Source organism: Castor canadensis, chromosome 18 (genome assembly GCF_047511655.1).
Source record: "Castor canadensis chromosome 18, mCasCan1.hap1v2, whole genome shotgun sequence".
Classification (NCBI taxonomy): Eukaryota; Metazoa; Chordata; class Mammalia; order Rodentia; family Castoridae; genus Castor; species Castor canadensis.
In genome coordinates, this window is record NC_133403.1 from 2,127,735 (window position 1) to 2,386,913 (window position 259,179).

The 259,179-nt window shown below is 51.7% G+C and overlaps 7 protein-coding genes, 1 long non-coding RNA gene and 1 other non-coding gene across 32 annotated transcripts; 5 read left to right on the forward strand and 4 right to left on the reverse strand.

Moving 5' to 3' along the window:
- Nucleotides 1-11,017: 11,017 nt before the first annotated feature.
- Kremen1 (kringle containing transmembrane protein 1) lies at nt 11,018-70,155 on the forward strand. The gene is made up of 9 exons (XM_020157769.2): nt 11,018-11,136; nt 28,922-29,084; nt 33,509-33,600; nt 50,484-50,608; nt 57,322-57,475; nt 63,567-63,899; nt 64,688-64,846; nt 65,929-66,013; nt 66,924-70,155. Exons 1-9 carry the CDS (start codon nt 11,040-11,042, stop codon nt 67,090-67,092), a joined length of 1,377 nt encoding a protein of 458 aa, XP_020013358.1. The 5' UTR covers nt 11,018-11,039; the 3' UTR covers nt 67,093-70,155.
- A 28,514-nt stretch (nt 70,156-98,669) lies between these two features.
- Nucleotides 98,670-139,378, forward strand: Emid1 (EMI domain containing 1). 10 transcript variants are annotated; one of them, XR_012443566.1, is made up of 17 exons: nt 98,670-98,821; nt 105,397-105,510; nt 105,938-106,041; nt 114,562-114,645; nt 115,662-115,723; nt 116,933-117,053; nt 117,300-117,383; nt 117,466-117,555; nt 118,087-118,233; nt 119,190-119,288; nt 119,396-119,448; nt 119,978-120,022; nt 120,118-120,162; nt 130,246-130,290; nt 135,288-135,372; nt 136,117-136,297; nt 139,099-139,156. XR_012443566.1 is itself a non-coding variant. In XM_074061298.1 (16 exons), exons 1-16 carry the CDS (start codon nt 98,718-98,720, stop codon nt 139,224-139,226), a joined length of 1,410 nt encoding a protein of 469 aa, XP_073917399.1. In that variant the 5' UTR covers nt 98,670-98,717; the 3' UTR covers nt 139,227-139,378. The 10 variants fall into 10 exon arrangements, 8 of the variants coding, with proteins under 8 accessions (XP_073917399.1, XP_073917400.1, XP_073917407.1 ...); XM_074061298.1 differs by lacking the exon at nt 136,117-136,297 and having other exon boundaries at nt 139,099-139,378; XM_074061299.1 differs by lacking the exon at nt 136,117-136,297 and having other exon boundaries at nt 117,333-117,383; nt 139,099-139,378.
- A 748-nt stretch (nt 139,379-140,126) lies between these two features.
- On the reverse strand, nt 140,127-145,464 carry Rhbdd3 (rhomboid domain containing 3). 3 transcript variants are annotated; one of them, XM_074061308.1, is made up of 8 exons: nt 145,345-145,464; nt 144,941-145,081; nt 144,269-144,385; nt 143,533-143,729; nt 142,291-142,674; nt 140,927-141,089; nt 140,552-140,839; nt 140,127-140,462 (listed from the first exon to the last, which is right to left on the reverse strand). In XM_074061308.1, the coding sequence occupies exons 4-8, from the start codon at nt 143,678-143,680 to the stop codon at nt 140,282-140,284; spliced, it is 1,164 nt and encodes a 387-aa protein (XP_073917409.1). In that variant the 5' UTR covers nt 143,681-143,729; nt 144,269-144,385; nt 144,941-145,081; nt 145,345-145,464; the 3' UTR covers nt 140,127-140,281. The 3 variants fall into 3 exon arrangements, with proteins under 3 accessions (XP_073917409.1, XP_073917408.1, XP_073917410.1); XM_074061307.1 differs by having other exon boundaries at nt 145,238-145,378; XM_074061309.1 differs by lacking the exon at nt 144,269-144,385 and having other exon boundaries at nt 145,238-145,378.
- A 274-nt stretch (nt 145,465-145,738) lies between these two features.
- On the forward strand, nt 145,739-174,969 carry Ewsr1 (EWS RNA binding protein 1). 6 transcript variants are annotated; one of them, XM_074060878.1, is made up of 18 exons: nt 145,739-145,859; nt 150,552-150,588; nt 150,722-150,773; nt 152,192-152,315; nt 152,701-152,718; nt 157,253-157,439; nt 159,593-159,760; nt 162,470-162,681; nt 163,902-164,082; nt 166,832-166,869; nt 167,409-167,441; nt 168,169-168,287; nt 172,072-172,201; nt 173,170-173,292; nt 173,648-173,810; nt 174,056-174,153; nt 174,360-174,612; nt 174,759-174,969. In XM_074060878.1, the coding sequence occupies exons 1-18, from the start codon at nt 145,847-145,849 to the stop codon at nt 174,796-174,798; spliced, it is 1,989 nt and encodes a 662-aa protein (XP_073916979.1). In that variant the 5' UTR covers nt 145,739-145,846; the 3' UTR covers nt 174,799-174,969. The 6 variants fall into 6 exon arrangements, with proteins under 6 accessions (XP_073916979.1, XP_073916980.1, XP_020013364.1 ...); XM_074060879.1 differs by having other exon boundaries at nt 166,835-166,869; XM_020157775.2 differs by lacking the exon at nt 152,701-152,718 and having other exon boundaries at nt 145,740-145,859.
- A 2,645-nt stretch (nt 174,970-177,614) lies between these two features.
- On the forward strand, nt 177,615-181,701 carry Gas2l1 (growth arrest specific 2 like 1). The gene is made up of 5 exons (XM_074060877.1): nt 177,615-178,247; nt 179,404-179,511; nt 179,593-179,689; nt 179,793-179,964; nt 180,449-181,701. Exons 1-5 carry the CDS (start codon nt 177,615-177,617, stop codon nt 181,434-181,436), a joined length of 1,998 nt encoding a protein of 665 aa, XP_073916978.1. The 3' UTR covers nt 181,437-181,701.
- A 146-nt stretch (nt 181,702-181,847) lies between these two features.
- On the reverse strand, nt 181,848-185,374 carry LOC109702438 (ras-like protein family member 10A). The gene is made up of 3 exons (XM_074060881.1): nt 185,047-185,374; nt 182,691-182,815; nt 181,848-182,421 (listed from the first exon to the last, which is right to left on the reverse strand). Exons 1-3 carry the CDS (start codon nt 185,278-185,280, stop codon nt 182,154-182,156), a joined length of 627 nt encoding a protein of 208 aa, XP_073916982.1. The 5' UTR covers nt 185,281-185,374; the 3' UTR covers nt 181,848-182,153.
- A 199-nt stretch (nt 185,375-185,573) lies between these two features.
- On the forward strand, nt 185,574-188,976 carry LOC141418879 (uncharacterized). Of its 4 annotated transcripts, none has more exons than XR_012443542.1 (3): nt 185,574-185,755; nt 187,119-187,214; nt 188,016-188,976. It is a non-coding gene; the product is annotated as an uncharacterized lncRNA (long non-coding RNA). The 4 variants fall into 4 exon arrangements; XR_012443543.1 differs by having other exon boundaries at nt 188,053-188,976; XR_012443541.1 differs by lacking the exon at nt 188,016-188,976 and adding an exon at nt 187,645-187,805.
- A 2,981-nt stretch (nt 188,977-191,957) lies between these two features.
- Nucleotides 191,958-241,824, reverse strand: Ap1b1 (adaptor related protein complex 1 subunit beta 1). Of its 5 annotated transcripts, none has more exons than XM_074061109.1 (22): nt 241,645-241,824; nt 223,636-223,698; nt 219,759-219,864; nt 217,200-217,335; nt 216,205-216,450; nt 214,575-214,765; nt 213,639-213,860; nt 211,603-211,723; nt 210,740-210,835; nt 209,617-209,732; nt 209,016-209,181; nt 203,703-203,801; nt 202,997-203,256; nt 202,267-202,468; nt 201,504-201,524; nt 200,787-200,930; nt 196,767-196,912; nt 195,068-195,197; nt 194,842-194,926; nt 194,224-194,310; nt 193,983-194,137; nt 191,958-192,754 (listed from the first exon to the last, which is right to left on the reverse strand). In XM_074061109.1, the coding sequence occupies exons 2-22, from the start codon at nt 223,670-223,672 to the stop codon at nt 192,680-192,682; spliced, it is 2,841 nt and encodes a 946-aa protein (XP_073917210.1). In that variant the 5' UTR covers nt 223,673-223,698; nt 241,645-241,824; the 3' UTR covers nt 191,958-192,679. The 5 variants fall into 5 exon arrangements, with proteins under 5 accessions (XP_073917210.1, XP_073917211.1, XP_073917212.1 ...); XM_074061110.1 differs by having other exon boundaries at nt 241,608-241,824; XM_074061111.1 differs by lacking the exon at nt 241,645-241,824 and adding an exon at nt 227,030-227,183.
- Nucleotides 196,258-196,354, reverse strand: LOC141419129 (small nucleolar RNA SNORD125). Its single transcript, XR_012443789.1, has one exon. It is a non-coding gene; the product is annotated as a small nucleolar RNA SNORD125 (small nucleolar RNA).
- Nucleotides 241,825-259,179: the final 17,355 nt, after the last annotated feature.

A 259,179-nucleotide genomic window follows, 5' to 3' on the forward strand; every position in this document is an offset into this window, starting at 1 on the left:
GCTGGAGACCATGGCTGTGAACAACCAACAACCCTAGGGGTCTGCTTTAAAAATAACGAATGCAGCCAGACGCCAGTGGCTCACGCCTGTAATCTCAGCTACTTGGGAGGCAGAGATTGGGAGGATCGAAATTCGAAGCCAGCTTGGGCAAATAGTTCCCAACACCCTAGCTCCAAAAAAACCCTTCACGAAAAAGGGCTGGTGGAATGGCTCAAGGTGGAGGCCCTGAGTTCAAACCCCAGTGCCACCAAAAAAAAAAAAAAAAAAAAATGGAGACCATAGTTACATGAAGCCCCTGGCCTTTTGCCAGGACTTTTCTTATCTGGAAACCAAGGGACCCTCGATTCCTTCTGGGGAAAACCTTCCAAGCATCTACCCCTGTGCCAGGCACAGAGGTGCACCCCAATACTGGGGAGGCTGAGGTGGGAAGATCACTTGAGTCCAGGGGTTCAAGACCACCCTGGGCAACAGAGAGAGACACCATCTCTTAGACGTACAAAAAAAAATGACCTAGGCACGAGTGGAGAGGGGACTTCAGGCTCCCCCTGGGAGTGTGTCCCTAACTTGTAAACCTCTGAGATGAGGCGGAAGGGGCAAAGCGGTGTTTCCTTTTCAGGCATCTGCAGAGAGGACGCTAATCCTGAGGGCCGTTCTTAGTCTTCACTCTTTACCTTGGGCCACTTTTTGAGCACAGGCCTCTCACGGACACCAGCCACGTCCTGCCCGGCAATGGGTCCCTCTGTGCCCCTTTGAGGGTGGCAGCCCGGCTGCACAGAGCGTCCCACGCTGAACCTCTGGGGAGCTCCTGAAGGATTCCACAGCTCGGGGCCACCATGGCGTGGTAACCCTGGCAGGGAGGCCGTGGATGGTTGGCGTGTCCTCAACAAACGCTGTCTCTTTGAGGTTTCAGGGAGAAAACGCGGCCCCTCCCGGCGTCCGTCCCACTGTCCTGGGACAGCTCGTGGGTGAGGACCTTATCTGTCCTCAGATCTTGGTGGGCTCCTCCTTTTTATCCCTTGAACTTTGGCCAGAAAGAAAGCAGAGAAGTCAAAGTCAAAACTTGAGACGGGAGTGCAGACGAATTCTCTGGAACTTGAGTGTCGGTTACAGCAACAGCCCACACTGGCCTGTCTAGCATAGTCGGCTGTCTGTGTGTCCCCGTAGTCCTGGAGGGCCAGCAGGAGGTCGTTGGAAAGGCAAGGAAATTGGAATTAGTTTGCCCAAGGCCGCGCAGCTAGGTTCGGAACCTCAGCTGTCATCTGTTGAACGTCACAAAGGATCCGAATTATTTATTCTGCCAGGCTCGATTCGAAAGCCACCTGCATGCATTCATTCATTTAATCTTCACGAGCTCTGTGACAGAAGGGCCATTATCCCTCATTGCATATAATAAAATCAAGGCACAAACAGGTGAACCCCAGCTGGGCGCCGTGCCTCACACCTGTAATCCCAGCTACTCAGGAGGCAGAGATCAGGAGGATCAAGGTTTGAAGCCAGCCTGGGCAAGTAGTTTGCAAGACCTTATCTTGAAAAACCCTTCACCAAAAAGGGCTGGTGGAGTGGCTCAAGGCCCTGAGTTCAAACCCCAGTACTGCAAAAAAATAAAAATAAAATAGAGGTTAAGCCCCAGGTCATCCTCAGTTACAGTCACAGTTGGGATTTGAACTCACAGTCAGAGCTATGTACACGTCTGGCCCGTCCATGTTTTGAGCACAGAGCCCCGTACTCCTGCCACCCCCAGTCTGTCTGCAACTTTAGGATCGCTGTCACCTGAAATAAATCTGTCAAGCAGTGGCCAGCGTCCGCCTCCCGCCCTGCCTCCCGCTGGCCTCCTGCAGCCGGGGGAGGCCACCAGTGCTAGGAATGTCCCAAGGTCACAGTGACATTTAGGCTCTCAGATGACAACATGCCTAGGCAGGAGACTCATGAGGCCCCCTAGAAAGATAAGGGAGCCTGCGGCAGGAAGGAGTCCTCCCTGTACAAGCTGGAGTCAGGGCTGGAGGCGTGGCTTAAGCGGTAGGGCACCTGCCTCGCCAGTGCGAAGCCCTGAGTTCAAATCCCTGTACCGCCAAAAAGCCAACATAGAAGCTGGTGACCCCACGACAGAGAAATGACAGCAGGTAAGTCCTGCCAAAGCCTGAAAGCACCTTCTAACCAAGAGCCAAGAAAAGCCACTAAAACTGGGGACTTCTCCTGTAGGACAAAAAGGCTAAACATATTTTCTGGGACTGCCAAGGAAACAGCTCAGATAGACTAGAATGCCGCAGTCGAAGAGACCTGGCTTTCTAAGAAATGTCACCTGTCAAAAAGAGGAAGTCCCTGTATCACATTTCAGTTGCCTCAAATTTTATTTTAGCTCGCTTGGTAGGGCAAGGAATTATGTCTGTCTTTGTCTCTTTTTCTCTTTTTTTGTTTTGTTTTCGCATTTCTCGTCACCTGTCCTCTCTGTGTCTCAGTCATGGACGGACGGACGGCTTTTTGTTTAGGGTTTGGCTCCCAGGTAAGCAGTTTTGAGACGTTCTCGCTCGCATTTGTGATGTCACTGGTCTGTGATGGGGGAGGAATGTCACCAGGGTTTGTAGTTTAATTAGGTGGGAAGAAGTCCTGTGTGGGTTGCTCAGAGCCTCAGGAACTACCTGAAGTCCCCATTTCCCCTAAGGTGGCAAGGGTGACAGTCTTGAAAGTTCTTAAGAAACACACTTTGCAGGGTGGAGCGGCCCAAGCGGTAGAGCGCCTGCCTAGCAAGCGTGAGGCCCTGAGTTCAAGTCTCGGTGCTGCCAAATCTGGACGCCCCCAGATTTGAGGCTGCAGGTAGGGAGAGGCCCTGTGAGCCTCGGGGTCACTGCCTCTGGGGACCAGAGAGGAAAGGACTCTGGGCCGCTCTCCCTGGGTGTCCCCCCCATTCCGGGTTCTGGAATGCGGTTTAATTTCACATCCCAGGGCAAATGCAGAAATCAGAGCTGTGAGCAGTGTCGAGAGCCTGAACCGAGAACAAAGACGCCTTCCTGGGAAAGTCCTGGACGGTGACTGCTTATCACGTGCTGGTCCTGTTGGTGGCTTTGATTTTTCACCAGGCCAAGTGCCAAAGGAGGTGCCCTGCCGGGGGGAGCAAACGATGGAAAAACGGAGCAGGAGCCTGGCAGGGCCTCCTGGAATCGCATGTGTTGCTTGTTTGACTTTCCGAGTGTTGTCCCTGGAGGGCCTGCACAGCATTTGGACCCACAAACACTCGGGAGGAGAAATGACGTCCATTGAGCAGCGAGCCCTGGCCTCACCTCCCAAGAGGGGGTTGGGAAGGCTTTGTCTTTGGGAAGGGATTCCTGACGAGCATGGGGAAAATCGCCGAGAATTCGAACCCAGTTCTTGGGTCACCTGAAAACTGCCATTTGCATTTAACTCTGCCCAGCAGGGACAGTGACAGATGTCCGGCACAACTGGAATACGTCTTCTTCTTCTTCTGCCCTCTCCTTCCCCATCTTTGTGTGTGTGTGTGTGTGTGTGTGGTTTTGTCTTATTTTTGTGTTGTTTTTCTTTTTCAGTTCTGGGATTTGAACTCAGGGCCCGTATTTGCTGGGCAGGCGCTCTACCTCCCGAGCCACTCCTCCAGCCCTCTTTGCTTTTGGTTGTTATTCAGGTAGTGTTGTTTTTTTTACCCAGACTACTTTCCTCCTGTGTAGCAGGGACGACAGGCGTGCACCACCACACCCAGCCCGTCTGTTGAGATGAGTTCTCAACAGCTTTTTGCCTGGGCTAGGCTTGAACTGCAATTCTCCCTGTCTCTGCCTCCTGAATAGGTGGGATTACAGGCGTGAGGCACCACGCCCGGCTCTGAGGAGTGCTTGAACAGCACACAGCTGTTCCCATGGATGGCACACGACACACGTTCTTCAAACTTGATCCGATTCTGCCTCCTCTCCACTCGAAGTAACTGACTGACTGCAGCCCAACGGTCACCCTGGCCCTCCAGAGGACCAAGCCAAGTCACTCTGCTTGTGCTGTTTCTCCTGCAGCAATGAAAGCAGAGTCAGGTGAATGCTTCCGGCCGCCCAGGGACCGTTTTAGAGCCTCTACCGCCTCATGTCACGAAACGCTACGCACAGTCCTAAGAGTGTGGTTACCTCTACCTTACAGATGAAGAAACTGAGGCACAAGCTGTTCAAGAACCATGGCCCAAGCCCCGTAGCTGGCAAGCAGTGAAGGCTGGACTCAGCTGCGGTCTACACCACCCTTGCTCTGAACCACACGCAGCTGTCACCGTCACCGTCCCGCCTCGCCACCCTCTGGGATGGCCCACCCACACTCCACCCCGGTCCAGTTCAGTCCTGCCCTTGTCACGAGCCTGTCCTGGGCTCAGGAGGGACATCCCAGACCCGCCTCTCGACGGGCAAGGGAGTTCATGTGTCTGAGTCTTAGCTTTGTGATCTATGAAGCGTGCATGGTCCCAGTGGCTACCCCAGGCCTGCTGTGGGGCTGGGGCGCGAGGCACAGTCCGTGGTTCTGGTGCGTGGTCAGCACCCAGGAATTGTGCAAGGCTGGAAGGAAAAAAATCACCGGGCTTTCTGTCCCTGGGGTGGGTGAAAGTGAACTGAAAATTAATACATAACGTGGGGTGTGGTTTTTTTGCTTTTATTTTTTTTTATTGTGTTGTACTGGGGTCCATTGTGACATTTACAAAAGTTCTTACAATACATCAAAGCTGAATTCACCCCTCCGTCATTACCCTTCATCCCATTCCCATTCCTGGAATAGTTTCAGCAGGTCTCATTTTGCCATCTATATTCATGAGTGCGTAATATTCCACCGCGTTTCCCCTCCTGCAATAAATAATGCTCTATTAACTCGGCTTGCGTCGTGGGCGTGTTGTCATCTCGCCCGCTCTTTTGCCCCGATGGCTGCCTGTGCTCTTGGTGACATTCCCAACATTTAACACGGTCTTCAACCCCTGGGGTTTCTGAGGCCAAGCATTGGGTCCCTTTAAGAGAAGGAGCATCTGTAATCTGCCCCGGGTATCATGGCGTCTTTCCTTGTCTTTTTTGCAGTGCTGGGAATTGAACCCAGGGCCTCACACGTGCTAGGCAGGCGCTGTACCCCTGAGCTCCACCCTGGGCCCCATTCGCATCGCCGCCTAGCAAGCGCCAAGCCGTGAGTTCAAAGCCCAGTACTGCCCAAGAAAGAAAAACGAAAAAGAAAGACAGTGGGTGACCCTCAGGGTCACTGGCCTCGCAGGGGTGGAATGCACAGGCACATCTCCCTCCCGGTTGTGGGAGTCTTCGGGGATGTGCCGTGCTTCCTTACATGGAAAAGGCGGTGGGTACCTGTGGGTGCCATGGGGAGAGGAGTGGCTGGGGCGCGGATTAAGTGGTACTAGAGCGCTTGCCTAGGAAATGCAAGGCCCTGAGTTCAAGACTCCAGTCTCTCCAAAAAAAAAAAACCAAAAAGGAACAGATCAGAAAGTAGCCAGGCTTTAATGGAGATTGGCTCCTCAAAGACTGTCTAAAATTACTCAGACTACTGAGTCCAGGGTCCTGGAACCACAGTCGCCATCTTCGGTGCCCACACTTGACCCAGGGAGGTCAGTCAATGGAAGTAACCTTCATTTTCCACCCAGGGTTTGGAGCCACGCTCCCTGACACATCTGAACCAGGCATCTGCTCTCTTTGATGCGCAGCCAAGCTTCGCCCTGGTATTTTTAGCTCCTGTAAGCGCTCTCCCCTCCTTCCTCCCTTCGCTTAGGCTCTCTCCTAGGGGACCAGCCCGTCAAGAAGAAAGTGACCCTTGCAGCTGGGTTCCCGTCCCCCTGCCTGGCCTCCCCTCCAAGCTGTAGCCTCAGAAGATGCTTTCACTCTTGCCCAACCGGCAAGCCTCCACGCCCATCTGAGCCTCCTGGTGCAGAAGAAGAGGAAAGCTTTGGGAAGAGAGCTCGAAAATTCCTGAACCATGATGCAAAGCCCAAAGACTACTGATTCAGATTTCACGTGCTGAACACGCACCAGTCTTGGGCCAGGATGTGAGATGACGGGTCCTGTCTGCCCTGCCCCACTTGTCATCCCTCCTCGGATACCGAGGACTCCCACTGCCAACCCAGAGCCACCTCCCGTTCACGTTCAAGACCAGTCTTACTCGTCCCTTCCCCCAGGCGACCAGCAAACTACTGCTTCTCGCAAATCTATCAGTAGACGTCTGCTGAGCCAGAAACCCGGGAGACAGGATCAGTAAATCATACTGTGCAGAGCCAAGCCTGAGTCCAAAGGAAAATCAGGACAATGGAGTCGGTCTTTATTTCAGACGTTGGTATTGGAGGGTGAGCATGGTCGTGCATGCCTGTAATACCGGCGCTCAGAAGGCGGAGGCAGGAGGATCTCCAAATCAAGGAAGGCCTGGGCTACCTAGCAAGAGCCTGCCTCATAAATAAATAAGTAAAATAAAATGTTGGTGACACACTGGGGATGTATCTCAGCGGTACAGCACTTGCATAGCGTGTGTGAGGCTCTGGGTTCGATCCCCAGCACACACTCACACACACACACAGAAGAAGAAAGTTGATATTTTGTTCGTTGTGGACTTTTTTGGCGTTCGTTTTATCTTTTTAAGAAATGCATGAAAAGGTGGTTTGTTGATTATTTATTAGATGTAAAGAATGTTTATTAAGTGACATTCACTCTGATGGTTAAGTGTTTTCCCATGTTTTTTACTGAGTCCCTTTAACTTCTGAGCTAGAGTCAGTACCTTCCTGGCCTGACCCTCGTCCCGGTCCCGGACCAGGGCTGCTTGACAGAGCTCTGTGAAGACCGGAGGCGACAAGCATGGTTCTTAGGGGCCGAGGCCTGGAGTTTGCTCACTGCCTAGGTTCAGAGCCCAGTCCCCTTCAGGAAAGTTGCTTAACCTCTCTGTGCACAGGAGGTTGCCGGAGGCTGCTGAGGGGATTGTGTAGAGTGACCACAAACACGCCTGTAATCCCAGCGACTGGGGAAGTAGAGATTGGCAGGATCGAGGTTCGAGGCCAGCCTGGGCCCAAAGCTAGCAAGACCCCATGTCATCCAGTCAACTGGGCGGGGAGTGCACGACTGTCATCCCAGCTACAAGGGAGGCACAAATAAAAGGACTGAGGTTCAGGCTGGCCAGGAGAGGAAGCAGGAGACTCTATTGAAAAGTAAACAAAAAAGGGCTGGGGGCGTGGCTCAAACGGTGGGGTCCTGAGTTCAAATCCAGTATATTAATAAAATCCCAATGTATTAATAAAAACAAATGAAAACAGCTGTCAACCCTGTAGGCGGTTGTCACTGTAATCAGACACTCGCTTGTCCTGTGCTCTTTCTACAACATGGCTGTCCTCTGAGCAGAAATCACCCCAAGTGGACTTTCACACACTAGGCTGACCCAAACTTCGCCAGCTTAGGTCTCTGGCATCTTGCAGTCCCGCTGCAGCTCGCAAGCAAGCAGACACCAACGCCTCCCCAGAGGCCCGGGGATGGCCATCCATGCCCTCACTCTTTCCATGCAATAAGCCTGGTAAATGTCCCAGGCTCGCAGGACATTGGGCGTCCCAGGCTGCTCCCTGCCCTTAAGCGCCATGACCTAGCCCCCCCTGGGCTGTATTTTTAGCCTCGTGCTTGGGGCTGGGGCCGGGTGCGGGGAGGGTCAGGAGCGCCCTCGGACTTTCTGAGTTCTGTTGCACACAGGGCCACTGTCATGGGTGTGCTATCTGCTTAGCGACACAGGTCCCCAAGCCTGGGAGTGCCCCGCTCTTGCTTTAATGCTCAGCTTGTGCCATCTTGAAATTTCTTTCCTTCCTCCCTCCCTCCTTCCTTCCCTTCATCCTTTCGTCTCTTCCTTCCTTTCTTCCTCCCTTTCTCTCTCTCTTTTTTTTTTTTTGGTGGTACTGGGGTTTGAACTCATGCTTGCTAGCAAGGTGCTCTACCAACCTGAGACAGTCTGTCAGTCCTTTATTTGCGATGGGTTTTCTCCACATAGGGTCTCGTGAACTGTTTGCCCAGGGCTGGCTTTGAACTTCGATCCTCCTGATCTCTGCTTCCTGAGTAGCTGGGATTACAGGCGTGAGCCACCAGCTCCCGGCCCTGCTTTCTTTCTTTATTTCTGACAAGCACTCGCTATGTAACCCAGGCTAACCTCAAACTCCTATCTTTTGAAAAACATTTCTTAGTACTGGGGTTTGAACTCAGGGCCTCACACTTGCTGGACAAACACTCCACCACTTGAGCCACAGCCCAAGCCCTCCACCTTCAGTATGGAGCCTGATTGTACCTAAGGGGGGGGGGGCAAGGGAGGAGATGGGGCAGCCTGAAAGTATTATCAGGTGACCTTGCTTCAGACCTCCTGTGGGCCTCTCCTCTTTGCCCCTCAGAAACGGGGGCAAACTTGCTGCCTGCTGGCCTCGGCTCTTTCCCCACAGCCCTATTCATGGATGCGTTTTTTGTTTTGTATTTTTTCTTTTTGCAGGCTGGGGATCAACCCCAGGCCTCAAGCATGCTGGACAAGTGCTCTGCCACTGAGCTTAGTCCCCAGCCCTCGGATTATTCTGCACACGGCATTTGGGATTCAGCGTCCCCTCTCCACATGGGATGACTAGGATGGAAGTTCCAGGAGGACGGTTTGGGGCCTGTCCTGCTGGTGGCTGTGTCCTCAGCGCTGGGCATGTCCCTAACTGGGTATTTGTAGACGGGATGAGCTGTCACCTTTACTCAGGTTCCATGCCGCACACATTTTCATTGTCCTTGAAGGTGCTTCTGCCTGCAGGGGTGCAGGTGAGGGGTGAGGAGCTCTCGCTGCAGAAGGTGGGAGGAGGACCCCAAATTGTGGAGACCAGGGAGGCTGCGCAAAAGTGGAGGCAGTGGGGGGAGGTGAGGGTGTGTCCCCAGGGATGGCACGCAGCTGGGTGGTGGCAGGGGTGGTGGCGGTGGTGGGGTGTCCCTGTCCTTCAAAAAGGAGCCCAAAGGATTCTGGAACTCGGGAATGACAGTGGGAACAAGATGCTTCTTGCCACGGCGCTGGGTGGCGTGGGTGGAGAGGGACAGAGACCCGGGGGCCGGGCCTGGGGCGTGGGTGGAGCGCGGAGGGGACGGGCGCGGGGGTGCAGGGCGGGTGTCCCCAAGGCAGGCCCGGGAGCCTCGGGGCGCGGCGAGTCCGCACACGCGCGCCCGCGATCCCGCCGCCCCGCCGCGCGCAAGCCCGCACTCGCCCGCCCGCACCCGGACTTGAAAGCGCGGCGCCGCGCCCGGGCACGTCCCGCAGGGCGTCGGCCACGGAGGCCTCCACCCACCCAGGAGAAGCTGCGGAAGTGGGGGACACTGAAGGCCTGCCTCGCTGGGGTGACTGGTTAAAAAGCAAGCCACAGCCCTGAGCCCTTCTGGTCTGCAAAATAGCACTGTCCCTCAAAGCAAGTCACCAGCCCCGAGCCCTTCTCCTGCTCTGCAAAATAGTGTTGTCCCCAAAAGCAAGTCACAGCCCTGAGCGCTTCTGGTCTGCAAAATAGCACTGTCCCCAAAAGCAAGTCACCAGCCCTGAGCCCTTCTCCTGGCCTGCAAAATAGCACTGTCCCCAAAATCAAGCCACCAGCTCTGAGCCCTTCTGGTCTGCAAAATAGCACTGTCCCCAAAAGCAAGTCACAGCCCTGAGCGCTTCTGGTCTGCAAAATAGCACTGTCCCCAAAAGCAAGCCACCAGCCCTGAGCCCTTCTCCTGCTCTGCAAAATAGTGTTGTCCCCAAAAGCAAGTCACAGCCCTGAGCGCTTCTGGTCTGCAAAATAGCACTGTCCCCAAAAGCAAGCCACCAGCCCTGAGCCCTTCTCCTGGCCTGCAAAATAGCACTGTCCCCAAAAGCAAGCCACCAGCCCTGAGCCCTTCTCCTGCTCTGCAAAATAGTGTTGTCCCCAAAAGCAAGCCACAGCCCTGAGCCCTTCTCCTGGCCTGCAAAGTAGGCAGCACTGTCCCCAAAAGTAATCCACCAGTTCTGAGCCTGCAAAACACACAGGACTTTTCCTGGGGCAGTTCACTTCCTTCCAGCTCATCTAATCCTGGGAAGACCGTTTGGGGGTTCCAGGCTGGCGATGGCTGAGGCTCAGGCAAATCAACCCAAGTTGACACAGGAGATGTGACAGCATTCAGAACCAGAGCTTCGTCTGCTGCGTCCTTTGTGGCACGGACTGAGAAACTCAGCATTTACGGAGCCGCTAACCGTGCGTGCACAGGCTTCCATGCATCAATGAGCTCACTGCATACAGAGCTTTGGGGAATAGTTGCTATCATCACCTCCACTTGACAGAAGAGAAAATTCCAAATAAGAGTTATATCCGGTGGCTCACGCTTTAATCCTAGATACTTGGGAGGCTAAGATCAGGAGGATCACGGTTCGAGGCCAGACCAGGCAACTATCCTTGAGAGTCCCGTCTCTAAAATAACCAGAACAAAATGGACTGGAGGTGTGGCTTCAGCGGTAGAGCTCAAGTTTTATTTCCTTAAAACCTGCCCTTGGTCTTACAGGTGACCAAGTGGGTTCTGCGCGGGGACAGGTGACTCCAAAGCACCCTTTTGCTAACCACTATGACGAGCCAAGCAGGGCAAAGCGGTTTGCAAACTGCTGCTCTCATTATGACCGCTGTGGTTGAGCCCAGGCGCGGGTCACGACCCGAGAGAGGGTGGAGCAGGGGTCACTGGGCGCCCGGCCCGCTTCAGCCGGGCCAAACCTCAGCGTGGGGAACTCAGAGGCCGGCCGCCGGCTCCGCCCATCACCTGCCACTCAGGGGCGGGCCCAGGTGAGGCCGGTGGGTGTGGCCTGGAGCGTGAGTGGCAGGCGCGGGGCGCGACGCGCATGCGCAGTAGCTCCGCCCGGGGCCTGGTCGCGGAGCCGGGCGGGGCCCGGGGCGGTGGCGGCGCAGTGGGGGGCGGAGCCGGGGCGGGGCGTCCGGGCGTCCGGGGGCGGGGCCACACACTCGGGCCCCGCGTCCCGCTCCCATGGCCGCCCCCGGCTCCCCGCGCTGCCCCCTTTCCCCCGGGCCGCGCCCCGGGGCCCCGCACTGACGGCCCATGGCGCCGCCCGCCGCCCGCCTCGCCTTGCTCTCCGCCGCCGCGCTCACGCTGGCGGCCCGGCCCGCGCCCAGCCCCGGCCTCGGCCCCGGACCCGGTGAGTTGAGCGACCCCCGGAGCCTGCCCGGTACGCGGCCGGGTTCTGAGTCGCCTCGGGACCTTCCGGGACCCCTTCCCCGAGCCCCTCGGCGACACCCCGGGCCCGCCTGGTGTCCCCTGCTTCTGGGGGGGACGCGCCCCCCCGAGATCGCCAACTTCACTGCCTCCCTGGACCCCTTCCCCGAGCCCCTCGGCGACACCCTTCGGGTCGAGACGTCTCTGTCTTAGACACCCCCTATCCAAGCCCCTCAGTGACCACCCCCCGGGCAGGGGCGCCCCCTGCACCCCGGTTTCCCCTGGGATTCCCGTCCCCAAGTCTCCGCGACGTGCCTCGGGCCGGGCTGCCCCCCCACACCCCGTTCAAGGAACTGCACCCCCAAGACCCTCAGTGTCGCCAGCCCCGAGCTAGGATCCCCCTCCCCGCCCGACTCATTCCGACGCCCCCTCCACCCCCTTTCTCTCCCCGCCCGCCTCTACATCGGGGACCCCCGCGCTCCCCGCGGGGTGCGGAGACGGGAGGAGCCCGCGTCCAGCCCCGCTGCCCGGTCCCCACTGCGCCCGCTTGGCCCACCCGACACTGGAACTTGTGCCTTCTGAGCTGTGGAGGTGATTTGCTTGCCCTGCTATGGGCAGGTCAAAGTCCTGGGGTGACCCTCGGTACCCAGCCAGGTCTCCCCCTCCCTCCTGGTTCCCCCCAACTTTGAACTTCCCCAGGACTCAGGTGACCCAGCAGGGACAGAGGGAAAAGGGCATGGTGATGAAAACTTCTCCCCTACAGAGTTTGGGGTGATTTTCCCGAGTGCAACGCTGAGTCTCGCGTCCTGGGTAACCCCACGCTTTAAACAGGTGACCTGCTCCCCAGACCGACGGCAAGGACAAAGCCAGGTCTTCCCGAGGTGGGATCCTGGCTCAGGATGGAAGCTGGGACTTTGCTTAGCTTCCACACACACCCTTTCTTGTAGCAGAATCCTTTCCAAGTTGAAGAGCAGGCACAGGGTGTCGCCTGGCCCAGTTTCCCTGCAGGTTGTTTGGGTGTTGCGTATGGCACATTTATGGAAGGGAAGAATTCATTACGCTCTGCTGGAGTTGGAAAACCAGCCTGGGGTTCTCCACCCAAAGTCGCACTCCAACTGCGATGTTGGAAAGACAGGATTTTGTTATTGAAAGAAAACTCACTTGCTTTGTTTTCTTGCCAATGTGGGTGAGTGAAAAGGCTAGGACTTGGTGTCATTTACTGTGTGACTTTGGTTATGCCTGCAGCTCTCTGAGCCTCAGTTTTCTCATCTGTAAAGGCGGGGAGTGATGTTACCTTTCTTGCAGGGTGTTGTGAAGATTAAATGATATATCGTAGGTAACACACCCACATGTAAAAGGCAATAAACATATATATGTATATATACATATATGTAGTTTTTTTTTGGTGGCACTGGGGTTTGAACTCAGGTCCTGTGTTGCTAGCTAAATAGGCACTCTACCACTTGAATCACGCCCCCAGCCCTAATAAGCATATTTTAATACTACTTTTTTATAGGGCCTTGCAGTTTGCTCAGTGCTAGCTACCTCATTTACCTGGGAACAGCGTGAGCTTCCCATCTGATGGATCCTTGTAAAAGGCAGAGCTTGTCGTTAGCTCTGTAGATGGAGGGTCTCATTCTTAGGTAAGCTGTTTTTGAGGACCTGCAGTCTTCTTTGGGACTCCTCAGTTTGATCACTTCCACTCTTAGCAGTGTGTGCAGAGTGAGGGAAGGCCATTCTGAGAGCCAGGACATGTCAACATAACTGTAACCTAGTAACCCGTTAGCTCCACTTTGCCATCTGTGTGTTCAGGGTTTAATGTCGTCTACAGAGAGAGTGGTATGGTGGAAACGGATTAGTGCCCCTTCTGGAAAGAGCAGAGCAGTAGCTCTGAGAAGCATCCCGTGAGCCACTTCTACTTGGGCCTATGCCAGGAGCCCTTGCTTTGCTAGGTCCAATACAGCAGCTGATAGGAAACTTAAACCCCAAATCTTGGTGTGCTTTCATTTAGGGGTCTGGGGTTAGAGCAAATTAGTTACCTTTGGGAGCCAATTTGTGATAAGTTGTTCAAGTCCTTTTTTTTTTTAATTGTTTAAACATTTATTCATATGTGTATACATTGTTTGGGCCATCTCTCCCCACCTGCCCCTCACCCGGCTGTTCAAGTCCTTAATTCAGAAGCTCACCCAGGGCTGGAGCTGTGGATCAAGTGGTAGAGCGCCTACCTAGCAAGCATGAGGCCCTGAGTTCAAACCCCACTACCACCAAAAAATAAAAATAAAAAGCCCCACAGGCTTGGCTCCTTACCATCCTGGTACATCGAGGCTTTTCTGACTTTTCCGCTCCAGTTCCAGAAGCAGTTTTAGGGCCATACCACATGGTCTTCAGCATCACATCCTGTCAAGAGCCCCCGCCACCACCACCACCACCACTAGCTTTTTGTTTTAAAAGTCCTTCCCAATAAAAAACACGTTTTACACTGAGGATTTGCCAGACTTGCCATTTCATATTTGTGATACTGTAATTTTCTCTAAAATTTTGTGGATGGAAAAAATTATTCCACTACTTATATTCTGCACAATTTGGTAATATTCAAATTACTGGTGGTTTGCATTTTTGAATGCTGACTTTATAAAAACATTTAGCTCATTCGCCATCAGTGCTACTTCTAATTGCAGTGTAGAGGCAACCCCGAGGGATCTCCCATCTCTCCATTCTTCCTTCCAGATTCTTGCCCTTCTTTCACAACTGATAAGAAGGAAGATAGAAGTTAGTGGTGGAATCTAACCTATCCTTCCATCCTTCTCCTCTAACTCCACCTCTGGAATCTGTCCCATAAAATCTGAGTTCAGCCACCAGCCAGAGCCTCACGCTCTCTAGAGAGTCCTGGCCCTCTTGGGGACTTCACCAATGCTAATAGAATTACCTGGACACGGAGCGAAGGAGAGACGGACCAGCAGGAAAGCCAGTTTTGTGTATGCTCTGAGTACACGTTTGGAATACACAGGGAGCCCTTTTATAAATCCTAAAGCAAGAAGCATTGCATTTACATTCACTAGGAGCCAGCAGCAAGTTGGTGAGACACACGCATAGTTTAGCATGGATGGACCAAAAGACTAAATGATTAAGGTAAAATATATCACTTTCAGTAGCTTCACAATATCCAGATTAGGTTTTTTTGGTAATCATCTTTAGAATTTTTGAGCCTGGAATGCCACCTGAGCCTCGAGGCCGGGGCATGCAGTAAATCACTGGGACTCTGTGGACCACATGCCGTCTCTGTTGTGGTTACTCAACTCTGACTTTGTAGGACAAAAGCAACCATAGATTAAATGAAGAACAGGCATGGCTATATTCCAGTAAAACTTTATGGACCCCGAAGTTTGAATTTCAGATAATTTTTACATGTCATAATATATTGTCCTTTTGAATTTTTAAAAAGCTAAAACCTAGTCTTAGCTTGTGGACCATTCAGAAATGGGCAGTGAACCACCTGAGCCACCGACTTTTTTTGACCAAATTTGGCTCTCTATACATGTGTATTGTTTTTTGTTTTTTGTTTTTTCAGTGTTCACTGACTGGAAAAAGTGACAAAGAGGCTAGATTTTGGCGAATGGACAAATCTTTTACCATTAACTGTTAACTAACTTTAAGATATAGGCACAGTGGTGAACACCTGTAGGCCTAGCTGTTTGGGAAGTTGAGGCAAGATCACTTGGGCCCAGAGTCAGAGGTCAGTCTGAGCAACACAGCTAGATCAGAGAGAGAGAAAGAGAAGAATGAAGTGGGAAGAAGAAGAAAGGAAGGAAAGAAGGGAGGGAGGGATGGAGGAAGGAAAGAAAAAAAATACGTATGGGAAAAATAGTTAAAATAATAAATTATATATTTTACCATGGTTTAAAAAAAAATACAAGCTGGGCACTGGTGGCTCACACCTCTAATCTTAGCTACTCAGGAGGCAGAGGTCAGGAGGATCGAGGTTCAAAGCCAGCCTGGGCAAATAGTTGGAGTGACCTGATCTCGGAAAAAACAAAAAAAGGGCTGGTGGAGTGGCTCAAGGTGTAGGCCCTGAGTTCAAGCCCCAGAACCACAAAGAAAATGATACGGATGGGGAAAGTTCGTGTACACATTTGGGTCTTTAAGAAGACTTTTAAAAAATGCTTTAAAGGAAAGTTCCATGTGGTTCAGTGTGCACTACAAGAAAACATCATGCCTACCTCAGGACTGGCCTGTGTTCCTTGCTCAGCTCTGCCTGCTGACATTGCTCGAGACAGACTGTTGAGAGATCTGATTCTCAGAGAAAAGCCCAGGCTGCAGCAGGTGACACCAGCCTGAGACCTAAAAAAAAAATCAGCCAGAAAAACTAAAAAAACTTTTGCCACTATCCTAAGCAGTTAAATTTTATTTCCATGGTTCTGTTGTCATATTTGAAACGGTCTTTACAAAACAACGGTGTGCTTAGCATGGCTGATTATTTTGTTTTAATTAAAACGTTTTTGAAAAAACAAAATGAAACATTCAGACATACCAAGCTGATTGTGTTTGTGCTGTGGAACAGTTAATGCAAAACACTTGAGAGGCCGGAAGTTTGGATCTGTAGCTTTTGTCTGAGTTTTTGCCTCCTGAATAAGGACAACATAGCAGGAGTTGAGTGTGTCCCTTAGAAAGCTAAGTGTCTCTGGGACTTTGAGGGGAGAGCTGCTCAAAGCCCCCTGCTCACTTGGCAGGTTAACCTGGCGGGCGCTGCCCAGCCTCCCCATGTGAGAGGAAGATGACTGACATTCCTTCCACAATTATTTTGACCTTGAGACTCCAGCTGGCACCCGGAAGTGGAGCAGGCTGAGGTCACTCTATTTTTTCCTCCCTGTCTTGTCATCATTGTGTTACTGCCATGATGGTGGTGCCTTTCTCCCAGACCTCAGCTTTTGAGCCACCGTCTAGATTCAGAGGGCAAGGAGAGAGGCCATCATAGAAATGCCAGAGAGTTGTCTGGCCATCTCCCAGAGAACCAGTCTACAGAAACTCTCCTCCTCCTCCTCCTCCAAGGAAATCTTTTCCTGCCCTTTTCTGCCCTCTTTCTAGGTGAACACCTCTTTAGCCTGGACTTGTACCAGTTCAGAGAGGAACGAAGCTGGTAGCAGGAAGCACCTTGGCAGGCCAGGGTCTAGGCCACTGCACAGGCAGGGTTGCCACTTTCCCTCCCTCTTCTGCTGGGCCCAGCTTCCAGTTCCCCTGCTCTGGGTTTAATCCCTGGCAAGGAGCCAAAGCGTTAAACTTTTATTGTTCAATTTGCCACAAGGGCGGGGCCCTGCTCCCAGTGGGCTGAGGAGGCTGCGGGGCTCCCAGACCCGGGCGTCACAACACATTAGCAACTGCAGACTTTGAGGGCTGGATTTCTTTCAGTTCGGTTAGAGTCTTGGTTAGAACCAAAACAGTGCTCACACTCAAAGTCTTAAAGCTAGGAGGCAGTAAAACCGGCACAGGCGACTGTAAAAAGTGATTCACAGGGCCGTGGCCATCAACACGCGTGGCCTCCCCCGCCTGCTTCCTCCATGCCCCCCACACGGGTAAACTCAGTGGCCCTGCACTTTCCTTGGTACCCGAAAGTCCCACGCCAACATGGCGACCAAGTAGCTGTCTTCTACAATAGTGGGAATGGTGACCAACCTCATCAGAGTATGTAAATTACTTGCTGCTGTTCAAGCTATAAAAATTCATCTTCAAAGAAAATTATTGGGCTGGTAAAAATATTTTTAATAATGACCACAGAAGCCATGTTTGTTTTTCTTTGATGTTCTTCTGAAGACGCTTCTGGTTCTAATCAGATTATTCCCACATAAAATGCAGTGGAAATCTGCAATAATGGCTTCCCTATTCCTCTGTCTGTGGGGAAATAAACAGGACGGGACTGTCTTTTTAAGGGGCTTTCCCCACTCTTTCCCCAGACTCAAAGCCTCTATTACTGGTGGGTGTTTTGGCATCAGTTAAGGGCCTCAATTCTTCCCTCCCTCCATGTTTTGCTCTTTCATTAAAGTGTTTCTGTTGTCTAATTATATCCTTTCAATCAAATTAGAGACTTCAGCATCTGGGGAGGGCCTAACTGCTGCCATCTGCACCTCGTGTATACAGGCCTCTTCAGCTGAGACCCACTCAGCTTCCAAACGGCAGGAAGAGATTTGGAAAAAGTTTAGTTGGAGGGAAGGCTGACTTGAAAGGAGCGTCTTCAAAGGCTGAGCACGAAGTCGTGCTTGCTGTGATGTGTGCATGGCTGTGCAGAGCTCCACTGGCCTGGGCAGCCCATGATTCTTCGCCAGTGCTTCTGGTGGCTCAAGGGTTTCTGATGGTGGCAGCTGTCCTCCCTGTTAAATGTTCTGCCAGCCAGGCGGCCAAGCTGAGCAGGTCTCCCTTGAGAACAGCCTTTTGTTATGTGACCACTCGCTAATGGATCTGACACTGCGTTCATCCGACCATTCCTTCTAACTCAGTGATTTCAACAGCAGGCGATTTTGCCTCAGGGGAATATTTTGCAATACTTTGGAGGCGTTTCGACTGTCAACTGGGAGGTGTTATCAGCTGCATAGAAGTCTGGGTGCTGCTACACATCCTAGAATGCACAGGATGATCCCCATCAGAGAACTATCCACCCTAAAATGTTAGGAGTGCTGAAGCTGACACTGTCCTAGTAGAGTTTTCCCCATCTCTTCCTGTGGCCTAGGAGCAGGCAACTCTGATTGACAAGCTTTTTTTCTTTCACACTTAAGAAAGTAGATTGTTACCTAGGTGCCAGTGGCTCACACCTGTTATCCTAGCTACTTGGGAGGCAGAGATGAGGGGGATCAAGGTTCAAGGCCAGCCTGGGCAAATAGTTTACAAGACCCTACCTCCAAAATACCCAACGCAAAAAAGGGCTGGCGGAGTGGCTCAAGTGGTAGAGGGCCTACCTAGCAAGACCAGGGCTTTTGACTTCAAACCTTTTGTACCATGAGAGGAGAGAAAGGGAAAGGAGGGAGGAAGGGAGGGAGAGAGAGAAAGTAGATTCTTGCCAGGAATGGTGGTGCACACCTGTAATGCCAGCATTTGGGAGGCTGGGGCAGAAGGATAACGAGTTCCAGGCCAGCCTGGGCTACATAGACAGGTCTCAAAAGTAAAGAGCCCGTTCATTAGCCATACGTAGGCTCCTTTAACATTTCTGTGGACAGTGTCTCATGAGCCTAAATGTAGTAGGAGGTCTGTGATTCATTGTCTTTCTACTCTCTAGAGTGAGATTGCCAGATCAAATACAGGGTGCACAATGAAATTTGAATTTCAGATAAACGCCAAATAGCTTTTTATATCAGATTGTCTTGTGCAATATCTAGGAATTCTTCTCTTAACAAATTAGCTGGTCTCCTGTAATCCCAGCTACTTGTAAGGCTGACACTGGGAAGATTTCAAGTTGAGGCCAGCCTGGACAAATACTTCTCAAGACCCTATCTCCAAAATAACCAGAGCAAAATGGACTGGAGGTGTGGCTCAAACAGTAGAGCACCTGCTTTGCAAGTGCAAAGCCCTGAGTTCAAACCCCAGTCCCACCAAAAAAAAAAAGAAAAAAAAAAGCCTCCAGTAGTTGAGAGTTAGGCTTAGGGAGAAAAGATTATTTTGTATTTGTCTGATTTTCAAATGTGAGTGAGCTTTTGTGCTTTTGTGCTAAATCTGGCCCCTCTTCTCAAGATCTCTGAGATACCAAATCTTGGACAATCCGATTATCCTGCTGGCGACAGTCTCCCCTTGCTCCTGCTGCTCTGGCAGTTCTGGCTAGGGTGACGGTGCTGCCAAGTCCTGCCTCTCTGTTTGTTTGTTTGTCTATTTATTTTGCGGTACTGGGGTTTGAATTCAGGGCCTACACCTTGAGCCACTCCACCAGCCTTTTTTTGTGGAGGGTTTTTCAAGATAGGGTGTCATGAACTATTTGCCCAGGCTGGTTTCAAACCTCAATCCTCCTAATCTCTGCCTCCTGAGCAGCTGGGATTACAGGTGTGAGCCACCAACGCCAAGCCTGCCTGTTAAAGTCAGCATTGAGTCCTTCCTTCTACCCTCAACTGTCTCCCTAGCCAGAACTTCTGAAGCCTGTCTCTTGAGTCAGGCTTTTACATTGGGACCAACTAACAAGTGCTTATCAGCTGCCTACTGTGTGCCAGCGCAGTTCACTGGGGCGCATCCCGTGCTGGATCACAGGAACCTACAACGTTGCTGCTTCAGGGTTTACTTTGAAGATGTGCTCTAGAAGTGGGTTGTCTTCCTGCAGTGAACTTCCCACTCGTGAACCCTGGCATTGTTTGTCCATCCCATAGCAGCTAAAGGAAGCACACCCCTCCAGAGGAGCTTCCATGGAGCGTGGGCCACCCTCCAAGACTCCATTATCGGGGACCCTTCTGGCCATCTGATGTTAAAAATAGGTCACAGGCAGTGCTGATAAAAACTTGCCCAGAAGCTGATTCTACCAGTTTGTTCCATCTCTCCTTAGTCTGATTGAGGGTTTTCGACAGTACGAAATAGGATTGCTCACGTGACAGTGAGGTCAGGTGTCTCCTGCTTAAAGCAAGCTTGGATCATAAGAATGTGTGTTCTTTTAAAAAGGAGGTCCAAGTATTTCTCCCATTACAAGTGGCTTTATGAAGAGCATTTCCTTATATACATAAGGCCCTGTGTGTGATCCCCAGTGCAAAGAAAGGAGTTTGGGATATAGCTCAGTGATTTGACAGAGCACTTACCTTAGCACGTGTAAGGCCCCAACTTCAATCCCCAGCACCACAAAAAAAAAAAAAAGAAAAGAGACAAAAGGTACTGGAAACATAGCTCAGTGGAAGAGCACTCACCTAGGATGGGCAAAAAATAAAATACAGAAATAAAGGGAATGAGCTCAGGAAACAGCGGGCCATTAGAAGCAGAGCAAGGTGCTTCTTGGGCAATGACAGTTCAAGGTGACCAAGTCCTCTGAGATCTCTGGTGGCAGGTGCCATGTGGCTTGTTTTACAGCCCCTGATCCTATAGGAATACAGTGCAATCTATTCTAGACTCAGCCTTGCAATCGCTGTCCTATTGTCTTTTTGTTTTTCTAGAGTTGACTTTGAATTGAGTATTGTACATGAGCAGGGTGGACTTGTAGCTTTCAAATGTCACAAGCTACTAGGTGAAGGGGCTCGTGACTAATCCTGTCTATTCAGAGGGCGGATTCACAATCAGGAGGATTGTGGTTCGAGGCCACCCCAGCAAAAAGTTCATGAGACCCCCATCTCAACCAATAAAAAACTGGGTGTAGTGATGTGCCGGTGGTCCCAGCTGTGCCCCAAGTGTAAACAGGACGACCACAGTCCTAGCTGACCAGGGCATAAACGCGAGACCCCATTCGGAAAATAAAGTTAGGCTGGAGGTGGGGCTCAAGTGGTAGAGCCTGCCTAGCGAGCATGAGGCCCTGAGTTCAAACTCCAGCACTGCAAAAAAAAAAAAGAAAAGATAAATAAATAAAGAAGAAAAATAAAGTTAAAAAGGGCTGCCTAGCAATTCAAGGGCCTGAGTTCAAGCCCCAGTAGCACAAAAAAAAAAAAAAAAAAAAACTCAGCAGGGAACATTTTCCAACAAGAATATTTTCTGTTCTTTTTTAAATGTCTGTGAAATTTGGAAAGTGGTTAGTTCATAAAGACAGAAGGCTTGGGTGGAAACCCTCGTCTCTGTTGAGAGGGCATCTTGACAGTGTGAGGCAGTCACACACCTGCCGCTTTGCAGAGGGTTTCAACTGCCTGGTGTCCAGAGGGACCTTGCAGGAGACCTTCCACACCTATGCTCCTGGGCAGGACACCACCTGCCCTCGGACACTCCAGAGCACTGTGGAAAAGGGTCATGTGACCCTGGGAAGGCACCAGGTCCCAATCTCCCCCACAACGCCACCGAGCCTAGGACAGGACACACTCTGACTTTCATGTGATCTCTGCAGTGACATGGAGGGAGGCTGTCGGAGCCAAAGTACAGAGAGGGCAGATGAGCCCTCTATACACAGGACGAATTAAAGAGCCCCTGGAATTAATTGAAGGGCGCCAGAGAAGTAGCTGGCACTGTGGTCTGAGCAAACCTTCACAACACTGGGGGCCTTGGAGTTTGACTCAGTTTCCTCACCTGAGGAAGAAGGACTTGACCCAGGTGGTCTCAGCATCCCTCACTCTAAACTCTCAACAGCTACAACTTCAAGATCTCACAAAATAGAAGTAAGAGTTAAAAGTCTGGGCTGATGTGACTGCAAAGGATTGATAGCTAAAAAAATCTCTTCCAGGTTTAAAGTTCTCTGAATTTACCTGCTTCTCTAATGGAAGTGAAAATTCTATGGTTAAAAACAAAACAGGTCGGGTGCTATGGTTCATGTCTGTAATCCCAGCTACTCTGCCCAGTCAAATAGTTCACAAGACCCTGTCTCGAAAAACCCCATGAAATAAAAGGGCTGTTGGAGTGGCTCCAGGTATAGGCCCTGAGTTCAAACCCCATTATCCACCCCCAAAAGGAAAAAGGAAACAAAAACCTTGCCTCCCATGTAGGCCTTCCACTGAAGAGGCACTAAGGCCCTCTTTTTGCTTAAAAGAAACGACATCTTCAACAAATAAATTAGAAAAAGAGAGAGAGAGCCTACAGGTCACCAGAGGCTTAAGACACACCATATACGTGCACCTTGTTTAGATCCTGATGAACTGTTCAAATTACTGTCAAGCCTGGCGGGGTGGTGCACACCTGTAATCCCAGCACTTGGGACACTGAGGCAAGAAGGAGGACCTAGAGCTGGAGGACAGCCTGAGCTACATAGTGAGAACCCATCTCAAAAAATCCCAAGACAACAAAAACCTGATGAGAAAAGCAAAAGGAAAACAAAAGATGATGAGGCCCACGTACATTTAAACACTGACTGGATGTGTGACAGCAGAAGGAATTATTAAACTTTTTTAGGTGCGATAATGGTGCTGTTTACCAGGGTTTTTGTTTGTTTGTTAAAGAATCCTTATCATTTAGGGACATGTACTGAACTGTTTACAGGTGAGGTGATAGCTGACATTTGTTACAAAATCACGGGATGGGGTGGAAGAGGCGCGGGTGAAATAATGTTGGCTGACGGTTGATGACTGGGGAGGCTGAGGAATGAAGAATGGATACCTGCATCCCTGGTGCAGCTCCCTTACGCTCGCCTGTCTCTGCACACGTTCTCAGTCCCCTAGAGGAGACAGCATCTCCAGGCTATCTTAAAAATAGTCGCTAGCGTATCCGTTCGTGATAAATCTACCTTAGCTTCTGTTCAAGTGAGCCGTACACCTAGTCGTCTGAAATGAACACGCATGTCCGCATGTGACGCGCTCGGCTCACGTGCTGGCTGTGCTCTTGCTCCATGCAGAGTTCCCGCACAAATAACAGCTGACATGTTAAAGCATCAATAGCATTTCCATTAAATACCTTTTGACCTTCCTCTTCATTTAAGGAGAGCGGGTCCTTAAGAGCAGTCGCGGGCTTGGGGGGCGTCCCGGTGGTAGAATGTGTGCTTAGCAGACATGAGGCCTGGGGTTCAGTCCCCAGCTGCCCACTAACAGAAGAAAATGCTGTGCCTCTCAAAGTTAGTTTAACTTTTAAAGAACTTACACTTTGGGAAGGAGACTTGAGGTATTCTATTTGAACCTTTAACTTAGACAATTCCAGGAATCGGGTCTCAGGCTTGAATTCAGAGCAATCTGAGCACTTCACAGTGGGGGCCTTATTTATTAAATAAAAACAAAACAATCACTGAGGCAGAGAAGGTCCAGAGGGCAGTGGCTTGGGTGCCACTCTGCTCCCATCTGGCCCTCATCCACGCAGGGCCCCTTAGGGAACTTGTGGTTGTCACTCTGAGGTACATGTGCTTGTGTCAGGGATAGCCATCACAAATCCGCGCTAGTGTTTCAGCAACCTCTGCTTCTCACTTAGGACATTATGGACACATACAGATACCAAATTGAACAAAAGACAGCCAGGCTTCTTCTGTTTAGTTCCTTTTTTGGGTGCTGGGAGTGGAACCCAGGGCCTCACACATGGAAAAACGCTTTTTACCACTGAGCCACACCCCCACCCCTGATAGTTGTTGAGAAAAAAAAAAATAGGCCATTAACCTGTCAGCATCTAACTCTTTAACACACGCACAGAGATTAAGCCAAGCCTCGGTTTAAGAAGGGACTCAGGAGAAGTCAGCACTTCAAGAAAGCATTTCATTAATTAACCAAAGTACTTTGAGGAAATTTCCTGCCGGTGCCAACAGAGCATATTCTAGCAACGTCAATCTATTGATGTAATGTGAGCACAGATGGGTGTGCTTTAGAATTTCTGGATAAATAGTCTCCCCCAGTCTTGAACGCTTCCACATATGGAAGCAGAAAGCATGCGTTTTGTTTTTGTTTCTGCTCGGTTTCTGTTTTTGTGCATTCTGGGGTTTGAACTCGGGGCCTTGCGCTTGCCAGGCAGGTACACCATGGCCCGAGCCACTCCTCCAGCTCCCTCGCTGCCTACTTTAAGATGCTGCACTTCACCTAATGCTTCTTCCTTAATGTTGATTCCAAACTGGGCTGAAACCAGCCAGATCTCCCACAGGAGGGCAACAGAAGGGCTAGGTTGTCCCACGTGGAACAGACACTTAAGCTGGGTGGGATCCAGGCAGGAATCTTCTGCTGTCAATGTGAGAGAACGCTCTCAATGGTGTCAGTGTCGTGTGGACGAACAGTGGGTAAGGCATCTCTCTGTTACCATGCCAAACACCTGGGATAACCAACGTGGGAAGAGCAAGGGGTATTTTGAGTCACAGCTTGAGGGGCTTCAGGCCATAGTCAGTTGGACTGTTGCTTTGACTCCTGTGGCAAGGCAGCACATCATGGGGGGAGCAAACTGCCCCTCTTGTGGCCAGGGAGTGAAAGAGAGGAAAAGGAAGGGGCTGAGGTCCTCCTACCCCTTTTAATGGCCTTCCCCAGGGGCCAAAAGACCTCCCGTGCTGGGTAACACTGCAGACTTCCCAAGTTCCTTTTTGCGCAACACCCGTTCCCTTGGCGTCTGCAGTGTCCCCTTTCTTGTGACTCACGAGGATAAGGCCTCAGGAGCAGCCCATGGTTTCCAGAACGCCTAGAGAACATATGTGCCTGCCTCTCCTCTTTCCCTGTGTGCTCCTCATTTGGGCGCATTACTGCAAGGGGACCTTGTGATAGCTTTCCACGTGAGATGTTCAAATACAGCGCACGACCCACCTGGCAGTTTTGCCTGGACATTTTATTAATAAGTATAAGAATTGAATTATGTGATCTCAGTAGTGTCTATAGATGAAAATGTGTTTCATCATTAGCAGTTGAGATTTTGGTTAGGAAAAACCTATTTGCTCCATTACAATGTTTTTCTTACCTCTTACCTACTGACCTTAGGGTTCAAGCCACGTATGTTTTCCAGCCTGATGCTAGTCCAAGAACTTTAACCAGCGTACCCACACACTCATATTACGGGGCCTTTTATGGGTCACTTTTTACAGGCCAGAGTAAACTATCTGTCATGCTACTTACATGTGCAGACTTGCAGTAAGTTTGGTTCTTTTACATCTGCATCATTACGTAATTGTTTGAGGACACCTGCTTTGTGCATCCCCCATCTGTCTTGCACATCCTTAAATTCTTCCACCTGCCCTGAGCTGCGTAACTGAAGCTCCCCTATTCTTTTGGTAGGACTGGGGTTTGAACTCAGGGCTTTGCACTTGCAAAGCAGGCCCTCTACCACTTGAGCCACAACTCCAGTCCATTTTGCTTGGGTTACTTTGGAGATAGGGTCTTGAGAACTACTTACCTTGGCTGGCCTCAAACTGCGACCCTCCTGATCTTAGCCTCCCAGGTAGCTAGGATTACAGGCAGAGCTAATGGTGCCCAGCTGAAGCCTCCTATTTAGGTGAAGAACCTGAGGCTCGGTTTGCAGACCTAAAACTCACCTCTACAGCCCCTGTCATGTCTTTTCATCCTGTGTTGCTTTGTTGCTAGATGTGTTCTTGATAAAAGATACTGGTTAGAGCTGTCCTAGCTTCACGGACCTCACTGTCTGTAAGTTCTCAGTCACCGTTGCTAAGTCAGAAGTGTCAGGGCCCCAGGATTCACCCCAGATATCCCCTATGTCCTCTGCACAGTGCTTTCGCCACGCGCAAGTGCTGGGAGTGCCACGCTTCTGACCGTGGCCTCGGCCTCTTGTCAGTCCCACCTCACGTGGTACTCTCCATGCACACCCAGTCTTCTGAAAAGCCTCTCAGACTCAACCCATCCAACACCAAACCCTTGGTTCCACCCAGCGCACACCCCGCAGTAGTAAACAACGCCCCTGCTCGCTGGGCTGAGTCCCGAAGCCTCCGTGGCCCCGTGGCCCCCCTCTCTGACCCTGTGGTTTGTCTGAGCTTGTCCCCCCGCCCCACCGCGAGCACGTGAATGCCAGATGCTCAGTCCATCCACCACCGTGTCCCAGTGCTGTGAGCAGTGCCAGACACTTGGTAAGTCCGCAATACGGATTTGTTGCGTTAATGAAGAATATCCCAGACGTCAGGTCTACTGCCTCACTCATTCCCTTTCACTGAATGCATAAATATACAAGCAGCCCCGTGCTTTTTTTTTCCTTTTTTTAAGGCCACTCCTTGCTTATCTGGCCAGAGCTTATGTCAGCTTCAGAGCAGTAAATAATGAGAGGGTCCTCGTTATCTAGCGCACGCCCCGCTGTCACCGTGCAGTCAGATGCACAGATCGCTCCCGAACACTCGAGTTTGTTCTTCTTCCCTTTCCCCACAGTTGGCACAGTCTGGTCGAAAGATAACCACAACACTCTGGTACACTGCCTCAGTTTCCCCAGCTTAACTGAAAATAAATGTGGGTCTGCGCTGTTCCATCCCTGCTTTCAGGTGACATCAGCCCCTCTCAGGGACGTCACGTGTGGGTGGTTGTCACACTCTTTTGTATCACAAATGACGCCCACGGGTGGCTGTGTAGTACTGAGGACTGGTGCCCCTGGGCCGCTCCTCACCACTTGAAGAAGTAGCAGTTGGCAAGGTTGGCTCGATAGTCTAGAATCATTTAGTCTTGTGCCTCCCAAACCTATTATGCTTTTTTCAAACTCAGGGTCTTGCACATGTTTTTAGAAATGCAGGGGTTGTGATGGGGTCTGGTGTGACGCATGCCACACTCTGCCTCTCCGTCTCTTAGAGATCAGACGCAGATGCCATTTGTGTTCATGGGACGTTTCTCAGATCCCCAAGGACCCTCAGATCTGAGTACGCTAATCCGCACGTGAAGCTGCAGGTATTTGTATATGCCCTCCGTGCACTGTACATCTGTAGCTTGCTTATGCCATTAAATAGTAGTGATGTTGTCCTGTTAGGGAATGACAAGGGAAAACAAGGTCTTCATATGTTCAGCAGTTTTCTTCCATGATATATATATATATATTTTTGTGGTACTGGGGTTTGAACTCAGAACCTATACCTTGAGCCACTCCACCAGCCCTTTTCTGTGATGGGTTTTTTCACAAACTATTTGCCGGGGCTGGCTTCAAACTGTGATCCACCTGATCTCTGCCTCCTGAGTGGCTGGGATTACAGGTGTGAGGCACCGGCACCAGCTCCAGGATACTTTTGGTCCATCTTGAGTTGAATTGGTGGATGAGGAGCCTTTGTGCATAGGGTGCTGAGCTTGTGTTCCTAGTGATAATTAGTGTTACAAAGCAGAAAAAGAGGGGCAGAGAGGAGGAGCGGAGATGACAGGAAGGTAATGTTGAGTCTGCTCAGTGTTTCAGGCAGGAAATGCCATGGTATTCACAGGATGGAAAGCAGCCTAGTGTAGCCTGACCACAGTGAGTGACCGAGGAGAGCTGGGGTACAGGGAGGGAGGGAGGGGTGGGCCGCAGCACAGGAGCCTTGCAACACCTTAGAAGAGTCTGGTCTTGTTCCAAGCTTTCGTGGTCCTGGGACCTGCGTTCTCTATGGCAAATAGATTGCAGAAGCATGAGGCCTGAACTGGTCCCTGGTGATAAGCAGTGAGCCACAGAGAAGGCAAGGTGCTTTCTGGGCGTACAGCTAAGAAAGCCAGAGGCCTCACTGAGGAGCAGAGAGTGGCTGAGGGAGAGGTTGGGGGGAGTGAGGGTGATGCCAGCCGTGCTGGGGGATGTGCCCCAGCTGCCCCTGTGTAGTATGTAGCATGTAAGGTGCCTTTCAGCTGCGTTGGTGGCAAGCGGACATTTGTAAAGCTCTTAGAACGGAGAAGAGCACAGGGGAACACTGTGAACTTAGAACCGATGAGGATGGTGGTCAGTCGTGAGAGGTCACACAGCTGGTCAGCAGCAGGTCCCAGACAAGAGCCAAGGCTGAACCCCCTGGTTTAGTGTGTGTCATGCCACACCGAGCTGCCACCTTCAGTTGCCTCTGAACTTTCCTATTTATGCAGACTCTTGGTCGTCGGGGAACACGATGCGTGTGCTCATTGTGATATCAGTGCATTGCACCAAACATGACAAGTTTCTGGGGTGTTCTGTGTGGCTAGAATTCCAGGTTATTTGGCTGTCTATGAAATGGTGCCATTCCAGACAAAACACAGGGCCTAGATGGTGGAAGAAGGGGGTCCTGGAGGAGAGATGTTCTGTAGATCGTTTTTAAATACTGAAAGAAATAGCTTCCAGAAGGTAGCCGTGCTCATGTCGCCCACACGCCTGTTACGCTACACTAGACACATGCGCTCTCCAGTGGGAGACGGCGTTAAGAGTCCTTCATGCCGGAAGTTATAAGTCGCCATGTGCCAGGAGAAGGGAAGAAATAAGGCGAAGAATGCTGGTGTGCCCCCCCCCCACACTGTCAGGGTTCTAGCGATGCAGCTTACAGAAGTGTTTGAAGTGCTTCTATCTGTCAGCTTCAACTAAGCTAATTTAAAACTTGTTTTGTTCTGTGCCTTTCTCCTGACCCTCTGCATTTAATGCATACAATCTGTGGGGAGCCTGTCTGCCTCAGTTCCCACCCCTCAGTCTGAGAAGCAGATTTCAGAAGCGCCCGGTTGCACCTGCAAGGATTGGCCATTTTATCACATGAGACCTGAGACCATTGCCAGTGCATCCTACAGGAAAGGCTTTGGGAAGGGGTGAGCGAAAGTGCCACCCAGCCCTTCCTCCAGCCTGCTCCGCTCCTCTCCTCTCTGTTCCTCATTAGCAGGGAATGTGAGTCATTCCCAGATTGTGTGATTGGGATTCCACAGCGTTGCTCTACGATGCTCTCATTAAATCCAAGTGTCAGTGCGGCCTTTCAGACTGTAGGGGAGAGCTCAGTTACAGCTGGTGACCTGGTTCTCGTTACCACACAGAGACGGTGGCCAGAGCAGTGGCCTCCTCTGAGTACCCAGAATTCCACGTGCATGGCTGTTCCAACCATTTCCAGATTTGGGGGTTTCCTGGTTAACTTCGTGGGCTCCGGTACCCTTCAGCTCTCTGTTTATATCTTCATCGGGATCTGTACACTTTAGAAGTGTCCTAGAAGCCCTGGCAAGTCACTGTCGAGCTTGGCTGGCATTTGCAGGGTACCTTGTTCACATTCACCCCGCCAAGCTCATTGATGCACTACATCCAGGGCCTAGCAAGGCACTCTCCGTCTCCAGCGTGGTCCATGCTAAACAAGTAAGACGTCAACCAGACAGGGAGGATTCTCCAAGTGTTGCCAGAAAATCAGTGTGCTGTCTGTCTTTCCTCTCTCCTAGAGTGTTTCACAGCCAATGGTGTGGACTACAGGGGGACACAGAACTGGACGGCACTGCAAGGCGGGAAACCATGTCTGTTCTGGAACGAGACTTTCCACCATCCATTCAACACTCTGAAGTACCCCAACGGGGAGGGCGGCCTGGGCGAGCATAACTATTGCCGGTAAGACGGGGCGCTGTACCTAATAATCTCTGCTCTCTTCTTCCAGCCCCTTCCAGCCCCACTCACCATGAGGGAAAGCTACCTTGGCTCCTTTTTGGCCAACTCAGGAAGCCTTTCTTGTCACTATTTTTTTAACAGCTGTCTCCCAAACCCTACATACACACACGTATACACTCGTACAATCTACTGCTCTCTTCAACTGCCTTGCTTTGATGCTGGCTGTCAGGCCACTGCTGTCCTGTCGATCACGTACTTGTCTCTGGGAGGGTTTCCTAGCTGGCCCTACCACCCGTGGAACATTCGCAGCTGTGAAGGTTTCGTTCAGATCATCTGGGCCCAAGTAGCAAAGGAAGCTGTCTGCCTTCACCCACCTCCAGCCAGCCCAGGATGATCTCAGGAGCAGCTGTGTACCATCAGATTTGGGCTGTTTACTTGTTTTCAGTGGACAAAAGAGAAAGCAGTGTTTCTTTTCTTTTTCACTTCCTGTCTGACTCTAGCAAGGGCTCTTTTTTTTGAGACAGGGTCTTACTTTGTTGCCCAGGCTGGGCTTGAACTTCTGGGTTCAAGAAATCCTCCTGCTTTAGACTCCTGACTGGGACTTGAGGCAAGCACCACCATGCTGTCTGCTTTTCCCAGGAACTCTGACGCCCGCATGGTTGGGGCTCCAGATGTGCATTCACTCTTCCATGGTTTTCATCAGCCTCTCTGTTCTGCATGGTGGGAAACAAGCTAAGAATCGCTGGCAGGTAGGAACCAGAAAAAGATTCTAAGCACCGTAGGATATCCCTGTTAGCTACTTAAACAAGGTCCTGAGAGTGTGACTCGAGGTTCAGCAGGGTACTGAATTTATTCATCATTAGGACAGGTGCAAGGTCCACCTCTTAAGCCATGAGGACAGGGAAAAATGATTGCTGAGTTCCACTCTGAGTGCCACCCTCTGTCCCTTCTGCTGCTGGTGTGTGGCATCTCAACCCTATGGCCCTGGTGACTCAGCTGATCCTCTCCTGGGCCACACTGTTTACCTTCTGCTCTCCTCTGTACCTGTGCTAGCCTTCTGGGGCTCTTGTGGCTGTTTTGAGGTCACCAGGCCACCTTTCATCCTGGCACCTTCAGCTCTTTCTGTTACCTCTATCTTGACTCATATTCCCTGGTCATCCTCCCCTACTTGCTGTTGCTACGTTTTTCATTTGTTAAAGTATTAAAAACGTGCTCTGAAATTTTTTCTCAAATGCTGCATGTGTTTATTGTTTACATAGCTGACGTTTCCCGTTTTGTCTCTTTCCTTGAATTCCTGCCCACCAAGTCCAGCCATTCTGCATGCACTATTTACCATTTGGCTGTCTTTTGTATTTTATTACTAAAGTTACATATGCTCATTAAACAATTCGTTTTCGTTCTATTTTCAAAGTTGTACATAGTAATTTAATTTTTTGCATAAACAGAACAATGAGTCCCATTCTATTTCTGGTATGTTTTCTTCCCCTGAGTTTTCTATTCATAGGAACAGTTGCGTTGGGAAGGATGTTCAGGCAGAGAAAGGAGTGTTCTCCTCTTTTTGTTCAAAAGTCTGTCTCCATCTTTGTTTGTTTGTCTGTCTGTTATGCAGGGCTGGGGAAGTGCTCTCCCACTGAGCTGCACCCTGCCCCTAGAGTGTTTTGCTAGTAGTCTCTTGGTTCTTTTTTTTTTTTTTTTTTTTTGGTGGCACCGGAATTTGAACTCAGGGCCTCACACTCGCTAGGCAGGCACTCTACCACTTGAGCCACTCTGCAAGCCCCTTTTTGGGTTGGGTATTTTTGAGATAGGGTCTCATGAACTATTTGTCCCTGCTGTCTTTGAACCGAGATTCCTGATCTCTGCCTCCCGAGGAGTTAGGATTGCAGGCCATGATTGGCCATGGAGCCCGGCCTCTCGTTTTAGGTTTGCTTTCTCAAGTCTTCTCAGAAGAGCTGTTAAATCCAACTTTAAGGCAAGTTTAAATTTTCCAATGAGGCTTAATTTATATGGAAAACATTTTTCTTTCCCAATGGATCAGCACCTGTGTCTACACACAGGCCCTCAGACACCAGTAAATACCATTGCAATGCAGGAGGGCCAGAAGCACCTGTCCCCTTAGCCCTGGTGGCTCAGCCCTCTCTCGTTTGATTTGATGGAATGTACCAGACCTGAATTACCAGTTTCTGCTTGAAACCAGGAGGTTGGAATTGATGGTTATCACACTGGAGCCCAAGCCTTTTGTTTTAGCGCTGCAGTGAAGTAAGGATGAATTACTTGTTCTTTATGTAGCTGTCGTGATGCTTTTCAGAGTGGCTTTGACATTGATAATAAACAGTTGTTTTCTAAGGGCTTTACCCAATACTACATCAAAGCTGAGCCCCGACTAGAGGGAGGAAAATGACGGTGAATACTGTTTAAAGAAGGGCTTTGTACCAGTTCTCCTGCTTGGGTTTCCCAGCTGACACCCGACACCATGTTTGTCTTGTGCAGCTTTTCAGACCCATCCCATCTGAGATGTCTGAGAGTGGGTGAGGGATGGGAAGTGCTCTTGTGCAGAGAGTGGGAAGAGCAGAGCTGGCGCTGGCACCTGCCTGTGGGCACAGAAATGAAAGGACTCCTTGTGCCTGGGGAAGCTTATCTTTCAGGCCACACAATGGGCTTATCCGCTTGGGCCTGATAGGGGTTGCTCCACAGCCTGGCTTGGGGTCTTTATGCCCATTTCCGCCCTAACTGGAGTGTCGGGTTTCCAGTGTTCTGAGTCCACCTAAAAGCGGTGAGGGGAGGGGAGGCTTCTGAGTGACCAGTAGCCCCTGCCATTTGTGCTCCACTTCAGCAGTGTCACCCTTGGTTGTCATGATGATGGCTGAGTAGGAAAGACCAAAAGGAAATGTATTTATTTCAAGCCGTTCTCATGTGTGAGTGTGGAAGAAAACCTTCAAAATTATTATCGCCATATCAGAAGTTAGGGCCAGGATGACAGAATCTAACAGAGACTCCGGCTGGTGTCCTGGTTTCCTCCATAGTCTCAGGGGTTTGGGTTTTGAGGAAGGAGTAGAGTCTGTTTCTATCAAGGAGGAGTTGACTAGCCTGGTCTTGGTGGAGCTTACCACAGGAGTCAACAGCACAGGAATTGGACCTTATTGTTTAAAAATTGCATAGTTGGAATACTCATTAGTGAGAGAGTGAGAAAATAAAACCAGTGAAGAAAAACATTGAAATCAGATAGACATTTTTTTTTCACTGATTAAGGAATTTTTATTAAAGCAAAAATTTTATGAATTTAGTGTATATCCTTCCCTAAATATATCTTTTCAGAATATGGGAGGATTGTCATTGTGTCATCTGTTTTTGTTTGGTTTTTTTTTTTGGGGGGTGGTAGCTTTCTTTTTTTTCTTTTCTTCTTTTCTTTTCTTTTCTTTCTTGATTTGAAACAGGTTCTCACTGTGTAGCCCAATCTGGCCTCAAACTTGAGATCCTCCTGCTCACAGCCTCCAGGGTGTTGAGGTTACAGGCGTGCACCACCACACCCAGCTTTATCTATGATCTTACAGCTACCTTTAAAAAAACAAAACAAGCTGGGCACCCATGGCTCACACCTATAATCCTAGCTACTCCAGCAACTGAGATCGTGGTTCCAGGCCAGCTGAGCAAAAAGAGTTTTCAAGACTCCATCTCAATGGGAAAATGCTGGGTGTGGTAGTCATGCTGTCACATGGTGGGAAGTGTAAAACAGGAGCCTAGTGCTCCAGGCTGACCTGGTCAAAAAGCAAGACTGTCTCCAAAATAAGCAGAGCAGAAAAGGGCTGGAGATGCAGCTCAAGCCTTACAAGCACAAAGCCCAGCGCTCAAACCGCAGTACCACCAAGAACAGCAACAACACAGCCCAAGAAAACACAGGGAGTGTCTTTCCATGTTAATAATCCCTTGTGTGGATATGCCATACTTATTGATTGGGTATTTGCTAGTTCCAACTTTTTTATATTATAAAATGCTTTCTTGAACATTTTTATAAGTCAAGATTTCATTAGAGGAAATTGCCAATTAAGAGAGCATGTTTTTGGGGCCTTTGACTCTTAATTGCCAGGTTGCCATGGGCCTGTCCAGGTGACAGCCTCCATATTGGAGCACCTGTGTTCACTCAGCTCCTGCAGTCTTCACCTTCAGGTGCCAGTGTCTGGCGTGACTGGGTTAGTCACCAGTTGTCCTCACTCTACTGTAGTGGATGTGTTTTCACACTTGCTCTCTGCTCACCCTCTGAAGCATACATCAGTAGTGTCATGTTTTCCACTTGGATGAGTTGACACTGAGATTCATACAATTATTTCACATAACACAGAATCCAAAGCAATTCTGTTCTGTAAAACTGCAAAGCCATAAGCCTGTGACTTAAAACACAGCAATGTCACGGGTTGTGTCCTTTTCCCCGACAGAAACCCAGACGGAGATGTGAGTCCCTGGTGCTATGTGGCGGAGCATGAGGACGGTGTCTACTGGAAGTTCTGCGACATTCCTGCCTGCCAGAGTAAGACTCATGCTTTACACAAGGCTCCAGCTGTCCTAAGTGTGGGGTGAGGCCCCTGCCCTGGGCAGGTAGCCCATGGGGACTTCCCTGTCGGGTCCCAAATGCCCACCTCCACGCTGCCCTCTCCAGGGGTGGCCCCACATGGTGTGCCCAGTGAGACCCTCACCCTTACTTCATTTCCTCATGCTGGTGCTCTCATAGGGAGGGAGGGCACCAGCTCAGCAGCAGGGAATGGGGACAAGGTATCTTGCACTTTTTGAAACAAGTCTTGGGGGATGAATTTTTTTAGAATGGAGCTTTTTAACCATGGTGAGACTGAATTATGACACTTGTGTTATAGTGTCTGGAACTTGTTATGCTGGAGTTCATTTGGTTTCAGGTCCCTGAGAAATGGTACTGAGAGGGAAGACTGTGTGCGAGTTACCAACATAGAATTTAGAATCTGCATTTAAAATTTTATGTTGTTGTTATTTGAAGTTTCTTCCTTTTTTTTTTTTTTAAGCAGTACTGAGGGGTTGAACTTGGGGTCTTGAGCTTTCTAGGCAAGCATTCTACCACTTGAGCCACTCGCCAGCCCCCTCCTACTCCTCCTGCTCATTATTATTATTATTATTATTATTATTATTGTTATTACAGTGCTGGGGGTCAAATTCAGGGTGCTGTGCCTAGGCAAGCCCTCACAACTGAGATGACTTCCAGCCCCAGAAGGTATTTCTAAACACGCCAGAGGAGCAGGGTTTCTCAGTGCCTACAGCTGAAGACAGGGCTGTGCGTCCAAAACCAGTCCGCTGGCTTGGAGAGGAGGGGCATGGAGGGTTGTGTGGAATCTGGGCCCCTCTGCCCCATGCCTCCCCTCGGCAGCCATCTGAATGCCAGTGCCCCAGGGGAAAGAGGAGGGCAGCCGAGCCTTGAGCCTCGAGCCTCGAGCCTCGAGCCTCCAACTTCCCAGCCTCACCTTTACTCTCCTTCTAACCTGAGTGTGCCGTGATTCAGTCCCCAGATTGAGAAAGCTGTAAAGACCATAGGACGGGCTGTTGCTGTCTGCTTAACCAGATTTTCAAAATAAAAAATAAATAAAGAAATAAATAAGACATTTTGTTTGACTCTCATGAGGTAAAGAAGAAAGGGTAGAGGAAGGAAAGCAGCTTTTCCTCAGTTCGTTTGCTCTGCACAAAGATGGTTTTTTAGCCCAGCCCGTGTCACTCTCAGGGATGTAGAGGCGGGGCTTCTGTGTGGGCACTTTTATTCAGAAGGGTAATCTTCAAGCACATCTAGAAAATACAGTGTGGGCCAGTGGGAGAATTCTCCAGGAGGGAGAATTATGGTGAAGTAACACAAACTACCCAGTGTACTCCTAACTTGGCATGGTCACCAGATATTCCTCATTGCTCCAAGAAAGGATTAAATACGATTTCCATTTTCTCTGATGGTCTAGGTAGGAGACGTGCAGAAGCTGCAAATGAGAACCCAGTCATACCTGGTTTGGGGTGGAGGGTGGGAAGTGGCTGCTTGGGTTCTTTGGAAAACCCTTCTGTTCACCCTGCAGGTACCAGAGCTCCCCTCAAGCTGAACCCCTGAATATTGTGCATCTAACTCACATGGTTGAGGAAAAACTCCAGTGCTATTTGTAGCAAGAGACCTAGGTAACAGCCTGGCAGGTATAACCGAGATGCAGCTTGCTTCTGCTGGTCCAGTTTTGCCCATTTCTGGATGTGGTCCTAATTTTTGTGAATAATACTAAGCCTCTATGAAGCGCCAGTTCACGATTAGCACTGAACTTGTCATACCGGCAAGGCCTGTGACATGATCGGGTTTCTGCAAAGTTCACATCTGAACGCAACAGGCCCAGCAGGAGCCAGAGGGAATGAATGTTGAGGACGAAGCAGAGTCAGGCTGAGAGGTGGGGCACTGTGTGCACACATGTTATGAGAAGGGGGCAGAGAGGAGGGATGACACAAATGGGGACAAAGAGAAATTGGAACCGTGCTCTTGCCCTGTGGAGTACCATTGCGTGTACTGTTGAATGGAGCCCGCCTCTGAGGGAGTTGAATTTGCCCCTCTAACTGCTTCTGCCCGTGTGTGTCTCAGAACCCCAAGTTCTTTTTGTAGCTAGGAGAAGTACAGGTGTAAAAGCAAATTCCAAGCTCCTCCAGTTGAATGCTCCAGCTAAGGGGAAACCATTTGGCCTCATGTCCTTTGCGTATCTCTCCCTGTTAGACAACCTCTCTCACCGTTGTAATTCCCTTTATCTCACTGCTTGTGAGGGCCTTTCCATGGCTTTTGCTTTGCTCTCTTTTACTTGTAGATTCTTAGATTCTTTCTTTTTCTTTTTCTTTTTTTGGCTGCACTGGGGTTTGAACTCTGGGCCTCCACTTGCGAGGCAGGCGCTCTACCATTTGAGCCATGTCCTCTGCCATTCTTGCTTTAGATATCTTGCAGTCAGGGTCTTGAAACCCTATGTCATGGCGTGGCTCGCGTGGTAGAGCACTTGTGAGCTGGAGCCCCTGAGTTCAATCCCCAGCACCACTAAGAAAACAAAATGAGGGCTTGGGTGGGGGAGAGAGGACCAGAGGAAACCAGAGTTTTCTGTTTTGAAAGGGGATATTTGTTGATGCTGAGTGATTGAGTCATTACTCTTACCTACTTTTGCACATGTTTGAAAGCTTACATTATTATAAAAAACCCCAAATTTTCAATTAAGTTTATAATATTTTGAATATTAAAATACTCATTGAAATATGTAACGTGATTGACATACATTGCTGGGGATGCACCCCAAGGTTCTCCCTTGGTAGGTCGGTGCTCTACCACTGATCTGTACCCAGCTCCTGTAATCTTGTACATAGAGTGCACAGGTGTCAGGTATTGTTAAAGTTAGTCATTAAAGTTTTAGTTACTGAACTTTTTAAAATAATTAGTTGTTTAAAGTTATTGAAACTACTCATTATTGAGATAGTTGTTAAAGTTTAAAGTCACAGGAACTTCAGAAGTTGTTACCTGCAACAAATGATATTTCTTAAACTCTGACCATACACCAGACCTTGCACCAAATGGGGACACAAGGATGTGGGGAGCCCCCAGTCTAGGACAGAAGACAGACACATGAACAGGCGAACATATGCAAGATACCTATATTAAGTGAGGTTGGCAGAGGGTTGGGAACCCCAAAGACAGCATCTACGCAGGTACAGTGGGGGACTGGGGCCACTGGTTGTCAAAGAGGACCTCTGGAAGACATGGGGTCAGCGCAGGGCTTCTCAACTTTAAGATGCATGCGATCTCCTGAATTCTTTTAAATATAGGTTGTTACTCAGTCGTTCTGGATGGGCCTGAGTGTCCACACGCGTAGCAAGTTCCTGAGATGATGGAGCTGCAGGGCCGCGCTGTAAACAGTGAGGTGCTAAACCTTAGGGTTGGATGGGTGGGGAGGGCAGCACGGAGACAGGGGGAGCAAGACTGTTCCCAGTGTGTGCTTTCCAGCATTCTGTCTCTAGCGCCCCCGTCCCTTCCCTCTTCTCTCATGAATTCCAAAGTCAGTACTACTGAAACACAAACTTTAAGAAGGAGAGGACAGGAGATGAGGTCTGAGAAGACAAGGCCAGAAGATCTTGTGACCTGCTGGAGTCTGGACTTTACCTGGGACACTGGCACTGAGGCCAAGGACATGCTGATTTGGAAGGAGGCATTTCTCCCTGGCTTCTTAAGGAGGTTGGAGGGAGATTTCTCCTCTCTTATCCTGTCACTGAGATTCTGAGATTCTGTCACTCATGTGGCCTGTCCCTGAGTGCAGGCCATGATGGCTCCTCTGCCTCATGGAGCTCCAGGTCCATCTCAGCCAGAGACCTCACCAGCTCAAGTTCTCGTAACTAAACAACATCCGGCCTGGTTACAGTACTTCTTGTTCCTTGGCTGTTATATTTGCCTTATCTAGTGACACCTAACGAACAGTACATGAAGCCTCCAAGTCGCTAATTGGGATCCTGGTAAGAGTTTTGAAAGCTCCGTGAAGAGTTTGAGTAGAAAGCCTTGGCTGGGGACGCCACTCAAGTGGTAGACAAGCACCTGCTTAGCAAGCTTGAGGCCCCGAGTTCAAACTCAGTACCACAAAAAAAAAAAGTTTGAGTTGAAAGCCAAGGGCACTTTGGCAGTGGTAGGCAGGATGGCCCATCAGTGACAGACAGCTTTTTCCCCATCAGTGCTTTCTGCATGTCGATTTCTTGTGTGCGTCAGCCATGCAGGGACCATCACCTACAAAGCACGCTCACACATTACCCATCCAACCTCTTCAGCAGTCCTAGAAAGCAGGCAGAGGGTCCATGCTCCAAGGAGAAGCGGGATGGTCACACGATCTGATGAGGCTCAATGCTGACTCCTGAGAGCAAGCCCAGTGCCTTTTCCTTCCAGTACTGAGAACAGCTCCGTTTCCTTTACTTCCTTGAAAACAGGGGCCCTGGGATGGATCCAGGCTACCAGAGAGGTCATTGCTCAGAAATGCCTTTGTGGATCGTTTGGGAATTAAAGTTTGAAATTCAGAGAGTATGCTGAATTACCGAGACTGCCTTTTTGCCATCTTGGAGACCAAAGGATTAACTCAGTGGCGACAGAAGGTCTGCAGTTTGTGCTGCAGCTCTAAGTCATTTTCTTTCTTCTCTGGGTCTGGGAAATCCCAAGCTCGGGGAGCAAGGCACACTCCCCAGGAAGCAGGAGCTGCTCTGGAGGATCGGGGTTCTTCAGGCTTCCCGGGCCTGGACCCTCCTCTGCCCAAAACACCCTGGGCTCGGGGTCTCTCCCCTCACTGCTGTAGGTTGAGGTCCACCTGCTCTCAAAAGAGGCAGCTGTGTGCATCAGTTACACTTTACAGCTAGAATGAAAAGCAGGACTGATTTTTGTTTGGGTTTTTTGGTGGTGCTAGGGTTTGAACTCAGGGTTTCACGCTTCAGCCACAGCCTCAGTCCCCCACCTCACAAGCAACATTGAAAGAGACATGAATAATACAAATTATGCCGACTAAGTGTTTGGCACCTCTTCCGTATTTAGTGTGTCTGTTCAATTGAACCTTTAGACCACCCAGCTGGCATTGTCAGAATCCTGCTTTTACATCCTTTATCCTCTCTGCGAGAGGTTTGTTTTCCCTGCTAGACTGAGGCCAGGGCAGGGGTATCTCTGACTTTTCTGTGAAGGAGAGAATAAATTAGAGAGAGGAGGGAACTCGGGATTTCTCTGGAAGCTGCATTTGTTAGCAGGCCCCCTTCCCTTGAACTGTATGTTTCTTTGTGGAGGGTGCTGATGGAATTACGGCTGCTGCCCCCTCCCGCAGTCCCTGGCAGCCACTGAGAACGAGCAAATGTTCCAACATTCCTTCCCCCACCTAGCACAGGAGGCCGGAACAGGTGCTCACTAAATATTCTTTCTTGATCCTGTGAAGTCATCTCTGTCCCCTGACACACAACGCAAGCCAGTGGAAAGAATGTAGCTTCAGAGTCACTTGGCCTACTGTCAAGTTGTTATTTCTTTAATAGCTTTAGGCACAATGGCTCTTCTCTGAGCCTTGGTTTCCCCATCTGTGCCTTCCACAGCTATTTTGAGCATTAAATGAGTAAAATATACACAACAACCTGTGCACTTGTTACTTTCGTATAGTTGTGATCAAACACCTGACAGAAAATTGAAAACAAGAAGATTAATATTGGCTCAGAGTGTCAAAAGGTTCAGTCCATGGCTGAATGGCCTCTTGCACTTGGGCCAAACATCATGGCAGCAGGAATGTGTGGCAGAGGACAGCCGTTCACCTCATGGCTAACAGGAAGCAGAGAGAGACAGAGACAGAGACAGGAAGGGGCCAGGGCCAAGGTATCCCCAAGGACCCTCCCCAGCAACCTACTTTCTTCAGCTAGATCTCACCTCCCATAGTTTCTAGAACCTTACAAAATAGTCACAGCTGGGGACCAAGCCCCCAACACACAAACCTTTTTGAGGGACTCTGCTGCAGCAGCCATTCTGTGGGGACGGTGTGGCACTGGACACAAGAGACCCCATATTTGTCCTTATGGTACAGTTAATGCTTTCAGGTCTGGCATGGATGGACTCAATTAGTCTTTGTGCTTTGCAGCTGATGTTATTTAATTTCCCATGAAAGTACAGACCTTCTGAACCAAGTGGAGATTTTCCTCAGTGACATACTGTGTTCTCAAGCACAGTTGTGTAAAGTGTGCTGGTAACCTGAGAAGGGGATCATTCAGATCCAGGAGGAGGGCTGTGCTGAAAATCTCCACAGCAATACTTGCTGGTGAGGAACATACAGAAACTAAAGGAACAGGCCTCAGTCTCACAGTGTAATTAGGAATCTGAGTTCTACACATAGGTTAAAATTGGGGACTGTGACCTCAGCTATATGAACAAGTGCTGACCCAGGAGGTACACTGCTGTGACTGTTTGGAGACAGGAGGACTCCATAAGGACCATGGAAGATGGGGAAAGCACTAGGGCTGGATGGGTCAGGGCACAGGAGCCCAGGGGCAAGGAGGGGCATGTGTGTGGGATCCAGTCTGCATGGAGCAGAAAATGGGCAGAGAGGAACCAGGTCAGAGTTGGAAGCCAGAGTTTTTTGGATGGGACCAATGTACTGAAAGCCCTAGTTTAGGAAGATGAGCCCTGTGTCCCTTCCCAGGATGCATCAGAGGAAGGAAGTCTGGGGAGGAGAGGAAGGTGTAGGTTTCTACATCCAGGGCTGAGGACTCGCTGTGATGGTAGCAGTGAGAGACGATAGGAAGGGCTAAGTCCAAGATGCATTTAGGAGGAAGACAGAACTTGATGACGACTGGAACATATAGGCATGACACAGCAGGAAGAGCACGAGGTGACTGTGGCTCCTTCCTGGAATTTCTGTGGTATCCCTGAAAAAAGTCTTCGGCAACAAACCAAGCTTTTCTTCCCAGGCACACAGCTGTGTCATTCCTTTTGAGCTTGGACTGACCTTTTGTCATACAAGGTGTTTCAGTTGTTTGTTGCCATGTGGCAGGCCACCCAGCCATAGTGACTTAAAGCACAACAGTTTGTCATTTTTCTAGCTCTGTGGCTGGCCGAGTTCAGCCAGGCGGTTCTTCTGCTACTTTCCCCCAGGCTCCTCAGGTGGCTGCACACAGCTAAGAGCCCTGCTGGAGCCTAAACGTCCACAGTGATGTCTTGCCTCCACCTGGTGACTTCTCTTTGCAGCAGAGTGTTCAGGCTTCTTGAAGGGTTGCTGGCTGCCCTGAGAGAGGAAGGCAAGAACTCAGCACACCACCATATTTTGTTGATCAAAATGAGTTGCAGGGCCAGCCCAGACCTGAGAGGAGTGGAAATTGCAGCATGTGTGTATGGGAAGGGCAGAAATCACAGAAATTGTTTTAGAGAAGGGCTCCCACTGGGAGGGAACAACGATTGTGAGACATCTGGGTCATATTAGTTCAGGATCCTTAGAAACGCCTGCTGCCTTCCCATGAAGGTGAGATTTCATAGAAGAAAATCTGTGCTTGTTTATTTATCTGCGTGAATTGATATGAGGCAGCTGGAAGAATCAAAGGATCCAACAAGGAGCACTTATGCTTAGAAATACGTTGTGATGAGGATATGGACCAAGATGGCAGCTGTCACATGTGGAATGTGGATAAGATGGTGCAGGAGCTCATGGTCAGAGGCCAGAGAGTATAGGTGACTCCCCACTCAACCATCAGTGCTCTGAAGGAAGTATTGAGAAAGTGCCAGTGGGTCATCTCTCATGTTCTTAGATCTTGTGCTATGAAGGGTAGAAGTCAGCTAAGAGGCACCAGCAGGGGCACAGGGCTAACTGACAGTTAAAAATAAGCAGAGGAATTGCATTGTTGCCAAAGAAGTAGATTTTACTCACAAGAACAAAAAATCAATCAACTAATCAATAGTTCCGCAGAGCCAAGGAAAGAGTTTTTAAAATGTAAGACAAGAAGTTTGCTTCTGGTTTCTTAATATCTGAGACCTGGTCAGAGTGCTGGAACACTGAAACAGTGACAACCGGGGCTGCTGCTCCTGCAGACGCCACCTGAAGATCTGTATTCAAATTGAGCTGTCACCTGGATGGGCGTGCCTTCTGTCTTTGATGCGGGGACTAGAATTCACTCAAGCTGACCTGAGCAGAAGAGGGACACTGAGGGTTTATCACAGCCCAACCCCCCGCTCCAAGAGCTAGAAAGAACGCAGCCCTCTGACTGTCTCTCAGAGCCACAAGGGCTCTCCTGTCACCTCCTGTGGCCTGGTGTTCATCCTTCCCCCACGTGGCCCAGCAGGATTGGCTCACTCATCCATTCATGTGACCCACACGTGAGTTTAGCTCCCTCAGCTCCTATGTGACAGAGACCTACACAGACTGCCTGCAGTTCCCTAAACGCACCCTGGTCCCAGCATCCCGAGCGAGAGAATCTGCTGGCTACAGTGTGAGCCCTGGCCAAGAGGATGTGCTCCTTTTTCCCACCACCGACCAACGGCCGTCCCAGGAGCAGATTTTCTGAGAAGATGCCATGGGTGGTTCTCAGAGGACTATGAGCGTGGAGGTCCCCCTGGAAGTGTGTTTAGTGCCTTCATGGCGACACCAGAATTATATCTACGTTATGGGTGCTCAAAAGGCCCTCCTGGTTGCTTCCCACCTGTTCCTTGGACAGTAGTTCCTGGATTTATCTGAATGGAGCGGAACACCTTGCCCCTCAGCTGCTGGTTGAGAACTCTGAACATAGGAAAAGCATTTGGGACAGTACTCAGTCGTGCAGGGTCCGTGGTTTTGCTGTCTCTGTTTCAGTTCCCTACAGTTGACTGTGGTCCAGAGCTGGGTGTGGTGGTGTGCCTCCAGTCCCAGCTAGCTAGTCAGGAGGCCAAAGCAGGAGTTTGAGGCCAGTCTGGGCTATACAGTGGGACCTGTCTCTTAAAAAAGAAAGAAAAATTCTTTAAAAAAAAGGAGAGCGGGAGGGAGAGAGAAAGGGAGGGAGGAAGCTCAACCTTGGTGGTGCTGGAGGTTCACAGATGCCAAAGGAAGCCAAAAAGGGTTTCCTTTAAGTGAAAAGGTGAGGCTGACAGAGTGGTTCGAGGGGCAGAGCACCTGCCTAGCAAGCATGAGGCCCTGAGCTCAAACTCCAGTACCATCAAAAAAAAAAAAAAAGCAGTAAGTGAAAAGGTGAAAGAAACAAGGAAAGAAAAAGTTGTGTGCTCTGGTCACTAAAGTGTAAGGCAGCGACAAAGCTCTCTGTGAAACTGGGAGGAAGGGAAAAGAAACCCGTGCTAATTTTGCCACCACACCTCATCACCAGTGTGGTGACTGCTTAGGCAGGAGAGGCTTCAAGCCCGTACACACACTTGTGTAGGAAAACCCACGGCGTGTGTGGGGTGGGGCTCCAGACATCCACTGGAGGTCTCAGAACCCTTACCTGATGGGTCCCTTGCAGATAAGGGGGACTACTTACTGTCATTCACTGTCATGAGTTTTGAGGCCTCAGCTATGGTAAACAGGGACCTGTTTGTATGTTACGATGAGTTTTCAAAACTGAAAGTGGTGACATCTCTTCAGTTGGAGGGAAATGCATGACCAAGCCACAAGGACTTTAAAGTGGCCTCGAAAGGAAAAAGGGACTTGAGAACAAACATCCTTTTTCAAATGGACCTTTCCTCCCTGCTTCTGGGAAGAGCGGAGGGTGGAACACAGTCTGGAAATCCTCTCAGCTGGCCCATTGTGCCTTTGAGGAGGACATGACGCGTCTGCTCCAGCGAGACTTGGAGCCACCCTTGCCAGGACGAGTCGAGGGCAGTGGCACCCCAGAGTCTGGCCCCATCTTAAAGGCCTCCCTTGTGCACAGAACCGCGAAGGACCAACATGTCTAAGATTTCTGTCGTGGAGCTGGAGGTGTGACTCAAGTGGTAGGGTGTGTGCTTAGCAAGCGTGAAGCTGTGAGTTCAAACCCCAGTGCTGCCAAAAACTACAAATAAATAAATAAAAATATAATTTGAGAAAGTTGTGTTTTATTGGAGGTGTGTCTCAAGTGGTAGAGCGCCTGTTTTACAAGCAAGAAGCCTTGAATTCAAACCCCAGTCCCACCAAAAAAAAAGCAAATATGTATTTTTTAAAAAGTCCAGCCAGGCGCCAGTGGCTCACACCTATATAATCCTGATGTCTACTCAGGCAGACATCAGGAGGATTTTGGTTTGAAGCCAGCTTGGGCAAATAGTTCCAGAGACCCTATCTTGAAAAAAACCCAACACCAACAAGGGCTAGCAGAGTGGCTCAAGTGGTAGAGCACCTGCCTAGCAAGTGTGAGACCCTGAGTTCAATCCCCAGTATTGAAGAAAAAAAAAATCCAATCTAAAACTGTCATTTGTGCTGGTGATAGGGAGCCTGCCTAGCAAGCTCAGGGTCCTGAGTTCAAATTCCGGTACTGTACAAAAAAGATCATTTGGATATTTAGGAGGCAGAGATAGGGAGGACTGTGGTTTGAGGCCAGCCCAGGCAAAAAGTTAGTGAAACCCTATGATCCTAGCTATTCAGGAGACATAGGTAGGAAGATCACAGTCCCAGGCCAGCTGGGCAAAAAGGGAGATCCTGCCAGGCACCAATGGCTTACGCTTGTATTCCTAGCTACTCAGGAGGCAGAGATCAGGATACCGGTTCGAAGCTAACCTGGGCAAATAAGTTTGAGAGACCCTAGTTCGAAAATACCTAACACAAAAGGGGCTGGTGGAGAGGCTCAAGGTGTAGGCCCTGAGTTCAAGCCCCAGTATGCGAAAAAAAGAAAGGAGATCCTATCTGAAAAATAATCTAAAGCAAAATTGACTGGGAACATGGCTCAAATATTAGAGTGCTTGCTAGCAAGTGTAAGGCCTGAGTTCGAATTTTCTGGTACCACCAAAAAAAAAAAAAAAAAAAAGAATTCAGTTGGCCAGGCATAATAGTGCACAGCTGTAATCCCAGAACTCAAGGGATAGAAGCAGGAGGATCACAAGTTCAAGGCCAGCTTGGGTTACATAGTGAGAGCTTGTCTCAAAGGGAAAAAAATTTGAGTTTTGGGCTAGGGTGTAGTTCAGTGGTAGTGCTTGCCTCGTATGCACAAGGCCCGTGTTCAGTTCCCAGCACTGCAAAAAATAAATTAGATAAAATAATTCCGTCTCGAATCTCAGGGAGTCGCTTTCATTTAGCTCCCTGGAGCTAGCCCTATAAGCAGAGAGGACAGGGACACCAAGGAGAAAACCTGACAAGAAACCTGCCGCCCTGGAGGTTCCCTGCCCCCAGGCCCACCTACAGGGTCCTGCGTGAGGCCCTTCACCAAGCCAAACCGTCACAGGGCCAGCACTCCCTGGACAGGCATCGTGTCCTGTCCTGCATACATGGAAGGGATGAATCATTCAGTATCCAGAAAATCCTTGCTCTGGGTGGCTCCTTTGATTGTGCCTTTTCTACCACTCGGCAAGTTGACCTCGTTTGTGGGGACAGTGGTGAAATTCAGGCTTATCACCCACGATGATAATGAACGCTGTTCAGCACAGACCATCCTGCCAAGCCTTGTGGTGCCCACTTTATTTCTCACGAGAAATAAAGTTCCTTTTGTCCCTCCGATGAAACTGAGAAACTTAGAAAGGCTGCGGTGAGGGCAGGGCTGGGGTGTGGCTCAGTGGAGAGCACTCGGCCTGCCATGAGTGAGGCCCCGGGTTCCATGAGAGAGAGAGAGAGAGAGAGAGAGAGAGAGAGAGAGAGAGAGAGAGGGTCCAGGAGAGGATAAACAGAGACCACAGGCACAGACAGTGTGGAGGAAATGCTAAGACTCTTCCAGCTGTATTTCTGAGGTTTCAGCAGCCTCACCAGCAGCTGTTTTTGGCTAAATGTTTGGGTCCTCACAAAATTCACACATTGAGCCCTTACCCTCAAAGAGATATTTGGAGAGGGGACCCTTGGGAGATAATTAGATTTAGATGAGGTCATGGGAGTGTGGCCCCCACGATGGGATTAAACTCCTTATAAGTAGAGGAAGAGACCACCTTGTGAGGACACAGCAACCAAGGAGACAAATTAAGTGTGAAAGTCAGACCTGGAGCATCATAGAAAAGCACGCCCAGAGTGGGGCCATTTGGGTGAGGTGCATTTGTTGACTCCGAGTCACCAAGAAAAATCTAAAAGTAAGTTAAGCCATATTAAGTTTGTTTTAAAACTAGCTGACACATTTTAGGAAGGTTTCGTGCAATGTGGTTTTTAAAAATGTTTTGGTTTTAAAACTAACCTGTATGGAAAACTCGGTTATCCAGAATGGCGTTTCTAGACAGTGAGAGGAAGTCCAACCCAAGCTTCACTGGCTTCAAGTGGACGCTCGAATATCAGGCCATGCAGGTCGGCTCTGCCTTTCTCTTCTCCCTGCCCCGTGCGTTCACTGCGTCCTGAGAAGGCCCCTTGCCCGCCCATCCGTGGTCTCTGCCTTCCTTCAGCACAGTCATTCAGCCCTACTGTGACTGGCCCCAGAAAGATGGTGGTGTGTGGAAGGCACAGTTCTGCCTTTAAGTTGTCCATGGTACTTGAGAAGAGGGTGAATAAGTGTTTGGGATTCATCTGTGCATAGACGCTGTAGGACTCCACAGCCGGGCCACAGAACCCCTGGTCTGTGGGAGGGTGGGAGGCCAAGGGGCCTCCGGGGGCGGTGATGCCCAGACTGAGGTCATACGCTCGGAGCAGAGGCCGGAGAGCAAGGTGCAGTTGGAAGCTTGCAAATGCAGCACAGTTGGGCCCTGTGTAGAATGTGAGCCACAGGGCATGGCCACAGTCACAGTCATGGGGGAGAGAAAGAGGAGCAGGACTTCGTGTACCAGTGAGAAAGTTTGCTTTTCGTCCTGGGGGGCAGCCAGGGAGCTTTGCGGGTCTGCTGCTAGTCGTCCTTCCCTCTGTCACTGGTCACCTCTCACTGCTCCTACAAAGGCCAAGGGCATTCTTGCCGCAGGCCTACCTGGTGTGTACTGCACAGATTGTTCTGATTGCAGTAAGCTCCCTAGATTAGGGGAGGGGGCGCCTGGAGATGGAACAGGGGCCCCATGCAGTGATCCAACGAGGAGACAGAGGCCTGAGAAGTAGCAGTGTGGTGGCACGACAGATTGATGTGAGATGTCGGGGGCGGGGGGGTGGGGGGGTTGCGGGGAATTGACCAGATTGGCAACTGATGGTTGACCATTCTTGTAGGGTAAGAATGACCACCCCAGGCCATCAAAGCTCAAACGGATTGGGCAGCAGCAGGTGCTGTCCCATTTCCAGTGACCTGTGCCCCTCAGCACAGGCTGCCTGGACTTTCTCACCATGTTGTCAGTAAAGCTTATGGGTTCCAGCTGTGTTAATGCAGCCACAGCCCTGCTATGTCTACCTTAACGTTGATGGTAGTGTGCCTTGGGCTCTCTCTAGACTAATACAGAACAACGTGCTTACAAGTGAGCAAATGGAACAAATGAGACCAAGGGCACAGTGAATGACCGAGATGGTCGAGATCAACCGCGACATGCACGGCTCAGGTTTCCATATGGAAGTTCCTTTAACAAGCTCGGCTTTGCACACGCCCTGACAGGAGATGCTTAACTCTGCCGTTGTTGAAACCCCAAAACCCAGATGCTCCCAAGCCGGGCCTCACTGAGCACTGGGCTCTACTGCCTCCAGCTATTCTGTTTATGTTTGCTGCCATGGAGATCGGTTTGTTTCTGAAAGATGCATTCTAACATTTGTGTGGCGAGCCACACTTGTTATATTTGAACCATGTGTGACGCAAGGGAAGGGGAACCACTTGACTTAAAGCGGGGAGTATTTGGGTTAGCAGAGGTACTTCCTGCCAGTTTAAAACAAGCCGGCTAGATGGCTGAAAAATAAAGTGTGTGTGTGTATGTGTGTGTGCGTGTACACGCACGTGCACATGTCTTCATGTGGATGCAGAGCTCATTGAACTGGGCCGTGCTGTTGTGTAGCCTTGACCACAAAGACTCCGTATGGCAGTCACTTCAGAACTGGAAAACACTGAGCTCTCGACTGACCTAGAAGGGCCTCTAAGGACCAGACCTCATCCATGTTGCATCGTATCTTCAGTGATACAGTTATGAGGAGAAAGGGAGAGGGCTCCAGCTGACGGTCGGTGATTAGGTTAGTGACACGATAGAACATGAGGGTCCATACTCACAGAGAAGTAACTCCTTCGCACGCTAAACGCGTACCTGGTGTGTATAATACACAGTGTACCAATCACCCCAAAACTTAGAGTAGCACACATGTATTATAGCATGCATTCTATGAGTCAGGAAACCTGGAAGTGACTTAGCCGGGTCCTCTGCACCGATGTCTCTCACAAACTGCAGTCAAGACGTTTTCTGAGGCCATAATGTCATCTGAAGGCCCAGCGGGGGAAGGTCCACTTCTGACTCACATAGCTGTTAGCAGGATTCAGTTCTCTGCGGCCTGTTGGACTGAAAGGCTCTGACGGGTGCCCTCAGTTCCTTGCCACATAGCCTGCGCATAATCTAGTGCTTCAGATAAACACCATGAAGCCAGGTGCAGTGGTGCACACCTGTAATCTCAGGTGTTTAGGAGACCGAGGCAGGAAGAGTGTGAGCTCAAGGGCAGCCTGGCAACACAGCAAGATGTAACCAAAGAAATGACATCCTGTCAACTTTGTCACTTTCTACTTGTCAGAAGCAAGTCACCCGTCCAGGTCACACTCGGGAGAGATTGCACAGGGCACAAATACCAAGGGGTGTGAGCTGTTTTAGGCAGTTTGGGCTTCTATAACAAAATCCCATAGGCCCAGGTCTTAAATGGGAGACATTTATTTCTCACGGTTCCAGAAGCTGGGGAGTTCAAGGTCAGGGTGGCAGCAGAGGCCCCCACTTCCTTGGTTCTCAGTGACCATCTTCCTGTTGTGTCGTCACGGCAGAGAGAGCTCAAGCTGTGGCTCTTCTTGTAAGGGCACTGACCCCACTGTGAGGGCCCCACCCTCATGACCTCATCTAACCTGATGTCTTCCATGGGCCCCAGCTCAAAGCCATCACACTGGGGAGTCACAGACTTCGCTTCTGACCCCAGATGGTAGAGCTTCCCAGATCAGCCATTTTCTCTCTAGACACCAGCTGGAGGTCCTACGTCAAGTTATGACGCTGATTACCTAGAATTGGGACTGACTCACAGGCGAGGCTCCGTCTCACAAGACCGTACCCCATTGCAGATGCTAGTCACAAGCAATGGGGTCCCCGCGCTACTCACTCTTCTGTCGCAGCCTCCTCCTTTGGTTTGGCAGTTTGCTGCAGTGGCTCACAGAACTCAAGGAACCATTTGTCAGTTTCTTGTAAAAAGGATATGATAAAGGGTACAGACGAACAGTCAGATGGAAAGGTTCATCAGTTTGAGATCTGGAGGGATCCTAAGCATAGGAATGTCTGTATCTGTGGAGTGCGCCACCCTCTCAGCACACGGATGTGTTTGCCAGCCCAGAAACACCCTGAACCCTAGATTTTGGGGTTTTAAAAGAGGCCTCGTCACAGAGGCATGGTTAAGTGATTAATTCCGTCTCCAACCGCCTCTGCTCCTTGGAGGATGTGCAGAGGGGCTGAAACTTCTAGGGTTCTAATCATGGCTTAATCCTTCTGTGACCAGCCCCCATCCTGAGGCCAACCAGGAGTCCACACAGTTGCCTCATTAGAACAAATCACCCAGGAAATTCCGAGAGCTGGGGGAGCTCAGGGCAGAGCCAGGTGGAGAGCGAGTGAGGAACTGCAGCTGCAGGTCTCCACTAACCGAGCCGTCTGCCATGTGGTCGTGCTCACTGCGGCAGGATCAGAGATGCTGAGTCAGGGACTGTGTGGCCTTAGGTGGCAAAAGGGACTTGGAGATGTGGCTGAGGATTTTGAGATGGAGACCTGTCCCGAATCATCTGTGGGGGCCTTACAGTAAAGACAAGCGGGAGGGTCTGAGTCAGACAGGGACACAGCACAGTGGAAGCCAAGGGAGGAAGGAGGGAGATGACAGAGCCAGGGAACGCAGGCCACTTCCAGGAGACCGTGTCTCCCCGTGGGCCTGTCTGAGGGACAGATCTTGACGTTACCTGAAGAGCCATTTAAGTACTTCTGCCGCCAGAACTGGCTGGGAACCAGTATGTGCTATAAGAAGTAGGTTTGTGGAATTTATTTCAGTGTGGGAGGAAACTAGTCCACTCACCAAAAGACCTAGGGGAAACCCACTCACAGCCCTTTTTAAGGAAGAAGGGGTTTAGGTGCAAGGTATAGGGTGATGGGCTTCTGGGGCCTTTTCCTGCCCTCCAGTAACTCTGGGTTTCATTTTAGGTTTTTTTGAGTCAGGGTCTTGCTATGTAGCTCTGGCTGGCCTTAAACCTATGATCTGCCTACTTCCCCTCTCGAATGCTGGGATTACAGGCATGTGCCACCATGCCCTGCTCTGTCCAGTGATCCTGAGACATGACCTGCACATGGCAGCTTCTCTGTCTCTAAGAAATAGCTCCTGCTTCTCTCCAGTGCTGAGTCCTATCGGTATTGACAGTATTGACGAGAGACCCGGGACCGGTGGAGCGGCTCAAGTGGTACAGTGCCTGCCTAGCAAGCATGAGGCCCTGGTCCAAACCTCAGTGTCACCAGAAAAAAAAAGACAGAGAGACAGACCTGGGTCTTATGTACCCGTCAAAACAAAACAAGAGCGGGGTACTGAGCAGTTCTCACCAGGCTTCTGTTTCTGCAGCTTGTGGCATGTTATTTGTTGGAACCTTGGGAGGGGAAGTGTGGGCTGAGATGACAGGGCCTGGCACAAATTGCTTTTCCATCTTGGTGTTTCACAGCCAGATGTTGTGAAATTCTTTTTTTTTTTCTCCCTCTTTCTCTAGTGCCTGGAAACCTTGGCTGCTACAAGGATCATGGTAACCCGCCGCCTCTCACCGGCACCAGCAAAACCTACACCAAGCTCACCATCCAGACCTGCATCAGCTTCTGTCGGAGTCAGAGGTTCAAGGTAAGGTTCCGTGCCTGTGTATGCAGAAAAGGACAAAGACCAAAGTGTGCTGTGCTGAGTACCTTAAAAACACGTGTAGCGTAAACAACCAGCCTAACCAAACCTGTCAAGCTTCAGTTGCACCTCTCATGCCAAGGGCAGCTTGGAAGAACATGCTTGCAACTTAGGGCTGAGCAGCACAATTCTCCCTTAAGAAGTAGGAGAAAAGGGAGGGAAGTCCCCATGGCCACCGCCATCTTTGGCTTCTGACAGGTGCATTGTGAGCAGGACTGTCACTGGCTCCAGAGTCTCTGAGAATAGCCAAAATCGTGGCCCTGACCCGTGGACAGTCCAAAGAGTCTCTTTTCTTTCTACTCATCCCTTTATCCGAAAATCACTCCCTTGCCATTAAGAGCCAATAATACAATTGTTACATCACAAAAAGAAAAAACAGCCGTCCTTCCCCTCCCTCTCTCCTTTCCCTTTCCTTCCTCCCTCCCTCTCTTCCCTGCTTCCTCCCCTCCGTCCCTTCCCTCCCTCTACTCCCTTCCCTCCTTTCTTCTTTCCTTCCTTCCTTCCTTCCTTCCATCCTTCCTTCCTCCCCTTCTTCTCTCCCTCCCTCTCCTTCTCCCTCCTTTCCCTCCTTCTCTCCCCTCCTTACTCCCTCTCTCCCTCCCTCCCTCCCTCCTTCCTTCTTGGTTGAGTTCAAAAGCCATCAGCCAGGTGCCAGCAAGGAGGACACTCCTGTGAGGGTCCAGGCCCTGTTTGAAGCAGGTGGGAGCAAGGCAGTTGGTCTAACATGATTGAGTGATAGGTTCCTCGCACAGGGCTTGAGTGTGTAAATAAGCATATTGGGGATATGTGAGCCAGGTTTCTCACCATTGGAGAAGGGAGTCGGGAATGTGGAAGCCCAGGAAAGCTGTAATGAAGCCTGCAGTGTTGGGTGGGATTGGGGTAGTATAAGTGCATCCTTTCAATATATAGACAGACAGATACAGACATTAAAAAAAAAAGGACATAGGAGTCACCTTGAAGGGTCTCCCTCTGGACAAAGCTGACATAACTTGAGCTTCTAAAAACATAATGACAGAATAAATATATCCCATTGAATAACTAAGAATCCACAAATCTATACTGATGAATGAATGAGGAACAGGGAGTGCCAGCTAATAAATACAGAAGAAATGATGGAATTTGAAAACTCGCCATTTTTCAGCCATTACACTGATAATTGATCCAGAGAACAAGCATCAAAGCCTGCAAATATCCCAAACCCTCATCGGCCTAGTGAGTGAATTTGTATCGCCGCAAGGATCTCCCACAAAATTCTTCTTAGTGACTGAGGGAAGAGATCATTCCACAGTGAAGAAAGCTGGTGGATCCTGCCTCACTTGGGTGGCAAAGTTAACATTACCGGTGACGTGACAAAAAAGCGTCCGTTGTATCCCACCCAGCAGGACAACGTATCTTTGCTGTGGTGACAGTTCTGCCAAAAATGCCTAGTGTAATTGTGAGGAAACGTAAATCCAAAACGGCATTCTCTTCAAAAATGTGACAGTCACAAGGGCCAAGGAAGGACAGACAGCTAACCATCCCAGGGTGAAGGAGACTGAAGAGGCTCGACAGTGACTCCCATCCGTGAGCCTGGGTTGGGCCCTTTCCCTGCAAAGGCAGTGACCTCCTTGCTTGGGTCTCGAGGGATAGAGCCATGAGTCAGGCGGGTCCTGCAGCTTTGAAATTACTCCAAAATAAAAACATAGCTAAAGCATTTAAAAGGGACACAGTGCCCATTAATACTAAAAGGCCCCAGCAGACAAGGGACGGAAGGGACCTTCTTCAACCTGTCTGACATCGTCCTCGGCCTGAAAGGTTCAGTGTGCCTCCTACCTGAGACAGGAACAGGGAGTGACACCCATGCTCGCCTCATTGTGCTGGAGGGCCCGCCAAGGAGACGAGGCAAGAGAAAGGAAGAAAGGTATGCAGTCCTCACCTACGGGCGAGTCTAGTGAATCCACCAAAAAGCCAGTAGAGCTGACACGTAGCTTAGCAAGGGTGCATTTCTGCATGCTAGCCGTGAACAAATACAAAACAAGACGTTGTCATTTTGTGATAGTTCAAATCACTCAGGGGTAAATTTGGGCTCGGCTGTAGCTCATGGTAGAAACCTGCTTAGCATGAGTAAGGCCTGAAAAAAGAAAAAAACAAGAAGAAATTCAACGAAAGATATTTAGGAGTTCATACACTGAAAAGTACATGAGATTGCAAAGGAAAATTCAAGAAGCCCTAAGTTGAAGATCTGGGCCTTGTTCACTCTGTGGAAGACTCCGGTGTCACCAAGGTGTCTGACCCCCCAGACTGCTTTCAATGCAGTCCTCATCAAATCACAGGACATAGCTTTCATTTTTTAATTATTTTATTCTGAAATAGCGTATTTTATTCTGAAATTGACTAGCTGGTTTGGGAGTACAGCTCAGTGGTCGAATGCTTGCCTAGCATGAGCAACCCCCACGTCAAATCCCCAGCACGTAAAAAAAAATTGACAAGCTGACCCTAAAATTTACATAGAAAGGCAAAGGACTTTTGAAGAGGTCAGCTTTGACGAGGCAGTCAACGCACCCTGCCTGCTGTCCAGACTTTCCATAAAGTGACGTCATCAAGAGAGTGGTGCTGCCATAAGAACAGCCACACAGATCACGAGCCGATGTTCAGTTGCCCACAGGCCACATCCCACCACACACCTACTTTATTTGGGTAAATAAAGTTTTATTGAAACAGCCCTGCCTAGTCACCTACATATTACCTATGGCTGTTGTCATCCTACACAAAGTTGAGTAGAGAGACAGTGTGGCCCACAGAAACAGAACGACACTTACACGGACAGTTGAGCCTTGACAGTTTCTAGGCAATTCAATAGGGAAAAAGGATTTTCAACAAATGCTTCTGGAGAAGCATTTACCCTTTACAAATTCAAATAAACCTTTAACCTAGCACCATAGCTTAGACAAAATTAACTTTTAAATTATCCTACGAAAAATGCACTGTAATAGTGGTGTAAAAATGGACATACAGGCTGGGCATGGTGGCACAGGCCTGTAATCCCAGCTATTCAAGAGGCAGAGATCAAGAGGATCCTGGTTCCAGGCAGCCTGGGGAAAACATCAGCGATGCCCCATTTTAATCAGTAAGCTGACCTGGAGGGGCATGCCTGTGATCCCAGGTACGCGGGAGGCTCAAGTGGTAGAGCACCTGTCTAGCAAGCGTGAGGCCCGGAGCTCAAACCCCACTAGCACAAAACGTAAAAAATACAAAAAAAAAAAAAAAAAAAAAAAAAAAAAACGGCCACGTAGACCAGTGGAGCAGAATTGAGAGTTCACCATGAATCACTGACAGTCAATCAATTTTCAACAAAAGTGCCAAGAGCAGTCTTTTCAATGACTGGTACAGAAGCAACGGGATATCCATGTGCAAAAGAAGGAATCTGGACCCCACCTGCAGACTACATGCAAATGTTAAAGAAGGCTCAAAACCTAAATGTAGGAGCTAAACTATACAGCCCTTAGGAGAAAGCAGAACTATAAAATGCCTGACTGCACCACGCAGTGGCCCCTAGGTTCCGGCACCCAACGTACGGGTAGCCAAAGGAAAAACAGGCAAATTGATGTTCTTCAGAATGAAAGGGCGCTAACACAGACAGGCAACTCCTAGATGGGAGAAGGTCCTGCAGATCGTGTATCTGAGAAAAGAAGAGGCCAGTGTCCAGGATGTAAGAAGCATTTGTAGAGTTCTCCGGGAAAAAGACAACTGATCCATTTTCAAAACGGGGCAAAGGATTGCATAGATAGGCATTTCTCCATGGAGGGTAAACAGCCGACTGGTCAGCGGGTGGAAAGCTGCTTGTTGTCACTGTCTTCGGATTGTGACTCCATACTCACGCAGATACCGCTTCGTGCAGCCAGGGTGGCTGTGGCTTAAAAGGGGCGACTTGGTGTGGAGCAGGTGGAGAGGTCGAAGCCCTTGACACTGATGGTGGGGACAGGAAGTGAATGCCCTGGAGAACCGTCTGGCCGTTCCTCAGATGCTAAACAAAACTCCTGTCACCAGAGCTCCTGTTCCCGCATGCTCGGGACACGGGGGAAAGCGTGTCTTCACACACACTGAGCGTCACCCCGTTCTCAGAGCAGCGTTACCTACTATGGCCAAGCCTGGCCGCAGCTCAGATGTCCATCAGTGAGGAGTGGACAGACAGATGTGATGCACACGTGACCAGAAACAAAATGCTGCTGCCCACTGCAGCCCCGACGAGCCTCGACTAAACCAAGGCCACACAACACATGACTCTGTTTACACGATCTCTGTGTCCTGAGTGTCTGGGATGGCTGGGATTACAGGTGTGAGCCACTGGTGCCTGGATAGTACAGGGTTCCTTTTGGGCTGATGAATACTTTAAAATTACATAGTGGTGGCGGTGGCAATTGAACAGCATAGTGAATAAGTATATTCACTTACAAACATTGAAATGGATACTTTAAAATGGCAAATTTTATGTGAATTATAGTTCAGTTTAAAAAGAGGGGAGCTGCAGGTGGGGCTCAGTGGTAGAATGTGTGTTTAACATGCATGTGACCCTGGGTTCAATCCCCAGCACCAAAAATGTCCAAAAACCAAACAGCAAGAATAACAAAATCCTAAGAAAAGAACTAAAACGATTATACTAACAAAAAAATGTAGGAAATCTTATAATACTGGTGTAGACCAGGATTTCTTAAATAGGACACAGCACAAACTGTAAAAGAAAAAGCTAGTAAATTGAACTTATCAGTATTAAAATCTTGTCTTCAAAAAACAAAATTAAGGAAACGAGGAGACAAAGCACAGACTGGGAGAAAGTAGTTAGTAAACGTGTTTCTTGGTGAGGAGCCTGTATACAAGATGCCTAAAGAACGTTCACAACCCAGCAATAAGACAACTCAACTTAAAAATGAGCAGAATGTTCGGACAAACCTCTTACTAAAGAAAGATGTGTGGATGGCCAGTGAGCTCGCGGCAGACACGCAGCCTCGCCAGTGCTAGGCGCTGACAAGGGCATGGAGCAGGTGGGCCACATGTCACTGGTTGGCGGATGTTGACAGTCCAGACCTGGGACACAGAGCGTGAAGTTCTGTACAGGGTGAAGTGTGCACCTTCCCTACAACTCCACAACACAGCCGGATATTACCCAAGTAAATGAAAACCTGCAGTCATCTAATTATTATAGCCCCAAGCTGCAAATAACCCACGTCATCAACCCATGAATGGAGAAACGCACGAAGTACGGTTGTGTCCACACCGTGGATTGCTGCTCAGTGACACATGTTACTAGGCTCTAACTGCATATTAATAATGCCAAGACAGGAGGGCTCTCCAAAATGTGCTAATTGAATTCAAAACACTACATGCTAAGCTCAGATGGATCCCGGTCTAAATCTAAGAAGCTAAACTGTAAAACTTTTAGAACAAACTTCTAGAAGAAAGCGTTATGACCTGGGTTTATTCAAAAAGTTGTTTTTTTTTTTTTTGTCGAACTGGGTTTTGAACTTACTCTTATGCTTGCTAGGCAGGTGCTCTACTTGAGCCACTCCACCAGCCCTTTTTTGTGATGGGTTTTTCAAGATGGGGGTCTCACAAACTTACCTGGGGCTGGCTTCAAACTGCCATCCTCCTGATCTCTGCCTCCTGAGTAGCTGGGATTACAGGCGTGAGCCACCAGCACTGACTAGCCAAAAAGTTTTTGAGGTGACACTTTTGCTCCGTGACAGACATTTTTAGGAGAATAAAAAGACAAGCTATAGAGTGGGAGAAATATTAGCAAATAGCTTGTATATCTAGGGTATGTTTTAAATAAAACCAAAACCGAACAAAACAATTTGGGGCATGGCTCGAGAGGTGGAACACCTGCCTAGCAAGCCCAAAGCCCGGAGTTCAAACCCCAGTACCACACACAAAAAACACCCACAAAACAAAAATCCAGAAACTAAAAACTCAATAGTAAAAGTCCAAACAACACAATTTAAAAATGTGCAAGAGACCTGAACAGATCCTTCACCCAAGAGAACATTTAGAGGTAAATAGCACACAGAATGACATTCAGCTTCGATAGCCATTAAAGTAGTGAAAATTAGCTGGCGAAGTGGCTCAAGTGGTAAGAGCACCTGGCTAGCAAACGTGAGGCCCTGAGTTCAAATCCTAGTGCCACCAAAAAAAAAAAAGAGTTGAAAAAAAAAGCAATGAAGATTAAAACCACAGAGAGATACTGCTACACACCTGTCGGAAGGGCTGAAATAAAATACACGATGATGACAAGTACCGGCAAGGACACACACAGCACCCGAGACTTGCACATCGGCGTCTCCACCGCGCAGTGGTTCCACCCTGGGAAAGTTTGGTAGTTTCGGATCAAGAAATCTCATTGCTAGCTACTGCCCTAGAGAAATGAAAACTTAACTTCATGGGAAAATGTCTCTCTGTCACTGATGTTCCAGGTTTATGGGACTTTTCTCCCACTTAAAGCTTAGATAAGTAGACATGGAAACCCCACCAGGGAAGCACCTGGTGACTTGCTGCCGGCCAGCCGCGAGTCAGGTGTTGATGGCACAGGATCAGGGAGAGGCCTCGGGTTGGTGGCCTGGGGAGATGAGGTCGATTTCTGGGCACCGCGGATGACACCCCTCCCCCCGTGCCCTTCTCTGTTGTGGCAGTTTGCCGGGCTGGAGTCAGGCTACGCGTGCTTCTGTGGGAACAATCCTGACTACTGGAAGCACGGGGAGGCAGCCAGCACCGAGTGCAACAGCGTCTGCTTCGGGGATCACTCCCAGCCCTGTGGGGGCGACGGCCGGATCGTCCTCTTTGACAGTGAGTGCCCAGCCCCAGCCCCTGCCCACCTCCCCTTCACTCTCTCACGCACCCGTCTGCTCACAGAGCACCTGCACAGGCAGCACTGCCGGGCTGGGAACGCCACTGGAGTGGGCAGACCCAGAGCCTGTCCTGCAGAAGGAGGGACAGACGTTCACCGAGCAATCAGCCACAGCCATGCCCGTGCTCGAGCCGCTTGCCTGTGGCACTGATGGGCTGTGGTCAGCTTTAATAGCCCTTGTTTTAATACAGTTTCCGAGCACATTTTGCGCGTCCGTGGACACTGACATTTCCACCCTACCATGGTGCTTCTGAGAAGACAGCACTGAGTTCGCCCTGAGCTACCACCTCTCTGACCACCACATCTGTGATCCAAGTGGTGTGTGGCTTTGACCTCTCCAACGCCATGTTCTCACCCCTGATCCCCAGTCCCTTGTCCTGATCCCCCCACTCAGTGATGGTGACACCGAGTCCCATGAATAGGGTGTCAGCACCCGCACAGCACCAGATTTTAAGACAACAGAAAGAGTCACAAATGAGGCAACAGGAAAGGCTCTGGGTGACACATATATATAAGTGTCTACCGTGTTCTTGAAGATACAGTCCCGACGTCTCAGCCGGGCTGAGCAGCTCTGTCCGAGCAAACAGGCCCCAAGACATACTCATTTCTGAGGTCTGGCTGCTGTAACAGTGTCACGAAGCAGATGGCGTAACACGTGGGAATTTAGTCTCACAGTTCTGGAGGCCCAAAGTCCACAAGCAAGGTGTCAGCAGGGCCACGCCATTTCTGAAGGCTCCAGGGAGGCCTTCGTGTTCTGGTAGCTCCAGCCATCCTTAGCATCTGTTGGCTTGAAGGCGCAATCACTCCCCCTGTGTGTGTCTATGTCTCGGTGTCCTTGAACTCAGAGCCCACCCTCGTCTAGTATGACCTCATCTTAACTCAGGTACATCTGTGAAAACCCTATTTCTAGATGAGGTCACACTGACAGTATGTTTGTGGCCAACACTCTGTTCCCTCTGTATGGTGAGCGTACATCCCAGCCCAGCTTTATAGCGGGTCTTCTCTCGGACCCTCGCTCAGACGATGTCTGGCGTGTTACATGTATGTTTGGGTGGGAGGAGGGGGAAGGTCAGTTTTTGGCCTTGCAAGCCAAGCGGGGCAGTGTGAGCCCCGCGTCCCTGGGCTCTGCCCGGCACAGGGAGTCATCAGACTGAGACTGCCCTGGACGAGTGCCTGCAGGACCCCACTGATCCCTCACAGGTAGCTCAACACACGAGACGTACTCAAGAGATGGTTCCTTCCTTTCTTTTTTTTGCCTGCTTAATAGGTCAGATTTTCTTTCTGGGTGGGAAAATGTTCTGGAATTCGGTAGTTGTGACGATCGCTCAACATTGTGTGACACTAAGTACACTGAATTGTGTGCTGTGGAGTGGTCAAAATGGTGAATTCCTGATCAATACAAGATAGAATGCAGCTTTTCTCTTGGGCTGTCTGTGGGTTTGAACTTAGGGCCTTCCACTTGCTAGGCAGGCGCTCTACCACCTAAGCCACTCCTCTAGCCCTTTCTGCTCTGGTTATTTTGGACACCAGGTCTCACTTTCTGCACAGGCTGGCCTGGACCATGGTCCCCTACTGTATTCTTCCTGCAGTTGCTGAGATGACAGGTGCATGCTGCCATGCCAAGCTTTTTTCCATTGAGATGGGATCTCAAAAGCTTTTTTGCCCAGGCTGCCTTTGAACTGAGATCCTCCTGATCTCAGCCTCCCAAGTAGCTGGGATTACTGGCAGGAGCCACCAGCACTCAGACAGAATGTACTTTTTGCATGACAGTCTTTTATTCATTTAGCAGTTTTATCGGACATCTGCTGTGTGGCAGATAAAACTGTTTATTCAGTGTAATGACACTTGAGGTGGCAAGTGGAAATAAGCTGGTTTAGAGCCAGTTACGTACATCTTTGGCACTAGAAACACATCCAGGAGGTTCTGGTCTCGCACGAAGGTGCACAGAGTGAAAAAATTAAAACAGAAACAACTGCACTTGTGAGTGCTTGCTGTGCTGGACTTGGTGGACACCCACCGCTTCTTTGTATTTTGTGCTATTTAACCCTTGTGGCAGCCTTGGTAATAAGAAAACCGCAGGTCAAAAGACAAAGTAACTTGTCCCAGCTAGTCAGAGCCAGAGCCAAGAGTCAAACCCAGCTTTACCACATTTAAAATTTTGGGGGGGGCATTACTGGGGTTTGAACTCAGGGCCTTGCACTTACTAGGCAGTGCTCTGCCACTTACGATATGCCCCCAGCCCTTCCAGCTTTTTGTTTTTTGAGGTAAGTTCTCCTACATTTTGCCCTAGCCGGCTTTGGGCTGTGATCTTCCTACCTCTGCCTCCCATGTAACTGGGACTGCAGATATGAACCACCATGCCCAGCTTCTCTGTCGAGATGGAATCTCATGCACTTTTTGCCAAGGCTGGCCTCAAACTGCGATCCTCCCAATCTTCACCTCTTGAATAGCTGGGATTAGTTGTGAACCACACCTGCCTGGGACATTATTCAGTTTGCTATTTTCAGCTACTAGAATTTCTTTTGTTAACAATAATAAAATAGGTCATAATGACTGATCCAGAATCGTGCTTTAAAAGTCTGTGAACAAAATATGCTGTTATCCTGATTTTCAAACTGGCCCCACAGGCAGTGCTGCAGGAACTGCTCTTTCCTCTCGCATCCGATCGAGGACCAGGAAGGCTGACGTTCTCAGCACTGCCTCCCCCAGCCTTCAGAGGTCCTGATGTGTGGGGTCTGGCAGGAGCCTCTGACCACAGCCAGCTCCCTAACTCCTGCTGCTCTGCAGGAGGTACAAAATGCAGCCCGGTAGAAATGATCTCCCGTCTCACACACTGGAAGAGTCAAGTCGTGTAAATAGATCAAGTGCAGCCTGTGGTGGGCTGAGCACTTTGGAGACAGTGACTGCAGCCTGGCCATGCTTTGGGAGAGGAGTGGGTGGTGAGGGGGACCAGGACACAGTGTGTACACTTCTGGAACATCAGGCTCCACATTTGGCTCTCAGCTGTTGACTGTGACACGTCTAGACATGTGTTCTGTGTTTTGTTTTTTTTGTTTGGGCTTGAGTTTGCTGAGATTCTGAGATCTGTGGTTTGTCACCTTTCGTGATTTTGGAACATTTGTAGCTCTTACCTCTTCCTTATTTCCTCTGCCCATTCTCGCTTTTCCTCTCCTTCTGGGTCTCCATTACACGTGTCAGACCACTGGTTTTGTCCCGTAGCTATCAGAGGCTTGTTCTTTTGTTTGTCTGTTGCTCCACCACCACCCATTTCACTTTGGGTTCTTTCTGTTGGCCGTCTTCAACTTTATTGATTCTTTGTCATCTGTATCTAGTTTGCTGAGAGTGTTTTGCTTTTTGTTTCGTTTTGTCTTGTTTTTGCCAGTACTGGGGTTTGAACTGGGGTCTCGAGCTTGCTAGGCAGGCACTGTACTTGAGCTACTCCACTAGGCCTTTGTGTGTATGTGTGTGTGTGTGTGTGTGTGTGTGTGTGTTGGATATTTTTCAAGATAGGGTCTTGAGAACTGTTTACCTGGGGCTGGCTTGGAACCATGATCCTCCTGATCTCTGCCTCCTGAGTAGCTAGGATTACAGGCGTGAGCCATGGTACCCAGCTCTAGTCTGCTGTTAAGGCCATCAGAGGGACTTCATCTCTGTTTGCTTTGTACCTAGCATGTCCATCTGACTCATGTTACAGTCTCCTCCTCTCTGCCAAAATGCCCACTCTGTTTTTCAGCAGCCATGTTGAATGTTCAGCATGTCTGACGTCTGGTCATGAGTGAAACTGGCTCTGTGACAGTTTTATCACATGGCAATGAGTCTGTTGCTCTTCTTTCTTGCTTTTATTTTCTGCACATGCTGTAATTCTCTGCAGAATGCTGTGCACCGTGTCAGAACGGTGGGCACCGGGGGTGGTGGCAGTCGCACCTGGCAGCCTGCCTGGCGTAGGGTCTGGGGTGCTGTGGTTTCTGTCGTTTGCTCAGTGCCCATCTGGCTAGCGTAGAGCAGAGATGCCAGTGGGTCTTCTTTGCTCATGTCCCACCCTCAGCTTTGAGCAGGTCTTGTGCACCTGGGCCACAGCCCTCGGCCGGAAGCTGCTGTCACTGCCCGCTTCCTGAGGATGCTGGGAGTTCCTGGTTCTCCCACCTCCTCCTCTTGCTTAGGGAGGACATGCTACTGGGGTGAGGCCTTTGGCACTCACCACACTCCTTTTCTCCCAGGGAGCCACACACTGCCTCTCTGAGGTGGATCTTAGCAAAAAGTTTCCTGCCCCTTCCCAGGAGGACTCCTTCTCTTTCCCAGAGCCCAAAGGCTTGTGCGTGTACCCCCAGCAGCCCCCAGCGACCCCCAGCGACCAAAGGCTTCACTTCCTTTGGTGGCACACCTGTGCCACCAAGGAGACTCAGCTGCTGCCCAGCGCCAGCCATTCCTGGCACACTTGGGAAGCTGTGCTTCTGGAACAGCTGGCAGTGACCGCAAACACCACGTCTGGGGGCCGAGCCTAGCTCAGCCTTCAGGCCTCCTGTGGTGCTCCTCTCCTCAGTGTGGTGCTCAGTGTGGCCTGGCGCTCCTTGCAGGGCTTGTTACCTTCCAGAATTAAGTCCACCTGCTGTCTTGGGGCCTCAGCTTCTGAATTTTCAACTTTTTCTTATTAGGAGTTCAAGAAAACACTTTCTTTTTCAGTGCTGGGAATCAAATACAAGGGCCTGCATGTGTAGGCCAGGCTCTACCACTGAGGAAAACCCCAGCCCTTGGGTTTGTGTGGCAGGGACTCAAACTCGTGACCCTCCTGCCTCAGCCTTTCCAATGCTAGGATTGCAGATTATCCCACACACACAGCAAAGCAGGATATTCCTCTTGCTTTCCATGTCCTACAGGCTAGCAGAACTCCCCTAAAGCCTAATTTTTTTTTTTAACTGGGGTTTGAACTCAGGGCCTCACACTTGCTAGGCAGATGCTTTACCGCTCGAACCTCCCCCTCCCAGCCCTTTTTTTTAACTTTAGTTATTTTTCAGGTAGGGTCCTGCATGTTTTACCTGGGCCAGGACCACAATCCTCTTATGCTCTCTGAATAACTGGAATTACAGGTGCCTCCCACCACACCCAGCTTTTTGTTGAGATGGAGGCCCATAAACTTTTGCCCAGGTTGGCCTGGAACTGCAGTCCTCCCCATCCCCACCTTCTTGAGTAGCTGGGATTCCAGGCGTGAGCCACCGTACCCTAAAGCCTGCCGTTTCAATCCCAGTCCTACGCTCCCTGGCAAGGCCTTACGTTACCAAGATATCGTTCACTGTGTACGACAGAACGTGGTTGTGCCCTTCCTGGAGCCTAGGAAGATGCCAAAGACAGGCATCTTTGTCTGGTGCGAAGTGATGGGCTCTGGTATTTCCCTGTGCAAAAAGTCTTTTTTTGTCCAGTTCTAGGGGTGGAACTCAGGACCTGTGCGTGCTGGGCACCAAGTGCTGTACAACCGAGCTTGTCCCCAGCCCTGAAAGTCCTTGTGCCACAGTTTCCCACTTGAAAAATGAGTGTGGACCCCTGTGTGAGCATGGCACCCTGAGGACTGGGGATGCCCACGCAGCACTGACCTCCTCATCGAGTGCCTCCTCACCGAGAGGGCCCAGTGTGGGCCCATGCTTTCTCTCATCTGCCCTCGCACCGCCATGGGATACAGGAGCAGGTGGTGGCCCCAGCCTGACCGAGAGAGTGAGAGACGGTGGCCCCAGGAACACATGGCCCCGCCAGTCCTGACCCAGACTCCCTCACTCCAGCCCGGCCCCTGCCTAGGCCACACCACTGTGCAGTGTGCGAATTCTAAGGCCTCCTGAGCAAACCAAGAAAGTGTCCACAGTCATCCGTTAGGGACTTAAGTGATTCATTTTGTGATTGATCCTGAAACCTAAGAAGGTCTGGTTCTGTACCTGAAAACAACATCCCAAACGGGAGCGCGTTCTTAGGAAGAGTTTGTTAGCATCGGTGTCGGAGTCTAGGGCCGAGATCCAGACTCAGGTCCCTGTCTTCTGTCTTCTGCAGCTCTCGTTGGTGCCTGCGGTGGAAACTACTCAGCCATGGCGTCTGTGGTCTATTCCCCTGACTTCCCTGACCCCTACGCCACAGGGCGGGTCTGCTACTGGACCATCCGGGTTCCCGGCGCCTCCCACATCCACTTCACCTTCACCTTGTTTGACATCAGGGATGCCGCAGACATGGTGGAGCTGCTGGACGGCTACACCCACCGCGTCCTGGTGCGCTTCAACGGGAGGAACCGCCCGCCTGTGTCCTTCAATGTCTCTCTGGATTTCGTCATTCTGTATTTCTTCTCAGACCGCATCAATCAGGCCCAGGGATTTGCGGTCTTGTACCAAGGTGAGACTCTTCTCTCCGTGGCCCCTCAGCCTGTGACTGGGGGCCTTGGGTGGCTCATAGTGGGCCGACTGGTACCGGAACCACCGGCTCCACTCGGCCTGATCACAACGCTGAGCCTCACTCCCATCCCACGTTGCACAGTTTGTTCGTGTTTCAATGTCGCTATTGTGGTACTTCCAGTGACAGTTTTCGTGGGAGAGCTAAAGAATAACTAAAAGAAAGAGCTGAGATTGGCAGAATTGGAAGGCTCTCAAGAGGTCATTTTGCCCATCCTCCTGCCTCTGGGCTCCCCAGCCAGTCCTGAAGACTGACTGACTGCCTCTCCTCCACCCTCCTTAAGAGGGGCCACAGCTCTGCCCACGTTGTGGACACACGTGTCCCAGCACCCAAGAAAAGCAAGTGTTAAGACCTCACCTTCATCCCAGGTCACACAACAGGAAGCGTGCAGGCCTCCTGTGCTCAGGAGAGGTGGGAGGAGGCCTACCCTGCAGGAGGGGCAGTCCTGAGGAGCAGGAGGAGTGGGGTCTGGAGGCAGCAAGGAAGAGGCCTTCCGGGTAGAGGGGACAGCTACAAAACACAGGGCAGAGGACCAGAATTCGTGCTCAGGACCTGCGAGGGGGCAGTCACATAAGTGGAAGACGGCAGCCTGTCCTGCACGAAAAGGGCCAGAGTGCAGTCCACAGACCCTGCCTTGGGGCCAGGGGATGGCGGAGAAGGGCACACACAGTGCTGAGTCAGAAAAGGCCTGTCCTCACAGTGTCGTCCCCTGTGTGCCTTTGATCTTCCAGCTGTCAAGGAAGAACCACTGCAGGAGAGGCCCACTGCCAACCAGACGCTGGCTGAGGTGATCACAGAGCAGACCAACCTCAGTGTCAGCGCTGCCCGCTCCTCCAAAGTCCTCTACGTCATCACCACCAGCCCCAGCCACCCGCCGCAGCCCGTCCCAGGTAGCCATTCCTGGGTGCCGTCAGTAGGGGCCGGCAGCCACAGAGTGGAAGGTAGCACCCCACAGTTACAGAAGCAAAAGCGCCTGTGGGTGCTTCTCATGCAGGGGCAGCAAGGGTGCTGGCTCCGTGTCCTCCAGTGCGTCCTGGCCTTTGCGGGGGGTGCTGTCGTCACCTTAGCTCCCAAGCCCCAGGAGAAAGTGCTCGCTTCCCAAGATCCAGCTCGTGTCTTGTACTTTGTGATGAGTCTTAGTCACAAGAGACTCACTTTGAGGGTCTCTCTCTAGAGCCCCAAGTTGTGCTCCCAAAATGCACTGGCAAAAAAGTGCACTGCAAAAGCTTCATTCATTCATTCAAGAGGCGCAAGTGGAGCTGGGGGGTGGCTCGGTGGTCAAGCATGTGCTTAGTGCATGAGGCCCTGGGTTCCATCCTCAGTGCTCAAAACCCAACCCACAGGATGTGTGAGTGATCCAGTGGTGCCAGGCACTGTTCCTACACGGAACCAGTCAAATTCTGCCCCCATCCCAGCCCCCATCCCTTGCAAGTGGGAGGAGGAGGACAAGAAGAACAGAAAGGCCGGGGGTGGTAAGGGCCGAGGACAAGGATTGAGAGGGGTGCTGCTCTAACTTGGCCCCTGCTTTCCGGCAGGGAGTGACTCTTGCTTGTGCTGGAGTAGCTGGAGGACCGTGGGCAATGGCTTGTTCCAGGGGCCCTCATGCTGCCCCCGCCATGCAGGAGCCCCACAGGACGTTAGGGATGGCTCCCAGTGCTCCTCTGTGTCACTTGGATCCCGGTAGGATCTCAGAGGTCACACTGCTCACATGAGACTTTCTGTAACTCATCGGTGGTGACAGAAGGCCCAGTGGCAGAGACAGAACACATCCCACCCCTTTCCGTTCTGAGCCCCATGTACTTTGGAGCATAGCAAAGGAGCTCTAGAGCACAGGGAGTACCGCGTTTGGCCCAGCTTCCAGCCGCCATGTTTGCTGGCTGAGCTCCTGAGCCAGATGGGCACCTCGAAGCTGCAGACCTCCTTTGCAAGACGAAGCACCAGGTCTCGTGAACCCTGTCTTTCGCATTTGCAGGGTGGACAGTGTATGGCCTGGCGACACTCCTCATCCTCACAGTCACTGCCATCGTCGTCAAGATACTTCTCCATGCCACCTTCAAGTGAGTAGGAGAAAGCTGCCTGGCTGTAGGAGGGGCTCAGCATTCCCTCTGTCCCGCCTCACTGGTCTGGGTTCAGCCCTCACATCAGACCATGATTGTAAAGCCCCAGTCCTGGGCCGCAGAAGGCGGTGACAGACGCTCCTCCTCCTCGGCGGGGTGAGATGTACAGCTGGACAAGCCTCACAAGGGCTCCTCGTCCAAGGACGGGCTTCAGGGAGGATTGGAACGGTCCTGCTTTCTCATGTCGGTCCCTTACAGAGCTGAGCTGTCTGTGCGACAGTAAAGATTCCTGGACAATACCACGCATGCTTCCCCGTGCCTTCTAGAAACTGGAAATTCTAACAATTTACTAACTATTTCTTAGTCGCTATTTTTAAATGGTTATTTAAGCCGGCCACATGGCATGCACCTGATACGTGGGAGGCTGAAGTGGGAGGATTGTGACGACAAACTCAGCAAGACCATGTCTCCAAAGCAAAACAGAAAAGCTTACGGAAGCTTTAGCCTTCCATTCTGACCAGTTTGGGAACCATTTCCTCCCCTTATTTTGCTGCTTGGTTTTGACAGTTCTTCCTAGGAGCAGAGGGCCCTGAGTTAATCCCCAGTGCCATAAGAAAAAAAATAGAATTGGAAAACTCCGTGTCTCAGGTCCTCCTTTCCCAGATTTGAAGCACCCTGCCAGTTAGAAAGTTCTTCATTCTGAGAAGGCAGCGGCCTCGCTGCCCTCCCAATGCACACAGGCCCCATTCTCCTGTACGGTGGTCCCTTAGTTCAGCAAAGGTGACCACCAGGCCCCTCCCGAGACCTCGCTCACTGCATGTCTGTTGCAGAGGTACGGATGTCTCTGGAGACGGAGGGTTGGCTGGGGCACTTTGTTCTGATGTACTTGAAAATTGTTCTTCTCTGACAGGTCCCATCGTGTTCCTGCCTCGGGGGAGCTGAGGGACTGCCGCCAGCCAGGGCCTTCGGGAGAGATCTGGAGCATTCTTTATAAACCTTCCACATCCATTTCCATCTTCAAGCAGAAACTCAAGGGTCAGAGTCAACAAGATGACCGTAATCCCCTTGTGAGCGACTAGACCACGCGCCTGGGACACAGGCGGGGGGCGGGGCTTGGCTCCCTGTGGTCCTCTGACTCCCCTGCAATCCCTCCGCCTCGACCTGCAGGGCCACCGTCCTACACCCTGGGAAGGGTGGCCAGGCTGCAGGGCAGCGCAGGGTGTCCTCCCACATCCTCAACTGCACTTAGGAGAGAGACTCTGGCGCTCTCTCTCTCTCTCTCTCTCTCTCTCTCTCTCTCTCTCTCTCTCTCTGCTCTAACAGTGGGGGTGTCAGGACAGTGTGGCCAAGGCAGAGACAGATGACTATCCAGTGGTGGGTATGTTGAGTTGTTCTTGCTTCTTCTCTGTTGTCCACACACAGATCAGTTTCCTCTGGTCTTTACCATTTGGAACAGGGCCAGAAGGGAAGAATTCTCAGGTTCTCTTGAGGGCTGACTTGGTCCCCCGCACATATGGGCTCCTGGGCATTAGGTGTGTGCTGACCCTGGAGCGTTGCTCTTGGGGTGCTGATGAGGATGAGCCCCCAGCCTGGGAGGGCCTGCCCCACCTGATGTTTCTTCTAACGCTTCTTTCCAACGCTCAGAACCTGCAGCGTGTGTTCACACAGCGTCTGCAGAGGCCTTTGTAGGCACTGGGTAACTGCCTATGATTGAGCTGATCCGCCTCCACCCCACCCCCAGCAGCTGGTGGCCCTGTGGAACCTGAGCCAGGCCCTGTCCTCCCCGTGTTCTCTCAGCAACTCTCAGTTCAGAACAGGGAGTATAAAGACCCCTGAGACGGCACTGTGTGACACATGGGGCCTGTGGTGCCTAACTGCAGGTGTTTCCCATTTCACAACCTCCCCGAGAATTGTGCACTGTGCCTCTTCTTTCAGGCACTGAGTGGAGTTGGGAGTGATTGGGAAGCAGGGGGCTCTTGTCCCTGGCCTCAGGCCATCACCAGGGAGCTGAACTGCAGAGGCTGGCGTGAGGAGGGGGAGGGTTGAGGACAGACAGCTGCGGCAGTCACCACTTGTGAGCATAAAACGCCATCTCTAATTTACCGCCCGCCATCCGGAAGCTGCCTTTGTCAGCAGCAGCTGAAGGAGCAGTCTGTCCTGTCTGGGCCTGGCCTCTGTCAGGCAGCCTGTCCTTCTGGCACTTGGGCCTCCTGGGTGCCCTCCTTCGCGCATGGCCTGCTGCCTCCCCCAAGTCCTGAGTCTGCCTACCACGGCCTTTCTGGGGTCTGGCTGCCCATCTACACCTGGCTGCTCCCAGGAGGACAGAAGGAAGGTTGAGTAGGGCCAGCTAGGAAGTGTCTTCAGGGAAAGGTGACATTCAACAACAGGAGTCCATGAGAGGTGACCAGAGCTGGCAAGGAGAGGGAAAGAGGCAGTGTGTCCACAGGTGGACAGGGGCACTGGCCCAGGCCCTGTGCGAGGCCTATGTGGGCAGAGCTTCTGGCTGCTGTCTTCATGATTTGATCTGGAAAGGATGGTCACCCTGGTATCTGCAGGCCCCTAGTTCTAGGGACAGGCCTGTCACACACAAGGACCACTGGAAATAGACTGGTGTGGACTTTGCCCTCCAAGCTATTTGTGGCTTTTGTGGAATCCTCTCTGAAACACAAACGTCTGGTGTGTGTTGTGACAAAGGGCCCTGTGCTGTGAGCGGACCACGCACAGCACAGAGAGAATGTGGGACTGACCGCCCCCGCCCTCCTCCGCGCCTCACGTGAATCTCAGGACGCCGGAGGCCAAGCCCCGGGGTGTCCTGAGCCGCAGCGGGAGCAGCACTTTCTCAGTCCCCAAAGGGCAGGGATGCCCCCCACGCTCCACCTGCTGCTTGGCCTGGGCCCATCCTGGCTCCTCCATGGTCACCTTCCTCTCCAGGGAGCAGCCCCGGGAAACCCAAACCCACCTCGGGACAGCACGAGGGAGGAGGCTGTCCACTGTCCAGGCCCACCTCCACAAATGTGTGGCTGTGGCCTTGGTCAGAACCTGCCAGTGAGTCCCCACCTGAGAGGTGAAGCATCCCAGGGTGGGAGGTGAGACCCCGAGCACGAAGGAGGGAGGGACAGAGCCGGATGGAAAAGGGTGACCCTGTGGAAGCCCCCCTGTCTCTTCTGCACACATCCCATCCCTGGCTGACAGAAGTAGGGGTGAGCCCCAAGCCTTCCCCAGCCCGCAGGGCTCATGGAGGCCTCTGGGTGGAGTGAGGTGACCAGTTGCCCTGTGAGCTCCAGCTCCAGACTCCAGCCTGTCAGAAGGCACAAAGATCAGAGCCCTGGCCCCTCGCCACCCCATGCCCCACATCAGCCCAGGCAGCAGTCTGTCTGACACCACGGGGACACCACGCACTGGATCCCATGAGCACTTAGAGGTGTGTGGCCTCCAGGCCCCACCCCGTCTGCTGGGCAGACCAGGCCCCTCCTCTCCACAGCTCTGTCACCTGGCGTCCGCTGGGGTTTCCAGTCGCCCACATGGTGTTTGATGTCTGCTTTTGTTACTACCTTGGGAAATTTTAGCCTTTTCAAGTTTCCTGGTGTCTTTGTTTACCTTCCTCACTGTTCTACCTCCTGGCCAGACCTCTCAGCTCAGCTGCCCCGACACGGGGTGTGTATCAAACTTTCCACCCCTGGCAGGCCCCCCTCAGGCTGGTGGGCTCCAGAGTCCAGGCCGCAGACCCGGGGGCCTTCGCAGACGTGGGGTGCAGAGGGCAGCGGAGCTCCCCACTGAGGGGCAGGTCCTCGGACCACGGCTGGAGGGCCCTTTGCCGCCTGTGCGGGGAGCTGCCATCCCTGGGGTCCCCGGTGCCAAGACCCTCCCACAGGGGCTCACCTTCCAGCAGGCACTCTGACTTTGGGTGACAAGGCTTTATTTGTAAATACGCTCTTCGTATGCAACTTTGAGAATAAAATAGAAACAACATGTATTTTTAAATGTAAAATGAAGTGTGAGGCGCTGTATACAATTTAATATATATTTTAGCATTTTGTTATTTAAGAAAATGGAATGTAATAGTACATAACTTTTACAAAAGAGAGAAAAATGTTATTTTTACCGTCTGGAGAAAATAAATATTGTCATTGCTGTAGAGACCACAGTGGCCCCGAGCTGGTTTTAATGGGGCTCCCCAGAGACCAGGCACAGCGAGGAGTTGAACCTGAGGGCCAGGTCACGGCTCTGACCACTGTCGATCTCCAGGCTGATGAGGGCGACAAGCCCGGGACCTCACGTCAGCACATCCACCGTCCTCCGTCTGGGACCGAGGCACCCGGGTCTGACCTGGCCTCTGGCTGGTCGGAGCACTTCTGGAGGAGGTGATGGGGCTAGGTGAGAAAATGCATCTGAGGTGGTGCAATTGGCCTCGCTGGTCCTGCCTGCAGCTCCTCCTGGGCCTCCGCTCCCCTCCCCTCCCCTCCCCTCCCCTCTGCGCTCTTTCTAAGGATGGAACCCAGGGCCTCGTGTAGCCACTAAGCTACAGCCCCCAAGCCCACTCTTTCCTTTTCCGTTTTTATTTATTTATTTGTTTTAAACAGGGTCTCACTGTGTTGCCCAGGCTGGCCTTGAACTCCCGGACTCAAGCAGCCCTCCCTCCTCAGTTTCCTGAGTAGCTGGGACTACAGGCATACCTTACTGTTCCCAGCCCAACAGTTCCTTTTTAGAAATAAGAAGCTCCAGAACCAAGTGGTCCACTGCATGCCAGGCACTCTGCTGTTGGGTGCTGTCGTATCCTGGCACCCCTTTGCCGTGGGTACCTTGCTCCTGTCTTCTCAGTGAGGAGCAGAAGTTGGGAGCGCAGCCCTGGAGTCGGCCTGCCCGGGTCCGGTTCTGTATTCACCAGTGTGAGGCCGGTGTGAATAGACCAGAGGTCTTTGGCGGGATTTGGGGAAGGAATGATGTCAGAGCCCTGGTTCAGAAAGATTTCCTCCTTGTGTTCAGAAAGTCACACCAGAGCTGGGGAGGACCGAAGGGAAACCAGCCAGTCAGGAGGCTGAGAGAGACCCAGGTCTGGGGGAGACGCCCAGCCTGGCCTTGTCCCCAGCTCCGAGTCACCCAGCCCTGCCTGCCCACGCTCTCACCTATCCACTGGGGGAGTTAAGAGCTGCCCTTGTGATGCATTGCGTCGTAAAGGTTATTGGCTCGTTTTTAGCAAATGGCACCTGTTCCTTTTATTCCAGAATAAAAAAAGAGTCACCTGACTCGGTGCCTGGGCAGGGATGGGGCTGCTTTCTGAGTTCAGTGACATCCCTGTGACCCATGCAGGCCAAGATATCCAGTAACGGAGGCCCACACCAGGGCCTGGACAGCACCCGTCCATGGAAATACGCTTGGGGCGAGAGTCTGGGGTGATCCCGGGAAGCTACCGAGGACTTGGGACCCACTGAGGCAGGTGAGGGACACCTGGGCAGGACCAGGTGGGGCTGGAGAAAGAAAGGGACCCTTCCCAGAAACATCTTTGACCTGACTAGTTCAAATCCACATTGCTGTTTTTGCGAGCCTCAACTCCAAATCCTCAGGAGCTCACTTGGCCGGGTTCTGCTGGGTGTAGGTTCACAGTGGACAGAGGGCAGTCCACCAAAGAACCCACTACCACCTAGGACCCAGTCCTGAGCGGGACCCCTCTGTGCTTGGCCGAAATACAGGTTTCTGGGCCTCTAATCTCCTACTTCAGCCTCCCCAGGGAGGGCCTCACCCAAGTCTGGTGGCCACTGCCACCTCTGTAAGGAGGACAGTTGTCTAGTAAAATCACCATCGTTGCTTCCTTTGCTGACGGGGGTGTTTGTTACCTGACTGCAAAGACGGAGCCCCGAGGTGTTGCAAAGGTGTGTGCAACACAGCACAAGGGCAGTCCCGTGAGGTCTCCGTCTGAGCCACCAAAACTGGGCCTGTCCAGTAGGCACTGGACAGGTGGCCTGAGACCGCACACAGGTCTTGCACAAACAGCACAAACGGCGGTCACCCCAAAGGCCTCTCAAGAGCAATGCCTTGGTGTGGACTCCGCATTCATCCCTTACCGCTGCCCCGTCCCCACCCCAGCCTCCACACTGTGCCACCCTCGAGATGTGACAGTACGGTTAAAGGCCAGCTTGACGAGTATTTATCTTCCCCGGGCTTTGCTTCTCATTCCCAGAAGGAAAATATTTGTAATGGCAGGAAATGCCTGGTGGAAAACAGACCGGGTGGCCTCCCTGTGAATTTCTTAGGGACAAATCAGGCAGCGACAGAAAAATAAATAAATGTGGCCAGAATGTGCGACTGCCCTGCCCAAAGGATACTCTCTGGGTTCTGGGATAAAGGAGCCAGGAAGAGCCCAAACCCAGTCGAGCGGACTTTGGGGACTTCACATGGTCAAATGTCCCTCATTCTCAGGAGCCAGCACCAGGCGGTGTCAGCTCCATCCTTTGTCCACAATCAAAGACTCTTCTTCCTGTGCAGAGGGAAAGGGCCGGACAAAGGTGACCTTGTCTCCAAGCTTTGGAGTCACGTGGCCGGCTCCTCTCCTCACTGAGGCATGCGTGTGTGAAACTGCAGACGATCCCTGGGAAGTTTTTGTCCCTCCAAAACAGGGACCCCCCCATGAGATTCCCTGGGGACATTTGCGCCACTCAAAGGGACACTTTGGAATAGAATGTTTCAATCTCAAGAAAAAACAGAGCTGAACACTGCTGGCTCACGCCTGCAATCCTAGATAGTTGGGAGGCTGACATTGGGAGGATCACGGTTTGAGGCCAGCTGGGCAAATAGTTCTCAAGACCCCATCTCCGAAATAACCAGGCCCACCAAAAAGAAGAACAAGGAGCAGGAGGAGCTTGAGGAGGAGGAGGAGTTGGAGGAGGAGGAGATGGAGGAGGAGGAGGAGATGGAGGAGGAGATGGAGGAGGAGGAGGAGATGGAGGAGATGGAGATGGAGGAGATGGAGGAGGAGGAGGAGATGGAGGAGATGGAGATGGAGGAGGAGGAGGAGATGGAGATGGAGATGGAGGAGGAGGAGGAGATGGAGGAGGAGATGGAGGAGGAGGAGGAGATGGAGGAGATGGAGATGGAGGAGATGGAGGAGGAGGAGGAGATGGAGGAGATGGAGATGGAGGAGGAGGAGGAGGAGATGGAGGAGGAGGAGGAGATGGAGGAAGAGGAGATGGAGGAGATGGAGATGGAGGAGGAGGAGGAGGAGATGGAGATGGAGGAGGAGGAGGAGGAGGTGGAGGAGGAGATGGAGGAGGAGGAGATGGAGATGGAGGAGGAGATGGAGGAGGAGGAGGAGATGGAGATGGAGGAGGAGATGGAGGAGGAGGAGATGGAGGAGGAGGAGGAGGAGATGGAGGAGGAGGAGATGGAGATGGAGGAGGAGGAGGAGGAGATGGAGATGGAGGAGGAGGAGGAGGAGGTGGAGGAGGAGATGGAGGAGGAGGAGATGGAGGAGGAGGAGGAGGAGATGGAGGAGGAGGAGATGGAGGAGGAGGAGATGGAGGAGGAGGAGATGGAGGAGGAGGAGATGGAGGAGGAGGAGATGGAGGAGGAGGAGGAGGAGATGGAGGAGGAGATGGAGGAGGAGGAGTAGATGGAGGAGGAGGAGGAGGAGGAGATGGAGGAGGAGGAGGAGGAGGAGATGGAGGAGGAGGAGATGGAGGAGGAGGAGGAGGAGGTGGAGGAGGAGATGGAGGAGGAGGAGGAGATGGAGGAGGAGGAGGAGGAGGAGATGGAGGAGGAGGAGGAGGAGGAGATGGAGGAGGAGGAGATGGAGGAGGAGGAGGAGGAGGAGATGGAGGAGGAGGAGATGGAGGAGGAGGAGATGGAGGAGGAGGAGATGGAGGAGGAGGAGGAGGAGATGGAGGAGATGGAGGAGGAGATGGAGGAGGAGATGGAGGAGGAGGAGATGGAGGAGGAGGAGGAGGAGATGGAGGAGGAGGAGATGGAGGAGGAGGAGGAGGAGATGGAGGAGGAGGAGATGGAGGAGGAGGAGATGGAGGAGATGGAGGAGGAGATGGAGGAGGAGGAGATGGAGGAGGAGGAGGAGATGGAGGAGGAGGAGATGGAGGAGGAGGAGATGGAGGAGGAGGAGGAGGAGATGGAGATGGAGGAGGAGATGGAGGAGGAGGAGATGGAGGAGGAGGAGATGGAGGAGGAGGAGATGGAGGAGGAGGAGGAGATGGAGGAGGAGGAGAGGGAGGAGGAGGAGGAGATGGAGGAGGAGGAGGAGCTGGAGGAGGAGGAGCTGGAGGAGGAGGAGCTGGAGGAGGAGGAGGAGGAGATGGAGATGGAGGAGGAGGAGGAGGAGATGGAGGAGGAGGAGGAGGTGGAGGAGGAGGAGATGGAGGAGGAGGAGATGGAGGAGGAGGAGGAGGAGGAGATGGAGGAGGAGGAGATGGAGGAGGAGATGGAGGAGGAGATGGAGGAGGAGATGGAGGAGGAGATGGAGGAGGAGATGGAGACGGAGGAGGAGGAGGAGGAGGTGGAGGAGGAGATGGAGGAGGAGGAGACGGAGGAGGAGATGGAGATGGAGGAGATGGAGGAGGAGGAGGAGATGGAGGAGATGGAGATGGAGGAGGAGGAGGAGATGGAGGAGGAGGAGGAGATGGAGGAGATGGAGATGGAGGAGATGGAGGAGGAGGAGGAGATGGAGGAGGAGGAGGAGGAGGAGATGGAGGAGGAGGAGGAGATGGAGGAGGAGGAGGAGATGGAGGAGGAGGAGGAGATGGAGGAGGAGGAGATGGAGGAGGAGGAGGAGATGGAGGAGGAGGAGGAGATGGAGGAGGAGGAGATGGAGGAGGAGGAGATGGAGGAGGAGGAGATGGAGGAGATGGAGGAGGAGGAGATGGAGGAGGAGGAGATGGAGGAGGAGGAGATGGAGGAGATGGAGGAGGAGATGGAGGAGGAGGAGATGGAGGAGGAGTAGGAGATGGAGGAGGAGGAGATGGAGGAGGAGGAGATGGAGGAGGAGGAGATGGAGGAGGAGGAGATGGAGGAGGAGGTGACCTGAAGCTGGAAGTCTTCCTTCATTTCTGGTTGCCATCTGTGGTCTGGAAGCACCAGGCTCCAGCTGAACGGATCTGCACCCGCAACTGGGGGTGGGCAGTGCCAGACTTGGGGACGGGCTCCCCGAGAAGCATCTTGGGGGAAATGTGAGCGAGTTGAGGGCCTCGCTCCTTGGGAGACAATTCTAGAAGGTGGGAGACACGCAGACTGTGGAACAGTGCACCTCTGGACGTATTTTGCAGTTAGGGGTGTCTGCCACTGTCCAGTGGAGCCACGGAGCTTACAAAAGCCCTCGGGGCTGCTACCTTGTGTTCTGACCGTCAGTCACCTGGCCCGGCTTGCGAGGTCAAGGTCAGGAGCACAGAGGATTTCAAAGCTCAAGCAAACCAAGTACACGGGCTTTTCACGATGTCTGGGCTGAGCAAAGCTTTTGAATCTAGGTAGTGGCAATAGTAAGAACGGCTCCCATTCTTGCAGTGCCTTCTGCGTTCATCTTCACAACAACCCAGCAAGTAAACCAAGGCCCAGCGGACAGCAGGGCCTGGCCTGGCTCAGGTCCTCCAGTCCCCAGGTCGCAGGCCCCTCCCACAAGGGGCGGAGCCTCCCAAGAATGCATCATCATGGGCGTGGCCTCTGAGCAGCCCAGGGAAAGTGCAGATATAGTAGTGCACCTCTGTAATCCCAGCATTCGGAAGGCTGAGGCAGGGGCTCCAGGCCAGCCTGGGCTCCAGCGTGAGACCCTATATCACAAGGAAAACGTAGGAGGGTCAAGTCATAGGGCCCGGCAGACACAAAGTCCCGAGTTCAAACTCCAGTACTGCCAGAAAAGAAGTGTGTACATGGGTACAGATTTATACAGACACTGACACTTTGATTTTATGCGGCTCACGTGTCACAAAACACTATTCTTTTGCTTTTTTCTTTATTATTCTTGTACTGTCTTGGGGTGAACAAAAAAGTGAGGTGGTGGGGTGTCAGTAAGCTGCCTGCGAGGTGGGGAATCCAATTCTAACATGACCTCTTTTTCTCCCTAACGTACTGGGGGGGACATTGGGACCTTTACAAAAGAGCTTACAATACATCAGAGTTGGATCCGCCCCTCCATCATTCTCCTTTGTCCCTCCCCCATTCCCGGAACAGTTTCAGCAGGTCTCACTTTTCCATTTCACTCATGAGTGCATAATATTCCACCGCATTCCCCCTCCCACACCCTTTCCTGTGTCCTCTCCCCTCCCGCTGGTGCCAACCCGACAGGACCTGTTTTTCCTTCCTGTTCTCTGTTCTTGAAAAACGCCATTTGGGTTTAAAGCTGGTTATACAGTGCTTGCTATTTTCTTCTAACAACTAAAGAACCTAAGAGCCATTCTTAGTTCAGGAGCCAGGTGTCAACCCATCCTTTGACAACCCCGTCGCCATTCCACCCATGTCCACTCTCCACACAGCGTCTGATTTCCACTGAACACCAGCTATACGGACGGACAGACAGACAAGGCTTTGTTTTTGTCCCCAGCTGAGACTCAGAGAGGTTAAAGCGCCAATTCACACAGCACAGCGACGAGGACTCGAACCCCCACTGAGCCTGTCCTCTGTCCTAGGCCACAGTGGGTGACAGGAGTGGAGGGCCGGCGGAAGGACACCCCATGTCATGAGGCTCCCTGGCCGATGGCCCACGCTGCAGGGGACAGCGGCCTCTTTCCTGAGCTGTCCTCAGCTCCCCCTGCCCCAGATCCAGGACAGCTGGCGGCTGGGGCTCTTGTTGTTCAGTTAATTATACTCAGTTTGCGACATCAGCAGTTCCTCTGTGCGACACCCATGGTGGACCCAGCCCAGCCTGGCAGCCCTCCCTCTCTTTCCCACGTGGGGACCCCAGGCGCCTGGGAACGTCCTTCTGTGTCCTGCAGGGCAGCGGGTAGGGCCTGGCTGGCTGGGATCTGCCACCTGGACCTCTTAGGAAAGGGGACCAGCGTCTCCCGCCTGTGCTCCTGGCCCTCTGTGGTGGCTCCTGCAGGCACGGGTCGCCATTCTCTGAAGCGCTTTGACACCCTTTCTTCCCGGGCCCCCTGATTTGCAGTCTGGGCTCCGGGCTTTGGAGCCTGCGTAAGGGAAGGGGTGTTTTCGGGCATTAATTTTGTCCTGAGCAGGTGACACTTTCATAAAAGTGGACCATGGACTGAATATACAGGTCTCATCCAACCGCCCAGGATGGCCTCCAACTCCCGAGGTAGCCGTGGCAGACCTTGAACTTCTAATCCTCCTGCCACAGCCTCCTGAGTGGCTGGGATTACAGGAAGCCTGGAGCTACCCTTACTTTGTGTGCTGTTTGCTTAGAATTTGATTAAACGCCCTGCTGGATCCCAAAGGCAGGGCTCACCCGAGGTCACCGTGCTGTCAGTGGTCCCTGTGAAGTCTGGTTTGTGATTGTCACCTGTCTGCAGAATCGAATCAGGACTACGAGCCTCCCTAAGCCATCATCCTTATTACTGCTAAAAGACCTTAAAATGCATTGAGGACTCACAGACTGGTGGCTGAGCCAAATAGGAGAAACCCTGACATAACAATATCCCTGCTTTTTTAATTTTTGAGACAAGGTATTACTATTTTGCTTAGGCTGGCCTCAAACTCACGATCCTCCTGGCTCAAGTCCCCAGGGTGCTGAGATTACAGGCGTGCACCGCCATGCTTGGTTGGGTTTTACCTATGGAGGTTGACAGGTAACGTAGCTGGGCTGAGGTCTGGGAACGGGTGCCTGTAGCAGCCTCACTGAGCTCACCGTCTAGAGAAGCCAGATCTCTTGGCCAAGGTGATGTCACACAGGGTGTGACATCAAGTCCACCTCCTCTCTGCACGCTGTTGCCGTCCTCCTCAGCCCCACCTTGCAGACCCCGTGGCTCTGAATAACACACAGATCAAGCTGGGCTGGTGCCTGTAATCCTAGCTACTTGGGAGGCTGAGATTAGGAGGTTCACAGCTTGAGGCCAGCCTGGGCAAATAGTTCACGAGACCCCCATCTCCACAATGACCAGAGCAAAATGGACTGGAGACGTGGTTCAAGCAGTAGAGAGCCTGCTTTGCAAAAGTGAAGTCCTGAGTTCAAATTCCAGTCCCACCAAAAAAAAAAAAAAAAGAAAGAAAATTCCCCTTTCCTGCTGGCCCCCTACCTAAGTGAGCCCCACTATCTTGCTTCAAGGTAAGGGACGAGTACAGAAGAATGTGGGTGTCCCCTCCTTCTTGTGGGCAAGCAGACAGGCAAAGCCACCTGGCCTGGCTGGCAGCCGGGCTCCCCCTCCCTTGCTGGGGACACAGAGCGGCCTGTGCAGCCTTCTCACCAGCGCCACCTTGTGGTAAGACTGGAGAACTGCAGGAAAAGCCGGCTCTGAGCCGCCCCCTCCAGGCAGCCCACTCCCGGTCATGGGTACCTGGACACTGTCGCCCCTCCCGCGGCCCCACAGCCTCTTCCTCTCAACAGGACACTTTAGAGGCTCTCCTGGGGTCCAGTCCCCATGATCTCATGGGACTCAACAACAGAACGGTGCTTTTAAAAGAATCCTTTTTTCCTGCTTATAAAAGGAGCTGTTACAACGTCCAATTTTGTGTCACCTTTAAATTAACGTGGTGCTTCACAGATACCCTATCAGGATGTCCCAAGTCACAGAGCCCAATGTGAGTATGCACCATTTTTTGCCAATTTTTGCCACACCTTGAGCTGGGCTCGAGCTTGTAATCCTAGCTACTTGAAGCTGAGATCAGAAGAATGCAGGTTCAAGGCCAGCCTGGGCAAATAGTTAATGGGCACACAGTGGGGTGACCAGCCATAGTGGTCAAGTGCTCAGGATTGGGAGGGGTGCGACCATGGGACTAACTTGCTGAGTGGTGGGGACTTGGTTTTTTTTTTGGTGGGAATGGGGTTTGATCTCAGGGCCTCATGATTTCTAGGCAGATGCTTTACCACTTGAGCCACTCCTCCAGTTGATTTCACTCTGGTTATATTGAAGATGGGGTCTTGCAAACTATTTGCTCGGGCTGTCCTCATACCTCAATCCTCCCTGTCTCAGCCTCCTAAAGAGCTGGGATTACAGGCGTCAGCCACCATCTTAATGGTGACTATTTAATGCTTACGGTGACTATTTAATGCTGAACTTTGCACACTGATCCTATGAGGCTCGATGCAGAATCAGTCAGGTTCTTGCCTTGGGTGTAGCCAGCCAGAGTGAGAGGGGCAGCTGTCCTGATCCCAGAATCCCATCAATTAGAGACTGGGATGATTCAAAAGCATCAATCTTCTCCATCTTTCCATTGTGGGAAACTGAGGCTCAGGGAGCAGAATTTGTGGGCAAGGTCCCTGTGCTAGTCACCTTTCTATCCTATAACTAATAATAACCGAGATAATCAACTTAAAAAGAGAAAAGGTTTGTTTTGGCTCACAGTTTTGCTGGCTTCCGTCCATGTAGGCTGGACCCATTGCTGTGGGTGGGGCAGCACCTGGTGGCAGTACCTGGCAAAGCAAAACTGCCCACCTTATACCCAGGCTGCAGAAGAGAGGACGAGGAGGGGGCCAGGCTCCCACAATCCCTACAGGGCCACGGCTCCATTGGCCTAGGCCCCAGCCTCTCAAAGGTTCCCCACCTCTCAATGGCACCAAGCTGAGATCCAAGCTTTTAACACAAGCCTTTGGAGGACATGCTAGATCCAAACTGTCACCTCCATAGTCAGTGTCATTTTCATGCCTGGTGGCAAGAATCAGACTGGGAAAATGGGGGCAAAATGGCCCCCCTGGTGTGTTCCCTGAAAGGAAGTGTTGTGCAGTTTCTAAGGGTGTTTTTTGCTTATGCAAACTCAGTCACGGTTACTTCCACCTTGTAATCCACCATCGTGTGACTTGGAGGCACCAGTGTCACAAACAAGCAGGTGGCAAAAGGGAAAGTGGATGTAGTGCTTCTGAAAAATGGCAGGGAAAGACCTAGTGCCATAGACCTCACTTCCTCCCACATTCCATTGGCCAGAACAGGTCACACGGGCTCACCCAGATGCAAGGGCTACTGGGAAATGTAGTTTTCCTATAGGTGGGGCATTGTGGGTAATGAAACTGATGAATCCATGGCACATCTCTGCCACACCATTCAAGAGCTCAAGTTCCTGTCAAGGTCCAGATCACTTCAAGACTGACTCAGCACACAGGGCAAGTGACAGACCATGACACGTGGGGGAAGCAGGCGTCCAGCATGAGAAACAGGTGAAAAGGGGGAGGGGACTGCTGCACAATCTGGGCCCAGTGTGCCTCAGTTCCCCCACATCAACCCATCTCTCTTAGTCCATTTTCTGTTACTATAACAAAAGATACAGAGACTGGGTACGTTATAAAGACAAGAGGTTTATTTAGACCACAGTTTTAGAAGGCAAAATGCACGATCAGGCAAACCCATCTCAGCTGCCTCTGAGGGACTCCATGACTGGGTCACAGCAGGATACAGGTGCAGAAAGGGAGGTGCTACCTGCAGAAGAGAGTGAGTGCTGGAGTGGCCTGGTTTTATAACAACCAACTCTCTCAGGAACTAACTCATTCCTAGAGACCAGCCTTAGCCTTTTCCTAGGGCAGAGTCTCCAGTGACCTTCCACCAGGCTCCTCCTCTTAAACGTCCTACCACCTCAACACTGCCACACTGGGGACCCAACTTCCAGCACACGAACCTTTGAGGGAAATTTCACATCCAAACCAGAGTCCCAGCCATGGCCACAGAGGATCAAGATGGTGCCAGAGGACTGGGCGCCAGTGGCTCATACCTATAATCCCAGCTACTCAGGAGGCAGCGATCAGGAGGATCACAGTTTGAGGCCAGCCCGAGCAAATTGTTCAAAGACTCTATCTTGAAAAAACCCAACACGTAAAAGGGCTGGCAGAGTCACTCAAGTGATAGAGTGCCTGCCTAGCAAGTGTGAGGCCCTGGGTTCAAGTCAAGAAAAATTTAAAATATAAAGAGGGATTAGAGGATCTCTCTCTCTCTCTCTCTCTCTCTCTCCCTCTCTCTCTCTGTCTCTGGCAGTGCAACCAGGAAAGAAGGAAGCTGGCACATTGAGCTCAACCTTGTTACAAAGCTTGACTCTGGAGAAGAGGAGTAATTAATTATATCAACATGATATCATTTATTGGGAGCTTACCTGCAGGGCACTGAAGGACACACTGTATTGGTTATCTTCTGCCGTGTAAAAAATCTCCCAAAATTTAGCACCTTGTAAAACAATGAACAACATTATCACCCAGTTTCTCTGAGTAATTTTGGGTTAGGGTCTCCCATGAAGCTGTAGTCACAAGCCAGGGCCGTGGCCATCTGTGGCCATCTGAGGCTTGACCAGGCTGGGAGATCCACTTTCATGATGGCGTATTTGCATAGCTGACGAGTTCATGCAGACTGTTGACAGGAGGCCTCTGTTCCTCCCTGCATGACTCTGACCAAGACATGGTAGCTGGCCATCCAAGAGAGTGGGGTGGAAGTCACTGTGTCATATGTAACAGTCTCAGAGACTGAGCTCTGGGCATTTTCACAACTTCCTCTTGTTACAGAGGTCACTATTGGGGTGTGAGGTGCTGCCCCAGGGCATGACTGCCAGGATCGAGGATCATAGGTGACTGTCATCTTAGAGGTCAGCTGACCTTGGCTATGGCCGAACTCTGTGGTGAGCAGGGACGATAAAGCAGGAACCAGCAGAAGCCCCTGCTGGTGGTCCACCATCATCTCTGCTTGTAATGGCACCCTAATCAATCTTTGTTTTCTTCTAGAGAAAAGAACCCAGTACTTTTGCAGGAATGTTTGCAAAAGGCCTGGGGGGTGGTGTATGCCTGTAATCCCAGCTTCTTGAGAGGTGGAGATGAGAGGACTGAGGTCAAAGCCTGGCTCAGTTAAAAAGCACAAGGCTCTGTTTGAAAATAACTAAAGCAAAAAGGCTGCAGGAGTGGTTCAAGCAGTGGAGCACCTGCCTAGCACATGTAAGGCCCTGAGTTCAAACTCCAATTCAGCAAAAAAGAAGAAAAAAGCCTGGGCATGGTGGCTCACGCCTGTAATCCTAGCTACTCAAGAGGACAAGATGGAGAGGATCATGGTTAGAGGCCAGTCCAGGCAAAAGATTCATGAGATCCATCTCAACTAATAGGAAAAAGACTGGGTTTGGTGGCACTTTTCATCCCATCTACTTGGGAAGTGTATATAGGACAATCAAGGTCCATGTGGCCCTCATAAACTTGAGACCATGTTTGAAAAATAACTAAAGCAAAAGATCTAGAGGTGCAGCTAAAGAGGCAGAGCACATGCCTACCAAGCACGAGGCCCTGAGTTCAAATCCCAGTGCCACCAAAAGAAAGAAAGAAGAAAGAAAAGAAGGAAGGGCTGGGAACGGTGGCTTGCACCTGTAATCCCAGCTACTTAGGAGGCAGAGATCAAGAGGATTGTGTTTCGAAGACAACCTGGGCAAATAGTTCAATAGTTCACAAGACACTATCTCAGAAAAACCCTTCACCAAAAAGAGCTGGTGGAGTGGCTCAAGGTGAAGGCCCTGAGTTCAAATCCCCAGTACTGAAAAAAAAAAAAAGGAAGGAAGGAGGATGGGAAGGCAAGGGAAGGGATCCAGAAATGTTCACGAAACTCCATCAGCCTGAAACTGCAGGCAGCAGGCATCTTCTCTCCCACCCACCACGGAGAGGGACATAGTTGCATGAAACCTAGACGCAGCCCCTGCTTTCATGAAATGTGTGGCCATGCACCATGGTAGGATTTCTAGGGGTCACATTTATTTTTTTTTGAGATAGGGTCTCATGAACTATTTTCCCAGGCAAGCTTCAAACCACGGTCCTCCTGATTCTCCATGACCCACCAGCTCCTGTCTTCACATTTCCTCCTATACCCATACTGGGGACAGGTATGAGGGTCTCCCCGATAGACCTTGGACCCCAGCCCAGTCTGCCAGGGGCCCTGCTGATGACCTGTCAGAACTTCCCATCTACCCCAGGACCTGCAGACGTCACATCCTCTTGACTCAGTCACACAACAGGACACACAGGGCTCTCAGAAATCCAAAACCCTAGATCAAAGGGTTTTTCCTGTTCTTCCCTTCCTGCCGCAGACTGGCTCAGCAACCTTGAGAGACGCGCATCCTGTTTCCTGCCTTCCACCAGCAGTGGGATTTCTTTACTGGCCCAGGCAATTCAGGGCTCTGTGGTGATGTAACTCACCTGGTCTTTGGGACATCCCAGAGGGACCTGCCTACAAAACCTAGCCAGGCTGGATGGGCACAAAGGATGGTGACTTCAATGGGCAGAGTGGAGATGTCTTTTTTAGTGGTACTGGGATTTGAACTCAGGGCTTTGAGCTTGCCAGTCAAGTGCTGTACCACTTAAGCCACTTTTTGCTTGAGTTATTTTTCAGATAGGGTATGTGTTTTTGCCTGAACTATGATTCTCCTACTTACACTTCCTTTATAGAAGGGATCACAGGCACACACAACTGAACCTAGCTTTTTGTTGTTGTTGAGCTAGGGTCTCTCTAACTTTTTGCCCAGGCTGAACTTGGATATAAATTCTCCCAAGTAGCTTGGATTACAGATGTGAGCCACTGCACCTAGGCTAGGAGGTGTCTTCTTTCCTTCTCCTCTGAAAGAAATGGTGAGCTCAGGATATCCCATTGCAGCTGTGTGAATCACTTGAGACAAGACCATGAGTGACACCTGGTCACACCTTTCTGACTTTCCTTGGGACCATCAGAGATGAGTCTGTCATTGACCTCTTTCTAAACAGCACACAGCAAAGTGGCCACAAAGCCCACAGAAGAAGGAGGGATTCCCACAGGCATCCAGCCCTGGCTGCAGTATTTTATCCCCAGGAAGACCACAAAGATCCTTGTGTGACTTGTTTAGGATCTATGATCACAGTTGTCTAAGCCCAAAGTGGTATTGTCACCCAGTGATGTCAAAGGCCAGCAGGCCGGTGTGGGCTTTTCTGAGTGTCTCCCAGAACCAAGTGCCTGTTGACTTCCTGTTACCCAGAATGCTTGTTGCTGCTTCTCACAGAGAAACTTCACAGGAAGCAGGATTCGGGCATGGCTGGCTCCTGGCTGGATGCCAGGTACCACATCCTATAGTTTTTTTAGTCATAGGCCTTTGGCACCAGTGGGTGGCATGGGGTTCCCAGCTGAGGCAAAGGATGGTGAATTTTGGCAGGAAGGTTTGTCCCTGGCAGGTGGGTTGCAGGCCCCTCAGACAGCATGTGACCCTGAGGGGGGTGAGCCACACTGTCCACTCAACAGACCCTACAGACCCTGAGGGGGTGAGCCACACTGTCTACTCAACAGACCCAACAGACCCTACAGACCCTGAGGGGATGAGCCACACTGTCCACTCAACAGACCCAACAGACCCTACAGACCCTGAGGGGATGAGCCACACTGTCCACTCAACAGACCCAACAGACCCTACAGACCCTGAGGGGATGAGCCACACTGTCCACTCAACAGACCCAACAGACCCTACAGACCCTGAGGGGATGAGCCACACTGTCCACTCAACAGACCTACCAGATCCTCAGGGGATGATCACCCACCCAGCAAACTTACTAGACCACCTCTGGTTATAAATGCCTTCCTGACAGGTCCCTGTGACTTAAAGTTGAGACCACACTCCAGAGTCTGCCACAGAGTTCAAGAGCTAGAAGTCACCTTCCCCCCCCACCCAGGCCAGCACCCCAGTAACATCCTGGGCCAGTGACCTTCACCTTGCTTGTTCCGTCCTGGACAGACAACTCATGCCTCTTGGGGCACCGACCTCAGCACTGGACAGTGTGACGCTTGTCGGTCCAGCCTGTGTACTACCACTGGCCCAGAAACCTGGGCTTGTCCTGGCCACTCTCTCAACCCTGCCTTCTGCCCACTATCCCTCAGCCACTACCAAGGTCAGGCCATCAGGTCCTGCAAAAGGACAGCAGCTGTGTCCACAGTGGTCTTCCTATCCCAGTTCTACTCTCCAGTGCATTTTGCATCCTCTAACAAGAGGGATTCCTGGAACCCTGCCATGCTGACAGTTGCTTCTGCTGCCACAACCTTGTTCATGGCTCCCCAGAGCTCCTAAGGGTGACAGCGCTTCCCACAGCCTGCCCTCAACTGGCCTCTCCAGCCCTGTTAAGGATAACAATCCTCCTTAATGGTAACATTGCCAGCCAGGCACTGTGAAGACACCTGTAATCCCAGCTACTCAAGAGGCAGAGAGAGGAGGATTGTGGTCCAAAGCTGTCCCTGGAGAAAAACACAAGACCCTATCTGAAAAGTAACTAAAACAAAAAGGGCTGAAGGTGTGGCTCAAGTGGTAGAGCACCTGCCTAGTAAGCACAGGGCCCTGAGTTCAAACTTGTAACACCCAAAAATAGTTAAAATAAAATAATACTGCCAACATTGGCACAGTACCCATGCTGAAGGCCCTGTTTTTCTGAAATGGGATCTCACTATGTCACCCAGGCTGGCCTCAAACTTGTTATGTAGCTCAGGTTGGCCTTGAACTCTCCACCTGCGTCTCCCTCCCCAGTGCTGAGATTACAGGTGTGCACCACCACGCCCAACTTCCAGACCTTGCTTAAGTGCTGGATACACAGACTTGCGTCATCTTCATGGCAGCTGCCACAGGACGAGTGTCCCCTTCTTCATTAGACCGTCTCCACCTGACCCTTGGTGTCAATCCTCTCACATCCATAGTCTCCCTCCTCTGGGCTCCCTCCCCTTACCTTCTCGTTCCCAGGCTAAGGTCCATCCCTCAGTTTGGCCATCCCAGCTTCTAAGATGTGTTTGGGGATCCCCAGTCTCAGGCAGTGCTGTGCCAGCTCCCCTCTCTGTTTCCTACCCATCTCCGCCTCACAGGGTGTGTGGAGGATAGTTAGAAGGCGGAGGACAGGGGTTGCTCGCTGTCCCCCCGCTCCCCACACCTGTGGTGAGTCCTCCACAATGGCTCCAGGCTCCCTGGGCTCCGGCAGAGGCCTGTCCCTGTCCATCTCTGTCAGGACTGGCTGCATAACCGCCAGGACCCAGTGTGAAATGAAAGAAAAAAGTGACTCCTCATTCAAAATTTAGGAAGAAGCCAGGCATGGAGGTGTACGTCTGTAATCCCAGCACTGGGGAGGCTAAAGAGTTTGAGGTCAGCCAGGGATACACAGTGACCTTAATACGCTGTGAATTTAAGGTCAGCCTGGGCTGCAATGCAAGACCCTGTTGGAGAGAGAGAGAGAAAGAGAGAGAGAGAGAGAGAGAGAGAGAGAGAGAGGAGAAGGAGGAATCAGGACAAGTAAGAGCAAAGCACTGACCTCCAAGTGGGATCCTGTGTGACTGCTCAGGTCAAAACCCCACAGTGCCACCCTGTAGGTAGGTCCTGCACACCTGGGCCACAGACCCATGTGAGATGCTATGTCACCTGGCCCAGCCCCAGTTGGCTTGGTTCCAGGAAGGCTTCGGCAAGGCAGAGAGAGGCCTGTTAATCCCTAAGCCTGGTCACACAGAGTGACTTCTCTAGGGCCTTGTGCTGGGGGTGGCCATGGTGGGGACAGGCCTCCTAAGAGCCCCAGCCTCCCTGCCTCCCCTCTGCACCTCCAAGCCATAAGGAAGACCCAAGGGGGCCACAGGGCAGATGGCTGAACCGGGGAGAAGGGTGGACAGGTCTGTGGGAGAGGAGGCCCTGGCAGAGAGGAGTGGGGCAGGCTATGGTTTCTGGCATAGCTTCAGAAACCCCAAGGCCTTATGCACATGTGTGACACATTGCACATAAGACCAATGGTTCTGTCACCTGAGGTGAGGGCCACCAGGACCCCCAGGGGAGGATTTTTCAAAGTCTTAAAAAAGAAAAGAGCCAGGCACGGTGGTGCACATCTGTAATCCCAGCACTCCGGAAGTGGAGGCAGAGGATACTGGGATGTTATCATGTATATGTATATGTATATGTCACTTAGGGAGGAGCCAGGCCACGCTTAGGGTGCAAATAGGGGTGGGCAAGAGATGGGGTGGGAGCCTGGGCAGGGTCAGAGTCGCTGGCAGAAACCACAGATCCAGCTGGACATTTGTGCCCAGGGCACTGGGGAGCTATGATGGGAGTTAGGCAGGAGGCAGCTGGTCATTTCTGTCATGAATGCTGTGGTTGGAGGTTGAACGGGAGGGACCAGGATGAAGGCTGGGAGACCATCTTTTCCTTCACGGAGGTGGGAAGTAACTTGCACCAGGGGCGGGACTGGGCAGAGACGCCCCGGACGCTTTTGGAGCGGCACTGGTGGGATTGTGGTGGCAGGGCTGGGGAGGGGACGGGGTGGTCTGTCAAGGAGAACCAGGGTGGCACAGGTGTGGTGGGCGGCGGGTTGGAGATGGAAGGTCACAAGTCTGGTTGTGGCTATCTTGTGCTCAGGGGCCTGCAGCACAGACCGAGGAAGGCTTCGTACTCAGAGCCCAGCTCGTCCTGCCGCCACCTGTGCTATGACAGGGGCCAGGTGCACCGATCTGGCCATGTGTGGTCACGTCCTTCAGTGGTCTGTGACCTGGCTTGGGTTCCTTGGGCGTCACACAGAGGAGACAATTCAGGAAAATCCCCCAGGCCCGCTCTGCTTCCGCAGCCCAGAGCAGTCAGACAGGACCTCTTTACACTTCTAGCAAAACCTCCAAAGAGCTTCTGTACTGCTGGGCACCGTGGCTCACACCTGTAATCCCAGCTACTTGGGAGGCTGAGATCAGGAGAATCACAGTTCGAGGCCACCTTGGGCAAATAGTTCTCAAGACCCCCCCATCTGCAAAATGACCCCAACAAAATGGACGGGAAGTGCGGCTCAAGTGGTAGAGGGCCTGCCTTGCAAGTGTGAAGCCCTGAGTTCAAGTCCCAGTATTGCAAAATAATAAATTTAAATAAATCTATTTTAAAAATCATTAATGAGAAGAATGACTTCATTTCTTCCTTTTTTTGTTGGGGGGCAGTATTGGGGTTTGAACTCAGGGCCTACACCTTAAGCCAGTCCACCAGCCTTTTTTTTGTGTGATAAGTTTTTTTCAAGATAGGGTCTCTGGAATGATTTGCCGGGGCTGGCCTCCAACTGCAATCCTCCCGATCTCTGCCTCCTGAGTGTCTGGGATTACAGGCGTGAGCCACAGGCACCTGGCTCCTTTTATTTTTGCCTTCTCCCGTGTGACTGGCTGTGTGGGTGGCAGCTGTGACCGCTTCTACCCGGCTCTGAGTCGTGGCCGGGGCGCAGGCCTCGCTCCCACTCCAAGCACACGTCTCCCACTGGCGAGCTCCCCCCGTGGGTGACTCTGCTTCAAAGCCAGCACACAAGGAAGAAAGGGTGGCCCAGCCACGACAACTCCACAAGTTCAAGCACGAGAAGTTTCCCAACTCACTCCAGAGGCCGATGTTTTACTGATAGCAAAATGGACGACGGTGTTCTAAGACCAGAAAAAACCTGGACTCCCTCATTAGCACAAAAGGAGCAAAAGTTCCTAACAAAAAGCTGGCAAATTCTGCGTTTGCTAACCTGAAACTGTCATTTTTCACCCTGTTTTGGAAGAAAGTGTCCTTTTTGTTGTTGTTTTGTTTTTGGGGTGGGACTGGGATTTGAACTCAAGGCCTCACACTTGCTAGACAGGCGCACTACAGCTTGAGCCACACCTCCAGTCCATTTTGCTCTGGTTATTTTGGAGATGGGGGTCTCGAGAACTATTTGCCCAGGCTGGCCTCGAACTGAGATCCTCCCGATCTCAGCCTCCCAAGTAGCTGGGACTACAGGCGTGAGCTGTTGTGCCTGGCTCTTTCTGTTTTTAGGATTTTGTCATTTTTATCAGTCTCTCCTCAAGTCCACTGATTCTTTTGGCCATCCGTAGTACGGCTGAACCTGGCCCCCCGCATCTGGTCACACTTTCCCCCACATCTCATAAATTTATTTTATTTTTTTGGGTTAAAAACCGAGCATTTTAGACATCAGACCGTAGCAACTCTGCATCCTGACCTCTCACCCCACTGTTCCGTGATCGCACCATTCTTCCCCAAGTCTGTCTGTCTGTCCTGGACATTGCAGCCTCTGCTTGCATTTCTTGGAGGAAGCCACCTGGGGCGTGTGCAAAGCCACCCTGAGTGACAGGGGGGGTCACCGGGCTCTGTCCCCCTGTCCCCCAATTCCTCAGGTAAGCTGTCGGCCTCTGCTGGAATCGCACCCAGCTTTAGCGTGCAGCGATGGGGGGCAGAGGCCCAAATAACGTCCGCACAACTAAAAAAAGTCAACCTGAAGCAGGGTGACAAGAAGGAAGAAGATGGTAAAAAAGCGTTCGGGTTTCCGAGGCGCCGGGGGACAAGGACCCATCGTGGAACGATCTTGTCAGTCTCGTTCTAGGAATCGCACCGCCATGCTGAATGCTCTCTCGTTTTCAGGGAGGTCCCAGGTTAAAGTCAGGTTTTTGCAACCCCAAGAGGGTTCCCGGCGGTGTCTCTGTGTCCCCAGCAAGTGTCCAGCTGGTCTGTGGAGTCGCCTGTGACTCTGGTGACATTCTTGGGCTCCTTTTATTACTTTCCACCAAAATCCCCACTGTCCTCATCCTTACACTTTTTTTTTTGGTGGTGGCAGTACTGGGATTTGAACTCAGGGCCTCATGGTTGCGAGGCAGGTGCTCTGCCACCTGAGCCACTCTGCCAGCCCTTTTTGGTTTTCAAGATAGAATCTCCGACGTATTTGCCCAGGGCTGGCCTCGAACTGCGATCCTCCTGATCTCTGCCTCCTGAGTAGCTGGGATTACAGGCGTGAGCCACCGGTGCCTAACTTGGTCAATTTTCTTGACTAAAATTCCTTTGTTTGCTGTAAAAACAATTTCCAAAGATTTTCAATAATTTTTTTTTCAAATAATTTTCCTAATTGGGTTTTTTTTTGGGGGGGAGGCACTGCTTGAACTCAGGACCCTGTGCTTGCTAGGCGCTCTCTACCACTTGAGACACTTGCCCAGCCCCATTTTTTTTTCAAATAATTTTTACCAGCTATAGCTGTTTCTCTGGGGAACTGGTCCAGCGTTGACTGACTGTGTGACACACACAATAATGCATCACCACCAAGGGCGGTTTCTCCCAGGAAGGCAAAATGGTTTAACACTTGAAAACCTCAGGTGTGAGGCCCTGGGCTCAGTCCCTAGAACTGAAAATTTGTAAAAAAATCAGCGATTGCCCAGGCACATTGGCGCACGCCTGTAATCCTGGCTACCTGAGAGGGGAAGACCGGAAGGATCACGATTCAATCTGAGGCCAGCTGGGGCCAAAAGTTTGTGAGACCCCATCTCAACCAGTACAAAGCTGGGGGCGCAGTGGTGCATGCCTGTCATCCCTGCTGCGGGGTAAGCTTAAATAGGAGGATGGCAGTCCGGGGTTACCAGGGCGTAAACTGAAAACTCTATCAGAAAAATCCCTAAAGCAAGAACTGGGACGTGGCTCAAGCACAAGGTCCTGAGTTCAAACCCCAGTGCTGCCAAAGAGAGAGGGAGAGCTTGGGGGGGGGCTCTCCTTGGCTCCTACAATGATATTCTACCCCAGGACCTTTGCACAGGCCGCCACTCTGCCACACTGTTCTCCTCACCCTTCAGTTAATTCTTCAGAGATTTTCTTTGTCCCCTAAGTCCCCTTCCCCGAACCCTGCCATCACCGTCTTTCCCACGCCCCAGCCCATCCCTTCTTGTCATTTCGAGAACCGGGCGTGGGGGCTCGGGCCACAGGGCTGTCCTCTCCCGGGGACTGACGGCAGGAGAAACTGAGCCAGCGTTCATCCGCGGCGTGGCTGACTGGGTGACGGCAGACAAGCTGGCCCTTTGTGGGGCTGTGGCCTTGGTGGCCGCTCCAGGAATTGCGGATTCTGCAGGCGTGCCGGGACTTGTGGGCCTGGCAGTGAGTTCTTCGGGGATTAAAGGAGTGTGTGTCTCTGATCAATTACTATGCAGAGCGGATCCCAAACTTTCCCCGCACGCCCCGCTGGCTGTCACCTTTCATCCGTGCGCACTTTCCACAAGCGACCAGAGGGCCCACAGGGGACCGTGGACCCCAAACTGCCCTCCAGGGCCCGTCCTGGGGCGCACTCAGCCGGCTGCCCCCCTCTGGGGCTAACGGGGTCCTTGTCCTGCTTGTCCTGCTGTGCCCAGGCCTAGCTGAGGCCTGGGGACGCCCTGGTCACTCTGGTCTCCAGGCCCCTGGGGTGGCCCTCACCTTCCAGGGTGGCCCCAGTTCCCTGATGGGGACGGACGGTCGCCACACAGAGGGACTCTCCAAAAGCTTGGAGCCACCATTCGTCCGAGGAGCGGTCATCTGGGGACAGGGACCAGTGCTGGGAACAGGGAGGCCAGCGGGAGCCTGGCCAGCTGGGTGTGAGCCCAGGGATGTCGCCCTTTGGTCCACCACGAACAGGCTTTGTCCCCAATCCAGCAGTGTCCGGCGACTCTGGGATTCTGTCAAGCAGCATGCAAAGCCTTGAGGACCAGAGTGACCCCCACCAAGTCCGCCATAGGGTTTTGCACCTGGCTGTTTCCTTACCTGGACCCCCTCCAGCCCGGGCCACCGTGTCCCATGTCCCTTCCACACTGCGGGCTTCTTCTGGAACCTTCAGGGTTCCTTCTAGAAATAAGGGAAAGTCCGAGATCAGGGTTCCAGGAGCTCCGGCTTTCGATTCTACTCCTCGGTGTACAACCCCACCCCAAAAAATCGAAAACGGGGTCTTGTACCCGAGTTCCAAGGAAGCCACCCCAGCGGCCAGCGGCGGATAAATGGATAAAGGAATGTGGCGCGTCCACGCGGGGGAATATTACACAGCCTTCAAAAGGAAAGGGACTCCGACTCACGGCCCCACACAGGGGCGTGCCTTGGGACAGGACGCCAAGTGACATATGTGGGTCACAAAATGACTGAAAAATGGCCTGAGCTCACTTTTATGAAGTAGGTCAGGTTGGCAGAAAGGACGGTGGCTTCCACTGGCTGGGGAGGAGCGGGGAGCGGGAGGGTGGTGATGAGGAGGGAGAAGCGGGCTTTCGTTGATGGAGATGGAAATTTTGGAACAGCTGGGTGCGGTGGAGCACGCCTGTAATCCCCGCACTTGGGAGACTGAGATGGGGAGGATCGAGGTTCCAGGCCTGGCAAAATACCCAACACAAGAAAGGACAGGAATGGGGTCCTGCCTGGCAAGGACAAAGCCCTGAGTTCAAATCCCGGTCCCACCAAAGAAAGTAAACTAGTAACCACAGTTCCCAGGTCCCCCGAAGCAGCTCCCTCAGCCTGGCTCTGCTGACCCCCCCAGGGATGGGGTCTCCTCTCTGCTCCCCTCGCCCCTTCTGCCCACTCGGACTGTCTCCTGCCTCCTGTGGGTCCCCGTTTTCAGTGACCTCCAGGCCTCCCCCATGCCGTTCCTGCTGGTTCCATACCTGGCCTTCTGCCTCCTGCTCTCCACCCCCTGCCCCCAAGTCTCCAATGTCCCATGACACCTGGGCTACTGGGGTCCCATCACGGCTGCCGGAGCCAGCTGCAATGGCAGGTTCTCCTGCATCCACTCTGTGCACCACAGCTGGACCCAGGCTGCCGTCCTTGGTCCTGGTCACCGCATGTGACCAGGGACATGAAGGGGGAAGGACGTGAAGGTCAGATGTAGCCGGAACCTTCCCCCCACCTCCCACCCTTGCCTGTCTTCCTTCCTCAGAGTCTTGGCACTTTTTCTCACCTTTATGGAGATATAACTCACGTACAATTCACCCATTTAAAGGTACGGGTCAGCCCAGTGAGGTGACACACACCTGTAATCCCAGCTACTCAGGAGGCAGAGATCGGGGGATTGAGGTTCAGAGCCAGCCCGGGCAAATAGTTCAAGAGTCCCTATCTCGAAAAACCTTCACAAAAAAGGACTCGTGGAGTGGCTCAAGGTGAAGCCCTGAGTTCAAATCCCAGTGCCACGCACAAAAAAACTAAGACACAAACAAAATGGCGGTGGGCATGGTTCAAGTGGGAGAGAATTTGCCCTGCATGTGTGAGGTCCTGGGTTCAATCCCAGTGCTCCAAATATCCTTTTTTTGTGTGTGGCACTGGGATTTGAACTCAGGGCTTCACCTTGAGCCACTTCAGCCCTTTTTTGTGAAGGTTTTTTCAAGATAGGGTCTCGTGAACTATTTGCCCAGACTGGCTTTGAACCAGGATCCCCCTGACCTCTGCTCCTGAGCGGCTGGGATTACAGGCGTGAGCACCAGCGCCCGGACAACGTATATTCTTCACGACATTAGAGGTCACCAAAGGGAACAGTGGAGCCGAGGACGTCTGGATGTGACCGCAGGTGTCCCCTCCCTCTCGTGAACTCACACGGAGCTTCTGCGTGCTTGGCAATTGTGACGAACCCACCCTGGTGAGGACACAGCCTCTGACCCCACGTGCGACAATCCGGAGAGAGCCTGTCACTGTCACCGCAGGTCAGAAATCAGAGCAAGGGGAAGAAGTGGGGCCGGGAAAGACCCAAAGGCCTGGACCTCTGCTTTCTTTGGCCCGAAAACAAAAATCTCAGGCAAAACCCTGAGGAGCTATTACTTTAAGATGGCCGGATTACGAGTGAGTCACTTTTTTTTTCAACTTCGCCACTTGAAAGCTTCTCAGAAGCCACTGAGGGATTTTTGCTGTTGAAAGGAATGATTTTAGGAAAGTCAGCAATTCCTGTGTCATTACAGTTTTTTCCAAGCCCTGGCTCCCTCAGACAGCAGCTGAGCGGGAAAATGTCCACCCTGGTCGTCCCATCTCCGAGAACGAGTCTTGCTCAGGAGCATGGAGGGAAAGTCACGCGCGGTTCCTCTGTTGCAAGAAAGTCACTGGGAAAACGTCTGAAGTTTCTGACGGGCGTGGTGGTGCATGCCTGTAATCCCAGCCACCCGGGACACTGAGGCAGGAGGAACAACTGAGTCCAGGAAGTTTGGTTGGTCTCAAAACCAACCACCCAAACAAAACCTGAAATTCACAGCCCTTCGTGATTAGTAAGAAAATATCTTCTTGCCTCTGTGCCTCCTTAAATGTCTCCCTGCACAAATATTCATCCGTAAACGATATTCTGTTTTGCAGTGCTGGGGCTTGAACTCAGGGCCTTCACCTCGAGCCACTCCACCAGTCCCTTTTTGTGATGAGTGTTTTTGAGATAGGGTCTTGAGAACTATTTGCCCAGGCTGGCCTCGAACTGCGATCCTCCTGATGTCTGCCTCCTACTTAGCCAGGATTACAGGTGTGAGCCACCGTGCCCAGCCCAGCTCTCTCTTTTTTCAGCATCTTTCACTATATCTCTGACTCTCTCTCCCCAAGTGTCGGATCCATGAGTCCCAAGGGCCACCACTCGAGATGGACCCAACAGGGCAGTGGTCTTTGCCTCCTGGGGCCTGGGAGATAGCCACCTTCCCGCACTCAGCAAACATCCCCCCCTCGCCAGCCTAAAATGCTACCCGTGACTCGGGATTTCAATGAGGAGGGATATCTGCCCCTTCATCTGACAACATTAAATAACATCAAACCTATCAGTCACTCACACTGTAGTATGAATGAGCAGCCAGCTCCTCCCTCTACTCCTAGATAGGTGAATTCTGCATATTGAGACCCAAAGAGTCCATTTTTGCAGGAAGGGAGGTGTGCAAAGAGAAGCAGGGTAAGGAACCCCCCAGGATAGGATGGGGGGGTGAGAAGGGTGAGGAGCTGGAGGAAGGTTTAGACCTCTTGCTCTCCATCCCTTCCCGGTCAACAAAGCAATCACTGGACAGTTCTCACGTCACCCTCCTTTTCCAGATGGGGGACAGGCACAGAAAGGACTCTGGATGTCAGAACGTCCAGGATCCTAACACCAAATGCAGGCGCCCTGTCCTGCCATGCTGGCTCGTGCCTGGCCCTGTCATTCTAGTGTCACTCCTTGCCCCCCCACCATGCCACCCCAAAAGAACAGGACACTCCCGAGGATTCCTGCAGAGGGCAGGAAGGACTCCCAGAGCCCTAATTTATGAGTTTCCGACAGTTTCCTTCCTCCCCTCCCTCCCTTCTGGGCTGCAGGCTGGGGGTTCCCAGTGGCCTGGGCCAGCGGAACACCTCCTCCTGTGAGTGTCAGGACAATGGGGCCAGCCACCCTGACCAAAGGCCATGAGAGACCCCAAATTGTCTCTTAACACGGAAAGGAGTGGGAAGACCCAGCCCTCTGGCTAGACAACCTTGGGTTGTTTTTTGTTTTTGTTTTTGTTTTTTTTTGCAGTACTGGGACTTGAACTCAGGACCTACACCTTGAACCACTCCACCAGCCCTTCTTTGTGATGGGTTTCTTCGAGGTAGGATCTCTCAAACTATTTGCGGGGCTGGCTTTAAACCTCAATCCTCCTGATCTCTGCTTCCTGAATAGCTAGGATTATAGGTGTGAGACACAGCGCCCGGCTAGGACTGGGGTTTGAATTCAGGGCTCACACTCTACCCCTTGAGCCACACCTCCAGTCCATTTTGCTCTGCTTATTTTGGAGATGGGGTCTTGCAAACTTTTTGCCTGGCTTGGGCTGGAACCACGATTCTCCTGATCACAGCCTCCCATGTAGCTGGGATTACAGGTGTGAGCCACTGTGCCCGGCTTGTGTCGGCAGCCCCTGAAGACCCTTCCCTTTCTCCATCATCCAGGACTTTCCCTGCCATCAGGCCTGGACCACTGGGGGCTGCCACCATGGGGTCCAGGCACCACCTGTCCCCCTGGGCTAGGGGTATGAATCAGATTGGGTGCTTTGGACTCCAGAGCTGGTGTGGGAACCGGGCTGGCACTGTGGAGCACCCCGAGCTTGGCAGGCTGTCCCCTGAGACAGTGTGGGAGGACAGAGGTGCCAGATGGAATTCCCAGGGAAAGGAGACTGAGGCCATGTTTGTTTGTTGGGAGGAAAGCATTTCCTGTTTGGAGTAGGCCGGGCTGGACGGGTCAGGGAATCTCTCCCCCGGCCTGTGTGGTCCCTAAGTGCGTGAGTCCAGGTCCCTGTTGTCCATGTGTGCTCCTGGCCTCTGGGAACCTCAGATGGCAGGAGCCCCCCTGCAGGGCTGGGCCAGAGGGTGACAGTGAGGTTTGGTGGGTGGCACACAGGACCAGTATCCCATCCCTCACTAGCCATGGTCTCCCTGCACCCTCCGAGCCCCACATCTGGGGACAATCAGGCAGCCTCCCTGGTGGCAGAGAAGAGGACAGGACGCAAGCAAAATGCTTACTGCAGCACCTGGCCCCGGGTCAGCACTTGGAACGGAAGCTGCTGTCAATACCAGAACTTGTGGTCTGGTCTTGGCAGTGTAGGGGACCAGGCTCCCCTGGGGACAGGCCCCACCTGCGGGGACAGGCCCAAAATCTCAAGCCAGCCAGCCTCTCTTCTCCCTGTCTCAGCAAACACTGAAACCTCAAATGACAAACACCCAGGCCCTGGTGGCACTTCCTGCCTTTCTGCTCAGCTGGGAGAGGGGACCAGAAGGAGGCTGATATCTAATAGGAAAGTGAGCCCAAACAGGGGGCTTTGGCTGTACCCCAAGACCACTGCAAGGAGACCCAAACCTGTCACACTTTACCAGGAACATGGCCTCTTGAGCCAGAGGAACCATAAAAAGTCCCTTTTTCTCAGGTAAGGAAGAGTCTCAGAGAGGGCAAGTGACTTGCCTCAGGACACACAGCCTTCAGTGGTAGTTACGGAACTGAGCGGCTCGGTAACCACTTAGTCTACATAGATAGATTCTGGCTATAGCTATCTACTGTCAGACCTGCTTCTCCCCAAACAGCTACCTGCTCTTCACATTGTCCCTGGTACTGATGGCTTTTGATCTGGGCCACTTGACCAGAGCCTCAGACAGGACCGTTTTGGGAGATGGCCCCACAGGAGAGATGAGTCATGGGCTGTTGGGCTAACTATGTCAAAAGCAAGGGCTGGGGCTGAGCACCAGGGCTCGGCTCTGTGATCTCAGCTACCTGGGAGGCTGAGATCAGGAGGATCGTAGTTCGAGGCCAGCCTGGGCAAATAGTTCCAGAAACCCTATCCCCAAAATAACTAAAATGGACTGGAGGAGTGGCTCAAGTGGTAGAGCGCCTGCTTTGCAACTGGGAAGCCCTGGGTTCCAACTCCAGTCCCGCCAAAAAACCCCAAAAAACAAAAAAACCCCAAATATGAGGGGTGGTGCTCAGAGCACTTGGGCTCCGGGTTCCCAGCACCACAGAACAAACAAACAAACAAGGGCTAACCAGAGGCAGGAAGCTGCATCTTTTTAGGATCAGTGACGTGGCAACATAGCAAGTGCCCAACAATTTCCCACGGGAGAGAGGCAGGCCTCCTCGAGGGGACAGAGTTGGCACTGTGGTGGCGCCGTTGGAGGAAGTGGGGACCCCTGGGGGACCGTGTGAACCAGGGGACCGCTCAACCCTGCCCACACCCCTGTAAGGAACAAACAACTGTCTTCTTTACAAAAGAAAAACCGAGGCTGGGCATCATAGCACCCACCTGTAATCTGAGCTCTCAGGAGGCAGGAGGATCAAGAGTTCAAGGCCAGCCTGGGCCAGACCCTGTCTCAAAAGAGAAAAAGAAAAGACTAAAGAGAAACAGACTCAGGGAGGGGTAGGACGGGTGAAGCTAACTCTGGTGGAACTGTCAGAAGGAGGGTTTGAACCCAGCTCTTACTGTCTCCCACTTCGGAGAACAGGCAGGGATACTGGGGATGGCTTCAGGTCTAGACCTAGATGTCCTGAGTCCAGGAATGGTGGTCCTGGGAGTCAGAGTGGGGTGGGCAGGGCTCGGTGTGTGGCTTTGGGTTCAAATCCCGACACTGCCAACCCCTGCCAGGGTGCTTTGGGTAGATGACATCACTGCTCTGTGCCTCAGCTTCTCCACCTGTAAAGAGGGAGTAAGAGTGGACCCAGGGGGACCATGAGTGCCGGGGCCTCACTTTTCTCATCTGTAGCATGGGAATAACTGCGCCCACCTGGCACGGAGTGGTTAGAAGATGAAGGGGGACAAGATGTGAAAGTGGGGGGGTGCAATAGCACACCCTGCGCAGAAATCCTTTGTTGGATGGAATGGGTGGATACCGCAGTGATGTGAAGGGATGAGTCCCCGACATCATTCGCTCAGGTCCCGGCTGCCTCGGGGGACGGTAGCCTGGGTCTCAGTTTCCCCAATCTGCAACACGTGGGAGGGCGCAGGTGGGCACTTGGCGAGCATCCTGGAGAAGGAGTCGGGCGGGGCTGCGTGCTGCTCAAGCGCGGTCCCGCCCACGCCCCGCCCACACCTACACTTCGCCCCGCCCACGTCCCCTGTCTCCGCCGGCTTCGCGCCCCCTCGCCCCGCCCACGTCCTCTAGGTCCCGCCCACACCTTCGCCACGCCCCGCTCACGTTCTGGCCTCCCCCCCGCTTCGCGCCCCTAGCCCCGCCCATGTCCGCTCGGCCACGCCCACACCTTCGCCACGCCCCGCTCACTCCCCAGCCTCCGCCCGCTTCGCGCTCCTCGCCCCGCCCACGTCCTCTACGCCCCGCCCACGCCCGCTATGCCCCTCCCACGCCCGCCTCGCGCGCCCACGCCCCGCCCACGCCGCCGCCGCTGGGGACCGGGCTCCGCGCGTCCCGGCTTCTGGCGGGGCGCTGCTGGCGGGCGGGGCGGCGAGGGCCGGGCGCGGACGGTGCGGGGCGCAGCATGGGCGGCCCGCGGGCCTGGGCGCTGCTCTGCCTCGGACTCCTCCTGCTCCCTGGAGGCGGCGCCGCGTGGGGCATCGGGGGCGCCCCGTTCTCCGGACGCAGGTAGGGGCTCCCCCTCCGCCGTGCCCTGCCAGCCCGGCTTGGGGACGGGAAGCCAGGCACAGCCCCATCTCCGTGCAGCCCCGGGATGGTAAGGGCCACCCTGTCCCCCACCTGAATGCCTGGCCGGGTGGGGACAGGGACCCGGGCTGTCTGACCAAGGCTTCTGGGATTGTGGAGTCCCTTAGCCATATGTCCTGGGGGACAGCCTTCCCCACAATCTCTGTCCCTTTCAGCGCCGCTATGAGGGCCAACTCCTCGAGGACTTCTGTGGCCCTGGCTGTGCACATGGGAAAGGCCAGGGACACCCCTTAGCCCACCCTTCGGGGACCCTCCCAACCCCCCTTTTCCCTGCTCCTGGCTTTTTTTAGTGTTAGTCTGTTTATTTCCCGTGGAGGAAGGACTGGGGTGGAGTCTCAGCCTCTGGGGTCAATGTCAGAGGCTCCCCAGGGACCTGGCATTTTGGACAGTGACCCATCTTGCTCTGTGACAGCCCCTCGCAGCCAGGAACTCTCTCTCTGCCGGCCTTGGTGGAGTGTCTTCCAGGACCTGGCATTGTCCTTGAAGGACTGAAGGAGGCAGCGAGAGCTGTCCCCATTCCACAGAGAAGAAAACTGAGGCTGGAGACTGACTGTGCTCACCGGCTAGTCACCTAAGGCCTAAGCTAAGGCCTAATCTGCCTTTCTGGTCTTCATAGCAATGTTTGAACCTGTCCTGGTCCCTGCTCTGCCTGCAGCCCCTGCCCCTGCCCCTGCCGGGATCCCCTCGCTAAGGCCGGCTGCCTTGTCCAAAGCAGACAACGTGGAGTGTCAGCCCTTTTCATCCCATTCAAAGGCCTTCCTGGCCTCCACCCCCTGCGGCCTCAATTCTTTAATTCTTTTCAGAAATTCCCCCTTTCCCAGTGGTCAGGGGCCAGCAGGCGCCTACTGGGCTTGCAGAAGCAGGTGACATGGGCCAGCCTGCAGAATGGAAGTGACCAAGGCATCAGAGACTAGAGGGGATGGCCACGAGGCAGGTGTCACAGTGTGCCGATCATGGCTGGCACTGTGAATTGGGCACCTTTCCTGCGTCCCTTGCCCCCCTGCCCCCCCAAACCTTCCCAGTTGCCATTGTGATCCCTGCTTCATGAGCTCAGTGCTGGAATATGACCCGCCCGGGGCTTGGGCACAAGCTCTCAGGATCCCAGGTGCTAAGATGACAGATTACGGACTCAGACTTCCCAGGGTTGGGATCAGGTTGGTTGACAGAGCTTAAGCCCGGACTCCCCTCCAGCCAGGCCAAGGCAGGGCCTCCCAACCAGTGCTCCTCACCCACCCCCAGGGCTTCCTGGGTGGGAAAAAGACTGTGGTTGGGGGCAGGTCACTGGGGACTGTTACCCCATCTGTCACTGTAGCCCTTGCCCATTGTCACTGTAGCAATGCTCTTGCTGCCTTAAGGAGACGGAGCCTGAGAAGAAGAGAGGCACCAGCTGGTCTCTCCAGGCACCAGCAGGCCCAGGTGGAGGAATAAGACAGGTTGTCACCTTAAAAGTTAGCAGGTCATGGTTAGGAGTTTGGGGCTCTGGCATTGAACAGATGGGGCCTCAGTTTCCCTTTCTTTTCCTCATCTCCCCCCCAGCTTTGTTTTTAGTTGTTTTCATTTTGGGCAGTACTAGGGTTTGAACTCAGAGCCTCACGCTTGCTAGGCAGACGCTCTACCACTTGAGCCACTCCACCAGCCCTGATTTGGGTTGGGTATTTTTGAGATGGGGTCTTGTGAGCTATTTGCCTAGGGCTGGCTTCGAGCCTCAATCCTCCTGATCTCTGCCTCCTAAATAGCTGGGATTACAGGCGTGAGCCACCGGTGCCCCGTCTCATCCCCTGCTCTGAAAGTGTACAGTCCCCTGTGTGACCAGCGAAAGGACACATATGGCAGCTCCTGTTATCACCAGTGTTTGAGTAGGTTAGGGACCTGGAGCCAGAGAAGTCGGTGGTCCTGGGCTCCCAGGACGTCCCTTTGTGGCCCTGGCCCAGCATCTCGGACACAGCACAGCGATGCCATACCCCATTAGCCCTCCCTCCACCCCCAGCCCGGTGCCCCAGGCATCCCTTGGCAGCCAAGGGACTGAGGGCAGAAAAGAGGCTTTGTGCCTGGGGAGGGGTTGGCCCCAGGAAGGCATCCAAGGGGCCGCCCCCAGCCCCAGGAATGCAGTAAGACTTTGAGCCCCCGGAACCAGGGTGCCAGGGCGGTGCAGAGCTGCTTTGCTTATCACTGCTCCTGCCAGCCCCCTAGTCCCTGATGGCGCTGCATCCTGCCCCCCCCCAGGTCCCTCCCACCCTGAAGTGGTTTCTTTGAACTACTCATCTTAGCACTGTGACTGTGGGTTTCCAGCCAGCATCATTGTCACCAGCATCCTGGCTTCCTTTGGGCAAATCCTAGGCTCAGAGGGTAGATATGCCATCCGCCCAGCCTCTCTTCAGGTTTTCCAGTACCTGCTCTGCGGTCACAGACCTGGCAGGTGGCTTCTCTGGGAGCCTCAGTTTCCCTCTGTAAAATGTACAGCCTGGCAATCTATCCCCAAGTGGAGGCGAGGACATTGCGAAGACCTGGTGTCTGCAGGCCCCAGGGGAGCCCCTGGGCCACAGCTGCCCCGTGTGGGCCTTGAACTCACCACACAGCATCATGGTGCTGAACCCATCCTACAGACAACATTCTGCTCTCCCCATCTGCAGGTGGACACAGTGGAGGTCAGAAGGGGGTCAGGGCCTTGTCTAAGGTCACCGAGGTAGGAAGCAGCAGCGCAGGACTGGAACTGGGCCCCCAGTGTGGGGTTCTGGCTCTCATCACCCCACCCCCACCCGCCTGTCTCTGTTCTTTCCTCTCCTTTTCATAACGGCCCTTGGCCCCAGGCCCGCTTGGCTGTCTCCTGCAATTAGTCCCTATCACTGTTCCGGATCGCAGCCCTGGGCGCTGTGGAGACAAAGTCCTCTGGGCCCCTTGTGGCAGGGAGTGGGGGGGGGGATCCTGGAGGGGATGGCCAGTGCCAGGCTGAGCTGGTCTGGCCTGTTTTCTCCCCTCCCAGCAGCCTCTGGGGGCCCTGGAGGTTCTGAGTGGGCAAAATTGGCAGGTCCAGAAGGAAATGCTGTCCCCTCCCAGCCCTGTCCTCACCCCGAATCAACGTCTGGCCTCACCTGGCTTTTGGCATCTTATCACTGAGCACACTCTAGGGAAGGAAGCCCCTGGGAGCAGCGGGCTGGAGGCAGGACATCCTGCTAAGTGCAGCTATTCCTGAGAACCTTTGGTCTGAGAACCTCTGCTCAGAGCCACTGCCTGTTCTTTGGTCATTCAGTCATTCAGCAGACATCCCTGAGCCATAATACTGACTTGGTCCCTGCTATCCTCCCAGCACCTGTGGAGAGAGCAAGCTCAAAGCTACTGTTGAGTGGCCGTGGGAGACCGGGGGTCACATCCAGCCCCACCTGGAGAGACTCAAAGGATATAGGAGCAAGAGTGGGGCTTTGCAAGCTGCAGGACCTCTGTGTGCCAAGATCAAAGATGGAGAAGGGGCAGTGTGAATATGAGGTAGACATAAGAAGAATGTAGTACGGAGAGGGTACGGTTTGTAGTGTAAATGGGGAGCCATGGTGGACTTCAGATTCCATAGCAGACAGTGGCAATGTTACATTAAAAAAAAAGAAGAACTTTTACAAAAAGCCTCTACTATCCCCAGAAGAGCCTGAGCTCGTGCTTGGGGAAGTGGGCGCGTGTCCTTAAAGTTGGGGATAGAGAAGGTACTTGGTGACCTCCTAGTGGAAGAGGCTGACCTTGAACTCCACTGCCTGAGTGTCCTCCTGTATAAAAGGTCCGGCTAGCCAGCTGCCAAGCAAAGTCCAGCTGTGGGAAGTAAACCAGGGAACAAGGCTGGGACCTTCCTAAGGAGGTTTTAATTAAGGAAGAAGAGAAGAAAAAATGTTTCCTTCATCTCCCCCTGGTTGAAAGGACAGCTTGGGCAACCGTCACAGGCACGCTTTCGGTAGCCTAGTCTGAGGACGTGCACACGCATGTGTGAGCACGCGGGGCGCTCTGTGTACCTGTGTGCACGTGTGTACATGGGTGAGGGGGCACAGCCCCGAGTGTGCACCACACAGACATTGCAACCACAGCCATCTGTGTCCATAGGAGAGGACGTGTGGGTGATCAGGCACCTTTGCAGAGGAAGGGTCATTTCTGTAGTGACAAGTCCTGCTGGATGTGCCTTGGATGCGTGCACAAGTCTGTGCGCCTGTGGATCTGTGTGTGTGCCCACGGCACAGGTGTGTCCATGCATCGTAAGCACAGATGCATCTGTGGCTGTTCCCACGTGGAAACAGTCCCTACCCTCCGAATGACACCCCAGCAGCTTCAAACTGAGGCTCTACAGGGTGGGCAGGATGGGAGCCGCCTTTTTTTTTTTTGTCTTTTGAGATGGGGTCTCACTACGTAGCCCAGGCTGGTCTCAAACTGCCAGGCTCAAACAGTCCTCCTGCCTCAGCCTTCCGAGGAGCTGCGACCACAGGAGTGTGGCATGGCACCCTGCTAGAGTATCATAAAGTGCAAACCTGGCTGTGTCTCTCCCTTGTTACCTCAGTCCCCAGCCCTCTGGACCTGTCATGGATCCCCCTCCCCTCCAAGGCCTCTGGTTCTGCTGGTAGCATTTCTCCTCGTGCCACCTGTCTCCTCGTCCTTCTGTCCTTTCCCATGTCCACCCCATCTGAGTGACTTGAGGCTTTTCCTGCTCTGCACCTTGCAGCTTTCTGGGCCCCTGTGATGCTGAATGAAGCTGGTGATTCGTGTCTGTCCTCTTCTGCTGCTGTGTGAAAGGACACTGTCTCACTTGTCCTCATGTCCCCTCTGTGTGACAGCTGAGATGCACATTGTTCTAAGCACAGATGAGCGATAGCTCTGAATGCTAGCAAAAATCACGTCGCCCTGCACATATTGAGCACTTACTGTATGCTACGAGGACGGACGTGGTTTTTTAGTGGCGAGCCAGAAAGGCACTCCCCCACATTCTAGAGAAATCGGGGCTCAGGGAGCTGGCGCATGAAGGAGCCTGATTTGCACCAGGAGTGGGGAGGGTCCAGCCTGGCCTCCGACTACATCCAGAATCCTCAGCTCCCATCTCCTCCCGGGACCCATGCCACGGTCTGTGGCACTGTGAAGAGCTCAGTCTGGGAACCTGCTGACCTGGGGCTCAGGCCACAAACGGTAGTCTGCTGGGGTAGGGGGCTTAGACTGAGAAAGTCACCTGACACCGTCCCTCTTTCTGCAGCCCCAGCAAAACACCCTGGGCTCCTGACCCCAGCAGGGCTGAGGGCCGCTGAGCACCTGGAATGTCTGGGCCACCACAGAGGCACCTACTGCCCCACCTCCACCTGACCCATCAAAAGGAAAGCCCTGTTGGGACCAGGACTCGGTGGAGTCAGTCTGCAGAGCCCTCAGGAAACCCCTTCATCTTTCTGAGCCATGCTCGGCTCAGTCCTGGAAGAAGAGAAGCCTGGGGCGAGGGGTGAGGGGGACGGAAGAGAACGCTCCATTTGGCTAGACGGCCATCCTCGGCACAGGTGACAGGTGCTTACTGTCACACTGCTGGGAATGGCACACAACCGATAATCGCCGTCATGGCCACAGACCACCAAACCCAGAAACAGATGTGACAGAACCTAAGGTCTGAGACCTGAGAACCAGCTGTCACATCTTGATAACGGGCAAAGGCAGGTACAGGCCAATAGTTAGAGAATAAGTCGACAGAGAGAGAGAGAGAGAGAGAGAGCACCAGACAGCTGTTCATACTTCTATGCGCATATATAGATATGTGTGCATAAAGTTAGGGAAAATATACTCTTAGGGCAGGTGTGGTGGTACATGCCTGTAATCCCAGCTACTTGGAAGGCAGAGGTAGGAGGATATGGAGGTTGGAGGCCAGTCTGGTTAAAAGTGCAAAACCCTATCTGAAAAACAAACTAAAAACAAAGGGTTGTGAGGGTGGCTCAAGTGGTAGAGCCCTTGCCTAACAAGTGTGAGGCCCTGAGTTCAATCCCCAGTGCTGCCAAAAAAACAAAAAAATGTATTCATCAGACTGCCACCTCTTGGACAAAGGAGTGCTGTCCCTCTGCTCCGTCCCTCTCTGACTCTAACAGCAGACTGTTCATCGCACTTGCTGTGCACGGGAGCTGTGGCCAGGCCTTCCTTGCCTTCTCTCATTTCAGTCCTCACTCAGTTTCCCCCTCTAAAAGGAGAGCTATTTCACAGGTGGAAAGACTGAGGCTCCAAGGTCTTGAATGTGCCCACGGCACCCATGCTGGTGGCCCGCCAGTCACAGCTGGAGCTGGGCTACATCTGACCCCAGAGGCCTCCTGGGAGCTTCCAGCATGGCCACTCCACCTAGGTCCATGGAGACCTCACTGGGGAGGCCATGCAGACGTCACTGGGGTCCAAATGACTCAGAGGTCAGGGGTCTCTCTGCCGGGAGACTAGGGGCTCCTGCACAAGGACCTCACTCGGAGTTCTGGGCCGGGGGCTGTGCCTGGCACCTGAGCTTCCTCTCTGGTCTGTTCCAGGAACTGGTGCTCCTACGTGGTGACTCGCGCTGTCTCGTGCCATGTACAGAACGGCACCTATCTTCAGCGAGTGCTACAGAACTGCCCCTGGCCCATGAGCTGCCCGGGAAGCAGGTAAGTGAGGCCGTGGCAGAAAAGTAGTGCAGTGTAGCAAAGGCCTGGAGGCAGGGGAGAGAACTATTTGGGGAGTGCGGGGGAAACCTGGGGCCCCAGGGTGGGTGGAGCAAAGGAAGAGGGGAAACCTTGGAGGGCTTCCTGGGGGAGGAATCACCAAGACCCTGCATTCCTTCACTCAGGGAGTATCACAGCTGGGGTTGGTTCAGCCCAGCCTGCAGGGGCTTCCTGTCCTTGGTATCCCTATGCCCTTGGCTGTGGAGGTGTGGTGGGGCTGGTAGAAGGCCTAAATCCAATCATGCAGGAGGAAAGAGACTGCCTGGAGGTGGCAGAGGATCCTGGAGGCTCTTGGCCTGTCCCCCTGGGTGTCTGGGGAAAAAGTGATGGAAGATCCTAACTGAGCCAGGCCACCTGGACACTCTTTCAGCTACAGAACTGTGGTGCGGCCCACATACAAGGTGATGTACAAGACAGTGACCACCCGCGAGTGGAAGTGCTGCCCTGGACATTCCGGGGTGACCTGCGAGGAAGGTAGGACAGCCCTGTTGGAGCTGCGGCCCTGTGACAGTGGGGCAAGTACCTTCTTTACGTGGATGGGAGTAGTAAACTGTTGCTGAGACCAGAGACACTGCACCATGCACACAGGAGACCACTGCACAAAACTGCCGGGCACATTGTGGCTCAGACAGAGTCTGGGACTGCTATCCTCTTTTGGTGACTGCTTACTCCTCTAGAGACTCTCAGGTGACTCTCGAGGCCCCTGCAAGATTTTTCAGATGCGTTATGTTACTCAAATCTTAAGCCACACAGTCTCAAGTCTTTCCTTCAAACTTGGTGTGCTAGCTTTCTATCACTGTAACAAAATGCCTGAGATAATCCACTTATACAGCAGAAAGGTTCATCTGACTCACATATTGAAGCTTCTAGTGCATGATTGGTTAGCTCGGTGGCTTTGAGCCTGTGGCCAGGCAGCCCATCATGGCAAGAGTGTGCTTCATAGCCAGGAAACAAACAAACAAAAAAGCAAGGAGGGGGCTGAGGTCCCACAGAGCCCCCTCAGCAGGGCTCCCTGGGCAACTCATGGACCAGTGACCCAAAGGCCTCCCACTTCTTAAAGGTTCCAAGTTTTTAACACCTGGGTCTTTGGAGCACATTTACCATCCAAACTCCAGCACTGGGAAAATCCATCCAGGTGTTTCCCGAGACGTAGCAGCCAGCACCCACCGCGGCTCAGGAAGGTGAAGGCCACGGCTCCTTCGTGGTAGAGCTGGGGTTCAGACCCCGTCCTCCTGGCTCCACTCCCCCGGGGTCTCAGGGTAGACCCAGCTGCATCAGGCAGAGGGACACTCTCACCCGCCCACCATCTCCAGGTGCAGCTGGGGCCCAGCACCTGGCTCTTGGTCGGTCCTGCCTCTCTATTGTGCTGTTCGGGCCCCTGTCCCCCTCGCTGCCTGGCTGACCCCTTGAGTGACAGCCGTGGGGGACACCGAGAGGTGGTTCCCAAGCATGGAGAGGCTTGAGAGGGTCTGGAATAAACCTGAGAATCCACCCCAGAGCCCTCATGGAAAGAGGTATTGAAGGAAGGCCCTAAGCATCCCAGATGTGACACGCTAGTGTTGTAAGATGCAGGTACTGGAGTTTGAACTCAGGACCTTGCACTTGCTAGACACGGGCTCTGCCACTTGAGCCACTCCCCAGCCCTTTTGGTCTTAGTTATTTTTTGAATAGGGTCAAGTTTTTGCCTGGCACCAATCTGAACTGCGATCCTCCCATTTACGCCTCCTGAGTAGCTGGTACCACAGGCACCCGGTTTCTTGGTTGAGATGGGATCTTGCTAATTTTTTGCAAGGGCTGGCCTCTAACCTTCATCATCCCAATCTCTTCTGCCCCCCAGATAGTTGGGATTACAGGAATGACCCACAGTACCTGACCTCACAGGTCAGGTGAGACATTTGCAACAGCCGGGTTCATGGTGGAGGGACTCAGGCCAGAGAAGTGGAGTTGAGGATCCAGAGTCACAGAGGGATGGATGGGGACAGAGCTCACCCAGAAATGGGATGGGAGAGGGTCTGTCGGGTTCTGGTGTGGAGCGGGAGTCTCATATGGAGCTGGAAGAAAGGAGTGGAATCCCCCCAGCCAAGTGTCGCTACGGACAGGCAGCCATGTGGGAGGCTGGGAGCTGTGAACCACAGGTGGGAGGGTTCAAGGGGCAGGAGGAGAGCCAGCCAGGAGGGGCAGCTGCCAGGGAAGCCCACAGAGGACCTCTGGGCAAATCCCAAGGTGTGGGGGTCCAGCCCGAGCGACCGAGCCCAGGCAAGGCCTGCCCCACACAGAGGCCACCCTGTCCCTTGGCTGCTCTCCCAAGGGTAGACCTTCTGAGCTTAGAGGCCTTCATGGTGCAGGTGAGGGAGGACAGGTGGGGGTGGCCCCATGCCCTTGAACCCAGTCACTGGAGGCACCTGTTCAGAAGCAGGCCAAGGGCTGAGGCTCTGTCTGTGATGAGGCAGAAGCAGTGCCAAGGTCAGGCCAACCCCATGCAGCCTTCAGGTCCCACCATGGGGATGGGGTGTCCAGGCCTTCATGGGCCAGGCTGTCTCCACCATCCACCAGCTGTGTGGCCTTGGGCCTGGACTCGCTGTGCATTATGTAATCCATTGTGCAAGAGTGGGGGGCTGTGGGTACAATCCAGGCTTCATTCTCTCTCTCTCTCTCTAGCTCTCTTTGGTGGGACTGGGGTTTGAACTTAGGGCTTCACGCTTGCAAAGCAGGTGCTCTACTGCTTGAGCCACACCTCCAGTCCATTTTACTCTGGTTATGTTCAAGATGGAGTCTCATGAATTATTTGCCCAGATTGGCTTTGAACCAAGATTTCTCTGATGCATTCTCTCCCTTATTTTTAGTTTTTGGTTGTACTGGGATTTGAACTTAGGGCCTCCCACTTGCTAGTCAGGTGCTCTACCACTTGAGCTATGTTTCCAGCCCCACGTTCTCTTAGAGCAGCCCAGGGCTCCCCACGCTGAACCTCAGAGTCCTCACTTCTGAAATGGGCCAGAGGATGGGGTCTGCCTCTCGGGTATGTTGCTGGGATGACCTGAAGCAGTAAGGTGGCACAACAGCTTATGCTGGGCACTGAGGGGTGACTGGAAGGACAGAGGGCCTGCTCCCCACCCAGAGAGTTGGAGCTAAGGGAAAGGGAAGGGCTGAGTGGATGCCCAGGCCTGAATAGCCTGGAAAACTGCTCCGCTGGGGCCCTGGAAATGGGGCTGGAAAGGCATGGGGACATGGCTGGCCCATCCCAGGCTCTGCTCTTCCTCCCACAGCTGGGTTCAGGCCCTGCTCCTCCAGCTGCTTCCTTCCACATTCCCCCACCGCCAGCTGTCCTTGTGGCCTGCTCTTTTCTGGGACATGACCCTGGGTCCCCAGAACTACATCACCAGGGTGACAGGGCCCAGAGCAGCTGGAGGGTGATCCACAAAGGAGGGGGAACATCCGCCATTCCTGAACTCAGCCAGGGATCAGTTGCTCTGCGGTGTGTGTCTTGTTCCAACTTATTTCACATCTCTGAACCTTGGCTTTGTCTGAGTTACCTGGGATTGAGAAGTGCGCCTTTGTGCTGACACCTCATAGTTGCTACGCAAATGTCTCTCTCTCTTTCTCTCTCTGTCCCTGTGCTGGGGATTCTGCAGTGACCCAGCAAGGCACAGCCCTGCCTCCCGCCTCAGGGACTCCACTCTTCATTCAGCTGTTCAACAAACGATCGTGAAACTAGCAGTCGCCAACGGTGAAGGTGGCAATGAGTGAGGATAGTCTCATTGGCTGTTCATGACATCCTGGGAGGAAGGAGCTAGAGTGGACCCTGGGTTACAGAGGGGGAAACTGAGGCTCGGAGAGGGGAAGAGACTGGCCTGGATCACTCAGCACCTGAGAGCCAGGATCGAGAGCCATCCAGGCTGGGAGGGGGGCTGCATGGCTGGGAAGGACTTGGCAGAGGCTCTCACCTGGCCCCTGCTCATGGAAACTGAGACTTGTCAGAAACAATGGGTGAGAAAGAGCCAAGGTCAGAATGTGCCATGTGGGCGGGGTGGGGCCTGGCGGGCAGGGGCCCGCACGGTGCCAGGTCCCTGGCAGGGAGGCAGGCAGAGTTGAACAGTCATCACCGGGCCTGGGTCTGAAGCCTGAATGCTCCAGGTTGGTGAGTTGTGCTGAGGACGGCTGTTAGGCCCACCCCTGGGTCACTCTGACTCCTGGGCTCCCTGCAGACAGATCTCTTGCCTATCCGTTGGCCAGAATGATACAAAGGAGGCTCAGAGAGGGTGCAGGTCTCACACAAGATCACACAGCGAATAGGTACTGTGGCCAGGTGTTCTCTAGGGCTCTGACCTGAGGTCTGTGGCATTCCCTCCACACTAGCCTCTCCTGCAGTGATAACGTCAAGGTGAAGGAAAGCTGTCACCACCACTGTGCTGCTGTCATGGTGTGGAACAGAAGGTGCAGATGCAGCGAGCAAGGCTTAAGAGGGGAAAGCCAGGCTTAGGGTGACAGTGACTCAATCCAGTCATCCTGACTTGAACCCGGGGTCTTTCTGCCCTGGCAGTGCTGGCTGAGATGTCTCAGGGAGTGTGTTTGGGTAGTTGGGGTGCTGTGAGGCTGGTGGAAACCCGTCACCACTCCACAACTCCCAGATGGAAAGATAGCGAGGCCGGGGGCTTGCCTTTCTCTCCTCGGGGGCTCCCTTCCTTCATCGGTCCCTTGTCCTCTGCATACCTGTCCCTTCCCCATCTCTGGACCCTCACAGCCCTTTCCTCCATGGTGGGGGGCCAGCAAAGGGACATCTGCTGAAGATCGCATAGCCCAAAAGTCTTAGAGCAGATGTGAGAGGTTCCAGCCTGCCCCCGTCCCCCCCGGGGCTGGGTACCTCCCACACATCATCAGCCAGGTGCCAGCTACGAAGCCAAACCTCTGGAGTCTGGGTGTTACTTCAGAGAATCATGGTCCCACGAACCAGCTATTGTGCCAACCCTGCTGTGTCCACCCCCCCATTCCTGTTGGGAGGCTCAGTAAGTCACCCCACTCCCAGCACACCCCAGCTTCACCTCCCCCTTCCCCTCTGCCTGCTACCTTCTGGGTGCTCCCACCTGGCTAAGCTGGCCTCAACCTGTCCTCATTACGCCCATAGCTCGGTGCCTGGCATGAGCCTGGTATAATGTGGGTGCGTGAGATTTGCCTGGAAACTTCACCCATCCCAAAGGGGGACCCAGGCCAGAACCAGACCAAACCTTCCTTCCCAGAGGCCTCCTGGCCAGACCGGGGTGGGGGGTGGCATTCTTGGAGCTCCTGGTCCCAGCTCTGACCCTCACCCTGGCTCAGGCCACCAGCTGGCCAGCTGCAAATATTTACATTGCAAAGATATTCTCATGGGAGACCTGGGGGGGCCTAGGAAGCTGTGTCCCTGTGGCTTGAGGTGGGCAGACCTAGGAGGGCAAGGGTGAGCAAGGAAGTCCCTCCCCTGGCTCCTCTTCTTGGGGGGAAAAAGTCATAGCAGTAGAGCTCAGGGACCCCCCAAAATTATCATATCACCATTCCCAGTTTGGAGCAGGCTTGTAGTCCCAGCCCCCCTCGTCCTGCTGTGTGGACTGGAGCAGGCAGCCTCTCCTCTCTGGGCTTCAGTGTTCTATTCTGTGCTGTGGGTGTCACGAGGATCTCATAAGAAAGGACCCAGACTTGGCACTGGGTAGGAGGAAGGGAGCTGATTTGGGGGACACAGGGCCAGACACTACAGGAAGCACTGCCTGGTGGGGTTGATGACAGGGATTGATGAGAATTTCAAGGGCTTTAAAGTACTGGTGGGTGCCCTCCTCCCCAACCAGGAAGGCTTCCTGGAGGAGGTGATGTGAGAGCCACAGTGGAAGGAATTGGGGAAGATACAGTATACACGTACATGTATACATGTGTGTAGGGCTGTTGACCTCTCGGATGGTGGGAAGTGCCCTGGAGCGGGGCTGGGGTCTGGGGTCCTGAGATCAGCCTTCAGGACCCTTTTGGGATGGGAGGATGAGGCTAGGAGGACCATTCAGCAGCGACAGGGCTTGGCAGGGTGGCTCTCGGTTTGCTGGAACCTGTATCAGTGACACTGGTGGGGGCAGGTGACATTGAAAAACCATGCCCCGAACCACAGCTTCTTTCCTGGAATTTTGTGTGCCGAAAGGCCCTTAATTTATTTACTTATTTACTTATTTTTGGTGGGTCCGGGGTTTCAACTCAGGGCTTTGTGCTTTACAAAGCAGGCACTCTAACCGTGGAGCCACACCTCCGGTCCCTTTTGCTCTCGTTATTTTGGAGATGGGGGGTCTCTCAAACTATTTTCCCTGGGCTGGCCTCAAACTTCGAACCTCCCAATCTCAGCTTCCCAAGTAGCTGGAATTGCAGGGGTGAGCCACTGGTACTCAGCCTGAAAGACCCTTTTACAACCTGGTGCATCTCTCAAAGTATTTCTGACTATCAGAATTTGGGGCAGCTTTGGAGTTAATTTTTGTGAATCCTGAATCCAGAGTCAACATTTTGTTACTTTTTCTTTTTTTGGTACTGAGGTTTGAACTCAGGGCCTACACCTCGAGCCACTCCATCAGCCCTTTTTTGTGATGGGTTTTATTGAAGCCCTTGTGCTGCTGGGTGCTAGGCATTTTCCTTGGCCAGGCACAAGGGAGACAAGGTCTCCGCCCTGGTGGGGCTGGGTTCCAGCCGGGGGCAGACAAGTGCAGTCAGCTAGGGAACTGGTCCAACCCATAACATGTCCGAGGGTAGAAAGCGGTTTTGACAAAAAGCAAAATAACAAAGTATCAGGAAAACCAAAGCTTTATCACACAGAAAACTCAGACTTGCACAAGGCTGGGGACAGACAATTGCTGCTTTGGGTCAACTTTCTGGAAAGAATAAGAAAATTGGGCCAGGCACCGTGGCTCGTATCTATAATCCCAGCGCTCAGGAGGCTGAAGGTTTAAGGCCAACCAGCCAGGGTAGAAAACTGTTGAGACCCCATCTCAACCAACAAGCCTGCTGTGGTGTAGCTCACTCGTCATCCCAGCTAAATGGGAAGTGTAAGTAGGAGGATCAAGATCTAGGCTGGCCCCAGGCAAAAATCAGTACCCTGTTTGAAGAACTAAAGTGAAAAGGGGTTGGTAGAGCCCCTGCCTATCAAGTACAAAGCCCTGAGTTCAAACTCCAGTACCACCAAAAAAAAAAATAATAATGACATTTAACATTTGACATTTTCACCTGGGAGCCAAAAGGACAGAGAGGCCCTTTCTGTCACACACACAGTGTGTTTTCCTACTGGACACTTCCCCTCCCCCGCCAAGAGGTCAGGCCCTGGACAGCTTCAGAGAGATGACCCTGAGGGAGTCACTTCCTTTCTCTGTCTTGGTTTCCCCCTGGAGGAGAAGCCAGGAAGAGTCTCACTCACTCATCCATTTGTTTGTGCATGGGGGAAGAGGAGAAGTGGTACAGCACCTACCTCATCGCTCTGTGCCTCAGTTTCCCCACCTGCTGCAAAAAAAGGAAAATACCAAGATTGTGTATAAAGAGTCTAGAATATGCTGACACTGGCTGGGAATAAGTGCTAAAAACAAGAGTTAGCCATGGTTAAAAGGGCTGGTGGCATGACTCAAGTGGTAGAGCATCTGCCTAGCATTCACAAGGCCCTGGGTTCGAGCCCCAGTACCACAAAAAAAAAAAAAAAAAAAAACCAAGAGTTAGCTGTTGACATTATTACCTACTTTGTGGGATTGCACAGTGGCTTCTTCCCTGCTCAGAGCACCCCCAATCCCTGCTTAGGGCTGGCAGGGTTCTAACCCCCACACCTGGGCAAGTCACAGCCCCCTCGGGCTGCTAGGAAGGCAGCCCAGCCGAAGCAAAGGTCCCGTGTGGTGGGACCCGGAGCAGGGCCTGGCAGCCTCCCCGCTGGGGGCTGGCCAGGGGGACCTGTCTGGTTTGAGTTCCCGGCGCCTCTCCCTCCCTCCCTCAACCCACAGCCCAGGCCCCAGCTGCCAAGGCTGTGCCTTATTTGGATCTTGTCTTCCCCCCCACCTCCACCAGAGGACACTTCGTGGCCTTAAAAGGCAGGCCCGGGGGGTAGAGGGGAGCAGTTGGCACTGCTGGCTTGAGAACCCCCTCCAGCTGCGCCTCTGCCCCTGGCTTGGCCAGCCTGATCCTCCAGCTGTGTCCAAAGCCAGGCCCCCCCCCCCTCAGCCAGACCAGCCGGGGACATGGTGGGGGTGGACTCCTGGGACAGGAAGCCAGCCTCCCTCTGCCTGTCATTTCAACCAGAGCTGGTTCCACTTCAGTCTCTGACCACGCGGGTGTGGTGTGTCAGCATGGCCACGCTTTGTGAATTAGGTGTGTACTGTGTGCCTGCCCTGTGTGTGCTCACTGGGGCCTTTGCACATGCCAGGCAGGGACAGAGGCCTTAGCGTCCCACCTTACAGATGGAGAAATAGCCAGAGAGCACAGGTCACACAGGTCAGTAAGTCGCTTGTCTGCTGACTCTAAGTTCTTTTTTTTTGGTGGGACTGGGGTTCGAACTCGGGGCTTCCTGCTCGCAAAGCAGGTGCTGTACCACTTTGAGCCACGCCTCCAGTCCATTTTGCTCTGGCTGTTTTGGAGATGGGGTCGTGCAAACTGTGTGCCCTGGCCTCAGACTGTGTTCCTTCCGAATTTAGCCTCCCAAGTAGCTAGGATTACAGGCGTGAGCCACCGATTCCCAGTTGACTCTAAACTCTTAACTCATGACCCTGGCTGGGGTCCTCAGGGAAGCCCCCAACCTCATCAGTGGCCTCCATCCCATTGCCAGCCCCATCAAGGGGTCAGCCTTGCTGCAGCTCAGCCCCGTTCGTGCTGTGGGACCCGGGTATGCTGCCCCACCTCCATGGGCCAGGTCTCTCCGCACCAAGGGGAGGAGGATCTCGTTGCTAGGGTTACAGTGGGAGGAGGGGGTGTGTGTGTGACAAAACAAGGATGGTGGGGCAGCAGAGCCCTCACCCCCTCCCTGTCCCTCAGTTGCAGGTTCCTCTGGCCCCGTGGAGCCCGGATGGTCTGGCCACGCAGTTCCGAGGATGGCACTTCGGCCCTTGGCTTTCTCAGGTGGGCCCTGGGGCAGCTTCTTGGGGGCCTGCTGGGCTGGGGGAGACCTGGAGGGGCTCTAGGGCACTGTGGTAATTGTCCTAAAGCCATCTGGGTCCAGTGGTGGAAGGTTAGGACGGTATCCCACCGCCTCCAGGCTGGAAAGAGCTTCAAGGGGGAGAGGCAGGGCCCCAGAGGGGAGTCTGACCTGGGCCAGGCCCTCCAAGGCCCCTTGACCCCCTGGACTCTCCAGATGGCGGTCAAGCCCGCAGGTTCTTTTTATTTCCTCAGTCATTTTCTGGGCTTCTTGTAGTGTATTAGGCCCCACACCAGGTGCTTTCCATCACCAGCTCCTTCAGACCTGTTCTTTTTGTTGTCACCTCTCTCCCCCCCAGACCTCACTGAGGTCATTTTAAAGAGGAGCAAACTGCTCTGTCCAGTGCAACCAGCAAGGGGGCAGCACTGGGCTGGAGTCTTTGTTGTGTGCTCACTGCACCTTGTCATGAACTCAGGTATGAATGGGGGTGACACTTTCTGATGGTCAAAGCTGTGATGAGGACCAGCCTGACCAGCCTGTGAAGGCCCCACAAATGACCAGAGCTGTCGGGAATAAGTTCAGTGTCTTTCTGAGGAGGTCATGGGTGCTGGATGGTGTTCTGTGAAGTGTTCAGAGGATGACACCTCCGGGGCCGGACCCAGCCATACTGTGGCATGTCGGTCACCAAAGCCGCCAGGCCCTGGCTCCAGCCCTGTCCAGGAGGATTCTGGGAAAGAGGTCATTTTGGATGCAGAAGCTACAGGATCAGGGCCCACCTCCTTCTCTGGGAGACACGAGGCCATTTAGAGGCTCCAGAGTGGATGGACACCCAAGGGGCACCGTGTACCCTGTGCCTGGCGTTATTCAGCAGCTCCTTCCCCACTCTAGGGCCCCTCTTCGGATGAGGTCTTCAGGGGTCTGCCATCTCTGTTCTGGGGCTGAGGGCACCAAGGGGAACCTGGGGACCTTAGCACAGCCCCAGTCTCCTTCTTGCCCACAGGTTGTTTCAACTGCAGCAAGGTGTCCGAGCTCACTGAGCGGCTGAAGGTGCTGGAGGCCAAGGTGGGTAGGCAGCACCCCTGCCCCCTACCCTTGGGCCCTGGCCACCTCTGCCCCTTCCTGCTGCCCCTTGCACATCCTGGTCCTCGGATTCACAGTGCAGCTCTGACCTCCAACCTTGGGGCTCTTCACCTACTGGGGCAGTAGGAGGCAGGAGGATCACAGTCTCCCTCTGACCCCCATAGATCTGCCCTGGCCTCCCCTTGGTCCCATCCAGACGTTCGCCCTGTCCTTACAATGGATAGCCTGTTCTGCTGCTCCAGAGACCGTGCAGCCCCCACCCATGCAGCCCAGTCCTCAGCCAGATAAGAACAGACATGCCCCCCCAGCTCACTGCTGGATCCCCACCTGGCTTGGCACCTCCTTTTCCCACCCCACCTCGCCTATGATAACATCTTCCGGTTTCAAAAGCAAAATGTCTGTTACATATCTCAAGTCATTTTAAGAAAAAAAAAATTTTGGTGGCAGTATTAGAATTTGAACTCAGGGCCTACACCTTGAGCCACTCCGCCAGCCCTTTTTTGTGATGGTTTTATTCAAGATAGGGTCTTGCAAAATATTTACCCAGGCTGGCTTCGAACCACGATCCTCCTGATCTCTGTCTCCTGAGTAGCTGGGATTACAGGTGTGAGCCACCGGCACCAGTGAATTTGACTTTGTAAAACACAGTCATTTCTTTTTTTTTTTTTTTTTTTTTTTTTCATTTTTCTTTTATTATTCATATGTGCATACAAGGCTTGGTTTATTTCTCCCCCCTGCCCCCACCCCCTCCCTTACCACCCACTCCACCCCCTCCCGCTCCCCCCCTCAATACCCAGCAGAAACTATTTTGCCCTTATCTCTAATTTTGTTGTAGAGAGAGTATAAGCAATAATAGGAAGGAACAAGGGGTTTTGCTGGTTGAGATAAGGATAGCTATACAGGGCATTGACTCACATTGATTTCCTGTGCATGGGTGTTACCTTCTAGGTTAATTCTTTTTGATCTAACCTTTTCTCTAGTTCCTGGTCCCCTTTTCCTATTGGCCTCAGTTGCTTTAAGGTATCTGCTTTAGTTTCTCTGCATTAAAAACAGTCATTTCTGATGAATTTCTGGGCCTGGGAGCTTGGTCTCAACTCCCAGCAGGCTTTGTAGGCCTCCTGCCCCAATCCTGGGGTCCCTTGGCTGGCCTCTCTCTGACACCCATGCTGTCACTGTCTTCTTCCTCCACAGGTGGCTGTGCTGACTGTCAAAGAACAAGCAGCGTCCCCAACCCCAGTTAGCCCTGAGGACGCTGTCCTGCTCTGGGGCTCTCCGGCTGCCCAGGGAAGCCCAGGAGATGGAGGCCTCCAGGGTGAGTAGGAGAGGCAGGAACAGAATCCCAGGTGGGAATTAGGGGGAGACCCTGGTCCCCGTCCTGCTGCTGACTCCCTGGCAGGCCTCAGTCTTCTCACCTCTCCAGGGAATCTGAGGGGACTGTCTCAGGAGCTCCTGAACACTGGGGTCCTGCCAGGGAGGCTGAGCAGCCCCAGCAGCCCCTGCCTGGGTTAGAACGGAGGGAGGGGAATCTGGATGATCGTTCCTGTCTCTGGCCCAACAGAGACACTGACCCCTGCCTACGCCCTCTCTCCAGGGCTGCCAGGAGCCAGAGAGAGCATGAGGGCCCCGCTGCTTCCTCGAGATGGTAGGTACCGGCTGAGGGGCAGGGCTGGGGTGGGGTCAAAGTCAGGTTCAGAGCTGTCAACCTGAAGTTCTTTGTTCCCCAGACCAAGCTGGTACTCGGGGGCTGCCCGGGCCCATTGGCCCCAAAGGAGACACTGGCAGCCAGGGCCCAACAGGGATGAGGGGCCCGCCAGGTAAGTGCCCACAATGCCACCCGCCAGCTTTCTTAGGCCATTCCCTTGGCTGAAGCTGTCCCCAGCCCTGGCATATCCAGGGTGGCCTGGCCCTGCTCACCCTCCCTCCGGGGGTACCCCACTCAGACCTCGGTGCCCCCAAACCCTGGTCTTGGTTCAGTCAGCTCCTGCTCCTTGGGTACCTACACTCCGCCACCTCTGAGCTGGGCACTGGGATGGGGTGAGCCCAGTCCCTGCCTTCCAGGCGTTCCCAGATCAGTGTGGGGGTTAGGCAGAGGAGAAACACCAATGTTCACCTCTGTCACCAGGATTCCTGTAGGGGACATGGGGGCCTGGGAGCCCTAAGGAAGGGCCCATACCTGCCTAGGTGGGATGAAGGCAGGATGCTGTGTTCATCCCTGCAATAGACAGTCAAGGACAGCTCTGTGGGCTCCAGTGCCCTCTCTTCTGCTGTCTTGTCTTGCCCCCTCAAGGCCTCCCTGGTTCTCCATGCCTCCCACGTGCCCACTGGCCCCTGTGATCTCACTGCAGGTCCACAGGGCCCCCCAGGGAGCCCTGGCCAGGCTGGAGCTGCAGGCATCCCTGGAGAGATGGGACCTCCAGGCCCACCAGGGCCTCCTGGCCCCCCGGGACCCCCAGCCCCTGTTGGTCCATCCCATGCCCGGATCTCCCAGCATGGTGAGTCCCCTGGGGTTCCATCAGGCTGAGGTGGGGTTGGTTGAGGGGAATACCCGCCACCATGGTGTCTGCTACCGTCTATCAGGGGCCTTCTGCAGGCCATACTTGCCCTTGGTAGACCACACGTTACCTGCAGGGGCTGTCATTCTCTGTGCACAGGTTAGGGACACTGAGTCCAGAGAGGGGATGTCACATGCCATGATGAGACAGCTAGAGTGTAGGGGAATAGGTTCTAACCCAGATGCTCAGAACCACCTGGCATTAGACCCTCCCCAGGCCTTGGAGGTGACTGGAATCCAGCCCTCAGAGTGCCAGGAAGCTGGAGGCCCGACAGCAGGAAGCCAGCTCCATGATCCCAAGGCCACAGCGCCAGCCTTGTACTTGGAGAGGCTCCGGCCCCGTGCGCTGACGTGCATCTCTACCCTCCTCCCTCTGGAAGCCCAGTCTGACTTTCACGTGTTGCCAGGGGTCAGAGTGACTCTCAGGTTCCACCCATTGCATTGTACCTTTGGTGCATGGGTAGACATTCATTCATTCTCCCATCCCACTGTTCATCTCCCTTTCCAAGTCTTGGCTTGTTCCTCATCTCTTCAGTGAGGCAGTGACAATGCCAGCTTCCCAGAGCTCCATGCTACTCGTGCACGGATGCCTGAAACATGGCAGATGGTCGATAAATGATAGCTATTATCATTTCCACTTGACAGGCAACAGTACAGGCTCAAATCAAGTAGAGTATTTCTGGTTGTCACCTAGAGTGTGGCAGAATTAGAACCCAGGTCTCCCTGTCTTCTGGTCTTGCTTGACCAACGCTCTCCCCACTCCCACTCTGGGAGCAGGTGCCTGGTTGGCCCCATCTGTGCTGCAGGCTCCTCTGTAGGGCAGTCAGAGCTGACATGCAGAGGTGGTCACAACTGAAGAGTGTCCATCCTGCTCACTCACTATCTTTTCCTCTCCAGGGGACCAGCTGCTATCCAACACCTTCACTGAAATCAGCAGCCACTGGCCCCAGGGACCCACTGGGTCCCCAGGTCCCCCGGGTCCCCCAGGACCCATGGGTAAGTGGAGCCCAGGCCTGGGGCAAAGGATGGAATTGGTGGGTGGCCGTGGGACTGGGGCTGACAGCACTTCTGTCCAGTCCTGAGGACATCCTGTCTTATTCCAGGTCCCCCTGGACTGCCTGGCCCTGCAGGTGTCCCTGGTAGTCCTGGAGAAATGGTGAGTTATTTTCCAAGTGCTGTCACCTGTGTGCAAATCCATTCATCCAGCTGTCCATCCATCCTTTCATTCATTCATTCAGGAGCTTGCTGAGGAGTCTTTGCTCCCATTTTCTGCGTGGGGAACAGGAGATGCTTCTCTCTCCCCCCTCCCCACCCCATTCCTCTCCTAATAAACTTCACTGTTACTTAAAAAAAAACACAAAACTTACTGAGGATTTGATATGCAAAGTACTTTCCATAAATGTTCTCACTCAGTTGTGTAAAGAGAAGCAAGCACCGTTGTCTCCTAAGGCTAAGAAAGGCAGAGACTCTTAGGGCTCAGGCCAGTCCACGCCAACCCCTATAGGTTGTAGTGGGGGCTGTCTGACTCTCAGACCGTATCTCCTCACACTGAGTTGAGTGAACCACCATCAGCGTACGGTGAGGCCCAGGCGAAGCTGGGGCTCCTGCTGTGACACCTCTGCCCCTACCCCCTGCCTTCTGCATCCTGTCCCAGCATAAGACTGAGGCCCTGTCTTGTTACTCAGGGACCCCCAGGCCCTGCTGGACACCAAGGAGAGAAGGGCGAGAGGGTGAGTACCCACATGGCCACCGATGGGGGATTCTGGAGAGTCCCGGGGCTCTAGAGCAGACAGTTAACTGCATTCTTCTCCCCGCTTCCATCCAGGGACCACGTGGGGATCCTGGCCTCCGAGGCTTTACAGGGCAGCAGGTGAGCGGATGCTGTCTACCCTGTACCCACTCCTCCAGGATCCCACAGTCCCAGATCCCTGTTTTAGTTCCACCTCCTACAACCAGAGGCCTCCTGTCTGATCCAGGACATCTCCATCTTCATCCTTTTAGGATTAGACTGCCCCCATGTGTCCCAGTCTGGCTGCCCGTGACAGCCCTACACGTCTCGCCCTGCACGTCTCTCTCTACAGGTCTCTGACTCTTTGATCCTATATTTTTTTCTTTTTATCGCTCTGTCTCTCTGACCCTGAATGTAGATTTGTACTTTTCTCCCTTCAATTTATTTTTTTTGCTTTATATATTTTCAGCCTTTGTTATTAGGGACATTCATGTTTGTTTGGTTTACTTTTTTTTTTTTTTTTTGGCAGTACTGAGGTTTGAACTCAGGGCTTTGTGCTTGCTAGGCAGGCTCCCTTCTGCTTGAGTCAAGTTTCCAGCCCAAGGCGCATTCATGTCTAGCATTTCAATGTCTCCTTATTTTTTGGGTTTTGTTTTGTTTTGTTTTTTTGTCAGTACAGACAGACTATCATGTGAGCCACTCCACCAGCCTTTTTTTTTTTTACCAAGATTGGATCTGGCAAACTACTTGCCTGGTCTGGCTTCGAACCGCGATCCTCCTGATCTCTGCCTCCTGAGTAGCTGGGATTACAGGCCTGAGCCACCAGTGCCAACTCCCCTTGATCTTTTTATCTTTATAGAATTACTATCTTTGTCTCTAGTAACACTCCCTGTCTCAAATTCCACCTTGTTTGCTATTAAACTGGTCGCACCAGTGTTCTAATGCTTGGTGTTTATATGGGATATAGTTTTTAAACCTTTTTTCCCTTCAGCTTGGCTGTGTCTTTCATATTTAAAGTGCCTCTTCTGTAAACAACATATAACTCGGTTTTGCTTTTTCACACCTGGCCGTTTGGTTCATTTGTATTCAGTGATGTGCGTAACCATCAATGCAGTTCTCTTTAAAGCAGCCATCTTGCTGTCTGTGTTCCGTTTACCCCCGTGTCTCTCTCTCTTTTTCCCCTTTCTTCTCCTGCCTTTTCAGTCAAACGCTGTGCCTCAGAGCTACGTCCCCCTTCACCTTCTCTTGGATGGAGCTCTTTTTGAGATCCCATTTTATCTCCCCTAATAAGATTTTAGCAATGTCTATCTGTGCTGCTCTTTTTTTCATGGTTGCTTTTTTTTTTCAGGATAATAACAGGCATTCTTTCCTTATCACAATCTACTTGAATTAATATCATACCACTTCACATGTAGGGAGCTTCGCCTTCCACTGGTGCAGTCGCTCTCCTTTGTCATACCTCTGCATGTGTTACAAACTGCACAGTACTTTATTATTTTTTTGGCAGTGCTGGGGTTTGAACACAGGGCCTTGTGCGTGCTAGGTAAGTCATCCATCATTGAACTATGCCTCAGCCCAATTATTATTTTTGCTTTAAATAGTCAGTTGACTTTTTTTTTTAAAGTGGGACCAGGATTTGAACTCAGGACTTCTGGATTGCAAAGCAGGTGCTCTGCTGCTTGAGCCACACCTCCAGTCCCTTTTGCTCTGGTTATTTAGGAGATGGGGTCTTGAGAACTATTTTCCTGGGGCTGCCCTTGAGCCAAGATCCTCCTGATATCAGCCTCCCAAGTAGCTAGGATTATAGGTGTGGACTACTGGTGCCCAGCTGCTTTAAATAGTCATTTGACTTTTGAAGAACTTAAGGACATAAATTAAAATACCGTCGGCCTTCCATGTTCACAGGTGCTGTATCTGTGGGGTTGACAACTGTGGATTGAAAATATTTGGAGAAAAAACTGTGCCTATATTGAGCGTGTGTAGACATTTTTGTCACATCTTTTTCCTGAACATTATAGACTAGGGATTATAAGTCATACACACAGGAGGGTGTATGGGTTGTCTACAAACATTCTTCCATTTTATACAAGGACCGTGAGCATTTGTGAATCTTGGTACCCAGCAGGGAGCTGGTCCCCCGGATGCCGAGGGATTCTGTCATCGTGTACTTTGCTAATGTGCTTATATTTTTAACACACTGACCGTTCCTACAGGTCCAGATGTCTAACTGCTCTCACTTCTCTTCAGCCCGAACTTCTCTCAGCTTTTCTTACCGTATGGGTCTCCTGACAACAGGACACTTTGGGAGCTGAGGTGTGGAAGCCACAATTTCCCACATGTGTGAGGTTCAAGCCCCGGCATTGCCAAATAATATTAATAATGATGATAACAACAATAATAATAAAACTGTTTTTATTGTTACACCTTAATTTTTAGCAGTTTCCTTTTGTTTTATTTTTTTGTTTGGTTCTGGGTTTAGTGGCCCTGCAGTTTGAACTTGGGGCCTCACACTTGCTAAGCAGGCGCTCTACCACTGAGTCACTCCATCAGTCCTCTACCTTAATTTTTGAAAGGTATTTTTGCGGGGTATAAATTGGGCTGGAGACACGGCTCAAGCAGTGCCTAGCAAGCACAAGGCTCTGAGTTCAAATCCTGGTACTGCCAAAAAATGTTTAAAGAAATAATATATAAGATTATGTTAGCATAAGGTCTGGCAAACTATTTGCCTGGGCTGGCTTCGAACCTTGATCCTCCTGATCTCTGCCTCCCGAGTACCTGGGATTACAGGCACGAGCCACAGTGCCCCGCTAAAGTTCGCTTTCAGCAGATGGATTTTGATGTTCCTAGCTGTGATTTATTCCGCTTTGGGCTTCCACTGATATTCCTGAATCTATAAGGTTTTGCTTTTCTCTTTGTGGATTGTCTTTGCAAGTCATCTGGGTACAATGGTGATCGTTAACGATGTACGTTGGGAATTTTTTTAATTAATAAAACAAGTTATGACAGTTTCAGGTTCACACCAGACATGAGTGGGACCATAGAGTTCTCTGTGCCCGTGCCCACCTTTGCACGACGTCTCCCACTATTGACTCCCCCCACAGAGGGACACATTCATTACAGGAGGTGACCTAAACTGATGCATCCTTCAGGCTCACGCTTGGTTCTGCACAGTCCATGGTTTTGACAAACACGATGGCAGGAGTTCTCCACTGTACTCGCATACAGGATAGCTGAAATTCCTCTGTGCTCTGCCTCTTCTTCCTTTCCTCCTTCCCAGCCTCTGGCAACCACTATTCTTTTCTGCTTCTCCCTAGTTGTACCGTTCCCAGAACGTCAGAGAGCTGGAATCATACAGAAGGTGGCCTGTTCATGTTAGTAGTATGCACTGAAGCTTCTTCATGTCTTTTCGGGGCCGGATAGCTCTTTTTTTTTTCTCTTTAGCATTGAATAATATTCTGCTGTCTGAACGTACAGTTGATTTAATCCATTTGTATCTTGGTTGCTTCCAAATTTTGAGCAATTATGAGTAAAGCTGCTGTAAACATCCAGAGGCAGGTTTTTTCTGGAACAACATTTCTGGATCAACAGTGGTTGATCATATGGTTAGTGTTTTGTGTGTGTGTGTGTGTGTGTGTGTTTGTGTGTGTGTACTGGGATTTGAACTCAGGCCCTCATACTTGCTAAGCAGGTGCTCTACCACTTGAGCCACTCCACCAGTTTTTTTCTTTTTTTTTTTTTTTCTCCCAGTACTGGGGTTTGAACTCAGGGCCTACACCATAAGCCACTCTACCAGCCCTGTTTTTGTGAAGGGTTTCTTGAAATAGGATTTCACAGAACGATTTGCCTGGGTTGGCTTTGAACCTTGATCCTCCTAATCTCTGCCTCCCGAGTAGCTAGGATTACAGGCATGAGCCACCTGCACCCAGTTTGTGATGGATTTTTTTGAGATAAGGTCTCACGAACCATTTGCCGGGAGCTGGCTTTGGACCACGATCCTCATGATCTCTGCCTCTTGAGTAGCTGGGATTACAGGCTGAGCCACCAGCACCTGGCTGATAAGATTAGTTTCAACAGAAACCACCAAACTGTCATCCACAGTGGCTGTGCCGTTTTGATTTTGTTTTGTCGAGTTTCTTCGGGGGACAGTACTGGGGTTTGAACTCAGGGCCTTGCATTTGCTAAGCAGGTGTTCTACCACTTGAGCCACACCACCAGCCCGGCTGTGCCATTTTGCATTCCCACCAGCAAGGAGTGAGAGTTGGCGCTGCGCTATGTTCTTCCTCATCCTTGCCATTGTATTGTTGCCAGTTTCCCGTAGGACAAGGTGTCTGGTTTTGTTCTATCTCCTTGTGGTTTTTATTTGCAGTTCCCGAACGACATGATGTTTGACGTCCTTTCCTATGCTCACTTGGATCTGTATCGTGTTCGGTGAGGTGTCCGCTGAGGACTTTGACCATTTTTTAATTGGGTTGTTTGTTTTTCTCATTGCGGAGTTTTAAGAGTTCTTTGTTCAGATGTGTGTTTTTGCAAATGTTTCTTCCCTGCCTTTGGCTGGCCTCATTGTCTTGACTTTGTCATGTGTTGAGCAGAAGTTTTTAGTTCTAATGGAGTCCAGCCGTGAGGTTTTTCTTTCATGGATCATGCCTTTGATGTTGTGTCTGAAAATCATTCCGACATCCAGAATCACCTAGGTTTTCTCTTCTGTTATCTCCCAGGAATTTTGTTTGTGTTTAAGTTAGCTCTGTGATCCATTCTGGGTTAGTTTTTGTGAGAGTATAAAAGTACGTCTCTAGACTTTTTTTTTCTCTCAATACTAGGGTTTGAACTCAGGGCCTACACTTTGAGCCACTCCACCAGCCCTTTTTATGTGATTTTTTTTTTTTTTTTTTGAGATAGGGCTCTCGTGAACTATTTGCCTGGGGCTGGCTTCGAACTGCGATCCTCTTGCTCTCTGCCTCCTGAGTAACTGGGGTTACAGGCGTGAGCCACTGGTACCTTAGATTCATTTTTTAAAAGCTAGAATCACTTTATGTTTCATAGACTGGCCTGGAACTCCTGGGCTCAAGGGATCCTCAGCTTCCTGAGTAGCTGAGACTATAGAAATGTGCCACCACACCTGGCTTGATTTGTTTTTTTTTTTTTTGTATGTGGATGTCCTGTTGTTGCAGCCCCAGTTCTGGAAAGGACTGTCTTCCCTCCACTGTCTTGCCTTTGCTTCTTAGCCAGAGATCTGTTGAGTGGATTCATGTGAGTCTTCTCCTGGCCTCTGTTCGCTGTGGTCTTGATCTGGTGATCTCTTTATCAGTGCCTGGCTATCTTGATTAGGACAGCTTGGTACTAAGTCTTGAAGTTGGCTAGCCTTAGTCCTACAGGTGTGTTCTCCTTCACTATTGAGTGGGAGATTCTGGGTCTTTTCCCTTCTCTTTGCAAACTTTATAATCAGTTCGTGGATATCACATAGTAAATTGTTGGCATTTGGATTGGGATTGCATTGAAGCTGTAGGTCAGGTTGCAAGAACTGGCATCGTGACAATATCAAGTCAATCTGTCTGTGAACATGGGTTATCCCTCCCCTTTTTAGTATTTTATTTATTTAATTTTTTTGGTGAGCTGGGGGATTGAATCCAGGGCCTCACATGTGCTAGACAAGTGTTCTACCACTGAGTTACATCCCAGCCCTTACTCTTTCTTTTTTTTGGCAGTACTGGGTTTGAACTCAGGGCCTCACACTTGCCAGGCAGGGGCTCTGCCACTTGAGCCACTCCACCAGCCCTCATCCCAGGCCTTTTTATTTTATTTTGAGACAGTGTCTCACTAGGCTCACCTTGAATTTATGACCCGAGTAAGCTGGGATTACAGGTGTCCACAACCACCACGCCCAGCCATTTGGTACTTTGATATCTTTCATCACAGTTTTGTGGCTTTCTTCATATACCTTTCACATATTATTTATTTTGGGGTTTATTTTTTTGGGCAGTATTGGGGTTTGAACTCAAGAACTCGAGATTGATAGGCAAGTGCTCTACCACTTGAGTCATGCCTCTACCCTTATTTTGTTAATTTCTACTACCTAAGTATTTCATCTGGGGCAGTGGTAATGTAAATAGTAAAGTATTTTTGATTTCAAGTTCTGCTTGTTCATGGCTAGTATACAGAGGAACAACTGACTTCTGTATTTTAACCTGGATTCTGCACACTTGTGATGATATCTTGTTAGTTCCAGCACTTTTCTTTGTCAGTCCACACAGGCTTTTCTACATAGATCTACATAGATCATGTTATTTACAAACAAAAACAATTTTATTTCCTCCTTCTTGAGTCTTATACTTTTTATTTCCTTTTCTTGTTTTATTGCACAGTACTTTAGTACTGTGTTGAAATGCAGTACTTAACAGGGAAGCTTTGAGTTGCTCACCATTAACTATGGTGTCACTAGTAGCTTTTTTTAATAGATGGTCCTTTTTTTTTCCCCCCCCATAGGATTGGGGCTTGAACTCAGGCTTGCACTTGCAAAGCAGGTGCTCTATCACTTGAGCCACACCTCCAGTCCAGTTTGTGCGGTTATTTTGAAGATGGGGTCTCGAGAACTATTTGCCCAGGCTGACCTTGAACCATGATCCTCCAGATCTCAACCTCCCAAATAGGCAGGAATACAGGTGTGAGCCAGCCAGCCTGGATTTGTTTTTCCTTCCTTCCTTCCTTCCTCTCTTCCTCCCCCCCTTCTTTCTTCCTTCCTATCTTCTTTGGTGTTCCTTTTGCTTCTCAGATCTGTGGTTTGGTCTCTGATATTACTGGGGAAAATTCTGTGTCATTATCACTTCACACATTGCTTATATTTCTCTGTCTCCTCCTCCTGGAACCCCATTATGTAGTTGTCTCACAGTCCTTGAATATTCCGATCAAGTTTTTGTGTTCTTTTTTTTTCTCTTTTAGTTTCAGTTTCAGAAGTGTCTATTGTCATCTCAAGCTTGGAAACCCTCTCTTCATCCCTGTCCCATCTACTGATAAGTCCATTGGAGGGATTCTTCCTTTTCTTATCCCCACACTTCTCTTTTATGCTGTCTTAGAATTTCCATCTCTCTGCTTACACACCATCCCTTCCTGTATATTGTCTACTTGTTCCTTTAAGTCCCTGGACTTCTGGCTACTTGGGAGGCTGAGATCAGGAAGATTGAGATCAGGAAGATTTGCCCAGGCAAACAGTTCACTAGACCCCCATCTCCAAAACAAACAGAGCAAAATGGACTGGAGGAGTGGCTCAAGTGGTAGAGGGCCGGCTTTGCAAGTGCAAAGCCCTGAATTCAAACCCCAGTCCTACCAAAAAATATGTATATATATTTTTTCCTAGTCTGATAGTTCTAAAATTTCTGCCACATCTGGGTCTGATTCGAATTTTTGTTTACTCTCTTCCAACTGTGTTTACCTTTTAGTATGCCTTGTAACTTTTGGGTGAAAAGATTAAAGAAACTGTGATGACTAGGCTTTAGGGACGTAGGGGAAGGTGCAGGGGAAGGGAAGTGTTCTCTAGTCCTGCCATTACATCTGTGTCTGTCAGCCATTCCTGAATGGTAACTTCCCAAAACTTCTCAAGGTTGTTGTTTTAGGCGTTTATGTGTGTGTGTGTGTGTGTGTTTTGTTTTTGCCCCTGTAAGATGGCTAGGGTGGGTAGAGCTGGGTATTTCCTTTTCCCCACGTGGAAAGCTAGAAGAAGCTGGAATCTCATAGTATCCCTCCCCCAGGAGTGGTTAAGCTCTAATGAAACAACATCGGGTTAGGCTTGGGTAAAGTAGTTTGTCCTGAGAGCAGGCCCTATAAAGAATAAAATGGTCTGAGCCAGGTGCGGTGGCTCCCGCCTGTAATCCCAGCTACTCAGGAGGCAGAGATCAGGAGGATGGTGGTTCAGAGCCAGCCATGGGCAAATAATTCTCAAGACCCTATCTCAAAAAAAACCTACAAAAGAGGGCTGGTGGAGTGACCCAAGTGGTAGAGCACCTGCCTGGCAAATGTGAGGCCCTGAGTTCAAACCCCGGTGCTGCCAAAAAAAAAAAAAAAAGCGTAGAATGTTCTGGCATATTTCAAGATATTTCCTTTTGTCCCCCACCTGCTGGAAGTGACTTTTCACTGATATTCACTGTAAGGACCAGGCAGAAATTCTTGAGATAAAACTCACAAAAGTTGGCAGGGGACTATGTCTGCTCCCCTCCCTGAGTGTTCACCTTTCAGATTTGTCCGCAGAGCTGCCTGGCACTGGTTCCAGTGGAGGTTTTGCTTCAGTAAATTGGGGTTCTCCTATTTCCTGTCTGTCTCCCTGGGTTTGGGGACAGTGGTTGTCCTATGGTCTCCGACCTAAAAAGAGTTGTTGATTTTTCTGTTCTTCACTTGAAAGGATGAAGTGACAACTACTAATCTCACATGCTTGACTTAGGGCCTAGAAGTCTGTTTTGATTTATTTTGCTTCTAAATCAAATTTGGAAAAAAACAAAAAAAGAAGGTCAATAGAAAAAACTTTCTTTTTTTTTTTTTTTTTTTTGGTGGTCCTGGGGTTTGAACTCAGGGCCTCACACTCACTAGGCTGACACTCTACAACTTGAGCCATTCTGCCAGTCACAGAAAAAAAACTTTCTGTTCCTACTCTCTCTGCTTCTGGATCTCTACTTTTTGGTTTTTGGGGGCGTTTTTTTTGGCTATACTGGGGTCTTTTGTTGTTGCCATTTTGGCAGTCCTACAGTTTGAACTCAGGGCCTCACACTTGCTAGGCAGGCTCTCTACCACTTGAGCCCTTTTTTGGGATGTTTTTTTTTTCAAGATAGGGTCTCAAGAGCTATTTCCCCAGGGCTGGCCTTAAACCTTGCTCCTCCTGATCTCTGCCTCCCAAGTAGCTAGGAGTACAGGCATGGGCCACCGGCGCCCAGCTTGGAACTCTAATTTTATGTGCTGGTGGGGATTGAACCCAGGGCCTCAGGCATGCTAAGCACACATTGGATCCCTCAGCTGCACCCCTGGCCCAATTTGTTTTAAATCCTTTTTCAATTTGGGCTTCACTTTTAACAGTCCATTGGCCTGTTTTCAAAGTGATTGACTATTCTTTCTTCTGTTATTACATCTAAAGTAAATTATTCCAGGAGTTCCATCTCAACAGATTCTTTCACACATTTATCAGAGATATTTTGCACTTTCCTGTCTGCGACAACATCTGAGTATGGATCTGTGACTGGTTTTTCTCATAAATATGGGTCACATTTTCCTGTTTCTTTCATGTTTGCTTACTTTTTATTGCAGACTGGACCACACAATGCTCTGAATTCTGCTATCTTCCAGTGAAAAGTGTTGAGTTTTGTTCCAGCACAATTAAATCCCTAACGGATCACCTTGCTCTTTTGGAGTCTTGGTTTTAGGTTTTATCAGAGAAAGTTCATTTTGTTTTGCCCTTGGTCGCAGGAAAATTCCCTACTCTTGGTATCAGTCTTTATTCCTAATGTGTGACCTTTCTGGAGTTTCGTTAGCAAAGCTCAAGTGTTCCAAACTCTGTGTCTTATGTGATGGGAAAAGACTGAAGTCTGTGCTCAGTTGTTTCTCCCCCGGGCTCCTTGACGTTTTGCCCTGTGGGATAGGCAGCTGTGGGATTAGCTAAGAATCAGAGTGGAGCATTTAGGAAGATTTTGTCCCCTTTCTTTTGCCCTTCCCCCCCTTACTTCCAGGATTCTCCCCTCAATTTCCTGCTTCTCTGAGAGGCTCGACCCCAACCTCTGACTCCTCAGGTCAATAAAACTGAAAATGGCTGCTTGAGGCTGGACCCCAGGAGGAGAGAGAGTGATGTGTGGATTCTGCCCAGGGTGGTCTCTACCTCCAGCTGGGTGGTCTCTAGTTTCTAGGTGGTCTCTGTCATTTTCCATTGTTTTGAATAGCTTGTTTTGTTTTACTTTACTTTTGCAATGTTAGTCTAATATAATCTTCTCTCTGTAGGTGTCTCTCTGTCTCTCTCCTTCTCTCTCTCTCTCTTTCTCCCTCTCTCTCTCTCTCTCTTTCTCCCTCTCTCTCTCTTCCCAGTGCTGGGGATAGAACCCAGGGCCACAGGTGTGCAAGGCGGCAGGTGCTCTACCACAGAGCCCATTGTCTGTGTTTCTCCAAGTCTTTCTCCCTCTGTCTTCCCTCCTCCCCCTCCCCTCCCTCTCTCCTCTCTCTCCTTCCCTCCCTTACTTCCTCTCTCTCTCATTCTCCTTGCAGGGAGACCCTGGCCCCAAGGGAGAGCCTGGTGAGAAGAGCCACTGGGTAAGCTCTGGTCCAGCCCTGGCCTCCCCTGCTCAGGAGACAATTCACTGGCCTTCTGGGGGGGGGGGGCGCCCCCACCTCAGCCCCACTACAGCCTGGTCTCCTAGGCAGGAGCCTGCCTCAGTTTTCAGTCACAGCCCTTTCCCATCCTGTCACCCACCCTGGGCAGGGGCAGCCCTATCAGCAGACCCCACCGTCTCCTGTCTCTATCTTTGTCCCTGACTCCACCTCCCCTCTGTGGCCTTTTCAGGCCAGGGTGGCTCTACCCATTCCTGCTGGGGGGCAGGGGGAGGGTGGTTGGGTGACCCAGATCACACTGCATTCCTCACTCCCAGCTGCCATAGTCCTCTCCCAGCAAGAACTGTGGCCTCTGCTCCCCGTCTGCAGAAGAAAGGGAGGCAGGAAGACAGCCTCCCTTAAGGGAGGGGCCTTAAGAAAGCCATGAAGCATAGGAAGGGAGGCCTAGAGACAGTGAGGTAGTTGAAGGTCCCATGGTGAAAGGGATGGAGGACCTAGAAACTACCACACACATAGAATATCCAGGAAACCTGGGAAGAGAAGCCTTGAAACCATCATTTGATGTGGTGAATGAGGTCAGGATCCCTAACTCCACTATACCCCAAACACCTGCAAATAGGAAACCCATGAGGAATGGCAAGGGAAGCCTAGAAGAAACTGTCACTTGCAGAGGGGAGCCACCACTGTGTGCAAAGGAAAACCTGAAGAGTAGGAAGGGAAGCCTAGAAAATGTCACAACCACAGCAGAGAGAGGAGGCATGAGCAGGGGAGCCTGGAAACCATACAGTCATCATTCATGTGGAGTCTCAGAAACCGCCACAGTCATTGGGGGTCATTGCAGAGAACAAATTTCAAGAGCTAGAAATCTCCTCCCGCAAGATGCGTATGAGGGAGGGGCCAGAAGCCTGGAGTGTGCCATGCCTCAAGGTGTCACAATGTGGGGCCCTGGAAACCATCGCTGATGTAGGAGATGTTGAGAAAATAGTCAAGGTGGGGGCAGACACTCCTATAGGAGAGACAGTGGGGCCAGTCTTTCGGAGGGTGGCACCAGCTCTCCCTTCCCTCTGCCTCCCCGTCATCCCCTGCAGTCTGGCTGGGACGTCCTACTTCTTAGAAGCCACTAGTTAGTGAGGCTGTGCACAACCCCAGCCCCTGCCCTGCGCTCGGTCCTAGATTGTGGGGTCAGTGATGGATACAGCCGTGGGAGCCCCCCTACCCTGCACGAGTCCTCTCTGTGTCGCCCATGTCTTCCGGGGCCCTGCTACCTCTCCCAGCTGCTGCCTTATCTCTAGCCAACCTACCCCAGGTCCCCATCCATGGTCCCAGGGCCTCTTAAGAATCCTGGTAGTGTGGGCGTGTGCCGAGCCAGAGGTCAGGTAGACACATGTGAGCCACCCCTGCCTCTCTGAGGCCCTAAGCTTGGGGACAGGTTTTCCACCCAGCCCAGGAGAGGTGAGAGGGGTGAGATGACAGCAGAATCAGGCTTGCAGTCCCATCCCTGCATGGGGAGCCCCAGCAGATGCTTTCCAGACTAGCCTCGAACTCAGGACTACCTGTAGGAGGACCCTCTCCACCAAGAGGTAGCTGGGTCCCCACCAGTCCATCTTTCCCTTGTCCCCCTGTACTTCTGCCCCCTGCTTGCTGCCTGCCTGGGAGGGATCTGGGCTGGGGTTGCATGAGGCTTTGGGGCCTGCAAATCCCTGTTCACACTCTACTTACCAGAGCCCATTGGTGCATCTTTGAGATGTCCTGGCCTGGCTTGCCTGTGGCTCAGCAGTGACACCCAGTGGTCATACATGCATACGGCAGGACCCGAGTGAGGCATGAGCCACTCCGTCTAGATAGAAGCCTTCACGCAGACAGGGAAACTGAGCAAAGCCGTGGCAGAGCTGAAACTGGAGTCTAGCCTTTTCAGTTCCAGAGGGGCCAGAAGAACCCCCCCAGTATCTTCTCTGTGGGTGCCAGGCCTGGGGACAGAGGTACCATGCAGACATTCTCCATCCTAGGGAGGTCACAGTGGGCTCAGCAGGCTGAGGCAGGAGGATCTCAAGTTTGAGGCTGTGCTGGGCTACCTAAGGAGACCCTGTCACACACACAAAAAAAAGAATACTGTTATTGTCCCAAAGAACCACAATGCCACTGTCACAGCTAAGAAAGCTGACATTAATTCAGTAAAATGAAGCTACCTAGTGAGGAACTTACGTTGTCAGTTTTATCAGATGTTCACAAAATGACTTCAAAAATTCTTTTTTATTTATTTAGATACTGGGTTTTAAATTCAGGGCCTTGTGCTTGCTAGGCAGGTGCTCTTCACTTGAGCCATGTCCCCAACTATTTTGACTTTGTTTTTGTTGTTGTTTTTATTTTTTTGGTGGCCTTGGGGTTTGAACTCAGGGCCTCATGCTTGCTTAAGCAGGTGCTCTACCAACTGAGCCACTCCACCAGCCCTTTTTTGTGTTGGGTATTTTTAAGATAGGGTCTTGAGACCCTGGCTGGCTTTGAACAGCGATCCTCCTGATGTCTGCCTCCTGAGTGGCTGGGATTACAGATGTAAGCCTCCGGCACCTGGTCATGTTTTGAGATAGGGTCTCACATCTATGCCCAGGTCAGGTCTGGACAGCGATCGTCCCAAGTAGCTGGGCTACAGGTGTGTGTCACCGTTCCCAGTTTTGTTTCTGTGTGTTTTTCAGTGAAAGTGATAAAGTTTATTAGAAAGGAATCCTCTTTCAATAGACTGAAAGCAGGTTGTCTCTAGACCAAGCATGAGAATGACACACAGCTTTTATTGGTTGAGATGGGGGGGTCTCAGGGACTTTTTGCCCAGGCTGGTCTCAAACCATGACAATTCTTCCTTCCAAACTCTGCCTCCTATGTAGCCAGGATTACAAGCGTGAGCCATGGTGCCCAGCTAAAACACATTTTCACCTGAGCTTTTTTTTTTTTTTTCCTGTGGTACTGGGGATTTGAATTCAGGGCCTCTCTCCTGCTAAGCGCGCTCTCTACCGCTTGAGCCACTCCACCAGCCCCTGTCTGGTTCACAGTGAGGTCACTCTTGGCCCAAACACTAGCAGGGGACTTGGTACCTTTTGAATACACCTCATCAGGAAGCCCATGACGTCAGCTTGCCCCTGCTCTTCGGGCTGGGAATGGCTAAAAGGAATTTTTGAACATCATCAGTTTTTAGTTCCTGGTCCCATGATACTTGAAAAGGGATTACTTTGGCACGGGGCCACAGCGACCCTGGGACCCTCAGGCTGCAATGGTGTTTTAGTGGCCCGAGGGTGGCCCTATCTTTTAATAGTGACAGATGGCTGGATGGTGCGGGACAGCCCCAGGGAGTGACCACTCTCATCCTGGACCTGCTGGGAGGCTGTTTGGTTGCTTAGAGGTTCTTTGTTTCGGTGGGGTTTTGTTGTTGTTGTTTTTGCTGTACTGGGATTTGAACTCGGCCTTGTGCTCACTAGGCAGGCACTCTGCCACTTAAGCCACTCCCCCAGCATTTATGCTTTTGTAATTTTTGAGATAGAGTCTCACTTGGTGCACAGACTGGCCTGGACTGCAGTCCTCCTACTTACGTTTTCCAAGTAGCTGCAATGACAGGTATGCACCACTACACCCAACTTATTGGTTGAGATGGGGTCTCACAGACCTTTTACCTGGGGTTGGCCTTGAAGCCCGATCCTCCCAATCTCTGCCTCCCATGGTTTTGGAGTTTTTGAGACAGGGTTTCACTGGGTAGACCAGACTGGTCTTGAATGTGTGATCCTCCTGTCTCAGCCTCCAGAATGCTGGGATTACAGAAGTTCTCTGCCACCCCCAGCTCTCTGTAGATGTGTTTATGGGAAACGACTGCCTTAAATTGGATTGTAATTGTATAAATATGCATTTACTCATCCCTTCACTGGACATGTACTGAGTACAGGATGCTGAAAGAGACTTCTGGATGCTGTCAGGGCTGGTGTGGTCCTAGCTGTGTCCTGGTACTCTGTTGAAACTGAGGTACCTACATTCCGGAAGCAGCTATGGTCTGGATTAGAAAAGAGGAAGGGGAGGGTGTGGAGCCTTGGTGAAACTAAGGATCCTGTGTTGGGGAAAGGACAGGCAGATTGGGAGGAAGTCAAGGGGACGGCCTGAGCCCTGGGCAGCAGCTGAGATGCTCTGGGAGACGTGCAGATGAGTGTTGCTTAGAGGAGACGACTGGGCTACAGTCTTGGTGCCCAAGACATGTCAGAAGATGGGCCTGGCGTTGCCAGAGCCCTGGTGGGGATGACAGCTGTTTTCTGGGCAAGGCCAGAGCCTCAAGTTTGCATTGAAAGCAACAACCATGCCACTCCAGCGTTTTCTGTTTTTACTCACTTACAGAGTGAAAGTGTCAGCAACTAGCCTGGTGGTTCACCACCTGTAATCCTACCTACTTGGGAGGAGCGATCAGGAGGATCGAGGTTCGAAGCCAGCCCATGGCAAATAGTTCTTGAAAAAAACCATCACAAAAAAGGGCTGGCAGAGTGGCTCAAGCAGTAGAGCACCTGCCTTGCAAGTGTGAGGCCCTGAGTTCAAACCCCAGCGCAGCATACACACACCCGAAAAACAACAAAAAAGCAATTTAAACAGTAGGAGTAAACCAAAGTGTAGGTGACCCAGGGATGTTTCAGGTCATGCCAGAGCAGCTCGGGTTGGCAGCAGAGATTAGAGGCTCCGAGGCAGCTTCTGGGGCAGTGACTGTGCCCGTTATTGGCATCCCCTGCCTCCAGACTAGCATGATTTGTGGCTAGCTGGGGTCAAATGGGACTGGGGAGCCGGAGGGTCTTAGGGGTTGCTTCTGCCCGCCATGTGTGTCCCCTCCCGTTCTTTCCCTGGTCTTGTTTGGCTTTTCCCTGGGCCCTGGGCTATGGCAGGTAACGCAGCGCTGTAGGTGTGTGTCCCATGGGACAGGGCGCCCCTGGCCCCGTCACGGCTGCATCTGTCTCTTTCCTCCACAGGGGGAGGGGTTGCACCAACTACGCGAGGCTTTGAAGATTTTAGCTGAGAGGGTTTTAATCTTGGAAACAATGATTGGGCTCTATGGTGAGTAGAGACAGACGGACAGACAGCCCAGCCCCTGCCTGCCAGCCTTCCCCCAAGCCCTCATGGGGTAGAACTGGCTTGAGTCAGTTCAAGGTCACGAGGCTGGAAAAGGTGCCTGTCAGAGGCCAAGACCACCATTTCTCATTGACAGGTCCCTCCTCCACACACAAGGAGGGCCCTGGAAACCCTGGGCCGAGGGCTGGGTGTCTGGGCATTGTGGGTAATGTGGTTTCCAGGCCTGCAGGGAACCAGTCTGGAAGAATGTGCGATAGGACCGAATGCCAGATCAGCAAGGGATTGTGGGTAACAGGGCCAGACTCCAGCAGTGCAGGGGATCATGGATACTACAGTCAGAGCCTGGGCTAACGGATTGACTCTACTCAGGCTTCAGTGACCCGGTCCCCAGACCCACAGGACAACAGGTCCTGGAGCTAGACTCCAGAGGCAGGCTTGGGCCCCAGGGGATTCTGGATAATACGTCACCTACCTGTTCTGACCCTCCTGCCCCAGAGCCCTCTAGATGCCCTCACAGGACCAGCCCTCTTGGCCGTACATGTCCCTTCTGTAGGTCCCACCTTCATTCTCCTCTGTTCCTTGGTTCCCTTTCAGGGAGCCCTCACCCCTGGCATCCACCCTGTAATCCCCCCACCCTTCTGGTCACTTGAGGAGCCAGGCAAGCCCCCCGTAACTTAGGTGGGGAGACTGAGGTCTCAATGGAGATACACCCAGGCTCCTGTCCTGAAGTCCCCAGGCACATGCCCCCACCCCCTGGACTCCTGGCCCAACCCTCGGAGGCCAGACTCGCACCGTCTGCTCTTCTGGATCTCCCATCAGCCTCCTAGCTTACAGAGCTTCCTGCAGCAGCAGGCTCAGCTGGAGCTCCTGGCCAGACGGGTCAGCCTGCTGGAAGCCATCATTTGGCCAGGTAACGGCAGGGCGGGCAGGCAGGGGCAGCCCCTTCCAGGGGGCCTGGGAAGGGCAGGGGCGTGCATAAGGTGCCTGCTAATGCTTAGCCTGGGCCAGCAGGCACTTTGTCCTTCCACCACTGCCAAACAGACATACCCCTGCCCTCGTGTAGCTTAAGAGGCTGGGGTGGGCAGGAGTGGCGCTGAAGTGAGCCCTGGCACTGGCAGTGAGAGCTAGGATGGAGGTAGGGGGGTGTCTAATTGGAGGGCTTCCTGGAGGTGATAGAGATTGGATCAGGGGAGCGTGAACAGGCAGAGGAAGAGCAGAACCCAGAGAGGATGGCATAGGAGGTGGTTAGGGTCCAGATGGGCAGAACCCTAGTACTTGGATCCTGGATATGAGGCTAAGGAAGTCTTTGCCCTTCAAACAGAGCCTATAGCTGTCGCTGGGGGAAGGGATTGGGCTCCGTTTTCACCTGGCTGTCCTTCGCCAGCTGCAGCCACCCTGTTCTTCAGCCCATGAGCACATGGGCACACAGCCTCAGTATCATTTCCAGCCTCACCTTTGTTTTGCATAAGGGGTGACTGGGGAAGGAAGGTCAAGGTTACAGCCAAGCCTCCTTTGTTCAGCAAAACTGCGGTAGCACCTGCTGATTGCAGCTCTGGGGTCCACCAGAGCAGGGAGGGAGTATCTGTAGGGTTGTGGGGTGGAAGTCCCCAAGGAGGTCACTTCTTGTAGGAGGTGGGAGACTTCGTGGAACAGGACACACTCGTGATGGGTCAGGAAGAGATTCCTGGTGTGCCAGGCAGAGGAGGAGGGCAGCCTGACAAGGGTCCTGAAAGGGTGTGTGGTCTGTTTCCAGAGCCCCTTCCTCCAGCTACCAGGGACCATCTCCCAGACCTCCTTCCCCACCCATCTGCTCACTTGAGGAGCCAGGCAAGCCCTGTCCTCACCCTAGGAAGGGAGACAAGGTCTCAGTGGAGACTCATCCAGGCTCCTGCCCTGAAGCCAGTTGGCACCTGCCCCTCACAGCCAGACTGGAGGACCCTTGGGCACAAAGGACCCAATCCCACCTTCTTTAGGTGTCTCCCGCCTCCTCTGTAAGAGTATTAGGACAGAAGTTAGGGAACCGCTGGGCTACTGTGGCCCTTCGGCTGACACTGCCTGTCCTCAGCTGCGTTTACCTGATAGGGAGGAAGTACCAGACACCTGGAGAAGCCCATGACCCATCAGTGGTCAGGAGTCCAACTTGGGTTGGGCCTGGAGGGCGAAGTTCAGGAGGAAGGGAACAGAAAGACAGGACCCACGGGGGCTTGGGGTCTCCAGCACACACAAAAAAATGGCCTCCTCCTCACTGGACTGAGTCACACAGCAGGTGTTCATGTTTGGGTTGTAACTAGTAATGATGCTGACAGCTGCCACCTCTCTGGGCCACCTGGGTTGACACCAATCGCCTGCAGTCCTGACAGTAAGCTTGCCAGATGGGCAATGCCCATTTCACAGATGAGAAAACAGAGGCTTGGGCTCGAGTGAGTCCCTCTGGGTCAACTCCCAGGTCTGTCTCCACCTGCTTCTGCACTCAGGGGGCCCAGGGGGATCCCAGGGCCCCAAATTCGATCATGTTGTGACCAGCCCTTCAGGAGACCTGGGTCAAAGCCACACTAACATTTACTGCGAAAAACGCCTTCTGTCACTGGTCTTGCTAAACTCATTTATGGCAGGGGTGTGACGACCATGACAGGAGTGTTATCTCAGCATTCCAGATGAGGCTCAGAGGTCTGGCCCCTCGCTGGGGCACAGTGGGGCCAGGAGTTAACCACAACTGGTGCTAGAACCAAGGCCCTGGGCCACCTTTCTCCTGTGCTGCCTGACATCGGGTGTGGAACGTCAGTATGACAGTGACCATACACGCCTGTCTGGCCTCAGGTCCTAGATCTCAGCCCGCAGGTGCACAGGTGCGGGCAGTTAGGATGACACGGGTACAGCCCACTCCCTGGCCACGTCCTCAGTGGGCAGCTGGCGCTCATGAGAGTCCAAGTTCTGTCCTAAAAATGGGGCTCTGTAGGCTCAGCCAGGTCTCCCATTCTGGGGCACTCCTTCCCGAGCATTCCTCTCCCCCCTAGGAAAACAACCTATTTTGACCTGCTCGTTCAACTTAGGGAATAGTCAGTCACAGAAGGCTTCTTGGAGGAGGCAGTTCCTCGTCTAGGAACTAGGTTTTGAAGACGACAAGAATGCCAATTCAGTTTCACTCCCCAGGTATAGCTTGTGTCCAGGGTGGCGCGTAGCTCACCACAGCCCCCTTGGCACTGACCAGTCATTGTTGGTGCTTCCTGGGCCCTCAGAGTCCCACTGGAAATGGCCGTTTTTAGGATCAGACAATTGAGGGCCCAACACTGACACTGGCTCACCTTGCTTGAGGCTACACAAGTCAAGGGCAGAGTCTGGCCCTCCTAGGCCCTTCCCCCAACTGATGGCCCAGGCCAAGGAAAGAGGGATAAAGTCTCTTCCCTAGGCTCAGTTTACCCAACTACAAAATTGAGGATTCGGGGTTATACCGTCACTTCAAAATTTCATGGCACGTTTGCTGTCTGCTGAGCATCCTGAAAACCCAGGGGGCTGGTTCCCCCCGACAGAGCAGGAATCACACAGCCCCAAGTGCTGTCATGGGGCTGAGCAGCCTGCAGATGGCCTCTTTCCCAGTGTCCCAATTGCGGACACAGTGTGCCCGATCCCCCCACCACCTCACAGAGGGCCAGGGGGAGGTGGGCACCCCACTGGACCCCCTAACACAGCCTCTCTCCTCATTCCCTCCGGCAGAACCAGAACCAGGGTCCGGGGCAGGCCCTGGCGACATGGGTGCCCCCAGCCTCCTTCGGGGAAAGAGGGGAGAACATGCAGCCAACTACCGCATCGTGGTACCCAGGAGCCGCAACGGCAGAGGATGAAGGTGGCGGTGTCCCCAGGCCGGGGTGGGCTGCTGCACCAGGCTTCCTTCCCTGCTCGCCTGGACTTACCCAGCTGCCTCCAGGGACTGTCAGCTCCTATTTATTAATGTCCTCAGGGTCCCTTCTGCCATCTAGGACTTCGGGGTAAGCCATTCTTGGTCCTGGCAATTGTCTGAGACCAAACAGGGGTAAGGCCTCATTCAGGGGCTTGGGCCTCAGTTTCCCTCTGTGAAATGGGGTGCAGCAGACCTTCAAGGAGGACATGGAAGTTTGAGGCATCTCACCTCCTCAGCTGTCGGCAGTCCGAAGCTGGCATTCCGTCTGCCTGGCCTCAGTCGTGCAGGATGTTGGGGGGGGGGTGGCGATCTCTGTCCCACTCCCCAGTCTAACCCAGGCGGGGGGTGTCTCTACGTCTCCTCTCCTTCTCTTCTGGTGCTGGGTTCTCACCCCAAGGCCAGGCTGCCTAACTGGACTGCATGGTCGGGGGGCTCCTTGCTTCAGTTCTACCCTGAGCCCCCGGCCCCTCCCCAGTGTCCCAAGTGGAGGTGGGGCATGGAGAGGAAAGGGCTGCCTGCTCCAAGTGCCTGTGACAGATGTGGGAGGTTGACATGTACTGGACAATAAAGGTCCTCTTGCCTGATCCCACCCAGCCTGGTCTCTGTGTCTGGGGGGCAACCTGAGGCCCCAGGCCGGACAGCCCCAGCTGGAAAGGAGCAATGGAGGATGCTCCTCAAAGGGGTGCCCAGTCCATCCAGGAGGACATGAGCTCCACCGTGTGGGGCAGAAGCCGATCCACAGCCACCCAGCTGCTCTCCCTCGGCCGGCCATTCGCTCAGAGCTCATTCATTCATTCATTCATTCGTCCCTCCATCCCAACATGGAAGAGCCAAACACCACTGCTGCCTCCCCGGAGTTCTGACTTTTAATCTCCACAGAACCACAGCAATGCACTGGAGGCCTCTCCTGCCCCAGGGGTCCTGTACCCTCAGCAGACAGAGCAGGGGCTCGGGCTCCCCGACCTCAGGCCAGGCATGTGCCTCCACCCTCCACCTGGGCTAGGGGGGCCCAGAGCCGTTGGGGTGGGCAGGAGGACCCCCCCTGCCCTCAGTCACCAAGGTTTCAGTGTCCACCTGCTTTCCGACCAGCAGTGACACAGCACCTTCCACGTGGCCTGCAGCTGCCAGTGCCACCACGGCCTGTTCTGTGGGGAAGCCCATCCGCTCCAGCTGCTGCAGCCTGTGAGATGGGGTGGACAAAGAGGGAGTGTCAGGCCACCCTGTCCCCAATACCAGGATGCTCCACGCCACCCCACCCACCTGCTTTACCGCAGAGAGGAGACGGAGGACTTGGGCAGCCACAGTGGGCTCTGGGACCCCTGGGTTGGCCCGTCAAGGAGTGAGGCCCGGATGCCTTCCTGTAGCATCTGCTCGTCCAGGGCTGCCCACATCGGGGTCCCTGGGCTGAAGCTGGACCTGGTCCAGTTAAGGCCTGCCTCCGAGGAGCCCTCCCAGGTTAGCTGCACAGGTCCCAGGCCTGGCGGGAGCTGAGCTGAGCTGTCACTGTGGGACCAGGGACCAGGAGAGGCCGGGAAAGGAGGTCCACGGCTGGCAGGCCTGCAGGGACAGAAACAGAGGAGGGCCTGGATGCCAGCCACCGCCAGGTTTCTACCACCAGGACTGGGGCCACGGAGTCACCCTCACCTGGCTCCAGCAGGATGGGTGACAGGTAGCTCAGCCAGGCTGCCAGGGGTGGGGAGGAGCCTCAGTGGCCAACATCCAGCCAGTGTCCTGCACAAGACGCCTTCCTGCAGTACCTGGAGCCGCTGCTCTGACAGCTCCAGCCACTGGAAGGCCCCAGCAGAGTCTGTCTGCCCAGGGCAGGGCAGCTGGTCAAGGAAAACCAAAACCAACTGCATACCAGGCCCCATGCAAGTGTGTGTCCAGCATTCCCTCGTCTCCCTCACTGCAGCCCTCCAGGAATATGTCATCATCCGAGTCACCACCCCAGGCGCAGAGAAGAGACTTGCTAAAGCTACTTGGTCACAGGGGAATAGCAAATGTACCTCCCCCAAAACCTGGCTCTTCCTTGCCTGTTCCCAGGGTCCCATGCTCTGTGACTCCCAGGAAAAGTCCTGTTACCCCCTCCTTCCTTCAGCCAGGCCTGGGCAGCCAGTGTCCACAATCAGACAGGCTGGAGGGATCAGCCTGTTCCCTCCAGTGGCAGTTGTCCCCCCAGACATTAAGCATCTTTGAAGCAAAGGCCCGTGTTTAGGACACCTGCACCACAGGCCCCAGGCTGCCCCAGCCTCACTCCCACCCCTGCTACCGGTTTTCACTTCACTTCAACCCTTGGCCCACCTCAGCTCTTCCAGAGGTCCTATAAGGTTCTTTTTATTTTCTTGGCAGCACTGGGGTTTTGAACTCAGGGCCTATTTAAGCCACACACACTCCCAGCCTGTTTGCTTTTAGTTATTTTTCTATAGGATATTGTGCATTTTGCTTGGGGTCAGCCTCAGACCTCCTTGCTCCTCCTACCTCTGCCTCCTGAGTAGCTGGGACCACAGATGTGCCATCACACCCGATTTTTTTTTTTGGTGAGACTGGGGTTTGAACTCAGGACTTCGCGCTTACAAAGCAGGTGCTCTACTGCTTGAGCCACTCCTCCAGTCCATTTTATTCTGGTTATTTTGGAGATAGGGTCTCACCAACTATTTGCCCAGGCTGGCCTCAGACCACGATCCTCCCCATCTCAGCTTCCCAAGTAGCTAGGATTACAGGTGTGAGCCACCAGCCCCCGCTTCGACTTGTTTTTGAGATGGGATTAGCCTTGAACTGAGATCCTTCGATCTCTGTCTCCCACATAGCCCCATGGGTTGCTTGGGATCATTAACTGGCACTTTTCCTGGTCATGAGCCCTGCCCCCAGCCCAGAACGATGCTCTTGGAACCCGTGTACATAGTCACTTGGTGTTGCTTGGGCCTGACCTGCCTGGGTCACTTCTTTCCCAGGCGTCCAGGAAGCCCATCCACAGGTCCACAGGTGCCCTGGGCTCAGGCAAAGGATACAGGCTAGGCCAGCAAGCAGGCCACAAAGGAGTTGCAGAAAGGGCGGCTCAGAGCTGAGCAGAGGGGTGAGGGCAAGCAGCAGCCAGGGCCATAGCCATGGTGGCAGTGTCCCTTGGGGCCATCTGGGGCAGTGGCCCTGCCCTGCCAGCATGGCCAGATGGACAGGCATGTATCCGCAGCCACCGGCTGCCCTGGACACCCCCAGGCCTGCCAGCAGTACAGCCAGCAGCCCGGCAGCCAGGGAGAGCAGGGCGGAGGCGTGCAGGAAACGCAGCGTGCCCAGGCGACACTCTTGCCGCCAGCCGAGAGTGGGCAACAGGAACAGGCTCAGGAGCAGGCCTGGCAGTGCCGTGTGGCCCAGGGCGTGCGTCAGCAGCCGGTGCACTGGGGGAGAGAAGGGTTTATGAGCCAGGTTAATGGCCTCTACCTCCAAGGCTGTCCCAGGTGTGCCTGGCCAGAGGGCAGGAAGGTACCCTCCACCTAGGTCACCTGTTGCGCCAGCTACCCTCCCTAGGAGCCAGTGTGCCATCACCTAATCACTGGTAGCGCAGATCAGGGGCTTCCAGACCCCTGTGGCGTTAAAAGGGACCTTCCACTGTCTTCTGTCAACCAACTACTGAGCCTCCCAGGCATGGTACAGAATGCTTAGCGTATAGCACAAGAGTTCTCTCCTCCCCTCCCCTTTCCTCTCTCTCTCCCTCCGTGTCTCTCTCTCCTCTCTATTTAGTGAGACAGGGTACCTGGTATGTACCCCAGGTTCACCTTGAACTCACAATGTAGCCCAGGCTGGCTCTGAACTCTCAGTCCTCTTATCTCAGCCTCCCGAGTGCTGGGGTTACAGGCGTGCATCATCACACCCGGTGCTGACAGCCCAAGTAATAATGAGACTCCCCTGGAGCTATCTCACTCCCACAAAGCTGTAAGACCTTAGTCAAACTGCTTAACCTCTCTGAGCATCATTTGGGCTCAAGTGTAAACAGGCTGTTATTGGTAAAGACGTGCTCAGCTGAAAATCTTAGTTCCCATTTCAAGGGAAAGCTGATGCTATCGTAAGAAAACTACCCACAGCTTCCACCCCCACCCCGGCCCCTCTGCTGGCTCCTCTGTCCTCCTTGGCTGTGGATGAGCTGAGCACACTCCCAGGGCCCAGGGTCCTATCCCTGCTTGACCATTGCAGGTTGCAAGTTACTCTGGGGCCCTTTGACAAATCTCCAGTTTCCTCAAAAGTCCATGAGGCCTCACCCTGCCAGGGGTCCAAGAGCAGCTCCGGGGCCAGGGCCAGGCTGGGGCCAGCCCCTACCAGCCACAGACTGCTCAGCAAAAGCATCAGGACTGAGGAGGCGAGAGGCAGCGCTGGGGACAGTGGACCAGTGGGGTCCCTGGCATGCATAGCTTGGTTGAGGATGGCCAGCAGTGGTCCTGGGGCTTTGTGTTGGGGGCTGGGGGAGGGGATAAAGGAAAACAGTAACAAGTTATTACTGCAGCTTTTATCTGGTGCCTTCTCAACTGCCCAACCAACGGCCCCATTTTAGAAACTGAGGCTGTAAAGGCAGCTTAGCTAGGGTGGGGTCCAGACCCCAACCCATGTGCTCACTAGACATCTTCCCATCCCATGTGTGGGACAGGAAGAATCTTGAGGGCTGCTGAGCCCTGAAGAGGCATCTGATGGGTGGCATCAGCCAGGGAGGCAGAGATCAGGTGGATCACCGTTCAAAGCCAGCCCCTGGCAAAGAGTTCCCGAGACCCTATCTTGAAAGATTCTATCACAAAAAGAAGGCTGGTGGAGTGGCTCAAGGTGTAGGACCTGAGCTCAAACCCTGGTACCCCCAAAACAGAGCCAACTCACTACCTGTGGCCCAAGAGAAGACCTCACACGGGAGGCAGCTGCCCCAACCTAGCTGGTCCAAGTTCTGGCTTTTCCCCTTCCTGCTATCCCTCACACCCAGCCTGTCCTCCAGGCCCTGCTGGGCCCCCTTACCCCTGGCCAGGCCTCCTTGTATCAAGACTGTTACTGAGCCGATTCAGGCCAGAAAGCGGGGTCCCAGAGAGACAAGTCTGCCTAGTTGGCTTTCTTGCTTCTGCATCTGCCACTTTTCTGTAGAAAAAAAAAAAAAAAAAGTGGAAACTTCCAATGTTCTTCCCTCCATCTCACCACCAAGCAAACTCCTACTCACCCTTTGAAACCCTGCTCAATGTCCCCTGCCCATTTCCTTCCCACAATCATGAATCTTACCCTATCTTATAAGCACAGCTTTAGGGGGCTCCCCAAGCAGGGGGCCTTATAGGGGAAGCAGGAGTCTCTTATCCCCAAGTTCACCAGGGTACTCCCAGCACACAGCCAGTGTTTTGTATGTGTTCACTGAAAGAAAGACACTAAAACTTGGCTCCAGGTCCTGCTCAGGGATTTGGGGTGAACCCTGCCTTTCTTTGAGATTGGGCTGAGGTTCAGGTGCCAGCCTTGCCTGGAGGCCAGATCCGGGGCCAAGGCACTGGTTGATGGTGGAAGCTTTTTTCTTTTTGCACCCTCACAGTCATTCTGCCCCTGGGCACCTTGGCAAAGGTGAAGGACTTGCCCGTGGACACACAGAAGCAAGACTTGAATTTCTTCAATGAAGGAAATGGGAGTTTAGCGCCATCAGATCCTGCCTACCTTGCTGGGAAGCCTGGAGGACCGAATGGGAAGTCAGGGACAGGGTTGATTCTTCCGGGTGGTGGACAGAGTGGGGACTCGAACTCGGCTTTTGTGACTTTGGGAAAAGGACTCAATTTTCTCGGGCCTCAGTTTCCCCTTCTGTGAAAACAAGGGTATGAAATGATTAAAGGGCAATCACAACCCCGACCGTTACTGGGATGGGAGGGGTGTGGGTTGGGGCTCTCGGGACCGAGCACGACGTTGGGGACCTCCCGCCCAGAGCGCCGGCCCGGGCCACGCGTCCCAGGTACTCACTGCGGAGCACGCTCCCCACCCCGGAGGGCCGGGCGGGGGGCCTCGGCCGGGAGGCCGGCCTCTAGCTCCCGCCCAAGACCTAGGATCCCTAAACCCACTGCACGCACATCCAGGCTCGTGACCCCGAGCGGCCGGCGCGCCACCCCATCCCCCGCCGCCCGCCGATTAGTCAGCAGTTGTTCTAGGCCCGGATCCCTTCCCCGCCCCCCCCCTCCCCGCTCCCCAGCCCTCCCGCCGGCCTCCGTTTCCCTCCAGGCTGACTCTTTAGAGACGGTCCCTAGAGCCAGCGGACGTAACCATTCTAAACAGCCAGGCCTCGTGCAAAAAATCGCTCCGGTTTGGTTCTGACACCCGCCCACCGAGCACGCCGGTCCCTTCGATGTCATTTTTATTCCGCGCTTCATGTGTGGCACTCTTTAGAAAGGATTGGGACAACGGTTTGGGGTGTGAAGAACGAGAAAGCGGTGGTTCATCCCTCATTCCCCACCCCCCGTGGCCTGACCGGATGGTAGCGCCCGAGGTTGCGGCTTTCGCGCCTGCGCAGTGCGACGCCTAGAGGGAAAGCGAGAGGGAGACGGACGTTGAGAGAACGAGGAGGAAGGAGAGAAAATGGCGTCCACGGGTGAGTGTGGTGGAACCTCGGTCACGCCGGCGATGTCCGGGACGCCCAAACTAGGGGTCACTCGTCTCTGGGGGAGGGCCGGGATGATCGAGTGGAGTTGTGGAGGGAGTTTTGGAGGTACCCGCCGCCGCGGCGGAATGAGCTCGGAGGGGTGGGGGGGGAGGGGGAAGTCGAAGCCCGCGTCTCCCTTTCCCCTCCCCCCCACCGGGCGGGCCGGTTCTGGAACCTTCCGGCGCGCGGGGGGCTCGCGGCGGCGGCGGCGGGGGCGCGCGGGGCCCGCCTTGGCCTCCATTGTGTTGCGGTCGTCGGTCCCCGCGCTCGGGGCCGCTCGCCACGTGGGCGGGGCCTGTGGCCTCGCGTGAAAGGCGGGGTGGGGGGTGGGGAGATGCCGCGGGGCCTCGAGCCCGTCACCCCGAAAGCAGAGGGGGAGCCCGGGGGGACTGCGGCTTGAGAACCCGAGGACCCGCTGCTCCAGAGATTCCCCCGTCCCGCGTTCCATGTTTAGGAGGCGGCTAAGTCCGAGGGCGATGTTTGCTCGCGGAAAGCGGGGCGGGGGGTCGGGGGGGGGAGGAAAGCAAATAAATAAACAAAAAAGGCTTCGGGGATTCGTGGGTCCGCCTGGAATCGGGAGCCTGGTCGTGTTCCAGGTCGGGTTGGCGGGGGCGTCCGGGGAGGGGGGGGGCGTTAGGTTTCCACTTGGGTCCGCCTGGCCTTATAGCTGGAATGCGCCCCCACCTTCAAAGGTTCTCCCCCCGCCCCCGATCTTCTGCCCAACTTGGGCTGCTTGGGTTTTATCGTTACGTGTGCACCTCATCTCCTTCCCTCCCCGAAAAGCTCCCAGGCCCCGTTCCAGCCAACGCCGAGGGAGATGGGTTGTATAACAAGGCTGGCCCGGATCGGGAGAGTGGAAATCCCGACCAGAGAGAGCGCTCAGGCCGCCTGGGCCCGGGAGGCAGCCCCCGGCCTGCATGGCTGCTCGCGTTAGGCTTGTTTATTGCGTGCACCCGCGGAGGCCAGGGGAAGGGCGCGGGATTGAAAGAAAGCCCGGGGATTGGGGCGGGGGGGGGGGGGAGGTGTTTGCTGCAGAACGGGGGCTGGACGCCATCCTCGCCGCCCGGATTGGGCCTCGCCTGCAGATGGTACCCTGGCCCGCGGGCACGGGTATCTGCAGCGATTCGGCCTCTGGAGACCCTAGAGGCATTGGGAGAAAGTGAGAGGGGAACAGGAAAACTCAGAATTTGGCTTTGGAAAGACTCCAGCAGCTGAAGGACAATTGAAGCAGTCTGGCCAACTGTGGTCAGTAAACAGGTAAAGGTTGGCTCTGATGCCAGGCCGCCAGAAGTGCTCCTAGAAGAGAGGACAGATACCACGGTCCCCACACCCCCGATGGGGATTGGCTTCTTCAGTCAGTGCCTGCCTGAGAAGGCCAAATGGGTACATCGACATTTTGCGTGGCTGGACATGTGTGTTTTGGGTTTTTCTGGTTTTTTTTCCTTCAACTTTGCTCAAGCCGTTTGCTGGTGACGGCTATGTGCTGTGTTCCAATTACAAGTGTGGTTGTGCTCCACGTTTCACAAGCAGGGTGTTAGGCCCTTTGTAGAGTTACAAAACTTACCTGGACCAGAGTTTTTCAGAAAAGTCTAGATCTTTTAAAAGCTTCTTGAACCCTTCTGACCTTACAGCAAAGTATTTTGGTTCCAACAAAGCTACCCCATGCTGGCTTGAATGCATTGTGTAGTCGCAGGCGCTGCTTGCATAGTGACTGCCCTAAAGTGTCTGCAGTGCTGCCTTGGGTGAGGTACTTGTTTCCCTCGTCTGTATCTCCTGTAGCATACGTCTATTAAAGTGGCCTTAAAATGCAAATTCTAGTAACCACCATTCCAAGCACGAAATACAACATTACCAGCACTCTGCAGGCTCCCTGGATCACAGCCCCTGGCCTCAGCCTGTGCTGTTTATAGTGAAGTCTTTTAACTGCACATTTGGGTATTAAAAACAAACACAACCAGTCCTTAAATAATCTGACTGGTGTTTAACTGTAGCACGTTAGAGATCATAGGATGTTTGTGTGCTGTGGTGGGTAAACATAAGTTCTTAGGAACCAAATTTGCTGCTACCTGAGCTCACCAGTGCAGGGCCAAGTGCCCTGGTTTCATACTGATCTGAAGTCCCATCAACTTGCCAATTTTTGTTCCATATCAGCTTTGCCAATTTTATGCTTTACATAACTGCTTTTGGGTAAAAAGTCTTGCAAACACTGAACTTAATCAGAATTACTGGCTGAAACATGTTAGTGATTTTACATCATTTCTCATTCAGAAACCTCAGCAAAATACTGGTGTTGAGAGGTTTCCTTGATGCATTTACTTTGTGAATGCATATGGAAAGGAGTGACTTGTGATTTTTGTCACCAAAGAATATGATTTGTAGTGTCATTGAAAATGCTTCAAAGCCAGGTGTGCTGCATATCTGTAATCTCTAATACTTGGCAGGAGAATTTCCAGTTCAAGTCCAAGTTGGGCTACATGGCAAGGCCCTGCCTCAACAATGAACAGAAAAGAAAATGCCTCTGTGTTGTATTGAACAGTTAAATGTTTTCATTATAGATGTCCTTTGAGCAGTTGATTTGATAATGATTCGGAGTTCTGAGTTGAAGAAAGTAGTCAAGTGCAGTGCAGAGATAGGAAGATTCAGCAAAGCGTGAGGGTCGGGGGGAGCCACAAGTTTTGGATTGTTGGAGTGGAGTAGAACCCCACTGTGAACAAATGAGATGTCAACTGTTGCTTTTGGATGGGGAACTGGTTTCTGATGGAAAAAAGAAAAAAAAACCCTTTGTCCCAATCTTACTGGCAGTACTGTCTTCAAACAGAATAAAATACTCATTCTTGTGACTAGGAAAGAATTTTTTAAAAAAATACGTAATTCCCTTAAAAAAAAAAACCAATTAAATGCTAGGCGCTTTTAGTTCATTCTTGTAATCCTAGCTACTTGGGAGGCTGAGATCAGGAGGATCATGGTTTGAGGCCAGCCTGGAAAACAAAGTCCCCATCTGAATGGAGAAAAGGTGCACGTGGTGGTGCATGCCTGTCATCCCAACTAGACCTGATCTCAGAAATAACCAGAGCTAAAATTTTTAATTGCTGGAGGTGTGGCTCAGGTGATAGAGTGCCTGTCTAACAAGCCTAAAGCCTTGAGTACAAATCCCAGTACCACCAAAAAAAAAAAAACAAACCCCAACCTAAGCTTAATGTAACTAATTCAATAATGCTGTGCAAACTTTTTAGCCATCTTTTTTTCTACTTGTTTTCACTATTTATTGTAGACACCCCAGTGGACCAGAATTTTTAGTCTTTTTGTTGTTCTTTTTGTAAATTTCATAAGAAAAGGAAAATTATAGGGTAGTTTTCTTGGGAAAAGGGGGAAATTACGGCCTTTTTTTTTTTTGGCAGTACTGGGGCTTGAACTCAGGGCCTACACCTTGAACCACCCCACAAGGTCTTTTTTGTGATGGGGGAACCCATAGGTCTTTTGAACTATTTGCCTGGGGCTGGCTTTGAACCTCCATCCTTCTAATCTCTGTCTCCTGAGGAGTGAGTAGCTAGGATTATAGGCTTGAACCTCTGGCACCCGGCTATGGGTTTTTTTTTTTTTTTTTTTTTAAGTTAAAATCACTTTAGGTTTTAGAAAGTAGTGTTACCTAAAACCAAATTTTTCTTTTCCTTTTTTTTTTGTTGTTTTGAACTCAAGGCCTTGTATGGAGGCGCTCTGTCACTTGAGCTACTCCACCAGCTCTGCATGTTGGGTATTTTTGAGATAGGGTCTCACTTTTGTTGCCTGAGCTGGCCTCAGACCTCAATCCTCCTAATCTCTCTGGTCTCTGACTCCCAAGTAGCTAGGATTGTAAGTATAAACCACCAGTGCCTGACTAAAACGAAAATTTTTCCCAGGCAAATTAAATGCTTTATCCTCTTTGCCAGTTTTCAGGATTCTTCTTAACTTGACACTGTGTGTGTGTTGTTAGGAATTGAACCCAGGGCCTCAAAGATGGCAGTTAAGCACGTTGGCACTCAGCTCATAAGTTGACTTCACTAGGATTTATCGTACCTAGCTTTTGAGTTACTATACAGATTCGGCTCTGTCACAGTCAGCAGACTTTAAAATACGAGGTTGTAATGATTCCACTTGTTTGCAGCCATTCCATTTCTCTGTCATTGTGCTAGGAAGTACAGTTGGTGTTACTTGCTAAAGTTACGAAGAGTAATAGAGAAAGTAGCTTTTTAGATGTAACCACTGATGTAATCAGTCTGGTGTCAACGTAATATTGTTGAATGCCTCCTTTTTATATGAAGATAAAACTTCTCTGTCAGCCTTAGGGTGATGATGCCATATTTGAGTTGTTAGCCTGTGGTTAAGGAGGGGTTATGGTCACGAGAACATGAAGAGTATCCCTGCCAAATCAGCTGGTCTTGACCTCAATTGCTCACACCGGATTCAGACTTTCTGAGTTTAACTGGCTTAGACTTAATTGATTCAGCATCATAGAGGTTTTGATTTGGACCTGTGTCCACCTGTAGGTCCCCTCTAAACAGTTTAAAGAATTCTTGGCACCTGAGTTCCTTCCCCATTTTTTTTCCCTTCATCCTGTTTTTGCTGACTGTACACTTTTTTTGTTTGTTTGTTTCTTTTATGTAGATTACAGTACCTACAGCCAAGCTGCAGCCCAGCAGGGGTAAGTCAGTCTTTTGTGACAGTATTTTGTCTGTGATTAATGTTTCTAGAGTGTGGAGCCTCCTGTCCTTACAGAATGTATAATAAAGGAATTGGTGTTCTGTATTCAGTTCTTGCATTTAACTCTTTTACAGCTACAGTGCTTACACCGCCCAGCCAACTCAAGGATATGCACAGACTACCCAGGTAATCCTGAAGACAGTTATATGCAGCTGCATTTTCCAAGTAAAATGTCTAGATTAGCCATCTAAACAAGAGGTGGCACAGATCTTTTTCAGAAGTTGGTATGAGTAACATGAAGTAGTAAATGTAGCATTTTGTGGGTAATCACTAAAAACCCGGGAGTTTTAAACTTTCCCGATGGAGTGCAGTGAGCTCCATTTTGCCATGATAAATAACCCTGCTCCAAAGGTGGGAATTGGTCTTCTGTAGCGTTGTAGGCTCTGTCATAGGTGCCCTGTACCATCCTTGGTCATTTTATGTATTATGTTGAAATTTAATTAACTTAATCATCATGACAGTTGTACAAAGAAGGATGATACAACCTTTTTGCACAAGAGAAACTTACAGTGTGTAGATATTACATAACTTGCCGGTGATTGCAAGTAAGTAGTGGAGTGAGTTCTAAAAACACGACTGCCTAGCTGAGACGCTCCTGAGCCCTTTTTTGATATAGGGTCTCACTACTTAGCCCAGACTGACCTTGAGATCCTAGTGTCTTGGCCCTCCTGGGTGCTGGGATTACAGGCATGTATCACCATGCCTAGCTCTGAACTCTTTACAGTACATGAGTCTGTTCAAAAACCTAAGCCAGGGGCTAGGTTCAGCAGTAGAGTACTTAGATAGCATGCATGAGTCCTCAGGTTCAAACCCCAGCACTGCAAAAATACAAGTGTAGGCCAGGGGCTGAGAGTGAATGTAACTCAGTGGTAGCATATGTAATCCCCCCCACACCCCCCCCCCCAAAAAAAAGCTTATACTAACAGATGAGCTTCTGAAATGATCCATGCCAAAAGTGTATACTAGTAAGTGCTGTAGGAACATTCTAGGATAGGCAGGATGTAGTGCTTCTGGCACATGTTACGTAACTGGTCGTCCGAACAGACCTGCAACCTGAGCGTGCTAACACCTGAAAGGGAGCTCATTCCTTGCCTAACTTTAATACCGTTCTCCCAGTTCAAAGACACTCTTAATGTGCAGACCATAGACAACATGCAGCGTTCTGATTCATTTTCTTTGAGATAGTGCATTGAGTTTTAATCTTTGTGTCATGCTAAAAGTCCAGTTTACAAAATTGTCTGGTAGATGTTAGCCAAGTCTTCATTTTCCTTCTCTTTGTCTGTCTTCCTAATACTTGCTTCCAGTTACTAGCACTGCTAGTCTTAAGTGGTGACAATTAAACACCTGTGCCTTTACTGCTCTTCCCTTGAGACTGTTTTGTTAACCTATTGGACAGTTAACTAATTATCCCAGGAACTTTTTTGTTCTTAACTTTACCAAAACAGGAGTAAATTAGATAAAGGGTAACAAGCATTTGTAGTCCGTTTTATTGCTAAAACACAAGGTTCACACGTGGCATTCTTACCTATGTTCCCTTGGAGCAGGCATATGGGCAACAAAGCTATGGAACCTACGGACAGCCTACTGATGTCAGCTACACCCAGGCTCAGACCACTGCCACTTACGGGCAGACGGCATATGCAACATCTTATGGACAGCCTCCCACTGGTAAGGCCGACCTTGGACAGGTTTTTGGGTCCTAATGGCTAGGGCATTTTCTGAGAGGCTTGGTGCTTGTGCTTTTAAGTGTATATTCTGGTCCATACTTTGCATCTGGGGATTTATTGGAGGAGGTTGGGTCCCCCTTTCCCTTAAATTCTTTGAGGGCTATCCAGTAGAGCGTGGGTGGGATAGATTCCGAGAGAAAGAGGAGTTAATTTTTATACACCGTACTGAATAATCTCACAACGCAGTGGATGCTATGTAAAGAAATGTGCGAGTGCTAAGACTGAGAATGCCCCTCCTTAAACTGAGCTGCTTAAAAATCAGGCTGGCTTCCACGCTGCTTCATCTGATAGTATACCCTCTACTTTTTCTTTTGTGCTTTCCACAGTAGAAGGGACCAGTACAGGTTTGACTATCCTGCTCATTCTTGCATGGGAAATGCTTTCCATCTTGTCTAACCCTGTAATGTTAACCCCTAGGTGTTCTCATTTGTTTAACTCCCAGACTTACAACATCACACACAAGGTGCTAATGAAAAAACTGCTTCAGGTGCCATTCACAGGTCCATGTCCTTTTCTTTATATGATTTTGGGAAAGTTGTTATTATTTAACATTACTTTGTGTCAAACCTTAGTAATAGTTATTCACCTTCCCAGCAGTATTTCAGATGATCACTCCCCAGCTGATTTCCTCTATTCCCTGAAGGCTGGATTGCATGATTAGATTTATTTAGAGAAACAGACCGCCACCCTGCATGTGTCATGTTTGTCTCTTGGTTGGTTTTCAGTCCAGATACATTTTATTTTGTTTTAAAGTGTTATAAATTACTTTAATCCATAGTGAGTCTTAAATATATATATATATATACATTTATAAGCATTTCAGAATGCTTAAAAAACTATTCTAAGAAGTAGAATAAATTGTATGCTAATACTGAAGTGAAGTAGAGTTTGTGAAAAGTCTGTGGTGGTTTTCTGTTCAGTGTTGTGTAATGTTTCAGGCTCCCGACCTTCCCACCATCTTTATTTCAAGAAGGTTTTAATGTAAGAAAGTGTTACAAGATGTAAATACTCTACTTTCCAACTATCTCCAGTTCTTTAAATTATGTGTAGTCCAGAAGAAAGTAAAAACCTGTTTATCTTTTGAGTACTAGTATCATGAATTTGGAGTATTTTAAATTTTATAGTGCAACTGTAGGAAGAGGCGAAAACTATGCAGAATTGTGAAATTGTAAGATGAACTTTATATTTAAAGCTGTTACATTTTTTTAGAACAAGCATGATTTGAAAAAAAAAAAATTCAGTTAGATCTAGCTTGGAAATCCCTAAGCCATGTTATATGGACAAGATGAAGTCATTTTCATTTATAAGCAAAGTGGTTGTTCAGTTCTTGAAAGCCATGTTTTCTTATCATTGATTAGAAGAGTCCCATCATGATCATGGGTCCAAAAAGTATAGGACATGCTAGTGCAGGCACCAGTATCATTGATGAACCAAAGTCTGCATTTTGCAGTAATACGGAGTGTTCCTATCAGGTGCTCATTGTACCTCACTTCATCCTGCCACCAGCTTTATGACATAGGAACCAACATAAACCTGGTGAGCAAGCTTTCTGAACAGAGCCAAAAGGAAGTAAGTGGGTTTAGACACATTGTCTGCTTTTTATTTTCCAGTACTCCCTGCTGGCTTTACACAAAGGTTATCAGAACGGGGGCTGCAAGAGTGGTAGAGCGCCTGCGCAGCAAATGTGAGGCCTTGAGTTCAAACCCCAGTGCTGCCAAAAAAAAAGAGGAAGTTATGAGAGGGAATGTGTTGAAATATGCTGTTTTCTTGTAGGATTCTAAGCCTCAGAAGAAAAGGACTATATACATCTTATTTACTTAATCGAAGTAGAACCCTTAAAACCTTAATTTTTACTGTTCATCTTGAACAAAAATTTTGGTTGGTTCATGTGATGTTTCTTACTGCCTTTCCCTTCAGGTTTTCATGCCATAGTAGATACGTTGTCTCCTGTTGTCATCATTACATCATTTTGCCTTGTTGGTTTTTGCTCATTTTGCTTGGCTGCTTGTGTGGGCATTACAGATTAATTTAAAGATTATTTATTAACCCAGTATTGTATTTTAATCTTTAGCGGTACAGACTCTGTGACTGCAGTTTTACAACATAAGTTGTTGCCCTGATGAGTTTTTTTTGTTAGCGTCTCTTATGAATCTTAAGATAACGTGCTGTAATTTAGGGGTGGAGATCTGTTAAGAGTAATAAGGTAGATGGAATTAGATTCTAGTTAATTTAAAATAATACTTTTTATGGTTAATCTTAAACCTTAACTTTCTATGGTTAATCTAAACCACAGGGTTTTGTGGGTGTAGCATGCTTGCTTAGTGTGCCTTCTCCAGCAGTGCAAAAAAGAAAGATGAGAGAGACAGAAAAAAAAAAAAGGGAAAGAAAGAATGAAATGAATCACGGTTCAAGGCCACTGTTGGCAAAAAGTTAGTGAGACTTCATCTCAGCCAATAAAGAGCTGATGTGGCATGAACCCATCACCCCAGCTGTGCAGGAAGCACAGGCCGGCCCAGGCATGAACTTCAGACCCCATTTGAAAAATACCTAAAGTAAAAAGGGTTGGGAGCGTAGCTCAAGGGATACAGTACCTGCCTAGCAAGTGTAAGGCTCTGAGTTTAAACCCCAGTACCACACACACAAAAAAAGAAAATCAGCTAGGCACCAGTGGCTAACGCCTGTAATCCTAGCTACTCAGGAGGCAGAGATCAAGAGGAACACCAGTGGAATCCAAGCCCAGGGAAATAGTTTTTTGAGACCCTATCTCAAAAAGAAAAAAAAACCTTCACAGAAAGGGCTGGTGGAGTGGCACAAGGTGTACAGTACTGAAAAAAGAAAAACCATTGCTTTAAGACTCTTTTTCGTGAAATATGCCATTCATGTGTCCACCCAGCTTAGACAAGGAAACTACCGTTTTTGTATATGGTTAACTTGAGAATTTCCTTTTGGATGCTTGGGGTGAAGAGGGTACTGTCTGTAAAAGGTGACACTTTAGATTATGCAAAAAGAAATTGAAGAGCCTGGGCTATGGCCCGTGCCTGTAAATACCGCTCTTAGAGGCTAGAGCAGAAGAGGAAAAGTTCAGCTTGCACAACTTAGTAAGGCTCTCCATCAAAAAAAAAAATAGTTGATTCTTCTTTTGCCTACTACATTTGTGTTTGGTTAGGACATTTTATTCTAATTAAAGCTTAAGGCACTAAATGTAAAATAAAAATAAGTAATCTTAACTCAGACTTTGCTTTAAATACTGAAACTCCTTTTTGGTTTTTTGAGATAGGTTTTGTGTAACCCAGGCTGGCTTGGAACTCAAGATCCTTCCACTTCAGCCTTTTCAGTGCTGGGATTGCAGATATTTGCCCCTGCCCAGCCATCAGTCTATCGCCCTCTTCTCTCCCCTTCCCCCATCCTTTCTGGTGCTTGGATGTGAACTCAGAATCCTGTTGGAACTCTTTTTTTTTTTTTTTTTTACTTTAGTGAGAGTTTGATATTTCTTTAGATATGAATCCTGACATCTGGCCACACTTTTTATTGCATGGCTTACTGTTACTAAAGAGGTTATGGCATCTCTCTTCATGAAAAAACTCAGGCTGTAAACTTCGAGGTTGTGTTCATGCTCTTAAGCCTGAGATCCATACAAAAGGCTTGGATCCTGCCTGGTCTGGTAGAGGGAGGAGCTTGAAAGTGAGTCCATCCTGGTCTGCAGCACACCTGTGGGAGCAGATCTTTGGTGACACCTGGATAGGGAAATAATGAAGGAGAGGAGGGACTCTAGTGTCTGTCTCTAAAGTTGCTATGCTGAAAAAAGGCAGGCCCTTTTGCTTGTGGGTGAGAGGAATGGGTAGCTTGATGATCAGCTCAGAGTCTGAGTTATTACTGTGGGGAAAGCCTTGCCACTTCAAGGTGTGTTTGGGAAAGTACTGAGTTTAGTTTAAAATAAGTTATCAAAAAAGGTAACCTGCTAAGCAAATACAATTTGTAATACATCTTTATCATTGATATGCCATTTTTAACCTTAGCTCTGATAGATAATAAGCACTTTTTAAGTGCTTGTTACTTGAAACAAAATTAGCAGTCTTTACACTGTTCAATCAGATGTTAACATCTCCCGCTGAAAATTAAACATGTGTTTAGAATCTCCAGCTTCCTTAAATTAAACGAGCACTCCTGTGGCACATTGCTTAGGTCTGAAAGTAATTACATGTGGAGCCAGGCAAATGCAAGTCTGTAATCCCAGCACTCTGGAACCTCAACCTTCCAGATGAGACGAGAGGATGGAGAATTTGAGACCATCTTAGGCTACATATTAAGACCCTTCAAAAAGAAAGAAAGTAATGTGGTGCTACCAAATTGCAGGTTTTACTTCTTAAACTAGTTCCTAGGTTGTTATTTTGTAGCTATTTTCAAATACTGTGCCATTTGCCTTTTATCTCTCTTTTTCTCCCTTTCTGGAATATTTTATTTACTGCTTGAATTTTTTTTTCCCCCTTTTCCTCCTTTGAGGGTGTTAATTGAGATTATTTGTTGAGGTGTCCTGTTAGCAGAATGAGTACAGAGTCAACCTTGTCGCCTACTAAAGTGTTCAAGAGGAGGCAGAAGGAAGTCTGTTTGCCACAGACTCTTTGTCACACAAAGAGTGTTTGTACACTCTTTCTTCTCTTTTCATTTTAAAGCAAATGAAATAGTACTTTACTAAAAACAGTACTTTCAGGACACTTAGGCTTTAAATACTGGTTTGTTGCTACTCTTGTTGAAGGGGAAATAGTTAAAGAGATTAAACTTCTTGGTGGTTTAGAGTGGGTGTTTACACATTGTGTGTTAGTGAGCATCTAGGCAGATTGTGAGGAACCAGAAATGTGACCCAGCTCTCCTTTGTCCTAGGTTATTCTACTCCAACTGCCCCCCAGGCATATAGCCAGCCTGTCCAGGGGTATGGCACCGGTGCATATGACACCACCACGGCCACCGTCACCACCACCCAGGCCTCCTATGCAGCTCAGTCTGCTTATGGCACTCAACCTGCTTATCCAGCCTATGGGCAGCAGCCAGCAGCCTCTGCACCTGCAAGGTAAGGCCACACTCACCTGTTCCTACCTGATGTGTCAGCTTTGGGTTTGAGAGAAAGAGCAACACTGTAGGGGCTTAGTTCCCATTTAATGATTGCTCTCAAGTGTTTAGTGTTGCTTGTTTTTAGTCATTGCAGTAACCAGTGTGCTGGAATACACTGCAGAGATATTCTTCATTTAGCTGTAGAATGGTGCCATCCAAGCCAAAAATGATGAATGTCACTCAAGATTGTCTGATTTTAGAACCAACTTGCTTTGGGTAGGAGGAGCTTATTGTTTTTACTTTTCTAAACCCAGAAGAAAACTGAGTGTTTTTCTGACAGTTGAACTGCTCATGGAATTACACTGTCGATATTTTTATTTTTGGTGTTACGAATGGGTGACAGCTTTCCCTTGGGAAAATCATGGTAGTTGACAGGACAGGAGGGAGGGTGGCATCATGTGAGTCCATATTCAGTCCTGCGACTCAGTTGTCCAGAAGGGATGCATCCATATTTGGGCAGTCAAGCTAGAGCGGTGGCATGATTTTCTCTACATGATGTAGAGGCTCGATAAGCTAAGTATCATAAGCAAGTATAAATTCTTAACAGGGACCCAGCTGTGAAGTGAATGTGTTTAGTCCAACAAAGCTCACCCCCTGACTGGTTAGCAACTGGACAGTATGTATTATTACTAACAGAAGATTTCAGGTCTTCACTATAGACAATTCAGTTAGGTAGGTGACTTTTGCACACAGTCTTGAAGGAATACTAAATTCTGATTTGAATGAAGACTTTATAGGGAATAAATAAACAAGAGATCAACTTGTAACCTAGTCTTTTTATCTGCTGTAGAGGTAAGAAATTAGCTTGGCAAACAATCCTGAAATTACTTCTGAAATGCACAGTGAGTAATCAGAGCCACTTAGCAGCTGACACTTGCTGGACAGCCTGTGCGGTAGTTACATTAAGCTAGCAGATTACTTAAGGGTCCCATTTCAGTTGACTTCTGCATTTCAGAGTGTTAGCAAATGTGTGAGATCCTGAGTGAATTTCTCCTGCAGCAATATATCCAAGCCGTAGCTGGAGGGTTTTAGATACGAATTGGTTTTTGATAAGTCATCCTTTTTGGTTCCTTTTTTCTTAGTTTCAGTGCTTTAAAGCAGCTATCGGTGTCTTGATAAATGACAGCTATTCCCTGTTCCAGTGGAAAGGGGGCTTGTGAGCCATTTCAGTTCAGTGGAGAAGCGAGTACTTCCACACCCTTTCTGGTCTGCTGCTGATTCTAGGGGCTTTGTTTAAAGTAGCTTCAGCTCACTCTGCACAGCTGTGGTATAAACTGTTGGCACTGAGAAGTAGTTGATTCCGCTCAGTTAATTGGGGGATGGGTATTTCCCAGTTCATTTGGAAGTGGTGTACCCACCTTGCTGCCTCCTCTGGTCCATTGTGCTGATTTTTGTTTTATTTTGGTTTTGCTCTTTTTTTTATTAGCGTACATTAATAGTACGGGGGATAACATTGTGATAATTCCATAGGTGCATGTGGTATACTGTGAACAAGTTCATTCTCCTCTTACTGTATTCCCTTAACTCCTCCCCTCTGCCCTCTTTCAAGCAGTGTTTGGTGGGTTTCATTTGTGTGTGTGTGTGTGTGTGTGTGTGTGTGTGTGTGTGTGTGTGTGTGTGTGTGTGTGTGTATCTATATGTGTATATAACATACTTCAACCCTCACTTCCCAGTTTCCTCTTAAGGGGCCTCATAGACTAATTTTACAGGCGCCCAAGTTAGGAAATGTAATAAATTAGAAGCAGTATTACAGATAGTCCAATATTATTGCATTGTATTATTTAATTTTCTTGTTTGTTTTAAACAGTTCACTTTGAGAAAAAGTGTTCTCTTCCTTAATAAGCCAACCCCCGCCGTGACTTAAATTAACACACAGTATTGAAACTCCCTTTCATAGCCACTCAGGTGGAATGAATGGAGCACAGTGAGCTCTCTGCTGTGGGTGTGATAGATTTAGAGTTAGACCAACACTGGGTTTGGTATAATTTATGATTTTTATGTGTTTCCAAGCTCAGTCCTGACATTACAAATTGCTGATAGATGTATAGGGTTCTTACCTAGCGGTTTTGTTGATGAGAAACAAGAGTTTCACTATTTTATTTCTCCTTTTAGACCTCAAGATGGTAACAAGCCTGCTGAAACTAGTCAACCTCAATCTAGCACAGGGGGCTATAACCAGCCCAGCCTAGGATATGGACAGAGTAACTACAGTTATCCCCAGGTTCCTGGGAGCTACCCCATGCAACCAGTCACCGCACCTCCATCCTATCCTCCTACCAGGTCAGTGTCCTCTTTCTGTGGCCAGTGAGCTAGTAGAATAACAGGACAGCTTCATCTTCAGGTTGTCACCACTTGCATTGGCTGCCCAAGGTAAGGTTTGGTTTTTTTGACTCTCCCAGTAATGACTCCGCCCACAAGTAGTTACATTCCACAAACTCCTTGTCATTCTAGGTTCTTCCCTTTAGTTTGCTCTTTTAGTTAACTCAGAAGGGTAAGAAAGTATGTGAAAGCGTTTAACTGAACCATAGAAACCATCTCCATTGTAGTCATCATAAAAAAGGGGCCTCGCCATAATCATTTTTTCATTCGTCTTAACACATCACTGTCCATTAATGCAGCAGTCTTTTGTTGGGACTAGGCCTTTCCTTGTGATTCGTTCTTTGGGGCGGGGAGGGGGAGGAGGGCATTACTAGGGCCTGAACTCAGGGCAGGTGCTCTACCACGTGAGCCGTTCCACCAGCTTCTTTTTTTTTTTTTTTTTCTTTTTGCTGCCGTTTGTTTTATTGTTTTGAGAGGTCAAATCATTTTATTGAGGATGGGCCATGGAAAGGGGTTGAAAGAAGCAGTGAAGAGAACAGTGGAGTCTGACGCCCTGGGAAGGGCGGGGTCTTCCTGGCCTTCCATACCGAAAGTGCATTTTACGTTAAACTCACCAACAGCTTCCAGGGGTTTTTTTGGTTTTTTCAGTACTGGAGTTTGAACTCGGGGCCTTGAGGTTGCTAGGCAGGTGCTCTACCACTTGAGTCATGCCCCTCAACGCCCAGTTTTTGTTTTTTTTAAAGGAGAGGAAGAACTGAATTGCAAATTTTCTCGCTTCTGTCAAATTTGAAGTTTTGCACATATTGACTCAATTGTGTTTTAAGGGTTTAATAGTTCTGCTAAACTAGTAGTTCCCTTATTTTTGCACTTGTTTCATTGTTTCACACGTTAAAATGTAGCAGAACTGAACAGGTTTAACGACTGTACAGTCGAGTGGGTAGGTGGACAGAGTTTAGAGCTGTTCTTTATGGAGCAGGTGCATTCCCATTCCTGTTGTGCTGAGTTGTTAATCTGGTGAGTTAAATAGGTGCACATTAGAGAGACTGTTGAATTCGGCTCTGGAGAAGGATGTGGTGTGATAGGTACTTAATATCACTTTTAAGATAGATTGTCCTTTTTGTTTCTCATTGTCACAGTTCATCAAGGGTTTAAGCCAGGCATCAGTGGCTCATGACTGCAATCCTAGCTACTTGGGAGGCTGAGATTGGGAGGATTATGGTTCGAGGCCAGCTTGAACAAATAATTCGTGAGACCCCCATCTTCAAAATAGCTAGAGCAAAATAGACTGGAGGTCTGGTTCAAGCAATAGAGTGCCTGCTTTGCAAGCTTGAAGCAAGTGTGAAGACTTGAGTTCAAACTCCAATTCCTTAACAAAAAACCAGAATTTAATCCAGGCATAGTGGGCATTCCTGTAGTCTCAGCTTCTTGGGAGGCTGAGGCAGGAGGATCACTTGAGGTCACAAGTGTGAGATGAACCTGAGCAACATAGCAAGATCCTGATTGGTGGGAGATTGGTTAAATTTCCCTGCCATGTAGTTGTCACTTAGAGCAAATACTCACCTTGCATAACATGCCTTCATCCTAATGATTCTTTACTTGTCTTTATTACTGCCCATGTTTCAGAGATGATCAGGCATGTCTGAAAGGTTGATGTTAGAGCAAAGCAGTTTTGGATAGTTAAGAAAAAATACCATTTTTGTGTGGTGCCCCTCTTTACACAAACCAGTGTCTCTCCTCTCCACCAGCAAGCACCCTTGTTCCTTCAGAAAGTTATTGCTATTACTCAAGGATTACTGGAGGCAGTCTTGGAACCAAATGCTTCTCCTTACTCTTCCTTCCACTTCTCGGTGCCTTTTCCACTGAGTTAGCCTCCCGTGAATGCACAGTACGTACTCTGCTCTTAATACACAGCCTCTGAACTCCCAGATTTGCCTGGGATATAGTTGAAAATAACCATTGTTTTGGTTGGTAGATTGGTTGATTGTTTTTTGGTGGTACTGTGGTTTGAACTCGGGGACTCGTGCTTGCTAGGCAGGCTCTCTACCGCTTGAGCAACTCTACCAGCCCTTTTTTGTGAAGTGTTTTTCCAAGATAGGGTCTTGTGAATTCTTTGCCTGGGCTGGCCTTGAACCCCAATCCTCCTGATGTTTGTCCTGAGTAGCTAGAATTACAGGCATGAGCCACTGTTACCAGGATTAACCATTATTACAAATAGGGGTGAAGGAACTAAGGAAATTTACAAGTTAACAGATAGGTTGTTAAAATTTTCTTCTCTTTCCCATTTAAAACTTTTCTAAATAAAAAATATTTCCTCATTTAAACTCAGACTATTGAACATGTAGAAAAGTAACTGTTTTGCCAGGTGTGGTGGCATATGCCTGTAATCGAGAGATTTAGCTGGCTGAGCACCTGACTGTCAAGTGTGAGACCCTGAGTTCAAACCCCAGTACTGCCCCCCACCAAAAAAAAAAAAAACCAAAACAAGCAGCTGTTAACTGAGATTAAGAGCTGGTGTACATAGCAAGACCCTATCTCAAAAAAAAAAAGGCGGGGGGGATGGGGAGGGGATAGGTGTATTTTTCAAGGCTGTCTGACCAGTGATGTCCAGGGCTTTGGGAAGTAATAAGCTTGTTCTCTTTCCTAAAAGTGTTTTTCATTTTTCTCTTTCAGCTATTCCTCTACACAGCCGACTAGCTATGACCAGAGCAGTTATTCTCAGCAGAACACCTATGGGCAGCCAAGCAGCTACGGACAGCAGAGTAGCTATGGCCAGCAAAGCAGCTACGGGCAGCAGCCCCCCACTAGTTACCCCCCCCAGACTGGATCCTACAGCCAGGCTCCAAGTCAATATAGCCAGCAGAGCAGCAGCTACGGGCAGCAGAGTGAGTTGCTAAGGCAGAGGACCCATTAAGAGGGATTGTGTTGCAGTTACTGACAGGGGGCTGTGCTTTGCCAGTGTTTACTTTTGGAATCCAGGATGCGTCTTTAGAGCCTAGCATTCTGGCTAACATGATAGCCTAGGGTTCCAGTAAAGATGCCAGCATTTCCCCCCATTTTTTCTCTTTTGTGCAATTTTATTGTTGCTAATCTGCCTTATGAAACAAAAAGAAAAAATACTGTAGCAGACTGAAAACAAATGCTTTAGATTGCCAGCCTTGCTTTCTTTGGGCAAGTTATATGCAGTGAGCAAAACCAGCCTGCTTACTTTTTTTTTTTGTGGGGATTGGGGGAAGCCAGCATTCTTTTTTTTTCCGGTACTGAGATTTGAACTTGGGGCCTCATGCTTGCTAGGCAGGTGCTCAACTGCTTGAGCCACTGGATGCCAGTGTTCTTAATGGCCTGCCCACCCCAAGTCATTAAGGGATTGGGCAGGCAGCTGTTGAAGGCTATTGTGATTTTAATACTCGAGTAAAAGCTCCACGCTTTGTAAGCAAAGGAGAGATTTCCCTCCTTACAGAATGCAGGAGGAGTTCTGGGGAGGTTTTGGTGCTGGGATGGAACCCAAGGCCTTGCATGTGCTTAAGCATGCACTCTACCACTGAGCTCCCCTCCCTTATTTGTAGTTCTTGTGGGTGGAAGAGTAACTAAAAATCCAGAAGTGCTTAAGCTCTGCCCCTGGGTATGTCTTGTGATGACTGTGACACGAGGGCTGCTTGACAGAGCTCAGCCCTCGCAGTGCATTGAGGCCCTAAGAAAATGGGCTCTGCTTCTACTTCTGGAGAGTAGCTTATAGAAGCTGTGTTGGAAGACAAAACCCTGAAACTGTGTGTTGGCCAGAGGGCTGCTTTTTTATTCTAGGGTAACTGTAGGTTATTTCAGCCTTGGTTAAACTGGTAGTTTTGTTGAACTTGTCAGGCCTACTCCTGGGCGTGGTACTTCATGCCTGTAATTCCAGCACTTGGGAGACAGAGGCTGGGGGATTTCGAGTTCCAGGCCAGCCTGGGCTACATACTGAGACACTGTCTCAAACAAAAAAATGCTTTCACTGTGTTGTGAAGAAGATAGTGCCTTGCAGTTAAGGGTTCTGTGATTCCAGGAGAAAGTGCATTCGGCAGTGGTGTAAATGCTGGTGTGTGGCTTACAGATGTGACTCTTTCCTCAGGTTCATTCCGACAGGACCACCCCGGTAGCATGGGTGTTTATGGGCAGGAGTCTGGAGGATTTTCCGGACCAGGAGAGAACCGGAGCATGAGTGGCCCTGATAACCGGGGCAGGGGAAGAGGGGGATTTGATCGAGGAGGCATGAGCAGAGGTGGGCGGGGAGGAGGACGCGGTGGAATGGGGTAAGAGCAAACCTTTTCTCCTTTTACCTAATTTTGTTTCATCCATAGGATTTTCAGTGGAAAGAAGGGACTGAAAGACATAAGAAATTTATTCTACATTTCCATGAACAATCTGTTGAGCCCAAGCCATCTTAAAACATGGAAATGTCATCTTTGTGGCATATATTAAGTGGCAGTTTGCTTTTTTTCCTTGCCAGTATACTTTGTTGGGTTGGGGAGAACAAAAAATGCTTTTGAAACTTGAGCTTTCAGTTCCCTTCGTGGCTTTCAGAGGTGGAAAGCCTCTGTGGGTAATAGATTTGGGATGGAACACACACAACCCTTCTAACAACCCTAAGTTTGTAACTAATGCTCTGAATGGTTGTCTTGAAATACTGTATATACTGCAGAAAAGGAATGCAGCTGTTTTCCAGTGTTTTCCCCAACTTCTGTTTGTACTCAGAATTGTTGAGCATAATGAGAGATTTTGGTCCTGTAACCCTTAAACTATGGCCTGAGGTGCACCCTATAGAGTTTGGTTGGAGCACAGAAAGTCCAGTAACTTTTTTGCAGAATAATGTACATAAGTGTAGAATTGCTCCCCATTGGAGATTTTGAAAGTCTAAATCGGTTTGACCATTTTGATGGATGGAACAATCTGGTTTAGAAAACTTTGCTTAGATCAGTAACATGTCCCTGCTACCTCTGCCTGCCCTTCCCCTCCTCCCCCTCCTCCCCTTTCTGGTGTCTGTACTTTGATGAAGGTGAGGTATAATGTTGGTGGTTAACATAATCCAAAAGGTTTAGTTATGTGTGTGTTCTGTCCCTATATAAACTAGTAAAAAAGAAAAAGTTACGCAGAATGTAAATTGGATTGGATGTCAGTGTTCAAGAAAAAATTAAATAGCATTTCTTTTTTTACATATTTCAAAACTAAATAGATAAAAATTTAACTAGAACTTTTTAATTGTATTCTAATAAATCTCTTTGCTGTTGAGCAATAGTTAATATTGTCTTACATATTCTGCATAACTTTAAAAAATAAAGTCTTCAGTGAAATCTTTATTGGAAGAAAGTCATTTTATAAAATGCAAAATTTTACAAATAATTTGGTATAAAGTAAAAACCAGTCTTCCAATTTGGAGAACGTCATTCCATTATAAAGGTTTCACTTCTTTCTGGATGTTTTTAAAATAGACATAGACACTCGAAATTACTATCATCACGTCTCAGATCACCTAGAATTCCTAGTATTTTTCAATTGCAAAAAACAATTTCAAGTTTATTCACTTTAATACTCCATAAGTAATGATTGTACTGATTTTGCTAGACTACTATTAGAGGGGCCCCTCTTTGTGGATGAGAAGTCTCTCCTGGAGCCATAGAAGAGACCATGGCCTTCCCCATAGGTTTTCAACAGACTGTGAAGCAGTCTGGGGGGTCCTGTGGGGACAGAACCAGGACAGGATGGGGCATTTCCCCTTCCCTTTTTTTACTGTGCTGTGGTGATGGTTTTCAGTGTCTTCTGCAGGTAAGGCACTCAATGCTGTTAACATGCCCATTTTCATTGCCTCAGTATTTTGATATTTTCATTGGCTGTTAAACGTGGAAACTTTTTAACATGCTTTGTCGCATTTATATGCTACAGGTTACAAAGTGAGAGCCTTGTATACACTTCAATACTTAAAAAGTACCCGTACTCAGTACTCAGCCGGCAGCATAATGAAAAGTGGGACTAGACACGGTGTCCATATGGAGAGGAAAAATATACATAGAATATTTTTAACAAAATGTATTCATTGTATAAATGGAATCCTTCTGTAACTTTGGTAACTGCATACTTGTTGTTTGGTAATGAACCAGAGGAGGTATAATACTCTAGAATTGTGTAACATTAAAGTGTAAACTTTTGTGTTTAAAGAGAGACAACATTTTATGGTGTGTAATTTTTAAAAAGGAAACAAAGCTGCATGCAACAGCTTGAAATTGTATATTCAGGTATTAAAGGTGCAATACTGGTTGAAAACACTTGCCCCCCCTTCCCATGGGGAGCTGCCTTTAGTTACTCCTAAAAACCAAACTTAACAAAAAGTCAGTTCATGTCCCCTCCCCTGCAAGATGTGACTCTGTACTTCCCGTAGTTGTTCCTAACTGGCATGTCTATAAAGTTGCACCCCCAGTCCGTCGAGCCTCGGTGTTTGTTGTAAATCTCCTTTCACAGCGACTGTCAAATCCAGTAGGGCCTCAACTGTGGCTTTATGCTGAAGATTGGCTGGACGTCCTCCGATGTGTGTTGTCGCCATTTAATGTGGTTGTCGCCTGCTTTATTCTACTGTGACTTGTTAGGAAGGCCAGGGCCTCATGTGGCTCTCCCCTGGGAGAGGTTGAGGGTGCACCTTTATGAGCGCGGGAAGATTCATCGCAGCAGTTGCCTCCACTCTTCCTCCAGCCCACTCTTTCAGCTAATGGGGTTGGGTGTTTGAGATCCAGTTGTTTTTTTTCTCCCTAATTTGCCAAGTATTGCACTGTTAATACCAGCCCCGAAATGAAAGGACCCAGCCACACTGGTGTGTACAGTCAGACAAGCAAGGTTGTATATTAAGGAAATTTGAGCAAGCTGCCCTGAAGAAAGGCATAGTGACAAGATGAGAGAGATGCATTGTTTGGAGATGTGTTTAGCCAGTGCCCTTCTTCCCCACGAGCCCCCCAGGCTCAGAGCGGTACTGGCTTTTAAAGGGAAAGGCCTTCATTTCTTCGTTTATCCCCCCAGCAGCGCTGGAGAGCGAGGTGGCTTCAATAAGCCTGGTGGTAAGTTTTTGAGTATTACCATGGATAGTGTTTAAAAAAAAAATACAGTCAGTTTTTAGAAAACTATAATTTTTATTAGTTTCCTAAGTGGTTTAAAAATGATCTATCCAAAAGAGACTAATGGGTACTGCCGGCATTGTCTTAGGGGTAATGAGGTTAACCTATGGTTACAAAACAAAGGGTAACTTGAAGTATTGAGCACCTGCTTCTGTAATATGGGGGAGATTACAGTTTTTAAATTTGGTTTATTTGGAGGACAAAATTTTAACTTAAATTTAACACTTAATTTGGCACATAAGCATTGAAAGTGTATTTGGTTAATGGTTTAGAAGCAAACCAGCAAAGAAAAAAGCAAACCCTAGCAAACTTTTCACAAATGTTATTAAAGAGACACTGCTCCACTTAGCAGTGTGGGTCATTTTGAATTTAATGAGTCCCTATCAAATGGTGGTATAGTAGATAGCTATGTGTGTTTGTAAGGTTTGTAGCTTGCAAGACGTGCACTAACAGTATTTTATATGATCTTTCCTGGTTGGCAGGACCCATGGATGAAGGACCAGATCTTGATCTAGGTAATTGTGAATTCTTCACGTCCAGTGTATATATAAGTGAATGGCAGAAAGATCATGAGTTTGAGGCCAGCCTGGCCTACAGGGCGAGACCCTGTCTCACAGGGGTGAGGTGGGGGCATAGCTCAAGCAATAAAACACTTTGACTAAAAGTACAAGGCTCTGGGTTAAATCCCCAGTATTGGGGGGATGTAGGGAGCAGGCTGTGAACAGTACAGAAGCAAGCACATACTAGAGTTCAGTAGACCGGTGTGTTATTACTGACAGAGGCACCTGGGGGTGTCCTTTGCTGTGATCATCTTAACAAAGTAAGCACCGGAGCTGGAGGCAGAGGGATTGCAAGTTTAAGACCAGCCTGGTCTACACAGCAAGACCCTGTCTCCAAAAACAAGGACCGGGAATGTTTTCTTTGGCATGTGATCCCCAGTGCTGCCAAAAAATAAAATAAAATAAGCTTTCCCAGAAAGTTCATGACATTCTTCTTGCTAGCGTGATTGACATAGTTTTCTTCAATCCGTGATGAGTGCCACTGGGCAGTAGTGACCAATTGGTTAAGAAACCCCTGTTAACCAGGTGTGGTGGTACATGCTTGTAATCTCAGCACTGGGGAGGCAGGAAGATGGTGAGATTGAGGCCAACCTGGGCTAGGTAGTAAGACCCTGTCTCAAAAAAAAAAACCTGTTGCTACAAGACAGTGCTAATTTGCTTCTATCTTGTTTTTTTCTGGAAGGCCCTCCCATAGATCCTGATGAAGACTCTGACAACAGTGCAATTTATGTGCAAGGATTAAATGACAATGTGACTCTTGATGATCTGGCAGACTTCTTTAAGCAGTGTGGGGTTGTTAAGGTAAGTGAAGTATAACCATGTGATCTGGCAGAAACATCTTAAAGAGATTGAGTTAATTGGGAATTGTTTCTGAAGTTCCCTGCCTTTTCTTTCTGGACATGTTGCAGTTTATTCCTTAAAATACTCTCCCTGCATGGCACACACCTATTACCCAAGCACTCGAGCTGGAGGCAGAGGGATTCCTAGTTCAAGGCCAGCCTGATCTACACGGCAAGACCCTATCTCCCAAAAACATTGCTCTGGCATGTGATCCCCAGTGCTGCAGTAAAAAAAGCTTTACCAGAAAGTTACTGGGTTTTAATGATACATACAAAATGGTTTGGTTTAAATACAGTTTTACAGTTGTTACCTGATTGAACACTACTTTACACCAAATATAAAAATAATTAGGAAATATCTATGACACAGAAATTTTTAAATGAGGAACATTTATATATCTGCCTCCCAGTGTGAGGACTGAAGTGGACTCGGTATTTTTGATTCACGTGGCAGTACACCTAGTTGAATTCCTTTCTCTCCATTGCTGTCCTGGATTTTATTCTCATCTTGGTACTGGAGTGTGAACTCAGGGCCTCACACTTGCTAGGCATGAGCTAGGGTCTCTCGAACCGTGATCCTCCTGAGCTACTGGCACTGCCTGTCTCATCTCTTAAAGATGGTATTTTCAGTAATATTTTGTTTCACGTGTAAAGTTATTTGGCACCACTGTAAGCACTGTTCTGAGGACTGGGAATATACAGTGAACAAGCGCATAACACTTGGAGTTTATGTGCAGTGGAGAGTGTGTGACTTGTGTGTTTAATGGTAGGCGTGACACAGGAACATAAAGCAGTAAGGGCAGGGAGAAAAAGCCTTAGGACTGGAGCCATGGAGTGGGGTGGTCCGTTGTCATAGGGAAGGGACTGTAACACAGCTCCTGGGGTGGGAGCTTGACAGGTTCAAAGGAGCTGCTGTGAAGTTTCAGCCTGGGCTGCTAGCATGGTAGTAAGATGTTACCGGAATGGGGAGGACAGAGAGAAACTGCTTGGGGGGGGGACTAGACCAGTACCTGAAAAGTAGGGATTTTCTGTTCTGAGCACATCAGCAAGCAGCTCAATAGAGAGTACATTGGGCCTGAAGTTTATGACAGATTCCGCATTGAGGTATTCACTGCACAAACTGCTGCAGTTGGGCGTTCTAGCTTGCCCAGGTCTCCCTGGTGTGCATGATTTTACCATGCACTTGGAGAAAAGTCGCCACAGTGCCGGGTTAGTAAGTGCTGAACCAGTGCTCAGTTGCTCAGAGCAGGTTTGTGAATACACACATCTACATAGATTATAATCTGAAAGGACTTTGTGTGTGTGTGTGTGTGGTACTGGGTTTTGAACTCGGCCTCACACTTGCTAGGTAGGCGCTCTTACTGCTGAGCTTCTCTGCCAGCCTGTAATCTAAAGGACTCATCTGGTAGATTATCTGTTCTCTCTGTACAAAAGAAGCTGACGTACTGAGTGACTTTCTAAGGCTGTCTACAGGTCCATGGGCACCACTTGCCTTGCCGTTCTGTGTCTGGAAATTCACTTTTCCTTGATTGTTCGTAGGGACATTCTAACTGCATATCCTCCTTGGGGAGCCTGGGGTTTGATCTCAGGGCTTTGTACTTCCAACACAGACACTGGAGCGCTTGAGCCATGCCTCAAGTCCAGCGTGTCCTCTTTGAAATTCCTGTTTGTGTTGTATACACAGTTTTCATTGGACCATTTATCTCTTAGGAGTTGTAGATACTTCTTTATATTGGTTGAATGTGATCTTCTTTATATTGGTTGAATGCGATCCATGTCTGTTGCTAACATTGTCTTCCAGTTTCTGCTTTTCTTTCTTTTTGTGGCGCTCACGTCTGAATTCAGGGCCTTGTGCTTTCTAGGCAGGTGCTCCACCACTTGAGCCATGTCCTCTACTGTGCCTTGTTTTTGTGTTCAGTTCTTCTGAGAATTCCGAGAATAGAAATTCCTTGATTTTAATGTAGTTGAACTTGGTAAGTTTTTTCCTTGCGAGGCAGGCACTGGCCACTTGAGCCAGGCCCCGGGCCTGATATGTGCGGTACTGCTCTGTCTGTGTTTTGCAGTACTGCTCTGTCTGTGTTTTGCTGTGTACCAGACTTTTCTAGCCACATTACTGAAAGCTTTGCTGTGTGAACTCGTGGTGCTCTGGTGATGTCTGGTCAGTGTGACCCTGCGTTGAGGCCACGCCGGCTGACTGCATGGGTGTGCCAAGTCCTGGCGACCTGGAAGGCAGCTTCTTCTTACTTCTTTTTTACTTTTCTCTCTCCTTTTTCAGTGGGACTGGGTTTTGAACTCAGGCCTGATAGTTGCACAGCAGGTACTCTACCACTTGAACCACTTCCCCAGTCTGTTTTGCTCTAGTTATTTTGAAAATGGGCTGGCCTCGAACTGCAATCCTTATGACTTTAGCCTCCCAAGTAGCTAGGACTACAGGCATGAGCCACTGGCACGGAGCTTTGTTCTTTTCTTTCCTTGGGCCTTTCTGAAGGTTGAACTCAGTGCTTCATGCTTGCTAAAGCAGGTGCTCTAAGCCTTCAGCCTCTCCACAGGCCTGTTTTATGTTGCAAATTTTTGAGAGAGTGTCTTGTGAACTGTTGCCTGGGCTGGCTTCAAATCACAGTACTCCTGAATCTTTGCCTCCTGAGTAGCTGGAATCACAGGTGTGAGCCATTGGCCTATTCTTTTTCTTTAGAGTGTTTTCTCACTCTTCACTTCTTGCTCTAAGGTTTTTATTTAAAGCTTTCCAAACCCCAGTTGGATTCTGACAATCTAAAACAATTTAAGGAGAATAAGTGATTTTTTTTTTTTTTTAATTTTTACCAGTATGTAGACAAACAGTGGTTTTGGTAAATCTTACACAGAATATTTTACTCAGTATGTGCTTGCATACATCCAGGCAAAAAGCTTCATGATTATAGTCTCTACTAGCATGATAGAACTACTCTTGGCAACGGTGAGCCCCAGCTAGCACCAGTGCTCACACCTGTAATCCTAGTTACGTGGGAGGACTGTGGTCCGAGGCCAATCTGGGCAAATTGTGAGGCCCCTATCTCCACAATAACCAGAGCAAAATGGACTGGACTGGAAGTGTGGCTCAAGTGGTAGATCACTTGCTTTGCATGTGTGACCCCTGAGTTCAAACCCCAGTCCCACCGAAGGAAAAAAAAACAAATACTCTTGCCTTGAGTACTTTTTAAAGTACTGTTTTTGCATTATATATGTATATGTTGTTTGTTGAAGTATCTCTAAGGTTTATTCTGGTTAAAAAGTAGTTTTGTCATCAAAATTTTTTAAGACTATGTTTCTTGATGAGTGGAATGGGCCAAGTGATAGAGCCCCTTCTTGGCAGGCGTGGGGCCCTGACCTCACACCGCACCACTGCTGGTGAATATATACAGTCGTGCTTGCTTTTGCTTCCTTTTCTTGGTGCACAGTTTCCAGGAGATGATAGTTGGAGAGAGTGGGGCCCACACTGCTCATTTTGGACTTGGAGTCTAGTTTGGTTTTTATGATAAAACACATTGAAGAGGGGAAAAGCAGTCACCTATTTGTTATAGAACCTGGGGTGGTAAGTCAGCCACAGACAGTTCTAACCCAGAGCTCAGATCCGACCCTACTGAATGTGTGGCCGCCTGGGGAAAGGATTACTTTGAGCAGGCCAAGGGACTGCCCTGGATTTCACAAGGGCTTCTTTCAGTCTGGTGTACTCTATTCAGTCACGTGGTAACTGTGTGTCTCATGTGTAGATGAACAAGAGAACTGGACAGCCCATGATCCACATCTACCTGGACAAGGAAACAGGAAAGCCCAAAGGGGACGCCACAGTGTCCTATGAAGACCCACCAACCGCCAAGGCTGCCGTGGAGTGGTTTGATGGTAGGATGCACTTGTAGGGTTGACTTGCAGGAAAGTGAAGGGCTTGCTAACGTCGGATGCTGTTGAGAGCGGCACTCTATAAAGCTTAGAGGACGTAGTCTTTGTTTGTACAACCACAGAGAGCCGCGGGAGGGAGGAGCTTGAGAGCCATGGGACAAGAGGACCTGTCTCCTCTGTGGGAAGCCCTGAGTAGGCACAGTTACTGACCTGGATTGGGAGGTCCCTTTAATGTTAGGTGTTACTACAGCCCACCTGGCTAAAGAGCAAGGTTTCTAAATAGGTAGTATCAGCGTACCCAGAGTGCCATCTCAGCTGGGCCCCGGGGAGGTCTGGAGAAGGGAGTTCTGCAGGCCCCATCTCCAAAATCGCCAGAGGAAAATGGGCTGGAGGTGTGCCTCAAGGAGAAGAGTGCCTGCTTTGCAAGTGCAGCAAAGCCCTGAGTGCAAACCCCAGCCCCTGCAAACATACATGAAGTATCATCTTAGGGCTAAGAGTGTAGATAGGTGGTGTAGAGAATTTGTCTGGCTTGCTCAAGGCCCTGAGTTTGATCTCCAGCACCACAGAAAAGACACAACCGAAACCCTTACCTGGTGAACATTTATGTATTGAAGACTTTTACCTGGACACTGGAATTTCACTTCAAACCAAACCTACGTGAATGTCCGTGTCCGAGTTCTGTCTTCACTAACTCAGCTCCATGCTGCTTACCCCTTACCCTGTGCTGTGCAAACATCCTGGGGTTCAGCCTGCCTCCCGCCAGCCAGCTCTCTTCCTTGGGGTAGAGAAGGGGGTTTGGTATCTTTAAGTCTTTTTCTGCTCCCCAGTAAAGCCCTTAGAGATGATGGGCGGGCAGGCTGGAGGCTGTGAGGGTGGCTGAGTCTGGTGAGTGCTGGGTCTCTAGCTTTCTCCAGTCCCTCGCAGAGAAGAGTGGTCTTGGGAATCGCTGACATCGTGTCATCTTGTTCCAGGGAAAGATTTCCAAGGAAGCAAACTTAAAGTCTCTCTTGCCCGAAAGAAGCCTCCCATGAACAGCATGCGGGGTGGCATGCCGCCGCGTGAGGGCAGAGGAGTGCCGCCCCCGCTCCGCGGAGGTACTGCAGACACCCTCCCTAAGCTGCTTGTCGCTGTACTTTGCACCCTTGGGTGAGGAGGAAGCAGAGCGATGCGGTCGGTAGTGTGAGAGCAGGTAGCAAACGTCTATAGACAGCTGTCATTAGAGAGGCTGGACGCACCACGAGGCCGCTGCCTGTACCTCTTGCTGTGGCCTCGCTGACTGTGAAAGTGCTAGAATTGCAGAGCCGAATGAGATCGCCCTCTGCACGGGGCCTGGCAGATGGGGCGGATGGAGCAGGAGCCTGAGCGAGGCCCTGGGCGGGCCTGTGGAGGGGTTGTGGTTCCTGGAACAAGGCTCTCCTATGAAGAGGTAATTGCTGCTTCTTACTGCAGGTCCAGGTGGCCCGGGAGGGCCTGGGGGACCCATGGGTCGCATGGGAGGCCGTGGAGGAGACAGAGGAGGCTTCCCCTCAAGAGGACCCCGGGGCTCCCGAGGGAACCCCTCTGGAGGAGGGAATGTCCAGCACCGAGCAGGAGACTGGCAGTGTCCCAATCCGTATGTATTTCCCTTTGCAAGCTGTTAACTGTGCTGGTGACACCCCACCCCACCCCACCCCACTCCGGGGAATACTGCCGCTCTGCTCTGCGCAGAGGAGCGTGCTGGTGACCTCATGACTGGGTGGGGCGAGCCACCGAGACCTGTGCCTAAGGTGGGGTGTGCTGCCTAGTGAAGAGCGTCACCTTAGCTCCCTCACCTTCCTCAGTCCATCGCTGATTTCTGCTGTGTGTGACTTTATGCAGGGGCTGTGGAAACCAGAACTTCGCCTGGAGAACAGAATGCAACCAGTGTAAGGCCCCAAAGCCTGAGGGCTTCCTCCCGCCACCCTTCCCACCTCCGGGTAGGTACAGGCTTCCGGGGCGCCGCCCCCGCCCCTGCCGCTAACCTTTTCTGTGTAAGCTGCAGCTGCCCTGTGGCATTTCTGAATTGTCACCCAGATGTGGATTGAATGAAGTGTCTGCTTTGTGTCTGGCCTGGGAAAAGGAGGCGGGTCCCCATCCACAGCCTGTCCTCAGCTCAGCCTCTAATGCCCTTTCCTTACCTCAGGTGGTGACCGTGGCCGAGGTGGCCCTGGTGGCATGCGAGGAGGCAGAGGTGGCCTCATGGACCGCGGTGGTCCTGGCGGAATGTTCAGAGGTGGCCGTGGTGGAGACAGAGGTGGCTTCCGTGGTGGCCGTGGCATGGACCGAGGTGGCTTTGGCGGAGGAAGGCGAGGTGGTCCAGGGGGGCCCCCCGGACCTTTGATGGAACAGATGGGAGGAAGAAGAGGCGGACGTGGAGGACCCGGGAAGATGGATAAGTATGTGATGGGGGGGCACAGCCCCTTTCCAGCCCGACTGCAGTGAGGCCAGGTGGCGTCGGTGTTGGCGATGTCACTTGGCACTGGGGGTTCTTTCGGGCTTGCTGTCCCTTGCCCACTGTAACCACAGGCCCTTTGCCTTGCAGAGGTGAGCACCGCCAGGAGCGCAGAGACCGGCCCTACTAGACACACCCCGCAGAGCTGCAGTGACTACCAGATTTATTTTTTAAACCAGAAAATGTTTTAAATTTATAATTCCGTATTTATAATGTTGGCCCCAACATTATGATTGTTCCTTGTCTGTACTTTAGGCTTTTTCACCATTTGTGAAGAAACATTAAAACAAGTTAAATGGTAGTGTGCCGAGTTTTCTTTCTTTTCAAGATGGTTGTTTAAGACTTCAGCACGGGAACCCTTGTGAGCATGCTCCGTGTCTGGAGAACCAAGGGGCCTCTAACTGTAACCGCGGTCATGATTGTGACGTTTTTTGTTTTGTCTTTTTTTTTTTTTTTTTTAAATAAAATTCCAAATGTTTATAAACAGTCATCTTCTCGGCCTCTGTTCCGCAGTTGCACAGCTCTGGCCCTGGGTGCAGGCGTCCGCCCAGGTCAGAGAGGGAGCGCCTGGAACGATGGGGACATGACCAGTGGAGCAGCACGCTGCAGGCCACAGAAACAGGCCGATGCGCCCTGTCCACCGGGCTGGGGAAGGGACAGAAGTGTGGGCCCAGTGAGAACCACCTGTGCCCTCTGCAGGTGGGCAGGACGGGTCCTCTGCTCTGGCCCCTGGCCCTCTGCACCTGGCTAGGACAAAGGTGAAGGCAGTTTCCTGCAGGGGGTACTTTGACCTGTCACCCTCCCTGCACGGTTCCTCCCTCTCCAGATCACTGAGATCCCGAGCACCCACGTCTTCCGCCTTGCCAGGTCCTGCCATTGCCGCCCTCTTCCGACCCGCCATCTGCTGCTCCTGCTGCTGACCTGAAAGCAGGGCTTCGTCCCATGCCATCAAGCATTTGTCCCGAACCCTCCTGCTCCCTCCTGCACCGCACCAGCGTCCAAGCCAGTCCATCAAGCTGCCCAGAAATCACATCCTTCTTCCCCACTACTGCCACCATGGTCACCCGGCCCCCTGCCCTTCCCTCAGGCCAGGGTGGCAGAAGGACCCTGCATTTTTCTCAACTCTGATGTAAGCACAAAGTCCCCCTGACACTCTGGGATCTTAATTCCACCCCCCTCTGCTCCCCACGCTACAGCCAGCCAGCAGCTGGGCCAGGATTCAGCCCTGTTCTGCTGTGTCCAGACCCCCAAACAGGAATCGGGTTCCTGCGGAGCTGCTGGCTGCACACGTGCCTCAGTGGTAAAATGGGGACATATAAAAGTTACCTTAGCCGGGCACTGGAGCTCACGTCTGTAATCCTAGCTACTCAGGAGTCAGAGATCAAGAGGCTTGAGGTTTGAGGCCAGCCTGGGCTAATAGTTTAATAAGAGGCCCTGTATGGAAAATACCCAGTATCTCAAATGGTACAGCGCCTGCCCAGCAAGCGTGAGGCCCTGAGTTCAAACTCTGGTACTGCCCAAGAAAGAAGGTGAAGTAGATTCCTTGTGACTGTGGTCTCCACCATGGTCCCCCCCAGGCAGGGACCCCTGGTCCCGCCCTCCCAGTGCTCAGCTCAGCAAACCCGGATCAACGGGGCCCAGGAGGCTGTGCCCAGAAGTCTTCCTACTTGGGAGGCCGAGATGGGGGCTCGAGGTTCGAGACCAGCCTGGGCGGATAGTTCTCGAGACCCCATCTCCAAAATAAGCAGAGCAATATGGACGGGCGTGTGTGTGGCCCAAGTGGTCAAGCGCCTGCTTTGCAACATGAGGCCCCGAGTTCAAACCCCAGCCCCACCAGAAACAGTTCCACCTTGCCCGTGTCCCATTCTGGGCAGCAGTGTCCCTCAAAACGGGGACTGCCCAGTCCCTTGTCAGGGGCACCACACGGGGAGGCCGGGCCGGCAGCATGGCCGCAGGGCGGGCGGCGTCCTCATCCGTCCACCGCGTCCCCTCGCCGCGGGCTGGAGCCCCATCCTCCCCGGGCGGCGCGCTTATCTCCCGGCCGCGGAGGTGACTGCGCAGCCCCCGGCCCCTATCGCTTCCTGCCGCAGCCCGGGGACGGGCCGTGCCGGGGAGGCCACGGCCGGGGAGGGGGACGGGGCGTGGCCTGGACGCGGGTCCCCGGCGCACCGCCCAGGAGAGGCGCGGCCCCTTTAAGAGCGCGCGGCCCCGCCCACCCAGGCGGGCCGGATCCGAATTCCAGGGAGGCGGGGCGGGGACGGCGGCGGCGGCGCAGCTGCGATCGGCCGGGCTCGGGCGGCGCCTCTCGGCCCCCGGCTCCGGCCCCGCCGGGGCGATGCTCCCCGGGGCCGCGGGATGAGCCAGGTGAGTGCGGGGATCGGCGCGGACGCGGCCTCGCGCCCCCAGGGCTGTGTGACCTTGCGCGGCCCGGCTCCCTCTCTGGGCGCCCCGGCTCGCGGAGGCCATTCGCAATCCCGGCCTGGTGCCCTGCGACCTTCAGCGATCTCCTTCCCCTCCTTGCCTCAGTTTCCCCGTCTGTAAAATGGAGATCATGGCTATCGCTGCTGTTCTATGGGCGAGTTGAGGGAGGTGGGGACAAGGCCTCTTGAGGTGTCTGGGGACCCAGGCTATGTTCCTCCGTGGCCACCATCCTGCGGCCGGGGGTGGGGAAGGGGGGAATGGGGCCGGTCCCCACCCCAGCAGGCACTCGGTTGTGGGCAACAGTTGTTCCTTTGAGGCGCAGGGGACCTTACTGTACCCATTTCACAGATGAGGAAACTGAGGCACAGGAAGGGGACAGGGAGGGCGCTCACAGCCTGCCCTTCAACCAGGCACTTGGCCCGAGGGGACAGGTGGATGCAGGTGGTCAGCGCTGAGCGCTCTGCTGAGTCCTCACTGCAGTCCTGACCCGTGTCCCTGTCCGCAGTGACTCGGCCGGCCCCGGGCATGGCGGATCCAGTGTCCAGCATCGCGGGCTCGGCAGCCAAGAGCGTGCGGCCTTTCCGCTCCAGTGAGGCCTACGTGGAGGCCATGAAGGAAGACCTGGCCGAGTGGCTCAACGCCCTGTACGGCCTGGGTCTGCCCAGCGGTGGCGATGGCTTCCTGACCGGGCTGGCCACGGGCACCACCCTGTGCCGACACGCCAACGCTGTCACCGAGGCCGCCCAAGCTCTGGCCGCCACTCGCCCAACCCGAGGTGTGGCCTTCCAGGCACACAGCGTGGCTCCTGGCTCCTTCGTGGCCCGCGACAATGTGGCCACCTTCATCGGCTGGTGCCGGACGGAGCTGGGCGTGCCCGAGGTGCTGATGTTCGAGACCGAGGACCTGGTCCTGCGGAAGAACGAGAAGAGTGTCGTGCTGTGCCTGCTGGAGGTGGCGCGGCGCGGCGCCCGCCTGGGCCTGCTGGCCCCGCGCCTCGTGCAGTTTGAGCAGGAGATTGAGCAGGAGCTGCGAGCTGCGCCCCCGGCCCCCAACACCCCCGCTGCTGGGGACCACGTCACCGAGACCGCCACTGCACCGGGGGCCCCCACTCGTGGACCCCGCATGACTCCCAGTGACCTGCGCAACCTGGACGAGCTGGTGAGTGGGACGGGACGTGTGCACCGCAGGCCCCTAGATCTGTCTGCAGAGCCGGTGCCACAGCCTGTCGCCGCACCTTGTGGGGGGAAAGGTGCATATGGTGAGCACCAAGTGTGTACCCGCCCTCGAAGAAGTGGGCCCAGACAGGGCCAGATCGAAATACCCAGCAAGCGCTGCGCGCTCCTCCTCCCGACAAGGACTTGGGCACCTCCTCTCTGCCCTCTGCCCTCGGGTGCCACACGAGTGTCTGCAACCCCTGAGCTCAGGGTTGGGTGGGTGCCACCCTTGGCCGAGAGGAGGTGGGCCGGGCGCCTGGCACCCTGCACCTATGGCTACTGCGCTGCTCGTGGGAACAGGAATCGCTGTTGTTGGGAGGAATTTGAACTTGGGAGGTGCCCAGCTCCCAGCTCTGTCCCTCCTTCCCAGGACCTGGGTGTCCCTGCCACCCCACCGCAGCAGGGCTAAAAGTTTCCTTCTTATCAGGAACTCAGGACTCCGATGTGCCTGGCCAGCAGGCGGGCAGCCGGACGCTGTGGGCACAGGGGCTGCCCCACCCCCAGCCCGGACCCGGGTCATTCCACGTCCCACCTGCTCATTTCCTGTGGCGCCATGGCTGTGGGCAGGGAATCGGGCAGGGCCTCCCAGTAGCCAGCCTGGCAGCGCCGGCCCAGTGTGACTTGTGTGCTCGCCAGGCGGGTGGCCTGTGTGTGTGTGTCCCACGTGTTGCAGGGCCGCCTCCATCCATGCTCAGCCAAGGGAACAGCCCCTCTGGACTCTGTCCTGTGACCTGCCTCCTCCCAGGGAACCTCCGCCTGTCCTCTGTGCCATGGTGCAGAGGGCTTAAGGGCTTCGAGGACGTTCCTTATTGGGGAGCCCCCACCCTAGCCTGATCACAGCCCCATCATATCCTGGTCAACTTCCTGGACCCTGCCAGGAAGGGAAAAGCTGGGAGTGGTGGCGCGTGCCTGTAATCCCAGCACGTAGCAAGACCCTGTTCCCAAAAAGCAAAAAAGGACAGCGGGGGAGCCGGTGTGTGGAAGCTGTTCCCACGTCTGGGGCAGCACAGTGTCCATCCCCTCATGGCCCGGAAGCACTTACTTCCTGCCGACCCAGGAGGGACAACCCCTGACCCCCGGCCTCCTGTCTCTGGCCTCAGGTGAGGGAGATCCTGGGCCACTGCGCGTGTCCAGACCAGTTCCCCATGATCAAGGTGTCGGAGGGGAAGTACCGGGTGGGAGACTCCAGCCTGCTCATCTTCGTGCGCGTAAGGCCACCTTGAGCCCAAACCCGGGGGCGGCTGGCGGGGACAGGGGACACAGCGTGACCAGGCCACACCGGCCCGCAGGTGCTCAGGAGCCACGTGATGGTGCGCGTGGGCGGCGGCTGGGACACCCTCGAGCACTACCTGGACAAGCATGACCCCTGTCGCTGCTCCTCCGCTGGTCAGTGGCCCGGTGGGCAGGGACAAAGAGGGAGGGGCTGCGCTCTGAGCCTCAGGCTCTGTCCCTCACGTGTCACCTGCCCCCCACCCCGTTCTTCCCACAGCCCACCGCCTGCCCCCGCCCAGGACCCGCACTTTCTCCCCCCAGAGAGTGTCACCTGTCCCCAGCCCCCGCCCCGGCAGCCCCATCCCCGGCAACGAGCGCCGGGGCTCCCGGCCGGAGGTGACTCCGCTGAGTTCACGAAGCACAAAGGAGGGGCCCGAGCCCCCGGCCAGGTGAGGCGGCGCCCCGCGGGGACCCGGGCCGAGTGGCCCTGCGGTGGGGGAGGGGCGTCCGTCCCCCGGGCCGGGAGGACACAGTGACTCACAGCCTGGGAAAAGTTCCCGTGGGTGGGGACGGGCCGGGCTTCCCGTCTCCATGGCAACCCAGCCAAACCAACAACACAGCCCGGGCGAGTCCCGGGGGCTGGGCGACCGCCACCGCCACCCCGGCTTCCTCCCGGGCGGCCCTGGGGGCGTCCGGAGGCCTGGGGATGGGGAGGCCAAATGACCAGGCGTCGTCATTTTCTTCCGCTGCCTCCCGGGCCCTGGGTGGCCGCAGGAAGCTGCTTGCTGCGGGGCCGCTCACTTCTCCCTGGAAGTCCCCAGGACGCAGGAGGCCTTGTCACCTCCCACCGGGAACCCCTGTCCGTCTGTCCCATCTCCCGCCCCTGCCCCTCTGCTCAGTGTCGCCCCCTCTCTCTCTTGTCCCCCGCCCCAGACCCCGGGACCAGCTGCCCCCCCTGCCCCGCTCCCGTCGCTACTCCGGGGACAGCGACTCTTCGGCCTCCTCTGCCCAGAGCGGCCCCCTCGGTGCCCGCAGTGACGACGCCGCCCCCGGCCCGCGGAGGGAGCGGCCCAGCCGGCGGCTGACCACTGGGCCCCCGGCGTCCCCACGCCGGCCACCCGGCCCACGCAGCCAGTCCCGAGACCGAGTGGATCGGGGACGACCTCGGGGGACCCCGGGGGGCCGAGGAGCCCAGACGGCGGCCCCCAGCCCCGCGCGGCGCGCCCGCAGCCAGAGCCGCGACGCACAGGCCGTGCTGCTCGTGCGCAGGGACCGCGACGGCCAGCACTCGTGGGTGACCCGGGGCGGGGGCGGGGGCTCGGGCGCCAGCACCCCGCACACCCCGCGAGCCCGCAGCCCCGCAGCGCCCCGCCCGCCCCCGCCGCCCCCCCCACCGCCCGCCCCGCCCCGGCCCTGCAGTCCCGGTCCCCGCGCGGCCGCCACCCCGGCCAGCGCCTTCCGCACGCCGCTGCAGCTGGACCCGCAGCAGGAGCAGCAGCTGATCCGCCGCCTGGAGGAGGAGTTCCTGGCCAATGCCCGCGCCCTCGAGGCCGCGGCCGCGCCAGACCCGCCGGCCCCCGACTCGGCCTACTGCTCCTCCAGCTCGTCCTCCTCGTCCCTCAGCGTCCTGGGTGGCAAGGGTGGCCCGCCCGGGGACCCCAGCCGGACAGCCAACGGGCTGCCCGGGCCCCGCAGCCAAGCTCTGTCCAGCTCTTCCGACGAAGGCGGCGGGGTGGCGCCCGATGCACCTGGCCCGGACCCCTCGTGGACCTGGGCACGGGGGCGGATGGACACGCAGCCAGATCGGAAGCCCTCACGCATCCCCACGCCGCGGGGGCCTCGGCGCCCGTCCGCACCCGCGGAGCTCGGGGCCTGGCGTGCCCTGCACTCGGCCGCCCCAAGGGCCGAGCCAGATTTCTGAATGTGATGGAGCGGCCCAGCTGCTCCCCAGACCCCACCCCAAGTCCTCGTCCTTCAATGGCCTTAACCCACCCTCTGCATCAGGGAGCCCCCGACGCCCCTGAGTACCAGACCTCATGGGACCAGACCCCTCGGGACCACGTGGGGGCGGGGATTGCTATTTAATTACTAATATTATTGAATGCCTTAGAGGAGGCCGGGTCAGCCCGGTGTCCTGGGGACCAGTGGTCCAGCCAGAGCCTCTGACAGTAAAGGTTTGCTCCTGCCATCTGTCTGTTTGTTGGGGACTCAGGCTTGGGGTGGGGCCCTCGCACCCTTGGAACCGCCCTCATTTTACAAGTTGACACTCTGGACTTTGTGATCTCCAGGGTTAAGGTCCTGCACTGCCCAGCCCAGAACAGAAAGCCCACGCTCGCGTGAACGGGTTTTTATTACCTCGCGAGAGGCGTGGCTGAAAAAGTGTGTCCAATACAATGCCAGCAGTCTCAGTGCTTCCAATCAGGTTCATGGCCAAGACCGTTCCCATTGGGAATGCGACCCAATGAGGTTCCAGAAAGGACTGGTCTCGTCCAATAGGACGTGAGGTCTGGCTGGATCCAATGAAGTGCCAAAGACAGGCCTGTCGCCCAGGAAACCGGGCGGGAGCTCTCCTTATCCAATCAGGGAGTGGATAATCCTGTCCAATCCGAGTGAAGCTGGGCAGTCTTGTCCAATCCGATCACATGAGGCTGCAACGCGCCGGGTGCAGCGCCCCCTGCAGGCGCAGGGCCGGATGTGCAGGGCGTGCTCGCACCAGCGCGCAGCGCAGAAGCTCGCGGAAGAGACGCAGCACGTGCCAGTTGTACTTGGCCGAGCACTCGAGGTAGCCGCAGCGCCAACCCCTGCGCACCAGGGCGGCCAGCGCACGCCGGGGGCCGAAGCGCAGCCGCTGCCGGTCCCGCTTGTTGCCTACCACGAGGATGGGGGCCTCGGGTGCACCTGCCGGCCTGGGGTGGCCAGATGGGAAGGAGACGCGATGCTGGGGACTCCGCGGTCCCCATGAGTGAACACGCGCAGGCGCATCCCCTCCTACGGCCGGAGACCCCCCCCGCCCCTCCCCCCCACACACCCAAAAAACCCGGATGCCAAGACTTCGCACAGCGGGAGACCTTTCCTGGGACTCAAAAGTCTGATCTGGAAGTCCCCAGACCCGGCCCAAGCCTCGGGGCCTCCATGCCAGCAGTGGCGCCCACGCCACCTCCCGCCGCGCACCCACCTGGTCTCGGCGATTCGCTGCCGCAGGGCCTTCACGTAGTCGAAGCTGTCCGGGCTGCAGATGTCGTAGACCAGCACGAAGGCGTCTGTGTCCTGCAAGCTCCAGTCCTTAGGGTCCGGCCACTCCTGGGGGCGGAGGCCGGGCTATGGGGTATGGGGGTCGCTGTTTCCCCCCGTCCTGCTCCCAAGGTTCCCTGCACGGTTCATTCTCAAACCTCGCTCACCCCAAGCTCCCTGCGCCTCCAGATCGTGTCTGAAGCCCGCCAGCCTCCAGCCCTCCTCCTCGCATGGCCTCCATCTTCCTCTTACTGCTCCAGTTTTCCCCAATCGGGTCACTCTCGGACCTACTGGGTGCTATGCCCCTAAGACTCACTGCCAAGCCAGCACACCACTCGCACCTTTGAGCCTGTGGCCCTAAGCACCTGTGATGCTTTTCTTGTTACTTCTCAGATTTTACTCTCAAATCTTCCAGGTTCAGTTCAAATGCACCCCCTCCAGGAAGTCCCCTTAAAAAAAAAAAAACGCCTTGCTTTTTCCTCTAAACCTCTCAGAGGCATCCAGCTCCAAAGACTGGAGGTCCATCCATCCATCCACCCTCCCATCCATCCATCCATCCACACACCCATCTGCACATCCATCCATCCATCCACACACCCATCTGCACACCCATCCATCCATCCATCCATCATCCACCCATCATCCATCCATCCACCCAATGTCCACCCATCCATCATCCATCCATCCATCCACCCATCATCCACCCATCCACCCACCCATCCATCATCCATCCATCCACCCATCCACCCACCCATCCATCCACCCATCATCCATCCATCCACCCATCCATCCATCCATCCACCCATCATCCATCCATCCACCCATCATCCATCCATCCACCCATCCGTCCATCCATCCATCCACCCATCATCCATCCATCCACCCATCCATCCATCCATCATCCATCCATCCACCCATCCATCCATCCATCCATCCACCCATCATCCATCCATCCACCCAATGTCCACCCATCCATCATCCATCCATCCATCCACCCATCCATCCATCCATCCACCCATCCATCCACCCATCCACCCATCCACCCATCCATCATCCATCCATCCACCCACCCATCCACCCACCCACCCATCCACCCACCCACCCATCCACCCACCCACCCATCCACCCATCGATCCACCCACCCATCCACCCACCCATCCACCCATCCACCCACCCATCCACCCACCCACCCATCCATCCACCCATCCATCCACCCTTCCACCCACCCATCCACCCACCCACCATCCATCCATCCACCCATCCACCCATCCATCCATCCACCCACCCATCCATCCATCCACCCACCCACCATCCATCCATCCATCCATCCATCCGCCCATCCATCATCCATCATCCATCCACCCACCCACCCATCCACCCACCCACCCACCATCCATCCACCCATCCATCCATCCACCAATCCATCCATCTGCCCATCCATCCATCCACCCATCCACCCATCCATCCATCCATCCATCCACACACCCATCTGCACACCCATCCACCCATCCACCCATCCATCCACCCAATGTCCACCCACCCATCATCCATCCATCCACCCAGTGTAGGGAGGGCACCATGGTGTTGTAGGATTGATGGGGGCCTCATGAACCAGAACCATCCACCCGTCCAGCCACCCACCCACCCAACCATCCACCACCCGTCCATCCATCCATCCATCCACACACCCATCTGCATACCCATCCACCCATCCATCCACCCATCCATCCACCCATCCATCCATCCATCCATCCACCCATCCATCCATCCATCCATCCACATACCCATCTGCACACCCATCCATCCACCCACCCAATGTCCATCCATCCATCATCCATCCATCCATCCACCTATCCATCATCCACCCATCCACCCATCCACCCATCCACCCATCCATCCACCCATCCATCCATCCTGGCCTCCGCACAAAGCACTAAATGAATCTTTCTTTGCTCCAGGTCACAGGAACGAGGGAACAGAGAGTGACTCCCACACCTCGAGAAAGTACACTCCTGTCCCTGACTCCAGTCTCTACCCAAGGTCCCAATCACGCAGGACTGCATGGCCAGCTGTGCCACTGGCTGATCCAGAAGCACCGACGGGGACAAGGCAAAGCCACCTGGATGGGGGTGACACGATGGCAGGGCTTTGTTCCCTGGTCAGGGGGACAGGGAGGGCTAATGGCTGGGGCGCCTTGGGGACGTCCACGTGGACACGCGCATGGACAGCAGGACGCGCACACACACTTCACACGGTCACTGTCGCTGTCACACGCCCCTGCCCACCCTTGGGGCCTCTACCTGGCGCCCTCCGGGGCTCGGGCCCGGGCCAGGCGAGGTGGGGCCGGCGCCGTGGCCGTCGCGGATGCTCAGGTCATAGACGGCGCCGTCGAGCAGCACTGCGGGCCGGTAGAGGCGGGGGCCGTCCGTGGGCCGGTGTCGCTCGGGGTAGTCACCGAACAGGAACTGGCGGATGATGGCCGTCTTGCCCACTCCCGGAGCGCCCAGCACGGCCACCCGCAAGCTGCCCCCCATGGCCGGCCCGCGCGGGAAGCCTCATGGGCCGCCCTGCCCGGTGCGCCCGGCCCCGCGCGCTCCTCGTCGCCTCCCGCAAGCGCGGAGGACGGGGCGGTGGCGGGGGGTGGCGGGCGCGGTGGCGGCTCCGGCGGGCGCCGAGGCGGGGGGTGGCGGGAGGTGGCGGGGTGGCGGGCGCGGTGGCGGGAGGTGGCGGAAGGTGGCGGGGTGGCGCGGTGGCGGGAGGTGGCGGGGTGGCGGGAGGTGGCGGGGTGGCGGGCGCCGAGGCTCCGGCGGGCGCCGAGGCTCCGGGGAGAATCCGACCAGGCGCAGGCGCGGCCGGCAACGTGGGGCCCCGAGGTCCAAACGCAGCAGTGTCTCGGTCCCTCTGTCCTTCTGTCGCCCCGGCGCCCGGAGTCGCCGCTGGAGCGAGCGAGCGAGCGAGAGGAGAGCGAGCGAGCGACAGAGCGAGCAGGGCTCCGGAGGCGGCGATGAGGTAACCGCCCTACCCCCCTTCCTGGGCCTCCCCTCCCCCCACTCGGGACGCCCCTCCCCGAGGGGGTCGCAGGACGGTGACCCGAGGACAGGGACCCCGGGCAGAGGGGGCCTCATGGCCCTTAGAGTCCCGCGCTCCTGGTACCCTCTCCAAAATACAAGCCCCTTCCCGACCCACCCTCTCCAGACACCGCTGGCCCCAAGCGGGCTCCTGCCTGCCACTGTCCCTGGCTCTGGACACAGGTCGCCCCGGGTCCCGGCCGTGTGACCTTGGACAATGGCCGCACTGCGCTGTGTCTCTGTCCTCCATCCATCAAACGCAGGACCTACTCCTTTTCTAAGCAGCATCCTTGAACCTTCAGCTCCAACCTAGTAGGACAGGGAAAAGAGGGGAAACTGAGGCAGGAGACTGGAGCCTCCCAGGTGAGAAGCCTGCAGGTCCCTTCTGAGGCCCCGGCCACCCTCAGGGGTGCATGGCCATCCTGGAAGGGAAGTGGGGACCAGGAGGCACCTAAGCCAGAGGTGAATAAATACAGAAAGATGCAGAAAGTGGCTGACGTCACCTTGGGTCACTGCTGAGGCCATGTGTCCTGCAGGGGTCTGTGACTGGAGTGTCCGTCAAAGGGGTGCAACATCCAAACCACCCTCCCAGGTCTGCCCTTTCCCCGAGGGGCCCCCACTGGAAAGACTGGGTTTGCCCAGCCCCCATCCCCTACCCCTTCCCCCTACTATGGCGGGGGGCCGCTCACATTTCCACTCTCCCCAGGTATGGAACACCCAAATTCTGAAAGGCCCAGAATTTCTGCAGTGATCAAAGGTTTCATTAATTCATCCCCTCAACAAATCTTCCCCTCCCACCGCCCCCAAAAAAATGGTCCTAGAAGTCATCTGTGAGAGCACTGAGCATTCCTGGGGAAACTGAGGGAGCAGGGAGCAGGTGCCTCCAGAAAGAAGCAGGTGGTAGCAACTGGTGGACGTTTCTCAAACACTGAATGTGTCGTTTTCCCCAGACTGGACCAGGGGCCTGGGTATGCTTTCCTTCCTCTCCTGAGCCACTAGGAAGCTCGGAGGTCCCTTCTCCAGTGGTCTAGGTTTTGAGGTTAGCGAGTGGGGAGGCCTGGCTTCCTCTCTTTCCTGCCACAACGTTCACTTTCACCTTATTTTCCCCTCTTGCATTTTAAAGTGTTCAGGGTTGTGCGTTCTGTGAGCTGTTTCTCTCTCTTTGGGAAAGAAGCAGGCTGGAAATAAAGTCAGCCCCCTTCTCTGTTAGCATGCAGCAGGTCCGGTGGCGGGGGGAGGGTTGGGACCAGCTCTGAATTCTCTGGAAAATGTCTTTGCTTTTTGTTTTGTTTTTTTCCTAACAGTGCCCTCTTCCCCTGAGCCTGACTTTCTGAAAAACCTGGTTCACCTGGGCCCAGGGGCCAGAGGGATATCAGGAGGGGTCAGCTGGAGCCCTTGGGGTGAGTTGGGCTGCGATGGGTGGGCAGCTCTGCAACTGGGGTTTCTCATTGCTCCTCTCTCCTCCCCTAAAGAAGGGCTGTGGGGCGCTACCTGCTGCACCAGCCCTATCCCCGTTCCCCAGGGCCTCCCGGCCCCATCCAGTGTTCAGGGACGACCCACCAAATTCACAGTAGCCAAGCCGGATGCTCCTGCCTGCTATGGCTTGTGAGGGAGACAGACATGCAGCCAGGTCCAGACAGATGGAGACAGAAGCCTGGCTGGGCTGGCTCAGGCCTGGGAGGTGGTGGGGCTGAGAGGGGCTGGGGACCGGGAGCTCAGCTGGACCCAGAGGGATCAGAGCCCAGACAGTGGAGCGTGCTGGGAGGCAGGTGACCTTGGGCAGGGGGACATCCAGCCCACCACTGACCTTTGCTCATGGCCTCTTCCCAGATGGCCTGGTTCTGGCCCTTTCCCTTCTGGGGTCAAACACCCAGACTGCATCAGGTCCCAGGAGGCCTTTCCCCAGGTTCTCGGGGTCAGCTGTCTGGCTCACGCTTCTGACTGTGAACTGTGGTCTGTGGTCTGTCTCACCATTAAATCATGGTTCCACACCACTTGTCCTGGTAGTCACTCACCTCCTTGGGCCCTGGAGGGTCCACTACTGCTCAGATGCCTGGAGCCACCCTGTCACTATTGTGACCCCATATAACGAGCCTGGTCAGCCTCCTGAGGACCAGCCCTGGTCTCACAGCTCTCAGGACACAAGAAGGCAGTACAGACCTCTGACGGGGGACCTTTTGGGTTTGAACCCTTCCTCCCAGGGGCGTCGGGAAACTCCCAGTTTCCGTCGCTCTACAGGGGATGATGGACCAGACTTCACAGAGGTGTTGTGGGATGCAGGAAGATGACACAATGAGAAAAACCAGACAGTCAAGTGAGGCTGGGGAGAAAAACTGGTACATACAGCTCCACTTCCACATGGTGAAGCATGCACGCGTCTTCTACCTGTCAGCTGAGAGGACCACAAAGTGACAAACCAGTAGGAACAAGCACATCTGGCCTTGGAGCTTGGTTTCTAAAACCATCTGAATGAGCTGGTGGCTCACGCCTGTAATCCCAGCTACTCAGGAGGCAGAGATCAGGATCACAGCTCGGGCAAATAGTTCTCAAGACCCTATCTCCAAAACATCCAACACAGAAAAGGGCTGGTGGAGTGGCTCAAGGTGTAGACCCTGAGTTTAAGTCCCAGTACCGCAAAATAAGTAAATAAAAAATAAAAAAGATACCAATTCTACATGACTGAATACAAACATTTGATGTGACCCAAACCAAAAAACCCATCAATTTATGTTTTATTTTTATTTTTTGGTGGAACTGCAGTTTGAACTCAAGCCTTTGCAGTCGCAAAGCAAGTGTTCTAGTGCTGGAACCACACATTTTGCTCTGGTTGTTTTGGAGATGGGGTCTCTCGAACTATTTACAGGGCCTGGCCTTGAACCTGGATCCTCCTGATCTCAGCCTCCCAAGTAGCTGGGACTACAGCCATGAGCCACTGGTGCCTTTTAACCCACAAACTAGTTGTAAGGTTCAGATGGTAAAGAGGGCTCCCTAAGTTATGAAAACATAAAAAGTACTTTTTGCAAAACACAGAACCCAGTGAATAGTGAAATGCCCTGGTACAAAACAGAATCCAGAAAAACACCCAAATATAGGTGAAAACTTAGTGCATGATAAAAATGGCTCCGGAGGTCTGTGGGGAGATGACTAATTCAAGAGATGGTAGAGGTGGCTGGGTACCATCAGGGGAAAGGGAAAGTGAGTCCTTACCTCATTCCCACACAGTCAGATGGAGCAGGAGGGCAAGGCTAACGCTGAGATCAGACAACTACCAGGAAGAAAAGAGCAAAACAAAATTACATAAAACCCACTGCAAAACAAGGCGGATGGCAGATCAGGAGGCCCAGAACCAATAACTCAAAAAACTCACGAAAAGAGGCTTATTTGACCTATTTATTTTTGGTGGGACTGGGATTTGAACTCAGGGCTTTGTGCTTGCAAAGCAGGCGCTCTGCCACCTGAGCCACGCCTGCAGTCCATTTTGCACTGGTTATATTGGAGATGGGGTCTCGAAAACTGTTTATCCGGCCTGGCCTCAAACCATGATTCTCCTGATCTGAGCCTCCCAAGTAGCTAGGATTACAGGCGTGAGCCACTGGCGCTTGGTAAGAGGCACATTTAAAGCCCAGGAAAAATGCCATTTCTCTCCTGTCTCAGTTGTCTGCACGGGCTCTAAAACAGGACTCTTGGCAGGACAGCTGCACTAGGAACACCTTGTGACAACTCTGCTTGTCGCTGGGGCTGGTTCAAGATGGCTCTTCCTTTGTTGAATGGAAAACCACACAACAGTCTGAAAAAGGCACAGGGCTCTCTCTGCAAAGTATCTTTTTATTATAATTATTATTTATTGTTTTCGGTACTGGGGCTTGAACTCAGGGCCTACACCTTGAGCCACTCCACCAGCTCTCGTGATGTTTTTTTTTTTTCCAGATAGGGTCTCGCAAACCATTTGCCCAGGGCTAACTTTGAACCTCGATCCTCCTGATCTCTACCTGCTGAGTAGCTGGGATTACAGGTGTGAGCCACAGTGTCCAGCTCCACCTTACCGTTTGTGTATAAGAAAAAAGCACTTGACACTGTTTGGACAGTCACAGTGGGGAGAGAAATGGGCACAAGGATTTTTATGTTTTTGGGAGTGGGGCTAAGAAGATACCAGGGTTTGAACTCAGGGCCTTGCTTCTGCTTTGCCCACTTAAACTACGCACCAAGCCTAAGGATTTTCACTGTTTTTGGCAGTGCTGGGGATTGAACTCAGGGCAAGCACGAACTGTACCTCTAAGCCCTAGAACTATAATTTTTTTCTTCCCGCCCTCCATCTTTAGCTGTTTTGAGTCAGGATCTCACTATGGAGCCCAGGCTGGTCTCAAATTTGTGATCCTTCCTGCCCCAGACTCCTGAGTGCTGGGATTACAGGCCTGCAGTACCACATCTGACAAGAACCACAATTTAAAATGTAAACTTGATGTGAGCAGGGATGCCCTGGGGAGCACTGCGGGGACTCAAAGATGACTGAATGTCCGCCCAGCAGCAGGGACTGGCTCGTGGTGGCCTGTCCACCTGATGAACACAGAAGTGGGTCAGTTTGTACTGCCAGGGAAGGAAAAGAGCTCTGGAATTATGGTCCAGGTAAACACAGCAACATGCACTGGGGACATGGCTCAGTCATGAGCCACTGGGTAAGGCCAAGTTCAACCCACAGCAATTAAAAAAAAAAAAATCTAAGTAGCAGGCTGACAGTGCATGTGTTATAAATTTTTTTTGGTGGGACTGGGGTTTGAGTTCAGGGCTCCACACTTGCAAAGTAAGTGCACTACCCCTTGAGCCACTCCTCCAGTCCATTTTGCTCTGCTTATTTTGGAGCTGGGGGTCTCGAGAACTAGTTGCCTGGTCTGGCCTCAAACGGTGATCCTCCTGATCTCAGCCTCCCAAGTAGCTAGGATTACAGGCGTGAGCCACACGTGCATGGTGCTAGTCCCATCTTGCCATGTGTGCCTGGACAAGGGCAGAAGCAGGGTAAGGTCCTGTCCATAAGCACCTGAGGTGTGGGCAGACTGAATCAGGAGGGTGACCCAAGGTGTCTGGTGATGGTCCACACCCTCCATCCTGACAGGCCAGCCTACCTTGCCTGTCAGCTGTCCTTGGCCAGGTCATTTGTCTCGGGCCTCTGTTTGCCCACCATCCTCCAGGCAAGCAGCCATGCTACACTTCCACTCTCCCAGCCTGGGTGGAAGGTAGAACAGGAGGGCCCATGAGGCCCCCAGATGGAGGCTGCTGGCTAGGGGTGGTGGTAACCCCTGCAGCTGACAGGGAGTGCACTCAGGGCATCTGGGTTGGGGGAGGCTAGGGTGCACCCCCCTGCTTTTCCGGTTCCAGCAGCTGTGTATGCCTGGGACCTTTTGAGCCTAGACTGCCAGGTGAGGCTGGAAGTAGGGTTGTGCCATCAAGAGCCTCGGCTGGCTCTGGACTCTTATGCTTTGCAGGGCAACACTGCAACACCACAGCCAAGGTGGGGCAGTGGAGATGCCCAGCGAGACACAGGTGGGCATCGGTGGAGCAGCAGTGTCTGAGGTGGGCAGGGTGTGGGGCGGAACAGAGACAGAACAGGTGGCGCAGCTGGGCTGAAGGGGGCCAGGGGTCCCAGTGCCCATCCCTAAGAAACAGACTGTACCCTTCTTCCCCTACCAGCCCGGCCAGGAGGCAGCTCTGGGAAGCCAGGCCAGTGCCAGGGTCTTCTGTGGTGGCTGCCCCCCCGCCCACCTCCACCCCTGGCCTTAAGTCTTTCCTGCTGCTCCTGGAGCCTCTCAGAAGGCAAGAAGCTGGGAAAATCCCAAAGGGACAGTCAGTATCATCGTGACACAGCACATGTGTGGGATCAATGGCAGGAGAGGTGCCTTGGGGAGCCACAGCCAGGCACACAGCTCCAACCCAGAACCAGAGCCCAGAGAGCCTCAGGACCTGACCCAGTGGCCAGGGACACGACTGATACTGTCATTTTCATTCATTCTCTTCCTGAAGATAAAACTAAGCATACAATATATATTTTCTATGTGTATGTATTAGATATGGTTACTGCGGAGGTCAGACACCATCCCTGCCCCTCAGGGGCTGTCTCCATTCTCACCTTTGTGGAGGGAAAGAGGCATCAGTGATTGCCAAAAGCAGAATCTCTTTATTATCAAACAGCAGTGACAGAAGAACCTAACGTGCTGTCAGCCAGATGGGGCTGGGGAGGACAGTGGACACTAGACGCACACCTGTTGTCTCAGCCTCACCCCATCTCTGCTCCAAGAGCCCGGAACTCGCTGAGGGTACAGCAAGGAATGTATGGGTAGGCATGACCGTCCTCAGGAGGGGGTGGGAGCGGGAGCGGGAGCCAGGGCAGGCTCAGGGCTCCTGCCTGGCTGTGATCACCTGGCCCATCAGTATGGATGGTGGTGCAGGGCTCCTCCTGGTTCCGCTCTGCTCCTGCTACCACCTCCAGCCTGATAGCAGCTCTGCTACCCAGGGGCCCCCCACACACACCCAGAACAGGCTCGAGGTGGTGACAGGGCAGGAGGATGACGACTCTGGCCTGCTGCCCAGCTGCTGCTGCTGCTCTGGCTGTTGCCTTTGGTTCTCTCCTCACCTGACGCCACGTGTCAGCAGAGCAGCAATGGAGGAGGGGCCCCCCAGAGCATAGGGTGCACTAAGATTCCAGCTCAGGAGGGGGTATCCCTGCACTGAGAACCCCAGTGGACCCTGAGATCAGGATCAGGGACTGCCTGCTGGTCAGGAGCCAAAGCCAGCCCCTCCTGTGAGAAGGCGGCTCTGCCACCCCCAGGGACTCCTGGATGGGGCTGGCAGAGGCTGGAGCAGGTGCAGGAAGGGCTCAGTTCTTTAGGATGATCTCGTAGGCCTGGTACACATGCTGGGAAACCTCTGGCGCTCGGCACTTAAGGGACAGCTGTGGGAAAAGAGGGCAGGGAGCTCATCCCTGGCTCTGCAGGAAGTCAGGCGAGGGGAGGGAAAGAATGCGGGCACCGGATAGAAAGCGCGTGCAGGCACACGTGGCAAGGTGGCAGCTGCAGCTGGGGCAGATGTGAGGGAAAGCAGAGGGGGTGGCCATCACAGCCAGTCGGGTGGGTACCAAATATACTTGCAGCCCACACACCTGCTGTCAGCCCCACCACCAGAGCCCCGGTGGCAGGCAGCGTGACTCACAGGCCTGAGGCTGCCAGGAGTGCCTGGTCTCCACCCTGCTGTGTGTGGCCTCCCCAGATCCCCTGGAGGTTGGTCTGAGGTCCTCAGGGCCAAGCATGACAGGCAAACATTAGGGAGCAAAGGGCTGGGCTTGCTCCTGGGTGTCTTGCATAGGTTCCTGAGACTCTGCCTCAGTGCTGAGGTCTGAGCCCTGGGATTCAGGCAGGGGCAGAGAGGCCAGCCACCCGTTCTACTCAAAAGCACCAGTTCTGAGGGTGCAATTAGGAAGCAGGGAGTTCTGTGCACACTGCGTGTGGGAGTGGATGGAAAGCACCAGGGCATCAGCAGCCTGCATGCGCGCCTACTCAGCTTTGGGAGCAGCTAGGTGAAGCTAGGCCAAGAGACAGGCATGTGCAATATGGCTGGGTGGACAGAGGGAAGAGAAAGAGAAAAGCCATGTGCTAACCTCCAAGTCCTGCAGCACGGTGCACCAGCAGCAACCAAACAGGGAGACGGAAATTACCACCACCAAAGCCACCACTGCAGCCCCACCCACTAATGCCACAGCCACCAGTGGGGCCCAGGGAGGTGGTGTCCAAGGGCAACACCTGCCAGACTCAGGGTGCTGGTGTTCTCTGGGCCTGAGAACAGCACCACAGCCCCAGGAAGACCAGGCACCCCCAGCAGCTATCTCAACAGGTCTAACTCAAGTCCAGGAATCATGGATCTGACTCCAGGCTAGGTACTCAGGCGCCCACAAGGCAGCAGGGTCAGGGCCTGTGCCCAAGCAATGTCACTTTCCAGCTGGGAGAAACTTGCTGGGGTTGAGCTGGAAGTTTCTAGAAAGGTGCCACTCAGGGGCAAAACTGACTTTCATTCACACCAGGCTCAAAGGGGCGTTTAGCACAATGACCTCCATCAGAGTCACTGGCCAGCCTGGAGGAGCAGGAGGCAGGACAGTGTGGCAAGGTGCCAGGTGCGGGGGCACTCACCGTGAAGCTGGGGTTGCCTGGCTGGATCCGCAGCTCCGCCAGCACCCAGATGCTGTTGGTCAGTTTCAGGGACTGGTAGAGCATATCCTGGCCCTCCACGGTCCTCTTGGCGATGGTGAAGATGTTGCTGTTCTGCAGCTTGCTGCTCACGGCCTCTGCGGGTTAGACGGCCTGCAGTCAGCAGGGGCAGGGGCAGGGACATGCCAGGGCCAGCATGGATCATGGGACTGGGCATCCTCACCCGCACTGAGGGGGCAGTCTCTGATCTGGAACTGGGCTTCATTCTCATTGGGAATGTCTTTCCATGTGGCCAGGAACATCTGCCTGTCTGCAGGGTGAGGGGTGCGGATGAGTCACAGCCCCTCAGCAGGATGTGGCAGGAAACATCTTGTCTCCAGTGCCACCTGTAAACCGAGCACAGGCACAAGTACCGGCTCCTGCATGCCCCCCCCCCGCCACCACTTCCCCGAGTGAACCCTCAGCCCGTTCTCCTCCCTTCCCACCCATCTGCCCTTCTCCTCCCCAGGCCCCACACAGCCAGCTCGGTGGGGGCCGCCTGCCTCACAGGGCTCTGTGGTAAGGGACGTGCTCTGCTCCACATATAACTCAGCCATCCCTGAAGCCTTCTTGGGGTTGTGGCCCTGGCACAAACATGAGCACTTGGCATGACCTGGTTCCTGTAGCCCGAGGGACAAGGTGAAGGACGAGCGGCAGAGCCCTCGGGACAGCTCCCGTGTGGCACTAGAGCTGGTGTCCATTGTCGGCAAGGCCACTGAGCTCATTCTTGGCAGAGGCTCTACCTGGCCTGGTTCCTGAGCTGCAGCCCCACGGCAAGACCCAGGGCCCCTTTAGGACTCACCCATCTTCCCATCCTCCACAAACAGGACATGCAGAGGGTACAAGGTACTGAAGTAGAAGACATCAATGTTGTTCTTCACAGCCACCTAAGCACGGGGACCCTGGTCAGTCTCTGAGGCCCAAGGAAAGGCATCCCCAAGCAGGATCTCTCATGTGACCTCTTCATCTCCTCTTGACTCAAGGGATTGGCCAGTGCCCACCCCAGGGCTGGGGACAGGACTACGCACCTGGAGGTTGTTCAGAGGCTCCATCTTCATGACTGAGCCCACTGTGTTAAGAGGCAGGGAGATCTCCACAGTCTGGTTGGGACTGAGTGGTGCGTGCACCTGGAGTGGGGCGGCGGGGGCCAGGCCAAAGCTGGGGAGAGAGAAGGCCCCCGCAGGAGTGGGTGCCAACATGGGACAGATAAGCTCCTTGAGCTCAGAGCCTCAGGCTGGCTTTGCCCAAGCTACCAACCACCCAACCCCTCATCCTCAATGACCGTGTGGACAGGAGGCAGCCTGTCTGCAGGCCAAAGCTGACCTCTGCCCCTGTCTCTGCTGGGCATCTTACACCAGAGGCCTGGACCATACTCTTCTTCTGACCTGAAAACTCACCATTCAGGTCTCTGCTGCTATGTCCTGCATCCCAGGTTTGACTGTCCCCAACCAAAAGTCAGAGTTCATTTGCCTGGATGAGAACTGCCTGGATCACATGATGGCCAAGGAGTCAGAAAAGCCCTGCTTCTTGGTAAAGGACCGAGCACATGGGCAATCTAGAAGGGTCCCCCTCGGTGGGACATCTCCAGCCACAGGCTCCTGGAAGGCTTCAGTCACAACGGTGTGCCCAAGCCAGCAACACCGATTTCTATCCTCACAAACACAGAAGGGTGCAGGTCATCCCATCTTCCAGATGCAGACAGGGAGCTGAGCCTCTGAGAGGGACAGGCTTGTGCCCAGCCCCTAAAGGGTCTGATTCTCAGCAGAATCAGAACTCCAGATGCCTGACCCCAGCTGTGCTCTATCCACGAGGCCAATCAGACCCACCTGGGTGGTGTGGGGAGCCTTAGGCCTCCATGGTGGTTCTGCACTCTGGGCTTTCCTGGGAGCTCCACAACTGCCTGCTGTGTAACTCTGAGCAAGGCTCTTCTTGCCCTCTCTGAGCCTAGGTATCATTACTTATTAAAAAGGGGAGGACTGGAGGTATGGCTCAAGCAGTAGAGAGCCTGCTTTGCTTTAAGTGAGGCCCTGAGTTCAACCCTAATCCCACCAAAAAAAATAAGAAAAAAGAGGGAATGGCACCAACCTTACTGGGCTGTCAGGTGGCTCCACTCAGACAACACTAGGGACCACCTCTAATGATCTGTAGAGCATCTGTGGCCTTTTGGGCCCTCTGGAGGAAAGGGCAGACCTGCCCCAACCTCCCTGAGGGTCTCCCCAGGGAAGCAGCCCCTTCAGTCAACTTCTTAGAGGCTCAGTTTGCTCATCAGGAGAGCCGCTCAGGAAGAGGAATCATCAAGAGGGGCTGCTTTGGTTCCTGGAGAGCCCTGGCCTCGAGGGCCAACGGCCGAGCTTCCTCTGGACACAGTGTGGGGACTTTGGGGGCGAGGAGCCTGGAGCAGCCTCCACTTATTCCAGAGGCCCTGTCTATCTTTTGCTGTCCGGGGAAAGCTGGTAGGCAGCTCCCCTATACAGGAGTGACTCAGGCACTGGAGAGGGGGCTTGAGCTCCTGTCACGGTGGGTTGGCCCCCTTCTAAAGATGTCACAAAAATCAGAGCAGGTGCCCTCTCCACTGCCTGAGGCTGTGGAGTCCACATAAAGAGGTCACTTGCAAGAACACTGCAGTGATGAGTTCTGCACTTCTCTAGGAAAGAGGGCCCAGGTCCAACAGTCCTCAGCCTCCTGCAGGCCCAGTGTGTGCTCTCAACAGCTGACCCTGGAACTCACCTGTTGCGGTTGAACTGGATGGCAAAGTCTGTCATGGCCTGCAGGGCTTTGTTGGTCAGCTGCAGGTCCATGGAGATGGAGCCCACCTGGCGGGTAAAGGTTCCCGAGATCTCCAGCCCCTTGGCCTTCATGGCTGGGAGCCAGACCTGCAGGCAAGACAGTGAAAGGGAGCTGGGGCTGGCGTGCGTCTCTTCCCACCCTAAACTCAGCAGTCCACATGAGGTTCTTTTCTCCTAAAGAAACCCTCCAGGTACATCTTAGTGAGAGGAAGGCCCCTCAGCCCACCACCCTGGTGTGGCTGCACACAGCATAGGACGTGGAGCTCTCAGGGCTGCTCCAAGACTTCAGAGGTCACAAAAGGTGACACTGAGTGAGGAAGCAGGGCTGAAGGTGACCAGACGTGTGAGCCCTGCCAGCTCCTGATAAGCCAAGGACAGAGCTGAGTGTTCAACGCCACTCTGGCCCCTGGCCAGAGCATGAGGCCTCCATGCTGTCACAGCCTGTCCTCCCTCGCAGGAGGCACTCTGTTCTTTCATTGTAGAAACTGGTGTAATCAAGGGCAGTATCTAAGAGGACCTCCCATCTCAGCAGCTTGCCTGCCCTTGTAAACAGTCTCAGTCTAAGAGCTGCCTACTCTGGGGAGCCTGCATCAGGCTCTTCCACCATAGCTGCACCCAGTGACATCACGTCAGATAAACATGAGCTGGGCGCCGGTGGCTCAGGCCTGCAACCCTAGCTAATCAGGAGGAAGAGATGAGGATCGCGGTTTAAAGGCAGCCCAAGCACGAGACTGTATCTTGAAAAAACCCTTCACAAGAAAGGGCTGGCACAGTGGCTCAGACGGTAGAGCTTGCCTAGCAAGCATGAGGCCCCGAGTTCAAACCTTCAAACCTTACTGCCACACAGAAACAAAAAAAGGTTTATGTGTTCCTCTCCCTATTTCCAGGGAGCTCTTGGAGGGAAGGGCTCTGCTTTTCTGTCTACATCCTTGGCTCAAGGCGTGGAACCCATGTGCAAAAGAAGGGTGTGCTGGTATCTCCCTGTGGACGTGCAAATCACCTGAGGCCCCTCAGGCACTTGACATCAAAAGGGTCTTGTCCCACCCAACTGCCTCCACAGTGCCCCAGTGTCCACCCTCCCAATCTGCAGTCACAGAGCCCCAATTCCTGTCAATGCCACCTCCCACATCTGCCCCAGCACCCCCATGTCTCCTCCTCCACAGGAACTGCCACTAGACTTCTCAGGTAGGAAAGCTCCATCCAGGTGGCTGCACTGTTTCTTCTTCCCCCTTTGCATATCAGCCAGAGTTATCTTGTAAAATGTAAATGTGATCAAGGCCCCTGGGATACCCTTTCTCCTCCTTGTAATGGAGTCCACTGCCTGGGGCAGCTCCAGGCTCTGCTTGCCTCTGCTCCCCTAACTCACCCGCATTGTCCCTCTGTTGGCAAGCCCCTCCCCACCTCTTCTCACTTGGCTGACCCTGGGCACTTGTCTTCTGGACAGAAACCACCACTGAGTTCTGAGCTGTGACGGTAAGCATCAGGCGCTGTGAGCGCTGAGTCATGGCATAACAAGCAGGTCTCCTGTCTACTCCCCCTGAACCGTGCCATCCAGCCTCCTCCTGTTCCTACAGAACTGGCCCTTGGTCACTCATGCCCTGGCACTGCTCCCTGAGGTGGGACCTCATTGCTCTTGGTCACTGTTGGCTCAAGGATTGTACCCTAACAGAATGGATCCCCACTATTGACCAGCAGAACCTGTAACTGTCAGCAGTTGACCCACATTCTGGAAGAACTTCAAATTCATGTACACAGGGATCCCCATCCCCCTTGACCATGACCAAGGCATCTGGGGAATGCACTAGGAACAAACTATTTCAGCAGTCACAGCTCACTTGGTGCCTGCCACTGCTTTTGAAGGGAGAGTGTGCACACAAGCCTTTGTGGCTAAGGTAGCACAAGACTCCTACTCCAGGCAGCTTGCCCTGATACTCCCAGCTTAGCAGCCCTCTCACCTCTCTTCCCAGTACTCCCTGCTGACCAGGAATACTCATCGGCCCTTCAGTAGGCCTGGCTTGTGGCTGAAATTCCTGACAGCTCTGGCGTGGACCAGCACCCAATGGCTACAGGAGTCTGTGGGTCTTCTGTCACTCCATTCTGCCATGTGCCTGTGACACTGGACTTTTAACAGGAATGATATGACCTTTTGCCTTGGTGTAGACAATGTGTGCAGTGATTAGTCAATACCCAATGTTTTCTGATCCTGATGACTGTGACAAATAGCAACATTAAGGAGGTACACGAGGAGGTCCTCACTTTCAACCAGTGACGTAGAAGCGGCAGCAGAGGCTCTGGTGTCACTGCCCTGCGTTGAGTTCCAGCTATGTGACTGCAGCAACAGCACGCAGATTTCTCAACTACGAGCGGGAGTGACAGCAACATAAGAATGAGGAGGCCCCGTGGGCTGGTGCTGTGGAAAGGGCTGTGTACCTGGCGCCAAGCCGGCTGCTGCCAGGCCAGAGCTGCTGTTGTGGGGCTGCAGGGGTGGTTCAAGTGGTAAAGTGCCTGCCTAGCAAGCGCAAGGCCTGAGTTCAACCTCCAGTACACCACTCCACCAACAAAATTAAGAAACTAAAACACAGAGCACCTCCTGGGGTCCAGGCCTGCATGGGGCCCTGCCTAAGGCTCTGACCACTCCCTCTGCAGGTGTAGTGAGCAGGAAAGGGCATGTGCCACTCCCGGCTCCCATCACAACAGAGCTCCCTGTGCTCCTGAAGCCACTTGTGTTCTGCTGTGGGGAGGGAAACTCCAAAGAGAGGGGGCTCTGGCAAACATGATTTCTGACCCGAGTGTCATGAGGGAATTGGGCCAGATGTGTCCCCTTTGGAGCCTCATCACGATGACATGGCCCACACTGTGCTTCTTAGTCCCAGGCCCACACATGCTCAAACCCCCTCAGCTCTCCTTACTCAGCCTCGCCTGTGTCCCCATCATAGCGCCTCCTGTTGCCCCCCCAGCTCCTACCTATCCTGCCATTCCCACCTCCCAGGGAGCTCTCACACACAGGCTCCGCCTGTCTGCAACCCACGCTGCTCTGTCTAGGCTGCCAGCAGCGCCATCCCTCCCTGGCAGTCTCCTCCAGGTTCCGGGCTGCTCCACCCCTTCTCTGCAGCCAGTGCCATCCCCCATTAGTGTTGCAAAGCAGATCAGCTTAGAACCTTCCACAGCTCCTGTTGTGCCTAGATCAAGAGCAAAGGCTTGGCCTGGCCATGCTGACCTTGCTGGCTTCCTTACTCACTGATCTTCAGTCTAGCCCGTCTCAGGGGTGGGGCTGCCTCAGGAGTAGAAGTTCCCAGGACTGTAATTAAAGGGAGGCCTGTTCTTTGCCTCGTTCAGAACTTTATGGGATTCAGTCACCACTTCAGAAACTGACAGCACCGCCAGCCACACCACTCATGGTACCCAAGCTAACACTACCTGTAGCTGTCACAGGCATGGTGTCTTCTGGGGCAGGTGGGCAGGAGTGCCCATATTTACAATATTGAAATATATACTTCTAGTTGCTTCTTTTGGTCTCCTTCATGCAGTGATAGCATGTGATTATTTTTAATTATTTTACTGGTTGTACAGTCCACCAGATAAACTGATTGTCCAGTCCTCCAGTTCCCTTTACGGAAAGGAAGAGGGACCATAAAATGTCCCTGGACTGAGGTGGAAGATCTGATGGCACTGAGAACCGGAGCCCTAAAAAGGCTGGGCCTCGCTCCCCTCCGGGCCTACTCCCCAGGCTGCAGTGCTAAGTTGTCCTGCAGGCTGAGCTCAGCAAGTCTCCTCTGGGAAGCCTTCCCCAGCCCCCAGTCTGCCTCTGCTCCTCTTCCTCCGCTCCTCTTCCTCCACTCCCATGGCCCAGCTTCTCTCATCAGTGCTGACCTAAGCTGATTCCCTGAGTGCACACTGAGGCAGCCACACCAGGCTCTATGACTATCTCTGCTCCTGCCGTGAGAGAAGGAGAGGCACTTACTGCTTTGGGGGCCACATAGGAACCTGACAGGGTGCCTACACCACTGGTCAGGTCAAAGAGGTCACTAAGGCCACTGCTGATGGGTGCGCCTAGTCTGGCTGGTACTGCTGCTGCTGGGGGTGCGCCAAAGTTGTTGTCCCCAATCTGGAAAGGAAGGGGAAAGGTTAGAGGCAGGAATCAGAAGATCAGGGGCCCAGAAGGAATGGAGCCATCTGACTCTTTAGGAAACAGTAGGGGTGGGGCAGGACAGTCCTCACATCCACTCTAAGTTGTAGACACAAGAAAGAGTGAGGTGGGTGGAGAAGTGAGACTGAGCTGTCCTGAGCCTATGAGCCTAGCAGCTCAGGGAGAGGCCCCTAGGAAAGAACTCAGCCAATGGCTGAAAGGGGAACCCGAAACACATTGCTGGGCAGACAGTGCTAAGCAGACAGAAGCTCTCCTCCAGGACAAGGGCTTTGGGGATGAGGGCTAGTGATCCTTGGGATGACAATGCAATCTGTCACGGGGTGGAGAGGACACAGTGAGGAATTTGTGGTATGGGGCCAGTGGCAACTGGATATCAGGAGATCAAAGCAGAGGCTGCCACAAGACTGGACCACAGCAGGCCATGGCCAGCAGAGAGGGACTGCTATGACATCACCCACCCCTTGGGAAGCTGGGCTGGCACTCCTAAGAGGAGCAGGGACCAGAGCTTGGTGACACAGGGTTGAACCGTACCCCTTCAGGCTCATCCCCCATCTCCAAGCAGAAGCAGGCAGGGTGAAGAGAACAGGCAGCGACATGCAGAGAGAAAAGCCAGGAAAGACAACAGAGACAAGAGAAAAAGAAAGAGGGAGATTAGTCAACTGGGCCCCAGTGAGATGAGTTTGGCCTGAGGCCCCAAGCCCTGTTCCTCTGACAGGCACTACCCCATGGTTTCAGCCACCACCCTCATGTCCTGTGCTACAGCCCTTCCTACCTCTGCCCTAGCTGTACTGATAGCCAAACTCTTGCCCAGGGCTACAGCCTGGGCTCCTGAGCAGAGCAGGAAGGGCCCAGCTTCCCTCTACCTGATTGAAGATGCCTGGGGAGACCTGAGCCAGGTCCACTGCTCCCCTCTCTATAGGCAGAGGGAGTTCTGTCCCTGGCCTCTTGGAAGTATGGCTGGGTGAGTGCACACGGGTCTGATTCAGCAACATCCCAGTAGGAAAAAGGCGATTGTGGAGCCAAGACCAAAGGAAGGGCTAGGATTAGCCCTGAGGAGGCCAGCAAGAAGGCTGGCTCTTGTTTCTGGTACTAGGGAACCATGCTGTCTCGGAGGAAAGATGGCCTGGTCTCTCAAATCTGTTTTTCTCATCTGTGAGTAGGGAGCTACAAGTACAGCAGATAAGATCTTGCTGTAACGGACCCAAGGCCCTTGGCTGGTATCTGGCATGGAAGGGCTTTCAATGACTGCTCCTCTGAAGAGCATACCAACATCACCTGGGGACCCAGGACATACCAGGCTATCAAGGCCACCGCCAAGAAGGTCCACAGCTCCCATTTGCACTGAGGAGGTGGCCAGGGGTGGGCCGCTCACTGGGGGGCCGAGGTCCAGGTTGAGGAGGTCCCCCAGAAGGTCACCCTGAGCAGGAATGACATCTGGCTGCTCACCAGGTGGGGCTCCGGCAGGGGCTGTCTCAGGGCTCTCTGTGCTCTCACTCCTGCCAAACATAGGTGGATGGGACAGGGTCAGCCAGTGAGGATATTGGGCTGTCCTAGAGAGGTCGAAAAGACCCTAGTCCCCAAGGTCTTCCCCAGGACACTGGGTCTCCTCACTGTCCACATGACTAGTGCATCTTTCAGGCTGTCCTCGGGGTAAGAGAGGGGAGATGCTAGCGGTGTACTTTGTGTCTCATGGTGTTCCCAAGGACTGTCATCAGGTCAAAACAGCCAGTAAAGAACCACAGAGTTGGTGCAGACAACAGGGCTCTGTGACTGGACAGAGTGGGCCTGATTCTCAGGTCTGCTGGCTGGGGTGGGGTGGAGGGGCAGGGAGGGGACAGGGGTGTGGTCCTGGCCTGATCACTCAGACTCTCCTCATGTATTGCCAAGCAGTGGCTAAAAGGTCTACAAATGCAGTTTGCCTCAGACTCGGGCCTTTCCTGGGGACCTTGCGTTGGGCCTGAGCACCAGTGCCACTCAACTGAGGGAGCACATTGGAGGTGCAGATCCAGGACCACTGCACTCACGAGGCAGTGCGGGGCGGCAGGCTCTTGTGCACTGCTCCTCGGCCACCCTCCACGAAGGCACTGGGTGGCTTGTGGTAGACAGAGGCCAGTGTGCCAATGTGGCAGATGAGCTCATCCAGCAGCGTGGGCTCAATGAGGTCTGTCTCTTCAGAGATGAGAGGCTTCTCGGCCAGCACCACCTCCTTGGCAGCTACCGGGTCCGTGGAGAGTAGACGCCAGTAGATGTAGCCGCGGTCCCGCAGGTCGGGGTTGTCTGAGTCCTTGAGGGGGGTTTGGAGAAGCCCGTGAAAGTCCTCCCAGGTGAGGGGAGAAAACTCTCCCACAGCCTAATCGTCCAGGTGTGGTCATAGGGCTAGCAGATGACAGCAATCCTGAGCATGGAAGTCTGTCCTTAAAACACTGAACCAGACATGTCCCAGCCCTAGCTCGCTGTTTTTTATCCTAGACAGGCCTCATTCCCAGATGCCTCTGCATCTGCCCTCCCACAACCTTTCTAGTATCCTTACCCCTTCCCATTTACAGTCAGTCTCAACCTCACCCACACACCCATACTGATTTGGCTGTGACTGGCACCTGAAAGTAGGAGTCTCAGGCGATTCTGGGGCTAGACCCCACGGATGCTGCTCTCCAAGATGAGACTGGCCCTTGGGCTCAAAGCTCCACCCGCTGCAGCAGGGTGGGTGCAGCAGTGAGGCTGCACACCTACCTGAGTGGCCAAACTGAGGACCTGCTGCACCAGCTCCTGGGTCTCTGTGGGCTTCTTCAGGAAAAGCTTCACGATAGCTGTAAGCAGCTGCAGCTGGACCTGCAAGGAGACAGAAGGCAAGATGGGTGGGCTGCACTGGCAGTGGGAAAGTCCCTAGAAGCCAGGAAAAGCTCCTCAGGATTGAGGCTGGCCACAGAGCTCAGGTGAAGGTGAAGACCTAGGGGACTGGCCCACAGAGCTGGCCTGTCATGGAGATGTTGCACTCCTACCAGGGGATGGGAGTATTCTTGCCCAGTCCTCCTTCAGCCCTGCCTTTCACCTGGAACCCTCAGCCTGGCCAGCACCTCCCCACTTAGATCTGCCAACCCCAACCCAGCCTCCACACTTCTACAGTCTCCACTCCCTCCTCAGCATCACTGTCCACCTGCCAGGCTGTCCTATAACCATTAGCTTCCTATGGGCAGGGACAGTGGCCATCTTGCTCACTGTTGGGTCCCTAATTACTGCTTAAGCTAGTGCCTGGTGCTCTGTAGGCACTTAAGAAATTCTTAGCCAGGCAGAGTGGCTTACGCCTGTCATATCAGGGGGATCTTGGCTCGAAGCCACCTTGGGCAAACAGTTCATGAGACCCTATCTCGAGTAGACCCAACTCAAAATAGGGTTGGCAGAGTGGCTCAAGTGGTAGAGCGCCTGCATAGCAAGCATGAGGTCCTGAGTTCAAGCTATAGTATTGCCAAAAAAAAAAGAAAAGAAATTCTTGGTCAGGCCTGGTGGCACACACCTATAATCCCAGCTACTGGGAGGCAAAGGCAGGATGGTGGTCCCAGCTTAGTACAAGAAAAGTTGGAGAGACCCTATCTCAAACACAGAAATAAAACAAAAGAGCTGAGGGCACAGGTCAAGTGGTAGAGCATCTGAGGCCCTGGGTTCAATCCCCAGTACCGAAAAAAAACTCTTGTTGGCTGAAGACATGTAAACAAGAACAACTCACTGCACATGGCACATGTTTAGCCCCAATCTCATTTCCTGCCAGTCCTGGGACACCAGAGCAACCTGAGACTCCAGAACCAGGGCAACACCAGGGACATACACAAGCAAATGGCTTCATCATGCAGGACAGCCTGACAGTGGAGGCAGGATGGAGGGGATGGGACTAAGCCATTCAGAGTCCTTGCCATCTGGTTACACAAGGGCCAGTGGCAGAGTCCAGGGCGCTGGCTGTTTGCAAAGCAGGAGGCAGTCCTCCACGAGGGTCTGGCTTCCACACCTGGCTCAGCCCTTGGTTGGGTGGCCTGTAAGAAACCATTCACCCTCAGTCTGTGAAGAAAATGTATGGCCTGCTTCAGGGGGTTCTTGTGGCAGCTAGCTTGGAGCTAGAGTGTCATTTAACTTCTCTGTATCAGTCTCCTCGTCTATACAATGGGTGCTACACCTCACAGAACTAACGGGAACAGTCAATGAAACCGACGCATTGTGCAGTCGGCTCAGCACACAATACCACCACCACTACCACACAGGGACTTTGTACAAGTCCTCCCCAACTCAGTCAGCTGGCTGCCTGGAACCATTCATCACTGTCAGGGCGGCTATTTCCAGCTCAGGTCTGCCTCAGTCTTTGCTGTTAGAGGTGCTCTGACTACCAACCCAAGGCCCAGCTCAGCTCCCAGTCCAGCTCCCCAGATACACCATTGCTCCATGAGCCTGTATATTGAGGCTGGCTTTCCTGCTATGGTGCCATGACCCTGCCATCCAGGCAGGATGGGATAGCAGGTCAGAGGCAAGATGTGGGCAGGGCTGATGTATCAGCATAGCCAAGACTTTGTGGGCTCCCTGTCTATGCATGGCTAAAGAGGCCTAGGAGCAAAGATGAGGAGGCCGAAAGAGAAAGGGACAGTCTAAACAGAGTTTCAAAACAGTAAAGCATTTTTTTTTTTTTTTTGGTGGCACTGGGGTTTGAACTCAGGGCCTCATGCTATCGAGGCAGGTGCTCTACCACTTGAGTCACTCCTCCAGTTCAGTAACGCATTCTTAAAAGAGCTTTGAACTGTCTTGTGACCCCAGGATGCAAAAGGACTAGGCGACTTAATTAAACACTTCCCTCAACTGTCACACACTGAGCACTGGACAGGGCACTGGACGCGCAGATCCAGGAATCTGGAAGAACTCTGTGCTAGCACTGACAAGGATGACAAGGATGAGCTTGGGGAGTTTAGGAATGTGCCCTAGGGCCACACAGGGGAGGAGCCCAGGCTCAGAACTTCTGAGCCTTCTTCATTTGCACTATACAGTCCTGGCTCAATGTTTACTTGTCTCTCTTCACCAACACTGGCTCTTGGGTTGGTGGAGAGGCTCAAGTGGTAGAGCGCCTGCCAGCAAGCACGAGGCCCGCAGTTCAAACCCCAGTATTGCCAAAAATAAAAAAGAAACTCTAATTCTGGCTCTTCAGCAGGCTTAGCTGAGGAGGAAGAGATTGCACAAGATTTACTCAAATACGTAGGCAGAGTCACACCCCTCCAGGCCATCCTCTGCAGTAGCCCCAGGCAGCACTTGGTTGCAGGGGCAGGCCAGGCTTTGCTTTTCAGAGACAGGTTTTGCTTTTCAGAGACAGTGGCCAGGGGCTGGTGTTGAAAGTGAAACAGCCTGGAGGCAGATGCCATGGGCAGGGTGCTACAATTCTACGATGGACATCTGCTGGTTTTGCTCAGCCAGCAGCATCTACTGTCTTCTGGTGACAGAAGTGCTGCCTTTCTTTTAGAGGTCCAGCCTTCTCTCTGTCCCTTTCAATTCACTGGGATGGGTGCCGCCAGGAGCTGGCTGATCACAGTCCCAGTGACAATGCAAACAGGCCTTGTTTGACTGCTGGACTGCTGAAGGAAAGTTCTCTTTAAGCTCTCAGTCAGAACCTACAAGTGATGGCCCTTCAATCCTTGGCTCATGGGAGCCAAGGAACAAGCTAGCCCAGGGTTGCAATGCCACCAACTGAGCCCTGGCATCCAGGAGCGCAGGAAGGGAGCATGCTCCATGGACAAGTCAGCTACAGTAACCAGCAGCTCACGTCTGTGATCCTAGTTACTCGGGAGGCAGAGATCAGGAGGATCGTGGTTTTTGAAGCCAGCCCTGGGCAAACAGTTCATGAGACCCTATCTCAAAAAATACCCAACCAAAAAGGAGCTGGCAGAGTGGCTCAAGTGGTAGAGCTCCTTCCTAGAAAGCACAAGGCCCTGAGTTCAAACCCTAGTACCATTAAAAAAAAAAAAAAAAAAAAAAAAGATGAAACCAAAGCTGAGAGAGGAAAAGGGATAAGTATAGAGTCATGGACCTGGACCGGGGAGAGCGGAAGAGGGGTGTGTGGACTCAGATCGCGGTTCACACTGCCCCCTTCAGGTGGACTATTTGAAGGCTCATGTGCATGGAGAGACAGTCCCCAATCCACAGGGAAAGAATACAGACAAGGCGTGCAGCCTCATTCGTAACAGACATGCAAACAGAGCTGTACCGAGTAACCCTGTTGTCTGCCAGCCTGGTGGAAACCACGTGTGAGAGTGCACTAGCTGGTGAGGAAGTAAGGTACCATCCGAGAGAGGAAGGAAAACCAGAACCACTCTGCACCAACAGAAACCAGGCAAGAGCTATCGATCTGAAGTAGATGCACCCTCCTCTCTGAGCTTTCTGCTCAAAGACTGATTGGCCTTCCAGATATGCACAGCTGTGCATTTTACTGCCTGGTCACAGCAGTGCTGCTTAAAACAGGAAGACTGAACACCTAAGTGTCCACTGGGGTTAAATAAAGCAGAGAATAATAATGGCACAGCCCTTAAAGGGAAAAGGCAAGGTCTGAACAATTCCAGTTGCAGAGTATACTACCAGTATTTACAATGTAAAGATAAATGAAAAATATGTATCTAGTCAATCCTCATAATTCACTGTGCATTTATGTGAATCTGCCCGCTTGCTAAAATCTACTTGCAGCCCTGGACTCAATACTCACGGTGCTTTTGCGGTCACTGACAGATGGGGGCAGAGCACTGGGAAGCGTTCCAAGCTGAGGTGAGATAAGCTGGTGCCTCACCTCCTTGTCTCAGCTCTCAGACTAAAAAGACATCCTTTCCATGGACTACTTGATGCCCTATGTTTCGTATTTTTGAGGTTTTGATGGTAACCTCCTTATTTAAAATGGTCCCCAAGTGTAGTCCTCACCTAGTATTCCTAACCACAAGAAGACTGTGCTGTTGTGCTGTATGGACAAAATATGTGATGAGTTCAATGTTAATGAATCAGGGCTGGAGGTGTGGCTCAAGTGGTAAAGCACCTGCCTTGTAAGCATGCAGCCCTGAGTTCAAATCCCAGTACTGCCAAAGAAAAAAAGCCCAAGAAAAAACAAGAGTAATGATGATGAATTAACAATATATATCGAATAAGCTGTCTTTAAACAGAAACACATGTAAAACAAGGTTATGTACTGACCAGTTGATAAAAACACTGTGTCCAGCAAGTTGCAAGAACCTAACTTTATTTTTTTGGTGGGACTGGGATTTGAACTCAGGACTTCACACTTGCAAAGCAGGCGCTCTACCTTTTGAGCCACACCTCCAGACCATTTTGCTCTGATTATCTTGGAGATTCGGTCTTTTTTTTTTTTCTTTTATTATTCATATGTGCATACAAGGCTTGGGTCATTTCTCCCCCCAGACCCCACCCCCTCCTGGAGATTCGGTCTTGCAAACTACTTGCTCAGGCTGGCCTCGAACCACAATCCTCCCCATCGCAGGCTCCCAAGCAGCTGATATTACACATGTGAGCTACGAGGACCCAGCAAGAACCTAATTTTGCATTTCTCCTGAAAGCAGTTTAGTATTCAAGTGCCATAAATAATAAGAATCAACTTCATGTGAACACGCACGTGTGCATGCACGTACATAGGCAGTGTGTGTATCTGCTGGTGTATTCCTAAACAGTCACTGTGAGTGTCCCCAAGAAACCTAGAACATCAGTGACTGGGAAGAGTGGCAGGAAGGAGATTTTTCACTATGTGTCCTGAAACTTTTCAACTGTGAATCAAGCTAATGTATTGCCTATTCACAGATGAGATTAGGACAAAACCTGAAACTTTTGCCTACCTTCCACAAACACTACCAGACTGTGTCCACGCACTGAGGCAGTGCCATGGGGGAGGAAAAGGGGCCATACCAGCTCCATACATCACTGTCCATCAGCAATGGCAATGTGGTATGGGGGGAAGAGTTCAGGACAGGACACACTTCCGGGCTGACAGTCACAACTCACACTCTGGCCTGAATCCGCCTGGGGACTCACCTGGGTGCTCTCATCATGGAAGCCCTCAAGGAAGCTCTCCAGCAGCTCGTCGGCATTGTCAATTCGCTCTGCATACTCCCCAACAATCCAAATCATGGCAGCCCGGGCCTCAGGCTCATCCAGGGAGTCCAGGTTCTCACAAAGCGTGGCGATCACGCTCTCGTACCTGGGAGAGTGGGCACAGCCAACAGTAGGCACCGAGGTAACCAGGGAGGTCTGCAGCTGCCCAGCAAGCCCCCGAGAAATGGGGAGGACAGGGGGTGTGTTTGCTTGTTTGTTTTTTGTTTGTCTGAGGCAGGGCTTCACTGTTCAGTCCCAGGAGGCTGGCCTCAAGCTCTGAGATCCTCCTGCCTCAGCTGCACGAGTGCTGGCATTACCAGCGTGTCCACAATCCCCAGCTCATGTTAGCTCTTATTTTGGCCCAGGGAGCAGTGGAGGGCCAGTTCAGGGAAAGAAGAAAAATGGAGGGTTTCTTCTGAGAATGCTTCCAGTGGCAGGGAGAGAAGAAAAGAGGAGAAAGGCCCTTCCTTCTTTCTCTTCCCCACCATGCCGTCCCCAAGCATAGCCAGGCACCCTCTCACCAGGAAAGCTGGGCACTGACTTGTTGGGGTACTTGCGGAAGATATCCTTAATGACGACAATGGCTTCCTGGACCACGTAGTTGACCTTGGTCTGGATGAGATCGAGTAGCGTGCTTACACAGCGCTCTGCAGATTGCTGTGTGGGAAGAGGAAGGTGTAGGCAAGGCCCCTGTACTCACTGCCAACAGAGCTGCTAATAAACACACCTGGGCCAAGCAGCCTATGCCACTCCTCATCTACCTTTCTCATCACAGCATGCAAACAGAACACTCCCGATAATGGGAAGACAGGGACCAAGTGACACATGATAGCCCTGGCTGGCAGGGACAATCCAAAGGAACGAGACTGCAGATGAGCAAGAGGCAGCACTCCTGAGGGTGGGGAGGGCTTGAAGCTCCTCCAGACCTGGCCCTGAGGGTGGAGTGACTCCACTTCAGCCTGACCCGACCTCTCTCGCTTGTTCATAAAACCGGTTCCTATAATCAAAATCACTCTAAGTCTCTGCTTGGGCCCACTCTCTGCCTTAGTTCGCATACAATGTGCTAATGGCCCAGTGCGGAAAAGTTCTTAGGGTGGACATCACAAGCACCAAGGGGAAAATGCCTCAAAAAGGGTCTAGGCTGGGAGTCACAGGGGTGACTAGTTGTCCCAGAGCCCCCATTTAAGGACAATCCAGGTCAGTGGTCAAGGAACCTCTCCTAGGCAGAGAGAATGGGAGGGGATGAAATGCCAGGTCTGGGGAGATTTCAGAAAGAGGCCCAGGGGCAGCTGAATCAGGGCATTTGCTAAAGTATCCAACAGGCAGAGCCCCGGCCCCAGAACAGAGCTCTATGAAGTTGAAGTAAAGTCTCCCAAGAGCCCACCAGCTGGTGGCTGCCTCATCATCCTAGCTAATGCTATAGGAGACCAAGACTGTGATGGGTTAATTTCACCTGTAAAGGCTTCAGAGCCAGAAGGAACCCCCATCCCCACCCCCACCCCAGACCTGCACAGTGGGTATCTGGAGGGGCTGTGGTGGTGACTCTGGGTGTTCCCGGACCACAATCAGCTGATGGATTCTGCTAGGATCACACTAGTTTCCTGGCTTCAGTTCCCTCCCCTGCCCCTCCTCGGACTGAGCACAGAGTCCCAAAACTTCCTCACCTCCACCTTGATGGCACAGCGACCGATGGCGCGCACAGCTTTCCGTACAAAGTCTACATCCACTTCCGTCGCATATTCCTTGAGCTCTGCCAATACCTGTGGCCCAGACAGAGAACAGGGTGGAGAACGTGATGGAGAAACCTACTGGAACACTTCTGGGCAGGGGGAATGCAAAACCCTCAGAAGGATGGGATTCTGCCTCCTGGTCAAGGTAGAAGGTCCAGAGCAGGGAGAGAGCTGTCAGATGCCTCAACAGGGCAGTACCCCAAAGAAAGGCAGGTAAAACCAGCGGCAGGGTTGGCAAGCCTTGTTTTACATTACCCTAGCTAACACATCGAGTCACCTGTTCTGTGTACCCGAGGCTGGGATTGAACCCAGGGCCTCAAACACTCAACAGATGTTCCACCACCAAGCGGCGCTCCCAGCCCAAACATCTTTGTCGTTTGCCTTGCTGTGGGCTGAACTCAGGGCCTTGCCCTTGCTAGTCACGCCTCTACCACTTAAGCCAGATCCCCAGCCCAACTACCACTTTTGGATGAATAAAATGATAGGTAATAGGAAACTAGACAGATCTTCTTTTGGGCAGGGAGGTGGGGAGCCTCACTATTGCCCAGGCTAGTCTTGAACTCATGGCCTCAAGTTATTATTCTGTGTCGGCCTGGACAAACAGTCACGCACCACTGTGCCCAGCCTGACAACTTTCTTTAGTGACATTTAAAAACATCAGGTGTTTCACTTGCTCAAAGCTCTGGGCCCCGTGCTACACGCTCTCTGAGATAAACTGGTAACAGCGGACATGATCAGCTGGCACACAGACCGAGGCAAGTGGGGACGGGGGACGGGGCTGGCCAGCACTCGCTCACCTGGGCAATGTTGGCCTGGGAGGCCAGACGGATCATGATGTCCAGTTTCTCCAGCTTCACGTAGATGGGGTCATTGTACTTCACAAAGAACACCTTCATCTCATGTTTCAGAATCTCAGGCCTGGAGGGAAGGCAGGATGGCCAGAGAGCAAAGAAGAGCCGTAAGAAAACCCTTCCACATCTGCTGGGACATTGCAGGGGTGTGAGGCTGACAGCCAGGGAGGCAGAGCCACCACCAGGCTGCACACGCCCAGGCAGAGATTCTGCCTGGCTACTGCTAGTCTGAGAAGAGGGAGGACAGCAAAAACAGTTCATGGTTGAGAGCGGCAGGCAAGGATTCCAATCAGCCTGTGACCTCAGCCTTTCTCTTTTTTTTTTTCTTTTTTTTGGTACAACTGGGATTTGCTTCATGAATGCAAAGCAGGCACTAATGTTTCTTAACCCATGAAATAGGAATGACACTGTGCAGCAAACTGCCACCACCACTAATGGATCTGCTAGTCTTAGAAAGGCCTGGCATGTGGGAGCTTGGATTTCAGGAGTGTTCACCTGTCCCCTGGATGGTAAAGGTTGACTGCACCTGGACTATTTGTAAAAACAATACGGTTTATGTTAACACCCACTTTCCTTCTGAGCATCTGGACAGAAACATTCCGCACGTGCCGCTGTCATTTGTTGCGGGGGGGCTGTGTGCGCTGTGTCACTGCCCGAGAAGGAGGGGCCACGAGGATGCTGTGAAGCATTTCGTGTCACTATGAAAAGGAGGCGTTCGGAAGGGAAAGGAAGAGCTCAGGGACTGTGCTGCTCTGCAAGCTGCAGAGCCGGAGGGTGACTTCAGCAATCATGACTTGGCAAAAGCTGCCCAAACACAAGTCAGGCCTAAGCCAGGTCATGCCTGGGTGACACAGACAACTTCTTAAGAGATTATCATGTTAATTATAGCACAGGGAGTCCTGCACGCTGACTGGGATCCCCACGTCCCTGTCCTATAGCTACAAAGCCCAGCGGGCACTGGTATGTAAAGACCCACGCTGCACCTGGGAAGCCCTAGCCTTGTAGCTTTGTTTAAATGCTTGGGAATCTCCCCACATTTGCCCCCAAATCTTACAAAAGTTGGAGTTCAGTGTTCATCTCTGGGCGACCAAGTGTGCTAAGAAGCAGAATGATGCTGTAACAAAGAGGGCGTGCCACTTTCCAGAGAGAAAGACTATAAGGCCCCTGATGGCTGTGGGCCTGCTCCCAGCAGCGGGGCCTGCTGTAACAGGCTGGATACTCAGTGCTCTGCGGCTATTGTGAAACCCTGATGGCCAGCGAGCCACTGGACCAAAGGGTAGGAGAAGAACTCAGGAGGCCAGTCCGCCTGGGGCAGCAGGGCTCTCTCACTCAGAGCTGCCTCAGAGGAAGGAGAGGGTCAGCCTCAGGCTCAGTGCTGCTCAATGTGTTTTAGCTCCCACCCACCCCAGGCACCAGACCCCTTCGCTTAGGAGTAGTGGCTTACTGTAGTCAGACACCCACCCCACCCCACCCCAGGACTTCACTGCGGTCTTCGGACTTTGCTCTACCCCTCCCCCAGGCTCCAGGCTAGTGGCGGGGTTCCTCACTAGCTCAGAGGCCTCCAGCCTCATGGAGCCTGACTAGAGATATGGACTCTCACCCCTAGAGAAATGCACACGCATGCAAGATCTTTCACCCACTCCTGGAGAGCTCTGTGGATTCTGAGCGTCCAGTGTCTGCAGAAGCAGCCCCACACCCACCTTTACCTACCAACTCCCTGAGGCTAAGCCAGGGCTTGTCAAGCCTGGCACGGCTGACATTTGGAGCCGGGTGGTTCATTGCTGTGGGCTGTCCAGCACTGCAGGACACTGAGCAGTGGCCCAGGCTTCTTCCCACTGGATGCCAGTAGCAGCAATCCAAAATGTGTCCTGACTTTGACACCTGGCCCCAGGGGGGCAAAGACCCCTGGCTGGGACCCAGGGGTGAGGCACTCAACTTCCTGTGTGTGGCAGGCCAGCTCCCCCGCCCCGTGGTCTCGGTACCTCTTCTGCACAATGAGGTTGATGTTGCGCAGTGCCACGTACTGCAGCTCCGGCTCGGCTGACAGCAGCGTGACCAGGGGCGGGGCCAGCTTCTTGAGCAGCGTGCCGTAGTAGTCCAGGTCCTTGGACAGCATCTCCGTAAATTTCATCAGCACCTTCACAGCGGACAGCACCACTGCAGAGTTGGCATGCGAGAGCCTGGGTGTCACCCGCTCACAGATGCTGGGGCCCAGCCGTTCCAGAGGTGCCAGGAGAGACAAGGGGAAATGTCCTGCTGTTAGCTATCAAAACAGCGTCTCTTCTGTGGGAGAAAGAGCTAGATTCTGGGTCTGTTGCCTGCTAACTGGCACCATGCAGGCTCAGGCACTCTGAGCCCAATCTCCTCATCTGTAAAAGTGAGCTGATGGTGCCTGCTGCACAGGGTTGCTGGGGTTACAGGGGACAACACATGGGAAGAACGAGCACAGTGCCTGGCACGGAGTAAATACCTCCAAATGGCGGCTCCCTCCCTCCCCCTACTACCGGGCAGGATATCAAGTTGGTTAAGACCAAGCGAGTCCCAGCTGGGTAACCAGCATGACTCCCACCCCTCCATGAGAGAGGCTCCTCCGCTGTAAGGTGGCAGCCGATGATGGCATGTCCTTCACAGGATGGCTATGAAGATTGTCTCTTGCGTAAAGGCAGGCAGCAGAGCCCCAGACCCCGGATAGGAATGTGATGAATGGCGGCTCTGATGCTGCCCAGAGGAGGCTGGGGTCCTTGTCAGCTCCCAGGTCAGGCTCACAGCAGGTGGAGAGCTGACTGCAGAAGCCACACTCCTACCAAGTGCCTGATGCTGGTGTGTGGTGTAAGAAACAGGTCCATTGAGGCCCGAGGTCCAGCTCAGGGCTGGAGCCTCCAGAGGACCCTGAGGGCAAGCAGGGGGAGCCTCCTCACCTCTGAGCCTCGCGGTCGTCCTTGGGCGTATAGCTAGCCAGGCAATCCAGGATGAAGATCTGGCCCCACTCAGTGCACTCGTTCAGGGCCGTCAGAAGCTTGTTGACGGACTGCGGGTTCAGACCCAGCAGGGCGCTGCCGGGGTGGGACTCGGCGATCTCGGAAAGGGCAGCTACTGCGTTTGCCACCACCTGGTCGAGAGGGTGGAGGGGCAGAGGCTGAGGGCGGTGCTGGGGTCAGGGGGCAGGGGGGTTAATGGCACTGGCTGACTAGAGAAGGGACATCCTCAAAGGAATATGGCCCGATGTACATGATGTGGGTCTCAAAGAGGTCAACCTCAAGCACTCACCCTGCAAATCCTTAGCAAAGTGGAGCTAAAATAAGGGCAGCTGCCATTGAGAAGAAACATGACAAGACTGGGTGTGGCGGTACACACCTATAATCCCAGGTACTTGGGCGGCAGAAGTAGGAAGGCACTTTGAGGCCAGCCTAGGCAAAAGTTTTTGAGACCCTATCTCAAAAACAATCTGGGCATGCCGGCATATGCCTATGAGGCGTAGAAGGGGTAAAAAAAACCCACAAAAGACCCTTCTCCAGGAGCCTGGCAATGGAAAGCAATCCCCACTGCCAACACAACGGGCCCCACTACCCGTTAAAGCAGCTAATTTCAATAGTTGTCAACATGCTTCTCAGAGCTCAAAGATTCCTGCAGACCCTTAAGCTACTAGGAGGTGATGGGCTTGCCAGGGGAAACTCTGGGCCCTCACCCCATTTTCACCAGTGCAGCACTTTTTGTGCGTGGTCTGCGATGTTCTCTAATTTCCCCTATCCCAGATGTGTCTCAGTGTACTCTCTGTTCTGGCTGCTCATACCTGAGTGACCCGTGTCTCCATGGGATAGAGAGGGGATGGCTGCTCAGTGCCTGAGTGACCCAGGAGCTTGTGCATTTCGTTACCTTTTTCTTTTTTCTCTTTTTAGATAGCACCTCACTATGTAGTGCAGGCTGGCCTCAACTTTAGATTCTCTTGCTTCAGCCTCCTGACTGTGGAGGCTGAAATGCACACGTAGAGCACATTTCATTTTAAACAGATCCTGCCAAACTGCCCCACAAACTGCTGCCAACACTGTGGGTGAGGAGACCAGGGCTCCCACCCAGCCCATCCTGTTGTCCTGTCTTCCACACTAAGCTACTTCAAGCTGACTCTATGCTCCCTGTGAGGAAATGGGAAAGGAAAAAGAACTTACAGTTGATCTTGGTGAGGAGGCAGTGACAATGAGAGGACCAGAAGGGGAAGAGGGGCACTAACATTTCTTGCACCCTCACTGAATGCCAGGCCAGGCATGTTAAGTTCCCAGCATCCCTTCCTGCCAGCCACAGAGATGAGACCCATCTTACTTATGAGGAAAAGAGAGCTGTGGAAGGTTAGCTTGCCCAAGGTCATGCAGCTAGAGTCAAAGAAGAGAATCCAGGTCCAGCTCCCTTGAACTACCTCAAGGCACAGGAACAATTAGCCACTCAGCAAAGCTCTGACTTCTAAGAACTTGGGACATCCAGGCAGAGAGTCAAGTGAATGCCTCTCCAAGCAACTCAGGAGGCAGCTGAGGTGGTGTGGTGAGTGACAGTGCTTACCATGGGGTTGGAGTCAGAGATGAGGTCTTTAAGGGTGTCCAGGAAGCCCTGGTCCTCCACCAGCTGTGCATTGATGTCATGGAGCTTGGCGACACACACGGCCGCGGTCTTGCGCACATATGGATCCTCGTCCTTCAGGCACTTCCGAAGTGGCTCACAAAGGTACTCTGTGATCTTGTCAACTCGGATGCAGCCCATAGTCCGTACAGCCAGGGCCCGGATGAGGGGGTTGGGATCCTCGCAGTCCTGCAGGGAACCAGCCATTGGTCAGGGGCAGGATGAGCCTTCTGTGGTTTCCTATTCTTCCTGGCTTCCACCTCTGACTGATACCAGGCAATTGCTGTAGGATCTCCATCAACCACAGCCAACAGAACCCAAGTAAATGCCATGTAACAGACACGGAGCATTCGCCAGAGACTGTGTGAGGGGCTCTGTACATTGTCTTCACTGGACCACACAGCACAGTACTGGTCCTGTTCCTGAGGCTCTCAGAAAGGCTGAGCACTCACCCAAAGTCACACATCCACCCAGCACCACAGCCCTCCATCTTTCCCTTGCCACAGAAACGCTCATTTTCTTTATGTGAGCGTCAACGAGCTACCAGAGCCAAGATTCAAGGACTTGCTTTGCTCCTTCTCTGGGGACAGAAAACAAAGAAAGGAGCAATCTGGAAAGGGAACAGAGCAGCTTTCAGACACTTGCTAAATCCTATCTTGGCAAAGGATGCAGGGCAATGGCCAAATCAGGGCAAAGAGAGGCCAACAGGCCAGGTATGACCTCACAGGAAATGAGGCAGGGCCACAGATGCCCAGTTTCTGGGAAGAGGGAGCCCTCTGCTGGAGGAAGAAGCTGTCAGCCTACGCCAGCAGAGGTTGTCTAAAGGTCTGTAAGGGAGCCTGAGTTTCAATCTGGGGTCATAGGTCCCACTCCACAGAGACCAAGGGGACCCAAAGCAGTTAGCAGTCCTTGCCCCTTCACGCAGAGCTCTTGCTCACCTTCACAAAGGTGTTGACAGCCATAATGGCCATGTCGGGCTGACTCTTGGCATAGTTCATCAGGTACAGGTACACCAGCTTCTTCAGCTCCAGGTTGTCTGTCTGCATGCAGTTCACCACATCAGGGAAGAGGGCACTGAAAGGTCAGAGTGGTGTCAGAAGGGGACAGGCTGAAGACCAGATTTTCAGCCAGCTAATTGAGGGGTGGGAGGAGGGGACAGTGGGCAGGAGGGAAGGAGAAAGACAAACAAGACTTCCTAGTAAAAGGGAAGGCCCGAATCATGCTGTTATCACAAACAGCCAAAACAGTGACTTTAAAACAAACAAGTCCTTTGTTCTTTTCATGGGGTTCACATGGGAGGTTTAGAGCCCATCAAGCCAACTCTGCCTCTTGCTAGCTCTGTGACGCTGGAAAACGTCCTTCAGCCTCAGCCTGTTCCCTCATTTCCAAGAAAGATGAAACAAAGACATTTCAGGGCTGGGGGAATGGCTCAGTCAGGGGCAGAAGGTTCACCCAGCATGCACAGGGCCTAGAGTTTGATCCCCAGAGCCACTAACCACTAGCACAAAACCCCTCATTTCACAGGGCACTTGTGATACTTAAGTATCTAGTCCTTGAAGTCTGAGAGGTGCTGAGGAAACAAAATGATTCTTCCCCTAATGTGGCCCTTACATTGGGCTGCTGGTTCCAAAAGGTGACAGGGAAGCAAGATGAGCCATGCTGCTTCACAGGCCAGCTCTGACACCCATTAAGAACCAGCAAAGCATGGCTGGAACACACTCTGTATGCCAGGCTTGGTGCTAAGGGCTCGACACACTTCATCTCATTTAAAAGCCCCACGAAGTCAAGAGGGCAACACCAGGTCATCAACAGTACTGACGCTCAGAAATGTCAAATAACCGTCTTGAGGGGGTAGGTCTGATTCCGTGACCCTTGCGCTAAACTGGGTGGAACCCTTTGCAACATGGCACCCAATGGTCTTAGTCACGGGACCTCTTGAGATGTGAAATATAGAGGCCAACTTTCTGTGTCTGGAACATCACCTCCCCTCTCAATTCTTCTGCTTTTATTGGCAAGGACTTGGCAACATAGCTGCTTAAGAGGTCAAGGTGAACTTCCTCAGCCCCAGAGGCAAGGTCTCTGTAGCTGAAGTGGATGCATCACCTTGGAAGATGACATACCAGGACGCAGGACAGGAGGAGGAAGTACTGCCAAGCCTGCCTTGCTCTCTGGGGCCCATTCTACCAGCAAGGCAAGTGCTTTTGAGGTGGAAGAACAAAGATGTTTCTTCTGTGAGGAGGTGACAGCAGTGTTCTAGCTGAAGGAAAGCGGCTTTTGTTCTAGAAGGAACTGGACTTGGAAGGAGGCCTAGTTCACCAGCAAATGCCCAATCCTTTTGCACTGACCTCAGCAGGCCTCGAGCTGTTTCTCCTGAGTCTGGGTGAAGAGGGCCTTGCTAGGGCAGCAATAGGATGGGCAGTCATGGGAAAGTCTGGAGCAGTGCAGTAGCATGGCAGGACCTGGCTGGAGAGCTGTCCCACATGAGCCCTGGGTCTCTGAGGCACAGAGGACAGGATCTGGACAAAAGCAGCCTCGTTTGGATTTCAGAAAGGCTGTGTTTCAGTATTCCTGCTACTATTAATCACGTGACTGTTAGGCAGTCATTTCCTCATTCTTTATCACGTGTCGTTGGCACTAAAAACATCATTTTCAGCTGGCGAGCAGTGGCTCACACTTGGAATCCTAACTACTTGAGAGGCTGAGATCAGAAAGAGTGTGGTGAGAGGCCAGCCCAGGCAAATAGTTTGTGAGACCCCATCTCAGCCAATAGTCACCTGTCATCTCAAACTACTTGGGAGGTTGAGCTCGAGAGGACTGTGGTTCTAGGACAGCCCAGGCAAAAAAGTGTACACAACACGAGAACTATCTAGACTTGTGCTGGGTGACAGGAAGAGAACAAATGCTGACTTCAGGGCAGCAGGCTGGGATGATGAGGGAAGGCAACAGGAGAAGGGAGGCCCTGGGTAGGTCTTAAATGATGGGAAAATAAGCTGGCCACATGGCCTTCCAGGGGGCGGAAAAGCCTGAGCAAAAGTGTGGCAGCTATCCTGCACGTGACACGCTCCAGCTGTTAGGTGTAAACCTGAGGTTGCAAACTGGCAGCAAATTAGAGAAATCCAATCTGCAGGGGTGTATGTTTTTAATATCATCTGGCAATTTAAGACAAGGAGCATTAAAATGAAAATCCTATTTCCCATTTTTTTTTAAAAACCAGGAAACCTGGCCATACTGGGTTTATCATCCCTGACAGCAGCAATCCTCTAGAGCTTCTCAGAGGGTCCACTTCCCTCATGTCGTTATCACCTGAGTCATCAGCGTTTGAGCTCATGACTCCTGTGCAAACAAAGCCTTCCATTGGGAGAGAAGCTCACGAAGGCAGTGGTATGAGGGGAGCCATGGGTTCTTAGGTGCCTGTCAGGACAAATCTGAACTGGACCCAATCTACGAATTCTCCTGTCAGCCAGCATCTGGTGACCACCCAGCCTACTCCCACACACCTGACGTCTTTGCCCACAGTCATCGATGCGATCACTTTCTTTACTGCTTCCTTCTTCTTCTCCTTCTTGTCACTGTTGAGCTCTGCCTTCAGCTCGAAGATCTCCCCTGAGAAAAGGGGGCAGGCATGAGTGATCAATGGAGATGAGTGCCTGCCCCAACTTCCCAAAGATATGGAGGGAGGTGAGAGGGCAGTTTTAGGCCCTTGGCCTCAGGTGGGACAGTCAAAAGTAAGGGATGGTTAGGAGAGGAATTATCAAGACGGAAGTGTGGAGGCCATGATGGAAGTAACAGGAGTGACAAAGGTCCTGAGGAAGACAAAAAGCATGTAGGGAAGGCCTGCTCAGCCAAGCTGCTGCAAATGCAGAAGGCAGCAAAGATTTCCTCAAATACCTCACTCAGGCTGGTGGAATGGCTCAAGTTGTAGAGCACGTCTAGCAAGTGTGAGGCCCTGAGTTCAAACGCCAATACTACACACACACACACACACACACACACACACACACACACAGAAAAACAAAAATCTCACTCAACCTGAGGCCCTCAAGGCTAATCCTTGGGTGCTCAGGGACTGCAGGGAGAGAACAGGATCTGATCAATCCCACACGTAGGCTTTTCCTGTTTTCCTAGAACCTCAAGTTCAAACAGCTTGCTCAGGGTTTCACTTCCTGAGCTACAAGGGGTTGCTCAGCTTGGAAATGGGAATTTGGTTGCCCCAGGGAGTTCCGGCATGCACCAACCACATTGTAAGAACTTGATGATGTAGAAAAAGGAAATGAGGAAGCAGGGTTGTTCTGGGCCCTGCTGGGAGAACAGTCAAGACGGTTAACAGGTTAGGAGGGCAGATTGAATTTCCTGAGCCTTTCTCTTCACCTGGTGCCAGATCTTTCCCAAACCCCTTCTCATTTTGTCACACCAACAGATGAGTAAGTGGAGGCTGTCAGAGGTCCAGTAACTTTCACACAATCAGCAAGTGAAAGGGCCGAGATTCAAAACCAGATGTGTTCTCTCAAAACTCCTAGGCGTGGGCCTGTCCAGGTTGCCCTTGTCTCTCTGCACCTCTTTTGTCACCTGTCCTGCCCCTTGACTGGGCACTGAGCTCTCTCACTAGTGCTCAGCTTAGTGGTAGCTGCTGCTGCTGTTAAGTTCCCACGTGATCCTCTCTCTTTTTTTCTTTTTTGGCAGCACTGGGGTTTGAACTCAGGTCCTCACACTTGCTAGGCAGGCATGCTTTTACTGATTGAGCCACAACACCAGTCCCTTTTGGATGGGATTTCTCAAGATAAGGTCTCCTGAACAATTTGTTTGGGCTGGCTTTGAACCATGATCCTTCTGATTTGTACCTCTGGAGCAGCTAGGATTATAGGCGTGAGACACTCGTGCCCAGCTGATCCTCTGTCTTTAGACCCCTCTTTGTAGAATGAGTCTTGGGTTTCCTTCTCAAGTTACTTTGAGTAGAGATAAAGGAGAGACTCTTACGTGAGGAAAGTGCTGAGAAAGTTCTAGATGGATTTACAATGTGAGAAAACAAAATGAAACCGGGCACTGGTGGCTCATGCTTGTAATCCCAGCTACTTGGGAGGCAGAGATCAGAAGGATCATAGTTCAAAGCCAGCCTAGGCAAATAGTTAAGAGACCCTATCTTGAAGATACTCATCACAAAAACGGGATGGCAGAGTGGCTCAAGTGGTAGAGGGCCTGCCTAGCAAGGGTGAGGCCCTGAGTTCAAACCACAGTACCCTAACAAAGGAAAAAAAAAAAAAAAAGAATGGGTTTCTATCATGACTGAATAATGTGGTGCTGAGCAGAGAACTGGAGATCCAAGAGACAGCAAACATGGTTAATTACAACCACCACCCCAGCAAGCCCCGGGTACAGCCAAACTAAGGGCATTGCTCAACAGAGCCAGGAGCAATCTGCAGACCTTGCAGTTCAAATTTATCAAGCAGCATGTACCTTCTTCCCGCAAGAGAGCAAGGAGCCACGTCTGCTTGTTCTAGAATCCACCAGACCATGACAACCTTGACCCCAGACTCCTCTACAGGAGTCTATGCCTACTCAAAGCATGTAGTCAAACATGCTTTATTAGAAGCGTGACCTTTATTAGAATTTGCCTAGGACCTTCCTTCTAAAAAACATCACTAATGTCAGAGTCAAGATTTGAACCCAGGCATCTCGCTCTAGACACTTTCCCCAAATGAAAACCACCCCCAAAAAGCCATCACTGAGCTCAGTGGTAGAGCAAGTGCTTGTCTAGCATGTGGTTTGATCCCCAGCACCACAAAAAAAAAAAAAAAAAAAACAAGCAAGGCACCCGTGGCTCACACCTGTTACTCTAGTGACTCAGAAGGCAGAGATCAGGAGGATCGTGGTTTAAGGCCAACTCCGGGCAAATAGTTCACAGACTCTATCTCGAAAATACCCAACAGAAAAAAGGGCTTGGTGGAGTGGCTAAAGTGTTAGAGTGCGTGTCTACCAAGTGTGAGGTCGAATCAAGCCCTAGTACCACCAAAAACAAAAAACAAAGCACTAAAAAACCCCACTACTGACATTCCAATACACTTGGCACTAAGTAGCACCTGCTCACCAGGCCCCCACTGATCCTTGAATGCCTCGCCAACCTCTTCTTACTTCATGTTCCTTGGAACTTGTACCCAACAGCCTTCCTTTCTTGGATGAATTGCAGGCAGAGCCTCACTCCTTCCATCTCCTTCCCACACCTCCCTTTTGGTTGGCTAGCTTCCCCTGGAGCTTTCCCACAGCTCCTGCACCCACTACCCTTTCATGTGCCTACTACTAAATGACTGTCTTCCCAACTCAACCTCATGCAAAGCCAGAGATTCTGCCTGTCTCATAACTGCACACAGTAGATGTTCAATAAAAACCACTGGAGTCCATGTGCAGCCTAGACCCCTGAGACAGGAGGACTGCTTGATGAGCCTAGGAGTTCAAGGCCAGTCTAATCAACATAGTGAGACTCTGCCAGTGGCTCACACCTATAATCCTAGCTACTTGGGAGACTAAGATTGGGAGGAAATAAATCAAAGGCCAGTCTAGGCAATTAGTTTGCAAGACCCCATCTCCAAAATAACCAGAGCAAAAAATAGCCTGGAGGCGTGGCTCAAGCAGTGAAGTGCAAGTGCAAATACCTGAGTTCAAACCCCAGTCTCACCAAAAAAAACCTGCCTGGACAATACAATGACTGCTGAGAGGCAGACTTCATGACCTGGCTCAGCTGATTCAACAAGGCTCTTTCCATCTGGTCAGCAGACACATGTCAATCTCACTTGGAAGGAAGGAGGGGAAGGAAGGGCTGGCCAGAGAGATGCTTTCAGGGTTAAAGCACACTTGTCAGCCACGACATTTCCATTTCCTTAAAAGCAGAAAGAACAGGCTCTCCAGAAGCCTACCTTAGCAAATTGCAGTGCAGCAATTCAATTGACTTAATATTGAGTCATGAGCACTGTTTGGAAACGTTTATGATAAAGGCAAATGAAAAACAGGATGAGAACTCTTACTGCAACACGAAAAGACGTGCTCATGGATAAGGACCAGACACACCCCAACACAACATGGGGCTGCTGATAGGACTGGATGTTTTCTTTTCTCCAGGAAAAAACAACATATTTATGTAATGATTTTGAACAATGAGGAACTGAAAGGGAGTTTTTTTCTCCACACTTAGAGCTAATGCTCTTCCCTTCCCAAGTTGTAACCTTCAACAGTTTAGTTTCTTGATCCACAGGGAAAGAAGTTGTAGGCTGTTCCCAACAGTCCCTCCAGGCCTCCACACACCCCTGCTCCCCAGCCTCCCAGAAAACAATTGGAAGGGTCAGGCAGGGAAAGAGTAAGGCAGGCCCAGGGTGAGACGCACAGTACCTTTCTTGGTCGTGGTGAAGTATTTTGAGTCAGTCATTTTGGTTGTTTATCTGTGGCCAGACTCTGCAAGACAGAGAAGACAGGGTTCCATTCCATTTTCAGTTACAGTGATGAACAGAAGGAGGAGGAAAGAATCCAGCACACATGAGGCAGGGGAAGACAGCTGCTTAGTTTTTCCCAGAAATGAACCTTTAGGCATGACTGGTCAAATTTTGGAGGGTAATTCTGAGGAATCTATCAAAATTGTGACTGTGCATATATTTTCTTTTTTTTAGTGCTACTGGAGTTTGAACTCAGGGTCCCATGCTTGCTAAGAAGTTTTGTGTTGGGTATTTTTGAGATAGGATCTCTCAAACTATTTTCCCGGGTTGGCTTCGAATCACAATCCTCCTCATCTCTGCCTCCTGAGTAGCTAGGACTACAGGCATGAGCCACCAGCGCCCAGCCTGACTGTGCATATCTTTTGACCCAGCAATTTTACTTCCAGAAATCTCTCTCACAGAAACATCTGCAGAAGGACATGTGGATTTTACTGAGTCATTATCCATAGCGCACACTGGAAACACTGAAATGCCCATCAGTAATGGGATGGCTAAGTCTCTGGAAGACTCCACAGGTTTAAAAGCAACCTCTTTTGTGGAGTTCACCCTGCCCAGCATGGTTCTAGATGCACCACACACTTGACTCATCAAAGCCTTCTCAGGAGGTCCTAGCATAACCTTATACACAGCAACGAGTGTGAGAAAGGCCAAGTCTAAGAAGCAAGGGAGCTGGGCTCAGTGGTTCACACCTGTAATCCCAGCTACTCAGGAGGCAGAGATCAGGAGGATCGAAGTTGGAAGCCAGTCCTAGGCAAACAGTTCTCGATACCCTGTCTCAAAAAACCCCTTCACAAAAAAGGGCTGGCAGAATGGCTTAAGTGGTAACAGCGTCTGCCTAGCAAGTGTGAAGCACTGAGTTCAAACCACTGGATCGCCAAAAAAAAAAAAGCTGGGGAGGTTTCTTCTCCTCTCAAGTCGTGCCAACCTTCTCAAACAGGGAGGAGCACTACTCATCTCTCAGAGGGCTAGAATCTACACAGTGCAGACTCTGCACTCCCCACTTCTGTCGACCAATTTTCGCAGTGTCGCTCAGGACACCTCCCAGTGCAAACCTCACAGGGCAAAGTACTATTTTAACCAGTAGGATGAGGGAAGTGCTGGTGCTCCCTCAGTCACTCAACGAGCAATTATTGAGTATCTACTGTGGACTTCAACGGTGCTTCTCGATCAACAGATGAGAGATAAAAGAAGTGATTCCTGTTTTAACTGAGAGAAGGGGGAGAGAGGGAGGGAAGAAGGGAGAGGGGAGGGAGGAAGGAGAGAGGGAGGGAGGGACTTTAAACCATACAATCCTAAAACAGACATGTGAATGAAGCAAACACTCCATTCTGTCCCTTCTGCAGCCTCTCTAGAAGAGACTCAAAAAGGTTTTCTTTTGGTTTTTGGTTTTTTGAGAAAGGGTCTCACTATGCAGCTCAAGCTGTTGTGGAGCTCACTAAGTTGCCTGGGTTGGCCTTGAACTCGTGATCCTCTGCCTCAGCCTCCTGAGTGCTGCGATCACAGGCATGGGCCACCATGCCAAGCTCACTAACATCTCTTTTGCATCCATTACTATGCAGGAACAACATGAAAGGAACTGTGGGATGGATGACGGGTTTTATAGTCTCTGGAAACCAAGCCATGCATCTCCCCTCGAGCCCACTGGGTTTTTCCAAGTTCAGATGGTATTTACAGCAGAACAGCACTGGAGACATCCCCCAGCTGAGATTTTGTTTCAGTAATCAACGGGAAACAAGCATGGACTGTCTCAGGGTTGCCTTAAATCCTTTGTGGATCCCGGTAGAATAAAGGAATAAAGGCTTCGCTCACAAAACAGTATAAAGAAAAAGACACAATGCTACTTTCCTCTTGCTTTGCAAAGCTGAAAAGGGATGGTGGCTCTTTTCTATGGAGCTGCGGGAAGAGCCAAAGAGACAGCCACATCTAGTAATGTAAATCCCACAGCAGGCCCTCTGAAGAGAAGCCACGTCAGCATGCCCTGCAGCAGAGCTTCTACCAGGCTTCTACCTGGCCAGTCCCCACAGGGTGGGAAACCACAACGGGAGGACACCGCTGGCTCACAGCTCCAGCACCCTCTCTTTCATGCCTGGCCCAGGGCTCTGCATATGGCAAGTGGTCGATTGATGGCTGTTGAAAGAAATGAAAAGGAACCACTGGAAATCCCATGGAAGTTCAGACTACTCACAGCTCAGTTATGTAACCAGTTAGCATTCATTTTCAAGAGGAATTAACTTCTATTAAACTTTTTTTTTGGTGCAGTACTGGAGATTGCATTCAGGGCTTCCTGCTTGCTTGGCAACTTTTTTGTTTGTTTTGCACATACATGACAGCATTTTCTCAGAGAAACCTCACCAACAAGAGTTCCTTATGAGCTCCAAGAGCAAATGAAAAAGCTAATGGGGTTCCTGCCACAGCATAACAGACTACAGGGTCCAAAAAGACACAGACGAGAACAAAACTGGCAAAAAGTGTCCAAATTAGGAGAGTTCCCTGTTCTCAAGGTTGACTCTAAGAGGAATGACAAGGCTAAAACTCAAAGGAACACAGAGAGTGACATGAGTGACACATAAACCCTCCAACATTAAACCTAGGAGGAAAGAACACACACCTGTAATCCCAGCACTGAGGCTGAGGCAGGAGGATAATGAGTTCAAGGCCAACCTGGGCTTCATGGCAAGACTCTGTCTCAAAAAAAAAAAAAAAAAATCTAGAAGGAAATTCAACTGAACAAAGCAACCACCATCTCAGACGGCTAACTCCAAGGCTGCTGGAGAGCCCTTTCTTCTCCAGCAGAGGAGGCTGCTAGGGCTTTCCCTCCTCTGCAGGAATATACAACCTGCCGGCAACAAGGGTGCTGTATGCTGGCCAGGAGGAGAAAGAGGTGGGAAAGGTCTCTTACAAGATTAAAAAAGGACAAAGGGAATGGGACTCTAGTGGAGGAGGTGAACTTGTTTAAAGTACACGGTACGCATATATGGAATTATCCCAACGAAACTCCTCTATCATTAATGTATGTTAATTCAAAAATAAAATTAAATTTTCAAAAAAGGGTAGAAGCTGGGCCTGGCAGCACAGAGCTACTCAGGAAGCTGCCCTAGGAGGTCACCTGAGCACGGAAGGTGAAGGCCAGCCTGGACAATACAATCAGACCCCATCTTCCCCCAACCTCCCACTCCCATTCCCCAAAAAAAGACAGAGCAGCAGGGTCAGCTCGTCAGACCAGTGCAGCTGCAGAAGGTCCACACCCGAGCTCTTGATGGCGCCCCTTCCCTCACAGGTGCTCACCTACTCACCTACTCAAGCTGCCCCTGGTGCTGCTGGCTCCTGCTTACTTCTGCAGTGTGTATTTATTTCACAGACCCTCTGCAGAGGGCGCAGTGGGACTGAGGATGCAAAAACCCTACCCCATGGGAGGAAAGCTACTCCAAAGTGCAGATTTAAGAACAACAAAACCCCTCCCTCAATGGGAAGGCTCCCCCACAGCTTGTGACTGACTGAGACAGGCTTTCTCCCTGCGTCCTCTCCATTATAAGCTCCTCACTCCAGTACCAGGTCACAGTTGCCTCTCGGATGCCAGCACAAGAGAGAGTCTGCATTCTTTCTGCAGGAATGGAAAAAAACCCCAGGGTTCAGTCCTGAAGGAGCCAGGCTTGCAGATGCCATGGGGAAGACATGCTTTGCTCAGCACTGCCAGCTGTCACTATGTGCTGCCTTCTTGCCAGGGCCAAAGGGGCTTAGACCTTGTTCTTTCACAAATCTGCTCACCAACATGAGCCACACATGAAACAAAGCAGGTGGCCAATTTAGGCAAGAAAAGGCTTAGGGCTTGGATTCTGTCTTTGGAAGGGGCAGAGAACCTTTTAAAAAGCAGTAATTAAAGGGAATTTTTGGTTAGAAAGTGCTTTGGGCAGTGTGTGAGTCACTTGCAAAGAGACAGCATTCTGGGCTGGGATCCCCCTCAATTTCAGCAGTTATAGGCTAAGAAATGCCTCGAGGGAACAGCACAGTCAAAATTAACAGAGGGGGACTCCCAGAACACTGTGGTGCCCCTGAGGACTGACTGCAGCTGTCCTCATCTCAAGCCTATGTTCCCACACCCACAGAAGATTGTAACTTTGATACCAAGTCCCAGAAACAGTTCCTCTTAACCTCACTTTTTAGCCTTCAAGAAAAGTGAGTAGTAAGGCCTGAAATGTAGTAGTTTTCTCTTAAATTTTCTAGAATGATGAAGAAGCCCTTGGTGAGAATCTACACAGAGCCTGAACAAAGATGTCATGTAACCAAAGAGTAGAAAAATTAGGTTCTAGGGAAAAAAAATCATAATATTCCTATCCAAAGACTTCAGATTTTAGCCACAGAAACCAGGATTACATTTTAAGAAGTTCTCAAGCTGGCGGAGTGGCTCAAGTGGTGCACCTCTGGCCTAGAAAGCGTAAGGCTCTGAGTTCAAACCCCAGTACTGTTAAAAAAAAAAAAAAAGTCCTAAATATTTCATATTTTTTGAGTCTTCATTTATCTAAATATAATTTTATGATTAACAGATATAAGATAGGGGGCTGGTGGAGTAGCTCAAGTGGTAGAGCACCTGCCTAGCAAGCGTAAAGCCTTGAGTTTAAACTCCAGTTCTGCCAAAACAAACAAACAATATATATATGAAATATCTGCTGGGTGGTGGTGGCTCAAGACTGTAAACCAAACTACTCAGGAGGCAGAGATCAAAAGGATCACAGTTTGAAGCTAGCCCTGGCAAATACGCTATCTTGAAAATACTCAACACAAAAAAGGGCTAGAAGAGAAGCTCAAGTGGTAGAGTACCTGTCTAGCAAGCATGAAGCCCTGAGTTCAAACCCCAGTACCATAAAAAAAAAAAAAAAGAAATATATCTTTCTGTGTTGTAAGTTAATAAAAATGAATTTAAATCTACAAAAAGTTAAGAAAATGAATACTGAATATATTTCAATTTTTTTCTCCAAGGTCTTGAAGGTGCTATTAATGGTAACTGGTTTCTGTTTTTTTGTGGTACTGTAGTTTGAACTTGGGGCCTTGAACTTGCTAGGCAGGCTATGCTACCATTTGAGCCATGCCCAGCCCTTTCTGCTTCAGTTATTTTTTGAACAGGGTCTCACATTTATGCCTGGCCTGGCCTGACCTAGACCACCTTTCTCCTATTATATGTTCCAGGCAGCTGAGATGATAGAAACATGTCAACATGCCCAGCTACTAGCTGGGTAGGGTCTTGTAAACTTTTTAGCCAGGCTGGGCCCTCTTGACATAGCTTGGATTACGGGGATACAGTAACTTTTTAAAGGGATGCACACTGTACTGAGGTTACAGTTTACATCACGTCTGTAACTCAATTTCTTCCTTTAAAATGGAGAGATCAGCACCTGCTGCTTAGTGTCCTTCACCTATTTTTTGTGACAAGAGATAATCTGACGAGAGCTCACTGGCAAGAATGCAAGTAAACAGAGGCTCGGGTAGAGCTCAGTGGGGAAGTGTGTGCTCAGCATGCATGAAGCCCTGCACCAAACAAAACAAACAAACAAAAGGAATTGTGTGAACACATAAACATGGTGGGATTCCATTTCTATCAAGTTCCAGAATAAGTAGAAGTGGCAAAACTAACCTATGGGGGTACAGTCAGGTCAGTGGATGCTGACCGGGAGGGGTCTGGAAGCTCTCTGGGGATGATGGAGATAGTCCTTGCCTGACAAGATACTGGGTACACTGTGTGTGTAGGAGTTGAGCATTTCACTTGCTGTGAATTACATAAACATTAAAATAAATTTTAAAAGTAACAAAGTAAGAACTGGAGGTGCAGCTCAAGTGGTAGAACACCTGCTCTCCAAGCACAAAGCCCTAAGTTCAAACCCCAGATCAACCAAAAACAAAAACAACAAAAAAAAAAACCCAAACAAAACCAGAAAGAAAACCCAATGTTGGACAGGAAAGAAAAAGAATGGAACAGTATAATCTAGATGAAATAAGGCCTTTCTGAGTGTGACACCAAATCTACAAGTCTTAAAAGATCCATGAATCCAATTACAAAGAAATGAAATTTTCCTGCATGAGCAAAGTCATAACAAAAACCAACACAAAAAAGACAAGTTGAGCACGGTGAGGTACACCTGTAATCCCACTACTGGAGAGGCTGAGGCAGGAGGATCGTGAGTTTAAGACTACTCTGGGCTATACAGCGAGACCCTGTCTGGAAAAAAAAAAAGAAAAAAAAGGCAAATGATACTCACAAAAACTTGCAAGACACCACAGACAAACCCTATTGTCCTTAATATGTATAAAACAATTACTGAGCCAGGCATGGTATCCCAGTACTCGGGAAACTGAGGCAAGAGGATTGCAAATTGAATGTACATAATGGACTATTTCAAAAAAAGAAAAGTGACACAAAAAATAGGAGAATGGTCAGCAATATGGACAGTTCACAGAAAATAGAGTGAAATGGCTCACACTTACTCATAACAGGAGAAGATGAAACTACAATGAAATACCACCCACCAGCTGTGGGATTGGTACAGACAGACCCAGAAATCTGATGACACACCCCATGCTGGCTCAGTGCAGGAAAACAGGCATCCTTTCATGCTACAACCGTGGAGCAATCTAGCAACAGCTCTAAAAATTGCAAATGCACTCACCCTTAGACCCAGCGAGGGTAAAAAAAAAAAAAAAAAGCATACAAAGTTACTTATGTAGCATGCTTTGGAATATGGAACCACTATGGACACCTTACGTGTCCACAGACATGACTGATAACAGAAGGAACACAATACAGCCTCTCCCAAGACAGTGAAAAAAGCAAGATGTAGAAGTGCGTATGTGGTGTGCTACTATTTCTATTTTTTAAATATCAGTACTAATCAAACACAAATATTGAGTGTTTGCAAATCCATCAACTATCCTTAAAAGGATAAACAGGAAATATTAAACTGTTGTTTTCCTCCACAAAGGAAGCAGGGTGACTATAGAATGGGGTGGGAGATCATTTTTCATCATTTACCCTTTTATAACATGGTAATTTTATTTTTTATGTCAGTACTGAGGTTTGAACTCAGGGCCTCACTCCTAGGCAGATGTTCTACCACTCGAGCTACTCTACCAACTCTTTTGTGTTGGGTATTTGCCTGGGCTGGTTTCCAACCATGATCCTCCTGATCTCTGCCTCCCAAGAAGCTAGGATTACAGGCACGAGCCACTGGCACCCGGCTTATTACACGGGAATTTTGTTCTGTGTGTATTACCTGTTTTAAACTTAGAGCAGTTTAAGAGAAATGGTGCATCTATCCTAAACAGAAGTCCCACGTACTGTGCTCATTCTTCCCCCTGAGCTTAGACTCTGAGAAGCCTCCTCTATGCCCAGTGGGACAGAGGCCTCTGATGTTAGACTCAATCGTATCTTAGACTTCTCTACAGCACTCCTCACACCTCTAATTTGGGAGCTGTTCTGTTTAACACTGTCAACCAGTGACTGGTACTATGCCTGGCACATCCCAGAAACTCAACAAACTTTTGCTGGCACAAAAAAAAAGCTTCCAGAGAATCTACAAAACCAAAGGTCCATAACAGATCAAGACAAGGGCACTCTGTGACAAGTACCAGGCACAAGGACCATGCATGCCAGAAGCATAAGGCTTTGCGGTAACTTTCAACAACTATGGCACATGGCAAGGCTGATCCATGCCAAGATGGCTGACAGGAAGTCTGGCTTTCCTACCAACAGCTATATGACCCTGGGCAAATCCACCCATCTCTGGTCTTACTTTCTTCAATGGCCAAGTGAAAATCCAATCAGATCAATGCTTTTCAAGCCCATCCCCACATTAAGCTGACTAAAGCAGGAAGGAGTGGAACTGCTCTGTTTGAAGGAAGGCTAGAGGGCCTAGGGCCTGGCTCATTCCATCAGGCACCCTTCAGGCACCCCACCCTCCCCCACCATGGCACAAAGATTGAAAACCAGTTACTAAATAACACACAGGGACTGGTGGGATGGCTTGAATGGTAGAGCACCTGCCTAGGAAGTGTGAGGCCCAAGTTCAAAACACAGTCCTGTCTTCCCCCCTCCTCCCCCCCCACCCCGGCCCATCTGATTCCTCTTCCAATGAGGGACCCACTTCCCCAGAAATAGGTGTTTTTCCAGTTATCAAACAAGAGGAGGTGGAGAGTGATCATTGTAAGAACATAATGTAAGACGTTCCCAAGGGACAAGAATCAAATTCAGCATGCCAGGGCCAGTAAACCTTACTAGGTCTTTAGCAGGAAGGAAAAAAGAAACACACCAAGCAGGAAAGTGTTTTGATTCTGCTAAGGCCAATGGCCAGGGGAAGGACTTGATTCCTGTCACAGCAGCCCACGCTCTGCTCCAGGATGAGAAGTCTGACAGGCCCTTGGTGAGTCAGTGAGGAGCCGATTGGTGTTGTGAGAGCAGCCAGAGAAGCAGCTTCAGCAAAGGAGAGAAACACGGGCCATGGTCTGACCCAGCTGCCATGACCCGTCTCTGAATACAAGGGTATCCAAATAGGGAGAACTGATCTCTGAAGATCGTGTTGGGGATTCAAGTATAAAACCTTTCTCTGACCAACAGCTACTCAGAAACCTGCTACAGGCACTTGGAACTCCAGGACCAGTCAGGATTAACTCAGGCCAGGCTGAGTACAAGTACATGCCTAATCCCAGCACTCAGGAGGCAGAGGCCGGAAGACCAGAAATTGAAGCCCAGCCTGGGCTATACAGCCTATCTCAAAAAACAAATGAGAAAAAAAAGGAAGAAGAAAAAAGAAAAGACTAAGTTAGGAAAAGAATAAAAGGAGCTAGGGTGGTGTTACCACTTCTCCTTCTCCCAGAACAGAAGCCACATGTCAACTGTCCTGTGTGTTCTGCTCTGTCAGTTCTGTCTCAAGGGTAAATGTCCCCTCCTCTGTGCCATGTCCCCACGAAGCTTAGAGGACAAAACGATGATGATCCTACTCACCTCTCCTCCCCTGGCTGAGTTTTATTTTTGACTTAGTTTTTTGTGGTGCTGGGGACAGAGCCCAGAGCCTCACACGTACTAGGCAAGCCCCCAGCCCAACGGTCTCCCTTTAAAGAGGACAAGAGTCCTCAGAGGTAAGCACTACAGTTCACTTGACAGCCAGGGAAACCATTAAGGCAAATCAAAGATTAAAAGGTGAGTCAGCATAGCAAAACCACATTTCAGACTTTCTCTCTGAGTCAGTGTGGTCACCGAACCCACACAGACAGGCTCTTTCAAGTCCGTTCAGTAACTATGAGGATCGAGCTGTGTTCCTCAGGCACTGCATGAGATTCGGAACTCAGGTGGTGGTGATGGTGGTGATGGCTAATGGACCTGCACTGTGGGCCTGTCACTATGTGAAGACCTTTACATTTAGGCCTCAAAACATCTGTGAAGATGGTTTCTATAATTTCACCAATTCACGTCAGGAAACGGAAGCCCAGAGAAGTCAAGGCACTTGTCTGGAGAAACACAGGTAGAAAATGGTAGTGGTTGACACTGTCCCATGATGAGATCACACGACCTACTCTGTCCTGCATGGCGACTCCTCTCTGAAGGAAGCCAGACAGAAACACAGGCCAAAGAGTACGTGAAACAGGTTGCCACGTACCCTACAGAGTCCCTCTGGTGTTGAATGGCAGGTTATTCCAGGGCAGGCCCATCTCCCTTGGACAACAGGAATGTCAAGTTTGGTAATGTGCCTAGTGAAAGCCTTCTGGATGAGCTTGCCAAGTTAATGGGCCTCCTGGGATGTGAATGAAAACTGATTAGTCAAAATCAATCTTCTGGCCCACTGGTAATTAAAGGCCTCAGAATGAAAGGGAAGGAAAGGCAGACATGCCACATGCAAGCAAATGTTCTCCTGTCAGGAAGTCGCTGGAACCAGGAGCCAGTTCTCAACTGTTCACAAGCAGTAATGTGGAAACGTCTGCTGTCAAGAAAAAGGAAAGTTCCTCTGGATCTGGAAAAATAACCCAAAGAGCTTCTTCTGGACAACACTTAATGAAGATAAGGAGGAGGAGGAGGACAAGGACCACAGAGCAAGGGTCCTTGCAATTGCTTTCCCACTTACACAATGGAACCACTTTCTGGAGAGCCGACGAGTTCCCCAGCCATCCACTCAGAGTATGACAGGAAATAACGGACAGTCTTTTCCTGCACAGCCCTTCAGATCCAGACACAAGGAAAAGGACTGCAGGGGATAGCAGAGTGGCCCTGCCACCAAAGCTGAGAGCAGGAGGGTTCTGAGACAGGTTCTCTTAGGTGAAGAGGGGATTGCTGGACATGGAGACGTGGGTCAGATTTAGAAAGGGAGAAGCAGGGATGGATGGAGAACACCCACAAGACGCCAATACAACAAGGGAGGGACTCGAGAAACGTGGAGTCACCGTCAATGCTGCCTGAGGAGCAGAGTGGGTGCTGAGTGATTTACAGCCTCTGTCATTTCGTTCTCACAATAATCCACTTAAAAGTGAGGGATCAGGACAGGACGCCAAAGAGGAGCTGCATATCCAAGGCCCAAACATGCCTGCGTGTTCAAAGTCCATGAAGCTCCCTGCCCGGATGGAGCAAGGACCCAAAAGGAGAATGGTGCAGATAAGATTAGGGAAGGGAAAGGGTGGGTAAGGTCCAAAGGGTCCTGGGATCTGCCAGCAGAAGTCTTGTCAAGTCTCTCACTGGAGCACCTGACAATGCTGGTCACTGCTCCTCCCCACTTTCTTCCCTCAGATCCCAGAAGTCCCGCTGTCCCTACTACCCACAGTCCAGGCCTTCTCAGTTTCCTTTTCTCTTTCCCCCTCCTCTTCCTCTTCCTCTCCTCCAACACCAGAGTGCCCCAGGGGCTCAGGCCTGGTACCTCCTCTTCTCCTTACACTCATTCCTCACACACTGACAATTCACAACTTCACTTCTCCAGGCCCAACCTCTCCCCTGAACTCCTGGCTCGTGTATCCAAACCACCTAACTGACATCTCCACCTGACCATCTCCGTGATGAGCAGGAAACTGACCTCTGGCTGCTTCCCTCCCCCATGGCTCATCCTGCAGTCTTCATCCTCCAACACCATCTTTACCAGGTTCCCAGGCTAAAAATCTCAGTCGCCCTTAGGACACATGCTTCCCCACCCCCCATCTCAGCTCTCACAAACCCGACTGGGTGACCTTCACAATGATTCCAGAGTCCATGCAGTGGTCCTCCCCAGCTCCATCACTACAGGCTGGTTCCAGGCCAGCAGCTCCTCCCACTGAGACTGCCACCAAAGCTGCTTCTGACAACCCATCTCAGCAAGAGCCAGAATGATCCCATTACAGTCTGAGACAGTGGCACCCCCCCATGTCCTCAAGCACATAAAAGCCCAAGTCCCTACAAGGCCCTACACAAGATGCACCCCACCTCCACTATTACATCTACGAAGTTCTCCCCATCACTCCCTCAGCTGCAGCCACACAGGCCTTTCTGCTGATCCTTAAGCACACAGGCACCTCAGGACCTTTGCATATGTAGCTCACTTTGACAGGAAGGCTATTTCTTCATATAGCCTCAGGGCTAGGATTCCTCCCTTCTTTTAAGTCTTGGCTCAAAAGTGATTATCTCATTGAGGCCTTCTCTGACCACTTTATTTAAAATTGTAAACCTCCTGGTGGGTCTGGGGGTTCATGCCTATAATCCTAGCTACTTGGGAGGCAGAGATAGAAAGGATCGCAGTTGGAGGCCAGCCAGGGCAAAAAAGTTCATGAGACCCCATCTCAACCAATAAAAGCTAGGTGTGGTGGTGCTCACCTGTCATCCCAGCTACCAGGAAGCATAAATAGGAGGATCATTGTCCAGGCTGGCCTGGGCACAAACTTGAGACGCTATTTGAAAAATAACTAAAGCAAAAAGAACCAGGGGTGTGGCGTAAGGGTAGAGCACCTGCCTAGCAAGCACTAGACCCTGAGCTTAACCCCCAGTACCACCTAAATAAAAAAACTGTACACCTCTCCAGTCCTCACCATCTTCTACCTCTTTCCTTTTTTTCCTTCAAAGTACTCATCACCTACAAACCATAAAATGTATTTAATTGTCTATTTTTAATTCTGTAAGAGCAAAGATTTTGGCTGCTTTGCTTGCTACTATATTCCCACCTCCTATTTGCATAGCAGGCAAGTACCAGGTGCTCGATCAATATTTTAATGACTAGTGCTCGACTGTCTTCTTAGGGAAATTTCACATTTAATAAACCAACTCCAGCTAGAGAAGTTTCCTAACGTTCGATTCAGTGGGTCTGCCAGGATCAGAGATACAGCGGCTCCAGTTGTCAGGTACTGTGACTATACTGAATCAGAAAATGCCAGACCCTCCAGCCCATCGTATAGTCAATAAAGGGAAGGTAAGACATACATGACAAGGGAGAAGAAAGGGCAAAGGGTAGAAGACAGGGTGGCAAAAGGAAGTGGTAGAAATGCTCAGGCCACTTTCTTCAGTGAAGCCAGGTCACTATCACCTGCTTCCACAGGCTCAGAGGGAGACTATGGGAGGTGGGGGCTCTGACGGGCCATGCCGTGAGCCCAGCCAGCCCCATCCCATACCTTCCCACCCTTCTGTGCGCTACAAAGTGCCCCGTTCTCACTGCCTGTGCATTTGCTGACCCTCCTACCTGGATTACCCTCTCCTGCTAGTGTGGCTGCTCCAACATAGCCTTCAAATCTCAGCTTAGATGACGTCACTTCAAAGATGCTGTCCCTGCACCTATTACCTTAAGTATTCTCTGTCCCCACCCCCCAAGATTCTTACACAGTATTCATACACTTCCTGAGTGCCCTCCATGGACCAGAAGCCATTGTACATGCTGGGGATGCCACAATGAACAAAGCAGACGAAACCCTTCCCATTCGTGATCTCATCCTATTGGGGGATGGAGCGCAAAACATGACAAGTAAAGCACACAGCATCTCTTGTATGCTTTGGAGCAGAGAGCAAGGAAGGAGGACAGGAAGTGTGCAGCAGGGGAAAGGAGGCTGAAATTAAGTAGGGCAGCCACAGAAGGCCTCCTTGACAAGGTGACATCATATGGAAACACTTGCCAGGCAAAAAGAACAGGCAGGGGCTGGGGGAGTAGCTCAGTTAGAACACGTGCTTAGCATGTATGAGGCCCTGGGTTTGATCTCTGGGAAGGGAGGGAGGAAGACAGGGAGGGAAAGGGAGAGACGGAGAGAGAAAAGAAGGAAGGAAGGAAGGAAGGAAGACAGGCAACAGCAGCCATGGCAAAGGTGGGCATGTGCCTGGCACATCTGAGGTGACGGTGGCTGAATGAGCAATGATGTGTAGTGGGTTCTGAGGTCAGAGGAGAATAGAGGGATCTGAACAGAGGAGTCCTGGGATTGGCGCTATGGTTTTAGCAGTACTGGAGTTTGAACTCAGGGCTTTATGCTTGCTAGGCAGGTCCTTTTTTGCTTTAGTTATTTTTTGGACAGGGTCTTGGGGTTTTTACCAGGGGCTAACTGCAGACTATGACCCTTCTACTTATGCATCACAATGTCTGGGATTATGGAGTTCACATTACCATGCCCAGCTTGTTAGGTGAGATGGGGTTTTATTAGCTTTTTGTCTATACTGGCTTCAAACTCCAATCCTCCTGATCTCTGCCTCCCAAGTAGCTGGGATTACAGCATGCAGTACCACATCTGGCTCTGGACTTATATCTTCACAGCCTCTGGCTGCTATGCCTTTTGCTTTCCTCATGGCTTATGAGTCTCAGTTATTGTACTCATTGCATTTGTTGATCTGTTTCTATTTTGTCTCTTATCCCTATGGCAGAAGCTGCCTGGTTTATTTACCTACTAGCACAGCCCAGTGCCAGGTACCAGCAGACCTCAATAGACAGATGAGTGCTGAACTTGGAAATTCTCTGTGCTCAGTGTCTTAACCCCCATCAACTCAAGATCAAAGGATGAAAGTGACAGACAGTGACCCAACAGCAGGCTTTACTGAAACTGTCATTCCACCCCGTTCAATGTGGTTAAGAGCCTAAAAGCAATTAGGGTGTGGGTAAAAGGTTTCTGTAAGCCAAGGCTAGCCCTCTATAGAACCCAGCTATAGAAATGCTGAACACAAACACTGAAGTGTCGGTCCTGAAGCTTTTGAGATATGACTTCCAGCTCAGGGTCCACAGGCAACTAAGGCAACCTGGTTGCTGATGACTCTGGGACTTCTGGAGTCAGCCAGCCACACTCTTACCTTAACTAGAAGGAGCCTCCCAACTTTAGAAACCCTCCCGGTCGAGGTCAAGCCCAAGACTAAGGACCCAATAAGCAAGATGCTTGGGCGTCCAGAACCACAGCCATGCCCAGCTTCCACTAGCTAACAGAAGACAATCCAAGAACAAGGGGCTTGCGTGGCCAACACAAGTCAGCACAAAGCCTCACAGTGGGAGACTTGATAAATGTCAGCCACTGTTACTGAACATTTACCATCTCCCTGTTCCTTTCCAGACCCCCATCTGGTGGCTGGCTGGTGGTAGCAATGGCAGGTGGAGAGCAATTAATTCTCACTGGCCCCATTTCTCCCTCCTCCTGGGATGACTTGAGGATGGACAGAACATCACCTGGAAAGTGCTCAGAATTCCTTAGGAGTCCAGGAACCCTAACAATTTAATGTAATATTCTTTTGTTTATTCGTTCACCAAACATCTACTGTGCACTTGACTTGGTGTTAGACATCTCACTAGGTGCTGGAGACACATACAGTTAAGACAAATTCTTGTTAGGATTCAGAGCTCTTTACTAAGACAGGCATGAAAATGATGCACCCACTGTGATCACTGCAGCAGGACATTAAGGAGGGGCTTCTGGCTCACGCCACTTGGGACCATGATCAGACAGAAGCACCAAGCAGGGTCCAGCAAAGGAGGCAGGGTGTGGGGAGCAGGAATGCTGTTCAGACAGAGGGAAGAGCACAAGGCACAGGCAGAGAGGAACAAAGGTGGGACTTGCCAGCAGAGGAATCTGACTGGAGCTCGGATGGTGGAAGTGAGAGTAGGAGGGATAAGAAAGGAGTAGCAGGCAGAGGTTGGAGCCTGAAAGGCCTTGGATACCGTGCTGAGGAATGTAAGTTGTAGCTTGAGGGCAACAAAGACCCACTGATGGATTTTCCAGCAGGAATTTTGTTAAGGATTCCCCAGCTGCTCAGGTGATATTTTCTTTCTGGAGTGTTTGTTTTTCTCTGTGTGAAGAGATAAAGAACAGAAAAATCTCTCTGGCCTATGATAGTATCAATGATCTATCTTAGGCAAAAAGACCTGTCCAGAAAAAGATATGTTTTCAAGGAACAGATGCCCTTCAACCTCCAGAAATACAACGAAGTGCAAAACACAGACCCAGGCCACACTTGCTTGCCGTCAGCACTTCAGGATTTGCTGCCCCAAGGGTTTTCTGGGAAGTGAGCACTTAAGACACTCGGAGGTTGACTAGAAAAAGATGAAAGTCCAAGGGCAGACCCTGCAGGACCAATGGACCAGTGTTTTTCTGAAACACTTTTAGGAAGTGAAACGAGAAGGGAGGGTGGGAGAAGTCCTGCGTACATAAAGGACTGTTTGCAGAAGGAAGCAACACCTCACAGCTGGGCCAGAGAGCCTTCCTCAGACACAGGCTCCAGGAGGCAGCAACTGGCTTAGGGCTGGGGCAGCCACGTAGTATAAGGCTCTGTACAATTTTTCCATGTGACACCTGCAGACACCAGGGGTGTCTGGCCAGTAGTATTCTAACGCTGAGGTTGGAGCCCAGGGCTGATTGACTCCAGGGGAGTCAGGGAGCAGTCTTTCCATTATACTTCTGAATTCTTCTACCACCCACTGGGGTGAAGCTTCCGGTCAATCTACACTCAACAGGTGTCTTCAAACAAGCTCTTGAGGGTGGCGATTCCTTGTGAACTAGTAAAGCTGCCCCTCTTGACAGTTCTAAGAAGTCAGAGGAGCCTGGTGGGCTCAACTCAGGACAGGAAGCCAGATGGTCTGAGCTCTGCTCATGTTCCTACCATCTGTGACAAGTTCCTTTATCTCAAATCCTCCTCTGGAAGGATGAAGATAAGGTGACAATATTAAGTTTCTGTGAATTCAACGGAACTAAGAGGAACAGACCAGACAGTTAAAAAAACAAAAAAAGTACAGCAACATTTATACCAGTTTTCTTCACAAGCACAGAGAAACCAGGCACTGGTGGATCATGCCTGTAATACTAACTACTCAGAAGGTAGAGATCAAGAGGATCGTGGTTCAAAGCCAGCCTGGGAAAATAGTTCCTTAGACCCTATCTCAAAAAACTCATCACACACACACACACACACACACACACACACACACAAAGCAGCTGATGGAGGGGCTCAAGGTGCAAGCCCTGAGTTCAAACCCCAGTACCACCAAAAAAGTAAGCACAGAGAAACCTTCAAAGGTTCATTAAGGCTTATAGCACCAGGAGTGGGTAGATCTTTTCATGCTGCTGTCAGGGAAACTAAGACAGAACTGGAGCAAGTGAATGTCTACAAAGGAGAAAGGCTCAGACTTATAGAGTCTAGCCTTCCAACCACCAAACAGAACACCATCTCCCAGGCAGGCTGTACTCATCCCAGGCACAATGACACCGGCTTAAACACTTTTCAGGAAGGCAAAGGCCCTTTCCTTGGTACATTCTTCCAGAACCTAGGCCCAAAAAGATTCCCCAGGGATCATGTGTTTCTTTTCTCTTTACTCTGAAAGCAATGTAGCTCTCAAGAGAGATTCTGGATATTAGCGTCAGAAATAGCCTGTTTTGCCTCTTACAGTTCCCAATGTCAAGAAAAATCGTAAGCTCTTGCCCTGAAAGGCAAATCTCTTAGGGCAACAGCCTGTTTAAGAACAACATCTTAGGGCTGGAGGTGAGGCTCAAGTGGTAGAGTACTTACTTGGTTGGCAAGAGCAAAGCCCTGAGTTCAAACCTGACACTACCAAAAACAAAACCAAAAAAAACCCAGGCTGGGTGCCTAGGTAAGAGCCCTGATTCTGCCTCCACTGCGATCCTACATGTATGATTTAACCTCTGTGTGCCTCAATATCCTCGCGGATAAAAAGGGTAACATGAATTCCTTAATCAGGGCTGCTGTGAGGCTTAAATGTGGCATTGTAACTAAAGTGCTTAGTACACAGGAGGGGCTGAATAACCAACCAGTAACTGAGCCAAGGCGCCTCTAATTCTAGCTACTTGGGAAACGAGTATCAGGAGGATCATGGTTCAAGACCAGCCCCAGCAAATAATTCTCGAGACCCTGCCATCTCCAAAATAACCAGAACAAAACAGACTGGAGGAGTGGCTCAAGCAATAGAGTACCTGCTTTGCGAGCTGACTGCAAACACCAGTCCCATAGAAATAAATAAAATAAAATAAATAGTAACTGGCTTTCAGCGTGTGTCCCCATTCCGTCAACTTGTCCCTAAGGATCCAAAGATCTAGCCTACCAAGGGGCGGGCAGCACAGGGTCATTTCTTGGTTGATTATTTTTCCCTCACTTTTGGAACCGTGGCAAAGAGATAAGGCCGAGAACGACCAGGAGGCCTTAGGACGGCCATGGGGCGGGGAGGGAGGGTGGAGACAGGAGCGGGAAGTTTTCCCTGCGGCCAAGGCAGGGCTGCCCGGGCCCAAGTCTGGGAGTCACTCGGGGCGGCCGCGGTGCCCGGCCGGCCGGCGGACAGAGTGGACGCAAATGAATGAACCGAAGCCGCAGCTCTTTCGCCTCTTCCAGCCCCGCGCCCCTCTAGAGCGGGGCGTCCTCTCCGTGACCTCTGACCCCCACAAGCCCCTTCCCTCGGACCCCCCCCAACTCCCCGCCCCACTTCTTACCCCCCTCCTCGCCTCGCCGAGCTCCCCGTTTCCTCACCCGAAGGTCCGAACGACTCCGGGCGCCACGGTTCAGCTCGTTTCGGCAGCAAAATGTCCGCGGCCTCCTTCTCTCGCTGCCCGCCCCCCACCCCGCGGCGAGTCGGTGCAGCCGGTAGCTCAGAACGCCGAGGCTGTCACCTGCCGGGCGGGCGCTTCCGGTGGACGCACGGCCGGGGCGCCAGTGCCGCGTTCGGGCACTTCCGGTAGACGCACGGCCGGGGGGCGGGGTCAAGGAGTAACAACCCGGGCGGGGGTGGGGCCTGTGGGGCGGGGCGGGGCCAAGGGGCGGGGCCAAGGGGCGGGGCCGACCGCTACTCCCCTCTGTAGCCGCAGCGCTGCTTGGCCGCGTTCGCTAGGCAGAGAGCTAAGCAATTTAGCGCGATGGAGATATTAAAGTCCATCTCTTTCCCAGTTACAGGCGGGGAAACTGAGGCCTAGGGAGAGCCAGGGTGTTGTTCAAGGTCACTTGCCTTGTCAATGGGATAGTCGAAACTGGAGCTGTGAATTTGGTCAAAAAAGATTGTGCTGGTCTGCTAGTGTGAGGCTAGACTTTTACTGCAGTCTTTTGAGAAGTCAGTGATTTAGAGGAAAAGCTCAGATCCTTCATAAAACTTATATTCAAAGGGAACTTCATAATGTGCCAGTACCTCAATTGCCACAGACACATCATTCTTGATGCTGCCACTATTAATTTTTTTCTTCCCTCTAAGTAATTTTTCATCCCCTTTAAAATATTATATAATCCCTTACTGTTCAGAGGTGGTTTATTGAACGAATAATAATTGCATTGTAGAGCAAGAAATACACTAGTAAGAAAACGAAGGCAAAAAAAAAAAACAATCACGTGTAATCCCATTACCCTGAGACCATCACTTTTAATATTTTGGAGAATATTCTCCTAAATGTGATATACTGTATCATCTAGGGTTTTTTTGTTTGTTTGCTTTTTATGGTTTTTGGTTGTACTGGGGTTTGAACTCAGGACTTCACACTTGCAAACAGGCACTCTACCACTTGAGCCACACTTCCAGTTCGTTTTGCTCTGGTTATTTTGGAGATGAGGGTCTCCTGAACTATTTGCCCAGGCTGACCTTGAACTATAATCCTCCTAATCTCTGCCTCCTGAGTAGCTGGGATTACAGGTGTAAGCAACTGGCGCCCAGCAATATAACTTTATATATGTAATCAGGCCCAATCCCTTTTAAAATTTTTCTAAATTTTGCAATAATTGTAGACTTACAGCAAATTGTAAAAATAGCACAAAATAAGAGCCCCATATGCTCTCCGCCCAGCCTCCCTCACTGGTGACACTCTATACATCCGTATAACATTAACACCAGGAAACTGGCATTGCTAAAATACCAGTATCCCAACCACAGGCCTTATTCCATTTTAAAATCCTTTTTTGAAGTAGGCAGGGAAGAAATAGAATTTTTTTTTTTTTTTTACTGCAACAACAGAAAGTTGTTTTCTCAAAGTCTGGAGGCTGGAAATCTAAGATCAAAGCCAGGTGGGTTTCCTCGTCTTGCAGGTGGCCGTCCTTTGGCTAGGTCCTCCCATGGTCTTTCCTCTGTGCGTAGAATAACTTTAGATGTACAGGCCATGCTCCACCTGCTAGGTTCAGCTGTCTGGAGGTCGCTTTTCTAATGAGAGATGTCGGAAAATGCTGTCTGCCTCCCTGGAAAGCAAAACTTCATTGGGAGTGTGGAAAGAAAAGAACTACCCAATAAAACCATCAAGCCTGAATGTACCAAGAGGGAGCGCTTATGTGCAGGTGACCAGTTAGTGGTAGAAGCAGAGATTAAAGATTTCCAAGGAGTCTGGCGCTGGTGGCTCATGCCTGTAATTGTAGCTACTTGAGAGGCGGAGATCTGGAGGATTGCAGTTTGAGGCCAGCCTGTGTAAACAGTTCACGAGACTCCATCTCCAAAACAACCAGAGCAAAATTAGCAGGAGGTATGGCTAAAGTGGGAGAGCACCTGCTTTGCGAGTGCAAAGCCCTGAGTTCAAACCCCAGTTCCACCAAAAACAAAAAAAGAAAATTTCCAAGTTCACATAGCTGCAATGGGGCTGAGCTGAGAGTCCCGGCCAGGGCTGACACCTGTGGGGCCTCCCTCCACCCTTACCTGCCTCATAGGGTTTCATCCAATCAGAGGAAGGTTAAGAGTGCTTGTAGGAACATGGAATGACCCATGACCTGCCACTGGCACTGTGAGACCTTCAGCGACCTTCTTTATGGACACACAGAATCTCCACAATGGGCGCACAGTTATACAGGCCACACGCCATATCTACCAGTCCTGTGTCTATGGAGTCAACCAACCATGGACCAAACATATTTGAAAGAAAGCCAGGCACTGGTGGCTCATGCCTGTAATCCAAGCTTCTTGGGAGGCTGAGATCAGGAGGATTGCAGTTCAAAGCCAGCCTGGGCAAACAGTTCACAAGACCCCATCTCCAAAATAAGCAGAGTAAAGTGGACCAAAGGTGAGGCTCAAGTGGTAGAATGCCTGCTTAGCAAGCGCAGAGCCCTGAGTTCAAGTCCCAACCCCACCAAAAAATTTGTTGAAAAAAGACTTGTGTCTGTACTGAAGGTGGACAGATTTTTTTTCTTGTCATTATTCCCTTAATGCAGTGTAGCACTTATTTTTACAGCCCCTACATTGTGTCAGGTATTATAAGTCACTTAGACAGGATTTAAAGTACACAGAAGTATTTTCTACGAAAATATCACACTATGCTCTATAAGGAACTGGAGCATCCGTGGATTTGGGGATCCACGGGGATCCACAGAACACCCAGGGATGACAGTAAATTGGGCAAATTAAATACGGTGTCATTTCCCCATGTGCCCACGAGAGGGCAGACGAGTACCATTAACCCATCCTTACCTTCAGCCCGTGATCCCCGCCCAGGTCTGGGAACATGGTCTTTACCTCCAAGTTTCTGGACTCTTCTTCCTACAGGGCTACACACCATCGATTCCAATCTCTGTTTGCTTGCTGCTTTGTGTTATTTGTATCCTAGATCCTAAGGGAGGCAGGAAGTGACTTTCTTCCCATCCTTGCTGACAGTGTCTGCCCTGTACCCGCTGATGCAAGGCAACCTTCACACACATGCTGGGTCCAGCACAGTCCCCAGGGCAGAGGGAGTTTTGGGGGACCCCTTCTTATGCCCCCATCTCTCCCTAACTGCAATTGCCCGCAGTCCACCATTCTTGGTTCTCCCAGGAGTCAAGTTCTGTTCGCCCCTCTCGGCTCTGCTGCTGGAAGCTGCCTGTGGGAGGGCTTGGGTCTCTTGGTGACCCGTGTGCTGAGCTGTTCTTCACTGATGCAGTGCAAAAGGTCCAGACTCTGTGCCCCATCTGGGTTCAAATCCCCACCTGTGGCATGGTGGCTCACACTTGTAATCCCAGCTATGTCAGAGACAGAGATCAGGAGGATCCTGGTTCAAGGCCAGCCCAGGAAAAGAGTGAGGAACCTTCACCACCACCACCACCACCTCACTCAATAAACTGAGTATGATAGTGCATGCCTATAGTCTCAGCTGTGCAGAAGGGCATAGGTAGGAGGATCGTGGTCTGAGGGCAGCCCCAGGCAAAGATGGAAGAACTTACTTGAAAAATAACTAAAACAAAAAAGGGCTGGAGTCATAGCTCAAGTGATAGAGTCAAGCCCTGAGTCAAATCCTGGTTCCATATAATTTATGGAAAGTGCCTGGCACCTTGAAGCCCCCCCTTAAATGGAAGCTAGCATCTGCATTAAGCATGAGCATCTTCCACATTGTTTCCCTGTGAGGATTGAGTTTGCTTTTGAAAGTTGTATTTCCTACAAATCAGAACATTCAAGGTGGAGAAAGGTTCATTTTGCTCCAAATTGACCTATTCACTTGAGTTGTCGAAACACGTTTGTCTAGAAAGAAAATATTTGCATTAATATTGGTGCAGCTCAGCTGTTACTTGGCCTCTCCAAGCCTCAGCTTCCCTATCTGGAAAATGGTCCCATACTCTACACAGACAGCAAAAGAAACTAGGAGCCAGGTGCCGGTGGCTCACGCCTGTGATCCTAGCTACTTTGGAGGCTGAGATCTGAAGGATCGCAGTCTGAGGCCAGGCTGGGTAAATAGTTCTCGAGACCCCATCTCCAAACTAACCAGAGCAGAATGGACTGGAGGTGTGGCTCAAGTGGTAGAGCACCTGCTTTGCAAGTGCAAAGCCCTGAGTTCAAATCCCAGTCCCACCAAAAGAGAGACAGAGAAGAGAAACTGGGTATTTTCTGGGTAGAAAGTGTTCTTAGGACAACACGTAAGTCAGCACTAAATAAACGTAGTACCATGATTATTAAAGACCATAAAACTGGGCACATAGAAAGTGTCAGTAAACTCCAGTCTTTTATTGCACCTCTGAGCTACGCCCTGTAAATCACTCTTTTGATCATCTCAATAACTACCAGTCAATGATAAAACGAGAAAACTATACTTTGCAAATAAAACACTCTCTCATAAATAACTCCTGGGGGTGCTGGATAAATAGTCAATTCAACACATCCGTGTAATACCATTCACTTTCTGAAGCCCCACCAAAGCAGCACAAAAAGAATTTTTATGGTAAAATATACATAACATAAAATGTATCATTTAAACCACCTTTTTTTTTTTGGTGGGACTAGGATTTGAACTCAGGGCTTTGAACTTGAAAAGCAGGTGCTCTACGGCTTGAGCCACACCTCCAGTCCATTTTGCTCTGGTTTTTTGGAGATGGGGTTCTCGAGAACTATTTGTCCAGGCTGGCCTCAGACTGTGATCCTCCCGATCTCAGCCTCCCAAATTGCTAGGATTATAGATGCTCAATAGCAAATCCATTCCAGGCTTCCCATTTTCTCTCCTTCATAGCAGCTGGAGGCGTGGTTCAAGTGGTAGAGCACCTGCCTAGCAAACACAAGGCCCTGAGTTCAAACCCCAGTACCACCAAAAGCCAAAAAAAAAAAAAAAAAGAAGAAGGAAAAATGAATTCAGATCTCTTCTTCTGCTACCGGCAGAGAAAATTCTCTGCCTTTAAAAGTTCCCTCTGAAGTCAGGTCTGGTGCCTCACAACTGTAATCCTAGCTACTCAGGAAGCAGAGATCAGGAGGATTGTGGTTTGAGGCCAGCCTGGGCAAATAGTTTGAGAGGCCATATCTCAGAAAAACAAACCCAACACAAATAAAGGGGCTGGTGGAGTGACTCAAGGCATTGGTCCTGAGTTCAAATCCTAGTACCACAAAAAAAAAACTTCCCTATGATTAGGTTGGGTCTACCTGGATAATCTATTTTTTTTGGCTGGGTGGGTTCTTTTAGGGTATTGGGATCTGAACTAATGGCCTCACATTTGCTAGGCAGGTGCTCTACCACTTGAGCCACCCTCCAGCCCTAATCTATCTTTTTAAAGTCAACTGTGCCATGTAACATAACCTACTTATGGCAATTCCATTTCATCTGATTCCAGTCCAACTAAAGGGCAGAGGATTTGATAAGGGTAAGGGTCATGGGGGGTGGGGAGTCATTTTAGAATTCTCCCTCCATGGAACAAAAAGACCTTCATAGAAGACAAGACGAACAGCCTGCAAAAGGATGAGCTTGCACTGGTTCCCTTAACAATCTCACACATCACAGACAGACCCCTTCAAGGAGTTAACGAAGGGCCAGGCGTGGTGGTGTTTGTCTGTAATCCCGGCTACTCAGGAGACAGAGATGAGAGGATTGCAGTCTATCCCAATTTAAATCAGCATCTGTGGATTTGGTGTCCTCTGGACATCCTGGATACTGATGGGTGTGTTTTTTTCAGTACTGGGATTTGAACTCAGGGCCTACATCTTGAGCCACTCCACCAGCTCTTTGTGTGTGTGTGTGTGTGTGTGTGTGTGTGTGATGGGCTTTTTTGAGATAGGGTCCCAGGAACTATTTGCCCCAGCTGGCTCTGAACTATTGATCGCTGCCTCCTGGGTAGCTGGAATTACAGGCATGAGCCACCAGCACCCGGCTTTAATATTTATGTTGAGTCTGCAAGTCGTGCATTACTATCCCTATTTTACAGAGAAACTGAAGCTTAGCTCTTAGCTAGTAATTAGCAGGTGGCAAGTTTGAGCCCAGCTCTGTGGTCCTCCAAAGCCTGGGCTCCTTTCCATAATGGCTGGAGGCAAGAAGACATGAAGAGTCTTCTCTTCACGCACAGTTGGATGGGTGACAGATGCTGCAGAGCTCCGGGTGGATTTGTAACGTGTCGTTTTGGTTTGGCTGAGTGACATTGCTGAGCCCGGGTGGGCTCCAGGAGAGATTCTGGTGCAAGATTTGGAGGGCAGAAGTGAAACCATGGCTGTGTCTGCAACTCCCCCACATTGATGCTGACTCAGTGTTGGCGTGAGGCTGAGGCTAGCCTGCAACTGCTCCTGCTCCTGTCCTGCTTGCCCTGGATCAGCCGGGGGCTCCTCAACTCCTAGGCCAAGTGCCTGTGTGTGTTTAACTCTATGAGAAGGGAACCCCTCTTCTTTAGGACGTGGTGACATGAGACGATCCCATTGCCACCAGAAAACATCTAGGCCTCCATGCTCCAAAATACCTGGCTGATTGCACTGTTAGTCACACTCATAGACCAAGCAACAGGAGGGGGGCCAGGCCTTGTGCTCAGGTTCTGCATATCATCCCTGCAGAGGTGCAGGAGTTATGTTTTCCCTCACCCCTGGAAGGGCTGCCCAGAACCTGGGACAGCCAGGCCACTGCGGTCCCTGCAGGCTCCAGGCTTTTTCTCTGCAACCTTCCCGAGCTTCTGAAGGCTGTAAATCTCTAAGAAAGCACTGCAGAGGCTCAGACTGCCTCACTCTTTCTGGCTGTAAGGGACACAGCTCATCTCTAGGACCAGGGCAGGGTGCCCAGGACCAAGCAACTACGCCATTCTCATCCTTAGTCAAGGCCTTTTGCCTCTCAGCCTCACTTCTCCCATCTGAGAAAGGAGTTTGGGTCAGAATCTTTCCTAAGATCCTGATGACAGATATAGTAACTGTTTCTAAAGATTGCTCACACACACACACACACACACACACACAACTTTGCACAAAATTTACTGGTTACTTTCATTACCAGATTCATTATGGCTCACCAGGTAAAGAATTTTCTCACTTCAATAGCTGCTTTTTTGCCTGGTGCCATGGCTCATGCCTGTAATCCCAGCTACTCAGGAGACAGAGCTGGGGGGATCGAGCTTCAAAGCCAGCTAGGGCAAATAGTTCATGAGACCCTATCTTGAAAAACCCTTCACAAGAAAGGGCTGGTGGAGTGGCTCAAGATGTAGGCCCTGAGTTCAAACCCCAGTACTGCACACACACACACACAAACACACACAAAACTACTTTTTTCTTTTGGAGGGGGGGGTTGTTTTCCTTTTCTATTTTTTTGGTACTGGCGTTTGAACCCAGGACCTTGTGTATGCTAAGCGCAGATTCTACCACTGAGCTACATTCCCAGCCCCAAAGAGCTCTTATTTGCAACAAAGCAAATTGTAGAACATACTGTTCAGCAGAATCTTTAAAACATAGAAATATAGCTGACACTGGTGGCTCACACCTTTAATCCTGGCTGCTCAGGAAGCAGAGAGCAGGAGGACTGAGGTTGGAAGCCAGCCTGGGCAAATAGTTCACAAGACCCTATCTCAAAAATATCTAACACAAAATAGGGCTGGCAGAGTGGCTGTAGTGGTAGAGGGCCTTAGCAAGCATGAGGCCCTGAGTTCAAACCCCAGTACTGCCTAAATAAATAAATGAAAACATAAGTACTCACTCAGTACTGGAGTCATGCATGGCCCAAGTGGTACAGAGCTTGCCTGGCAAGCACAAGGACCTGAATTCAATTCCCTGTACTGTGAAAAATAAATAAAAACTTAAGTATTGCCAGGCATGGTGTCACACACCTGTAATCCCAACGACCCATCAAAAATATGATCTTATAATGTCATCAATAACAACAGGATTCTCCAGACCACTGATCCCTTCTTGAGCAACTTAAGTTGACCGGGAACCCAGAATGGTAACAAAGGCTCAGGTCTGAAGTCTGACTCACAATCTATCAACAAGATTACACGCAGAACTTGGCACTTAACCCCGGATCACTAAGGACAAGGTAATTTTCCTGTCTAGGCCTCGGTTTACCCTCCAGAACGTGATTAGTGGCAGTGCCTAGACCTCAAAGGGTTTCTCACTTTGGTAAGAAGAAATAAATCTTTGTTTTTTGAGGAAAAGACTCAAGGGTGGTCCCGAGTGGAGTGGTAAGTCTTGAACCTGTATTCATTTGCCCCAGGCAACTTTCCCCCCCGCCCCCCCGATGGGGACATTCAGTGTGGACCCCTGGAAGGTCCCCCAAGGGTTGGGAGCTCAGAGGACAAATGTGGCTCGTGGGATCGGGCCAGACTCTGGTGTCTGGCACCCGTTCAGCTGCGGGGATATAAAAAATCCCAGACATCACCTCATCGCTGTCTCATCAAAAAAAGCGACTCTTTCTGTACAGCCCCGCAGAGGACAAATTCCACCCGGGAGGGAGCAGGGCAAGAAGAATGGGGGGGGTCTGCGGAGTTCTCCCCCCTAGTGCAGGTCAGGGGACAGTCCCAGTCATCAGGGCAGTGCTGGGACTGGCCTCTTGGTAACCATGACAACACCCCCCACCCCCCCACTCCCGTGCTCCCAGGCACTGTGGGGATCCCTACAGTGAGGGTTCCCTCCACTCCTTCCCCAAACCCTAAGTCCTGAGAGGAACCTATTGATGTCCCCTTCCAACAAGAAGAACCTGGTCCTCTGAGTGCAGGGGACTCTTCTGAGGTCCCTGAGCTAGTGGGGATTTGTCCAGTGTCACTAACTCCATAGCTGGAGTTCTCAGCTTCTTGGGAGCCAAGAGGCAGGTGACAGATGGAAGTACAGCTCTCCTCAAATGCCACCTGTGACCCTGGGCAGGACTGGGACCTCACCTGAGTGCTTCTGTGTCCCTCTCAGGGATGTTCAGAGGAAAACCCCAAGTTTCCCCACTTCTGCCTCCAGATAGTTCTGCCATGAGTTTACATGAGGAACTTTCCTTGAAGACATATTTTGAGCACAGGACCTGGCAGCCTTAGAAAGAAAACTAAAGTAAACGCCTCCCACCAAGAACCAGACAGCTTCCAAAAGCTACAACGGGAGGTTTCCACAGTCCCAGCTCTCCAGGGCTCTCTTTCTAGGGGACAATTGTGCCCCCACTGGCTGCCCTTGCCCTGCCTGCTCTGTCCACCTAGCTCAGGGTCCTCGTGGCATCTCCTGTCCCCTGCCTGAAGGATCTGAGGTCCCTATAGGCCTCATGGAGTGCTGGCCAGAACACTGTGAGCCTAAGGCCCTGCGGGCAGAGGTGGGTCTCACCTCTGGACTTTCTCCCAGCCCATTTTCCTTCCTTTCCACCACTTCCTTCTACCATCACCAGGATGGTGGACCCAAAGGAGATTTTGCTGTTTCCAGAGGAGCTATGAATCGAGATTCTTATGCTAAATTGCCCAGTCAGTTAGAGTTGACAACTGTTCCCAGTCATTTGGTCAGTTGCAGGGTGACTGCAGGCCCTCCACTGTGCTTCCTCTGTCCTGCTGTCTCCCTAGGGCTGACCATGAAAACTACATTTCCCAAGATCCTTTGCAACCAGCTCAGGTTAGGCCCAGCCAATGGGAGGCACAGAAGGGAGGCCTGGGTGTGCAGTGGCTCAGTGCCAGAGTCCCAGTTCCCTCCAGACAGCCCTTACTGTGTGGTTGGAGGTCATGGGTTTGAGTAACACACACACACACACACACACACACACACACACACACACACACACACACACACACACTACCTGCCTCCTGTTGGGCTTTTTCAAATGTCCTAAAGTGGACGTGGCTTTTCTGATATGTAGGGCAACCGCTTTAAAAAATTTTTTTGTCCTACATTAAAAATGTTTTTGGCTGAGTGCAGCAGCTCACACCTATAATCCTAGCTATTTGGGAGGCTGAGATTGGGAGGAGGGTGGTTTGAGGCCACCCCAGGCAACTAGTTCACAAGACTCCATCTCCAAAATAACCAGAGCAAAATGGACTGGAGGTGTGGCACAAATGGTAGAGCACTTGCTTTGCAAGCACAAAGCCCTGAATTCAAACCCTAGCCGGGAGCCAGTGGCTCACACCTGTAATCTTAGCTACTCAGGAGGCAGAGATCAGGAGGATCATGGTTCAAAGCCAGCCCTGTGCAAATAGTTCACGAGACCCTATCTCAAAGAACCCTCCACAAAAAAAAGGACTGGTGGAGTGGCTCAGGGTGAAAGCCCTGAGTTCAAGTGCCAGTACTACCTAAAAAAAAAAAAAAGAAAGAAAAAATTGTGTAAAATAGATATTATATAGAATGTACCATCTTTATTTTATTTTATTATTTTTTTGGTGGTGATGTACTGGGTTTGAACTCAGGGCCTTGTGTTTGCTAAGCAGGTGCTTTACCACGAGAGCCATGTCCCCAAGTCCACTAGTTTCTCAGTGTACAGTTAAGTGCCACAATTTGTGTAACCATCACTACGTCTGTTTCCAAGGCAAATAAATTCCTTTCGGGGGTGGAACCAAGCTGCTCTGCAGGCCACGTCAGCCTGGGGACTGCTTGCTTGTGACCTCTGCTGTGCAGGCAACAAATACCCTCTCACACATTCCCTTCCCCAAGCACCCCAAATCACAGGGTTAATGGGAGAGGCAGGACAAGGCCCATTTCACAGAGGGGGAAACCAAGGCTCAAAGCAGGCCTAAGCAAGAGGTTGACCCAGACACCTGATCCTCAGCCCTGTGATCTGTCTGTACCCCTTCTCCACTTCCGTTTCCCATTAGCCCCCAATGCACTCTCAGGGCACATATCCAACTGCTGCCCCGTCCCCCGGTGCGGCTCACCTGGAAAGTCGGGTGGGATGAGGCTCCTGGATCTATTATGACTACATATCCGAGACAGGGCTGGGGGGAGCACCCAATATAACAATCTATGGTAACAATAATTGAACTTGGGGCCTCAAGCTTGCTAGGCAGGCTCAACAATAATTGTAACAGGGGTTTAAAAGCAGCTCCTGCTGAAAAGCTCTGAGTCCTTGGGCCCACGAATTAACTAAAAGCAGGAGAAAAGCTTGGCACCTCTGTCTCCATTTTGTACCTGTTGTCCTTTGCTCTGAGCCATTCTCTCCTGCAGCCACCCTGGAATCCAGGAAGGACAGGATTTATAGATAACATGCTTACCAGGAGGCTGGAAGAAAGTGCCCTCAAGGAAAAGAAACAGCAGAGACCCACAGGACAGACCACCTGCCAGGCCACAAGGACCTGTTTATCTTGACCGATGTCCCTTCCCCAGACAAGGACTGAGATAATGACTCACAGGAACACCTCTGTGACCAGGATTGCTTAATAATTATGATCCCACTCCACCTGCTGTACAAAGACAAATAGCTCTTTGTCCATCTAAACCCTGAAAATGGCTGAAGATGAGCTGAGAGCTTCCTCTGCCTCTTCCCACGGTGCGCCCCAAGCCATGTAATAAACCTCCTTTCTCTGCCTTCACCAGGCCTCCTTTCTTTGGTGTATGGGGTGGGCTGGACCTGACATGAGGAATCCCAGGAGTTTAGGCCTGAGGTCTGATGACAGCAAAGACAATATCACCTCCTGTCAATCCTCCACTCATGGGAAGGGGAGCAACAACCCTTTTTGCTGTCTTTTTTTTTTTTTTGCAGGCTTGGGGTTTGAACTCAGGGCTTTGCTCTTGCACTTTACCGCCTGAGCCACTCCTCTAGTCCATTTTGCTCTGGTCATTTTGGAGATGGGGGGGCTCAAGAACTCTTTGCCCGGGATAGCCTTTAAACGTCCAATCTCAGTCTCCCAAGTAGCTAGGATTACAGGCGTAAGCTACCTCGCCTGGCGAGAAGCAAGGCTTCTGAGTGCAGGCTCTTAAGTTTTGATGTCCTAGCTTTTCAGAAATCAGATGGACGCTGAGGGTGGCAGAAAAGCCCGGAGCCTCTAATTAACACAGCCAGCTGCCATTTATGGAGCGCTTCCTCATTCCCCAGGCACACTTAGATTCTTCCTCACTTCACCCTCAGAGAGAACAGAGCTCCTGGAGGAAGACTGCCTACCTGGAGGGGTACAACAGGGACCCAAGCCGAAGTCAGCCCTTCCCTGCACCACACGCCCATGTCCCTGTCCTGTCCAGTTCCCACTAGCTCAGCCCCCTTGTCCCCGCACGGAGCTGTTTCCCCAAGCTGGGCCCCTGAGTGAGGTGTCAGCTTGGGCTGAAGGGCGACCTGCGCAGCCCTGCACTGTCACAGTGGCCAGGGTACAGAGTGCAGCGCCTGCCCCAGCCGCTGGAGCACAGCCAGATTGGCTGCTGGGGGGGAGGGGAGGACCTGGGACAAAGAGGGGGACACAGGGTGGGGCACGGAGGTCTTTGTGGTCCCACATCTCTGCCAGGGTGTTTTGGGTCCCAAATCCCGAACAACCTTGGGAGTGACAGGCTATGCACTGAATAACAAACACCCGGCTTGTCTGGGAACAAAAACCCACTCAGAAATGTTTCTGCCCCAGACAGACTGCCCTGGGTGCCTACGATCTGGGTGGCTGGGAGAGGAAAGTGACTTTGAATTGTCTATCCTTTGTATTTCTGCCTCTTCTTTTTGTATTTCTGAGCCAGGCGCCAGTGGCTCATGCCTATAATCCTAGCTACTTGGGAGGCTGACATTGGGAGGATTATAGTTTGAGGCCAGCCCAGGCAAACAGTTTGCAAGACCCCATCTCCAAAATAACCAGAGCAAAATGGACTGGAGGTGTGGCTCAGGCGGTAGAAAGCCTGCTTCTGAAGCGTGGAGTCCTGAGTTCAAAACCCCAGTTTCACTAAAAAGAAAAAAAGTTAGGACTGGTGGAGTGGCTCAAGTGATAAGAGCACCTGCCTAGAAAGCACAAGGGCCTGAGTTCAAATGTCAGTACCACCAAAAACCAAAACAAAACCAAACAAACCCTGGGACTGGGGTTGCCACTCAGTGGTAGAACACTTGCCTAGCATTCTTGAGTCCCTGGCTGTGTCCCCAGCACTGAAAGGGAAAGAGGGAAGGAAGGAAGGAGGGAGGGAGATGAGGAGGGAGGGAGATGAGGAGGGAGGGAGGGTGTCTGCCTCCAAATAACTCAGGTACAACTTCCTATTTTATGGATGAGGAGACTGAGGCTCAGAATGGCAGGCTCTGACCTGGGATGGCCAGAGTCCTGTCCAAGACTGCGGAACTAGAGCTGAGCCTCCCCACCTGCCCCATCACCTTCCCCTTCCTAGTCGTCTCCTGCTTGCCTGGTCCGGTCACTAGAGTCACCATAGCGACACATAGGAGACAGCCCCGTGGCAAGGACTGGTGCGGAGGGGAGAAGTGAAGGGAATCAGAAGCACCGATTTTAGGGATGACATCTTCCAGATCACTTGCAATGGACAAATGGGGAAACTAAGTCACAGAATTTGCCCCCTAAGCCATTTCAGGCTGCCCAAGCCAACATGGCAAGGCTGGGGCAACCTATCCTGACGTCTCCAGTGCCCACTGGGGACAACCTGGCTGTCTGCAAGCTGGGACCAGACAGAATGATCCAGAAGGAGTGGTTGGCAGGCAGCTATGCTGGAGAGATCCCAGAGGAGCCACAGCCAGGCTCTGTGTCTGATGGGGAGCAGGGACCAGGCGGGGACACATTGGAGGTGGTGGAGGCCTTGGCTGGGTCCCTGACCAGTCTCTGAAGAGGGAGGAGACGCTGCGTCTGGCTGAGCCAGCTCCATCCGCAGTGAGAACAGAGGCCCAGAGTGTGGGGGAGGCCCGGTGACCTTCCCCTGCAGCTGGGCAGAGGAGGGAGGCTTCAGGTCCTGCTGGTCACACCTGCAGCCCCAGCAGGTGGGGGCTGGTGCCTTCTGGGGCTGGCTGAGGAGAAGGGAGAACGAAGGGGGCTGGGGTTCAGGGGTGTATGGGAGGGAGGTTGGCAGTCTGGGGAGGATACGGATGTAGCCCTGACACAAGTCACTGTGTGACAAGGTGCCGCCAGTCACTGTGAGTTCAGCCCTGCCCTATAGGGAGGACAGGCTCCATGATACAGGCAAGGTCACTGAGGCCTGGAGTGATGACATGCTGGCCTGCACAGCAGAGGTGGGGTCTCCACCCTTGCTGTGTCTTCTCCCGGGCTCTGAGCTCCAGTAGGTAGAGTTCTATTTGGCAGAGCCCGTGGTTGGATCAGAGTTTCACAGTGTCCCAAGAGTGGTGAACACCTGGAAAACCACTCCCATTTCACAGATGACAAAACTGAACCTTGAGGAGGTTATGTGCTTTCTGGTAGTCCCCCAACAAACCTGTGGCTGACCAGGCCCCTCCTCCAGGGGTAGCACTTTATCTGATCTCCCAACAACTTGTTTTATGACAACTTTATTGAGCTATAATTTACTTATCATACAATTCAACCATTTAAAGTGTAAATGCGGTGCTTTTTTTTTCTATGTTCTGTAACCAACACCATAATGACTTTTTTTTTTTTTTTCAGTACTGGAGTACTGGGGTTTGAACTCAGGGCCTCCACCTTGAGCCACTCCATCAGCCCTTTTTTGTGAAGGGTTTTTTCCAGATAGGGTCTCAAGAACTATTTGCCCAGGCTGGCTTCGAACCACGATCCTCCTGATCTCTGCCTCCTGAGTAGCTGGGATTACAGGCGTGAGCCACCAGTGCCAGGCTACCATAATGAATTTTAGAACATTTTTATCACCCCCAAAAGATAGTTGAGCTCTTTAGCAACTATCCCCAGACCCCTCAACCCAGATGGAAGGAGGCTTGGACAGGTGACATTTTTACCCAGGGACCTTGATGAACCATGATGAGGGAGATTTAGGTCTGCCTAAGCCCAGAGCCCGTTTCTTGGTCATTAACTCCTCTGATTAGGGAGCTGTGGAACAAGGAACTATCCTCTCCCGTCCCACACCCACATCCCTGAGCCCAAGGCCCCATCTCTGAATTCCTCCACCTTACTCCACCCAGAGGTATGCCAGGAAAACTCCACAGCCAGGGAGCCCCCCAGTACTCTCAGGACCTCTGCTCCCAGTCCTGCAGGCATCAGCTGCACGACCTCCTTGGGGGGCCTCCCTCACGGCACACCTTTCTTGGCACTCCCACTGCCCGTATGTATTTGTGCAGGGTAGAGGAGCCTCGCTGTGTGGGTGGGAGCCTGATTTTGGGGCAAAGTATCTAGGAGCCAGACACTTCCCAGAGCAGGGACTGGGCCAGATCCCCAGCTCTCCCACCAGTACTTTCTGCTCTGGCTCCAAGGAAAGGCCAAGAACACCCTGCTAAGTCTGGGTGCCCGGGTTGAGTCCAGGAGCTGACGCACAGCCACGCCTCCTTGGGCCAGGTTCATGCAATCCACTCTTGTTTGTTTTGGGGGGGCGGTACTGAGGTTTGAACTCAGGCATACTCGTTCTACAGCTTGAGCCACACCTCCAGTCCATTTTGCTCTGGTTATTTTGGAGATGGGGTCTCGCCAACAGTTTGTCCAGGCCGGTCTTGAACTACGATCCTCCTGATCTCAGTCTCCTGAGTAGCTAGGAGTACAGGCGTGAACCATGGGGACCTGCCATCTCCTCCACTCAGTGAGGTCGGTGATCTGCTCGTCTGCTGCCTTCCAATTTGCCCCACACCATACACTGGGTCAGGAGTCCCAGTTTGAGGCTCCTGAGGCCTCTCTATCAGCTCTTATAAAATTGACTTCGTACTTGTTGGGGTTCCTGATGAGGGGGGTGAGGAGCCCGTCGTCTTCATAGCTGTATTCCCAGTGGAGGTCTGGGCCTGAAAACAGGTCTCAGGAAATGTTTGTTGAATGAATGACAAGAGGGAAGGAAGGGGGAAATAGGGTCTGGGGGACCAGTTCTTCTGATCCCTAAATCAAAGACTCTTTTGAAAATTGGGCGTGGTGGGTTCGTGCCTGTAATCCCAGCAATTGGGAGGCTGAGGGTGGAGAGATCAAGTTTATAGTGAGACCCTGCCTAAACAAAACAAAACAGAAGTCTTTTGACATTTGGGGTCTTAGGCCTCTCTTGAATCCTATCACATATTCCTGCATAGTTCGGGGCGCTCCTAGCCCCATGCATAAGCTCCAGGAGTCAGGTCCCTGTGTTGCAGCTGAGAACCCTGTAGGGAGCCACAGGCCTTGTGCTGGGGACACAGTGACATGGATGCAGCTCAGAAAACCGGAAGCTCAAACCACAGCCAGGCCGCAGTGAGCTGCAGCCTTTTCATTCTGACGCTGTCGCTCTGCCTCCTCTGTCCTCACAGGGTTGCAGCCCTCCCCAGGGGCTGCTGCCAGCCAGAGACAAGGTGGAATGCTTACTGTCCCCTCCAGCTGAGCAGGGAGCACTTGCAGCCTCAGGGTGGGAGCTGCTTGAGACCCAAATCTAGGTCCTCCTGTGACTCAGCAGGACCATCACGGATTCGGGGTGGGCAGGGCATGGACAGGGTCCGAGGTTCACAACTCCTCCCAGGAATGTGATGAGGACGGGACAGTGGTGTTCACTGACAGACTTCTAGGCCAGACATTTATTTTGCATGTTTTCTCCCTCAATTCCCAACTGAAGCTGGAGGTATCGCACCACCTTACAGAGGCAGAAACCGAAGCTTCGAGGCCTGGGGTGCCTGGCTGGGAGGTGGGTGTGCTGGCATCCAGCTCTGCGTGGGTCTTACCTCGGAGGTGGGTTCTGGACTGAGAGAGCGAGCGAGCCCCCGATGTTTGGGGGCAGCTGTTCTTCACCTGTGTGGTGCCAGGAATCTGTTGAGTGAGGTGAAGATTTATGTTCACTAGGAATTTCCAGGGCTGGGGTTGTCGTTCCGTGGTTAGAGCACTTTGGCTACTGTGCTTGAGGTCCTGAGTTCCACCAAAAACAACAACAAAACGGAAAGCATCTGGATGCTGGGGACTGTCTGGTTTCTGTTTTACTAGTGGGGAAACTGAGGCAGAGAGCTGCAGGAAACTTGGCCAAGTCACAGAGAATTAGGATCAAATGTAGTCCCCAAACCCAGGGCTCCTGACATATGTTAAAGAATGTCAAGTTCAGAAAGAATGTCCAAACCTTTCCAGTCCAACCCGCTCATTGCACAGGAGAAACTGAAGCAGGGAGAAGAGTGGGGCAGAGTGCACAGATGCTGAACTCAAAAGCCCCGATTTCACTCCCAGGGTGCTCCCAGGAGAGACGAGTTCTCTGAACCTCATCTTTCACAACGCTGGAAGCAGACAGCCCAGGGTGACTGTCAGCAGTGTAAACAAGGCCAGCGCCACACTTCATGGAGTGACATTCATACTGCTCCCTTCTGCCACTCTGCGCTCCAGGTCAAACCTTCTCTGTACAGTACACCAGATGAGACTGGGAACTACTCGGGCTGGTGGAGTGGCTCAAGAGGCAGAGTGCCTGCAAGGCCCTGAGTTCAAATCCCAGATCACCAAAAAAAAAAAAAAAAAAGA

Bases quoted from the DNA above. Each gene is read 5' to 3' on its own strand.
- Kremen1 (XM_020157769.2), top strand. From the start codon at position 11,040: ATGGCGCCGCCCGCCGCCCGCCTCGCCTTGCTCTCCGCCGCCGCGCTC. The intron at 11,137-28,921 runs GTGAGTTGAGCG...CCTCTCTCCTAG, and splicing joins CGGCCTCGGCCCCGGACCCG to AGTGTTTCACAGCCAATGGT. The intron at 64,847-65,928 runs GTAGCCATTCCT...TCGCATTTGCAG, and splicing joins CCCGCCGCAGCCCGTCCCAG to GGTGGACAGTGTATGGCCTG.
- Emid1 (XM_074061298.1), top strand. From the start codon at position 98,718: ATGGGCGGCCCGCGGGCCTGGGCGCTGCTCTGCCTCGGACTCCTCCTG. The intron at 98,822-105,396 runs GTAGGGGCTCCC...GGTCTGTTCCAG, and splicing joins GCCCCGTTCTCCGGACGCAG to GAACTGGTGCTCCTACGTGG. The intron at 120,023-120,117 runs GTGAGTACCCAC...GCTTCCATCCAG, and splicing joins AAGGAGAGAAGGGCGAGAGG to GGACCACGTGGGGATCCTGG.
- Rhbdd3 (XM_074061308.1), bottom strand. From the start codon at position 143,680: ATGCATGCCAGGGACCCCACTGGTCCACTGTCCCCAGCGCTGCCTCTC. The intron at 142,675-143,532 runs GTGAGGCCTCAT...TCTCTCCCCCAG, and splicing joins GCTCTTGGACCCCTGGCAGG to TGCACCGGCTGCTGACGCAC. The intron at 140,463-140,551 runs GTAAAGCAGGTG...CCCATCTCACAG, and splicing joins TCCTCCGTCTCCTCTCTGCG to GCTGCAGCAGCTGGAGCGGA.
- Ewsr1 (XM_074060878.1), top strand. The intron at 173,293-173,647 runs GTACTGCAGACA...TTCTTACTGCAG, and splicing joins GCCGCCCCCGCTCCGCGGAG to GTCCAGGTGGCCCGGGAGGG. The intron at 174,154-174,359 runs GTAGGTACAGGC...TCCTTACCTCAG, and splicing joins GCCACCCTTCCCACCTCCGG to GTGGTGACCGTGGCCGAGGT.
- Gas2l1 (XM_074060877.1), top strand. From the start codon at position 177,615: ATGGCGGATCCAGTGTCCAGCATCGCGGGCTCGGCAGCCAAGAGCGTG. The intron at 178,248-179,403 runs GTGAGTGGGACG...CTCTGGCCTCAG, and splicing joins TGCGCAACCTGGACGAGCTG to GTGAGGGAGATCCTGGGCCA. The intron at 179,690-179,792 runs GTCAGTGGCCCG...TTCTTCCCACAG, and splicing joins CTGTCGCTGCTCCTCCGCTG to CCCACCGCCTGCCCCCGCCC.
- LOC109702438 (XM_074060881.1), bottom strand. From the start codon at position 185,280: ATGGGGGGCAGCTTGCGGGTGGCCGTGCTGGGCGCTCCGGGAGTGGGC. The intron at 182,816-185,046 runs GTAGAGGCCCCA...CTCCGCCCCCAG, and splicing joins CGAGCCCCGGAGGGCGCCAG to GAGTGGCCGGACCCTAAGGA. The intron at 182,422-182,690 runs GTGGGTGCGCGG...TGGCCACCCCAG, and splicing joins CAGCGAATCGCCGAGACCAG to GCCGGCAGGTGCACCCGAGG.
- Ap1b1 (XM_074061109.1), bottom strand. From the start codon at position 223,672: ATGACTGACTCAAAATACTTCACCACGACCAAGAAAG. The intron at 217,336-219,758 runs GTGTGTGGGAGT...CTGACCTTTCAG, and splicing joins ACTGTGGGCAAAGACGTCAG to TGCCCTCTTCCCTGATGTGG. The intron at 203,802-209,015 runs GTGAGTCCCCAG...GTCTCCTTGCAG, and splicing joins TCCATGATGAGAGCACCCAG to GTCCAGCTGCAGCTGCTTAC.